Raw genomic sequence first — 207585 nt, forward strand, 5'->3', positions numbered from 1 at the left:
TGCATTATCTCGAAATGCATCCCATAGCTTCAACTTCAGTGCATCAATCCACGCAATGAAAGGGCCAAAATTAAAATTTGAATAATTCCGAGAATATATCGGATGAGATGTGATAGCTCCAAATGATCGATTAAGGAAAGATGTAATAAAATTTTCACTCTCCATAAATCTTTACTAATGGTAAGAGGATTTTTAACGTGACAGTCCGAATATGGCTATAACATTAATAAGAAGATTGCACCAGACGATAAACATGAGGTTCCAAAATGTTTGGTGACATAAAGAAGTTGGAGCCGTAATTGCTACATTTTACTTCATTTTTTTTTCAAATATATTAATTCATGAATTCTCATCAGGCTTCCATTTACTCGTTAACCACCTCTTACACGTTATCTTTGTTATTTTTACGCAGAAAAAAAGTTCCAACATAAATAAAAGCTCAGGTGATGTCATTCCATGGGACCCGAGTACCTAATGTTTCCCAGAGCTAAACAACTCCGCATTTTGAATATCAAATTTCAGCAATTATGACCAATTACGGAAGTATATAGTCTTTCAGTATAGAATATATTTTCACTCTGGAATATATCATTTGATATAAATAATCTGAGGTCGAATTTGATATCGGGTATATGGAGTTAATTCATTTTAATTACCAATTTCTGTAGCAGAAGAATTGGGGTTCAAATCCGGAGAGCAAATGAGAATTCATCAGATTATGTGCAGTGTTCATTTGAGCATCCCGCAAAGACAACTTCAAGGTCATAACTCCTGCTAACAGGTTTTGCCAAATAAAATACACGTTATGCGAGAGCCTGCATTGCAAAAAAATTATAATTTTCATGCTAACGAGCAAAAATTCACCATTATCTAATCTTTAACTTTAATTTACATCCTCTCTTATCCCAGAGAGTATACCAGTACTAAATACAACAAAATAAAAAAAAAACAAAACGGCAAAAGAGTTAATAAATCCAAGAACTACTAGTGAACTTCAATGTAGCCAATCGATATTATAGTAATGAAGTTTCAATTATCAAAGTGCCATTGCAAATAAGCTCTTCAAATCCCTTGCCTTTCACTTTAAAGATTGCTAACTATGCCAGACAAACATAAAGCTTCAGACATAAGCCTAATAAAAATATTTCTCGAGCTACTTCGGCCAATCGGGGTAATAAAAATTATTACTCTAAACCTCAAAGAGGCTCCTTCCACGACTGATAACCGATCTGACTGGCGACCGTCGATCAAACGACCGGCTTCTCAAATAATGTTTTGAAAAGAAAGAAAATAAAAAGACAAAGAATACACGTGATGACTGAACTTGTCTCGTGAATACATTTCGCATTGTAAAATATAATAATTCTATTTTCGAAGACAAATGTTTCGAGAAATTACGAACAAAATGAAGTAGAAGTCGGGCTGTGTAGCATGCGATAACGATGTCCCCGCTTCAGCTCATAATAAGTATCCACGGTTGAAATCAGGAAGGTTTCAATTTCCCCGTTTTTAAGGCAGCAGTTCATTCAAAAAAAAACAAGAATATTCATTAATGGCAACGTTAGATTTTTTTAAATGTTAAAATTAAAATATTTAAGTATAAAATAATTATAATTGGTTTCGAAAATGCTGTATCGGGAAATCAAGTATCATAAACCAACAAGAGGGTTTCAAAAAATTTAGCAGCTACTCGAAAATAAATATTTATGCATGGCTATATTATAAGGATAAAAAAATCTTCAGGCTGAATGATAGTGACATATATATATTACAAGGGAACGCCCGCCTTCGAATGATCTCCGCAAGTTAAAAAAGTAAGGATTGGGTTTGTACCGACTGATTCCCTCGCAGATTTGATTTGAGCTTGGTCAATCGATGAGGACTGTCAATAATGATGGTTTCACAACCACCGCACTAATACTTCTAGAAGTGCAATATCCTTCCAAGTTACATCGACACCAGGACACAAAAATCCAGTGAGTATTTTTGATTATAGCCGGCATTTTAAGCCTCTGCTGTTAATGAGAAATTTCTCCTCGAAACGAAACAAAAATTAAAGATCAAATCCACAGTGAATTAAATACCACTCAACACTGTATTCAAATTACACGTTCTCCAAAGCAAGTTTTCTGAGAAGAATGGAATCCTTCAATAAAGATATACGTTATCCAGTCATATGTTTGGAGGCAATACTATCACCTCATACGTCTGTTTAACTCATTAAAAAATCAAATATGACCATAAGCAGGGATATTTGCGTAAACAAATAATAATTTCACAGAAAGACACTCAGCAACAACTGATTAATAGCACGGGGATATATTTAATTCGCTGAATGGAGAGAAAACAGATGGAGAAAAAATAATTTTTTCCCCAAGACTCGTTTTACGGCATATTCATGAATTCTTGGAAATATCACGCCACAATAATTACCCCTTGTGTGCGAATTCAATTAAGAATAACTTGATGGCAAATTAATTCGTGCCGAAGTAGTTAGATAATGGGCACTCAAAAAGTTACGACCATTCCATTCCGAGATCTTTTTCCGCATTTTCCCGGAAAACAAGCATTTCTAAGGTGGGCGTGACGCAAAAGAGTAAGCCATTGAACGAAATCAGGAAGCGGTATGAAAAATTCGACAACTATACGGTACTGGTTAAGAGGGAAGGAGGACACCTGTCTAGTGCAAAGAAAAGGGGAAGCGAACCTGAGAATAGAATGAAAAGGAGGAGAACGGAGAAGGAGGGGAAGAGAAAAAGGGAATAGGAGAGGGGGGCGTGAAAGAAAGGTGAAAGGAAGGGGTGTGGGGGGATGAGAGGGGAAAAGACGAATAGGAGACGCGTTGAGATGGCAGAGGCAAGTGGGAAGCTCTCCGAAACGCGACAGCTGAGAACGCAACCGCCGCAGTAAATTAATGGGAAAATACATTCCGACGAACCAATAAAAAAATCGGATAATGCTAATCAATTTAATGCTTTGAGATGCGGAACTTGAATCAGCTTTATCTCCCAGCTGATAACTCAAAAGGATCCCAGGTCCTCCCTGAGGAGAGAAGAGGCCAAGGGGGTATTCACTCAAGTTTCCAAACCCTGAAGCACCTGGCTCAGGGTAACGACTATGGCTGATACTAACGCTTACCGAAGTAATTTCCAGCTATCCCAAGATGTTTGAGTAATAGTGACAAAAGCATCCACTACTAGTTTTTAGTGTACAGTATAGTCTTCTCGAAGAAGTATATCATTATTTTGTTTGAAAAACGACAAATTCCCAAAATATCATACTAGATCAGATGATAAGCAGTAGCTAACAAACAATTATGATATACTTCATAATTTTAAGAGCAAATATCTGATTTGGATGAATCAAGAGATAAATAATATTTATCTAACTATCACATTAAGTACGAGAAAAGGAGAAGATACATTAATATCACATGAGGAGAAATGAAATTGTCAGTACTACAAACAGATATTAGGCATGATATTATTTCACGACTTACTTACGTACCTAGGACAGAAATAAGTATACAAGATTTTTTTACCAATGCCTAACGTTCCATATTCAAGGCCAGTAAACATATCCCAAAATAAATATGGGAAGTGACGAATGAAATTATTGCATCTGTACCGTGTATGTAATTAACTCCTCATTATTTCAAAAAATAAATTAGTGGCTAAAAACCCACGAGCATCCTTATAAATACAGCTCATTCATTCTACATATATATTTTTCTACCGAACATAAATGATGATTCGAAAATCCAATGATTTGCTTATAACCTGTGTTGCGCAACAATTTTCAAAGAGAAGTAAAGATTTTGGTACGGCTTGGAACGAATTTTGGAATTATAATTATAGCACTCTACCGATTAAGGTAGGTTTCCATGGAGTACTGATGAATTAATCTGGGAGCCTACCTTTCCTTCCCGCACTTCCCTCTTCAATTCACAATAAGACCTACTCTATTTCATTCTATCTAAAAATCCTATTCTCTTCCTTCCCCTCCCTCGTTTACCTAACATTCTACCCTCCAACATCGCTTTCAACATTCCCTCCCCGCTAAGTACTTGCTCCATCCAAACCTCCTGTCTCCTCCGTATCTCATCTAAAAGTTGCCTATCCTCACCCACCATGTCCACTGTCCAGCACTTCGTCGTTCCTCCTCCTCTCTGTCCATTTCACCGACTCCATTCTTCTCCATACCCACATCTCGAATGCCTCCAATCTTCTTTCATTCTCCTTCCTTAGTGTCCACGTTTCCGCACCGCAGAGAGCTACACTCCAAATCAAACTCTTCAATAACTTTTTTTTTAACTCTTACAAGATAAATTATGAATAAATAAATTTTTCAAAACAGATGTGCGCAAAATAAGCATCATTTTTAATTGAAATTTTTGAATCCGTTTTTTAGAGACAACTTCTACATCTTCCTTTAATGAACTTTGCGCTTCACGGTGACCTTATCTGCAAAATGTTATTCAAGTTATACCGAAGATGCTCCATGATCAACTGAATTGTATACCCAATGATTGAGACGGCGCGCCGGAGGATGGGAAATTCGAGGGAAACCAAAATCTACCATCAGCATTGACCCGAGCTCTTTACCCTCGCGCCTTCCACTCGATCTACTCCCCAGTAACCTAATAACACACATATCAACTAAATTAGCTTCCCCAGGAAACGAGGCAAAAGAACCTGTTCACAAAATAAAAAAATATCTGTTTCCGAAACAAACCAAAAAAATTTTTGCTCTCTTATTTGACATCCATTATGCCAAAAATCGAAATAATGGCTCTACCAAAAACAGGAAATTCAATTTTTAAACCATTTTTTACACATGAAATGGTTTTTCCAACTCAACGAGCCAACCTTTACGCTCTCTTACTTTGTTTTCAACAATTTATTGGCTGATAACTCACAATAAGTCAATTCATGCCCCAAAGTTTTATTTCCACCGTGATTTTCATGGTAAAGAGAAATTTTAGTAAATTCTTGGTAACAGAGATATTAAAATTGCCGTTTTATTAAACCTTTTACCTATAAGCAATTACACAGGCATCGCCATAACTGCCTTTATAAAATTTGGATTATCATACGAAATATACTGAAAATATACCACAGAAAGCCCAAGTATTTTAACCGCCTCCTGTTCAATGAGTACCAACAATCAGAAGAAGATATTTTGAACTTTCCATGAAAACAAAATTTCCTTCGCTTCTCGGACCTTCGTCACTGGTTTTGCCATTAAGCCGATCCATCAAAGAGATAATACAGGTATATCGTCCGCTATCCCAACTTATAGCTTTTTAAAGAAAGGTTAGGCTTTTTTCCTTAAGTTCTTGCAGATACGAGAGCAATTCGGTCAGAGCGAAGTCTGCACTTTTAGATATATTTAAAACTCCGCAGAGGAAGATGACATCTTTTTACTGTCAGACAGTTCTACTTTTTCTGCAAGTAACATAGACTCCACCTCGGCAAATACAGAGGTCAAAAGGAGCTGCGGCAATAAAAAGTCGATTCTGAAGATAAACACCTCGTAATATTCCAGAGTTTTTCGTCTTAAAATTTATTCATTGCCTCTGAAGGTGAATTCTGTGGTGTTTCGCTGCATTAAAGCATAAAAATTGTACACATAATTATGAGCTAATGTGTGAAACGAGTTATGTCGAGCATATTCCCATGACGGCGTGTAACGGTACTCAAAAATTAAAGCTGATACCATCTTGTGTGTTGTTATGGCTGTTAACGGTTTTTTTCCGTGGAATTACCGGGTGTTTACCATTTTTCACGAAAAGTGTTATTTTCCGATTGAACGTAGTTTTCAAAGGAAGATATTGGCTATACATCACAAGTCACTTAACCAGATTGTTGGAATAAAAAGCTGCGGTACACATTTGTCACGCAAATCGAATCAAACAGAGGCATGCTTAATAATATCAGATATCTTATTACCCTGCATTCTATTTCAAATGATTGAAGCGAGTTCTGGAAGGTTATATACCGATGGAAGAACTAGCTATTTAGCGAAACCCTGCCCGCTTCCTCTCTTAAACAATTCTGATACAAAATTATTGAATGAATGCCAATTTTCTTAGGATAAGATGCGAATTTCAGCCTGGAAAATGAATATTTCGTCTTCAAATGCTATTCAAGAAGCGCAGCGAGACATGAAAATACCAAAGAGCCGCCTAATTTGAAGCAGGGCAGCAGACTGTAGCATTACTCCGTCAGTTCTAACAGGGAAAAAAATTCATATAGCTTCTAATCATCACGGGAAATGAGAATATTTAAAATACTCAAATAATAACCTGGAAACACTTTCAATATATAAACTCCAATTTTTAATGCATAGAATAGAATATGAATGGCATTGACCACGAACTTCCTCATTCAATAATGAAATTTAAATAAGGAAATATATAGCATGCGGAGAGTGTAGCCTCGGGACACCCGCAAAAAAATACTCGCATTATAAGGTGGCTCAAAGAAAAGAACTGATTACCGACGCCGACACCAAGGAATTCAATCGCCTGTGGTTCATTGTTACTCAAGCGAGAGCTACACCCACACCTATCCACAAAAAATACCGTCGAGTTAAATCTTGTGTGAGTGTGTAATATCATCAGATAACCCCGGTTGGGGTGCAAGGGTGGCGGCTCTTTACACAGTGAACTTGAAACTGGAAAATTGCGAACTTAAGGGACCCATTACGGTTCGACCACGTACCCTGAAGATGTGAAGTTGGGAATGGAACGATATCGAGAGCTCTAAAATTCCCAAATAAAAGGCAAGATCAGTGAATAATTTAAGCAGAGGACAGAGCATTTTATAGACGCTCACTCGAGTGAGATAAAGAGGACGTCGAACATATTTCATTTAACGAGAAACGAGGTAAGAAAATGAACAAACGAGGACTATTAGTCACAGGGGCGGAGAAGTGGTGAGGAATCTGAAAAAAGAAAACGATGGCTAGGCGTTTAATGATCTAGGAGGCGATGGGATCACTTAGAGTGATTTAAGGGTGTTGATTTAAGCAGCCGGAGAGGGAGGAGCGGCAGAGGTGCGGTCAGCTCGCGTTGAGATGGCACGGATGGGGGTGGGGTGGGAGGAATGTGGGAGGGGGCGGGTGGACCACCGTCATAGATTGGCCCTGGATGACCAAGCACCCCTCTCTCCCGTTTTAGCACTCTTCACCAACCCCTTCCCCAAAGCGCCTCACCCCCCATCCAACCCAGCCTCTCCATCCCCCTGCGGCCCCTACGATCCTCCAACGCATTGTGACGCAAATTGGCCGCCGACACCTGAGGGTATCGACTCCGAGAACAACAACGATTAGCGCGTGCCATATGGCTGCACACGAAATCTACCAGTTCTTTTCCTAAGTACGACGTGTGCTCAGAAAATAACGGGAATTTTAGTTTTTTGATTAAAAAATATTTATTTATTCGTCTGCATTAATGTGGTCTTCTTCTAAAAGTTCACGTAAGGCATCAAGAATTTGTGCCTGTGCTACTTCCAACCCTCGAGACAAATCTCAAACTCGATCTTTGGGATAGCCTTTACCTCTGTCAGCAATTCGCTTTTTAAGTTATCTATGCTTGTAAAAGGACGGCCCTTTAATATAATTGCTCAATAACGATATTTCGCCACTATTACCAACATGGAAGTGTTAAAGAGAGCAAAAACACTCCGTGACGTCATAATAATAATAATACGTCTTTATTGGGCGAGATTGGGAATAGAAAGTCCCATCTTCCATCTAACCCATAAAATAATAAGTGGAAATGAAGATAAATGTAAAGATAAGTGGAAAAATAAAATATATCTATAAAAATACCCGCGGCGAAAGAGCAATATTTTCATATTCTCTCATTCGTGAGAAACCATACTTAAATGCTGGCTTAAGATTAGTTTCCGAGTCGAAGTTGAGTGCCATAGCAGTCGCCTGTTAGGCCTGACTCGTACTTGTGGACAGTGATTGCAAAGCATAACGAAGGGACCACAAATCGATTGAGGTCTTAATTCGATCTATCGACGAAGTTGATGAAGTTCAACTTTCAAAGCAGTAGGAGTCGGTTGCTCTGGATATATCGTAAGCGGTAATTTTTGATTTATCAACGCACCAAATAAGATAATTTTAGCTTGATTTTTAACCTATTGCATATTAGGGATCAAGATTGATCCAAAAATAGATTTAATTTTCTTAGATCGAATAGAAATTGAATTATATCCCCTTAGCAACTGCCGCTTTTTTCCACCTGTGACATCACGACGCGCATTATCAATTTTGTGGCACTACTGATTAAAATAAAAGTAGCGAGATATCATTCTTCAGCCTTTGCTGTAAACGCGTAAACCTGGCCCGGGTCCTCATGACTCAGATAGCTCGATTCATTGAAAATAGTATCTATCTATGTAATAACAGACTTCTACTTTTGATATCAGGAGGAGCTAAAATTCTTTCCCACTTGATTTTCGACTGATGAAATTATTTGATATTTGACTACCGGTTAGTATGGATGAAGAAATCTTAAAATAGCTTAATAGTTACGACTAAAAAATAAATCAACTAAGGATCATCCACAATCAGAAAACGCCATTAAAATACAATTATCGAAGTTACTTACTGTGACGGGTGGTCACGATATTTTTTCTTTTCGTCCCATGTCAGCGCGCCTCACGCGGCTACGATCTTCCCCGTGGAAGATTACGTGGATCGGGCGAAGTGACTCTGACCTTCATGTAGTATAAGACGGTAAAATACCATGGTTTTAGTTCCCATTCAATTGTACCCATAGGATGTAAGGCGATCACGCCACTTGTGCAGTGACGTGATTGGCTAAAATTCAAAGTGAGTGACGTGTGTCAGCTTTCCGTAACGGAAAAATCGGGAATAGCGAGGTTACGTGGTAGGAGGAGAAGTGGGGATGAAGTCAGTTGGTGAACGGACACGGTACTGGTCTGTTGGTGGAGAGGGAGACAAGCCTGTCTCGAGGTACCAGCAGAGAGAGAGCACATAATTGGGAGCTGGCAGTCAATGCTCAGCTGTGAGAGGGAAGGAGACCCAAGAAAGGCAACGGCTGTGATTGCAGAGGTGTGTGACGGAGAGCGACCGGGGGAAGTGGAGCAGTTTCTGATTCCGGAGCACGGATAAAGGTGCTGGCCCAGGCGTTTGAGAAGGCGACATCTGTGCCGAAAGTGAGGCCGTCGCTGCGCTTGTGGGCCGTTTTCATCCGGAGCAGCCAAAAAGCTCCCCGAATCGCTGGCGACGGAGTCGTCGGGAACCACAGACTGCCATGCCCATAAGTATCAATCTCCAGTAATTATTCCCGTATTATCACATTCCCAAGTGCTTCAAGCAGTACCAAGAGGGTAAAGATTACCACTCTTAAGTCCGTCTACTTCATCCAAATACCGGTGATTCATGTAAAGACCAATCAAGTCACTTTCGCAAGAGTTCATGCGAGACTGCAAAAAGTCAATAACTGCACCGAGTTTTTAAATAGTTAATTGAACAGAAAAGGACTATTGATTGCACGTCTTACGCCCGTAAATAAGGGCAATTTAATGTATCATAATTTCCCGTCTTTCCAGGAGGCAGACGAGGAACATGTAATGGCTTTTCAATTCTTATTTCTTTGTGTCATCAAGGGTATTTCATCTTTTTGCTTGTGTTCATTCATCCATCATTAGTTTGTAGATTAGACTTAGTATTGTTCAAGGGTGATTTTTCATCAGTGCGTTGATGGTTTTTCGTTGTTTTCGCCAAAGTCTCAATAATAAATGGTGATTTTTGTGCATAATGTAAAAGGTCAGTGTTCATTCGTCGGATCCTCAAACCCTTGTCCGTGCGTGAGTCAAACAACCAGTGTCCGCATTGTCATATTGTCCACCCGTATTAACAATTATTTAATCCTGGGAGTTTGGAACGTCCTTGCTTCTACCGGCAAAGCTAGTTCGTGGGCCGCGGTTTTGGGTGGCGCCCTAATAAACGATCTAAGATCGTATTCTTCTGCAATATTTTTCCCAAAATCACATTCTACCGAAACCAGATTTCGGAGTGGCGAGCTGTCGGGGAAGGAAAGAAGGAGGGGGTAACACTCGGGGGCGTGAGGGCTGAGACGGGTCGACGGGCTGGCAGGGAAACGGGCCTGTTCCGTCACAGTTTGTGACATAATTTGGTGACATATGTTGCTGTAATATTTAAAAAGTTTTCACTGAATGTTTATGGTGAAGAAGTTCTGTGTGGTTATCATACTTTTACGAAAACAAGGAGTCTTTCAAGACATAATTAAAACAATGAACTCCGAAATCGGTACTGCTATCCTAAAACTAACTTTCTTTTCCAACAAAATTCATTCAACCAGTGTCCATAGTTTATGGCTACCGACCTACCGTCACTGACGTGGATTTTTTGCGCGGCATGCCCTCATCTATATGTTACGGATTTCGTACAACGATTCTACCTCAATCACGGCAAGAAATTGACTGCCATTTTTATGGGTTTTGGAAATTGTCACAATTCAAGGTTCTAAATACCGATTACAGATCATATAACTGGTAATTAAAGATCGCTAACTCTTCAGATTAATATATAAATGTATCTAATAAAATCACCATGCACTGATTATCCGGCGCCAAGAGCTAATTAATAACAGTCAACAAATACCTAAATCTAGCAGGCGAATGAGGACGATTCAGAATCATACAAATGGAAAAATTACGATGAACATGAAAAATTCACAGGACGCATTGGAAAATATTTAAATTCTGCTAATGATGATGGAATTCAAATTATTCAAAATTCAGCTACTATGTTATAATTACCGTAAACTAAATCAAAACACTCAACAACACATATTTCAGCTTATCAATAACAGACACTTTGTATGTACATGTATATTTTCTGTACTTGTTAATGCTGTAACAGCCGAAACCAGTCGAAATTTAAAAAAATATACTATGGAAGTAACAAAGTGTCTATTATTGATAATATGGAGCCCTTCCACCACGTCCAAGCTTCAAGTTTCGATGAAACATAGTTCAGCGTTTCTATTTTTTTAGGGCTATTTTATTTTCAGCTTAACTTCTTACAGAGTATATATTAATGACCTCAGCTGCCGAACTAGTGGCAAAATATTTTAATTTGCTGACGGCGATGTGATATATCGTGAAATAAGTAAAGACTTAAACCTTGAAATCCGTGCTTGGAACCAAGAGTGGGGACTAGAACTAAATCTCAGAAAATGCACGGCAGAACATTCCTAGCGAAGGACATTTTACAATTCCCATTCATTTGTTGCGGATGAAGTTATGAAATCAAATATCTGGGAGTTATGCTAGCTTCAAACCCATCAGAGTAACACACATAAAAATATTATTGGCAGAGCCCTTACGAGGCAGGATCTATAAAGCTTTTTGTTCTGTTTTGATCTGTTCTGTTCGAAGGTTCTCCGATATAAAACAGGAAGATAGGTGCGATTACGCACCCCTCAGGAGATATGAGACAAGCACATGAGATACATCACATAAATATTTAATCCGTGAACAAAGTAAACACAAAAGAAATCTGCGAGATTGGTGGAGAAAAAACTCCGAATCCATTCAAACTGAGAGAACTTCGCATACTCGTAAATATGCTCGCATTAAAAAAATTAATAATTAACGGAATTCAGTCGCAAACCGAAAGGAAGCTTTTCTTAATGGAGACCGATCTAATAAAGTATTTGGCGCCGAAATTAAATCGCAAAGAAGCTGTATTGAGGGTAGTCTTCTTTTTATATGATTTACTGTCCCACCTCATGCGCAGGGCTATAGTTTATTCTACATCTTGGTTTAGAAAGATTAAAAAAAAAACTAACAGAGAGCGTTGACTACTTGAAGGATAGGCGTAGAAATTTGTTTTCCCCCTCACGATGAAAGGCTATAATTTGGTCGGTTGAACTCAGGCGGTAAAATCACTTCAAACGCCCACCTATATTTCGTATTATCCTATTGTTACAATCTAACGGCTGGTGTGATAACACCTCTCGCCACACGCGGATTCAGGAGACTTGCGGGGTAATATGTAGGTCGAACAGAGTGATTCAATGTCAATTAAGAGCCTCTGTGCGTGAAAAAAGCTCGAAGAACAAAAATTGATGGAATAAAACGCAGGAAAGATACCGTTTTGTATGTGTTTATATCGATGACAGCTGAGACCAAAGAAAGCTAAATGGTTTGTACGGTTTTGCTGTACTTCATTCCAAAATAATGATAGCAATCACATAGATTACGTTTACCAAACCCCAAAGTCAAAAGTCATCAAAAGAAAACAAAATGAATAAAAAGAGGTTTAAGAAATAAGCTTTTTCCAAAACCTGATCAGGTCGATTACAAATGAGTGCAGAGGATCTTGATAAGTGAGTAAGAACTGGCATCAACGCTTTATTATCCGAGTGACAAAAATCTAATTTTTTAATATTTAGCCCATTCTATACTGTTTTCGAAAAAAATGTACCTCTTTATTTTTATTTTCTTCTTTTTATTAATAATATAAATACGAATTTTTATTTGAATGTTTCATCCACGTTTATATTATTTTCATCATTTTATTAAAGTAATTTTATTAGTATGAAGTATTAAAGTATTAATATAAGTATTGCATTAAAGCTACCAAAAACATCTCCATAAAAATTGGGAAATAGCAAAACCTATAACGATGCAAGACGATTAAAGTCAACTTGTAAACGTTTAAAAATTTAAGGAATGCTATCACGCAATCACCTATTCCAGCTTCCGAAGGTTTAATCTATTTTTCGCTAGGCGGACGCGTTAACTGTTGCGCCATATGACAGTTTGAATGAAATAATTAATACTTACACTGAAAATGATCGATCACGTTAAATTTTAAGTCTGAAAAATTGTGGTTCGTACTGCCTCTGAAGACCTAGCAGATGTGTGAAAATACATTGTCATCTGACTCTGATTTCTTCTGAAAATTTCAAGCTTATTCGACTGTGGGAAGTGGATCAAAAATCAATTACAAGATTCCGTCGATGAAACATGCAAACAGACGAAGCAAGTTAAGAAAAAGCGTGTATAAAAGAAGAAAAGCTCAGGATAAGGACTGAATTACATGCATAACATCACTCATCACCTAAAGAACGAGTCAACAAAACCGTATATTTCGGTACTGCTATTGAAATCGGGAAGCGATTGCAGGGAGGAAGTAGCGGCTGAGAGGAGAGACGTAACTTGGCGAGAAAGAAGACAGCAGTGACACAATCACGTTCCGCAAATCGGTTACGTGAGGAATTGCGTCGAGTTGGATACGCGCGCAATGGTGTGCCTACGTGCTCGAGAGGAGGATCAAAAAAGAATGAAGTGAAGGAGGGAAGGAAGGACATGTTTGCGGCGAGCGGAGCTATTTATCCTTGGCAATCCCGTGTTCCTTCCCGAATCACCGGCAACAGATTCACTTTCAGCCCACTCGTCCCAGGAACAACGGGAAGGGACTCACGTCACCGCGTCCGCATGATCACATGGGATCGATGCCCTGGGCCATAATAACACCCTTGCTTCCTCCACGGCCGTATTTTCATCTCCACCCACCTCCAACCTTCCCTCCCGACTCTTCCATCCCTCATGCCACTTCTCCTCCAACAAATTCCACCCCGCAGGCATTAACACGGTCGCGGACCAATTTATTTTCATCCCCACCAACGCCAAGAATCCACATTGCGCGGGCATATTCGTCAAATCCGAGCGAGAAAAACCGACCCGCTCCTTCCTTTTCCGTCCTCCGGAGGCGTTCTGTATCCGCAATCGCCAATTAGGATCCTAATTGCATCATGGCAGCGGACGGAAGGAAATCACTGAGTAAGGCGGCCGAGTCCGTAACGGGTCAATTAATGGTAAGAGTCCCACCCATTCATAAATTACTAAAATGCGAAAGGGATCGGTTTGGTGAGGTCATTAGAGTGCTGGCTTTCCGCCCAGTCGGTCCGGGTTCGGATCTCGGCGGTTGCAGAGATTTTTCAGAGGCTGCACGATCACTACTTGACTGCCTTGTGGAGGACGCTTCAAGTGCAGTACTCCGTCCGTCGGTTAAGCCTTGGTCCCCTGGGCGCATTTCAGTGGGAGTAGGCTAATGGCGAGGCCGTGTTTCACTCCACCCTTCCCTACCTGCCCTTCCCTCATGGTGCAAATGACCTAAGCTGTCGGTCGTCTCCTGTAAATACCATACCATACTTAAGTGTGTATGGGTGAAATTGGACGCACAATAAGGACTTGAGTCAAGGGACACAGCGCGGCGATTTGCTGGGACCACGCCGATAAATCAGCGGTCGCCGAACATACCGCACATGGCCAAAACCCGAAAATGCTCGCCAGAGAGAAACATTTCAAGACGAGAATCTTCCGGGAGGCCGTGGAAATTAAAAAGCTTGGGAACGACATCAATAGAGACGACGAAAGGCAGAAGATTAGCGAAACATGGCTTCCAGTCATTTCTAGAAAAAAATTCGTTCAGAAAACTCACTGCCAGCACCCACCACAAATAAATAGATGCTCAATAAAGGTGACACGGTCATTAGCCCTGATTAGGTATTTGGAATATGAGAGAGAGCGTCGGTCATTTTAGAATACTGACCTGGGTTTCTACAAAAGTCATAAATATTTACCCATTCATAGTTTCTCTCAGTTAAGAAAAGTATTACAGAAGCAAATCCAATTGATAGTTTTCAGAATAAATTTTTGCGCCACAGAAAAACTTCAAAACATTCGAAAACCATTCAAGTTTGAGTACCCATCACATAAAAAAACGAAAATCGTAGAATATTAAATTTAAAATGTGAGAAAATCCCACCAATATTTCGATCTGGCACCGTCAAATGCGAGGTGACGACTACTATCAGTAACGCTATCACCGACTCCTTTCGCTTCATGGAATATTTCCTCCATTAGTGTTTTTTTAATGCTACTCATTGGCAAAAATAAAACTTGTCCACACATAATATGCACCTGAGAAAGACTAAAACTCTGCATATGTCATAGGAAAGGAAATTTTATTGATGGAAGAATACCCTCAATAAGGCTTCTCTGCCATTAAATTTTGCCGCCAAATTTTTATTTTGGTCGGCCTCCATTGAGGAATGTTTCCTTCCAGTTTGAGAGCGAATTCCGTAAATGCTAGCTTTTTCGAGACGCGAGCGTGTTTACTAGCATGCGAAGCTCCTGCGGCATGAATGGATCCGGAGCTCTCTTCCCCACCAATCCCCGTCATCCGCTGATTCTCCACTCAACCCCGCTATGGAGTGTGACTGAAGTCCACCCTCGGGGAGGCCGCCGCTAACGTCACTCCACCTTGACGCGATCGCGCAACTGGTGGGACGGGACAGCCACATGAAAGGGAGAGCGAAGAAGGAGGAGAAGAGGCCGGAGAAGGATGTTTGGCGGTCGGACGAAGGGTATACTGCGGGGGAGGGGGTGAACTCACAAAAGAAAACGGGGGGGGGAGGAAGTTCATTCGCCTCTTGGCGGATGCTGAAGCAAAATTAGGTACGATGATCAAGAACAAGCTCAATAATAAAGCCACCAACGCGTCACACTTTCGAATTGACCCTTAAATTAGCTCGTTTCAACAGCTGTTTTAAAGGACACCGCAATTGAGCGGTGGGTTAATCAGATACCGGGGGAGGTTCAAATACCAGAGTGATTTTCGGCGAGGAGGGTTCTCTTAACGAGTGCTCCATTTCTTGGCAACAAGAGGAAAGAGCGGCACTGTCGGCGGGATCAGAGAGAGCGAGGAGTGTGGGAGGAAGAACTTTAGTGCGAGCGATCAATTCACAGAGGGCGATAAATAATGATGTCGAAAGGCCAAGGAACCAAAAGAGGAAAAAGGCGATATTAAAGGAAGTATTCCCAAAATATAAATCAAAAATAATATCGAGCTAAATAAAAATCTTAATTTATTTTTCCATATTTTTTCCTAAAATTAGTAGTAGAAATTATAATCAGTGCGTGCCATGATATTATTTTTCTGAAAATAAGATATAAAAAGAAAATTATAATTTAAAAATAATTTTCAAATAAATAAAAATATTAATTTATTTGTCGATATTTATTTATTAAAATTATCAGCATTTGAAAGTAATCAAAGTGCTACCTTGATATAATTTTTCTGGCCATGTGCTCAATCTTCATATAAAATTTAACAATATCTTTGCTTTTAGGGAGTCCATTAATTAAATATTGTCCTTCGAAAGATTTTTTCAGCCATTATTGCAATATTTAGTCAACTATTTACAGATAATTTTTTGAATTATCAATCTTAAATGCAAAAATGAGATAATGTTAAAAAAAAAAGTTCCTTGTATATAATACCACTTCTAGCCATCGGTGACGTACAATTTTTCAAGATTATTATTATTATAAATCAATTAATGGGTATTAATGGGCAAATTTTTGTAAGCATTAATTTGTATCTAAATGAAAGCTTATTTCCACTTTATCATGACGTAAAACCATGTAATGAATCATCAAAAATACTATACCGAATCGACACATCAAGGTTCCTGTAAAGGGGATTAAGTTTCCAAAATTATATTCATTTCAAGCGACTTAAGCATTATTATATATTCTCCATGTCCTCCAAACTTTTCACACCATTCACATCGTTAACATAAGAAAATAAGTCAAGGAATCATAGTAAAAATTCACACCCCAGTCGGATATACCTACTTAAGTCAAACATGATTTGATCCAGCAAACATCGGCCTGCAGAGCTAAGGAACAAACCACCGAGTATTTAATTGATATTTGCCAAGAATACTACATTAAACTAACCTCACTCGGGTTTATTACAAAAATAAATCATGATAGGAATCGAAAATTAAAGAGGACCTGACACTTTTCTACGACGAGTCGCTCTTGAAACAAATTCGAATTTTAAGGCGAGAACTTGGGCCGGAACACATTACTCGACCGTAAATGCAGTCCACCGCTTGTAATAAATAAATACCTGCTCTATTCTCTAGAATCCTCCTGACCTTCCTTCAACCTTTGGATGCTTTTTATTTTCTCCTCTGGCTCCATTCCTCCCATTTACGTAGCCCCACTCCTTCACTCCATCACCGCGGCACATAAATACTCCATTCCCGACGTTGCCCAAATTTGTGGCCCACGGCCTTTTCTAGTGGTTCAAAAGGACCAAGCCTCCCTCAGCCTTGAAGGTGTGTGTTGTGTGTCTGTGCATTACCGCCGCCGCAGTCGTCAGTTAAATCATTGAGGGAAACTACGGAGGACATAAACCAACCAACCGTTTCCCTCCCGTAAAAATGAATCCCCCGTTGAATTCCTCGTGGCGCGAGAACAGGGTTGAGGGCGAGGAGAATACCCTGATCTCGGAGAGAGAGAGAATCGTGGCTGTGAGACGCTCCCTTCCCCACACTTCCCACGGCTTCGTCCCGGTTATATTATATTTCGCTCGCCGTGAAGGGCTTCGCGACGCATATTAACCTTTCCGACGTCAAATCACCCAGAAAAATACATGATTTGGCACGACCGAAGATTTTTAACCTTTTTCCGATACGATAACGTCCCGGCGAAAAGATTTCGAAACTTGGTTGGCTGACCAAAAATTAAAAATTGAGCCGTAAGTAATATCAAGATTGTGTCCCGAAAGGTTTCACAGAATGGGAACGTTACATGACAGGAATTCGACCTTGTCAGGTGTGCAGCCACGGAAATTTGTATATATAGCTCCGCTATCACAGATTCTAGTCGACTTAAAAAAACTGTGGTGAAGCTAGCTGTGGAAACGATAGTGCTTAGAATTTTGCTCCACATAGACATCGAATCATTGAAATTCTATATAAAAACAAATTAAGAGTTAATATCATATACTAATTTACGCAAATTTATAACATTCATAATATACCCAGATTCAAGACAACAAATCATACCCATTCAACTATGAGAAAATCTGCCTCATATTTCACCATCGCAGCTCAGCATGGCATTTTCAATTAAGGAAGCCACTAAAATACTACGGCTCCATACTTTTTTCCGATCCCAGAATTATTACAATATGAGATTCATCGTAGTTTTCATTCGCCGTCAGTTTTACGAGATAATAAATACTATCATCACGTCAATGACTGTAATAAGTCATTTCATTTACAAAATTGTAAGAAGTAAGAAATAAACTACCACTACACAACTATTCTCTACGACGTTGAATTCTTTCCATTCGAGATTCTAACAAAGTGCATAAAATGGCATGCACATTTAGTTTGCTAGCACCGGATCACAGCAAAGATAAAATATGAAAAGGATGGTCCTATTAAGCTAAAACTGGCAACGCTGATTTCATCATTTTGGCATCGAATCCAGGGTGGATCAAGGGTGGATCAGCGTGGAAAATTCATCGTCCTACCCTTGTATTCCAAGAGCTCAAGTTTTGCAAAGGGCTAATGATTGGAAGCTTTGATACAAAGATTCATTCACAGATTACTTAAATTTACTTATTTTACATACTTACATTTTACTTGGTCCCGAGTAAGGAGCATTACATTGGAAAACAAACATAAACTTAGTTTAAAATATAAAATTTTTCACCCAAAATAGCTAAATCTCTTCATTAAACACCTAAGTTAATAATTCTTGTTTCCATAGTTCCTCGGAATTCTTGCTCCCCTATAACATACGCCTGGATCCTCCGCGGGGATGATCTGCATTTGGGTATCAAATATGTACAATGCAATGTCAAACAACCACGAACCACGGTTTCTTGGTATAGATTATTCGTAGCACTAACATATCGTATGCCTCGCCAGAATATGAAGCCACATTCCAGTGGAGGTAATGACCATAATATATTATTATTTCGTGTTTTCTAGGATCTCACCCAGAAGTACTTCAGTTAACAAAGGCAGAAAAACGTAACCGGAACTTGAAAGGATGATGTCTGAAAGGTTGAGTGAAATTCCTTGAGGTATGATGAGCCTCTAATTGAAAAGCTGGCGTTATTGCACCCGAGAGAGAGATGGCAGAATGAGGTAAGGGGCGGGGAGTATTGTGGGGAGTGGGCATAAGGAGTAGGGCGTGGCCGGTGGCCGCCGGTCGGAAAGGGGACCTCTGGCGGGCGTTAACGGCCGTGTAATTGGGTGACCTGCTGGCTCTTCTGAGTTAAAAGCGTTTCCCTCCGCTGCCGCCGAGCGCGTGGAGGAGTCCTCGGAGATGATGGACGAGAGACGCTGAAGGCGGGAGGGGCGCTGAACCAGGACGCCCTCGATGCCACCAAAACACACTGACGCCCACACCTTGACCGCACGGTTAAACGGTCCACGCATCCATTAAACACGCAGTGCACTTGCCGGCATGCGTTACGTACGAAGGTGGGCGTCATACCGCGGCAGAGACCTCCATGGTTCACTCCACACCGGAGGAGGTGAACGCCTGATAAGGCGGCTTCTATCGAGAGAAAGAGCCGATGGAGTGCATCGGAACGGGACCGATGAGGCAGATGGGGGATGGTTCCTTTCTCCGACTAGATAAAAAAAATAGGGGGGACTGCTTAAGTGAAAGGCTAAAGGCAAGCGGGAAGAAAATGATTTCTCCACGAATAGCCCGAAAACACCTAGAGGAGGGACTGGTGGTAATAGAGAAATAATAGTGGAGATAAGGAAGAGACGGCCCTTATCGCCATTTACACGATGCAGTCATTTGAAATTGCGTCCGAGGTCGACAATCTACGGCAGGACCCTCTCCGATGATCGTTTCTTCCACGAGTTCCTCGATCGGTTCCCATTAAGATCGTGCGGCTCAGCGCACCCCGCCTCCGAAGCATCCACGTTGATTCGTGGGTTCCCAGAAAGTAGGCGTTTAACGGCTGCGCATATGGCATGCACTAAAGAATCCATCGTAAAGAAAAGAGCTCTTCTATTTTAATCCCTAAAACCATCCTTCATACTAAAAAAAGGAGCCGATCTGAGCTCTAGGAAGAGCATCGATTGGATGTTTCCTAGAGAGAAAAACACGTCTCGTTTTCATTACTGAGTCATTGATCAATCGCTTTTAAGTCAATACTTCCGATCAACTAGAATCGACGCCAATTACAGAAAATTCCATGATATTACCTCTCCGAAGCGGTAGCTATTGAGTGTTCACGAGAGGAGCTTCATAGGGACTTTTCCCATTTTTTTCTAGGAGATAACTTCTTCCCATGATGATTTCGAGAGGCAAAATGAGGGGAAATTACACGTCGGGACTTTCACAGTATAATCAAACGCATTAAAAGTGATTAGAGGATTACGTACTTTATCAATTTCGCCATGGAATTCATGGCGCAAAATGAGTAGGAGAAAGTGATGCAATCTCTTTCCCACGAGATGAAGTCGATAAATGAAAACCTAAACTATGATGAGCACTAGAAAAAATAACATTTACTATTCATGAAACAAGCATATGAATTGGACATTTATATCTCAAAGTGCACAATATTCTAAAGATTTTGTCCCTAGTAATATTTTCTCTCACTACTAACATACTTATACTCCACGTTGCCAAATTTAACACATGGGCTAATTCACAAGATGATATCGTTGTATCATCGATATCGATTAACGAAGCTCTTGAAAAAAGACGTAATTTTTTCTATTTGGCTCAGTTATTCTCTCTAAATTTTCTTTCTTCGTCAGTGGGACAAGAAGCAAACATCTATGTCAGCTAGTAATCGTGAGTAGTCACTTATTTTGAAAGCGTAAAAATTGAGTTCCGCAAAAACCGTCTTGTAAAAAATAGCCGCATGCCTAAGTAGAAGACATGTAGAGTTTTGGTTCAGATATGTGCATCACCATACCGTGAAAGGCAATGGCTCACGGATGACGAATTACACAGGAAAATTGCAGTTTAAAGAATCGTCATTAAGCAGGCAACAATCTCTGCCAATAATAAAATCCACTTTTCAATGAAATCCATGATTTCCCTTTTCTCATTCCACTCGAATAAAGTTGAGGTGCCCATATCGGTCACATCCTGATACGAAATGAAGCCGGATTAATCAAGAATTGCTTCTTTGGAATCATTAACGATCAATTAATTTGACATCGTACTGATTCCTGTTTCATTTCTTCCGGAAATGTTTATTCTAAACTATAATAAAAATATCGAAGAGACTGTGAGGAAAAGGAACACATGGAAAGAAAAGGTTATTGCTAAAGTAGATGGAAGAGCAGACCAAAAATTTGGATTGATCATGCACAAAGTGGAGTAGGGACGTTGATATCCATGATAGAGGGAAGGACATTGGGCAACTGCGGAAAGGGAAGAAAGAAAACTGGGTTCATTAAGAGGATCATTCAATCGCCAACTTCGAAAATTCTGGTTCTGATTGCCTAATGCTTTTCTCAATTCGTTAATTTTCATTGAACAATGTCTCTTAGTTTTTCTATTTATTCTCATGTCTCGGTCGTAATTTCATGGAACTTACTTATCATTTAAAAACACAAGAATACCTTAGTTTTTCAACTTGGATTTATTAAAAGACGACCAAGTCACTGAGGAGGCTCGTCATCATAAGGAAATCAGACGAAATCTAGGTCGTCTTGTAAAATATATATGCTGAAAAACCAGTTATTCTTGATATTAAAAAAAGTCTTTGTTTTCTTATTTTGATTTAGTGTCATAAATCACATGTTAATATTTAATTCCTGTAAACGATGCGTATTTTTTGTTATAAATGCCCAATGCAAAGAGAGTTCTTGAGCAAGTAAATGAATTAAATAAACAAATACTCAGGCCTATGTGCAGGCCAAAAGAATCATAATATGGGTACCAAGACAATTGTGCTGAATTGGTGGTTCTACGAATCAAAAACATTTAGCTAGATGGACAGATCTAAACACACAGATGTTCTGATAGCCGTTCAGTGTGAATTGGCAAGTGAAATGGCATTAATCAAATGCTTACGAAAAATGGGCACACATCAGGGTAACGCCGGGAAATCGTGACTAATAATACCCTAGACCCGTGTCTGCGTTCACGACAAGTGGTCAAACTGCATTTCAAAGGGGCAAAGCGATCAAATATCTAAATTAAGCTCCTTCACTTTTCATTTTTAGATGGCAACCGGTTGCAATTCAAAAATAATTACCCCTTAATTGAGTACTTCACGTACGGGAAAACATATGGCATATATCGAGTTCCTATCGTGTTTCGGTACATGAAAACGATTCAGATTCACCCGAGAGTACCAATTAACCTGACAGACTTGAAATCATCACATGCTATTATTTCGTTAAATACACTTGAAATCTATGTCGTGCTTAGACGGCTACAGTTTATCGTCAATTATTAAAGGGTATAAATATTTGATGGAGGTAATGAAAGTTGTCAACTATTCAATTCAACTAATAAGCAACGCGCTGTTATCAGTGACGTAAACATGGGATACATGCTCTCATAGAGACCCGTTACTTCTACCTGGAGGTCGTTGCCATGACTCCTTTGAGATCAAAGGAAATATGCACCGAATATCTTCACACAAAACTACGACGAAGAAGCTATATTTTTAGATAAGTAAGCAAGAAACTTTGAATCCAAGACTGCTCTCCAGAGAAAATCAGTAAATAAAACTTCTTCTTGCACTTCATGTTACTGACTGAAATAATTCCGTTATTCTGAAAATCCTAGTTATGTATCTCCATATACTCTCAATAAAAATTTAGGATGGGGTTTAAACGTCGACACACGATCACAAAATTGTTTAAAATATTGCACTGGGTGATGAGAAACCAGGGCCACTAAAGAAATGGCATATACAACTCTACTACGACCACCATTAGAGTACGCATCTCTTGTTTGGGACCCACATTATGAAGGAGAAGTGCAGAAATTGGAGAAGGTGCAGAGAAAAGCTTCTAAGTATGTGTTGGGAAAGCACAAGAAAACGTAGAGCGTTTCAGAAATGCTCAAGAGTGCTGAGCTGGGAGAGATTACAGGGGGGGAGGAAAAGGAGTGGCATGTATAAAATAATGAGCATGGAAAGGACATTACAAAACCCAGCTTTAATGGAAAAAATGATCACCAGTTCAAGATAAAGTGCCGATCACAAAGGACAAATGCAAAGCAGTTCCCCTTCTTGAATAGGACCATAAGGGACTGGAACGATCTACCAGCAAAACTATTTGAGCCCTTCTCGAAAAAATTTGTCCATTTTTAAAAAGCTGTTGAAGAAGTAGGGAGCAATGGTTTCTTATGATTTTTCCAATTGTTTTGCATCGTATGTTTATGTTACCACCAAGCCAATGGCCTACTTGTAACAATTTGATAATAATAATAATAAACTTTTTCCAAAAAGGCGAGACGACTAACCTCTATAAGTCAGTCGTAAAAAATGATGATAAAGCAACACCACTCCAGCTTTATGTCAGAGACAAATCAATAGATGAAGAAAAAATAGAGGAGCTAGAAGACACATGGAGAAGCAAGCAAGTACATGGCATACATCACAAATTTCTTCATCAGGAATGCGTAGACACCTCACTATCAAATGCCTGGTTACAAAGAGGTGAGCTATATAAGGAAACGGAGGGGACAATGGTAGCCATTCAGGACAGAGTAATTGGTACGAAGAATTAAAGGAAATATATAATCAAAGACGGAAGCGTATTAAATGACTTATGTCGCAAATGTAATGCAAAGAGTGAGACGATAGAACACATAATTAGCGAATGTACGAATCTAGTAGGTAATGAATACACCAAAAGACACAATAATGGATGCAAAATTATTTATTTAGAAATAGCGTATGTTACCGGATTAAAAGTGGATCATGAACCATATTACCTTTTCACCCCTGCTACAGTGCTAGAAAATGAAAATTACAAATTATACTGGGACAACACAATTTACACAGACAAACCTGTCCAGCATAACAGACCGGACATAATCTGGATTAAAAAAAAGAAAAGCAGACCTTTATAATTGAAATAGCAGTTCCGGCTGACCACAACCTTAAGAAGAAATACGAGGAAAAGAAACAAAAATATCAAGACCTCGCAAGGCAAATAAAAACTATCTGGAAACAGGACGTGGTCACCATCATCCCCATAGTAATATCATCAACAGGAATAATACATTCATCACTCAATTTTGGAATTGAACAATTAAAAATTAAAAGAAACACAATATATAACATTCAAAAATCTGTAGTACTGGATACATGTAGAACAGTTAGATTGTTTTTAAATGAATTGTAACTTGAGGCAGCGTCTTGGCAAGGCCCGACGCTGGCAGACCTCCAAGTAAATCTTGTGGAATAAAGAATAATAATAATAGCATGTTGGAACTTCTTCCCCGAATTTACACGCCTCCCTAGTGTAACGTCTTCCTTGAATATTTTTTCCAGATATCTTAAGTGCCTGATTGGGTACATCAGATTTTATTTCACTTTCTTTGAAATTTATCGTTGACTATATCTGATATTTATCGTTGTATAGCTAAAATGATATATTTTTTTATCACCCAAGCAACTTTTATCATACCCAAGAAAAACAAACCATCCCAGATTAAAATTCAAGTAGTATGAAAAAGTTTATTGATAACATTGTCAATATACATATGCCACCAATTATATCGTTTGAATTCTCAAGATATTAAAATATATAAGGAGCAATGGTTCATTACTCAAAAATTAAAAAGTTTTTTTGAAAAGTAGTGACGATTCCATAGGTTGTGCATAAATAAAATGTGTGTAGCCTACTTACATAAAACATGCTAGTTATCTCATTTTCGCATGCAAAAACCGTCTCAGTAAGGGCAGCATCAATTCATGAACTATGTTTATGTGAAGATTACAGGCAAAATGAGCGAGGCCACGACAGCTCATTGTATGGGGAAATACGCTAACCAATACGATGCTGCATTATTTCTATATCTCGTCCACAGCAAGGGAATTTATCCACTGTGTGGAGGCTTCACATTCCTTTCTAACAAAATTTAATTTCCCAACAGAATACTTTCCGTTGTAACAAGGAGGTAATATATGGAACTGATGGCTAAGGAACTTGCAGCCTTTTTAATTACTTGAAATTGATTTTCATCAACATCCCACCCCACATTATCCCATCCCACTCTCTGCATTATGGGAAGATCTTTAACTCATTTAAGCTCATACGTTCAGGTTACCTCATAGTGATGCTGTGTAAAAGTTATTTTCGTTAAACAGAGTGAATGCTGAAGAAGAGTGAGCAAAGGAGAGTCGCCATCGCTCATAGTAACTGATTGTATAGTTTCATGACACGTGGATTTTTAAGGAGGTTTTTGTAAAACAGATAGATAGATAGATAAGAGACAGATAGATACACTACCAGATTATTTTTATAGTTGAATATTCTGACTTCAGGCAAGAGTTGCATTATAGCGGAAATGGCAGGGTTTGTGGTACCGATACAAGTAGAAGAAAAATTAGCCTCAAACAAGAGTCTATTGCACACTAAAACGCAACAGCGACGTAGAGATTTCAAAATCGAAACCAATTACACCCACGTAACATAGAACGACAAGTTATGTTATAGTTATGGCTGAAATGAGATTATAAATTCTTAATAAAAAGCGTACATATTAATAAATCGACACTTTCTTACTAAAGCAATAAGAGAATACAAATGAAATTTAATGCGTACACATTTATCAATTAAGTTTCCTGCTCAAAAAAGTCAATTCCATTTAATCAAAAACGCCGAACGACAATTCATGTAAAATACAATATTAATACTTTTTAAAATATGATCCAATTACCAATCACATGAATCACCAAAATGAATAGTTGAATTTAAAAAATTAAAGATTGAATTCCCGACAAAAAGTACAAAAAATGATAAATACATCTCGTAAAGGATTCAATGACTTTCCTGCACGGAATCTTTGTTGAAGAAAAACAGCAGCTAGGTCGTAAAACATTTCATTTATATTCATTTACCTCCTTTCTGCCCTCCTACTACGATTTCTTTCTAAAGTGAATTCCTATCGCCATACTGTCACAAGCGCCACACGCCACGGGCGTGACCGTAGTACGTCAAAATTCTATCCATCTGAAATATGACCCGCTATTTACTCCTTTTAAATTTCTTAAGAACCATAAGTTTTCGATATCAAAATCCTCATATCAACTCTATCCGTCGTAAATTTTAATATGCTTTCTTTATTCCCTACATATATTCATTGGACTTCATAAATCTCACGTCCAGTTTTTCAATATTTTATCTCTACATTTTCTGACGCTTTCATCCACTGTGATGGCCCAGTCTTTTTTCGAACAACATCATCTTTTGCCCATATTCAGCAATTCAAAATAAAGCCTTTTTTTCGTAAAAGCTTAATTATAAGTTATTGGGAGAGTTATTACTTCCTAATGCATGAGCATATGCCCGTTATAAGTGAGGCCAGTGTATCAAAAGCTTGATTCGTACATTGTATCGCTATATAGACAATGTATAGGTGATTATACAGAACCAATACTTGCGTTGAATATATGGTAAATAAAGCTATTGGCGTATTTCCATTCCTATCCAAAAATTTTGTCCTCTTCATCCATCGACGATATTTTCTGCGTATCGATGATGATAGGGAAGTTACGTCTAGGGTATAATTTAACATAATTGTAAACATCTACAGTTTTAGATTAATAAAACTCTTTTAAAATTCCCGCTTTTTTTAGGGGATTGGCGCGATGAGCGTGTACTTCGGTGTGCATAGAATCATCAGCTCACTAGAACTCGCAATACACTAGTAGCTTATAATCACGTTTCAAATTAACATAGGTACACAGTAACACAAAACCTAGCTACACAAAAATATGCGGCTGGGGGAAGAATAATTAGAAATGGTATGAATAAAACGCTAAAGCAAATTGAGCTACAAAATTGTATACAATAAAAAGGTATTGAAAGTGATTAGGAAAGCTGCATTTTCAGGCTTCCATTGGTCTTTTAGAAACATGAAGATTGAAATCCAAAGAAAATTGGGCCAAATAATCAAGTGGATGAACGCAGAGAAAGTGACTGGCTCTATGATACCATCTTCGTCGGAAAAAGCAAACTGCTGCAATCTCCCGCCTTAGCTATTACTTACACTATAACGTCGAAAATGGCATGTTTTGTAGCATTCACGTAAAGCACGTCTTCTCTGCGAAGTGTTTTTCCTCCCCTACCAGCTAAAGGTTATCTCTTTTACAAATCAACACTCACCATTCAATTATCTTCCAAAATATAAATTCTTTTTTTCGAATCTTCATCAACTATCGGGGAGCTAGTTCCTTTCCCTTGCACTCCTTACTTTCTCTTATGATTCCTCATAGTTCAAGTCTATAAATGCAACACATAACCTTTTCGAAAAAAGGTAGACTGAAAGATAACAACATTATGCTGGGCACCAACCACACATCTGTAAAAATCCCGGAATGAATACACTAGTTATATTTTTCTAAACATTAAGCTATTTTAAAATAAAAAGTAGATCTAAGATCGTGGCAATCGTGGCTATTTTAAAATAAAAGTAGATCTAAGATCGTGGCAATCTGCTTCGGCTTAAATTTCAGATTTTTTTTCGAAAAACCAGTATTTAGCTCGATATTTTTTTTTAACATATAATAAACTAAAAACATACCTAAAGATAAACTAATGCATCTCTCTATTGAAACATAGCCTGTTTCCTAAACGGGCATTTACGTCTTCATTCAGAAAAGCACAGTCTTTGCGGTAACGACATTAATTTTAACAGTTTTATCTATGGGTGGTTTTCTGGAACGGAACGCAAAAAAGAAAATTACACTTCTTCAACGCCAGAATTCCTTACATACAGCTCGTTAAGCCGTTTCTGTTGTAGGATAGCGCGTTCCCTTCCTGAAACCAAAACTAATCTCCATCAAGGTCATTGTTCAACCGATCCTCTAATTATCTGTCGACGTTTCTCAGTGCTTAGATTATAGTAAAAGATTACCCACTCCAACCAATATCAACATCGGCTTCATTATATTTCTTCTCCATTCACGTGGCCTAGCATACCCCTTAAATGGGAAGAAGATTGAAACTGGTTTAAAAACCACCAGGTCAAACTACTACTATATAATAATATTAAATCCGGAAGAGTCCTGACTTTCTTATTATGATTCAATCAATCACATAGGTAATTCTTAATTTTCTAACTCGCCGCTACGGCTACTAGCAATATAAAATTTCTATTAGTAACTCATCTGGAGTGATGAATATCTCGTACATTCCATTCACGCCCGAAAAACCTTCCCTTTAGGTTTTCAGTGTAAAATTTGTTCCCTAACCCGTTTTAATCTCCAAACCAAAACCCTTACCAGCGCGACCCCGCGTCGCTCATCTAGAAATTCTCAAGTAGGTACTTGCGCACGTACCAAAAAAAATATGCGACTTTAATTTACGAATTTTGTGCTTAATAATCTCATCCATAGATAAGTACATGCTTGAGAAATTTGAAATGCAGTCCTATGAAAGTAGCGTATTTGAGAATGGTGAATGCATTCCTCTGGATGGCAGTTCTCTACACTACTCCCTCATATGGTTGTGTATGCATTATGTGTTAACTATGTAGTGTATTTGGAGTATTATCGACAATACAGAGGACTCCGTTGGAGGCACCCACGCGCTATCTGCAGCTGAGTATCGAAAGTAAAACAATTGAAAAGTGACGACCGTGAATATTCCCATAGTAGCGGGCATAGAGTAGCGGGATATCGGTGTTGTAATTATCTTTTGTGGATCATTTTACCCAAATTAAGTATACAGCTTCCATTTTCTCTAGGAGACTATTACTCCCATCCACACGCCATTTGCAGTAAGTTTAGGGTTACAGGTGCAGGGATACAGTGGTACCATTGAATCACTTGCATAAGCAATGGAGGTTCAATGCACCAATTGGTCTCGTAATGCTTAGAAAACAACGTCACACAAAGGTGGTGGGTACGACCAATTTTCGAGGAACGGAAACGCCAGGGAGACTGTCATTACCTCCTTCAAGAAATGAGACTTTCTGACCACGAGTCATTTTTTTCGGTTTCCTCTTTTCCCGAACATATTTGTCACGTAGAGACTTCCATCTGGCCGACACATCTTTCGCGGAAAAACACAATGATGTTACCACTCCAGCTTCAACACTCGTAGCCTTTGAGAATCATCAGATATAAAGTTCTCCTTATCTTCCATTCCAACAGATATTCCTATCTTCCTACAAGTTTTTTCCCTGATATTTATGTTTCGGTATCAGTAGTCTCTAAAATTGTATACATAAGTATATTCCTCCCTCATTTCGGATGTAGTGAATTCATCAATAGAGACAAGACTCACGCAAGCAGCCATGTTGGCGAGTTTCACGCGTCGAAAGTTGAGAAGATTTCAACTTCGGGCGACGCGTTTCGTGCGAACTGACGCAAAGGAGTTTTCCAGGCATCTGATTGGCTGAAGATCCCGTTCTCGCGTCTCTTCGATTGAAACGCGTCCATGAACACGTATAGGCACTTTCAATAGTTCTTGTGTAGGCTTTCGCGGGGTGATGAGGATTCAGCGTGGAGGTTTTCGGGGTTACTACCGCGAAGATTCATCTCTCCAGATGACAGTTTCGCCGGCATTGCAGCAGGCTTCTTCAGGTCAATGAAGTGGAGATCCGTGGTATCATTCCGTGTTATCATGAAGTGGAGATCCGTGGTCACATGGAGTGGGCCGAATCACAATCCCGACCATAACAATGCAAAAGTCATTGCCAATGAAAAGAGATACTACCCACGGATCATTAGGGAAGCTATAGAGACAATGAAGACACCGAACAACCTCAATAGGGAGGACGGATACCAGCTTCCAAACACATGGAGAAGAGTCTCCTCAAGAGTAAACCCGGAGAGACAGGACAGAGGCAGGAGGTGCGGACCAATGAGAAGCCACCCGGGCCTCCTGAACCAGCCAATAAGAAGACACCGGCCTCCGACGGGGTGTACAAGAGACGGGATCTCAACTTCATTGACCTGAAGAAGCCTGCTGCAATGCCGGCGAAACTGTCGTCTGCAGAGATGAATCTACGCGGTAGTAACCCCGAAAACCTCCAGGCTGAAACTTTCAAAAGTTTTAGGACAAAGTTTGTAGTTCCACTTCTGCTTCTCGAGGAATTTTAGTTTCCCTTACTCATTTTGTTTTCCTTGATTAGTCACAGAAAATATTTCGTTTACGGGGGAAGATATATGCACTCAGAGGGAATGTTACTCGCATATTGATCATTCTGTAACGATTTATGTCGGATTTAATGATTATTTCGTTAGCATTTATTGTGTACATGCCTCGGTCTTCACAGATGGTTTGCAATGTACGTATAATAAAACTTTCGTTGCAAGCAGTTGCCGTGGCCTAGTGAAGTGAACGTGCCACTGTGAAGTTATTTGTTGTTAGTTCGAGTCCCCGATGCGGAAACTTTGCTCACAAGTTTTTGTTTACTCTTTAACTTGTTTTGTATTTCTTTTTAGATTTCAAAAAAGTTTAAATTCGCTGCAACAGCATCATACACTTTTTAAAACTGTACTGAGCCACGTAAAAATTAGGAAAACAGCAAGTGTGGTCTTATCCTTTTTAAGAATGGCTAAATTTAAAAAGCTAGGGTAGAAAAGACAGTCAGCCTTGTTAAGGGCGGATAAAAACCCGGCGTTAGCGTTTTTGAACAGTTCTAAGACTAGTGCAAGGAGTCACATATTTCGTTTTATTGCTACAAACTTATTATTCTTTTTCAATTAATATCGATCTTAATTAATTGGTAGAACACATTTACTTAGCATTCTCCTCTGTTTCCTCGATTGTGCGGTCAGATTTGAAAACTTATTTGCACCTTTAAGGAGCGTGCGCAGTTTATGATCATCGGCATTGGTTAATTTACCTTTTGGAGCGTTATTTTATGGTATCTTAATTGATTAATATAGCTTTAATAGCCCTCATAATCAATACATACTACTTCACTAGGGTTTCGTGTTGAATGTGTTCTGGTTCTCAATTAATGCAACGATCCAACTAATCTCTAGGAACGGATTCGCACCATTAATCGGTGAGCTGCAAAAGAAAAATTGTTGATGTTATACCTATTGTGAATGCAAAACCTAGAAGGCCGAAAGATCTCTCTACTTATTAAAGCGAAACACCTTGGTATCGTCTTTGCGTTAGGTCGAGCGCATTTTGAAGTATTTCAATCCTATAGAAGTCCTATTTTGTTTTCAGTCATAGTTGCTTGCATCAATTTTGTAAAACAATTCTTCTTTATCTTAATAATCTTCTTTTAAACAAACAAATTAATAAGCACAATTCTTATTGTTCTCTTAAGTCTCTAATAAATCTAAACTTTTTCTCGCTTGAGAAAATGTTACTTGTAAAACTTTGTGCACCCTGAGGTTAGAACCCAGGTCCAGGCAGTAAATCTACGCGCATACCATGTCACCACGCTAATTCAATTGAATTCTAATACATGATTAGAAATTCTCCCGGTCTCCCTTAAACTTGTATTCATTTATTGTGGAAAAAAAAATTGAAGCTCGTTATAAACTATACGTACTGAATAATAAATATGAAATCAATACATAGAAGTCCAATATTTTCATTTGCATAAAAAAATTAGCAAGGAAACCTGAGACTTCTTCAGAGCAATCTAGCGCTCTCACCACTTCTCCATGTCACGAATTACCAATATGGGGAAATTGAAAATTGCCATAGATTTGAAGTGGTAATCATGGGAACAGAACCTGAGAACCATAAAAAATGGAACAGCGAAATAAAGGAAAGCATGTGGTTCACAAGCAACTTCATCGATAATTTAGAACCAGCCCTGAACTTCTGAGCAATGGAAGCGAGAAGGAGCACGCGGTTGAATCCAGCCTTACGCTGACAGATAAAAGGCATGGTGGGGTGCGGCAAAATAGTCGTCTGAATAGCTGGGCCGCTGAATTTTTCCCGGAATACTGCTTATTACTGGTTAAGGCGTTTCGAGGAATGCGACGAGTTGCTGATAGACGAAGGAGCGGCAGACCTCGAGCCACCCACTATTTTCTGGACATCAGGGTTCGCCATTTGATCGAGGATAATCTTCTGCGTCGGAAGAGTGGTTGCCTTATCCAGGGAGGCGCAATTTGGATGCAGCTACGAAATAGTTAGAAGGCGGATGATGGAGTATTCACAGTATTCAACTCCACAAACCTGTCCCCAAGCCATTCTTAAAAGACCGGCGAAAGCATTCGAGACTGTTATTCAGCGGGAAAAATTTAGTTACGGAATAGGCCTTTTTGAACTTCACCATTTTCGCAGACGAGAAAATTTTTGCAGCATATAACAACTTGCGCGCCGGTTTGAGAAATTTTAATACCCAAGGCAATACATATATACTAATTTGATTAGCAGCACAGATATCATGTCCATATAAATTATCACAAATACATAAAGGAGACATACGATGAAAAGAGAGTAGCCTACATATCACTGCCATCGCAGCTATCCTTAATAGTGGCGTCCGTGAACCAATCTGGCTCACGGACAACTGACAATGAGTCAATTTACACTTACATCTGTCTCTCACTCCGTGGATCTACAATGGTAAATACTTCATTCTTTTGGAAAACTATTTTCGTGGCATTTCGTACACAATTAAACTACCTAACAACGAAAACACTTACAAATACCGGAGATTTCGTCGTCCGCATATTGTTCTGATACGAGCTTCGCGACCTATCTGATCCGACTTTCTCGCAATCCGATAAAAGGAAAAAAATAAACCGTCGACGCTGACCTTGTCATTCGCCATACGAAAAATCGTCCCTCGAAATATCAGAAGGGTATTCATAAGTGTTATCTTCCGTCAAGTTCCCTAAAAAGGAATCGGGCACCCCGTACTTCCATTAGACTCTCGCCTCAAATATCCATCTCACCTCCTTCCAAGCGAGAACCCTCCCAGCACAACGCGACCAAGGTTATTGCGGCAACTTGTCCCCGAATTCAAGCCCCAAAACACCATATTCATAAATCTTACCTTGAAATTTAGCTGGGAGCCTAATCCACTGCTATCCGCTTCCATTAGGATCCACACAGAAACTGATGCACGTCCAACTTCACCTCCCAAAGTAAACACAGCATTGAAAATCACGCGATCACACCTCACATACGTCAACAGCGTATTAATAAAAAGGGCATGCCACACGATTATGTCCCGTTCACAACAACTTAAAAAAAAAAACTTGACATAACTATGGAGTTGATCACTGGAGAAGACAACACAGCAACTTAACAGTAGCGTGACTCGACCTAGAATAACTTTTAGTTGAAAAAAATATCAAATATCTCTAGGAAGTAATCAAATTAAGGAAACTGATAATACCTCTTGAGAGCCTCATAAACTATTAAAGCTCGCATAAGTCGAATTCTCCATTGATAAGCGGTCTGAGCTGGGGAATAATTCACTTGTAGTCGTGGTTGATGTAAAGTCAAGTTAGCTAGGTACGCCAAGTTGTAGTGAACGGGGCTTTACCGGTGACGAATCAACACAGCCTACACTTCATTACACTAAAATCGAGAGTTCACAATGTAAAGATAACGACTTTCACTTCAATTGTTCACTCTCCACGAGAACCGCGAACGGGACACGTGCCCCCTTGCTTGGTCGAGACAAAACACTCGCAAAATCAGTAGCCGCTACTTGCTATTACTTACTAAATCAGACGGAACTTCATTTCCGATCGATCTCATAAATCATTTAACGTAGATATCTGACTTCAATGTTCAATCTTCTTAAGCTCCCAAAGAGGGCACTCTTAATCAAACATCTGGCTGTTTCATTGGCACTCAATAGCTCTAGACTGGATCAAGGATGTGAAATATGTCCTCTCCCATGGACAGAGATACAACAGCAAACGAACGACTGGACGAGCTTTCGCGATCTGAAATGACTGGAATAACATGGGACCTTCGGAGAGGTACGAAATTTTCACGCAAGCGCATTGATTCTGTTTTCTTTCTCAGTTCTCCTGTCTCCATTTTACCGACCACGATTTAAGCGAGTGTATTCCGCCCAAGCAAATGGGTTCGTTCTGGAGGGCATTGACAGACATTCATACATATTCGCGGGGGAAACCCCGGTAGCACCTGCGACATATTCACTTCTAAAGCCAGGGATAAGAGGTTGGGAAAGGGAGTCACTTGTAGTCGGTTATAGTGTGTAGCGGTTGGGTAGAGGTGTGTAGAGTTTGCAGCGGACCCCCACCTTTCCCATTCCAATGCTCTGCAAGGTAAGGAAGAGGTGGGGAGTATGCATTGCCCCGGTACCCCAACTGCCTTCGGGTAGCCCTCGTTCAAAGAGGTGAGATTCAAACTTCAGAGGGGAGAATAAACATGCAGTAATATCTCATTATTCCTCAGATAATAATGCTTTGTTTTAACCTCATTTGCTAGCGATGGCGAATCGCAGCATTATCATAGGAGCTCCATGGTGTGGCATTCCAATGCCAAACGTAATAATGGATTAATTGCTGGACATAGTTCTACCGTTCTCAAGGATAAGTAGAGGGCGGGTAGCTCTTCCGTAAAAACTTGTACCCGCCATTTATATCACGTGATGTGGGAAATTTAAGCAATGAGCCCAGTAGGAAAAATTAGGCAAATATCAATATGTAATATCGTACCACAAATTAAAATATTTTTAACTTTACTCAACTATGAAAGGCCAATGAGCTCTCCCTGAAAGATTTTTCTGGATAAACAAATGCAAAAGTAATAGTTTACCATTCGCTAATCGTATGCGAGTCAACACCACGATACCAAGTGAGGCGCTCGAGGCATGCTGGGACAACAGTAGTGACGTCACCTACCCTCTAATCCTAGCTCCATGCTTCTGCATCAACGACGAAATACTGAAAACCTTAATTTAATTCTTAAGCACAGTAGTTGATACGAATGAAAATTAATTAACGCCTATATAAGTGACTGAACAACCTAAAATGAATTACTGAATATTACTGAACATAAAGTCGAATCCGCTTCTTCAATTTACTCGGCCAGAGCTTCATCTCGAAACACCAACCCTAACTCGACGTACAACATGTTTGACAAATTGAAAATGTTTAGCGGATGTCTGAAGTTGGAAGAGTTCTCAAAATAAATTTTTATAAAAGTTGAATATGTAATGTAATTTAAAATCTATGTTATGAATTGAAGTCCAGGATATCATAAACGTTTAGCGCCAATTAAAATGTAATTTCAATATCGTTTCAAAGTGAAGCATCTCAGCAACGCATCATACCCTGCATTGTTGGATTTTGAACTAAATTTTTACATGTTCCCATAAAAACAGCGCAAATGCTATTTTATTCAGGGATATCGGAAATTCATGGCCAAAAGTGCCACTTTATTAAACTGTTTATTGAACCAAACTTAATCCACCCCAAAGTAAAATGCGTCAAGGGAAAATATCAGAGCACATTCCTAGCATTCCATAAATAACTATTATCGCAGGCACATGGCAAAATAAATCAAGTAATGTGAAGTAATACCAATCATTTATTATGAAGATGATAAAATAAAAATCGAAATATGCCTCTGTTAATGGTCTCAATAGTGCGTGAAGTTTGGCGATCAGAATCAAAAGCAGGTGTTTCCAAGAAAGCTCATACCTTCAAAGAGGGATACGATTATGGAATAGGAACTATGAATTTACAACTTCTTACGAAAAATACTCACAGAAATGTCATTTAATTTAATAAAAGGGTCAAGTTAAAAATGAAATACAGGCCAAATGAAAATGAGTATATTTGTACAATATAGTGTTATAGCTTCAGTTCAAGGAAATTTTCCAAAATTTCCGTTTATACAGATGTATAGTAGGTAAGCTTATGCCTCAGCGAATACGTGAGCTCTTGAGGAAAGATTATGGTATAAGTGGAGCCTAGCAAGGAAAAAGAATATTAATGTGCTTTTGAAACCTATTTGAAATTTATTTTAAATGATGTGTGCAAAAGCCGAAAAAATCTCCTCAACATTTGCCATCGCTAGTCATGATGGGAAAAATAGTCGCAGTATTTCTAAAATTTAGAAAGCAGCGAATGATAATTGAATGGATGAAATGTAGAGTAGGACAGGGAAGTAGGACTTTCACAAAGACTCTGAAATCTCCAAAAATTAAAACTAATGAATGATAATTCTTAAAAAAATCGCTGGAAATTTTAAAAATAAGGAATTTGAAATACGTTTCGGGAATAAAAAAAATCAGGAAAACATCGCGAAAAGGAAAACTTTCCAGGAAAAAATTCAATTGGAAATTTTCTAGTAAAAATAAAACCATGAGAGCTGAATTTCTACTGCATTGAAACAAAAACTACAAAAAAATAAAATTGGAAAAATTCTAGAAAGAAATATAAACACACGAGCTAAATTTCTACTGCATGATTACCTACCTACTTACCAACAGGTCATGCACCATAACCTTCTACCTACTCTTCGGAAATAATGCCACCTTGACCAGCGTGTATAGGCTTATCGTGCCTAAAAAAATCCTGGGGTATAACTGGCTATTTCACGCATAAAGTAGGAAGGATTCTCGTCCCAAGCACGTGGGGATAAACCCACGCCAATTAATGCGCAAGGCGAGCCGGTGCAAAACCATTAAGGCGCGCACCCCATTGTATTTTTCTCGATGGTTCTGTCCGCCTTTCTTTCCCCTTTCAAGAATCACCTTCCGAAATTTTGTGTAGAAAAGGTCACTCCCTTCCCATGAAAAAAAAACTACGCGACCAAGAGACCGGCACACACGCCGAAGAAAGGCAACAACAAAAAAATTATACGACACCGTAACTAATGATTTTGGCCACTATCCCCAATATTGGGGCTAATAACAGGTAATAAAGCTTCGGAATAAAACTATAACGTTCTAATGAAATATTTAAGGACGTTGACTCTCGGAGACCTAGCGGCAAAAGATTGAGTGTGTGAGAGAAAGAGAGGGGGAATCGCTTTGGGTCTGGCGGCGGCGTCCATGAAAAGATGCGCTCCCTAGATCGTGAGTCGTGATTTCGGAGGCACGCGGCCGCGAGATGAGAGGAGGGGTCAACGTGAAGCGTGACCGCGTCTCACCGGAGAGATGCCCATATACTCCCAAGCCTCCACCCCCCTCCCCGCCACGAAAAAAATGTGAAGCTCTCACTAGGTAAACTGTCTCCTAGGACAATGTTCTCCGACCACCATACCCAAGCAACAGACTATATACATCGAATATCTAAATAAGGTTGATATATCCAAAGCACGTTATTTTTACACGATAGAAAATTTGGCAATGTTATATAGATATCCTATTTATGATATCCACAAGTAGTAATATCCGTGACTTCAAAAAATTGTTATTATAAATAGTATCCATAGGTAGCATATGTTCTGTATAGAATTGAAGAGCACAATTTTTTTGTTCGAATGTCTAGGGATAACAAAAAACTTAATAAGCACACCCATTATCTACTCAGATGTTGTGAAGATATCTAAAGGCCGTTGTTTTACATGGGGCACGGACAGTGGCGTAGCCAGGAATTTCGTTTTGGGGGGGTCCAAAACCAGGGAGGGGGGGAATTTTTTAAAACAGGGTACTAAGTAGAGGGTTTTAAAGTAATTTTAACACTTTTCATAATCGAAAAAACTTCATTGGATAAATAAATATTTTGTAAATTTATTATTTTTCAACATTTTGTTTTCTTTTATGAAGGAAAATAATTTTGTTTTTATATTTCAGTGGGGGGGGGGTGGTTCCGGACCCCCCGCACCCCCACCCTGGCTACGTCACCGATCACGGAATTTCGCAGGTTAGAACTGCATTAATTTCTAAAGCTGGCGTGGAATTGCGCGAACGCATGAACGAAATTAGAACGGGCTATTTTGCCATCTCACGTCGACGCATTCTCGCGTTTGTTCTAGCAAACCACCGCTTTACACGACGCAATTTTGACTGCGCCTTCGTACACACGTCAGACTGTGCAAGTACATGCCCCGTGTAAAATGGCCTTAAGAGATGCTGTAATATGGACCACCATGTCCTCTGTTGGATATTGCTGGTTGGCGGGTCCTTTGGATATTCGAGAGCTATCCATACAACGTTAAATGGATTAACATGGATATTTCACGGATGTCATGTGTTACCGCCCACAATGCTATCTGAATGTTGTTGGGTTGATTTCTGCTAGGGGGCATATACCCCCTTCCAGGGGCGCAGCTAGGAATTAAGGCTGCGGGGGTTTAGGTGCACATAATACCTGGGTGTGTGGGGGTATGGAATACCCACTAGGATAAGCGGTAGGTGCGAGATTAATAAACTTCGGAATTTTAACATAAATTGTTCAAAATGGCGAGTTTTACACCTTTCTGAGGGATTTATTAAACCTTACACTATTCTATTAGTAATAGCAATCCAATTAAGTAAAATGGATTAAACTTAAAAAATTCTCTTAGCTCTGGGGGGGAGGGTTTTATCCTCTAAAACTCCCCCTCGTTGCGCCACTGCCCCCTTCACCCCACCTCTCCTCGAAAAGACGATGAGGCTCCCGCGTGCCAAACTGTCTCCTGGGAGGATGTTACCCGACCACCAACCCGACAGCCGCTTCTATGGCCGCGGACCTATAACGGGACGTCGCTCTGACGATGGTTATTACGAAAACATCTCAAAAATTACCAAATTGCCCCCCTCGCGCCTGACTTTTTGACCGACCGGCGCAGAGTTAGCAAAGATGACACAGTCCTTTTTTCCCAAAGGATATGAGAATAATGAAATAAAAATATTCATGTGTAGCGATAAGATGGTTTTCTACCCGAAAAATAACCACCCTTCCAATTTTTTTCAGTGTAGTTGCAGGTGATACCGGCGAAAAATTCCTGCAGAAAAATTCCGTATCCGTGCATAATTTACTGCTCAAAAACAAAGCAACATCTCAAAAATTACCAAATTGCCCCCGCACCCGACTTTTCGAACGACAGAGTTAGCAAGGATGAGACAGTCCTTTTGTTTAACAAACAGAGGATTTAAAAATAATATCTATGAGCAGCGCGGAGAAGGCAACAAGGAGCGAATACTTTTTTAATATGGCACGAGACTCGATGAGTTACCAGGAATAATTTTCTTCGAGCCAGAAGGCTTTCCCACGTGAAAAGTAAGACTACCCTTCCCAATTTTTTCAATGACACTTCAGGAGGTTCCTCCGAAGACTGCAGAAAACCCCGTATCCTGCGGCTCGATCAGACAATGTATTTGTCGTCGCCTCATACACGGAAATGGACACAGACGACTGAAATATTTCTCGCGCTTCGACAGTCTAAGGGCACTCTACCTCAGGCTTAATCATTCAAATAAATCATAGAAAAATCAGCACCTCTGAAGTATTCTCTTGAAAAAATTCTTTTAACAACTGCATGGGCCAGCTAAAATTGAATGGGGACGTACATTTTTGCGTAAAGATTTCGAAAGATAAATATATTTACAGGAAAAATCCAAACGGCAGTCAATCACAGTGTAAATTCGATTTTTTCCAAAACGAAATGAATGGCTAAAGTAAAGAATTCACGCGTCACAATGGAAAAGGATGTGCTGTATTGGATCATTTTCTCAACCCCTTTTCCCCGAGTCCTTTCCACGTCTAGGATAAGTCTCCGCGACATCCTTTGGATGCTGATAAGCCATGAATAAACGCGAATAGGTTAGCTTCCATCCCCGTCCAAAAAATTCCAAACAAGTAGAAAAACAAGTCCAAGCAAGTTTTTTTATAGCTCCCTAATGGCTCCTAATAACTGTAATAATCTCATTTCAATTAAAGTCGCCGAAGTAAGATGTACTTAAACGACGGAAGAACAGGATTCTGCGAATAAAATTTTTCATTTTAATAGCTCGAAATAAAACGCTTCTAAGAGGAGGTCAAGCACTTTCGAGCGTTGGATGTCTCACAAAAAAAATGAATCTTTTTCCGGAACTTCTCCCAAAAGAATATCCTCCGTCCTTAATATTCCCTACATCGCCACCGTCGAGACCTCGCCGCTATCGTCAAAATTAAAGTATTGCCTCGTCGCATCGTTCCAAACAACAGAATGCTATATCATAGAAAATTAAAAAACATACAATTTACTTTCATTGAACGTGAATGGGATACGATGGATTAGGCATTAGGATTTTATTTACACAACATCGAAGTGAGCATTGATCCTCTCCGCTTGTTTTCTAAGAACCGGAGGAATGTTTGAGCGCTAAAAAATGGAGCATTAATTGAGCACACTGACTAAGTTTTGATGAGAAAGTATGTCCATAACCATAAGGAAAAATTCAAAAATGCGTCCTACCATTTTCTCATTTCATTCTAAAATTCCTTAATAAGATTTAATTTCTTTTCAAAAGATAACATGGAATAGGTAGTGAGATTAACTCACTATATTTATCCACATATATTTATCCATCTTAGACAAAAAATTTTGTTCGTTGTGTTTAATTAATCATGCATTTTGTTCTCCCATTATGACCAGTCATAGCTTCCTATTAGCACCTATCATATAGCAAATTCAACAAGTAATAACATCAGCACTAGCCTGAGATCAAACAAAACTACCTTACTAACGTCACAAGATATTTTTCATTTGAAACGGTTTTCCAGCCACATGAACTTTGTCTTCCGTTGAAGAGCCTGCAAATACCTTGCAATTTATAAACTTACTATGTTATGTACTTCAGTTACAACTGTGCACTTCACCCTAAAAATAGAACGGAAAAATAAGAGTCCTTCATGCTGAACTTTACCAAATGTGCAAGTGCCAAATGAAGGAATGCACTGCAAAAATTGATTCAATTGATTACAATTGAAATGAAGTCTCACAAAATCTACTCGGGTGAGTAACCAGTTACACCTCCATTCCATCACTCCCTGCCGTTAATTTTCTAAAGAGATAGACTGGATACCAGACAGACTGGAGCAAACTGTGAAGCCTTAATAATTAATAAGTTTATCTCACTACCTATTTCATGGCATCCTTTGAAGAGAAATTAAATCTTATTAAATAATACAAGAATGATATGAAAAAAATGGTACAAAAGCATCCTGGTTGGATGTTTCAGTGCAATCAGACAGGGATAAAACACAGAAAATTCAGAAGAGATGTCATAATTCATGAGGCTGGAAATTTTCAAAATAATTATCAAAACACTAAACTGGCACATGTTTGAAGAAGAAAAAATGGACATGAAAACAGTAAAGCATAAAAGAATTGAAATTTATACATAAAATAATCTCCTTAAGTAACCAGTGCTAGCTAAGTCATTATAAATTATCATGTCGATTGAAGCACAGCATTTATGTGAAAACAATGACTTCATACAAGTAAACTGACTGGCAATTAGTAGGGGACCTGAAATAAAAAGAAGTTTCATTGAACCACTGATCGCTCTTGCATTTTTTTCTCAATAACCATGCATATAGAAATATATTACATACAAGCATACCATCATCAACTCATTAAAACTCTAGAAAATGAGGAACTTGTCAGAACTTGATATGCTGGGTAGGCACTGTCTCACCTGCATTTGACAATGTGGGTAAATTTTATCCGGTAATTATGCTGAGAAAGCATCATAGACACATAGTGTAACACATCAACTTTCTTAGGTCCTCTGCAAGGTAAAATTAGTCCCGCAAAGAATTGATCATGATTCAATAATTTCAAATTGGTCCTATCTTTAAATCCCCAGTCACCTCGTATCTGCCTTAAAAACCATTACTCATAGCTGATATTATTCTATATAGATTATTATTAAAGGTTGTAATTATTATAGATTCAGACCTCCTATCACTTCTCCTTCCCACTTTTTGAAAATATATGTGACCTCATACATATTTTGTTTGTTTTTCAAGCAGGAACGAAGTTCAAAAGCAAGGTAATATGTAATCCTAGACTAAAAAAAAGAAAAGCAAATTACATATTTAATGAAGTAAACTAGGTGGAAAAGGAAGAATCAAAAAAGTTAGACAAATTTGAGCAAAATTTCATGACAGACTTAAAAAATTTTACCCATTTTAATAGTTTCAGGAAACGGCACTACATACATGGCAGTGGATCCGGTGATAGGCTATGGCCTTCTTTTGGGTATCGAATTAACACTAGATAAAATGGCACTTAAAAAGAGCTCCCACCTAACACCTCCCTTGTCCCTATCCTGGATGCACCACCGTACATACATATTTACTGCAGATAATTTTCCAAATTTGGCTCGGCAACTAAAACATACTTCATGATCTCACGCATCAAAGATTACTTTCAACTTGATAGAAAATAACCTGCTTGCTAAATTCAACTTACATGTAATGTAATAAATATTAAGGAAAGGAATTCACCTCATAAAAAAGTGATAGGCAGCTACAACTCAATAAATATATTTATATACCATGTATAGTTTGAGCATGTCACAACATTGACACCACCATTTTAACTAGTAATGAGTTGGTACAAGCCACAACTGCTATATTTCAGTGTCTAGTACATGCTAACATTACACTTTTACAAATACACATAGCAGAAATAACATGGTACGAAAATACATGCTGTCAACAGTATATATTTCCCAAATCACTAGAAGAGAGAGATGTACAATTACTTCAGCATTTCTAAAGCAGATTTTAATCACCTCTCTTTTACCAGATCTTCTATGCATAATCTCAATTTCCCACCATATGTCAATAAGAAAGGAATTCTATTTTATGAAAATAAATAAAAAAATTGCTTGTTAAAACTTTTTTCAAGTTAAACTTGAGGACCTGATCATTGATAAAGTATGTTCTGAAAATCAACCACAAAATATCCAAATCAAATATTGAGGTCATGAGCATTAGCATTCACAAAGTCACTTACAGTTAAAATATGCATATGGTGGTTTAAGGCATTATGTCCATCCAAGTCCTTCTGTTTAGACATAGAGAATATGAGACAAATTCATCATCAATATTTGGCCTAGCTTAAGTCACCTCTTCTCTTCCTCTATGATTTGATGGGATCACATGAAAGTATTATGGCAATCACTAAATATTAATGTAGGCCGAATGAACAATATCTCACCATTGAGTATTACTTTCACAATCAAGCTCCCTTCAGATTGTTTCTATGAACAAAAATATCAACAAATTTTTACATTCATGGCAAGAAACAAGATTCCTCAGATTAGTCTGTCAATTTTCCACAGTGCTAGATTAGAAAACTTCAACAAGGGATACTTAAGTAGGTATTCCTCACTGTCCACACAAGCCATAGGGCTGCATCGATTATTTTCATTTTGTTAGCCTGAAAGAATTGACTCTCTAAACAGAGATGTAGTTTTTAAGAAACTATAGGTTTTTCAGTAGCAGATAAACATGGTACTACTCAGAAACTATATCAATACATATTTTATGGTGTCATGTGAACATCTTTTTCATTCAAATTAATGACAAAAATGCCATCAGTTCCAAGGATGATGAAACAAACAGATAGGTATACAATTAACTGGTCACATGGAACTATGTATAATGGGGTAGATGAAGTAAAATAGCATGACAGATTCCTTCAATTAATGATTCCAGGTACTATTCAAACTTGAGTGATGCAAAAGGAGACCTTACAAACTATAGATCATAGATTAAGGTTTAAATCTTTAGTTCTTGCTTATTTATTTCTGAGGAGCATTTTAAGCTACGCACAGATATATTGGCATCAACACACTGATCTTCTAAATTACAAGAGGAAAGATTGGTACCCTTCTGTTCCAGAAGTTTTGACCATCATAACAAGCATTGATCTAATGAAAGACACACAATTGATGTGCAGGTGCACCAGGAGAAAATTTGAACTTCAGTTTGAAAATGTTTTTGCAAAGCGAATATCACCACCAGCACTGATAATGAATCCCACATCCGAACTTCATATGCAAGTAAAGAGAACATTCAATTGAAAAGCTTCAATACTTGAGTAAATAGATCATTTTCTTATGACAACGTTAAGTTATTAGAAAAAATATTGTCTACAATGATAAGAATCGGAGTTTTACTTTCATTTTCAACAGTAAACATTGCATTAGGATCACAGTTGCCTTACCATCAAAATAAAATTCCAGAGAAAATACGAAAAATAAATATTCTCAAGGAGATAAAATTGTTATCAATTTTAAGCTGTGACATTTGTAGTTATCGTCAAGACATATATACAATCGTAGAGTTCAGTGCTTCTCATTCCATTAGGAGAATTGGATACATATGAAAGCAAGACCACTTTTTTCATTTTATACGAGAGTAGTTCATGAAAATAAGGAGTATAGGTACATGGTATCATTAACCCTCTTTGAACCACTGAAACTTGGTGGCAATAGTAAAAAGTGCCAGAGTGAATTCAAGTTTTGTAACATCTCTTGAAAACAACAATACGATTTAGTATCTTAAAAAATAATGTAATATTTTTTATTTTACCAAAAATCGATTAATTGTTGTTCACACTACTATGCAACATTATATTAAGGTTAATGCAACAATTACAACAACAGCCGTTTTAATCATGGTCTACACTCAAGCCAATGCATAATCAGATAGATTATTTGACTTTCATCACTAACAAGCGAGAGAAAAATTCCCAATTAAAAATCTCGGTAAATAAAATATTTTATTTCCCGAGATTTTTAATTGGGATATCCCAGATATTTATAATGTTTGCATCAAAACAAGTCACTTTGCACTAGCTCCAATGACCCATTCTCGTTCGTAATGCAACCTCAGTCATTTCGCCAGCAATATAACTGAGGTTACATTTAGTTGACATTCACATTACAACACTAGCAAAAAGCAGACATAAGTATGAGAAACTGATGCCTTTCCATGAATGCCACTTGGGTCACAGAATGATGATAGAAACTTCTTATTCACCACACACCATTCATATTCATCACCAGACACAATCCTTCCACCCACAATAGAATCCTAATGCACATTCCTATGTACTTCTTGGCTACCAAAGAGGTATGGATTGAGGAAGAATGTGCTATAGTTTACATTAGCAAAGATGCATTCATGGGGGCAAGATACGAGAGAGTTTGAGGTGTAATGAGGGATGAACAAATGCAATTAAATCAAGGTGTTCTTAACGGTCTTGGAGTTCCCACACGATATCCGAACCAAATTATCAGGTAGACCCAACAGCCATTCAGGGGTCTTACACCATATGTACTACCTTTCCAAGCAGAACAGGGATTTCTATCTGGATTTTCCACTAAAAAATATAATCTGCACATCATTTATCCCTGAGATTATATTAGTCTAGAATGAGAAGCAATGACTCCTTCGACAAATTCGATTGAAGTAGGTACTTATCAGTGTATCAGAAATAATCAACTTATCACAAACCACCGAGATGCTATAGAAATTCGAGCATCAGATGCAGCCAAGAATAAGCTTTTTATTGACAAAAATTCACAAAAAAACATGGATAAACTTTCTTTTAAAGACAACAAACCATGACTTGAAATAGATTGGTAATGCCCAAACAATACAATTTATATTCGATTAAGTTGTCAGAACATATCCAGGCAACCACAACATTACATGAGGTAAACTTTCTACAAACATCAACATATACTCCAATAAATAAAAAAACATGTCCATAAAAATCACATTGGAATTGGAATAACCCCCTTAAGTATAACTCAATAATTAAGTTACATACTTCACCAAAGGAGTATACCATTAATTTCACAAAATACTGCAGCCATAATGTAAAAATATAAGTACTCCATGACAAATAATGCAAGCAATACCTTTTCCTTTGATAAATTTACTCATTAAACTAATTAAAAGAGGTACATAATTGTCGCCAAATGACAAGGTGAAGGTTTTTTGAAAAATTTCTTAAAATTTTCAGCACATATAAACTTAAAAGAGAAAGTTCATGCTCCGCAAGCAGTCTATTCAGAGGATAATATGCAAATAGGTGGATTAAGGACAAAAAAGGTATTAAGTAAATCTCCCATACCAATATTGCAAACAGACAACTATTAAAAAAATATATTAATGCAATGATACAGAGAGCTGAGTCTATCAGACTCAACATACTCTGAAATTATAAAATTTTCATGGGCGTATGATAAAATATGAAAAGTTTAACTTATACATAGGAATTTGACCTTGAACAGTAAAATTTTTCATAAAGCTTTGTCAGGAGGACAAGGATCAATTCAGCCCTATACATAAGACTACTCATTATAAGAGTAGATACCTGCTTTGAAATATACTGGTGATTCCAATTTAAGAGAGCAAATGACAAAGCTTTCAGTCTTAAGGTAAGAACAAGAGGACTTAATGATCCCAGTCGTGTAATATGATACTAACAATGGTCACATTCAACACATAAAATCTTTAATGGACTGGTCAAAATACCAGTCTGTCTTCTAGTGATTCGTTTTTATGCCAATAAGAGCAAAGTTGTTTTTAAGCTAAAGATAATTCCACCATAAAGACTCTACCCATGACATCACTCACTCTTTATATGGCCACCAGGGCATATTCGATCAAAACATTATGTAAGTACATCAATCATGCCTTGTAGACAATCACTCATAAACAACAGAAGCAATGAGATCCTGACACGGAGTCCTCAAAGAAAGCACCTCATCAGAAAAGTACGGAAATCATGGCACACATACTGAACCTGAAATCAAAAGGGAATCCATGAGAGATTGCACTAAAAATCAAAATAAAAATGCAAAAAATGTAGTCTTCTGGCAATTCTTAGGGTCATATGCAGGCATGGATATATGAATGGGTCCATAATAAATGAACGGGCATAAAAACACAAATATAGCATAAAATGGACCACAGCTACATTTGAAGATTTCATGGCAAAACAATGAAAGCATTTCAGGCATCAAGAGCTATCTGAAGCACCTATACACTTATTACATGATTAACTTATTACAACTAATTACTTATTGCAACATTATAATGTTGCAAGAAGGGTTTCTGACAAAATCACTCCAGAAAGAATTCCCCACGAATACATAGATGTTAGAAGAATAATTTTTGGCAATGAACCTTTCCAATAGAGGTTTTTCTTAAGTCCCACATTTTTTCCACTTGAGCTCCTATGACGAAAAATATAGTACTTTCATTAAATATCTGAAACCCAGGACATCATGAAAGCCAGCGCTTACTTTGCCAGCAAACTACATTATGAATCAAAACCAAATACGTATAACTTGGTCACACTTTTAAGATGCGATTGTACTTGTGTTTCAACAAAAGTCATTATCAAACAAATTTTAGCAAATCGTGTAGAGTGAAACTACACCAAACACGGTGATAATGATTTTACAACGTTAACAAATCCATGGACCCATTAGAAATGATTTTTACCAGATTTTTCATTCAAATTTGTATTGGTCCTCCCACAAAAACCACAATAAAGTGAAGCACTATACAGCTTTTGACAAAGTAGGGTCTAGTTGGAAACATATACATAATGACTTCTCAGAAGGTTTCAATATGCAAATCTTTAATCAGGATCTCAATCATTCTTTTCAGGGTACATATTTCCATTCCGTTTGGCTTTAATCTGCCTACCCTCTGGTATTGTCCAGTAATCTGAACATCAGTCTCCGAGATGACCCATTTGTATTAGTGACTTTATTAGGTGATCAATTTGGCCGAAAAAAAAACTTGATGTAATCCATCAGCCCAGTCCAGAGGTGATCAGCGAAGTTGAAATGACACAGGTTACGATTCTTGATGGCCCTACGGTGTCCTTGAATTCAACACTGCACAAATATATTCAAAGTTGAAGGTATTGGTGCAGTATACCATTTTGGGAGGGTGAGTCCACAGCTAAAGATTGGATTAATGGACCTGGTGAGAGGAGCACCACAGAGCATAAAATAATTAGAAATATCACCTCTAAGCCTTTTAGAAGCAATTACCTGCCCAGGTATTCATTATATTAAGTTTAATCACTTCAAATCAATCACAAAACAAAGCCTTTACTTCTCATGGGTGATTAGAGATGAAATTGAACAAGTGAAGAACAGCAAAATCACAACAGGGGTTTCCAGTTCTTATGAACAGGTTTTCAAAGAGAAGACAAGCAATTTAAGAAATCCTAACAGATACATCTTGGTCATTTTTGCAACAAAAACACTGAGGAAAACTGGTATCTAAAACTTTTCAATTTATTGCGCCGGAAGAAATATAAATTATCAATTGGAAACCTGAAATGAAGATGTAATGAAGTGAAAAGTGAACTTAGGAAATAATGGATGAAAGTGATTCAATTTGTCTCAGTTCAAATATTCCAACAATAAAAACTTACCATCGCAATCGAAATAAAAGTTTTTGTACTGTCAACTCCCTTTCAATGGCAAAATATAGTATGCAATCTGACACATAGTGGCAGTGATGAGGACCCAGAGCGGGCCCTTTGAAGGTGACAACACACTGGAATCAGGAGCCAGCACTTCAACTGATATGTCCGATCACCCGAGGAGGGAACTGGAGGGGAAGGAAAAAGGAAGGAGGCGTCGCCATCATTAGGAGCCTCCGGGGTGAGGAAGGGTTGGAAGAAAAGGGATAGAAAAAAGACTGCACCATCATTGGGGCAGCGGGGCCCACTACTAGCAAAACCATGAATTTTTGTTTCCTGGAGAAAGGAAAGGTTTCCCTTTAAGGAAGAAAGCCCTATGATTTTCCATAGATCACATGTAATGGCAATAGAAATTCTTACCACAAGACTTGTGTACCACAAACACAGAGTGAGACCCATCTGTGGGTCACACTCTCACCACACTGACAGGCGCCAAACAAAATTGCCAACCATCCACCACTAGTCATCAGAGAAAACCCATCGGCATGCTATGCATGTATGAAATGTATACATTCAGAGTGTTACACGACTCCACTCCCTGAAGTCACCTTAGAATCAAGTTTGACAACTTAAGTTGAAAAAAATGGGATTGGCATCACCTCGGTGACACTCTCAAGTGGCTCAGTCTTACAGTGGCCTCAGTCCTTCACCCACAATGTGAAGGCCCAGAAATTAGCAGTGCCAAATCCACGCAGAGGGCCATGCCACATTCTCAGGCACATTGTTGGAAGGGCCTCACAGTGAAGGTCCTCTAGCGTAACTCCTGGCTGCAGCAGGCCTGAAAGGTGGCTGCCCTTGTTCTTCCACTTCCCCCACCCTCTCCCATCGGCAGTAGGCAACTCCAGATAGAGGCAAGAAGAAGAACCTAGGTGTGAACCACTGGTGGGTCACGGCGTGCAAAATGAAATGCACCCATGACCTACTGCTGGGTCCTACTGCAGTCTGAACCAAGGAAGTCAGATTCACAACGAATCTGTAGCTTGCCCTAATGATGACTCTATGCTTCGATTCACTATGTTGCTTACACATAACTCTCTGAATACAGAAGAACTAATACATATTTCAACATGGATAGAGAGAAGTTTGCTAACCTTAAATGTAGTTCACACTTGCCACAGAAGAAGGTGATTGGTGGAATCTTCCCGCCCTGCCACCTCCGACGAGGGCCCATTCCCTGAATTTCTGAAATCTTCATAGCCATCCCCACCAGATATGACTAATATTTTTGTGGGTTTTTCTTCAGAATGACTGGAACCCTTCCATGCAGATGAACCTTGGGAGGTCAGAGATCCTTGGTATGATTGAGGGGGGGAAGCTGATAACGTACTTTGAGGCAAAATTGAGGAAGGAGCAACGAGGGCCGATAGGCCCCCAGCTAGTGATGATGACTTGGAACTCTTCTGATCAGATGATGACTTGTCAGCCCCTTCTTCTGCTGGCATGTCAACACAAGTGAGAAACCGGACATGCCCAGTATGACCATGAGGAAGCCCTAGAAAATATAAATTGAACATGGGTAAGAAAATATGAGTTTTATTTATCGTGACCAAATTGGATTAAATTGAAATTTTATTTATTCTACCAGTTTTTATGGCTGCTATTATAAATACCAGTCCATTTTGGTGATCACATATCTGTTTCTTTTCAATCTAAATTGAAACAAACTTGATTCCACAAAATTATTTCCCTTTTTAGTTTTTATCCATTGCTTTCATTTACAATTTTTAGTTAATTACGTAATTGTACTCAGCAATATATCTGTACTTTGTAACAGTAATCAGTAAAATGGTTTCCAATATGTACAAATATTAGTCCAAGGAATCAAATAAATTTCATCACACTCTTTAACAAATTCATATACACATATTGCAATTATGAACAGATTCCATTGATGCAGACCACTTTTCTATCATTTTTTCTCTTTTCGCCCATGAATGGAGCATCATCAATTTGGCAGATACATACTTCATCAAGAGATTAACTAATGAAATTAGTCATATGTTTTACAGGCAAGAATGGATACAAAGGGGAGGAGGAGTGGCTGACCATCCCTGGCAAAGAGAAACACTGATGCCTCGTTCGCATTACGATTGTCCGAGCCATCGTCCTAACGATAGTTGACCGAACTAGCAGTGTGAATGCATGTCCTGACAATAGTTGACGTAGTTCCGAACGTTGCCACTTTACGATGGTTAGGCGCTGAGAGACCAGAAATGGAAGCGGCAAGAGAAATACGAAATGCTCGTGAAGCTCTATTTTTTTCATGGATTTGTCCTCGGAAGGAAGAATATGGGTGGAAGAAAAATTATTCGGTAAATGCACGTTGAACACAATAATGTCTTGTCCCTGCATACCTCAACAGCTCTGCTAACCGTCACTTTCCCGTTCACTTTAGATGTCAGCACTAGAGGCCCGTTCACTTTAGATGTCAGCACAATAGACCATTATCGCCTTGTTTCACCTCTTGAGTTAATGCCCCAAGCCACAAAATTTCAATAAAAATCTATCACTGTTTATAAAGCTACCAAATTTAATAAAAAATTTATGTTCTCTACAACCCTCATATTAAATAGGCTACATTTGCATGACTTTCGATACGATCTGGGTTTGCCTTTTATTCTGATTATTCACAGAAACATACATATTCTCATTGTCTTATCAACAAGGCAAATGCCCCGTTCACATTACCATCATTCTTAACCAGCGTAGGATGACGTCAGAACCAACGCGCGTTCACACTTACCATGGTTAGACCCTGGCGACATCTGATGAGTGGTAAAGTAAGTGCAAGTGAAAAATGAATATACAAGAGCGTATAACCTGTTGGAAGGAAATAGAGAATGTGCAGGGAAAAGTTCTTGTGTTAATTGCAATGATTTTCAACGTATGTGCATATTATGAGCTGCTTATGAATTAAAAATTGCATTCCAGCGTCGACAATCATTGTTCCTTGCTACGTAGAAGGTAATATGAATGTGTTCGTCCAACTAATCATTTCATCGATAGTGTGGCTTGCATTCTCCTACTGCTCTATTTAATACGAATGAAAGCGAATATTAGTGATAATTAGGTTGATATCAACAACATATACTACTACTTGCCCTTGATTCGGATTTGTTGACAAATCATTGATGTAGGTGAAGGAAATCGAGGACCTAATCTTGAGACTTGAGCCTCAATTGAGACACAATTGTGATTTGGGATGGAGATACACTTTTCGCTACATTACATTCTTAGTAATTATTGTTTTCTGATTTTGACAAAGGATATGATCCAATCTGATGCTATACCGTAAATCAAAACTCTTTTACCTCTTCTTCAAATGTGGACGAATAACTTGCAGAAATGTGACGACGATTGAAATTTAACTTATGAAATAACAGAGAGAACGTGGTATTTTTTGCGATATGTAGTATGACCCGACGTTTCTAACTTTATTTTCTATAGTTATATCTTACTAGCCGTTAGCCTGATATTTTATGTTGATATGGGAAGAACTTTTGTTCAAGGATGAACATATAAGTGATCTTTTTCAAACTGGGACAAAGAACTTTTACCGTAACATTAAAATCATTGCGACCTTTAGATTTTTATTATGGTAGTTTCGCACATTTTACTTAATTCTAGCAAAATATTTATATAGATTATTCAATCTGCCCGTAACAATACAATACGAGCTAATAGCTAATTCACTACGAACTACATATATAGTATATCGCATAACTTAAAGCAGGTTTAAAATCTCATAATATGCAACAAATTACGGAATGAATCAAGAACACTTTCCATAGAATTAATTCTGACGAATATAATTCAACAATAACGGCCGTTTCCTCTTCGAATGCTTTATTTTCTGTTTTCTTTCCTCCTATCCCACTTCGTTGCTGCTTCGCCTTCTTCTTTTTCTAACCAGCTTTACCAACTTGCGTTCACACACGCATGAACTACCGCCAACCATGGTCGGAAAACGGTGGTCAGAATCCCAAGCACAGTTAACGGGAACTTGCGTTCACACCTCGTTTTGTAACCATGGTCGGGGCTAACCGGCGTAAAAAGAACGTAATGTGAACGGGGCAAAAGAGAGAGCTCCAACCCCCACGGTCTATATGGGTATAATGATTATATTATCAGTAGAGGCAGGTTTGCCCTTGTTGAGTAAAACTTATTTCCCCTAGTTACATGATGAAATTAGTGTAGTGGGTATAATTGATGTTAAAAGTTGTTGAAATACTGAGCAAACCTCTACCAAATAGAGTTATGTTTTAATGGTGTTTCCTCATCCTGTCAAGGGAAGGAGGTTCCCTTTCTTACAAAAAAATTACCCACACCATGTCTTTTGTACTCTCATTATCCTCACATTCAAGGCCACAATTGCATCACAGCTTTTAAAAAAAACCTAGCTAGTACAAGTGATAGCATCTGTGTAGAGTGTACTTGGATACCACCATTATATTGTATTGGCTCCCCCTTGATAGGTATGATATCTAAAACCGATTAGGTACTCTTTGACCTTTTATCACACCTTTAAGATGGAGTGTATTCATAGAAGAGCAGATTAAGGTCATCTTTAAGGGAGGGGGAGTTCATAATTTTCCATGGCACCTTGGCGGTATGCAATACCTCTAAGCAATAAAATGTCTGAGGTTCGATATTCATAGGCCAGAGGGTTTTTGATATTCATCAGTAAGTTTTAAAAATAATTACTTTAACTGGTAAAGTAAACACTTTCATAGGAGAGCCACATTTAAGATAATCACATTTCCTGCACAAATTATTTCAATTACAAAATATTTCAATGAAATACAAGTTTCAATTTTCCTGCTCTTTTATATTAATCTAAATGGTTCATCAATTTTTATCCCCAAGATAAAAAGGAAATTTAGTTTAAATTCACAGCTAGAAGGCAACGATGAATATCAGCAACGTTTTTGGTGCCAGTTTGTTCTAAGTCTTGAGTCTATGTAAGACAATAAATTTAACAAATTATCTCAATAAAAATACAATAATGTACACAATAAACCCCTAGCTTGGGATCTCATCACTAAGAAATGGCATTTCAACTGGATATTACCAGACATCTCACCAGGCACAATATAAATGCTGTTCCCTACAACACCCATGATTCTGATCCACAGAAATTATGGGGGAATATGCCATTATCTTTGGTGAGATGTACAGGTGTGTGTTGGACAGCAATAAGACCTACCCCACCTTTCCAAACATATTAGGAAGTACAATTACTCCAGGGTTATAATGAAGGGAAAAGTTAAAGGAAAACCCACGAAAGACCAAGAGAGAAATACATACTTGGATCACATTATTAGGGTATGGGAATGATGAACATCAGGGAACAGAAAGAAATAACTTGAGAAAAGCAGAAATGGAAGGTTGAAATATACAAATTTTGCGATTTTAACACTAAGATTAAGCACGAAAGGCAAGGCTAACAGGAAAAATTCAACTTTTAGCCATGTCAGAATGCAAATTCAGGATGGAAAAAAAGTAATTGATTTCCAACCTGTAACAGTTGGGGTGAGGTTGACTGCACTTTGGCTGATTTGATTTGATCCAGGTTTCCCTCCACTTGTAGGCACCTGTTGAGCCCTCTGCAGTTGACGGCGATCCATAGCCAAGGTGAGTATAACACCAGCACTTGTTCCCACCCAAAGCAGATCCTGGCATGTCAACAGGGCCGTTACCCTCAGGCAAGCTGCTTTGTGCTGTCGAATGATATCATCGCAACCTATGGATAGAAAAATAGACTTTAATTATACGGGAAAGAATGAAATCAAATATTAACTTTTTTCTCATCAAACTATTTTCAAAAAAATACAGCTCAAAAAGCAAAAAATGCAATATCAGATGTGCACCAAGTATCAATATAATTAATAAGCAATACATTTTTAGTGTATGTTACATCTACCACGTATGTATTTCTACTAAGCTATTTCAAAATCAAAAGGACATAAAAAAAAAAGACTTTGCCAACAAGAGATATTAAAGTAAAACCTTTACGTAGTGAACCTCTTTACATCGTAAACCTCCATACTTCGTACCACCCATACGGTTCCATCAGATTTACATGTGTACCCTGTACCACATTCTTAATACCGTCATGGTAACTTTTTCAATGCTTGTGCGAGAGATCGTGGTATTTTGCCTTAAAATTTTCCAGGGCTGAAATTCTGTTGCATATCCCGTATGAGAACTTTTAAACAAATTCGTTCATGAGTAAGACAAGCATCGTAGTGTGACAACGCATGCAAAGAGATGATAGGAACTCTTTCCACTTCCTCTTATTCGCTGAAGCATTAATTAAATATTTTGGATCCAGATCCGATGTCTTCAGCGAATTTGGATCCGATATCCGGTGAAGGGCAATACCCGCGGATAGTTGGATCGGAGGTATTCTACCCAACCATCCCTATCAGCAAGGATATTTCATTGAATGATGCTTCCATCTAGGTCTTATATCACTATGTGCCACAATTCCCATGGCATGTCTTGTAATTTGTCTCCTAGATTTTTCACTTCCTAGGTTCTACTATCTTTGAGGATTTTGCTCTTTTGAATGACATGTAAAATTTGATTTTGAAAGAGTTCCATCCCCTCCCCTACCTGACTATGACCATGATTGTAAGAATATTTATCATTGCTGGCCAAAGACAACAGTTTTCATTTGTAGTAAACCCCATTGCAAGCAATTCACGAATATTCTTTTTTGAAAAATGATTTCAAATCAAATTCTATAATGAAATAATACAATAGGCCCTTGCTTTGCTATATTAATCCATTCTGGAGTACCAATCACAAGGTGAATCACATTGTATATTGAATCAGCATTATTTCTGGACAAAGAATCACGCTAAAGAGTATTGGACATGTTAATGTGGCTATGTTTAATTTTGTTTGTTAACACATAAGGCATAGTTTACATAAGTGATGACATATCAAATGAGTGGAGACAAAATCAGATAAATTTGAAAAAGAACGTGCAAAATCAGCTCACATTGTACAATGAATACATCATAAGTCGAACCCATTGTAATGTGGGGATCTACTGTAAATATTTTTATTTTGAAAAATTCTTAATACTTACTTGCAAGCATTTTTCCAACGGCTGGTGTGAGGTCAATGGAGCACAAGCACGGAAAAGGAGCAATCGGGGAGAAGAGCCTAAGGAGAGCGGAATGCTGAAGAGAGACCCAAACACCTCCAACACCAGGGGCACCCTCTGGGGCTGCTGGTGCCAGGCACCAAGCCCACCGACTGCCAGGGTTAGGGCCACTTGGAACAGTGCCCTCCTCGCATACTTCAAATGAATGCTGAAAACATAAGAAATACAGTTTCATAATCACAGAAATAATATAAGTACTTGATTTCTAAGTAAAGAGTGACACCCATGAAAATAAGTTGTCATAACAATATTTATTATTTTTTGGCAATTTTCACCATATTAATGAGACAGAAATATCAATGTGTTCATTAGTAAAACAAGAACATATATAAGGTAATAGTTGTTAATAAAATGTCATTTAAAAATTTGTTACCGGGAATAATTATTAAGAATTTGCGTATCACTAATTTCAACACACCATCAACTTTCCAAAGCAAATGAAAACAAAACAAAAATTTCTATAAAAACAAAAAGAATTGTACGTACTTCCTCCACTAATGTCATTGGATTGAGAATACGAATTTGTGAATTCCCACCACACCATAATTTCCCACGGACTGCAATCATACGAGTCACTGGTGTAGCTGATGAACCAACGCTTCTTCTGCCACTCTCAACTGATCCCCAGCCGCCACCTGCAGATATGAGGCATTAAACTTAGCAAAAATAAAAAAAATAATGCATTTGATGACTTTCTAATTTTAATATGAAAGCCAAACAATATTAAGCACCCATTGTAAAATGTGTTGGAAGTCATATCAAAAGGAGATTGGAGATTGAAAGTCATGAAAGGAGATGATTACAAAATTACCAACACAAAATTATATAACCAATTACAATAAATACAAAATGATTTGAATATTCATAAGTGATATTTTTAGTAGATGCTGCACCTTCATCTTGAATAATTAAATACAGTGGAAGCTTGTTTTAGTGAGTACAGCATATAGCAAGAGTCATATATGTGATTGGCAGTGTATCATCAAAAAAGCCTATGATTAACATGTTAAAAAAATATGGATTTAGTGAGGCAACGAAGTCCCTGCCATGGTATGCACATTGCACTCACTATTAAGTGGTATATTTAGCCAGAATGGTGCATAACTAGATATTATGAAAGTAAACAGGGTCACCCATGACAGTAGAAATACTGACTCCCAAAACAGGTTCGCAAGTGTTACTAGGCGCAACTCAACTGAATAACTACCAAGATTGCAGGCACATAGTCTCTACAAAATAACCACAACATTAAGGCAAGCGTAGCTTCGTGTGGGAAGAAGACTGCGTTGTTTGTGGAACGAGGGTAGTATCAAGAGCTCACACAAGTCATGTGCTGGACTGATCCGTGCCATATAGAGGGGGTAGAGATCTTGCTGCAGACTAACGTGTTTTCTATCAGTATTATTATCTAATAACAGTAAGAATGTAAGATATGCCACATCTAGCTTATATGTATAGTTGAGTATGGCCTTAATACCAACCACATGTCTACTTGCCTACTGCTTGCTTGCTTGCTCGTTGATGGAAGGAATTTTGCCACATGGATTAAGTAACACCAACAGAACTACCATCAAGGAATTCGACAAAATTCCCCTCAGTTTCTTCCCCTACTTGTTTCCGCTTCAGTGCAAGTAAACAAAATGTTTCGAGAATTCAATTGAAGATAATGCAAAATGCACAGAAACTGGTCATGAAGTGAAATGTGGAAAATTGCTGGTAACTTTCAATCTAATTAAACCTCTTTCTTTACAAAAGATTTAATAGAATCTAGCCATTTAGCGATTTTAATTTCCAAGTGCAACACTAATTGGGTAAAGGTAGAAAATAAAATCCCCTTGAACAAATAGAGATGATGCAGTGAAGAAGCAAAAATATGAATCTAATGAATGTCTCCAATTTCTCTCATCACCCTGCCCTTTCCTCTCTGTCACTTTCTCTCAGTGAGTCTTCATAACACACCTACAGCCTACCTTCCAATTCTGTGCTCTTTGTGCGTAGGTCCACAAACAAGAACGTCCTCCCCCAACCCTCATCATGCACCATAAGTTTGTGTCCCACCAGCACCACACACAGTAATTAGACCACCTCCCCTTCCTCCCCACCATATGCTAACCAGAACTGAAATACAGACACTAACAAGGGGTAATCTTTTCCCTTCTATCACCCACTGTGCATACCATGAACTTGGAAGAATTTGACACTTTGTGGGGAAATGCACAAACCCCATCCTTAGTGGACTTTCAAGGGCCGCTCATGACACCTAGACATAAGAGCCAGAATTTCTAGAGCGTTTGATCATTACATTATGCTAGTATTGAGGCCTTTGCCACTATTTTCACCAGCCCTACGTCTTCCCCGACGTATTGGTCCTCTCCCATTCACACTTTCCCATTCTTCCCCCAACATCCTCTTTCCCCTCAGTTTCTTCCCCTACTTGTTTCCGCTTCAGTGCAAGTAAACAAAATGTTTCGAGAATTCAATTGAAGATAATGCAAAATGCACAGAAACTGGTCATGAAGTGAAATGTGGAAAATTGCTGGTAACTTTCAATCTAATTAAGTGAACATTGGAATTGAGGGGCATCATCCTTCACCTTTGGGTATAACAAATAACCACTATAGTGAGTGACTTATAAGGGATTATGAGCACTTGTTAAACCAAGCTTCCACTGTATTTGGAAGAGGCAACTGATAGCTGCTGTGAAATACTGCTCTATGTGCAATCAAAACCTGGGTCAAAAGTAAATTTTTATTATGTGAAAATATTAAGAGAAATTTTTCTCCATTGTTTTAGCCATGGTAAAGATTTAGCTCCATTTATCCATTTTTTGCTTGAATAAATTACCAACATAAAACAAAAAATACATTGATTTATCTTTAAACATTGCACACTCACCAGGCTCCCGAGTATAAACTACAATATCTCCATTAGCAAGAGACACATACACGCGATCATCCAAGTACCTAAAATAAAAAAGCAGGTTGAAATTGTACATAATTTCAAAATTGGACAATGATCTTAAAATTTAATGGTATTTCGAGAATTCTCATTCTCATTTGTAGGTAAATCTCATTCCTAATCTCCACTATGTATTTTAGAAAATGATTGGGGCTCCATCAAGATAAATCACACTCTAAGTTATTGGTGAAACAATATTTTGCTATGCAGAGGAATGGGATTACTGATTCCAGTTGGGTCGTTAAAATTTAATCGGCATGATTTTGGAGTATCAGTTCAGAACAACTATTCATAGCACATATGTAGTTCTTGATAAGAAACAGGTTTTACATCATATCAATATGCCTTCAAAATTTTTATCAGTTTGTTTACATATACACATGATGTTTTTTTAGGAATACAAATATTATGCAAAATACGAGTAAAAATTTTGTTTACAGATATGCAGTTGTAAATCTATTGGATCATAAATAGAAGAGCAGTATATGAACAGAGAATTTTAACACTATTCAACCTACAATGCAATAAAATGCCTTTACACAATATTCCCAATGGATACACTCAACATACGTATTTTCATCAAAGATATTTATTTCATCCTCATATGCCATGGTAAAACTGGAAGAATGTAATTCGGATTACCTAAACTGTTGATGTAACCTTGTTTTCCAAGATTCATGTCATAACTGAAATTTACTGAAGTTCAATTGATACTTACAAAATGCAAAGAACAGCTGCAACATGCTGAATTCGGAGCTTATTGCGCTTTGTACGAATGTTATCTCCACAATGATACACATGAATGCAACCATCTTCAGTGCCTAGCCACATGGTGGCTTGATTTCCTGGAACTCCTCCAGAGCTTGCAGTCCCACATGAAGACACCCCTGAAAGATGCAAAATATTTATTATTAAAATACATTTATAAAGGAAAAGCTAAAAACAGCTGCATCTCTCATAATTCCACCATGCACTCTATAACTTGAGTAGCCACTATAATAAGAACACAAATGCAATTACTTAAGGGGGGAGCAAAAATGTCACCTGAAAATGCTTTCATTTTAGTGTCCCTTTGGAATCTATAGGAAATGATAAAATGGCTCAACTCCAGGATTGTCACCAATGCATTGAAGAAAGGGCACCTTTGTTGAGCGAGTACAGATGATGTTGATAAAAACTCCTCTTGTATTTATCAATCAGTGATTTAAAAATTCTAAATTTATATCCTTGAGCATACATTATCACAATGATTATTACATTAATGAAAAAAACTCATGCAAATCGGTCAGTGCCATACACAACCTATTTAAGGCATGCAACATGAGAATAACTGGTTATTAACTTCAGGCTTTAATGCAAGAGTACACACATTACTAATAGAAAATATACAGCCGGTAAACATAAAACAATGTATTTCTTTTTCATAAAAACCTACTCCTAGTAGTCAGCCACTTTATGTGATTCAGTTTACATTGAGCCTTCGTCTATATGTACCAGCCAATACCCATTACGAGCTGATATAAAATATCTTTACAGCCAATTTTCTATTGAGACATTGTTCATTAACATCAAATTCATTTTTTAACCACCTAACATGTAAACGAAAAGGCTATACAAAAATAAATCACATTAATAGCATACCACTGCTTCCACTGGTGAAACTTGGATCTGCCACTGTCAATTCGTCACTGCTGTCTGCGGTGAGGGGAGATGGTTGGCCAGATGGAGGGGGAGGTGAGGCAGGCCGCTGAGTGGGAGGGGAAGGAGGAGGGGGGGAAGAGACCTCGTCCTGCGAGGTGCAGCCACCCTCCTCACTACCCCCCTCACCTTCCTCTTCGTCCGACTCACTCGAAGAACTGCGAGGCAGAGAAACAAATGATGATTGAGAAAACATCACTAAAGGAAAGATATATTAAGGCCCAGATTCTTAATTGCTATTGCGGGGTCACCTGGGTCTCCCCAGTGCAGAGAATGGCTGAAGGTCCTTGGGTCCTCTTTGATATGCAATTCACAAACCTCGCATGTTCTAATGTGAGGTCTGAAGAAACAATTCAAAGGCTATTAGTTTGATTTTCAATGCTTAAGTACGGTCTACTGTTGTCATGGTACGTATCAAATGCTTACACACATGGCTACATGGCCACATGGCTAAAAATGAATTTTGAGACAATAAGTCATTTCATAAGAGATATATCTTTAGTATTGATAATACATGAAAAATAAAGTGACCCACACTCATAAATTCCAAAGCCAAGGGGAGAGCTGGGTGACATCCGTCCCCTTAAATGTGACTATGAATGTACGTTTTACGAGCATCATTATTACTATGGGGCCATCCTGCAAACAGAAGATAACCTAGTAACAACTTTGAATCTCGACCTTAGATCCAATTAACTTACTAGTGGACCATAATAGCACTTTTTAAAGTGGGTGCAGTTTTTCAAGCATTACATTTAAGCACTTAATACCAAATTTATACAAAAAATCAATATCTAAGGCGTGGGTAGCATTTTTAGAGATACAGCAGACTCCCGATTATTCGGCTGCGGTATATCCGTGTTACGGATTATCCAAGCATGATTTTCACTCTAGCTCAATATTTTCCGCTATCTTTATAAAAAAAATAAAATCAGATGTAAAATCACCGGAGTTATTACATTAATGCTAGGATACATCGGGCTTACCGTTTCCGTAATAATCCTCTTCGTAAAATGGAAGTGATCGCCCGCTTGCTGCATTCACAGGAGCACCGTGTTCCTGTTTTCAAAGCGTCACAGCAAGCTCTGTGATCACGGATACCCGTTCCGCAGCAGTTTCAACCTAGGCAACTTGTGCGAGAGGCGACTATGTGGCGTGGTGCCTGACAGTGTAGTTTCTGACGTCGAGCAGTGGTTTTGAAGCATTTGTGCTAACCACTTTTCTGTATCCGTGATCACACAGCCACGGACGTCTGGTTTTCGAAACCAGGCCTTACATGGAGCATAATAAGAGTACAACCATGTTATCGCTGCTAAAAAGATCGCAAACTGGCGAAGAATGAGTCCGGGAAGTACTCTAACATAACAATAACTGCATGAATTATAATATACTGTTTGTGTTACGTAAATTATGAACATTACAAGGCATTAAAGTGAAAGTTTGGGTTATCCATGTTTTCCGATTATTCGTTCGTATCATTCGTATCATTAGCCCGGATAATCGGGAGTGTGCTGTACTATTATGGGAATACATTTTCAGAAATAAATGCCAAATGCAAAGATTGATTTTTACATCATGAGATTAATAACTTAACATGGAAAATAAATGGTATTTTCACCTGTCCAATTGTATATTCCCAGTGCCATCTCTGCTATCATCCCCACTTCTGCACTGGTTTCCTTCATCAACGGCGTCAGAGTCTTCTTGAGTTCCACCCAACCTCAATCTGAAATATGGATCCAATTCATGGAATATTAAAGTATATACATAAATATTGTAGCGTACCGTACAGAAAGTAATTTTTTTTCTTATTATATGCCAAATGGGCATTTTTCGTATTTGCTCACGTTAGCGTGACGACTCGAGCAGGGGTTAGTCATGGGGTCGGACATAGCGTCCTGCGACGTGTGTATGTGTGAGTGTGAATGAGTCAGGTGTGTGGTGGCCGGTGTGTTGGCCCCAGTTATCTAGGACCAGCTAGTGACCCACTTATTTCCGGCCCCAGTGGAATCATCCTCCCTCCCCGCAAACAATTCCACCTGTGATTTTTCCCTCCCGAGGAGTATAAATGCCCGTGAAGGGAAGGCATCGGGAGCATAATTGACTGGACGACTTAGGGGAAAGTATTGATGTGCGTGATCGCCATCATAGCTGAGAGCAGAGTATTTTTGGTGGCCAACGCTGGCATCAGCCCGGACGAGTTACGGCAGTGTCCCATGCCCGGTGCGAGAGGAGTTACCTCGGTGCCGTGGATCATCTGATTCACCTTCTTGTGCTACAAACCATTTCTCCGTTCCAGCCTCAACAGAAAACTGTAAGAAAGTCGCAGTCGCGATTCTTATATCATCTGTTTAAGGTCAGACGACCGTTCATTTCCCCTAATCAGAAGAGAGAAATTGTTTTCTCCAAGACCATAGTGCATCGCGTCCTTTCAAATAACTTTAAGAAGTGCTCAGAAAAGCCAAGTTCAAAAAACCTTACCCAAGGATACAAGTTGATAGTGGCCCAAATAATTCACATTAGATTTTTTTTTTGTTGTTTTGTAACTTGTACTATTTTGGAGGGTGGGAAGAATCACGTTCTCATCATCGTCATTATTTTGTTGCGAAGTGGGATCATTTCAATCATATCATCCTCATCAGGGTATTATTCTTTTTGTTTTGTTTTGTGAAAAATGTAACAATTCATGAAGGGTAAAATATATTTTGTATGTTTAAGAGTGAGTGATGGTTTGTTTGACTCCAGTATTCCTTTGCTCGAGACGATCGTGATTATCTCCCTCCAAATCACGTATGTGACGACGCGCTCTGTCACAATATAATATATGATATCTCTCTTGAAAATTTAAGATACTAAAAATTCAACCTTCTGGTCATTATTCACAATTTAAATTGTGCCTTATTCAAAGATGAGAAAATTACATTGAAAGCATTTCAGTGTTTACAACAAAGAAGTCCTAAACATTTATTAAGACTGATTGAATTTACTTAATACTTTCTTATTATCACTTCAGTACAATCAACATAAGATTCTGTACATAATTGCTATACAATAATCCAATAAGAATGCACCCAAGAAAAGTAACAAATATGTACTCTTGTGATATAGACTGGAATTTCAACATAATTGTGCCACCGATATTATACAGCAGCAACTATAAATTATTAACAAATTGGTCCCTTTTAATTTTCTAAGATAACTCTTCTTGAATTAACAGCCATTAAAAATACCGAAAATGGCTATTCAAGCCAGCTACAGTAATGTGTTTAATTACAATTGACAAAAATATGGACTTGATCAGGCTAGAGTGGCTTCCCATTAATTTCTCTAATCAGTATGAAAAAAGTTTTAAGTTGAATTGGAAGCGTCATATATATTTTATAATTGTTTATAAATCACAATATTGTGTCAACTTGAACAATTGTTTTTATAGCAATGAAAACTCCTGTAATAACTAATATTAGATTAATGGGAAGTACATACACATTAAAATGGCCACCTACTTATTAATGCCTCCAATGCTGTTGCTTCTATATCACATATGACCTTGAAACACGAAAGAATGTTTTTGCACAATAAAAGACAATTATCAAATTCCACTCTAATTTTTACCAAAATCGTCTGAAGTATAACAGCAACAGTCCAAATTTAGGGTATGTATATATACAAAACTGGTAATATTTTTTTAAATTATATTTTGTTTTTAAAATTTGCATAGAACACACATTAGCTAATGTGGCATGTAATGATTGTTGACAATGTTGTTGGACTAATATATCTGGGGTAGGGATTGTAACTACACATCATTTCATGCAGTCAGTCATTAAACATTCAAGAATTTTCTTTAGAAATTTAGTCACCCAGATATTTTATTACATAAGACCTTGAAGTGTTATTTTTTTCAATAGAACGGGCAGAAATGTAGAGAGAAAACATGACAAACAAAAAAATTACTAAAAAAATGATAATGACTTGATTAATTATCTGACTCTCATGATCATTATCAATTTGGGCTATCACATCCAAAATGATGGATAGGCAAAGTTTTATTTATTATCTATTAAAATAGAATGGCATTCCATTACGCTCTCCATCCAAGAAACTATGTATTTGGTGTGATTTTTTGTGATTTTGATGATTATAGACCTGAGTAAATAACGCCAATATGCATAACTTATTTTCATCACCTTGTTGCTTTGGGAGAAACCAACACAAAAAAGATATATGTATGGGGTAAGGAAGTCTTACCCCATACTTCCTTACCCCATACATTTATCTTTTTTGTTCAGGGTCAATTGATATGAAAACATTTCATCCAAGGTCACTCGTATCGGCTGGTTTTTCTTATGGACATAACCACTATACTGTGGTCTATTTGGTGTGATGGATTAGGTTCTTATGGCCAGGTATAGCAATTTACACATAATGTTACTTCCACTGAATACTTCCCTTAGCCTTCAAACAATGCATGGGTCAAAAAAATTGATACCAAACCATGAAAAACTGTATTAACTTACCTGGATGCAGATGTAGATGATGATGTTGAAGTGTATGAAGCAGGTGGGATGATGTATGGATCGGAAGGTCCACATGACTTGGCAGGAACTGCTGATATGCACAATATCCTAGCATTACACACACCATTGCACGATGCCACTGTTGGCTCAGGTTGCAACGATAAAACACAAACTTGTCCCACATAGCCATCACTGTTGCAAACCCACACTTCACCACCCCCACCACCTTCAGGCCATCCTGAACCAGAGCCCTTTGTCACTGTTACGTTCCTGCCTGATCGTCCAATATCGGATGCACTACTAAATGCCCTCCCTGAAAAGCAAAATATACTCCACATTAGGGCTTCCATTCATACAATAGCAAAAACACAATATGAATAAGTACTAGAAATGTAAAAAAAACGCAACCAACAGAGTGGTTACCAAGTATATACACATTTTAATGCTTCAGATAGTGAGAATGGTACTGATAGAGTGAACACTTTAGATCAGGAGAATAAAAGATAGAGTATATTAATATATTATATTTTTATAATGTATATTAAATCTTTAAATATATATGCTGAGAGAGGGAGACAGCCTTACTAAGTGCACTAAATGCACCCCTGCCAAAAAATTCCAAAAATACTCTTATGATGCCAGTCCGGTGGAATTCTGAACATGCCTACATAAGATTGTCAGAGTTGGTAGCTACCAACGATTGTCACTTGCATCAAAGAAAATGCAATTATTGGACTACCCTCTATCAATGATTGTCGGAACAACCAACTCTGTCGGTACTAAGCTCAGAAAGTGAGCTCTGACCTATCACAATAGAAATTACTATAAATAAATGAGGGGTGAAAGCAATCATACATTATAAGCAGCATCCATCTGAACTAACTTCAACTATGTACTTTCAACAAAAACCACCCTTCGCAAAAAATTTCAATCTCAACTGTGTGACTACAGAGGCAGCCAATAGCATTCTTTTAAAACTTGAAAAAACTGACCGAGGTAATTGGCTACCATGAAAACAGAGCATCTTTTGCTCCTTCCAGAATTCCTAAAAAATCTCTACTCAATATGCTATCACTGAAAAAATGACCTCAGTATTTATTGGCCAATAACAGAGATTGACAAATGAATATGGTTACCATTAACTCTGAGTTTCACTCTATCCTTCCCAATTTAGCAATCAGTTTTTCCCTTGCCATTTAGGGAATCAATATTATTCCAATACAGAAATGTCAGCTAAGGAATTAATGGTCATACCAAATAGCCCATCAACAAAAACATAGAAGCAATGGGATGCGATAATGTTTCATGGGCTTTCACCTCATTTTTTGTGGAATAAGGACGACAGCTTTATGACAATGTCAGGCCTTAAGACTTGAAGATGGATTTTTCTTCAGGCCTGCATTTATATGTTCCAGTAAAAGTAATTGTTCAATTTTCAGTCAGGTTTGTTCTGATTGGCTAAAGTTTTATTTGTGTTGGCTGAAGTCAAAAAGTCTATTGCAAGAATAGACGCAAAGTGCATACATACCTCTCACAGAACCATCACTAGGTGCAGTCTGCGTCTTCCCAGGAAGAGAAGAGTCCCGAGTATTGCTGAGTGGAGGTGGGGTGGACTCCTTCACAACGGGCGATGATGGTGGAAGAGTCGGAGCCGCACATGTGAACTGGAGCCCAGCACGAGTTTTCCGGATTGGCAATGGAGACAAAAATTCAGGAGTGGGAAAGCTGTCTGTTGATAGGGCTGTAAATCAAAGAAGGCATTCCATTTAAAAGAGAGTATATACATATTATATTTAAGAATCTTGATATTTATTTGATTGTAGCTGGATTTCTCCCCTTCTAACAACAACACAGACGGATGGGGTATAAGCAATGGTGGATCTACGATTTTTTTCTAGGCACCAGGGTCTGACAGGCAAACAGTCTTCTCATATTTGGGATTAAAAACTACATGTTTTATCTTTATCTTAATTCATCCACGGCGAGGATTGGCCCTCGCGGATGTTGTATACAACACATTTATAAAAACATTCGATACAACGAAACATACAAAACATGTGCATTGGATCAAAACATTAGAAACACATACATTACAAAGATTACATTTAAAATAAAAGAGAAGAAAAGTCCAGCTCAAAATACTCATGAATTGAGTACAGTGGATAATTGCACAGCCACTTTTCCAGCACATTTTTCAGTCTAGTGATGCTCACTGATCTGGCTTTGCTGGGTAATTTATTAAATAATTTTACTCCCAAATTGTCAGACTGGTTGTTGGTCTTTAACAGCCTGCAGTAATTAATATTTAGGCTATTTTTAGCCCTAGTGTCATGAGAGTGGATGGTGGATCGTATGGGGTAGGTATCTAAGTTATCTTTAATGTGCATAATGCTGCGAAACACAAAGAGGCTGTAGATGGTGAGGATATGAAAGTTTTTAAAAATTGGCCTGCAGTGGTCACGGGGCCCAGCACCACTCAGAATCCTCACTGCTTTTTTTGCAGTTTTAGAATTTCTTTGGTTTCATTTGCATGTCCCCAGAGTCGAACACCATAGGCAAGAATACTATGAAAAAAAGCAAAATAGGCTAATCTCATGTACTTTTCATTGACACAGGTTTTAAGTTTCCTCAATAAGTACAAAACCCTAGCAACCTCTACGATATATACTCTTAATTTTAATATAAAAGTTATGAATGTGTAAATATTTATAAGTTTTATTTTTTAATTTATAATTTTTTTATATTTGAATTAAAAATCTCGTCTATTTTTTAAATTTCATGTGCCCCCCTAAATCTGCCTATGGGTAGAAGTGATAAGGTTAAAGAACTGGATTTGGGTTATTAATCAGCAACATTTTAAACAAAAATAATTGCAGCAAAAAATGAAAACAATAAACATTTGTATATTATACGAAGGGAAACTTGGGAGAGATGTAAGATAAAATCTGGTATTTAAAAGATATCCGCTATCTGAAATCTATAATTTTGATGATAACCAGAAGAAGGGGAGAAATATAACCTAAATCAGCACAGCCTAGACATGACTGACTAGAACATACCTGTTAGTTTCTGCTTAGCATCCAAAAAGGCTTCCTCCCAACTAGCACGTGTCTCTGCTTTAAGGAACACAGCCAACAAAGTCTCCACAGAGCCACTCCTACGATAATGAAAATAGAAAGAAAAAATATATGAATGACAATTTTCTGGACAATTCACAGCACATTTTGATTTGAAAGTAATACTCTGAGACAACTACAAATAAGTGTGCACAAAAACTTTTCATCAAACTCCAGCCATTTCCTAAAGTGATTTTTTAATAATTTGTACTAATACAGACAATAATTAAAATAAGTTTGAGAAGCTACTTTGTTGATGACATTTCAGAATAAATAAATAAATTTCATTTAGTAATATTTCTTTATCACTAAATCTTCTTCCTTTCTCCATATAAAAAGATACATCGTATTCGTTTTTATGATCCATAGCTTAATTTCTGAGAATATTTCACTGATCAATTCCTTTGCCCTTTCATGGAAAGGGTCAGTGAAAAAAGCTGATATCACTGCGTGCTCCCATTCAGTAACCTTGGGTGCCACAAACCATTCTCTGTACATATTCATGCAACAAGCATATTAGGTACTGAAAGAACTTTTTAGAGGGCAGTACCTATCGTAAATACTTGCCTTAGAGTGAGTGGCTTAATGTACTAAGGCTAATAATTCAGTAGCAACTACTTTTTCGATTGGTATTTCATATCAATGAATAAAACATCTCCTAAATGTCAGAATTTCTCATTAAAAGATAGCTCCGTCAAAATGAGATTCTTTCAGATTGAGAGCTTGATAAGCAAACGTACTGAGTGTGAAGTGCCAACGGCAGCTGTGAAAGTGGGGCCTCCATTGCACTGGCTTCAGCAGCCCTCCTTCGAAGTTCAGCAGCTAGGTCTGTGAGCACTTCGTCAAGGGCCGCATGCGAGCAGTGTAGGGAGGCTGCCATCTGAGAAAGTTTCCCAACCATACTCAAGTCCTCTTGCACCCTTTCAGCCTCTTTCAGGGCACGTCTCACTGCACCAGCCTCCTCTCGGCCTATGGTGCAAGAGATGTCGGAAGGCATTAATTATTATACATTTCCAGCTTTGAGAGAAATATGGATATAAGATACATTCAAGTTTTCATAAAAATAGGAAATGTCTACTCCTAAAGAAAATACTAGCAACAGTAATCATTAATCAAAGATATGAGATAAAATTGAATAATCATGATCATTTTAATCCAGCTCCCGGTCAACGAAATCACAAGTATCACACATTTTTCATGAGAAGAGATTTACTTTTCTGAGAAAGGAAATTGCGAAAGGAAATGAAAATGCAAAAAGTTGCAGTAAACACAAACACAGTGAAGATAAAATAAAGATGAAAGAACATTTACAAACTAAAATTGCATATGTATCAATAATCATCTTTGCTACAGAGCATTGGGTAATGTCTACAGGTCAATATTACAGACATCTTCTTCCAGAGGCAGAATCAAGGGATTTAGTAATAAATCTCCAGTTCAGGAGACAATTTTAATTTTAGAGGGAAGTAATTTAATAATTTGAAATTATATATCATATTCACAAGATAGGCTGGATTTATTCCCAAGAACAGACTCTCTAACATCAATCAAATTCTAAATTAATTACAATTTACCCCAAAAAATTGCATAGAGGACTGAAATACCTTCACTAAGCAATTAATTCTAGCCATGAACTCTATACTGCTTGTACTCTCTAAAGGTTATCCCCAGAATCAATGCCTTGATCTGCCCCTGTCTAATTCTTCAGGCATGGAACTTTAAGGTGGCAGCATTAATTGATGCAATAACTCTAATATGATACCAAATATCATACCTCTGACCACTTCCAAGTCTTCAAGAGGAATTCTCATGAGTAACTTCAGTTTATGACCTTCAAGTCCTGTTGTTAATCCCCCAGCAGTGGACATACTGTGCAGAAACAAAGATAATTTAGTCAGAGGCATTACTGCCCGTAGAATTGGATATACTCTCATTTTCCAATAACATTTCTAGTAACCATTTTACTTGAATTCTTGAATTTGCACACAAAGATAGAATTAGAATACGCTATAAAACAATCATTATCTATGGAAATGGAGGGGAAGCTGAAACAGATAATTAAAAATATACCCAAATGTTTCATTATCATTTTCCAAGAATGTTTTAAATCTTAGTTTCAATGTCAAGCTTTCGTACCATCTTTTGTGACCATTCAATAGTATTATAAATGTATTAGTTATTTTGAACAATTTAAAAATTTTCAACATTCATCAGGAGGTGAGGCTAAGCTATGAGAACAAGTTTAAACAAATGCTTGAAACTCAAAAAAGCAAAATTGGTCTAAGTGAATTAAAAAAAAAAAATTATTCACCAATGATAAATAGACAAATGAAATTTCATTAGGATGAGTATAAGTGATAAAATTAATGCAAAAATAAGGATATGAAGTATTATGTGTATAAGAAATGATATATTTATATTTTTCCTCATTCTATGAAGGCTCCCAAAAATTGTAATAGCTCTTAAAAATAACTTTTAGCCACCAACAATTTTATGAGTACAAATGAAAAACTAGACTTACTATGAGAAAATATTAAAGATAAAAATTGGCAATAACTAAAAATCATGAGCACTTAATTAGATGACTTACGTTGATGCCTTTCGTATGGCTGATGGTCCTGATCTTCGTTTGGCACTTGCAATTAGTAGGAGGTCAGAAAATAGAATGAAAGATCGCTCTTTGCCACCCAAAGTCACTTGATCTACCCGCAGTAAACTTCGAGTCCCACTGCCACCTTAAAAAGTAAGAATCTATTATAATAAAAGCTTTTCATAAAAAGTAATGGACAATATGTTTTTCTTTCTCTACCACAGAATTAAACTTCAATTCATAATTCTAGAGAAGAGCCATGAAAATATTTTACCTGAGGAAGCAGATCCTCCTGGGCCAGCCAGAATGGAGTCTGCCCATGCCTCAATGGTGGTCCCTGAACTGGTGCCAGAACTGGAGCTACCCCGACTGGCCCCTGCACCCCTCCCCCGCCTGTTGATGGACTGAGCTAACGAACGCACCACTGTCGCAGCTTCGACTAACAATGGATGGTCCGGATGAGAAGGCTCAGTATGTTTGAGGAGCCTCTGCAATAGCACCAAAGAAATCACATTAGTAGCCTTAAGAGCACACTTAAACTAAAATTAGCATTACTCATGCATAGATTGTAAATAGCTATAGTGTTGCATTATGAAGCCTATTATTGAGATATGACATGATGACTTTTCTTTTTCACATACTATACAGATGTTTTCACTCATATGAAAGAACTATGCATTGTGGTGTATAGATTTTTAAGTTCTTGAACACCTTTTTCAGCACTAAAAGTTAAACATATTCAGTACAATTTGATTCAATAAAGGAATGATGAAAAGGATGAAAAAACAAAGAGACTAACACCTTAAATAATTAAACAAAGTAAATAAATATATTTGTTTATGTATGAAATATAATGAAACTTCAAAGATAACTAGCAAAAAACGAAAGCATGAAGCTAGTACTTGCTGGAGCCAATAAATCTTAAACAAAAAGGGCCAAATTTGATGAAATCACATCTTAAGTGCACAAATACACGAGACTACAAAATTTATAATGAAGGCTGCCAACAAATTGCTATGCAAAGAATGTAGGTAATTTCTCACTCCAACCTCAAATGAAAATTTAATTTACGAGTATAATGGATGGATTGGAACATATGTTCTTGAAGAAATAAAGTACCTTTATTAGATTTCACCATTCACACAAAATTCAAATGAAAAAAATTATCCTAGCAAGAAGTTCAGAAGTCATTGAATTTCTAGCTCAGTACCCAGCTGGCTAACTGCATAGTGAGAGAAAGGGAATGCATCATACAAATTATACATCAAATAAAGATGGGTGATGGGAGATATCAGGAAGCCAAGCTCTTTTCTGTAAAAGGATAATGAACACTTCAGCTTCATAAGTGATAGCTCCAAAAGGTGCACAAGATTGATCATGAAAAGTGTAGAAGTACATGGAATTTTAGAATAAAAATTGAGAAAGATGATGGAGTCAGACACCAATGGAGAACCAGGATGAAGAACTAGATGTGAAACGCAAAAGATGTAAACAACCGACAAATATATACACCAATTGACGGTAAAAAAATTTCATATGACACATCAGTTTAAAGGCCTCCAAAACACTACTTTGATTTAATACAGCAATAGTTTTCTCCATAAAATTACCTGGATAAGGAGCTCATAACGAGGAATCCTTTGAACAGGCATGATGAGCAGAGAATCCACAGCCAATTTCCCTTTGTGCTCTCTTGCTAAACTCTGAAAAATAAACATGTTAACAGTCAATCCACTTGTATTCAAACACAAGATTAAGCAAAAAAATTCTGGTCTTTTAATTTGTTCATTGGGAAGCAAATGACCAAAGGAAAATGGAATTGCAAAGTGGTTTTTCAAAGCCTAAAGTACAATCTAAAATAAGGAATATTGAGCATTTTTTATTAGTTAGCCAAGATTTAAGTCACACACACCATCATCATTATCATTTCTAACACTAAAAAAGGGCACACACATATGAAAATCAACTTACCTCAAGCAAACGTGCAAATGCAGGTTTTGCCTGACAGGCAGATTTGATAGACTCTTTGGCATGCTTCCAGTTGTTTATGAAGGAAGCGTATGTATCGATGACACTTTGCTGAGTAAACTGCAATAATATTTGATAACACATATGACACAATTTCATACTTGATTCACTTAAGCTATGAAGTGGATTTAAAATTGTGAAACAGCAATAATCAACCATAGGCCTTTTCAAAAAAATAGCAGATGTACTTAATTACCTTCCCTCTTAAATCAAAGAGAAAACGCTTTTTCAGGTAATACTTGGAAACCGAGATTTGATACGAATTAATAGGCCAGTATCATTTAGGTGGTATGAATTGGGGAAGAAGTTGAAAACTAATTAAATAATAAAATTCTTGCCGCCCATATAGGCTAGGCTCTCAGTTAATTCCCAGGAGTCCTCTCCTTAAACTAAATGCCTGGTTTTGTCACTGATCCTAAACTTTTCCCTATTTTTATTCAGAGGACATAGCATTTCAAAAACTGTATTTTTGACACTTACTTATAAAATAAAAACTACTGGCACACTTTGAACACTTTGCTTGAATAGAGTCAACAGGTAACTCATAATCTATAGAGACTACTAATAATACTTATTGCCAACCAGGGACGCCGACCAGTGGCGCCGACTCCATGGGGCCTGAGGGGGCCCGAGCCCCCTCAAAGATTCGTTTGGGGGGGGCGGAGCCCCCTCAATGTTTCAAGAAAATAATTAAATTATATTATGCTTTGTGAAATCACAAAAATATATTGGTAATTTTTATTTCCCATGTTTGACAATAGTTACCTTTTAAAATAAATTCAACAATGTGTTAAAACAAATAATTATAAGGTTAAGCAGGTTAACTGAATCAGGTGGTGTGAATCATGATAGTGTTTCGGTGCTGCGACACACTTTGAATTTAACCTCTTCCCGGGGCAAGACCTCGGATATGGGCCCCCCCAATATTTTTTATAAGTCGCCCCTGACGCCGACTTACAAAAAATATTGGGGGGGCCCAAACCGGAGATCTTGCCCCGGGAAATTTTTAAAGTAGTGAGTTTTAAGTTTTTTAAGCATTTTAGAAGAGTCATATGATGAACATTAGAACCCTGATAACTCGAATCTCGATATCTGGACACTATGGGGAAAATTGACAAGCCTGACACATTTTTTCCTCACACCCATGACGAATTTTTGAGGGGGCTCGGGCCCCCTCAGGCCCCATGGAGTCGGCGCCACTGATGCCAACAAAGCCTATTTTACATGAGACACATGATTACACAACCTAAAGCATACACATGCAAATATGTATTTCTACTTGCATAGACTAAAGCCATAAATTGCATTAATACATGTGCAAATACATGAATACTGGGTGATAAAACAGTCCCAGCCAAAAATTATTGCTTGCCCGACTGAGAAAATAATGTGGCTTGACGACGAGTAATTTTTTGTCTTGCGTAAAATGAGCTTTAGATTCACATAGATTAGAATTACAATAGATATTTAGAAATGCGTTACTTTTAGGGCACTGAACTCTAAAAAAATATAGAAACTTAATATACTTAGGATATTTTAACATAGCAGGCACAAGAGAATACTAATTTTTGTTATTACTAATAATCACTCAGTCAGTGACACTTACAGCATGAAGGAAGACATCTCCAAGTTGTTGCCTCAGAGGGTCCCAATGATCCAGTCTATTTCTCAACTCTTCCAGGAAAATTTCATGATGAGACAGAATTTCTGGAACCTACAATCAGAAATACTTTTACAATCACTTCAACAACATGTTGGCATAGGTCTCTCAAAACAACCACATGCAAATTAAACTTTCGTACCATAACAAAAACTTTATATGTACATAGGCTAAAAAAACTATGTGTGCCACTTCTGGAGATAAATATGCACAGTAGAAACTCTACTAATGGTACAAAACTAACATTTTTATGATAGCAATAACCTTAATATTCTTCATAGCCATTAAATATGATAATTTTAATAGAAAATGGGCAGTTTGTAAGTGCAGGAAGTAAAGGGAAAAAGTAATACAAATAATCATTTTTTTATGCATGAACACTTATGTAAAAATAAATACATATTATCTTATTGTTAGAGCTAACAGCTTAGCAATTACAAACATCAAAATAATGCAACTTTTTGCAAACTCAATTGCTTCAATAAACTGGCAAACATGAGCGTCTATTGACAAAAACACCCTCGGATATGTCCCTACATCCCCAGTATTGCATCATTTCACGATGTGCAAAGGCTATCGCCAAATCAATTTTTGGGGGGAGTTCATTTAGAGGAGAGGTGTATTATGGGGTGGTTCTTTTGAACGGAGTAAAAATAAACTTAATTCTGTATCTCACAAAAATTTAGGTGAGGGGGTTGAATCCCTTGAACTTCTAATGGCTAAGGCCTTGCCATCTAGTGTTAACTAGATAATGATACACAGTCACTTTGCAAGGCTCACAATAATTTTTTTTAAATTTCACAACTACAACTTCAACAAAATCTCCATGTTTTAAATTCAAGTCACATGGGTTGAATACTCATTTTTTATGAAAAGAATAAAATATGTCCTGCTATGAAATACATTTTTTCGCAGACATTAAACCATGTACCTAAACTACCTTCAGCCAAGCAAATAGTCATTTACTTAATGGCTATCATAAATACAGCATGGAAATGGTTCAAAATTCCATATTTCACAACAAATACATGTAAAAATTTAATGAGAAAAACCACCTACCTGAAAAAAAATTTCATCCACCAAAGACGAATCTATCAAGCCTGAATGCTCTGAACTTTTCAATGCCCTCAGGTATTTCTGTTAGAAGAAAATATTAGTATAAATTAATTTGGTGACTATTTCCAGGTCCAAGTCAGTTAAAAATACACTAGGCAAATGTAACTATGTAACCCAATTACCAAGGAATTAACAAATCATTTACATAATATCTTAAAGGAAAAACTTTTCTCATCAAAATATGAAATAAGCATCAAGTAATTAATGAATCACTCACATGAACGAGTATCTGAAGTGACTCCACATAGGACCGCTCCGTTTCATACAGTTCCACCGCCACATGTGATCTAGTATCCTGAAAGTAAAGAAAAAGGTCTCATAAATTGGAATGCTTCAGCAATTTCATTCTGAAACGAGCCTTATAACTTGGAAAATAACATTAATTTAGAAATTAAGGAAAAAGTGACACATCAGAAGTAGGATTAAAGCCATTTTTAAGTGAGATCACCAATACCATTTCAGTCACCTCCACAAATTCAAGAGAAAAATTATAAAATGCATCCTCCAAAGAGATACTATATTTTTATATCCAGAATGAAAACAATAACTATGCATTACCATTAAATAAAACTCGTTAGGAAATTACTAGATGAAATTATAGAGCATTCAAAACAAATATAATTGTTTTCTTCTAGGATTTGATATTTTTAATTAAAATGAATGTAAATCACACAGTAGAAATCATGATAATAATCACATAAACGAATTTGCGACAACATACCATCGACGATTTTAAACACAAGAATATTATGACGTTGGGGCAAAATTTTTCTGGAGCATTTGCAGCATTACATTGGGTTAAATCATTGCTTGAAAATCTGCTTCTACTGATAACAGAATAACTAATTTGATGCATTTTCCACTCATCCCTGCAGCTATAAATATGACTATATTTCAGTACAGAAACATTATTTAGCATCACGTTATCAAGGAGATATGAACAGCAGGCGCAACGAAATGACTAAAGAAAAATTAAGAAGTATACGTGGATGATCTCTACAACAGAAGGCTTGAAGTATTTATCCAGATCAATAGACCGGCCCTTTCTTAACTCTTTAAAAGAGATTTGATTTTATGTTGACTATATTTTCAATTAAATTTTTGGGTTAGCCCACCCCTTGTGGCATAAAAGTCGACGTTCCTTCCCCTCTGTTCGGAACCATTTAAAGACTAATTTCACACATAATAACACATAAGTCCTGAAGAGGTCCCCGGCAGAGGGGAAGAAACATCAAATCTTTAGCCTCAAAGCGCGGGTTAACCGAGAAGTTTCATAAAAACATTATTGGCAACAAATGGACCGCGAAAGTTTTAACAACTGCTGACAATGTATTTTTTTAAATGACAACGACCAAAGATTCCCACTCAAATGGACACACCAGAAACGAGGTGGAGTGCAATTCGACGTTCCGGAAGGTTAATTAAGTCCCCCGAAACAATTTCCTTGGGAAGGAAACGACCCCTCAGCACATCCCGCGTTTAGCAGGTCGCTGCCATCATGTGCGGGGATCATCCACAGTCTCTCTCCCCCCCCTTCACTCCCCCCCCTGAACCCTTGAAAACTAAATAACGTCTCCAATGCCTCTTCCTCCGACGCGAACGGGAAAAACCCCTTGACCAGCCTCTCTCTCTCTCTCTCCACCCCCTCCTCCGTCGTCGCTCGATACGAAATAGCGGGGCAGTGAGGGGGTGTAATGGAGAAAGTATTGAAGGCGGGCGCGGGGACCGAGAGGGTGAGAGATGAGGCCGGAGACGACGCATTGGAAGATGGGGAAGGAACGATTAAGGAAGGGTATTCTATTTTTCTCTTCTCCCCAATTATTTAACCGCTTAACCTTACATAATTCGAGGGAACATGGACGAGAACTAGCAAGGCGGGAGTGACATCTGTACTCCCGTAAATACTGATGCTGACACTACACTTCTTTCCCAGTATCTCCTGAACAGGATGTTCCACTATCACCACCAATGAGTTCTTACGTTAGCCTTGTACCTGAATCACACGATCATTTTTTTCATCCCTCAGAGTGCAAGCAATGGGTATTCGGGAACCAAAAGAGTGACCGCTCGATCCATCACTTTCTGAATTACACGGTCATTCCCACCGTCCCTTTCTCAATCGCTATTTCCGTCACTTTCCTTATTTACACCTGCCATTCAATTAAAATCCAAGCGTGACGTTACAATCGCTGCTAGCGGCCGTGCGGCAGAAGCACAGCACCAGCGATGGTTTCAGCGATGGAATTTTCACCTCCCCCCCCCGTGCCATCGCGGGAAATGATGGCGTGAAAAGGTCATTTTTCCACCATCATTGGAGCTATCGCTCGGAAAGACGGAAAAATGATCGCTGTTTAAAAATGGTTTAAATGTTAAAATGTGACATAAAAGCAAGGATCCAAACTCAGGCCTCGCCCGCGAGAACGGGCGCGGGAGCAATTTGTCAGGGAAGACAAGAAGACAGCAGCCAACCAGACGACGAATTGATGGCGAAACGAGAGGGTTAGAGAGCCTGGGTCTCCCGCACTACGACTGATGACCCCTCCACCTAAGGAGGGAGGGAGTGAGGAGTCGCTAGGATGGACAGAGTGGAGGTGGAGGGGGAAGGAGGGGAGAAATGAGAGCTCGGACCCCTCCAAACAGGGATTCGAGACAAAACCACGGAGCAACTATTGAAATTCGAAACAAGAGGTGCTTGATGAATACTACATGACATGGGCTTCGTAAGGATTCGAGCCTCGTTCAAATTTAAATTCTTCCTCCCACCTTCAGTCAGGGATTGAGGGGTACGAATGATCCAGCGTCGTGTCGCAAGAGTTACGGACCTCTTCAACTCGAAATAAACTGCTTTCATGATGTCCAGCAACGTCAGCCCTAAAGCAACCAGTGTCACACTAAAGAATTTCACTTTCCATAACCATTGGTCACAACCAGTGACCTCTTGGCAAAATTAGCAGTGCCGGAACGCACTTCCCTTAACTTTTTTATGAGTGAAATATTACTCTGTGTTCTTTCATTACAAGTTATTGTTTACATTTATTACAATATTTTTCCATTGGTTACGAAAGTATATATTAGAAATTTTGAGGCGACAAAATTGATAAAAGTGTTGTTTTACTATTATGTCTTTTGTTAACCAGCGCCGGAACGGCGTTCCGGCGCGTTCTGGCACCATGAGACCTGGTCACAACGCGATAAATAATTTATGATGTCCACAGATGGTTAACGACAAAGTACTGAAGCGTTTACTTTAATATATCATTTTCATAACTGATTTTAGGCAATCCTCTCCACGTAGTCAAACAAACTCTGGCAGTTGTAACTGGACTAAGTGATATATATGTTTACATTCTAATAATTTATTCGCCGTGATATCGCATGGACAAACGTACACATAATTACACACAATTTATGTCTACGGCACAATTAGAGAAGGTGAGAGGGAGAATTAGAAGGAAATTGTAGATATATGAAATATTGGATATAGTAGCTATATATTCTAAGTCACTTCAGCTGGCATGGTTGGGCCATGCAGAAAGGATGGCAAAGCACAGAATGCCCAAGATAATACTTAATACCAAAATGGAAGGGGTAGGAATAACAGCTAGATCACGGAAGAGATGGCCACAGGATGTGGAGGATTATCCGGAGGCAGTGGGAGTTACAATATGGAGGAAGAAAGGAAGAAGAAAAAGAACTGAATGACGGCATATACCAATAGAGGAAGCCAACGCGCATATTGGGCTGTAGGGCTGCAGATGATGATGAAGAGATGACTCAGAATTTACAGAAAAATGATTTAAAATCTCGATGTTGACTGGGAATATTTCTAGAATCCAAATTTTCAATAAATAGGAATTATATTCGTTTATATCGTTCAAAATTTATTAAAAGCTTTATTGAAAAAATTCAATGTTCACATAACAAAACCGCATCTCTATTTGGCATGTAGGACAAAAATTGATCATGAAGTATCGAATTCCCAACCACAGCACAATGAGAGGCTTTACGATATTGGTCCGTATTTCTGCTATTGTAATTGTTGAGAGGACCATTATTTAGAGAGGGACATGGAACACTGAGGCCGACTTAGAGATTAATCCGTTTCTTGGAAAAACGTATGCTACGCTTATTTTATGCTCAATCAAAACACATGAATTTGATGTAAAAAGATACACAGATATTCTTCGATTTTTATGAAAATTTTATCCACTATTTTGCAACGCCATAAGTCAGATACAATACCAGAGAGCTTACTAGAGCAAGAAATAAGACTGCTCCAGCGTTTTGTTGAATAATTTTTGTTGAAAAACACGATGTTAAAGGCCAATACGTGAAGTTTTCGGTGGTGAGAGAAAGAGTAAATTAAAATAAGAGAAGAGAGAATAAATAAAAATAAAAAGTCGCCTACCATCACCCTGCAGCATTTCACGGCCATATCAACGTATAAATATATACCATAAACCACGCTTCAACAACATGATTATTACATGATTATTCCTTACATGATGCTATCAATAAATTGCATTGAGTTAATATTTTGATTTTTCACACAGTCCAGCACGCACTTTCACTAAGTATATGGATAAAGCTCACTACCGTGCACTGATTACTTAATACACAGCCAATATTGCCTCCTCAATTATGAAAAGTATGATCAACCGTGGAATATTATTGCCACTACCAATGGGTTAATCTTGGGTGACTTGAAAGCGGAAATTGGTATTGTACTTTAAGCTATTGCTGGCGATGGTGGATGGACATGTCTTTAACGCGGGGCCTTATTCGCTATAGTCGGCCATATTACCTTACGAGCACTTGAAGCACTAGATAGAATTATCAGATTACAACTGATACCATCCATTGCTTTTATATTGAGTTATCACTGATTGTTACTGTAGGGGTATGGAGCCAAGAGCACACATGCGAACGCTTAGTCGCAATTCGCACGGAAATTGTACATCAGGGAAAACTTAAGACCTTAAAAAGTTCCATCACAAGCTCTCCTTCAACTTTGCCTTATGTATATTATTCCTACACAGATCAGTGCGAACTGACTATGCTCCAGTGGTACAGTAAGGTAAAATAGTTAGAAATGAAAAACAACATGAAAAATAACCATAGATATATACAATATATACCTCCGTTAAAATTCCATAAATCATTATCAATTAAAATGCATGGATTTATCATATTTATTTTTATATTCCATCCTTCCTTCTGTAAAATATTTCACCATTCACTAACCCCCGAAGGCCCGCTCCTACCAAAATGTTTTTTACTCACAATCCTATCGACAAATAAAAACTATTCACCCACTATGTCGAGAAATTTCTCGCTCTCGTTTATTTTAATCTCATTCTTTACGGTCTTTTTCGAGAACAATATCCAAACCAAAAACGTCTGTAATATATGCAAATAATAAGTAGTGAAATGATATCTCATTCAATAATTATTTACTCTCGCCAATTATTCACTTTAGCCTTCCTTTAATGTACAAATTTCTGTTTTCCACGATTGCACTGAAAACTTACTTCAATTCATCCGGCTGCTTTACTTCCATCGCTAGGCATAGCTTACTAATTAACGCAAATACATAAAAAAAATTCATAGGATTTTATGAAGATGCCACGATGGACAAGTACTTAGGACAAGTTTTTATTTTGTCTCTTACTATGAGAGCGGACCCATAAAATAACCAACAATTGAACATAAAGCCGATAACAATATCAGCGTAAGAGAATATGAAATGGCCACTTGGTATTTTCCTCCTCAATGCAAGAGCTCCAGTTTTAGACAATCTTCTACCTATTAATCCACCCAGTCAATTACGAATATAATACGCTATTCACCTCCCTCTATCATACACGTAAGTGCTTCCCACCAGGACAAAAAATTTACTGAACACGGTAGCAAGAGCCATGCAGTTCGAATGCTCTGAAAAGAGTTGATTCCAGTGGCGCCGACTCCATGGGGCCTGAGGGGGCCCGAGCCCCTCAAAAATTCATTACGGATGTGAGGAAAAAATGTGTCAGGCCTGTAAATTTTCCCCGGAGTGTCCAGATGCCGAGATTCGAGTTATCGGGGTTCTAATGTCGATCATATGACTCTTCTAAAATGCTTAAAAAACTTAAAACTCACTACTTATAAAATTTCCCGCGGCAAGAAAATACTTACAAAAAATATTGGGGGTTGGGCACCCCCAATATTTTTTGTAAGTCGGCACCCCTGGTTGATTCCGACAGACCTATTTTAGTGTCTACATGTTTACTTACATAGGCCAAAATAGTTACAATCGTCCTTTTTTTGGCTAACCTTCCATCTCACTCCATTCAATTCGATTTCTTTCGATTCTTCGAATTCGATATAAGGTTTTCGTAATTTTAAGTATAAAACCTCTAGTTTTATAAAACTAAAAAAATAGATCAGTATTTGCTGCAGTGACTGCTTTTTTCACCGCGACTAGTACATCAAACTGCGATTAGTTTATTACGCTGCGATAGGTATGATGCTAAAATCAACCGAAAGAAATTATTTGTGAATAAAACTCTAGATCGATTTTTTATACAGCAATCAGTGCATTATACTACTGATAATAAAGAAAACTAGATATAATGTTTTTCAAGGGCAATTATTTCATAGGTATTAGTTTTTCAAAATATTGTAAAATTAATGGAATGTACACAGCACAAAAAATTATATCTAAACTTAATAAAAAATCGTGAAAATCGCAAAAAAAATCATCATATCTAATCAAACAAAGACACAGACTAAGGTCGTGGATTCGAGACCTGGGAATCATCATATGTTTTTGGAAATGGCATTCCGTACCGAACCTAGAATCACCACCGTCGAAATCATGTGACATTGCATGGTGTTTTGTAAATTGACGTGAAAGTGAGGACAGATATGTATACGTACAGACAAACTGAATGCAATAACGCCTTTATTTCCAAATAAGAAAAAATGCGCTAAAAGTCAGTTTTTTGGCCTTTTCTTGCCAATGAAATTGATGAATCTTCGATTGGCGAGGAATCCATGTAATTAAAATTTTACACACGGTTACATACATAATTATGATGTGACTTTATGGATTTTATCAAACCTTTTTCTTGTCAATCAAATGGATGAATGACTCAACGTCGAGAAACGCCACGTGCAGAATCAACCCTTTCTTGTGAAATAGATGTCATTGGTGAAGGTATTACTTTTGAAAAATGTGGATGTAATAATTAGGAGGATTATTTCTCTGAGTCATGTGCGGTCGCGTAGGAAACCCCTCCTGTCGAGAGGGGGCGTGGGTGGGTGGGGCACCCCACGGATAGAGCGGGTGGCGACTGGCGGTCGTCGGAAGGAAGGCTGCTCCAGGATCAACGTCCTCTCCCTCACCCAGCAGCGGCGGCGACAAGGCAAGGGGATACACCTCCCTCCCTCTACATATGTAGGTATATCCACACACATACATACATATACAACGCCGCCGCCACCACACGACACTACACCCGCGCGTCCCTCGCCTATCTGCTGCTTGCCCGCCCGCTGAGACAACGCCGAACCAAGCGCCGTGAAGGGGCACCATCGCATCTTACACGCACACATAAGATACCATCCTTCCCTTATTCAGCCTCGCAGTCAAGCACCCACACTTCCCCTTCCCAAGAGAGGAGGATGTCCCCCGCTTTCCCGGGGCAAAAGGCGGCTTCTCGCCCCGCATTGTTCACAGCGTGACCTTGACTCCCGTCTTATTCACAAGGCACTCCTGGGATTCGAACGCATTTTCCGTTTTTTTCATCCCTATTATTCCCGAACTTGTGAAGAGGAGGGTCGAGAGGAGGAGGATTTCCTCGCCCGCCACTTTCGGCACGACTTTTTCCCCCTTGCCCCTTCTTAAATCTCCATAAAGGTAGATGATGGCAGAGGTAGATGGGGTTCGGTCGTCAAGAGGGAGTTCGAGAACAATAAGGCCTCCACGGAAGTTCTAAAAACCGAATCGATTCCACAGATTCCAGCAACACGATAAATTTGTAACTCCACTTCAAATTGTAAAAGGAAGCGTGATTAAATCAAAGATTAGATCGCATCAATCCTGAGATGTGTGACAGAAGAACCAACAAGTTTTCCGAACGACGCCACTTCGATGGTATCATTTTTTTCAAAATTAGGTGATCTCCAACGTAGTAACATACAAAAACGACCTACTTAAGAAACGAGCTATAACAATGCCACGGAGACTCTTCATGAATTACATATTCGCGAGTCGTATCCAACGAGTTGCTTCGGGGAACGCAGAAAATAATCAATTTCTCCACTAATTTAATTCACTTGAAAATACGGAAAAAAAAATAATTTGATGAACACTCTAGAGAAAAAGGCTATATTCGGTCTCACTAGCCACAACATATTTTGAAGCTGTATACATATGCGATTGGAATTTCAAGTAATTGCGCATGAAAAATGATAAATCTTCATGAAAGTAAATGAGAATATTTTTGCGTGATTGACAAAAAGCTGAAGCACATTTATAAGTAAAGGGAGTTAATTTTCTTAAATATTTTTATCCAATCTTTATATTATCCCTAAAGTGCGAAACTATGCCGTATGCCGTAGAACACTATGCATCATGTGCCGACTTCGAAAGGACTATAGTGCGACAAAAATTATGTGCAACCATACTAAGTAGCTTGATTTAAGCTCTTATCTCACATCAGTGAGTTTAAAACGTGCAAAAGAGTGCGGTGCATTATCTACAGGTGAATTAATCTTAAGCTTACACACAAAAGAAAAATTTCCGTTACCAATAGTGCTACGGATCCCGCGTCAAGAAGTCAAACACTGGAAAGGCCCTCTCCCTCTACAGAACGATTATAAAAGCACGGGATGAGGAGTAGCAGCGGAATGAGCCGCTATAGAGTGATCCGGAAGAGGAGGATAAGACTATTCCAAAGCGCAAAAACAACAGCATGCGATGAGAGTGATTTACCCGGCCCAAGAGCGACAGGTCGTTGTCCGACTGGCGACAAAACAGATCGCTAAGCTTAAGACACATTTGCTCTCGCGACTTAGGACGATAATGGTGCCGCGAGGGTGCTAAACCCAGAGTAGCAGCACGGGAGGGCGCCTCGGTCGCGATGACTGAGACGCCCTCTGGCGGGGGAGAGAGGTGTACAAGCGCGAGGAGGGGTAGGAAGAAGGTGGGGGAGTGAGGCAGTGGGGATGGAGGAGGGGGTGGGGGTGGCGAGAGAGGAAAGGGGGGCTGGCGGAGTACGGATGCAATGGTCGAAGGGCAAACTTCACGAAACGTGAAACCATGAACTGTCACACGCGGCTGTTGTCACAAAACCTGTTCTTTAAAACCCAAGATTTCCTGTCGGCCGCGTTCCATCGCGATATATCTGCGGCAGGCACGCACAAGGGCATGCTTCGCTATGCGAACAAGACCCTTGATAGATATTGCGGTAAAGTGGAGCATTCCATCGATCATTCGCGGGGGCGGGGAATAGGCAAAGCAAGACATCAATATTCAGAATGGAACGAAGACAAAGGTTACGGCGAGTAACGTCAACCACATAAGCACCCGTATTCACAGGAGAACAGATAATAATCAGTACCGTACTTTCATAAAATATATTCTGTTTTCACGATGCGTTTCAGTTTATCGGTATCATCAAATAAAAAATGTGGTTGGTAAAAATTACCTTCAAATCAAATTAGTTAATGTAAACAACGTCAATATTCACCTGGGGTAGCTGCAAAGCTACAAAGATAGTGAGACGCGTAGTGCAGGAAAAAACATACAAAAATACTGCAGTGAAGTGTGCATTACCATACCATTTGCTTTACTATGGATAATAGTTTGGGTGTGATAGGAAACATGGATTATTATTCTACCGCGGAGATCAAACATTCGCGAAGCGAGGTGAAAAAATTTTAAAACAAGCGATGATTGGAAATGAAATGCTTTTCAAAACCGGGGAAATTTTAGGAAAACGCTCATAATGCGCTGCAAAGCAACTAGGGCATATTTTTACTCAGATATCATGCCATAACGGAATAAAGGTACAGCAAAATCCTTTTGGGATGGGGGTGTAAGTCAAAAAGGAGACTTCCTTGTGATTACAACATAAATACCATTCACCAAGTAAAAAAAAGAAAAATGAACCTTCTAGGCTGAATACCGAAGGAGTGCATTGAGGCATACCTTTTGCCCTTGGTGCTCTACAAGCGTGTGCATTTTTCACTAATTCATTTTCATGCGAATTTATCTGAAAATAGAACTTATTTCAGTTAAAATCCCAGTATAGACTAAAGCCAATAAAAATGAAAGAATGGTAGAGGACTCATAAAAAACCAGCTAAAAGTTCCCATATGGTAAATCAAAATAAATTGTTACAAGGTATTTTAAAAAGCCAAAATTGCCGTTAGTGAATATTTCTTTAAATCATAAAATGAGAAATAAATCGAAAAAATTAGAATTTTTGTCGGGTTTATCTACTTGAGAAAAAAATAAGCCATTAAAAACTTCCTTCCAACCGATTAGAAATAATTTCTAAAGAAAGAGATTTAGCCACAGTTCTAGCGTGATCCAGTGGCGGCGCGTGCGTATACGCATGTTAGCAAGTGCACACCCAAAGATGAATAAATTATACAAGAAAACTATTCCTTTGCAACGCGAAGGATAAAAGTACTGTCTGCATATGCAAGAAACATGAGCCTCCGAACGCTACAGCTATCTCCTTTTCGAATTCACCGCTCTACAAGTGTGCGATCCCGTGCATCATGCCGGGCGCATTTTCGGTCTGTGCGATCGCTTGAGGGAGCTCTGGAGGGACGAGGTAAGCGGGGGGGTATGTGCTGTTCAAAGGGGCGATGGGAGCAGACTCAAAACCATGCGAATGCGCACACGCATGTTTTTGGTGACTGACTAGCAGGTAGTGTAGTGGTGTAGCCGCCACCTACACTACCTGCGCCCAGGATCCTAGTCCGTCTACAGAGCCATCTGTATAGCCTTTTCTACACTACTTCCTCATAGGGTGCAAGGGAATTTCAACTACCGTCACTTGTAAAGGTGTGTTGAGAATAATTATTTTCATACATGCTAATATTATTTCTGTTCATGCAATTTTAAGGGTAGAGTGTACCAGTGATATGTTTTGCTTGCTATGTATTCTATTACGACGAAATATGACGCTCATGGATTAGGATTAACATAATATAATTAAATCATCCTATATCTGCTCTAATGCACACCCTAGATAAATTACCACCAGCCGCCACTGGCGTGATCTAACAATGAGACCCAGGAAAAACACATCCGAATCATAGACCAGAGTAAGTCAGCTATGGTTCCAAGACGGTAGTATTGATAACAATAATGTTCCCACTTACAGAGCACCCATCTAAAACTCTCCACAGCCTACTGGTACGAAAATATTTCAATTGGAGAGCACAAAAAAGACGAAACGGTACTAAATCCAAGGAAATACGAAATAACGACATTACACCTGTTGACCGCCTGGAAATAGATTGCACTCTCCTCTCAAGGTAAATTATACTTGTTTTGACTCGAATGGCAGTTTTTTCCTTCTAAAGTTTTGGATTTAACATGACAGGGGTCTTTTAATTGCTTCCCTAGGAATGATGAGTTCTTTATAGGTTATGAGCCTCACCAATTGGTGCATCTTATATATTCTCCATCAGAAGACCTGGCCCGGAAAACTATCGGTAAATCAAAATTAAATAAAACATGAAAAATAGGACCTTTCTACCTAAAAACGGGAATTCACCGTATGTGAACAGGTTTGGATAAAAAAAAGTATTACAATCCGAAATATATTTTGGGCATAAACTGCATCAAATTTCTGAATAAAACACGTGAGAATATTAAAACCGCTTTGATACGAAAATGTTCAACAATTGTAAAAATCCATATGGTTTCCCAATATAAGGAAGTTCTGAATATTTTTCAGGCTCCACGAAAAGTAATTAGACCCCAATCCCCAAAGAACGACTGAAAGTCGTCGCTGTAAGCATTCAAGACGTTGTAAATAATGTTCACAGATACGAATTTCTCAAATAATATCCGCCATTAGAGGGAGATTTCTGAGATGAGGGAAAATAATTTCATTGCAGAATTGAATTGAGCATACTTTGTAACGCATGGACAACGAAAAAAGGAAGTCTTTTGATAGAAAATTCCGTATAAAAAAAGCTATCAAGAGAAAAATTCTTAGATATCAGACTCCAATTTCCAAACGAGGGAGCCCGTCAATGCATTTTGGAATGGACTTCTCAAACCACGTCACACCGGACCCGCGGATCATCGAATATAGGGTGGTTTCCTATTATTTTTTTATTGCCTAGATCGAAAGATTATTACTCCTGGAGTACGTATTTAACGCTTTTAGATTTTTAAATGACGATATCTATTTTTCGCGATCAAATGAAAAGTGAAAAATTTCAAGCGCGCGAAAACGCGACGGGTAAGGAAATCTCTCCGTGTGACGTATTTCTGGTTCCCCCTCCCGCCTGGTAGGTGACCTTGATCGAGGCTCTGAGCGCTGATAGGACGCAGGATGCTAACAGGTAGCTGAGTACCTTCCTGTCTGGTAGCGCATGGCTTAAAAAAGGTTTATTAATACCTTATCAAGCGAAGAAAACTTTCCGACCTTAGCCAGTTTTAATAGGTGATTATTAAGACATGTTTCCCTGAGCTCTGTGCCTCATTCATGCATTTGTTATATCAGACGATGTAAAACTCCTATCTACTCGTGTAAAAACTAGGTCCCTGTGACGTCACGTGGAGTGGAATCGCATGGGCGCCAATCTGGCCTTTTTCAAATGAGGTTAAAATTTGACCCTTGCCATTCGTCTAAACCGGTATTTCAAAAACCAAATAATTTGTGTATTATGAATACACTAATGGTGGGTAACGAATCGCCATCAATGCCTTTTGTTTTCTTTGATGAAGGAAACTACCCTATTGCCAATATAGATTTGTGGAGTGATAAACTAGTAATTCTACTGCGTTGAAAACCATAATGGAGCGTTAGATGGGAATTTTTGAAACATTCAATAATGCCCACGAGATGTAAAAATGGATCAACAGGATAATGGACAACGAATTAGTAAGGCATATGTTACCGCAGCTTAGGACCATAATATTAGCTGATAAGCATAAGGGAGGTTATCTAGAAGAATTAGTGGTCTTCAAATAATGCCGAAGGGGGGAAGAGTCGGAAAATAAACACAAATTCAGCGGGCATCATGTTGTGAGAAATAAATGGTGAAAAACACTGGCATACAGTACGAGTAGATAAACTGACAGAACCAAGCTGTGGATTAGGTAGAAGTAGGCGAAGTCGCTGCCCACAGTAATATTGTACATTCCAAAACAAAACATTGACAAAATATTCTCTTCTTCTCATTTATTCAAAGAAAACTTTAAAATTTCGTTTCAATCGCCTGATGTGAATACAAGCCGCCATACTTGTATCACAAGGTGTCCCTCAGGTATCTCACCCCACTTCACCCAAACGACAATTAATCTCTTCAGCGGTTGGCTGCATTCTTATCGGCCAAACGACCTCAAATCTTGGTCTGAGAATCATCATCATCGATCAACAATCCTAAGAATGGTTTGACGCAGCTCTCCACTCAATTCTCCTAATATTCTCGAACACAATATACGAAATTCATGGTGAAGAAAAACATCCGTTTAAATTGAGTTTTCCACAACACACATTCCCTAATTCAAGAATTACAGTGGCATAAGAAATGAAAAATAAATTGTTCCAGCAAATTAGGGCTGTCATGTGGTGTGAAGTTGCACAAAAATTTACGAATCGGAATGAAATATAAAGACTGATTACCTCATCAATTTTTACAACAGATATTTTATGGATATTTAAAAAAAGTGAGGATGGAAATTGATCTTTCAGGGTTCCCTGACATGCCTCAGATACGGAGGATAGTGCATCAAAGTCGATAAAATATTTTAATACGTCAGCTACATACTGTGTCTCCTCAATCAGTAACCATAAAAATCCAAAGAGTAACCATAAAAATCCAAACTTATATCTTTTAGCATGTGCAGACAACTGATTACACCGATATTCGTAGTACTACCTACAGTAAAGTGTTTCGAGAAAAAGACTTTTCAAGATATAAAATATGGGATGAAAACGTAGTGCAAGGTAAAGACTAGAGTGACATAGCCTGGCCAGACCACGATTTTAAAGGAAGAAATTTCAATTTATAGAGAACTGTAAAAGACTTAGGAAAGTGCAGAGGATATAATAACTAGGGAGCATTGCGTGCCAAAATTATTAAATCAAGGTCACTAGAGAGGGTCGCTAATAAAATTGAAACATTGGAAGACAGATATAAACAATCCAAAAGAACAGACAAATGAGGCGAAGACAATTGAGAAGATGTCACAGAAAGCTACCACGAGCCCACCCCAAGAAAGTTAATGCTATCGAAAAGGTTAACAAGCAACGCAGGTAAGTGAGACAGTAACAAGAAAAACACCCTCATTCATCTAAGTAAACGATGCACTCTGAGAGTACATGCGCAAGCTTCCTATGAGACTACGCTAAATAGTTATGACTATGAAAAAATAGCTTCTTATTGAGACACCCCGTACTTCACTCAATACTACATCTCCACCTTTCTCTCTTTCTCTCTCTCTGACATTCAACAGGTCCTGAGACTATCGCGGAGCGGTCGTCGTCTTTTTATATCACGAGTAAACGACGGCGCCGTTTTCACTATCGCGGCAGGATCATCCGCGCCGCACTTATGCGACGGCTGAACACTTCAGCGCCCGGAACTCGCGGGGTATACCTTCTCCGAGGCCACCCAATAACAATAATACTGTTCCGAACTTAATCCGAATGGCAGGAATTGGACCGCCGCCAGACTGGCCGCGCGAAAACAAAGGAGGCAGAAAAAGTATCGCGGCTGGCAGAGTTCCAAGGCACGGAAATCGCGTCTGCACACTGCGAAGCTCACAAGACGACTCGACCGAGAGTGACAGGATTCGATCGAATTCGCAGCAGACACGGAACGGTAGAGTGAAGGCACGCGGCGTCCATACCATCCTACTACCCCAAAATCTATATGCATTAACAGATATCATAGATAGGTATTTCTTCGTTAGATTCTCACCAGGTCAACGATGACGTAGTGATGAAACAAGGAACGAGGAATTGCAAGATAAAATATGGTAAAATAGCAATGCCAGATCAAAATTAAAAAAAAGAAGTTTCCATGAATAAACAGCTGTAAAAGACAAAGGAAAATGCAAAGATGACAATGACTAGAGAGCACGACGTGGCGACAAGCAACGCGGGTAACTGAGACAGTAACAAGGAAAAAAATACCTTTATCTATCAAAGTAAATTATGCACTCGGTGAGTACATGCGTAAACTTCTAATAAGGCTACAATAAATATTATTGATTAAAATTTCTTGTGTTGAGTTTTTGAATCATTTGGATCATTAATAAATAACAAAAAATGGAGTCAAAATTCGCTAACTATAGCCTAAATCACACGATCATTTGTTTCGTCCCTCTTAGTGATCACTCGAGCGATCGCTTTTCGGGACCGGAAAAGTGTGATCGGGACCGGAAACTCGAGTGATCATTTTTCTGAATCACACGGTCCCTCCCACTGTCGCTTCTCATATCATATCCGATATCACAGCTCTATGTCGTCACCTATGTCGTTCCCATGATTGTCAAATGTTGCGCCGCAATCGCTCCATAAGGGAATGCGTTCTGATTGGCTGATATGGGGTTTCAGTGACGGTTTCAGCGACGGAAAAAGTGACCAAACGAGTGATGAAAAAAGTGATCAAACGAACCAACGATACTTTTGAACGATGATCTTCGACACCAGAATCTCAATCATGATTCTTTCACCCACTATCCCACTATCTCCAAAACGATGTCACATCGACCTTTAAAAGCAATCTCAAAATCCCTTTTTTTACCTCTATAGTGAGTTAATGGCTTTTATTAGTTTGAAGCCGGGAAAACGTCCTTCCTCGTAATCATCTTAAGGATTAAAATTATATGAAATGATCTTGACCTGGTTTGCATCGTTTCCTAGGGAACTTCATGGTCCTAAAATCATGCATTCTACCTTAATAAACCTTATTGTTCTACTCTTTGCTAAAATATTATATTATTCCAGAATTGAATATACGCACAGAATGTACACATGAGAGTGGTGGGTCGTCTACATTTCAGGGGTCAATCGATCTCAATCTGCATTGAAGCTACTACTCCTGACCATGTCGGCTAGCTAAAATCCATCCATGTTGAAAAACGGCAATTTAATGTTTGTGCTTCCACAGCTCACCTCCAGGTTAATTTATTACGACCATTTAATATATTAATAATTATTTAATATAATATAAATTAAGACCACTCAATAATTAAAAAGCAAGCCGAGATTCGTAGTTCCATTTTCCATTCTGAATTATTGTAACGTCGGCAGACTGCAATAGAGGGTTTAGCAACTAAATGTTACTTTCTCCAGCACTAGAGTAATATCTTTCCCAGGTAGCTTTGGAAGACACATAATATTTGTCCATGATACTTCCGCATAACCCTTATTTATAAAAGGAATTTTACATAAACGCTAAATATATTTAAATGGACGACATTTCGTTAAATTTGAAAATGAAAATGATTTGAGCTTGTCGACCGAAAATAGAAGATTGACAAACAGTCATGAACTCTTATAGGCAAAAATATGAAAAGCAACTCATCGAAACGTTCACGTGAAATATTTAGCAAAAACTGTTCACTTCATGAAGGCAGGTCAATAAATCTTTTTTTTCTCCATCCAGAGGGAGACTATATGAATTCATTACCTGACGTTAAATACCAACTTGAAACCAAGCGACAATGATTTCATGAGAACACTGACGATTTCAGATTCCTTTTATCACATTTACAAAATCATTACAGCATTCACAATATTAAACCTCTTGGTTCAAGGAAAATGAAGCTCTTTAACGAAATCTAAAACATTTAATTACCAATTAAGGTGCATAAATATGCAAATTATGAATATATTACTACGAACACGAAAAATTCTCAAAAATAAATTAAATTTATTTTTATGATTTTATAAGGCAAATACGTTCAAAATCTATTTTTAGTCCTGTTTAAGGTAATAATAACGCCTCATAATAATGACGAAAAAAACATAAACAAAAAATTATCAATTCCATAAAGAATTAGGGCTGCTGTTTCTAAGAAAAGCAACTTGAATGATTTTGAACCAGAGAAAATCTAGAATGCGTCAAGGAAATACTAAGTGCTTTTAAACGCTTATCAAAAGATATTTGAATAAACAAAAAAGTCTATGGATAATGATGACAAAAGACTTTCACTAAGATGTCCGTTCTTAATTTAAGATTACGGCGGTTTGAATTCCAACGAAACCTACGACACCTCTTTGGTTTTCCGAAAGGCCCTTCTGAATACATGCAAGGAGCGACTACCTGAATTTTAAGAGGCACTCATGCCTCCTCAAGTATCGCTTTTCAACGAGCGACAATGCCTTCCCATTTTATCATTTTTTTTAGCCGGGGAACTCAAGGAGCAAGAAGAAGGTGTTACTCTGTACCGCTGAGTCAGGAGGATAAAAATGAAACTTTCAAACGTGAATACCAGGACAAAAAATGAGCGTTTTTTTCAAAGCAGTGAACGAATTACGCTAAGGCATTACGTCTAGAACTTCTATCGCGTCATAATAGATCAGCTAATCCGTTTGACAAGGATATCTGTGCAAAATGAGTTTTCGGGGATGGATCTTCTCACGAAACTGTTATTGATACCGTACACAAGAGCTAACTACAAATATCGCCAAGATCTTAAATGCAATTTAAACAAACAATTTCATGCCATAGGTATCCCTTTACCTCAATAAAAAGGTCAAAAAGTCCTAACGCATGTTTCAAACACATCATAGAAGAAAAAAGAACTTGTCGTTGGTTATCAGATTTATTGAGCTCCGATGTTAGTTCCAGCATGTTACTCTTTTATTCAAATAAATAATCATAATTCAAATAAATAATCATCATCAATAAAAAAATTGATAAATCCTTACGAGGTATACAATAGAAAAGAGGATAATTAAGGAGTGAAATTGGAAAGGAAAGTTCAAGGACAAAGTGAAAAAATACAAGCGATAAGCGCATGCGTATGATAAGATATGACGGGAGGGAGTAACTCCAGTTATAATGATCGTAGACCATGTGAAGAAAAGTAAATTTTAAAGAAGTGAACATACAGCAGCATACCATTTAACTGAATAATATTTAAAATAAAATTTCCATACCACTCAGCTTTGTATAATTTATGTTTCACGTCAGTAAAATTCAATATTATTGCGTCGAAAATAGCAAATTCTATGGAAAAATAAAGAGCCGGATGATAAATTTTGCAATCACTTTTCGGTAGTAGTACGGGAAGTTCAAATTGGCTAGGTATATAATTCTATCAAAATGGGCAATATTTCATATTTGTCAGATCGATAATGCAACACAGCGTGATGGATCTCTCAGGAGACAACGTTGAGCGAGAGTAGAGTTACGAAAGCTGATTTATAACACGCACATTGCACAACATGCGATTGACCGTCTACGGCTTTGCCATACATTAGGCAAGTATAGGTCCTAATGCTGTCAAAGAAAGTGCAAATAAATAATTCTGAAAACGAGAATTCGAAAGCTCATAAACTCAAGGAAGTAAGTGCCTCATAATACAACATCATAATTACAACTACAAAGCTATGAAAGATTTTCAAGTAAATTTTTCATACCCTGCAGTTCTCGTTTACCAGATATACTTGTCTGTCTTCCCTCAAAAATGACGACTGTGAACGAAGCTAACATAATCCTTAAGGTACCCAACTGACAACACTTATAATCTACATATTGTAAACGAAATGTATGTGCAAAGGTCAAAGACCAGCTACGGCATGCCGTAGTGTTACATCATTTGTTTGAGGACGCATTCCATCGGCAAGCAAATCTTGATATTTATATATTTCCGAACTTAACAAGGAGGAGGTATCTAACTACAGCAAAAAAACCACTCACATTACACTGTACCATGAAATAAGAAAACTAAAGCATTAAGAGGGAGTACGATAAAATTAGGGGGAGATTAAAAGCTAAAGAAATGAAGTTGTTTTCTACACAGGCATATTAAGCGTTAAATCTGTAAAGCAAAAATTCTTTAACTTTTGGCATGCGGCGCGCGATGTACGATAAAATCAGCAGTCACGACCATAAACAGACAAATTTCAACACTGATTTTGAAACTAGACGCAAACCGTATACGCGAATAAAAATTCCAAGTGAAGGCCAAAGGAATTCCTTACCGAAGAGGAAGGCCTGGGCGATATATCGATACACAGTCAAACATCGAGATTAATTAAACCATAGTGAAGACGATATTAGTATCGAAACTTGAAGATATACCCCCATACGTTGATTTTTACGTTGTCTCTATATCCCATTATCATACATAATTCCTCGCAAGAGCTATGGCCACTATTGAGATATGGTAAAATTATACCTTGATTTCTAGTCTAAGGAAATGTCCAATTCTGCCGGTAGGCACTCGATGAAGCTAGAAAAATGTTAACATACTACATACACTGTAAAAAATGTTAGGGAAATTGCAATAGGAATCGTTTACATTATCATTGCCAATGAAATTGGCCGTATTGATCCAATAATAACCTTAATACAGTATTCCTTCAAGTTAATGCTTAACTGGAACAATACGGTTTAAATCATGGACAACTATAGAGCCAATTCTTCATATAGTATTTTCCCAGAGCTCAGTAGGCACAGCGTTGAAGAGAGAAAAATATGGGGAGGTGAGCGCATAAGGGACATCCTATGTTCATCCAATTCCGTCCACGGACGAGTAATATGGGGAAAAGGCGAGAGGCGATTTTGGGGGCCGCGGAACGAGAGCTGTTTATACGACCACCTCAAAATAGATCGGCCGCCGCCAACGGGGACGAATGCGATCAATGTCAACTTTAATTCGAACGCTTTTTCCTCGTGCACCGCAATCGATCACCGCGATACGACAACTATCCCACTCACAAAGCGTACTACGCGAAGAAGGAACGATCCCATCGCAATCCAATGCCCGCAGTTTCACACCATTGGCAATAAGTCAACACATGAGCCCCAAAGCACTTCGAAGGGAGGAAATGCGACTCTCGCCAACGTGAGCGGCATCCTGGCGGTCGGGAATAGAGGCGTAAACGGGCGATATGCACATTCAAACTAATTTATTGCCAAAAAAATTAGTGTCATATCAGGTGAGATGGGATTGGTGTATTCAATTCGAGGCAGGCACGAATTAACTCGGAAACTGAAGCGGTAATTTTCATAGGCCTCGAGATATCTTGCTCATCGATGAGCATAGGTAGAGGGCCGTAAAATATTGTCAGCTGCCTCTCTGGGCATGCCTTAATACGGTAGTTTCCTTCATCCAAGAAAACGAAATGCATTGATTGCTATTCGTTACCCACCATTAGGGTTTTCATAATATACAAATTATTTGGTTTTAGAAATCCCAGTTGAAACGAATGGCAATGGTAAATTTTGACTGTATTTGAAAAAGGCCAGATTGGCGCCCATGCGATGCCACTCCACGTGACGTCACAGGGACCTAGATGCTATACGGGTAGTAGGAGTTTTATATCGTCTGAGATTAGCAATGCATGCATGAAGCACAGAGCTCAGGGAAACATCTCTTAATAATCACCTATTAAAATGCCTATGGTCGTAAAGTTTCCTTCGTTCGATTGGGTATTAATAATCCTTAGGTATTTAAGCCAAGCGCTACCTGCTAGCAGGATACTCTGCTACCTGCTAGCGGCGCTCATACCCTCGCTCCAAGGTGGCCTCACACGGCGGCAGCCGGAACCGGAATGACGTCACGTGGGCTTTTCCCAGCATTCATACTTGGCCGTCGCGCTTTCGCGCGCTTGAAAATTTTCACTTTTCATTTAATCGCGAAAAATAGATATCGTCATTTAAAAATCTAAAAGCGTGAAATGCGTACTCCAGGAGTAATAATCTTTTGATTTAGGCAGTAAAAAAGAAATAGGAAACCACCACCCTATCCCAGGACTAGCAAACTACTCGCACATGAGGGCCACTCGGCCGCGTTTCCAAACAGCCATCATAATCTGGGGCTAATGAGTCTCATTTTTTTTTAGATATATCTGTAAGAGACGACACACCAATCCTAAGTAAAAACTGTTCAACTATAAAATAGCTTATTGGCAACTCGAAACCTAGAATAGGGCACAAGAAAACAGTGACATGCAAAAAGAAGATTTCTTCCCGGGATGAAGGCTCAGAGGCAAAAAATAATTTTAAAGATATAAAAAAACATAGTACCATTCATTTACAGATACAAGTATTTTAAATTTAATGAGCTCTATATAACGCCGAAGAACGCTGGAACTAGGAGATGAACGGAAGAAAGTAACAAAAAATAAAAATTGAGCGACTTCTCTCCACAGGAAGTGGAGTTAGGGATAAAGCCTAGAGATTAAATATTAACACCCGGAAGGTTTACAGCCCAGCGAATGAGAAGCCTCGCTTAGAGTAAGCAGGCGGGGCTGTCTTTCCGCCGAGCTCTTCAGGAAAATATGTATGCCCCTCATTGGTAAAGCAGAAGTTAACCTTCCCGGTAAAACCAAGGAGAAACACTTAGAAATAACTAAAGGATTTCGATCGAAGGCTACTGAAGCAAGCACGAATACGACTATGTAGCTACTTGAATGTCATCCTTAACATAAAACACAGCAAAAAAATATCTAAATGAACATACCTAAGGATGAAATTTTCAAGCGAATTCCACAATTGCTCTTCATTTTGGTAACAAACATTGCTAAAAGATGAGTTACATGCATTCCTTTGATCCTCGAATACCAGTGGTGGCAGCACTGCGAAGACTCGAGAAGATAAGCCACAGCAATGAAAACCGTGAAAAGTTTGCAAAAAAATGGAGTCAACGGTTTAGAAACGGTCATTTTCGTTAATTATCGTAGGAAAACCATAAATGAAAAGAGATGCACGTTATAAAATAAATTTTGGAGGCCTTACTCCGAGGAATGTTGTTGTGGGAATGACTAAAAGATTAACTTAGTGCGTTCCACACAATGAAACCTACTACAAGAGCTGTTATCGGTATAGAGGTAGGCAAGTAAATAAGCGTAAAAGCCATATGCAATAGATGACACAAATGTGAGCTAAAACCTGCATATCAAAAGGAGAAATGAACTCTCCACTTATTTATGACCATTAATAAATCAATATCAAAAGCACTCTCTAACTTTACCTCTCTCTATATATTTTAAATATCTAAATTTACAGTCGAGGAGCAAAGCAACTGCTAACAACAGGAGGGAGGACATTACTAGTGGGACCGACCTCAAGAAATAGAGGAAAGTGAAAAGATGCAAGGTCACGTAAAAGGAAGTGAAAAAAGTACTAATGATTGGGATGGTCATATCAACGGTAAATGTTGCAACCTTAGCCTGCAACCGAATAAGATAACATATTTTCTAACAATAGACACCAATCAATATCAGGGACTCCATTACGCGTGGGATCCTCGAGTCACGTAAATAATTTATAAAAATTCTGGATCGGGTACGTGTTTCTTCATAACGGTAAAGCATAGATTGTTCAGTTACCCCAAAGGAGCGGTATGTGCACGCACGTATAAAATACATAAAAGTCTAAAAATTGATCGTGATTTCATCGAATTAAATTTCATAATTTCCCAATGTCCAAATTCAGGCCCGACATTGCAATGAAAGTTCCTCCAATAGTTATCATTCGCGATTCATTGAGCGAAATCATACCACATAAATTAATTTTAAACCATAACTACCTAAATGACTGCAGCAGCCAAATCCAACCTTCGAAAACCTTCGAAAGATACTTCGAAAAGTGGCGTAAGTAGCTCTGTGCAACAGAAGAACGACAGGACACAACCAAATGGATCAACAGAGTGATTAGTGAGTAATTACTAAGAATAGAGGAAGGAAAGAAAAGGGTTCTGATAATTCTTTTAAAGGACAGAATAAAACAGTCGGTCATAAAATAAGGTATGACTTAATAACAAAAATCTTCGAAGGAGGGGGTAAATTATACAAGATAAGAAAGACGGCAGAGAAGATGGTAGCACAAATTAGAAGTAATAAAATTTAATTGAAAAAAAACCTATGAAAGAAAAGTGTGTATAACCAGTAAAATCTCTTGTTTTTTTTTGACTGAATATGGCTATCTCTAATATAACTAGGTATACATTTTACCATAATGGTAATTTTTAAAAATGAGATATAAGCGAAATATTTTTATATAATTGTAGTAGAAGTCATTACTAGGGCACAGAGCATTTGAGAACCCACGCGAACTGTCTTATGAATCGCATAAAGAGAACCACCCACGATTACTCTCATTCCGAATTTCACCGCATTGAATCGAAACATTATAAATGCCCAAATTCGGGCCCAATAATTCCCACCGAAATTATAATTCGCGATTCATCTAGAGTAACGATATGAATCCCATTGCAAAAGTGTTAACCATTAAACGTTTAAAATTCACGTGGCCAATTCAAGATTGAAACAAAAAATGGAATTTATCTATACCTACCGTAAGCAGATTCCTCAAACCAAAGCTTAAAACACAACAGTCTTCCATGAATATGATAGGTAATTGGTTGAGGAGATACCAGTCAAGTCATGGAAAAGAACATCATTCACATGCATGTGCCTTAAAAGTTTGCCACACAGTATGAATTATGTCCGCAACTCGACATTTTTTCCATTAAATAGCGAATGGAGAGATGAAATCCTGGTATCCATAATTTTACCATCAATATTCTGACGCAATTATTTCCAGGGATTTATTGTATCCAAAAAGTTCTTTACAACCTATTTGGGATTAATGCGTACGCAAACATTGACTGTCGCTAACAGCCCTCCCTTAAGCAATGGCGAAAGAGGTCACATTTATTGCTTCCCCGTGACAAAGTTTCAACGAATCGATCGGATACGCACCGCATTTCATGAGCCCGATTCTTTGTTTCAAGAATATTATTTTTTCGTTCGGCGCCATTCTGTTCGCCCGTAGATCCAACCTGAGGGGGGGGGGAGGAATTGATACGACTCTAAGGCGGCTAGGTGGACCCCCACGGTCCATTCCCTGGAGATGACGGCGCACGGATTTCAGCAGCGGCCGCACGACAGAGAAAATCGGATCGGGCCGAGTGTGCTGGAGTGGAATAATGATAGGAGTGCGGAAGCGAGCGATGGGAGAGCCTCTCGGACGTTTAATTGGCGGCGGAGCAAACACAATGGCAGGGACTTCGAAACCATCCAGGTGCCTGCAGGTATCGGATTTTGGTGGGGCTTTGTGGGAGAGAGGGGTTGCGATTCAGTATCGGTTGGTATCTTTTCGCTATCCCCACCATCCACTGACCCATCCACACCCCATTATGAATTGCGTTTGTCGTCCACCATTTATCTCCATTTCAATTTTCCCCAGCCCGGGAGAGAAGGAGTGCACTTGATGGTTTTATTCAATACAATCGTTAACATTCCCTGTAGTCCCATCGTAAAATGACTAGAATGACGTCAACTCATACACGGGTTACTAGAAGGAAACAATCTCCCACAAGAGTTAAACTACAACTAAAAATGTGAAATACGTACATACTCAAGGAATATGCATCGCGAAATGCGAATAATTATGTATACTAATTCTCAAAAATGGCCAATTAAATTAAATTAAAAAGAAGGACTTTGTGCTTTCACATTAATATTTAAATGAGAGAACTTACCAAAAGGACACGACAGGTAGCTGAAACAATTACGAATACTAACTATATTGATTATGAACCACATTAGGGCCGAAAAAGAAAGAGCCATGCAAGAAGCAAGAATAAATTAGACATCAACAAGGGACACAAAAAGTTAAACGAGGTGAAAAGAGAGATTCATCGATTGCATTGGGGTATGATTTCATCAGTCTAAAATCATTCATATTTTCGTGAAAGAATCAGCAAATTCTCCAAATGAACTGAATGACGGAAAGTAGTGAGTATATGGTCGAGATTATTTCGAGTTTTTAGCGCATCATTCAAAAGCTCGTGAAAATAATGCATTCATGCATGGTAGCAAGCGGGTTGCAGACAGGGAGTGTGGTTGGATGCAGCGGTCAAAAAGGTATGCGTCCATTAATCAAAAAAAATTATCATAGAATTACGAATAGACACTTAATATATTTTCGGTCTAGATATATTGCCTACACACACTTCAACGTGAAACGCCAGAGAAAGAAACTTCCGTGTTCATCGCAAAAAGGGACAGTTGGTAACCAATTCGACCCAGGCCCGAATGAAGAAAATCTTACGAAGCGCCAGTGCGCGAAACAGTACCTACAATAGGGATATTACCAGACAGCAGCTTTCTAATGAATAACTATAATTCCACGAGCAACCAGAAACACCACAATATTATCATGGCATTCCTTTGTATGCTAACAAAAAATACGACGAAGTTTAAGCCATCTCACTGAGATAAATTCAATAAATTAGTTTAAGTGAAATAGTTCAGCGGAACTTAAATCACAATGACTCTTTAAATGATAATCTATTCAAACATGATTAAATATAAAAACCATTGAACATAAAAAGTTTCCTCCTTAAATCTCACAGCTTAAATGTGCGTCTATCATGTTCTTAAAGTTTTATCATACCCTCAACCTTAATATAAAGTATTAAGAGTAAGTACATACATGCATCCCGCTAAACTCGGCGAAACTTTCGTATGTCCATGGAAAAAGTACAAACACAAGTACTTATCCACACGAGGAGCCACTTCGAGGAATATTCACCAGAAATTTTACTTTTTACGTTAATACCGACAGATTTCTGCTATTAACATCCTGAGACAATAAACACATCGGTGCATTCTGGCAGAGAGGAGATCCTCGATTCTGGTAAATTCATTTTCGAGGGAAAAAATCTCGTCTCATCGCATAAAAATTGATAACAACTTCTTAAGCACATTTCATTCACAAAACGTACATCACGTTCAAATTCGCAGGCATAGAGGTTTGCGGTACTGACGAGACGGCATCATGCATGAAAAAATATCACCGTAGAGAGAAAATTATGAATGGAGTCCCAGGAGTGGCAGCATTTGCGCAGAGTAGCAACAGGTACATCTAAGATTACAAACGTATGTGATGAGGGGACATGTTCCATTGAAATTTCCACAATAAATTCATCAATCAAACACTCATATCGCACGCGGCGGGATCACACTGCGTAAGCGCCATTCACTATTAATTCACATTCGACTTACAATGATATGGTCAATAATTTTCTAATTTAAAATAGTAATTTTTGTTTTTCAATCGATGTCCATCGCTTAGGATTGATAAGTGCAGCAAAAATTTTTCCAGTTCGTATTCAAAGTTGATAATACCTGATTGAAACCGTTTACCGTATGTTTATTGCAGTTGAGTAAAATATTTTTCTGTGCCCTCACTTTCCCACCATCAGATCCTTATTCCAAGTGCACTGCGCAATCTAAAATGCCCGATCAACAAAATTTCGTCAAATCACACTTAATTGATAATTTCAGATAATATATTTCGGGAAGTAAAATAAATGAAACTTAGGCAATTATTCGAAAATAGAATTAAAGAACACAACTTAGCCTCTCGTAAGACTGAAAATCGTAAGAATTTCTATGAGCATGAGGACGGTAACGAATATCAGACAAGAGTTTCCATTGGTTCAGTTACATCATAATATAAGAGGATGATCTAAAGCGAATTGAACTGTTTCGAACCTTTTTTGATGCCTATTCGATTGACATATACAACTTACAACAATATAGGACTTTATTAACGTCATCAATCCATGAAATAATCGAGTAAATGTGATTTCGTTACGACAAGAACGGTTGAAGAAGTAGAGGAAGTTTTAAACGCGTTGGAAAAATATTGGCACTGTGGTTTACGCTGTCTTTCGTATAATTTGATACCGCCTATTTAACTTCATTTCATCAATCAGGTGAATTTTAACATAAAATATGATAGGAAAAATGTTTTTCAATCAAACAAACATTTAATAACCACATCAGGACCAGCAAATTTTATTTGTAAAAATTTCGAGCCGAATATTATTAGATATCTACTGGGTTCTAATTTTCAAAATTTGGCGAAAATGCCTTTTGCTTCCAAATTTTACGGAAAATCGGCATTTAAACTTCGAATTATAGAAATAACCTCAACTAAAAATGTGAAATATTTACATACTAAAGGAATGAACATCGCAAAATACTAATCTAAGGATGAAATCATCAGTCAAAAATGGCCTTAATGAAATTATAGAATTTACCAACGCGACATAAAAGTTAGGTGAAACAATCAAGAAAAAAATTATACGTTTATAGCCCTATTTTGACTGAGGAGCGAAGAGATAGAAAAAAAGATTCAGACGAGAAAACTGTTTGCTATTATGCCATGCGCTCCTCAAGGATTTAACGGGTATTCACACCAACATTCATGCTTAACCGCTAAGCATATTGAAATAAATACTTTGAAAAAAAGAGATATAAAATAGTCAAAACGAATATATCATATGTTTCTGGTCAGAATATTTGCATGGTATGAACTGAGCACTTGGTCTCATGAGTAGTGCTCAATCAATTTACCTCCCTCGAATTCAGAAGTTTGCAAGCACATCACAAGAAAATAAAGAAATGAGAGAATGTGTGGATTTAAAAATCAGACGGTCCACAGAAATATCAATTAACAATAAACACTTTAATTACTTAGGTGAGCTATTAAACCTCGTACAATATATTCTTTAGGAGATAATCCCCGAAACAAATTAGAGGTAAAAGGTTACTCTAACCCTCTCTTTTACATAAATTCGTTAACCTACCATCAATGAGATACAAATGCGATCATCTTCAATAGATTTCGAGCTAACCTAATGGAACCTAGACTTTTTTGATTAAACAAATAGATAATCTTAGTCAAATCAACAATAGTTTAAATTTGTTAAACCTCGAACGGTTTTGACATTTTGAGGTAGGGGTGTACAAAATAAAAAGTAGTGCGGAATTTACTAACTTCCATCCCATTCATTTAGCCAAAAATAAAAACGGTAGTTTTACAAATAAGGGAGGGATATGTTTTCGTACATATTCATGACACGCGCAGACGAGTTCGTACGTCCACTCGTATGACACGGACTTCCCCCGACTCTCCCTGCAGTATTGAATTGGAGTGCACTCGCTTCGTGACCCCGGTTATCCCCGGCCAGCCTCGTCCTACGGCGTGGGGCATCGCACGCTGAGCTCCCGGAGCAGCCGGCGGGCTCTTTTCCCAGGGCCCCCGTACTGCAGACGAGCAGCTCGAAATCGCCCACGCAAAAATATCACGAGCAATGCGCACGCCGAAGGAACAATCTCGACCGAATTTACCCTTTCCACAACGTACGGTGATCATTGCGGTCCGGGTTGCTCGCAGGTCTCTTGCAGGGGCGCCGAGGGATGAGAGAGTCCACGCCGCGCCGCCCCTTTCCCTGCTTCTGGGAAACTTGAGTTGCGTGGGAAGAGGCGCTCAGCTGACGGGTACTGCGGCGCCCTATTCCGTGGGCTCCGCCGCACTATATCGCCACCCCTGAAGGAGCAGAAGTCGCATATCCAAGGGAATGGGGGGGTTGTCTTTGAACCACTCGAGATAATTCCGAGCCAAATATTTTCGATGCAGGAGAGTAAAGTAGCGTTTATCAAAGCACTAGGAAATCATTCTCCGTAAGCCACTCGATATATATAACTATATATATTCAGAACACGGAGGGAAGGCAGTTATCATGAAAAACGGCAATCGTGAGGGTGGGAAAAATTGAAGAAAATGAGAAGAAGCCCAAGAGACATGTACTCGTGGCAAGAGAAGAGGAACGAAGGTAAATAATTAACGTGGAAGTAAACTAATAGGCATCGGATAAGGAGAAACGGCGGTCTGCAGTGGAGCAACACTAGGATTATAATATTAAGCAAGGTTCAAGCACAACTTCCCTAAGAGCGAGGATCGCCCCGACGCTCGTGGACGCCAATCGGCAACTGGACAACGGCGACGCTTGCCGTCAACTCATTCTACCCCCACCTCACTCTCATGTGCGGTGGGTGTCGGGGGCGCGAGTGGCAAAATCGATTTCAAACATTGAAACGTGACCTAGGGCCACCCGGCCGCTTGACCGCCGGCGCGGCGCGGGAAGACGAATCCCGATAAAGGCGGAAATTCGGCGAGAGGGAAACGTGATGGGCTGGAATGAGAGACAAAAGCAGATCGCGCGGCGGGAAAAAAAAGAAACCCACACCGCGAGCAGCTCGCCTCCTCCTCCTCCTCTCCACGCGAACTGCAATCGATAAGGAGACGGCCCGACAAAAGGAAAATCACCCAAGGGAAAGGCCGCATTAACACGTTCGCGACGCTCATCCGCAGATCGGTTTCCATTGGCGGCGGTGCGACAGAACCCTCATCCATTATTGCATCACATCCAATGAAATTCAGAAAGTTGAGCGAATATCTATTATTCCAGAATACGCAAGTTTACCAACGAGACTTAGACATATTACCACGTAATTTATTAACATGATTTGCTTTTATACTTGCGGAACAAATGTATGATAATTTACTTACAGCCGATAATAGGAGTATAGAAGCAAGGAAATAAAACATTAGATGCTACGTGGAGCATTTTTCCTTAATTGATACGAGGCATGAACGGTGATAGCAGCGGAAAAGTCTCGAGTAGAAACATTTGAAATGTGGTGCTAATGAATGCTGATGGAAAATGAATGATGAAGATAAAATAGATGAACATAGCAAATAATGATGTAGTGACCCAAAGAATATGATGAACAACGTAATCATTAGGCATAATAGACTGATGAAGACAATCGACGGAGGACAAATGCACTTGAAGAAAGGAAAAGGACGGCCCTGAAAGATTGACACCGGACAATTTAAGGATGTAAATGTGAATAAATGCGTAGATATGAAAAGGCTAGCTGACAGCAGAGCTACATCAAACCAATCTCCGGTTTGACGACACACGATGCTGATGTTGTGGTATTAGATTCATTACCAATCGACTAGGTTATTTTGCAATCTGGCTGATGACTATGCATTACGGTTTGATTAGAAGTATAGAGATGGCAGATATCAATCAGAGGAATTCCAAGGAATATTTATTCACCATGGAGAAACCACTTATCTACTTAATACGAGTCCTGACAAGATGGACCGAGATTAAAGAACGTGAGTAAACACACAAGACACTTTTTCAAGGAATCAAGGATGTTCTTCTCGAATGAAATGTAAAGTCGAAGCAGAGTTTCCTTTCACAATTGAACTTTACACATTTACAAACTCATCTTTATACAATTGAACTTTACTAAGCATGTATCTACATACATCAGCCATTATAACCTCGTATTTGGTTCATCACGTTAAACCAAACTCTCACACTTACCACACGACTGAAGTAGAATGTAACGTTCGACGGCCGATCAACAAACTTTTGTAACACAAAAAACAAAGACAGATAATCACGCTCGATAGGTGAAAATATACCATGATTTAATAATTTGATAAGCCGACGATAAGAATTTAGATGCAAGAGAAGATAAATAATTCAGAATTGGAATTCACCCGAATACAATCCTTTCGAACTGTTATGACAAAAACCTTTAAAGTCTCATAAATATTAAAAAGACTTAGTCTTCCTTAAATAATTACGTCATTAAAAAAGAAAAAGTAGTCGATGGTTATTATTATTGATTGATTATTATTGATGGTAGTTACAATTTATAAAAGGCCTCCGGGTCGGCTAGTCGGCTATATATTTCTTCCGACGGATTTGAATTTAAAAATTCAGGCAAAATTTAGAAGAGATTCACATTTATTTTAAATTGAATAAACATAAGCTTTGTATGAATCATCACAATTTTCTCTCAACTAAAAATTCTTCGGCACCTCATAACGTACTAAAATGGCCCACATTTATGTCCATAATTATTGCCTCATTCCGGTCTTTCCAAGAAGTTTTCTTACAAACAATAGGTGCTTTCAATAGGCAGCTTTCGTTTATTTTTTTAATTAGTAGTTTCTTTTAATTCTCCTGACAATACTATCTCTTCTTACCGTTACTAAATATTTTTCATCGCCAAACTCAGGCAACTATAACCGTTCAATTATAAATTTTGGTGAGTTAAACGAATACAGAAGAGAGGTAAATGATGTAAAAGTGGCATACTATTCAACCTATTTTACACAAAGAGCCGCAAAGTTAAACACCACCAATTCCTAATGACTCACTATCTATCGTACTTAATAGTTCTCATTCATGATAATTATCCACACTCCTAACAAATTAGAAGCAGTATTTTGTCAATAACAGCCTCATTGATTCTTTTACAGGGAAGATTAATACGTATTAGAAATTAAGTGATCATCCAACTAGACTGAAATAACTCAATCCTTACCTACACACTTATTTGCTGTTGCGGCTAAATCGGGTCGACTAGAGGTAGGCTTGATCAAAAGGAAAAGTTCAAATTAATTCGGAAGTTATTTACAGAAAAGGAATTATATTCAACGATTACGATGTCTTCCTGCTCTTAAAAACTCACTTCTATGGCTTTTCGCAAAAAATTACTCCCAAATAAACTTTAAAGAGCACTCGGCGTAATATAAAAGGGAATCAGGCTTTGAGCAATGCAATTTAATTTCAATACAAGAAAAATATGCTGATTTTGGAAACTTATCCATGTAGGGACTTCGGGTTTAGGAAAAATCCTGATTAACAAGATAAATAAATTATTCGCAAATATTAGACTTGAATGCACAACTTTCAAGCATTTTGAAATTAAGAATTACAAGTTACAACTCGATCGTGATTGATACGTCATCAACTTCATCAATGAAGATCTCCCTGGATTCCAAAAATAATTACGGGCATCCTGATTATTTAACATGAAAGAAAAAGAACAAATATTATTGTATAAACTACGGTCGTTTAATTAAGAAAATAACAGTGGACAAGCCAGATGATTATTCAAATATTCAACGTAAGACTACGCTAGTTATTTTAAGGAGATAACTTCAATCATGACGGAATATCTGCATCTCATAGTAATAACGAGAAACCTGCTTGTGTAGAAGTGAAAAATGAGCACATAATAATATAAATGTGGTCGTTTATTCAACTTCATTCTCGTAAACATCAGCACACTAGCCAACAGTTCATTCTATTGACGCTAGCATAATTACGATAATGATTTCAAGTAGACTAACTTGAGTCTTGGATGAATATCTGGAGCCCACAGCTACCAAACTATTAGGGATGGCTCAGACATCGAAGAGAAAAGCGCAGGGGGCGTTTCCGGTCGCCCACACCAACAACAGGGCAACAGGAGTAAAGGGGCGAAAGGATGAAGAGACGAAGCACAACACCATGGGTATGATGGGTATGCGTGCCAGAGCAGGGGTGGACGAAGATTTAGAAAAAAAAATCGAATGGTCCCCTCACAGTCTCTCGCACGCACTCCGAAGATAACTGCCCGTGACCGAAATAGGGGCGTGCCAAAAGTAGTTACTCATTGTTATTCGAGTACCCGAACGAATTCCTAGACGCTCGGAAATACTTGAGAATACGAAAGAACGCACGAATATTTCAATTAAGAAAAGGCATCACTCTCGGACTCCCTGTCTTCATTCGCTATATATAAATCGTGCAAAGACTTGGGAAATTATATGAAATTATCAGGATAAACAGAGCAGACCCATTTCAACACAATATCAGTCTGTATCTTATATTTGAAAAATTTACCAAAGATGCATTTTCTATGACTTAAAATTTCCATATTTTAGATACAGGCAAATGTTGAAAAAGGTGTAATCTCTATAGATAATAATTTCAAGATGGTAGCGTAATTATAAACAAGAAGTTCGTCACAAAATGAGTAAAATACCACCGGTTGAAAAGGAATTCTCTCAATACCCGAAATCTCAAGTGAATCATTAGGTACTTGAGAGCTAATAACGTCCTCGAAAGAATTCAAAGAATGCCCGACCGAATACCATAACGACCACTCATTTGATCGCCGCCGTGTATTTACATCAAATATTGAGTTCTCGTTTTTAGGCACGCCGTATCCAAGGAAAGAAGCTAGTCTCTCGTTAACAAAGCTGACTAATTGTAAACACACTGTACGATGAAATTAAACATAAGATATACAAAACTCAGACCGAAACGCAACATAGGGTATATAGTTCGGGAGATAACAGACTTTGCCTTATCCAAGTTTGCGCTTGTTATCCAAGAAAAGAAGCCAGTTTCACGTGAATAATGGAAACTTATTGTAAACACTTAATGAAAGTAAGACCGAAATGCAAATAAGGTTACTTTTTTCCGGAGATAACAGACTGCGTCACGGACGACAGCCCTAAGGGGTGTTTTGAGTAGTCAATTATTATTCCGAGATCATTGGTTTTCATTCGGGTATTCGACTAACTATAACACAATACTCTGGGCCCACGTCAAGGCCGCGATACTCCATCGCTCGCTCACCATCGCACAAGACAGCACCCCAGGCTTCCACGCGCAAGAAACGAGACGGACCGAAATAGCAGAGACTCCCACCGCTCTCACCCACCGAAGGGAAACATCACGAAGAAGAAGAAGAAGGAGGAAGAACACGCGCACAGCCGTACAAATACACAAAACGCACCCGCCTCCCGACCGCCCCGAATGAGCGCACCGCCGCCGTGGGACACCCGGACGTCCCTCCACTCACCGTGTGATCTTGGCTCGCGGCTCTCGGCACGGCCACCTTCCCCTTGCCGTGCAGGGCCTTGTCGCCATCCGAAGCCACTGCTTGGGCGGTCACGGCGCCTCCGAACTCGCAGTTCATGACTGCACGAGGGAACCACCGCAAGACGAAACACGAGGGCGCCGCCCACTCAATCAATCACTCACACACTGCTGGCCTCGTATCCACACTGAACGGGCTCGACACAAAATACATATGTATGTCGGGCAAAAAACAATACACAGCACTTTAGAACGCCAGGCGCACCTTTCAGAGGTGGAGGTTTTCTATTTGTGCACGATATATATCAGCTTGACGACCTACTCTTTGGTCTTCCAATTATCCACTTCCTCCTCCTCAAGCTCCTTTTCGGGGCTCAATCGAGTGCACGCAGGGCGCGCACGGCAGGGTCGAGTGCCCGGGAAAAATCACGGACGGAGAGACAGCCCCCGGGGCGGATGAGGGATTCCGGAGATCACTACGACCTCCGAAGTCTGTTTGGTGGACCGCGCAGACTCATAACCGCGCGCGGCCACTTATCGGCACCTTGTGGACCCTTCTGCCTTGATATGATCTCTTTCCTTGGGATTTACACCCTCCACTAATCCTTTTTTGCCAAAGGAGTCGACTCTTTCGTCTTGCTCAGGGCCGAAAATGATGATGCGCCAACTGCCTTAGGGTCTAAGGCCGCCCATTTCCCGGCAGCTGGGGGGGTCTTGGAAGAGCGAAGACGGAAGATGAGGATTACGGGCGACTCTTGACGATCGAGGGGTATTCCTCCCGCTCCAGCCGGTGGTGGCCGGGTCGCGTGACCCGGGCATCGACGCAGGGCCGCTCCATCACGCTCCGACGCGGCGAGCGAGTATGTGTGCAGCAGGGCCGGCTGGGAGTAGCGCGGGGCGCGGGAGGAGGAGAGGGAGGGGAGCAGGAGGGGTGGGAGGCTACCACACTACCGCGCCGCGCACCCCCTCCATCCCCACCCCTCGCGTGCCCCCGCGCACCCCAAAAATAATCCCCGCAGGTCGGGGTTGCAGTCCACACGTTCACCAGAGGGAGGAGGGGGGAGAAATGGGGGCGGGTGGGGAGGGAGTGGGTGGGGAACAAAAGGCGGGGGAGGAGGGAGAGCGGGGTTGCGCGGGGGCGGAGAAGGGATTGAAAGGGGTGGTGGTCTATCCGGACACCCACCCCCGCGGTAGCGTAACAGTTGGCACCCGAGGCCTCTTTAACGACGCCCGTAACTCGAGTTTAATGGCCCGGGGGCCGCGCTCTCATCAGGGCCCACCGAGGGAAGGCCACCGGATGGGGCGGAAGAGGAACTGGGCAACACCCGCCGATAGGCGAGGAGACGTCCTCTCGGATCGATATTAACCACCACACGCACACACTATCGCCCGAGTAGAGTGCGTAGCCACTCGTAAAAGTCACAAACTCGACGCACCACCTTGGCGGGTGCAAGGTCGCGGGTTCACTCACTCCGCGCCGACGATCCCGACAACCAGTCCACGGCGCGCTGACGGCGCCGAGCCTGCGCAGTCGATCCCAGTTCGTAAAACTCTCATCATAAGCTTAGCACTACAATGCACTCTCAATATTTCATCTTTATCGCACACCTTATATCTTGGAGGTCAAATTTCAGTCGTATTCACTCAGGGATTCAATCCAAAGGTTGGGATTAATAGGTTAGGTCAGAGCTCACCTCACATTACACCACAAGCGCGTGATTTTATACATTTAGGGTCTAGAGGTGTGGGGTGGAGCAGTAAATTTACCAGAGCCAACTCACACGTTGAGGATTTTTTTTAAAGGGTATCCTGGAATTTCACCCGGGATTAGAACGAGGGACCCTCAGATTTACAAGATGCCCAACGCTCCACCCAATCCATCTTTGCGCTCCCAAAATTTCAGTCGTCTGTGGACACAGACGCCGGGATGGTGCGGCAACAAATAGGTCTGGTCAAGACCGCTGAGGAATGCTGCAACGGGCGCACGGGTTCACTCGAGAGTTGAAAGTGAGCGTGGTCAGGAGTTGACGCTGGCGCTGCGCGACAGACGAAGGGGCCGGAATCCGCGGGGCCGGGAGCGGGCGACTGTCGTCCCCGGGAGAGAGGGGGCGGCCGGTGGAGGCAGGGCGCAAGGGGGCGGGGCGATCAGAGAGAGACAATATCGCACGTGGAGCCTTTCTCTGCGGCCACACGGCAAATGCAAGACCCACCATTTGCACACACTACACTCACGAGTGCACCGAATAAATAAAGAGCAACGGGTAGCGGTGGATGGAGATTGATATCACCACTGGAGAGGCAGCAACCGTTGTGACCGGTCGTCGGTTGCACAATCCAAAGCTTGCCCACTATATTATGGCCGCTTTACACAGGACAATTAAGTATACATATTGACGTGAGCGCTGAGGTGCAGTGAAAATTCCATCTCGTGCAATAGCAATTTAAGCTACGAATGCACTCATGCATGAATGCGAGACGAAGACAGAATGCACCTTGGATTAGATTTCCAGGTCCGTTCCGATTGTTTATAGCTATGATTTCTACTCTTCTCATACTTTCTCATAGACGGTATACTCAGGTCAGAACACCTAACTAGTGAACTACAATCCGGAAAAAACATTCGTCCTAAAAAAAAAAGTTTATAAAAATTTTCAGGTTACAAGGGAAAAGCGAATGATAACCTCCATTCGTGCGTATACTGAAGTAACTCGTGTAAAACGGCAAACTAAAGGGTGATTACGAGGGTACGAGGCGTCTTTAGTTTAGTCCTGGATGCAACCCATCGCAGCTGCCGCCACTCGATACGACGACGCTCGCCGTCTTTCTGCTGTTTTCTTGCGCGGTACAAATAACAACGGCGACGCGTCGCCATGGCAGCGGCGCTGGGGAAGCAAAGGGAAGTGGGAAGAGGGTTGGTGGCCGGGCCAAGGCGCAAGGCGAGGGTGAGGGGTTGGAGGCAGCGGGAAATCAGAGGGGAAAATAGGGTGGGAGTGGGATGGGGGTAGATAGCAACGGTCGCCATGGTTACGGTGACGCACCTTAAAGCGTCGCGAATTTCGTGCGTGCCGGCGTCCCCGAGTAATATGCATACGTGCGTAATGTTGCTCGCAACTCAGCTTTATTGCAGAGACAACGGTTTTCTCAGATTCTAAGAGTCATAAAATGGGGAAAGATGTAAGTTTCCTTAGTTCATGAGAGAAGAAACGTCTCACTAAAACCTAGATTTAAGAGATTACAGTGTTTCAATACCAATACTTTTACATTCAACGTCTCTCAAGCGAGCAAAACGTTCGAAGTACCAGTAATGGTTTTGAATGGAAGTCTATATTCAATGATGCACGGGGCGGACGACGCGTTTTGCGAAAGAGGAGAAAGGAACCTTATTTTATACCTCCCCTACACACTCTTCCCCTGATATCTCCCAGGCAATCAAAATTATGAATGGGGCACGCGGAGTCGAATCGAAGCCCATGAGGTGGAGTGAGGCAGGAGGTGAATGGAGGCACACCCCTCCATATGAGTGAGCGCAGCGGGAAGGAGATCTTTCCAGTTCGCGGAGGCAAAGGGGCGCGATTCTGCAGGAGAGAAGGGGTCCTTCTCCTCCCTGCAGCGGCGTCCACCTCTGCGTCTGCGGACACCTCCGTGCAGGCCTCACTTAGCGACAGGGCAGGGCGTCAGCGGAAGCGGCATGGTGGACAACTACAGGCACAGAAATGGAGGTCCTTCACTCAGACCCGATATTGCAACTCATTTAAATAATTCCGTAGATGGACGGGAGATATTAAGTTACGAGGAAAATAATCTTCCCATTCAGTCATTTTCTCAAAAGTCAAAAATACGAAAACACGAAAGCTTCCGCCCAAAATTTCAAGAGTTAGTGACGTCATTAGTTCCCGCTAATTTGTTCAGGGTGGACATTTCATCGAGGGACGAAATCGCTCACATGAGTGTAAACAACAACAAACCACGCGAGACTCGTACACAAGGCCGAGGAGTAGCCAAGAAGCGGTAAACCGCTCGGGTGCGAAACGGTAAACGCCGTACATTTTTTTCGTTGAAAATTTCTCCAAAAGTAGACGAAGCATCAGAAAACGGAAAAATATGAGTCTCCTTATTTTTTAAACTCTGTCAAACTCGATAATAAAAAGAACGGTAAGCATTGAATGCAATTTCAATGCGAAATGAAAAATAACGAAAAACAAAGTAGGGAGCCTTTTTCTTTTTCCATTCCGCAGTATAAAATTTTACTTTTAAATACATAACTGGTAAGAATTTTACGCCATCGGCATAGTTTCAATTAAAAGGTATAAAAAAGCATGTAATTCTAGCATTGCCTAATTTTAGCAAGTTCTGGAGTAATTAAAAATCTGGAGTTATTAAAAATCTGGAGTTATTAAAAATAAAATTTCTGAATGGCAACCTTTGCTACACTAATTGCCATTGAATTAGAGTACGGGTTTTTGTTCCTTAAATGATTATTATAAACCATGGTGGATATCAAAGCCGCGCTAATAGCAGTGGATAAAGATCTTCGCTCGGACCCTAAAGTGAACGGACTGAAAACTCGAAAGAAAACTCTCCACTAATAATCTTAGCGGAGTGATTTTCTGTTACTGAAAAATAACTAGCGCTATTCCATCATCGCTAGCTGACGTCATTCTTAGGGGTCCGCATCTACACATTAACTCGCAAGCCGCCTCAAAAGGCGGGGGGTGGGGGTGATAAGACAACAGCCGTTAACAAATAAAAAGGAAATGCTCCAACGAAGCTTCGCCAATAATACATTCATTCAGTCCATTATTGTTCCCGGGAAAAACAAATTCCTATATCGCCAAACTATCTCTCTTAATTTATCGTTTCTGTCTGACCTAAAATTATAGTGCCGTTCTAATACGACGTACTCCGTGTCACTCTGAAAGATATCTATCCTCAATAGCTCAAACAATTTAAACCCAGGGCGCAGCCGCCGAGTCTCAAGCGAATAGCGGTAATAAGTTTCCAAGCGCTTTCCTCACTATAGAGGGCGTTGAATAGCACAAAAATAAAAAAAACAATGTGATTATTATTCAAGGTAGTTTACCGGCTAAGGTAGGTCTATATTGTACACGATACATTTTCCTGTTACCACAGTAGACCTATCCGTAGCCTACATCGACAACTAGTTCTCGCTGCGACGCCGAATCTGCTAAAATGTAATGGTGATCTCCCAGAAATTATCCCAGTACTGGGATGCACGGGTACTTAATATACGATATTTTTTGCACTTTTTCTTAGCTCTAGGAGATATAATTTCAGCTGTTAGAGGCCAATTAGCGCCGTAAAAGGCATCGGCGCAACGTCGTGCGTCGCAAACATTAACTCCAGGCACCACCGCCATCGAATTCGACAGCAGGTGCACAGAGTTATACCATAATGGAATTCTTTCTCCATAACTGCATAAGACCTTTCATTCCATCCAAGAAATCTCTTCTCTTCCTCCTCATTCCTCGCTTATTCTAATGCCTTCTCTCTGATTTACAGCATCCCCCATTGTGTTATATCAATCCTGTTTAACTGCATACTTCAAGATCCCCTCCCCGCCTACTAATATTCGGCTCAATCCAAACCCTCTCTCTTCTAATCATCCCTTCCAGATGTTTCGTCTTTAAACCCACTATGCCTAGCTTTTCCCCACTCCGCTTTTCTACCTTTTTCAATCTCCGCTTATCCGTTCTCCTTCATGCCCCGATCTCGAATGTCCAGAGCTAGGGGACTACATGGACGGTTTCCAAACTCCTCTCGTGGAAGCATGATTTTTTTTTGCCACCATAAGTGGATTTTAATATTTTTCAAAATCCGTACGCGGCGCGGCGGTGAAGGGAGAGCGATCCATTAATTCTCAACATGCATTTTTTTAAATTTACAATCGCGAGGAATACCATTGAAAAGTTTTGAATGAAGAATTTGCAAGGTTTTTCTACAGTCTTTTTAACCCTCGCATCTTATAGATAACCAATATTTTTCTGTATAATTTTCTTCCCAATGAGCGATAAATAAGTATTCCAATAATACTTCGTTATATTTTGATGAATCACCTCATCACGAATATAAATTTCAATTCCCAAAGCCCTAATTTTAGTCTATTTTTCTATGAAATTCGTATTCCTCTGACCGTTAGCGACGCCAGTGGCGACTTTTGTAAACTCCTTACGAAATTAGTTTACTTGCTCGCAGATGCGCGGTGTGTGACAACCAATTTTGTGGCCGACTGAAGAATGCTTTATTTTAGCATTCCTAACCCGGAGACTAATCTTCCACATTTTCCGTCGTTATTTCCTTTCTGATGTCCTTACTATTGCATCCGTTTTACTCTAGTGAGTTGAAGACGATAACATTTTAAGGGCCACGGATGAATTTCATTCGAACTTCCGCAGTCACTCAAAGACTTGTGATATGGTGGACCTGAAAATAAAGGGAAGACAAAATAATGGTGCACTATGGCATGCGCACGCAAAAGAAACACGTGACTCATGTGGCAGTGGGAGGGGGTGGGCCTCCGTGCCAACCGCTCGGAATCGCAAAACTCGAGAACTCAGATGAGGGGGTGGGAGAGTGTTTCGAAACTCCGCCGTAAAGGGGGAGATAGACTCCCACGGTTAACGGCCAAGAATTAAAGAGCCGGAGTTCCTTCATTTTTTTGTTTTTCTTTTTCACTACTCCACGTGTACTGAACGTACTCTCCGTCAAAAGTCTCAAATGTTATTAAGGTCATATAAAACTTTTGCCAAGAAAAAGAGATTGAAGAGATTAATAACTGCTTCCGTCTTCTATTATTACGGAGTTTTAACATTTACATGCCGTTTTTCATGCACGTCATAGATGTCACTATCTCCGGCATAAATGCTTCGTAAATCCATTCATGCTGAGGAGGAATGAATGGGTTTAAAAGCACCATACGGCCGTGGACTATGGAGAGGTAAAAGATGGCTGCTTCGGGAGCAGGCAAATACGCAGTGTCGCCAAGCTCTGAGCATGCGTAATCCAGACAATCGCTCAGATAGTAAGCTCTTTTGATAAATTCAAACATATTTCGACCACTTTCAAAAAAGTAACTCTCAATCAGCTTCGCACATTAATCGCACAGCCTCTAATTACTTCCTACACGTTATGCAACCCATTCATCACGATCCTTAAATCATCCTATCACTCCCAAAAACCGAAACAGAGACCATGCCGTTTCTGTCCCACAGCATTCTAGGTCATGACGAGGTGTATACTCATTCAACGTCATGATGGGCCAAACATTATCACCAAAACCTGGATAAATGACATAAAAAAGTCGGCATAAATATATATTTTAGCATGTACTCATCCATTTTAAATCCTTTCAATTCACCGAGATTTAAAATACTTTCACCGCGGAGTTTCACATTTACACAAATAAAAATAAGAATTTATTCTTTCAGAGAATCAAAATCGTGAAAATTTTATGACCAAATAAATCAATGAAATAATGAAATTTAAAAAAAATATAAAATTTCATTTAAAAAATCAAATAGGACAATCATGTACCAATTGTGAAGGAGCTACTACTTAACACTAGCGTACATACCATTTTGAAGTGTGTTTGAAAGACATTTATGATTGCATTCCACAATTAATAAATGGAAGTTCTTGACCGCGTGAGGTAGCAAAACAGTAACATGCACTTGCTATTGAATGACGTGAAAAAATGATGTGGATCTTTAACTGCTCCCTAAATACTAATCCAACGCTGGCTAACGCCAAAGTGATAACATAAACAATAAATAGATAATAATTAAATAATGTCATTTCACATAATTTCCATTTTGGATGATCTTGGATGTATATTTTAAGACTTTTTCTATTCACTTGGATCGGGGGAAATGGTGAACGCTCGAATCCTTAGGCTGTATTTGTGAACCTTGCTGGTCACCTTTCACAGATACACGTGTCTCTCTCGACTGCAAAACCGTGAGCGACCGCGAGTAATTGACTTAAGTCTGGGTATGTTAAAGAAATTTTTTAAATTTAATCCTTACAAACCACTTTACGGGCTTCCATGGGTGTTCTGGTTCACCTAAGATATTATATTGCTCGCAACAAATTTATAAGCTTTAAAACACTGACCATTTATTAAAATCTGGAACAATGAATCATAAACGGAAACTATACACGGTAATTCAATGAAATAAATCAATAAAACAGGTCATTTATGATATTTATAAAAACTTCTTCTCTTGGTAACTACCTCATAGCATGGGCATGACCAGTATTTTTGCATATAACAGGATTGCCAAGGATTTTGTTACCATCAAATAAAAATAATTTTCTGGCATCGAGAGTTTTTAACGTGGAGCAAATTAGTGTCAAAAAGAGTAAACTATTCACAGTATGACATTTAAAATAATGTTTAAAACATATACATTGATCTACTTTTCTCAAAGTCAAAATTTCTTCCATTAACTAACACATCGAGCATAAAATTGGCATCTATGAAATGAAACAACAGTATCCCGATCACCAGCCAATATAAGGTTTCATGATCATGGCCTAGATCCTTGAATCACCAGATATCCGACGAAAATTTGAAATTAACAACTAATCAATTGTTCAATAGAAAAAATTGTGAATGATTTCAACGACGCTAAAGAATGACTTGCAGACTATAAGTAAAATACGAAGACTTGCAAAATGAAATGCGAATTTAAGTCTCCGGAGAAAATCATAAGCTACTGGATACTTACATCCATAACGAAACAAACAATGTTTTCGAAATGTTAGCCATGAATAATTAATAATATTTTGACCAAAATTACATAAACTATGCTAAATATTATAGTTCAACCAGTTGTGAATAAAATAATTCACTTCTAGAATTATTTGCTACGGAGTCAAAATGTGATAACGCCAGGAGTCAAATATCCATTTTGACTGATTCTTAAGGATTAACGAACCCAATAACTCTTACAAGCAGAATTAAATTAATATCTACAATAATAATTTTCAACATGTAATTTAAATTTTTCCTTCGCTATGAAAAGCGTCGCCAAAAGCATTTCTCGTAAAATATGGAGTTTGATGCCTAATTTTTTTTAACCAAAATAAGTAGATGATAATAAAAGGTGTTTAACGTCAATTGGCGACCTCATACCCACGTAAAAGGCTTGGCTTCATACTGCGGTGGAATATCCTCAACCAAACCCTATTTCTATCTCCCGTGGATGCGGACAATCTTTGGGTCGAATGAACAATTTGCAAGGACGAAGGGGGCGATGAACTAGAGCGTGTGCCCTTTCCGCACGCGAAACGGGTCCGCAGAAAAATATATATCGGAGGAGACGAGAGGCACGGACGACGACGGAGGTAATGAAACGAGGCCCTGGGTAACGGAGGAGGGAGGAGGCAGGTGGATTATCCATCATTCCCATTTACCGAACGTTTATTGGACATGGGCGGACGCCGGGAGGATAATTATCGTGACGCCGCGCCGCCACCGCCGAGACCGCAGGGGTAGCAAAGAAAGGACCCCTTACGCACGGCAGCCGCGGAGTGTAGTGATTATGGGATTGGAATTATATCCGGGCGCGGGTGGGTGGCAGAGCTTCTGCCCTTTTGCCCGGGGAATTGCGTGACCGCGCGACCTTTAAATACCCGGATCGTATTCCTCGTAATGGGAGCCCCGTACCCGGAAAACGTAATCCATCATTGGTGGGGGGGGGAGGGGGAGTCGGGCACATACGTACGTATCTCTCGATTCGGTTTTCCGCGATGCCATTATTTCGAGAGATTCCGACGGAAAGGTTGAAGGGGGGGGGGATTAGGGATCAAATTAAGTGGCGATCAATAAAAACATCCGAGACAGCAATTCCATCAGAGACATAACCTCCGGCGGATAACGGGCTCGGAAGGCAACGGACGACCGCACAGCATGCCATGCACTCAAGCACAATGAAAGGATATCGTGCGGAAGATAGATGGCGATCGAATTCTCGAGACTGACCATAAATTAAATGATGCCATTATCGGGTCAATTTGCTCCCTCAAACTGCAACGACACTTTATCATTCCATCTTGAAACGTCACACAAAGTCAACGCAATATTTTCATTAAAACTCTGCAATAATTGTTACATTAAAAAAATGAACATGGCGTTCACATACCCTCGGTAAGTACTACTCTCGGGTATATTCTAACTTAATAATAGATATTTTGCTAAACATAAGAAATCGTAGAGAAACCAAAGCCATTAGGCGTATGACATTTTAATACATATTTCTAAATTGCTCATATTGCTCTGCTAATGATCCGAGTGTGACCACGAAGGTGTATTAAAATGTCAAATGCATTTTAATTCATTCATTTTTACGTTTTTATCTATCTTAAAATATTCTAATCATATTACATAAACAAATTAAAAACTAGGTAAGTAAATTTATCAGCATAACATAAATCAACGTATTTCCTTGGTTTTGGCGTAATATAGCCACTGGCTATATTACGCCAAGTTTCTGTGAAATAACAATTTTTTCTGTCCATAATAATAGCGAAAAGCCTATTTTCGAAAGAACTTTTACAAGAAAAATTCCCTTGATGGGAAAATATTTCTCGCATTAAGAAATTGCATGAAATCTATGACGAAGGTTAAGATGCGTCATCAACCAGCCCTGATGACGTAGAATGAGTGGCACCACGAAACGTCAGCAACTAAGGAGCCTATCAACTGGTTTGAAGTCGAGACGCCTTCCTGTACATTAAATAACCGAAAAAATATTGTATGTTATCTACCGATTCGATCGATAGATTTTTCTTCCTCATAGGAAAATCTACTAGAATTGGTAGAAGAATAATTGCGTATGCTTGGTTTCGCTGGGTAGGGCCCCCTTCGCTTATATAGCGCTGGGGTGTTTTATCCCTATTCCCCTCCCTTCCATTCCTATCCTTTTCCCGGAGGCGTCGGCGGGCTCTGATCGCGACGGCGCCTCTATCCTTTTTCCTTCCCATCCTGCCCCTCCCCGGGTATCCGGGCGTATAAGCCTCGGGCTTGGTTCCTGGCCCCGGTGCGTTGTACCCTTAAGAGGGTTCGCCTTGAACCCTCAGGATTCTTGTAGCAGTATGTTTTCAGCAAGCCAATGATTTAACAGAAAATGTGGAATACGCATCAGTGGTACCAGACGTTTCATTGAGAAAGATCTTTTAATATCCATAACCTAATATTAACAGCTAAATGAGGTTCATTTTTCATCAACATTTTACTAAATGTAAACTAAATTCTTAAATAAAAACAAAACTATGGGTATAACAGAATTGGATTCAGTTCCACATAATATTGCAGAATATTAACAGGAGGAAATTACAGCCGTGGAACTTGAAAAACTGTCATTAGTCCCGAGTCATTTCGTTATCTTGTAAGAAGAGAAATAGATAATTTACGCTACCTGGTGCAAAGCCTTTTAGTAATTAAATGAACTAGTAAGGTTTTGTTTTTAAATTCTACCAATTATTACATACCTTGTACCAATTATTACGTACCAAATGTTCGAGCTTCAATTATTCAAATATGATCCCTATGAAAATTTAAAATGAAACATCTCACAACCAGTTAAAAGTACATAATCTAAAACTCTCCAAAAGGGAAATTCCTTCGAGTACCATAACTGTTTATGATAAATTGAAGAATTTTACTGCTACATCAACCAGCCCTGACGACAGAATACTCAAACCACCATAGAAGGTTGACTGTAACATTGGTTTTTCAATGTGTCATTCATATCACGTGATGTATGTGTGCAAGGGCAGAAAATATTAAAAAGTCAGTCGTATGAGTTACATTAATTTTACCTCCTGCATATAAAATATCCTATAAAGATACTTCTGATGCAACTCAACTCAAATGGTTTCAAAGCAGCTAAAAAATAAAGTTAAGCCTTCCAAACAGTGTAATGTTGTGGAGAGTAAACGCCCAATAAAATATATACTCATATTTTTACATTATAAATATGTAAAAATGAAATAAATTTTCTATTTACTTCAGGCGAGGTAAATATCAATCCGCATCAGGAAAGGTGAAATTTTCGAGCTTATTCAAGAAAACATGAGCAATAACTTCAACTCCCGAGGTTCCACCCATGGGGAGAGATGAACACCATCGTTGTCTTGTTATAGCGTGGTACACCAACATCAGAAGAACGTGCAACGACCAATTTGCGTCAACGAGATACGAGATTTTAAATACTGTTCTACGACATGTTACAAGGTAATTACGTATGTATTTTGACTGTTGCATTCCGGAATACATCCGTTGACACGAACCGTTGTACCAGATGTTTGATATTTATTTAATTCTGGCGCATTGAATCCCACATATGTGTCACGATAAAATAACTGCACTTGCCACTTAAAGACACAATGTGGAATTTTGGCGACAATATTGTCAACAAAGGCGATTGACGAGGAGAAAAAAATTGAGTGAACAAGCCAATATTTACTCCGCTGATATCTTAATAGTCAACATTAAACGTTAAAAATATACACACAAAAAAAAACAAAAATATGATACACAAAAACTATGAGTAACTTTCTCCGTCAAAAGACTATTTACACCACACTGCTAATTGACAAGCGGTAAACCGCTCGGCTTGGTCATGCGACGTCATCAACTCGTCTGCAAAAGGGTTAAGGCCGTAGATATTTTTGCCGAAAATTGCTACTAAATTAGGCAAATTATCAGAAAATGGGAAAAGTATGGATCTCTTTACTTTTAAAACTCTGTCAAATTTATTTTAAAAAATTAAAAATAACAATTCAAAAACGGTAAACAATCCCATTACGTGCAATTTTAAAATGCGAAAAGAAATACAACGAAAAGCAAAGCAGGAAGTTTTTATCTTTTTTTTCAAATCTGCTCTATTTTCGGTAAAAATTTGACATAGTTTCAGCCACTAAGTATGTATAACCACTCTAGTATTGGTTTCGAAAGGGTTTTCAACAACACATTCAAAGCTTCGAGTTTTAAGGCATGTAATTCCAGCAAGACGTAATATTGGGATGGGACCTAGATCTGAAGTTTAAAAAATCAAAGGATAGAAGTCTTTGCTGCACTAATTGCTATTTTATTCCACACAAAGAGCGGGCATTCGTCCCTAAAAATGATTATTATTCACTACTCTCGGGTGCATTTTATTGCCTCGCTGAAAAGGCCATCGATTTTTTCGTGTGCAGCGTCCGCCCGATTGCAATCTTACATAAAACGCCCCTCACAGCTAATGCAATGTATTTCTTCGGAAGGAAAATTATTTGGAAGATACAACAAAAAGTGAAACATAACGACTTTCCAAGCTGAGGGTTTAAATATTCCAAAATACAAAATATCTCCATTATTACTCTTCCTAACGACCTACCTAATATTTAAACTCATTCAATGATAAAACTACGGTTAGACCTGTAAAATTGGATTTATCAATTTATTGAAGTTGATTCAAATGAAAATAAACTTCTCGAATTTTGAAGCAATAAAATTATTGTATAAATATAGGCAATGGTGACATCGAATAGTAAGGAGACTGCTGGCCAAACTTCTCCTAGCAGATGAGGTATAGAGTAAAAGAATAAAAGACTCGGAAAGATGAGTAATCGGTCGCAGAACTCGCACGCGGAAGGACGGCTCACTGATTGCGAGTAAAATGAAGAGTATTTGCCACTAATGTAGAGAATTCGATAATAATATCAACAGAAATAATAAATTCGCAATTTTATTTATAATTGATACAAGTTATACTTGCAACAATATTTTGAAGGATTTTCGAGTAAATAATTTCTTGCAACACTATTCTAAAATCAAATGAACGCCTTCTTAAAACCCATGGAAAATGAAGGTAAAAACGAAATAGCCACATCACGAGATGCGACGGCCTAATGGATAAAAAAATATAGAAGGACAAAGGTCGTGAAAAACATCAGATGTACTTATAAAGTATTTAAAGGAAAGAAATAATTAAGCAGGAAAAGATTAGCTGATAAGATAACTGAGTGAAGACTGCGTTAAATCATTCCAAGGATTACTGCCCACTGAAAGTAATTCATACGCCAATTTTTTACGCAAACGTTAAAAATTTATCTTCTCCTTGACACTGGCATTTGAGAAACAATGCCACACATTCGCGTTATTAGCGGAAACCGGTGACGGGGTTAGGGAAGACACTGGGAGCGACGGAAAGGGATCCTTTGGGTTACTCATCCGCTTGGTGCGAGCACTCACCTTGAGCCGGCACGATATTACAGAAATCTATGGAGTGTTGCACTGATATCCAGATGCTCGAAAAGAACCTGGCATTCTGGCAATCGTGCGCAACGGATGGGAAATCCCCACTCGACAACGAGCCACAGGAAAGACACTCCAAGAACTTTGGGATTTCCGATTTACCACCAGATCGGCCCCAACGTTCTCGGCAAAGCATAAAGGAAATCCTAAGTAAAATGAGGCACACAAAAGATTTCGTATTTTCAGCGCCTTACAATGGGCGTTTACCGATCACTTTCACTCATTTATAAAAAAGTACCTTATCAGGAGGTCGAGTGCCGTTAACATGTGCTGAAAATAAGTAATGAATATCTGCTGTTGCAATATATGACACCAAATACTGCGATAAGCATGATGAATTTCAGAGCTTCGCTCAATCCAAATGAAACTAAATTTACGGGCCCAGAAGTACACGCATTTCGGGTAAAAATTTTATCAAAAATTTAACGCAGATTTTTTTCACCAAGTATATACGTACCGATCTACGTAGAGCAAATAAAATTAATAAGCTTCCTACAACACATGAAAATGTAAAAAATATGGGAAAAACAGCATCGGTTACTCTTCTATAGTGAATAATATAATATATCAGGCTCACCCCCTCACTATGAGTTTCAGGGTGCAACCGAATATTTGTTAGGTTACTTAAGGTAAAATATAAGGGCACTCAGTATGGGTGACACGAAATCCATCACATTTAATTCTTGGCGAGAACCACGATGAATATTCAATTTTCTAAGAGCGTAATCGTATTTGAAATGCGCTTCGTATTCAAGATCAAAAATTCAAGCAACCGGCGTCGTACGAAAACTTATTCCCATAATCTATCAACTAAGATGGTTTTTTCGTGTAGTAAGGGCAAAGTTACAATTTTTCCACGACTATGACTCGCCCCGATGTTATTCACGTTTTTGTTATTGAGGCCTTGCATCGTCTGTGAAGAATTTCTTGAGCAATCAAACCAGCTTATGGAGTCCTCTACCTTATGAAGAAAGTCACAGACGAAATATTTCTTTCGACACTTGCGTGAAACACATATTGCAACCCACTTCAGGGCATTAATTTTCGGTAAGGGGCAAGGACTCGTACTGTTCACCTGTGATTATCTTGAGTTGCTCTGGAGTTCAGTCACTCCTCTCCCGTAAGCATTTTCCACCACTGAAAATTTGAGTTTCGAGAATTACTCAGCAGAGTTAACATACACAAGTTGATAAAAAATGATGAATAGTGGATTGACATACAATACGGGAAACAGGTCGCTGTTCTGCGACGTAATTATTTTGTTTTGAATTAACGATTCAGGTCCGCTTTATACGAGCATAACATAACATAAAATTCGTAAAGGAGAATAATCACTGCAATCGGGATTTTAACTTCAAAGCAGAAATTAAATAAGGAGATAGTAACAAAATCATACAAATACTCATTATCAAAGGTCAGATACATTATCTGACGTGGGAACCAAAAGGACTCGGAAATAAAGTCGCATAGTAATAATTAATACGGTAAATAAATTTAAAGGCATACACGCGTGAGTTAATCATAAATTAAACGAATGTTACAGTCAATAAAATCTCTGAATACACCGATACGTCCTTTAACTCGCACCATTAAGGCGTCCTATTTTAATTTATAAAGCCTGAATCACACGATCATTTTTTTTCGTCGCGAAAGTGATCACTATCGCGATCACTAGGCGAAATGATCGTCGCCGGCAACTGTTTTTCGCGTTCGCGATCGCGATGAGGATTCCCATCGCTATTTTTCATCACTAGTCCGGTCGCTTTTTCTGTCGCTAAAACCGTCACTAAAACCCCATATCAGCCAATCAGAACGCATGCCCGTATGGAGCGATTGCAGCGCAACGTTTGAAAATTGTGGGAACGACAAAAATAAACACGCTATACATTTTCGTGATGCGGGTCTCATGACAACGAGCTGTGATATCGGAAATGATGCGAAAAGCGACGGCGGGTGTGACAGTGTGATTCAGAAAAATGATCACTATAGCGATCGCTTTTCGCGACGGGAAAAGTGATCGCGATTGTGATTGCTTTCGCTACGAAAAAAAATTATCGTGTGATTCAGGCTTAAGCTAAAGGTTGACCAGAAAATGATTGTGCGCCTCGAGATGTAGCAACACCCGACACTGTGTAATGATTCCATTCTATTGAATAATTACTTCCTTTGAGAGAGACTATAATTCATTTATGATAAAAGTAGAGGCATTTTCCTAGCGACATTAACGATGGTGAAAATTAATGCGAAAGTAGAGGTATCAAAATTAACACAATTTTCGTGAGATTTTCTGTGGAAGAGACACTGGATACTCTGCTCATAATGTTGATTGTTCCCTGAGCTATTGAAATTCCCTGAGCTAGATCAAGATAAAAGGCGAGCCATAATATTATAGATACTTTCTTGCTTTCAGATAGGCCATCAAGTTTCTAAAAATATCTATTCAACATTAAAATTTGGAATCGAAACTAGAAGCTTGAACGTTGTGCAAAGGCCCATATCTCCATGGTACATAAAAGCTGTGTTGTGTACTTGAAATATTACTCGAAACCGGAACCGGTCGTGACTTAATCAATAAATTGTGGAAGTCGCGAAGTACTAACGTTGTCAATACTACAATTTGGCCTGTTTTGATGTTCCGAGAGGGTCCCAATACGTAAATCGACATGAAATACGAGCATTAATTATTTCTTCCACAATAACTAATAAATAAAAACTGTTGCTAACGCACAACATATTGTAAAGCTTCAGAAAAAAATCCGAATTAAAAAAATTGTCTTAAATAATTCTTAAGGAAATTTCATAAAAAATAAGTTAATTAAAATTTCAAAATTAATAATTAATTTGGGACAGAATAAGCTTAAAAAACTATGAGTCATCGAAAAACTGAAATGTTTCAAAATTACAGCATTAACTGAAACTCGAAAAAAATCAATGAGATCGAAACAAAATTGAAAAAAAAAATTGGCGTTGGGTGATGATGAAATAGCTTCACCGGCGACGCAAGTAAGACGGGAATCGATCCAAAACACACAGCAATCGAGTTCTTCAATCGTAGATCTTGATTACCCAGATGTTCATGGTCAACATAGTGATCACCTCATCAGATATCGAAGGTCAGCGTGGATTTCCCGGTTCATTTCCACTCCGACATTCATCAGTATAAACTCGGGAAGAATGCCAAAAGAATCAAAAGGATGTTAACTTTCCAGTATCCCATTGGGAAAATCGTTTGAATCGGATGATGAATAAATCACGAGTCAAATATACTCGCAAAAAAACCGAGTACCCACTCATTCCGAAGGTCAAAAGGATAACGGCGGTCACGTAGAATTTTTTTTACCCTCATCCGGAAATAGTAGGTGACGAAATATGAGGCGCAAGTGAGAAAAAAATGACATGTTAGGAAGCTGGAAGAATTATTATAGGAATGAAGAACTTGGCGAGCGGGATTAATCAAAGGATGAATTAAATGTACCCCACCATTGAACAAGCAAAAAACTACAAAAAAATACCTGAGTCAGAAGAATCACGACTAGACCTCCATAGAAAGACTCATAAATGTCATCAAAATTTTACCCGAGATGTGTCCCCATCATACTTACAAATAATATTGTATGTTACCTAGACTATAGTTGCTCCTTCTAATCCAGACCATTTCATACCTTACTTAGTAGTAAATGATTATATGGACTTGAGATTTAAATGCTGTGGCACTTAGGTATCAGATGACATATTTTCAAGCGCAACTTCGACAAGCATTATTAATCCTGGCGATACCTTCGGAAAAAGAGGATAAACGAAGTTAATATAAAATCTAGAAGCGGAGGTATCCTAAAAGAGCTATTCCACTCATGGAAATAACCACTGAAATAATTAGTAAACTGATCTCTACGAATATAAGATTTGCCTCATGAAAAAAAGAAGAATGTGATTTTCGGTGACAACACACATAATTGGGAAGCAAGTAAACGTGTATTCAAAATTTAGTAACATATTGCACACTGAATCGGTCATTGAATATTGGAAGCGATGTATTCCGAATAATTATTCTCCCATTCCTCGATGTAATTCTTCGCAACGCGAAGCATTTTGCACAAATGATAAAGACAGAAGATATACAACGCTGTGAGAACGGTACAGCCTTTATTCCGGGAGAGATGGTATTTAAAATTTCGTTATTCGTCAGTGAATACCAATGATATTTCGATCATTAAAGTTATCACCAGCCCCTGAACGGCAGGCAAATTTAAATCCGCGACCAACCGCAGTACACAACGTGGATAGAGAATTAATGAGACGTCACGGGCTCCAAGAATACCAATGAAGGAATATCGAAATGTCACGAACATATTCACGAACACGACCCCACGACTCCTGCTTCAGACCATAAACTCCACCTCGGTGAAGATTTCTCACCTGAATTCCAAAACAGGGGAGCTTGGAAGCATAGTGGGTAGAACGCGGAGCTCCAGACCAGATAGCCTCGGGTTCAAATCCCGGGTGTAGCCTTCAGACACCCAAATATAAATCCTTGAAACTCGAGGAGGTCCAGGGAAAGAAATTGGCCCCGATTCCCGGAACGACAGACGCGTGTCTTAGCTTGCGATGAGCTCTATACTCATCTACGTAAACCGGGTGGAAACATTTAACTGAACTTACAAACGATGATGAAGAATAAAAATGAGGACATTTTCGATTAGCTATGTTAGGTACTCAAAAGGAATGTATAATTCTGTTCGTTAACTGTGTTTTATTCAATAAAAAATTGCAAAGCGTCTTTTATTTCGAAAAGAATAAAAAAATCGAGAACAGTAAATCGTGCATAATTTTAACAAAAATTATTTGACTAATAAGAGGTTATAAAGAGAGTAGTAAGACATATAATGTAAAAATTCGAATAAGGTAGCTGAAAGAGTTCATTAAAAAATATATTTGGAGAGTTTTCTATAATATGTGATTTTGTATTAATCGACCCACGCATGTAAAAATTGACCTGCGTGAAAAGAATGAAATATATTAGGGAAAGGTCGGCTCGATTCTCACAAGCAGTCCCACCGGTTCTTGAGGTCAGAACCAAAAAAGCGCCGAAAAGAATCGGTATCGAAATAATTGGCGCAAAAACGCACGAAAAAATTTTGAATCCTGTTCATTCGTTTTAAGTTGACGTATTGCTACAAATCCAATATATTAAAATCCTTGGCAGATCAAAGTCCCGACTCATACGCAAAAATGAGGACCAGAATACAATAAATTACCTATTTCTTAAGACGATTATTTTTCCTAAATTCTCATTTTTGAAATGATGGCATCGATTTGGATCAACTGGTTATCTAATTCTCGGTTGCTGCAGCGCTTTTAGCACTAAAATTGACAAAATTAACCACTGTTTAAGTCGATTTGTTTGGCTGAATGTTAATCTTGTCTCCAATTGCATCCAACTCTGAGAGCACGAGTGCATGGAACGGGTGTTATTATGATAATATTTTCCTGATAAGATGAATAATTGAATGGAATAGATGCTGTTATGGAAAAGATTAAGAGAGGCGAATCGTCCTAAGCCGTTGACAATTTGGCGAATGAAAGAGCAACAGACGGTACGGGAACAAAGAACCGGTGCCCTGAACTCGTGTCTAAAAGATAATTCTTTGATAATTTAATGATTAACTACATGAAATTGATGCTGTCGTAGGAAAATAAGCATTCTGGCGAATAAGTTGTGATAAGTTTTGAAATGATCAATTGAATGGTGCTATAATATGCAAGGTTAACATTAAGAAACACTAATAGTCATATATGGAGCCGGTAATTTATCGTATTTAATTGCTCAACAGGAAACTGAAACCAAGAACCGGTGCCTAGTACTAATGAATGGAAAAGGCGTCTTTGGAATTATTATTTTGCTAATTAGATGATAACTTGAATGAAATTGATATTATCATAGACAATATTAACGTTGAGGCAAGCAAATCGTCTTAAAAAAAGAGTTAATTTAGCGTATTAAACACATACAAAAGGAATGGGATCCGGTAACCGGTGCCAAGAACGGTTGATTTTTTTTTAATTATTGAAATGATGAATAAAATTGACTATAACGTTGGTAAGCTTAAAATTTAGGGAGAAGTTTCTTTAGCTACAATAAATTAACCATATACAAGTGCTTAATTAAAAACCGGAACCAAGTACAGGAAAGGGGAACCGAAGCAAAAAACCTACCCCGAACCGTAAAAAGTAACAACCTACCCATCACTAAAATGTAACAAAGTAAAAATAATCATAACAATATGATATACGAATAAATGTGGGAATGGACGCATTGGCCATTAGTGGACATAATCGATCATCTTGAACTATATATATTGTTAACTGCTGATGTGAATTAGCGGGCGCAAGTGTAATAGTCTTCATTCTGGCTCTACTTCTTCTACTACTTTCCTTTCTTCTGTTCCTTCCCTCCCTATCGAGCACAACCCGACTCATTTCCGTCCTTCTCTCAAGACTGTATCCTCTTCCACAGCAATATCTCGAACTGGTCCGATTCCTAGAATTCTCCTTTCAGCTGCAATGATCCATGATTGCGTACAATACAGTACGACGCCATAGAAGTTCTTTTCCATATATGTATGTACTCCACTTCAACTTCCGAACTTGTACAAAGTTACTTTCTTTAAAATTGTTCCAGACATCATTAAAAGGGCCTTACTTAACGAAAGGAACTTTTGGAAAAACGTCATCAAATGATACCATTTACGAAAAAACTATTGCATGACAATATTTAACATAAAATGCTAAGAATTTTTAAATGATATTTAATAATAAACTTACCATACGTTAATAAAAAACCATTTTCGGGTATCATACTCCGTAGAATGAACTTTAATCTTTTTTATTAATTAATTTTTAATTATGAGTCTCCTGACGACATTCCACGCAGGAGAGACGAAACGTTATGCATTTTAAGTTCATTCCACCCAGCAGTTGGTACACGAGAGAAAGGTTCACGCTATCGCATCTAACTGCTAGGATAATAAAAAAATAAATAAACATACGTCTAAGTCAAAACAGGGGTATTAATAGATAAAACGAATGTGATCATCTTTAAGATAAAAACGAGGAAAATAGAATTCAATAAGTAAGTGGCGAATTTTTGCACGTCCTCGTTTATTCTTCATGAAGAGATCAGAGGTGTCGTGACGGTAATTTTTCCAAACTCTCGCCATGATACTTAGTTCGCTTTAACTTTTACGGGCTGCGAAAGGGTAACTTTGAGACTTCGTCCTCATTTGCACGGCAGCATTCACAAGCAATAAGCATTACTCCATGAAGATCGTTTTATTTCGATGGATCGACTTTTCGTTACAGCGTTTAAGGTGACTATATGCAAGTTAAACTACAGGTTTGTTCATCCGGATGTCATTTAAAACAGGGGAAAAATAGACCGCCAGATAATATATAATCTCAAGTGTTGATTTTCTATCTCCGGTAAAAACTTTTAAAATAATTTCGATCGTGTTTTGGCAATTCGTTTCGTAAAACATGGAACCAAGACCCAATCCCATGAAGAACTGCTTCAGCTAAGCTCAATAAAATTTTCACTGCGAAGTGAACCAGTTGGTCGGACCAATCTCCAAAATTTCAAAGACCTCTCCGCCTGAGGAATCACTATGCTACTTCTTTGGGTTTGACGGCTGGAATGAATCAAGTCTGAACTCAACAAAAAACACGCTAACTCTCATATCCAGAAAAAAGCGGCACACTCAAAGCGTGGCTTCGGAAGAGGAGGATTGGGATTTGAGGCGTCAATGGTTTTCACCCCTGTAGCGTGGCGTAATAGGGGAATGGATAGTCGCCTACGGAAATTTCCATGAACGATCGCGGGGAATCTAAATATCCCAGCTGCCCAGAGAGAGTGGGTGGGGGAGAAAGGATGAACAAGCTGCCGCGGGAGGGAAGCCACCCACCCGCGGAAGAGCGCCACCCTCCCCCCCCCCCCCCCCTTCAAAACTCGGTCACAAGTCGGAATGAGGAATGGGGAGAAAGATGGCGGGAGGAGGAGATGAGGAGAAGTGTGGGAGGGTGGGTGGGTGGGTGGTGGCGAGGGGAGTGTTGCCAGTAAGAAGTAGCAGAGACATTGGCGAAACGAGAGGAGATGGAGAATAAGCGAATTAATGAATCCAATATCAACGAATATCCGGATGAGATGTTTAATATTTCAATCCTGCCGCGTGAACGGCAGTGATATTCACATTAATTGCCATGAGAAAAAAATCCCGTCGACGGGGAATCTAACCACTGACCTTTTGGCTTTCTGAAATATTAACTCCAATAGTCTTAATCAACTCCACGAAAACACACCGTTGAACAGACTTTTCAATGAAAAATGTGGATAAGCATTTCATACTTTTCCGTAAATGTAATAATCTGGAAAAGGTAACGAGCATGCTTTAAATAGCGCAGATTAGTTGAACAAGTAATTTTTATTCCAGCTAGATGTTATCATCAGATTAGTAATTTTCATCAGATTACTGATTTTCATCAGATTTTCTTATGATCTGATAAAACTCCGGAACAGGATGAAGAGAGAAATCGCAGCGTATTTGGGAAATATGATTTGCATTAAATAGGATAAAATTAACTTAATCTCTTGGCAATGGGTGACGATATATTTGGTCAGGTTCAATAAACCTACTTTCCGTATGAAGACAATTTTTTCCCCTCAAGTGTTTTGCAACCCGTAAGGTGACAAAGACAACTTTCGGGAAATTTTTGGGGGGATAGCAATATGGGGGGGGGGGGCAATGGATGACATCCAAAGAACATTCACTTAATTCACTTAAGCCAATAATGCAATGGGTGAAGATATGTCTCATCAGGCTCAATACAGATGGGCACCTCGAAAAATACGGTATGTTTAAAGCGTTTTAAACGTTTGGAAAAACTTTTTCTTTAATTCCCGCTGAAAAAAGTGAGAAAAAACTTTTTTCGTGGAGATATGATATTGAATTATTCTTTTTTCCCGGTTACATGCCATCGTTGTAGGTTATTTTTGCCAACATCCATGGTTTGTAAATAACGTATTTTTCTATTTCTTCCCTCAACGTTACTAGAAAACGTAGTATTTCTATGTAATTCAAATTGCTTTACACTTCATAATATTTCTACGTGAGAACTTTTAAATTGTCCTCGAAGTCTCCATTTTTTTTTATTATTTGGAGATATTACCTATAGTTTAACATATTATTCAAGAAGAATTCAAATTCTTCTTCATCGGAGAAACCTAAGAAACTCCTCTGCCTGTTATTTCATGCATTCATTGCGCTATTAATTACGACGGCAAGGAAATAAAAAGGATAATAATAAATCTAATGCTAAATGTTACGTGATATAAATTCAATTTAACCTTGTCAATGCGAGCTTGAAATGATTTATAGGGTGGTGAACCAATAACAAGCAAGGAACAGCACCATAAACACAAAAATATGCTGCTGAAGGTAATATTAATACGAGTTTCCTATGATGAAATACATTATCCTAGGGATAGGCGTATGTATATAAAAAAAGCTTCCTCCCGAAGATGTAAATTTATTATTCATCAATAAAACGTTTCGTCAACGCAATCTTATTGAATATTTTTCTCTAAAATCCCGAAATACTTCAACTAATAGCAGTTAATTTTGGAATATGAGCCCATGGATACATACCTTAATAACTATGCATGAAACACCTTATTTCTTTCAAGTTCTTTAATAGTTCTTTCACGTAATGAGTCCCAGAGATTTCCGTGCGTATGTAGATCACTGAAAATGAAAGTTGACTCGTGATTCTACAGACGTCATATACTTTATTGAATTCATTAGCTTCAGTGTGTACTTTAATATTTTCTTTAAAACATTTATCCTCGGAGAAGGTGATGTGTCTGTTTTAGAGCTCGGGAAAAATGCAAACATAAATATTCAGATAGCATGCCTTTCCAGGAAAAAATGAAATTCAAATCAAATTCAGGAAAAAAATCAAAAAGTTTTATTTTCATAAAAAAACATTTTTTATTCGCCATTTTAAAAAGTCCACCTAGAACACGTTATTTCCCACCAATAGGCTCAATAACTATGCAATTCATATGAAAACGATTTTTTCCCTTCGGTTACTGCGAATCATTTATAACTCCATTCGCCGGTACGTTCGAGGAAACGTAGTTAAATTTCACCGTATGGAGGGGGTATTGCGGTAAGACCGTCTTCCCCTGTGGGCTGCTCATTTGCTCACCTCCTGGAGGATAGAGCGATGCCCCGGACCACACTGTCCCCGGCATCACAACATCCTCCCCTAATTCCCGAACCCTCAGCCCCCTCTCGCCCTCCTCATTAAAAAAATAAAACTCCCTTGCCCTCTTTGTTAGTCATACTGGGGCGACGGAAATAGGTAAGGCTGAGCCGCCGGTACGGAAAGCACGGCGGCGCGCGGGAATTAATTTGGGCCGGCCTCGCCTCGGGTCGCGTGGGCGGTACCCCAATATACACGCAGAAACGCGTGCGTCCCCAGGAAGGGTTGGGTCGCATGACGAAGGTGAGGTCGAGCGAAGGGGGGGAAAAGGACTACGGGGGAAGGGGCGGCCGGGCAAGGGCGCACAAACATACGAGGAAACGCCTTTTAGAGGAAAAACTCGAGACTGAAGTCCTTAGCAGATAATCACAGCAAAATCAGCACGGTATAAAACTGTAAAAATGAACAGCAACGTGTGTAAATTACAGCAAGGGAATAAAAGGCATAAAAAGTAGGTATATAAAAAATCCAATACTTAATGATATTAACAATGATGATAATAACGTGGTAATCATTTGTATTGGCGGCCTCGGTGGCAGCGGGGTTAAGTCCTCGACTGCAAAATCGAGAGTCGCGGGTTCGAGTCCCGGCTGGGTAGGTTGGCCCTATCTAGGGCATGGATGTTCGGGTACGTTTAGTTGATAAATAATGTGATAACCCCGATGTAAAGGCCAAATAGTGCTGTATCGTTGGTATGACAACAAACAAAAAATACAATAAAAATAAAGTGCATTTAGGACCATCTCTCTTGAAATGAACTTAAACAAGCACTCATATCCAAGTCCAGAGCGGAGGAGGTAGACACACAGGCGGGTTTTGAACCCGCGACCGTTGCTTGGCAGGTGAGGTCTTAACTACGCTGTCAGCGCGGCAGAAATTTATTCCATTTTTAAGGGTTACAAGTTTTATGCAGAATGAAGTTTATAGTCTCTCCCTTCACTACGCCAATACTTATACCCAAATACGTACACACATAAGACTATTTTTTCTCAATGTTTTGCAACTGTTTGATCTGTGTAACAATGAAGATCTTTCGAAAAAAAAGGTGATTTAGAGATTTTATTAGCTGATTACTGCGGGTCTCAAGGCAACTTGTTTTAGTCAAATGCTTTTAAGGGCAATTTTGAGCGAAAATGGACGATAAGTCCGACTAACTCAAGCTGCACCCCTTTCTAATGCGCACAGTGAAATACTTAGTAAAATTTGGACGTCATAAAGAGAGAGCAGTTGAGATTCATTACTTAATCCCTAATCACATTCACAAATTCTAAAATTACATTTTCAACGAACGAAATATGAAATTCCCTAGAACGAAAGTCATGATTTAAGGTTTAATTAGCGAAATTTATATTCTCAAAACAGAACGACCAAGGTAAAATAGCTAAACCACTATGGATAAGGCACCAAACGATTTGAATTCCAATTTCCCTTTCCGCTCATACCAACTTGAAGTAGGTAATAATAGATACAGTAACTCAAATCTAAAGAATAATGTTAACTCTTCTAGAATGTAAATGCAAGACAACACGGATCCTAAAAACATAAAGATTGCCGAAAATATGACGAAGTATCCACAAATGCCATCATTTAAAAGATAATTAAATACAAACCATTACATCCTTTGGACACGTTCTAAGTATAGTGTGCAACTTGGAATTTGTAAATCTTTAAATACTTAATGAGTATGACTATTACACGGTTTTTAAATTCCTATATCTACTCAGCAATTGGCATTATTCACTAAAAATAACTCCAAAAAATATTTCAATCAGTACTAATACGCACAAAAATATCCAAAAAATTACAATAAAACAGAAATTTTAAATTGTTGTAAGCACTAAATTAAATTTCTTCAAGCTATCAATGGTATTTATTTCCAATGAAAAATTCGGAAATTGGTTTTCTTTATCCGACTCCCTCATATACTCTCGGAGGCAAGATTTAAATCACTGATGATATCAAAAGGGTTTTCCGATAGGGATATCTTCAGTTGGTAGGTGCAATTACAAAATCATTGTGATATTCTGATCAGCAATCGATAAAAATTCATGGAAACAACTAACGGAAAGAGTGATATAATTCACACAAAAAATAAAAAATCCACCACGAAATACAAAAAAAAAAATGCTCAGATGACTATCTTCCCAATCCGTCAAATATAATTCTATTTCCTATTTTCTACTCTCGCCAAAAAATATGAAATGTTTTAATGAGAAATAGGAGGAATACGGAGAGAAAGGTAAAAGATGTATGATAGATTATTTTCATATTTACGATGGAAAAATGGTTATTTAACCTCTATGGTAACCCATAACAGCGAAGACAAGAAATTAAATGATCTAATTATGCTCAGAAACAATTTAATATCATACGAATAAAATGTTCAATACCAATAATACTAAAAATATAAGTTTTAAGGAAATTATTACCAGAATCGCAAACGAGAATAGAATGGAAGAACTAGAACAGCAAATAAATTGTAAACAAACTAAAATGCGGGTCTCCAAATAAAAGTATAATTTTTCTTTAGATAACTTAAGGGTTTGTGATGATGTGTTGTGATCCGAGTGCGAGAACTGACGCTCTTAATTGTTCGGGGGAGACCACCGCTTGATGAGGACCACTTCGCGAACTACCACCTGCCACCAGAGCGACCTTTTTGAGGGAAATGAGATAGCATCAAGGGTTTTCCGCGATTTCGGGGGAGGCTCTCGAAATAAATTCCGCATCACCCCCGCGGCAAGAGAAGACGCGAGTCCAGAGACCTGCCAAGTGACGTGGGAAAGGAAGAGGTGGGGGAGGGGATATTAAGACCGCTAACTCACGTGGGCGGCGAATCTATAAATAAAAGCTAAGGTAATAAACAATGGGTGGGCCTGCATCCGAATTTAGCCAAGTTTACCCGAGGTTCAGGCTCTCTATCGCGAGGAAAAAAATCGATCAGGAATGCGTGTTTATGCATTCGATTCAATACTCCACTAAGCAACCCGTTTGTGTGACTGTGAAAATAGCTGGGGATGTTAATATAGGTAAGGGCTGATCAAGTCAAATAATGAAGTAATAAAAGCTTATTTTTATTTACTTCACATGAAATGTTACCATGGATCGACACTTTTTATCCTCAGTCCATTCATATGACTTGTACCCGAAGGCTTACATTGACAACATATTCTGACAAGATTAGCAAGTTTTTTTTTACAAATTAAGGACGAGACGTGCAGGAGAAGATGCTACATGACGCAGCGCTATGAATTCTAATGAGTGGTATTGGATGGATTTTAAAAAAATATACATAAACCCGGCCTCGGCAATTTGGTGCCATTGGTACCAGATGAAATTAGGACCAGTGGGTTTTAAATGCAAATGAATCCTAAAAATGATACATTGATGATTTATTTGTAAAAATAGTTCACATAACTGGGAAAATTTCCATTACTGTTGACCGAGTAGTGTTAATTATTTGGCTCGCACACATGAACCTTTTTCACTGATGTTGAGGTAAACAGAATTTGAATTAAAATTTACGACAAGTGGTTCCTGATACAATTCACAATATGTGCATACCAATAAACATGCGAATATTTCTCATTTCTCGCCAATATACAAACACCAAATCCTTTGTTAGAAAAAATGTATATCCGCGAGACCACTGCATCAAACGCAAAGCAATGGCTGGCCAACACAACCAAGTGGATCATAAAAACATTTCTCCGCCTTATGCAAAGGCCTCTAAATTTTATCACATTTTTTCAGATGACTTTTCCGAAGCACTGACGACATAAAAGAATAAAAAACTGTAATGACAGCAATCATCAACGAAAAATTTGCAGGTGAGATGAAACTTGTATTTGAGAGCCACCGTACAGCTTACTGACTTTCCAATTTTTTCCAGAAATTACGGTGGTCTCGATGCTATATCCGCCAAAGAAAGGTCGGGAGGGGGAGAGGAGAATTTTAATTAATTAAAACCATAACTTATTAACGAAGCATGGACTTCACGGTGCGAACTAACATGTCGGTAAATTTTAAGTTTGAAGTCTCTCACCGCGATGTAAACTTAACTCTTACCGCACCTCATCAAGAGAGCTTTTCAAAGAAGTAAAGTAATAGGGGAACTGAAAGCTCATCAAATCGAGGCTTAAATGCACTTCAAAGTTACTCCGCTGCAGCAAATTCATTGACAGACTGCTCAAAAGCCAATCCCAAACACTTCGAAGAAAATTTTGGCAAGGCAAGCCACACCTATTCCTGGCTTCCCCCCAGCGCCCTAGCGTCAATGAGAAACGAGACGCTCTCGCCGCGCCGTTAACAATGTCAGCCAAAATGTTAAGCTTCTTCTCATCGAGGATTCTGAAGTTTTAATGTGAATAGATATCACTCTTCCGCCACTGCTGCTACTAATCGGTAGATTTGAAGTAAAAACAATGATACCTCCAAGTAAATTGGAGTAATATAAACTAAAACTCTTACAAAATATAATGTATATTACCATCCTAAGTTTTTTTTTAAACCTGATAGCCGTTAGTGCACGACCAAGTCCGCTCAAGAAGCTGACACATCAATACTTGCATCAGGCATTGCCTGATACTAAAAGCATCTATCATAACTTATTTGAATAGGTTACACCCTTAACGTAATACTGACTTCCCTTGGCTCGTACCTGCTTCCATTTCTCAGATGGAACCTGCTTCATGAAGAAGCCTCCGCATAGAATCCTGGGAATACATAATTATTGAGGTCCCAATGTTAGAAGAAAGGCGAATGAAATATTTGTATTCTCCTCCTTCGACCTACCTATAGAAAAATGCTATAACCAAATGGCCTAAGCATTTATTTCATCACAATAATTTCGTTTATAACTATCAAAAATTACAACATTTAGGGGAAAGCTAAGCATGAAGGGTGTTCAACTTCGTGTTTGTCGCGCGTAGAGGGCTTAGTTACAATAATTTCCTCGGTAATGCGCTTCCTTTATACCAGCCACGTTCATACGTTTCTCCTTAACGTTAAGTGTTCAAAAATAAGTTTAATCGGACACATAATAATAGAAGAGGAGAGAAAAAACCGAGCAATAATAAGAAAATAAGGACCAAGAGGATATAATGACGAATTAGCAAGAGGCAGAACGGAGGAGTCCTTGAAAGAGAACACAAAATGCATAACTCAACAGTAAAGGTCAACGGGAAGATGAAAAAGAAAGAGAGACAAACGTGAAGAAATTATAATTCAAGAGAGGGTCGAATAACTCCAACCAATCGCAGGAGTGCACCACTAATAAATTAGTTAAGCACCATATTTTTACTCACTACACTCTTTTTCTTGTTATTTTCCTCCTACCAAGTTCAAGGATGTTTCTTAAAGAGCCCTTAGCTTTCAAAGACTGTTCACTCCTCCACCAGTGCGTTGTCGAGTACTCGATCCTCGTACAGCAGTCATCTATTTTTAGGCGTCCATCATTGATGCATCTATTCAACATAAGGCCTCTCAACTTTCTCACCACATCCCTCCAACCGCGAGCTCTTACAAAGATAGTCCATGTAAATGCATTTACGTATTTTCATACTGATACTCGCCGCGCGTGTACTGAATAAAAATTTTATATTGGCCAAAATAAGACTTGAAACTACGTTGGATTTCATTTACTTAAAGATAATAACACGTAAATTTGATTTCAACGAATATGGAAATGAATCTTGCAATGTTCTGAATCACACATGTAATCGTGCGTTCACACATTCATCAACTTAATCAAATCGTTCAGAAACGTTTCCCTGCAAGCATGATTTGCTTCCGAAAGCTCTAGTGGAGAGTACAGCACTAACAGTATCCCTTACAACATAATTCTTCCCCAAGCACGTTTGCATGGTCAAATTGGGAAAGATGAGTACTATTTAAATGAAAATTTACGATATTAAAAGCAACTAAACGAAATTCAAAACCAGTAAAATTTCAATAGTTTCGTTCCCGGGAGCGAAATGAAGAAACGAAACGAAAAAGAATTAAACCCGAGGAGATAAACTCAGGGTCGAAACGAAATCGGAGTCAAAACTACTTCGGGTCGAAACTAAACTACTAAACTCTGGGACGAAACGAAACAGAGATTATGTTTCGCACCGGAGGGACCCAGTGCTTCAGTTTCGAACAGTTTAGTTTCGACCCACATACCGAGTACGAAGTATGGTTGAATGAAGTAGAGGTTTAGCCTACCGCCATTAGATGCATGGGGCACTCATATTTTTACCACTAGCAGGAGAACGGTTAACGCAACGTGGCCATTCGATTTTTAAGCTCAATGTTTTTACCTCCCTACACGTATGTCAAACGTACAGAGTCGAAACTATTTCCTTTTATCCCCCTCCACTCAACTTCAGGGTTCGGAAGACAACTATGAGCAGCGAAGTTTCGATTAATTTAGTCTCGTTGCCGGGAGTAAAGTTTCATCTCGGGTGGAAACTAAACTCCTTGGTGATTTTGATGTCGTGCGGGAGCTAAACTAAACCTAGGCCTCGTATTTTCGTTTCCCTCCGGATCGAAACGAAACATTTTCGTTTTGTTTCACTCGCCATCCCTGACTAAAAGTGTTTTAATAAGGGGAATTCAACGTTTCCCGGGGTAAACTGACGAGTTCAAAAATCCTAATTACTAAAATCCGGGGAATTTCAAAAGCTCGAAAGTAAACGCTCCATCTAGAATCAACTGGGTCAATACAGGTTTAAAAATTCTCTGCTAGATACCTGCATTATTTCTTTCCTTAGGCACGATGGGAAAGTTAACACTTACGGAACTCGCTAATCAAGGAAATAGACAATACAAGAAAAATATAACACAATCACGATTCGTAATATTTCACTATACAAAATCTAGAGGAGTGGCTCATCTTCTTTCTGCAATTTTATCGACACAAAGGCTATTCATGTGACCACATAAACTGTAGGGGCTAAATTTGGCTCAACTTTATACATTCACCACCATTGAATCGTATAAAATATTCATACACTTATTACTCACAACATAACTCCCATTTTTATCTCTAGCAATTTTAAGACAACCCGCATCAATTCCCGAGTCTATTTTTTATATGGACCGTTAGCAAAGGAAAATTTTATGACAAATCATAAAACAAGTAGAGGAGGATGTAAAAGGGATAAAGATACACGAAATCAGATTTCGGTCACCGCTAGAGACAGCGCAATTGACTCAAAGGACCAGAGAAATAAGGACGTCTGGTATTTTTATGGCCCCTTTATACGACCATCTCGAAGGTGATAATTTCGATTGGACCGATGATTTCTTCGAAGAATCTCGGAAGCATCGGAATAGGACCACCATCAACTGCGTTCGAAGCAACGGCTACCCACTCGGCGAAAGGTGAGCATGACGCAGTCACGGACTCGACCGGATGTGCTCTACGAATATATGGCGGGATCACAGCGCCATCTTCCAAGTACGCAAAACGAAACACGCGTTCTCCCTTTCGGGCGAAATGCCGCCACAATCCGACTCGAGTTCTCCTCTGCTCCGCAATGGAATCGATCAGTCTCGAACTCCTCCCCTTCGGCAGTCTTACTTTCTCAAGTGAGCCAAAAAGTTGACGAAGATAACGATCAAAAGCATGTTCACGCGAGAATAGTATGATTTAAGCAGTTAAGAAGACGTATCATCCCCACTCGGCCTGACTGATTTCGTGACGCAACAATAGTTTAAAATTAAAGGCCAGGTTCAAAACATTTGGAATAAATCATCCGTGCGGCTCGCTTAGTGTGAGACTGTAACACCAATTAATTATTTTAATAAACGATTTTAATTTTTCCTGGTGAATACTTCTGACAAATATTTCTCGCGTTCTCAGCCAGGTTAATGCTTTTATATAAGCCGACGTTTCGGGAGACGACTTGTCTCCCATCCTCAAGGCTGTGTTACACTCAATATGTGAAATTCGTGTGAAATTGGACTTCCATAAAGTAACACAGCTTTCAGGATGGGAGACAAGTCGTCTCCCGAAATATCGGCTTATATAAAAGCATTAACCTGGCTGAGAACCCGAGAAATATTCGTCAGAATTATTTTAATGCTTAAATGACATCCTAGACTAGCACGAATGGTATCTTTCAAAAGGCGATGCAACCCGCAAGTGCTTTTTAAAACATTACTTCAGCTCGTGATGCGATTAGGGTATTTTTTCAGCCAAGTCTACGTTAATAACGTTTTCTGTTGTATAAGGAAGCTACAGAGAAGAGAAGGCCATTATGAAAGGTTATTAGCACCACAATACCCTGGTCAACAGTCGAATACGAAAATTTCACCAACGAGAAAATATAGAGGAAAAATTTCCATAACTGAGATGCAGGTGATTGTCGATATTGACTTTCATGCCCTGAAAATTCCATGAAGAGAGGGTTATTTTTAAACAAATTATGCGTCCAAAAGTGGTGACAAGATACGACCGTTTGGGCGGGAATGAAGGATGCATCCCTTTTACGAGCTTCCACTACAAGATGGTTTGAATATAGTTCCCACGAAAATTTCATAATTTGCTCTCCTCAATAAGTTCCATCGATGGTTGCTCAAAGGAAGTGGGACTTCCACGCTAATTATTTTTACAACTCTGCCATATAAAAATCTGTTCATCTGTACAGGCAGTTATGGCGGTACTTCAGTAATAGCAGAAAAATGCATCTTACTTTACACCAATGTATTACACTGGGGAACAATTTTTAACTCTTTTCTGCTGACTTAAAATTTTGAGTTGGTATAGGGTAAATTAGGCATGCTGATTGCAAAACTAGTCATTTTTCTTCCGCCAAGTCAAGTTTTTTCACTATTCCTTGATTAATTGTGACCACACACTGCTTGATTGATCGTCGGTCATAGGAGTCATCATTGCTCTCCAATTGGCTGACATTAACCTTATACGACTGTTGCCAGGTGACTGGCGCCATAGGAGGCCAGTGACAGTTATATAGTTGTCTAGGTACGCAGGAGATATTACGGTGAGACGCAGGCAAACCGTCCGAAATTTGCCCAATAGAGAGCTTCAATGTTGCATGCACGGATATTTTGTAGTCGATTCACATGCATCGGCAAACCATACCTTTGAATAGATCGCCTATAAATTTTGTTTGAATATTGTCGAAAGTTAAATTCATCGTTGTTTATTGGTCGGCATTATGAAATGTAACTACAAGGAAAAGTGGAGGGTCATAGTATAGGTACTCCTGGGCTGTATTCTGACGTGGATTGCGAGTTCTTTTCTTTTTACAATATTAGCAGTGTTTAGTTTTTATTTACATCAGTACGGACTGCAAAATTCCCTGTCTTGAATTTGCTTATTTCAATATTGAAAACAATTCCACTCCATCACGCTGGGGTATTCGAATATACTGTCTGCCTGAGCTAGTCAGCGTCAAAAGAAAAACCGAAATGCACTCGTCAGGCAAGTCTGTTTTGCCTATTATAAGGCGAAAATTAGCGATTAAGGTAAATCAAGGGTCCCCCATAAAGTGAACAAGCAGTATGACAAGAGCTAACGGATCTGGAGGAAGGGAACACGACACATTTCTATCTGGTGTACCAATGATTCTGTGAGAGCTCTTCTGAGAGAGGAATACGAATCTGGTGACCCTAATGACGAATGTATTGAAATTGAAGATAATTCCGTTCGTGAGGAATTTGACCAGCATGAGCCAAATGATTTGGAACGAGATTTGAGTTCCTCTCCAAGAAATTGTCACTGATAAATGTCCACAGAGTAAGCACTCCAGGAAAACAACTAGAAGCGAAAATTTTACGTTATTATTTATATTTATCTTTTGGTGAAAAAGTCAATATTTTATTGACCACAAATTTAACTTGCAGTGACTGTATATAATCCTTGGATAAAATAAATCATTTTAAATAGGCAGTATATAAGGTAAGATTTCCCTTGAAATTCCCTAAATATGAAGATCTTGTATGACGCATGAGACAAAAAGAGGTTATCCCGTAGCTAAAAAATTTGATGTGATAAATAAAAACTGAGGTTATTTTCTTATCAAGATGCCAAAAGTTAGTTAAAAACAAGTCTTAAATCTAAGACAACAAATTGGTTGTTCCCCAGTGTTACCACTAACATCGACCTGAGCAAGAGAAAATGATACAAGGTGCATCATAAAACATGAAATCGCGATAAAAATTAAAAGCCGGAACATCATCATACTCCTTTCTGAGGCATCAGATTAATGTGGCAACTGCAGTCAAAATACACACGGCGAAAACATCATAGTCATTCAAACAGCTGGAATAAGTGGTTAGTTCCTTGATTATTTTGTATGCCCGAGTTGAAATTTTATCCTATCTATGAAAGGAGTATTATTTTAACCACATATACGAAAAAATGAGATCAATTGTTTGCATCGAGTCGCGTAGCTGCCGTGCAAAACATAAACGGCAGTTTTTTTATTTTCGTCGAGATCGAAAACTCAAATCGGGATTCAAAATCTGCTTCATGAAGACGAACCATCAATTTTAAGTCTCCTTCTCCGGCATGGTTTCAATTGCATTGGATAAGAACACACAAAATGGAAAATGCCTTCTTAATAAAGACAATAATTCAGTAGAACCTAAGTTGTTACCGATACATGACAACACTATGAAAATTGAAAATTTCCACAAGCAAGATTACTGTAAGTCTGTACACAAATGTATAATCATCGATACTTTCTACTGTGTGTTTACATTACACTTTTAAAACGTTCGGTGATACTGGCCATAACTTACGTACTGCTGGATCATTATCTTTATTAAAGAAGGAATTTTCCATTTTGCGTGTTCTCAGCCAATGCGAGTGAAACCATGTTGAAGAGACTTAAAAGCCATGTACCCGACGTTGCCGTTCCGGCGATATGAAATGACAAAAAGTGAAAAAAAAAAACTTCATTTGAGGTAAAAACGGTTTCAATTCCACTCCATGAGAACGCCCAATCAAAACCCGCGAGCAAACTGCCAAGCTATTTTAAGGTACATACGATTAGATCCTCATCCTTCCTCGTGGGCTACTTTCTAGAAAAGGATGCATGTAGGACGATCGCTTGTAAGGATCGCTTGGTTTAAACCTCGAGCGCACTTTGCAGAGACGAGAATGAACATTTCACTCTTTAGGTCTGGACACCAGCATTAACATAGTCACGATAAAGCTAAGCATAAAATACACTTCGTTCTAAGATTGTGCTCACAAATACAAACGGATAAATTGATTATTTAACAACCACGATCTTTTAATTTCACTACTCCAAAAGCATGTGCGTAAAAAAAGCGAACGCTACATTAGACTCAAGTAGGATCAGCCATGTTAAATAGCAGTAAACGGAACAATTTTCACCGCGGGATGAATCACAGCAAATGTTAAAATATGTAGGTACTCAAAAGGTATTGATCTAGTAAACTTAATTCATTCACATATTGCAGGGAAATCACCCGTTCGATGATATAACAGCAATAATTGTTTTAAATAAATGGCATTTTTAGCTCTTGAAACTATAAAGGTTGTGATGCCCATAGTCCTTGAATATTCCTACATAAAATGTGCTACTGTTTCTTACTACCTAGAATTTTTTAAGGTCGTTCGATGTAGCACACCTCCTATTAGCTGTATCTCTGGGCCTAAGAATACATATTTATGAATTAGAATAACAAAAAAGGTTAGAAATACAAATTCTAAATTGAATTTTTAATATCAAGCAGCTTCAAAAATGAAATCATGATACACCCTTGCGATTCTGATGCGAACAGAAATCAACGAAACAGAATACAGTGGCAAAAATAAATATTTTTGTCACGTATATAAACTTTTAAATGAAAATTAAACGCACATAATTCATTCACGATTCATACATTCATAAGTATGGCAAGATACTAGAGAAAAATACTTTACCGTGGAACATTATTAGGTATTGTTTCTAAGCCAGGGACTCTGAGTTAAGTAAACAGAAAGTGAAAAAGACCTTCACCATGAGGCAGTGGAGAGATCTTGGAATTTCTTTTTTTCCACAACTAAGCTATCAGAAAAATCAACAAAAAAACATTGTTAAAACATAAAAAACACACGATCAGTACATAAACTTAGAATTTTTGGTGCTAAAATTAATTTGCTCGCTCATTTCATGACGAAAATTAGCGTACGCCAGAGAAAGATAAATCAAATTCACAGAAAAAATACGATAAATCTCACGTTAAAAAGATTATTTCAGTATTAATAGATACCAGTTGCTTTTAACGCTAAATGAATATTTTCGCTTGCCTAGCAAATTAGATGACGATGCGATATCATCAATAAGCCAGAGTAGAGACATCACCACATATTCTCAGCTTATTTCAGGCAGGATAAGTATGCAAATAACTTTCAGCACGCCACTGTCCATCGTTTCGACCACGCACAGAGCACGAGGGTCCGCCCCTGGCTATCACAGCTGGATGGCGGCCGCGGAAATTATAATGATAGTTGGAAAAAAAAGAAACAAGAAAAGTGCTTTTTACAAAATGATTGTTGACACGCAATGTAAAAATCTGTGAGAATACACCATAGGCGAACATCCAGAGTCATGGGAAAAAATCTTGCACCCTCCACGAGGCAAAGCAACAAGTGGCAGTTGGTCGTGGCCCTGTTGATTCATCGGAATGAAAAGGAAAACATGGAATTTTATATGAGTAAGGTAGATATTCCATATAGAAATTACTCATATTAAAAGGAGGCACACGCACCAAATGGTGTTTTAACAACAACGGGGAGAATATTTTTCTCTCTTTTCCACTTCGGAACTCTACGGGAACTCATTATGTATGTTGTTGCACCTCTGCCTAGCAGACAATATTAGTTCAATAAAAATTTACCAGAACAAAAAAATACCAGTCTTGACAATTCCGCAAGACAACTTTATACGTCTTATGTTTTTAAAAACGACCTTTCTGAGGCGTCAACATATCATTTGTTGTGATTTATTTTTGCCCCTAGCTACCTTAGCTCTATTTCAACATTTAATTGGACAGAAGAAATAATATCTATCTGGTAAGTTCCTATCGGGAAATACTGCGTTGGTAACATTTTCTGCTCGACGCTTCACTCCTCCTACTGGGATCGTTTTCAAGAGAAAAGAAAATAAAAAAGATTCTCCTGAAAACGCTCCCAGTAGGAGGGGTGAAACGTCGAGCAGAAAATGTTACCAACGAAGCATTTCCCGAAAGGAACTTACCAGATACATAAAAGAGGCTCCGAAAACATTCAGACAAGAAATAAGATCTGTTACCTTCTTTTATTATTTAACATTATCCCTCCTTGAAGATGAAAACGGCGTAACGGGTAATCCAAAATTGTACCGCAATCACGAAAACACTCTACAGGCATTCAGCGTAAACCAGAAAATCCTAACAGCAAAGATAGGTGGTCCAGGGACTCCACAAGTAAAAGAAGTTAAATAAAAATATCTGCATCACAATAGGTCGAATCACATTATTTTTTACTATAGCTATAGGAATGAAAACGTCTACGAAATACTTCGAGAATAATATGCACTATTGTTGGACAGATATTAGCAAAATCCCTTACTTCAGTACAATGAAAAGTTAACACGAGTTGTTTCCACACCACAATTTCTATCTTTTCAGTTCACTCAAGATATAAAAAAATTAGTAAAATCGAAAATCTGAACCCTGTAAAATATAACTTAAAACGAGGATTAAAACGAAAATTAATTCTGACGAGAAATGCCAATAAAAGAAATTACAGAGGACTTTATACAAACACTGACTCTCCACTTAACTTCGAGTAAGAAAGTTCAGCGATCCCGAGCTGGATATTTTTCTCAAATTTCTATTTCCGAAATGACTGGCGATTTTTCTGAAAATATTTATCACCAAATACATCTGATTAATAACTATCCAACCGCGTTTATTCGAATTATTATTCTCTGTGAGTGAGCTTGTTATTATAATGATGATATGTCATAACCACGAGAACCGGCTGGAATCAAGAAAATTTAGTGGAAAATCACTTAGTTATTCTTTCAAGTGTAAAAATTTATAATATAATTTGATTTACTTTTTCCTAAATGAAAATTTTCTTTCGTGGGTTAAAATACAACATAGATTTTCTTTTCGGACGGTAAAAAATTAAAAGTAAAGACCGTGGATAAATATATAATGACAAGTAAAATTCAATAGGATGTCCTTTAAGTAAATTTTACTATTTTCCTCACCTTGTAGAAAGATTTTTAAATTCTGAAATAAACGAACACACAAAATACGTCCGCCACTGATCTGTTTCTCGAATTGATTCTTGTAAAAAGGTTGGAGGAAAAATGTCTGATATTTTCCCATAATTCAAAACGACAATAATTGTCATTTTCTCACGCACTTCCCTCTAACAGAATGACATTCACACAGTAGCGCCAAAAAGAGTTTTGTACTGACCTTTCCCGATGAGGCGTCGCCCCCGGCCTGCATTTGATCCGTTAGCAACCGCGTGAGGATGTCCGTCCTGCCTCCGGAGGCGTCGGGGGCCTGCGGTGGAACTCGGGGGCCATGCACCTTCTTCACTTGCGACGAGGCCGCCCCCGTTCGCGAGGGCGTCGGCCCCTCCGCCGGCGGAGGGGGAGACGGCGCCCCGCGCGTCGGGTCCGACTTGGCGCCTCCTGACGGCGCGGTGCTCTTCCTGGGCTTGAGGGAGGCGATAGCGGGAGAGGAGGCCATCGACGATATGCCCTCCAGCTTGGAAGGACTTGAAGTCGTCCTCTGATGGCACACCAGAGGGGACTGTGTGGACAGGGAGGAGGAGATACCGGCCGAGGAAGGAGTCAGATGCTCCCCGCTGTACGGGATGTGAGCGCTCACCTTCCTCTTGGGGGGCACTTTGGCACAGGAAGACGAGGAAGAGGTGGAGGAAGAGCTAGAGGAAGACGAAGTGGAGTTCCTCAGCGCGGAGTCATCCAAGGAGTGGCCCCCGCCGGCTCTACCCGCCCGCCTCGCGTCCAGGATGGGCGCCGAGGTCTGTCCGCTCCGCGGGGTCAGGTCCTCGAGGAACTTGAGGTCGTCGCGCAACTGCAATTTCGGGAAGGCCTCCGGTCGCTTCATCTCCGCCTCCAGCATCTGCGCGTAGGGGCCCCTGAGAGGTCGCTTGGAGTACCTCCGGGGTGTCAAGGGGCTGCGTCCGTCCAAGGAGAAGACGCCGGGGCTTTTCTCTGCATCTGACATGGAGCCACTGTCCAGGGGAGAAGTGGGGCATGGCGATGCGTTTCGAGCGGAATAGTCTCCAGAGTAGTCCGCCGAACCTTGGACCGGGGAAGCACTGCTGCGGACTGGATCACACTGCGAGCTACTAGTCACCTGCACCGTCGCCGTCTCGTTAGATATTTTGCGCTCGCCAGTCGTGGCGTCCGCTGAACGGTCTCGGAAATCGGATGAGGACGTCACCCTCGCCTCCGAGGGAGGTCTGTCCATTTCCGATTTTGTTATGTCCGGGCTTCCGCATGAAACCGGGGGGGAGCCTCCGATATCAGACGCATTGGTCTGGGATTCCGCCTCCGCCGATTCTGTAGCGACCCCGTGTCCGTTCGCAGCCCTGGCCTGAGAGATTTCCGGGTTTGCCGTCAGGCTGTCGTCGCCGAATGAGTAGACACTAGTTTTGCGATGCGGAACAGTTGCGGGTAGCACCACCTGCCCAACGTCTTTCTGTTCCTCTTCTCTTCTCCGAGTTTTCCTCTTTCCTCGCGTTCTCTTTCTCACAACCTCGCCTCCTGAAGCTTCTCCACCTTTGGATTGTGCGCTGGGACTGCTTGGACTGTCACCAGTATCGAGAGGGTCTGCGGGCGAGGACGGTCCCTCGCCATCACTAGCAGCTGGGTCGTCTGCGCTGAGGAGTTTGCCTGGCGATTCCCCACCATTATTCGAGTCCGAATTTTCGGCATTTTTCATGTCATCGATTATCTCCTCGTTCACATCAGGATCTCCTTCGCGCCACGCACCTTTGCCCGACTTTTGATTATCAAGATGGGCGTTATCATCTTCCCCAGTAGCACCAAGTTCTGTTGAAATAACACTTGCACCGCTAGGATCGGACGCACAGGGGCCCGATGCGCCTGCGTAAACGGTGGCATCGTAACTATCTCCAGTAGCACTGTTATTTTCATCATGCGGTGCACCCTCGCTTCCAGAGAATTGTTCACTAGTATTTTCAATTTTTTCGTCTCTAATTCCTTCCATCGTAGCACCCTCATGCTCAACAGACCCCCCACTGTCAACACATTCATTCACATCTTTGGTTTCATCTCCCGCACAAATACCATCTCCATGTTCAGCACCCGTTTTCTCTTCCGTGACACACCTTTCAACCTCGCCACCAAACACACACCTTTGGTCTTCTGGAGCCTCGTGCAAGACATTTTTGACTTTATCGCCTGTGCTAAGATTGTCCTCACCATCCATAGAATATTTGACTTCTCCATTCGCACGAGCTTCATCACCACTCACTTGAGAGACACGATTCTCTTCTGTTTCATCGACCCCCCGCGCATTTTCCGCGTCATCCCGACTTTCCTCTTCAGACTTTTCACATTGATTTGCCAACTTATGTGAAACAGGGGCAAAGTGGTCATCACTGACGCAAGGTACATCCAATGATTTCGAACTCACTAGCAACTGGTTGGTTCTACCTCCGCGAGAAAGTTCAAATGGATCACGACCGTCTTTGAGGATTGTTAATCCGAGACGATTCCCAGAGCTGGTAACCAATTCCTCGTCTTCTTCTGACTCCTCGTCCAAGCGAATTACACCCAGGGGTCTGGGCTTCCTCGGCCTCCTACCAGCAGCTCTAACTTCCCAGGTACTTCTCGCTCCCAAGGGAACGAGCGGCGGTACCCCTGGCTGTGAGCCTTGGTATGAGGGATTATCGGCTGAGTGCGATCTGATGAAAGGAGATTCTGAACTGCCACCAACACGCCTCACTATGCTATCACCGTTTCCGAAAGCTTTATCCGCTAGTTGCACACTAATACTACCCTCATCTTTCTTAACACAGTCATTAGGAACTACCACTGTGCTCGTCCAATATAAAGCACCGTCCTCCGACTTAGCACCATCCGCACCGATCGGAGCACCTACACCACAGTCCACCAAGCCCTCTTCATTCGAGGGAGGACCTGGACCACTTTCCTGCGAAGATTTATCCTTCGGTGTGCGAGCATCGTCCGTTATCGTGCGATCCGTCGTTCTCGGCACCGAAGATTCGACACCAGAGCACTGTTCCGGAAGGGTAGGTTTATCCACATCTCCGTTCTCGGGCACCTCCTTTAGCACCGACTTCGCCGTCTCGTACGAACGCACCTCCCCGTCCCCATTGCTCTCCTCCGCAACTTTCCCCATTTCCTGCAGCTTCTGACGAAACTCTGACGAGGAGTAAGGGGCTCCGACGCTGCTGCTCTTAACGTGCATCGCCGCTGCCGGAGAAGCAGGAGGAGGTGGAGAGGACTGCTGCGACAGGACGCCGCCCCTCACGTAGCACCTTCCGTCGGGCCTGAGGTCCACGCGGGAGAAGGAAGCGGAGCGGAAAGGGATGCACCTCCTGGCGTACGACCCCACGATGGACCTCGACTCGGCCCTCGGGAGCGTCAGGGGGACCAGGTCGTCGGGGTCCTCCACTCTGGCGGCCCCTCCTTGCTCGGGGACCGTGGTCAGGGATCGGCCGCCATGAAACGCATCTTCGGTGTCGGTGCCGACGCAGGCGGTGGCGGAGGTGGATCTGACGTGGGTGGGCTTCCCTAACGGTTTCTGGGAGTCGCCCGCGATCTTCCTGTAATGCTCGGAACCGCCTACGACGTCCGAGTGGTGGCGTTCGTGTCGGGGTTTAGGGGAGGACAGGCTGGGCGTCGGCGGGTCGGGAGGCGAAGCAGCGCTGGCTGTTGCCTCCTCGGGTGCCGACACTTCTTCCAGCGAAGACATTGAAGGTCCCTCTCCAGAAAGCTGAGCCTGGAGCTTGTGCGAGCACTTCCTTCTGGGAGGGGGGCAGGGTGCCTCGGGGACTTGTTTGACTCCCGTGGGTGGTCGTTTTGAATTTTCGAGTTGAGAACTAGATGCTCGCGGCGGGGATTTGTCCGGATCCCTGTCATGAGAAAAAAAGAAGGTAACGGTTAATTTTTTTTATTGATAACAGGAAAACACACATGCGAAGGCTATTGTCAAACTAAATAACACCTTAACATTTTATTTTAAAGGACACGATTCAACATAAATTAATAAAGCGACAATTTTTAGCTGACTTTTTAATAACGGCCATAAATATAAAGAATGTAACTTGTAATTGAGAATTATTTCTGAATGTGCATACTCGACCACAAGTTGATTTAACTGGAATGAATTTGGTAACCTTCCTCCACAGACAGACTTAAGGTTGATTCCCTGCGTTAAAATATCAAATTGGGTTTTACTACTCACAATGCCTGATGGTATGGCGGTCACACGTTATACCAAATTACTCGAGAACGTCGAATTTTACCACCTCTTTCACACAATTGAAAAGCTTCGGATGCTTTCACATCAATAGAATTAAACCGCACACGCAATTAATAAAATATATAAACGGTATAGAGGAATAATCACTACACGCTAACGCCATATGCTTTTGTCGAAACTCAATGACACTTAGAGCCTAATAAAATAAAACTTCAGCAATCGCACAATATAATTCCATCAACGCACTGAAGAGCAATCATATCGCATCGTTGTCATAGAACTTTAAATTTCATAAAACACAAGCACACTACTTTTCACTCGTACACTACTTTCCTCTCACTCGCAATCTTTATTAAAAAGTCCTACAAAAACTGTCCGTACTGAATAGGGTACACATCACTTCTTCCCTAGTCAAAGGCGTTTAACTGTCACACCTACAGCACACGCGTGAAGAACCTGTGGCTGGCTCGAGAGGCGTATATGCTGAGACTGAGGGACTTGTTTCCGAAAGCCCGATTGTGGGCGCTGATCTGCGATCCATTTTTAGCACCCCGTCCTCCACACAACTCCAGCAGCTCCAGTTCCACGGCATCCACGCACCCCGGTCGTATACTTATCCACTAAGTTCGGAAAAGCGAATTTTCCAAGAACACTGATTCGAAAACCCGATTTGGAAGGCGTAGGGACTGTGATAATAATTTCCCCTACCATATCACACGAGAACATATGAGTTTAGCAAAATTCTACAAATTTGATCACAGGAAAAATTTAGTTATGGCCGAACAAAAATTATTTTTTGCGCGCTAACGGAGAGATTTTTGGAAAATACCTATATTTCAATGAGGAATATATCCAATCCTCTATGAACTAAACAAGGTGTTTGGCGATGACTAAAACCTAATTGCTACCAAATACAAGTGCCGTTATTAATTTTAGCACACTTATTCCAAATAACACTGTTTAATCATATTACAGCAGTGAGGACCACGATGCTAATACCTACAAAGATGGAATGCTTAAAATCCATTATAGTTAAATATAAAGTTTTCGATGCACGGCATGAACAAAGAAATGAATGGTTTTCAATGAAAAATCAGACAGGAAACCAGCAAGATTCCCCAAGGTGTTAACAAATATTAATAAATGAATAAGCAAAATTAGCACGATGACACTAAGAAGCCTTTCCAAAAGCCTTAAAATAAAAGGCAGAAATACACACAGTAATCAATATGATGCCCTGTAAGTTTTCAAACGTTTTACAAATGCGACAAAAGCATATGACGTTTAACTTAACTTCATTGAATTTAAGAACAAGCTCATCAAAGCATTACCCACTGCCAAGGAAGAAAATATTCAGCACAAACAAGCCAGGGGTTCCTAAAATATAAAAACTTATAGAACTTATTGTAAAAGGAAAGAAATACGTCGCTATGAAAAGTTTAGCGGATAGGAGAGAGGAATGGATAGCTGCGTCAAACCAATCTTAGGATTGTTGACTAATGATGATGATAGAAATTATAAGCCACAAAATCAGCCTCATTTCAATTTAGAAAAAAGGATCTACCACAGTTATTTTACGAATTTAAATAAAGTTAGCAAGCCAAAGAAGCTATAAAATTAGGAAGAAAAACAGGAGTCTAGATTAATAATTCAGCGATCAGCGTCTTTCGCAATTATTTCGGAGGAGTCTACCGTGTTCATTCTCTAAATCATTCATCTATATTCGCATTTCTAATATGAATTATGATTTGAAAACCACGTCTAGTATTTTTACCTCAGTTTTGGAAGTCATAAGTATCACTTCACTGAATTCATTGAGTCCATAAACAACGCCAAACCCAACGTCGAATTTATTCCACATGTTAGAATATAGAATCCCAATTACCTAACATTTTAAACATATATTTTACGCAATACCCAAATTCTAACTACGAGAATCCCAATAGTAGTACTAGAATTTTTGAGCGTCTAGATAGAGTATCCTCGACTTCGATACCCAGGCTCACCATAGCAACACCATAAACCCCAGAAAAAAGGACAACATGACTCTCCATTATTCCATTCAGGTAACTGAAATGAACGCTGATGAATAAATGAAAATTTATTCATCAGTGTCCAAACGTATTTAAAAAATGGGTTTCGAGGAATGATATTGGCTTAAGTATTCACGCAAGTCTAATGGTAAGTTTTACGTCTCACCAAGCAATGTCAAACAAAAATATCGACGGTAAGTGCGAAGGGAAACAAAGCTTGCTCACTCAATGATTATGCAATTGATGAAACGTAAAATTACCACGGGACATAAAGAATGGAAAGGAAATATTTTTGCATTGTTCACACCTTTTTCGAAGCTAACTTTCACTACGGTTAGATCTAATGTGGACCACATGATGACGCTATGCGTCGAAACGCGTAGCAAGTAACTTTCGCAAATAAGGAGTGGATATATCGCCGAATAGAGTTGAACTTAGGGCATAGAAATACAAATCCACCACTTTGTGATAGATTCAAATCATAACTCGTAAAGGCCGTTTTACACGGGGCACGGAATCGCGCAGGTTAGAACTGCATTAATTTCTAAAATGGTGTGGAATTGCGCGAATGCATGAACGAAATTAGAACAGGGGCTAATTTGCCATCTCTCGTCCACGCATTCCCGCATGTGTTCTAGCAATTCGCGGCTTTACACGACGCAATTTTGACTGCGCCTTCGTGCACACGTCAGATTGTGCAAGTACGAGCCCCGTGTAAAACGGCGTTAAGGCACTCCTTATAGGATCGCAATGAATGTACAAAATATGCACAGACGAAAAATGGAACGAACGAACTAGAGTGGTCCCAACCCACTCGAACACCAATGCAATGTATTGAATCTGCACGGCCATCGAAAAAATTTCGGCACCTGCCGACCCTTTGGAAGTCGTTACGTGGCACGAATGCGACGTTCACATTCTATGGGGGAAAGAGGGGGGAGGAGGAAGGTGGTTTACGACGACGCCGCCGCCGGCTTGCAAGGGTAGGGGAGGGGTGGAGGAGGGAGGGGAGGGATAAAGGAGCGTTTAGAGGTGTTGGGATGCCAACCCACAAAGAGGGAGGGGGAGGCGAAGAAGCGGGGGTGGTGATGCGGTAGGGGGATTTTAAAGGGACTGTAAGAGTCGGATAGGATGCTCTCCAGAGCAACTGAAGTCTCACATCGAACTCTAAAGACGATCGAATTCACATCTTTGTAAAAACGATGATTTCAGGCTTAACGTTGTGAAACCTTTTCTTAATGAAAAAGGAAATAATTAACTTTGTTAGGTTCACTAATATATTTGAAAAATCACGACCCGGGGGGTTTCATAACGTGGTTACTTCGTCAGGTGCATCGATCATCCATCCATTATTCCCTTATTCGATCATCTATGCTTTATCCCCCCTCCATCCCTTAACTGCCAACTCAACCCACTCCTACTGTCGCACTGGACTAGATATAAAAGGAGAAGCATGCATGTCCGATGCACCTGACGATGTAACCATTTTATGAAATTCGGGTCGTGCTTTTTCAAACATATTACTGAGCCTAACTAAGTTTCTTCTTTCATTTTCCATCACATCTTTGTTACTGTCCGTTAACCATGATGGCATGTGTTCGCCGACAAATCCGTACTTCCTTCTCTTCCTTTGGGGTATTGTATCAGGGTTCCCACTCAAACGAAATTATAAAATTCACGGTTTTTTCCAAGTTTTCACGGTCTAAATGTCGTAAAATTCACTGTTTGTATATAAGCCATTTTAGGGAGAAATATTGATCTCGTAGCAGTCATCAGCCGCATATTATCTACAAATTTAACAAACGCGACCGACGCCGTGAATGCAACCGCAGCAATGAAAGTGCTATCTCTCATGACGTCACCTATCGTTTGTAAAATTCAGGGCCGGCAAAGGAGTTGTGTGCGAGAAAACGGAGTAGAGAGAAGTGAAGAAATGTCTGATTTTTCGCCAGGGTTAATAAACACTTAGGTTACCGGTCTTCCAATCGCAGGCATTAAGGTCAATGTGTCGTCATGGCACACGGGCCAATAATTGCACTAGTGATGGGTCGGCCATGAACGATCGAATCATGTGACCAGGGTCATCTCCGAGATTGATCGGTGAACGGGATCATTCAGATGACCGAGAGGGTCATTTCCTCCCGTCGGTCGTTCGTGACCGTGGACGTTCTCCATCAGTCGCGATCGTCGGTCATTCATGATTGTTCTAGACGCAGGTCATTCGTGATCGTGGTCGTTCTCCGTCAATCGCCAGCCATTGGGTCATTCGTGATTGTTCAGTGCATAGGTCATTCTCAAACACAGTCCAATCCCTATCATTCTTCGAAGATGTCGCGGTTGATAATCGTCACTCGCGACCTGAATTGACCGTTTTTGACTGCTCTTTCACTCGTGGTGATGAATGGCATGGTATTGCAATCACTTTTAGGGGCAATGTTCGTAATAATTGTAAAGTTTTCTATAATCGACATTTTAGGGTACCTATGGCCTTCGTATCTCAGGTGATAGGTATGCCGAAAATCTTGAGAGAGCCCAGTTTTCTCTCATGCCTTTCAATCAGTTCCATTATTTATATTGACTTTCCATAATAAAACATTGATCACTAACCCTATGCCCCACGAATGATTGGAAATTATCATTGATTCTGTATCTTGAAAAACAATAAAAGGAGTGTAATAAACAACATTTAAGGCACATTCTGTATTTGTAAATGTTTTGGAAGTAATTAAGATAAAAATTAACTAGTTTCTGGTTTTAATAAATGAAAAAACTGTATAGATTAATAATAATAACAACTCACCTCTCGTTTAACAAGCTACATAGATATTGTCCTTAAGCAGAAAGCGATAAGCGGGTCATGAATGACAACAGGGTAGTGATTGCCCCCTCGGTCGTGATTGTCTACGCGGTCGTGATTGCCTACTCGGTCGTGATTGCCGTCCACTTTCCACAATCATGACCCATTCAATCATGACCTCCCGTTCATGACAGAGTCACTCAAATGAATGGTCACCGTGATTGGGATCACGAGAATGACCGACTAAGTCCATCACTAAATTGCACTTCGAATATACGCGTGCAGATAAATGCATGGACTGTGTCTGCACGTGACTCAGCCTTGAAACATGATCGACAAATCGATTTTTCTTTAGATCTATCAATCGAGTTCTACAATCAAGTTTGAGAAATTTTTAAGGTTTCTTGATGAAATTCACGGTTTTTTTCCAGGTTCTTTTCACGGTAGACGAAATTCGCGGTTTATTCGCGGTATTACTGTTTTCAAGGTTGAGAGGGCGCCCTGTGTATTACTTGCAAGAGGTCAAATCAGAGGTTAGGTAGACTCAATTTCAAGAAGCAATCACTTTCATCAACCAACATTATTATCAAAAGTCGAAAATCCAAAGATTTGTTCGACGCAGCTCTCCACTCGATTATCCTATTAGCTAACATAGTAATAACATTTTCATAATTCTTCTGTTTTATCTGAATCATAATCGTTTAATACGTACTTAAATAATACTTCCATTTTACGTCTGTCATTATATGCTCCATAAATCTCACAAGAGGCCTGCATTTGCCATTCTTACCCTCCACTACTCCTCCGAAGTTGGCATTCATTACAGCACCCAGTTTCGTAATGGGATACACTTCAAACAATTTTCACTTTCCAACGAGTTTTCCCAGCAAAATGATAAAAAAATACCTATTTTATTTAGACATTCCACGGCGCAAAATTACGTGAAAGTAACGTAACGAGATAAATACGAAATAGTAACACAGAAAAAGAAATAAGGACGAGGAAGTAATAGGTAGATAATTGGTGAAGGAAGGTGAATCGCAAAGGCAATAGCGTGGGAGAAAGAGTAAAATCTTGACCATTCGCCCCCTATGCTCGTAAACCTATATATTCCTGCCTATTTCGATCCTTGCGTTAAGAACAAAGAGACTGGCAGTGCATTGCGGTTCAAAAATGCATGGATGAGTGATTCCTTGTAATGTTTCATAAGCAGTTAAGATTTCAATTCCATTCGATCCTAAAAATTCCATCATTTTAAGACTGAAACCCCATTTTTACAACCGGAACTGAGATAACATACATAAACGCGCAGGAGAGCCTCTTCCGGGGCAGCAAAATAAACGATGCTCACGGAGAGAGGCGGGATGATTCTGCGGGCAGGCGGTTTCGTTGAAGGGGACGGTCGGTCGCGGGGCGATCCAGCCCCCTCGATATCAAAGGGAAAAGGCTGCTTGCTGATTATAAAATGAAAGAGATAGGGGGAGGCAGCGGCAGTGAGGAGAAGGAGTCACGTGTGGAGACTGTGAAGGGAAGGGTGGGGGGAATAGGGCGTGTGATCGGAGAAGGGGATGAATGAAAGACGGAAAGGATGTGGATTGAAGGAGTTGGGGGGAATGAAGGCGAAATTCTCCACCTCTCATTCGTACTCGTTTTCCTACATTCATTTCCCTATTTGGTATACACCTCTCCTTGCGAATACATAAAATACTACTACCACTAAGTCCCTAAAGAAATATGATACATGGGGATGCATCAGCGATATGATAATCAAGAATAAATCTCAAAAAGTGTCTCACCTTATTTTTCCGATGAGGGATTCAGGTAAACAAATGCGGCCTTTGATACAATGTAACATTAAATTAATCGTTCACAACATCAACCCGAAACGTGACGTCACACTTTTTGTATTTTCACCTGAGGAACCCATTCGCGACGCAGAACGCAGAAAAAACGCAGAACTCGGTACTCAATACTGACTTTGATGAACAACGATAATTCATGCACGTCCGTATCAAATCAAGCACATGCCATTCGCTCTCCAACGTTGTCCATCGCAAATAAACTCACGAATCATTTCTTACAAATTATCCAGATTTATTTTGATGCATCACACCTAGAATTTAGCAACAGGGTTTAAGGTTAAGCATAAGCAAGGCAACTCGTGACGCGTGTGAAGCCAGTGGTCCTCGGCAAACTCATCGTGAAACATATTTTGATGAGTGGAGTCTTACTTTATCCCTTACGTATCCCATACGTACTACATGATCCAAGTCCAAAATCAAATTGAAAAGAATCAAACAATCGAAACGCATTTTTCGGATATCATCTTTCCATCCAGCAGTCTTTTTGATGGAGAAAAACTAGAGGATAACCCAACGACAACCAAGGTAACTTCGAATTATTTATTCCTCTACCACTTTAGAGCCTTCCTCTATTCCTCTTAGAGAGAGGTTCCTCTACCATTATTGCCCTTCAACATCGGGGTTTTTCACTTAAAATTCAAACGCACACAAACATCCATGCCCTGGATAGGGGCAACCTACTCACGAGGGACTCGAACCCGCGACCTTTTGTGTGGCAGGCAAGGGCTTTACCTAGCCGCCATCGACGCCGGCAAAAAAATAAAACCACATGCTTTCGAGCAATCCGTTCTTCGGAGAGAAATAAATGGAAGATTATAAAATAAAAGGGAGAGGGGAAGGATGGAGGAGTCAAGCGGGGCAACCGAAAGGGGAGAGGTTGAGAGGGGTAGCGATCGCCGAAGGAAGAGTGAAAAACGGGAGGAAGGGGGCGGACAGCAGGGGGAGGAGGAGAAAAATCAGTGCGTCGACACATAAAGCTCTAAAGGCCGTTTTACACGGGGCACGGATTTGCGAGGGTTAGAGCTGCATTAATTTCTAAAATGGCGTGGAATTGCGCGAATGCATGAACGAAATTAGAACAGGGGCTATTTTGCCGTCTCGCATCCACGCATTCTCGCATGTGTTCTAGCAATTCACCGCTTTACACGACGCAATTTTGATTGCGCCTTCGCAAGTACGTCAGATTGCGCAATTCCGTGTACCGTGTAAAACGGCCTTAAAAGGGAAGAGTGCATGCGTCCGAAACCCACGCACACCAACAAAATATCATCTGACTCACTCCGAAGGCAACTAAATACACAAATACCGTATCCGACCACACCAACTATTACGTACTTTATTTTCACGCCGGAGGTCAACTAAAGGGCAGGTGTTGAAGGCAATATAAGCGTAACTACCAGTTTAATAACGGAACGATTCTCAATCCAGACTAAATTTTTATTGGTTCTGAAATCAAAAGAAAAAAATGAAAAGAAATCAAATGTAATTAAATGTCTTCGATTCAGTATATTGTCTCCAGGAACATTTACGCACCACTCCCAAACCCAACCTAAGATAACCCGGAATCTTACGCATGCACTGGATAATGGGAGAATCAGATGACGGTTATGAGAATAACGAAGATAATTGGAAATAGGAGGATATCCCTGGAACACAACAACATCATTTGCCATCACTATTTACTAATAACCCCCTCCTGTTCCCAAACCCACATTGACTTTACCACTCCAGCCTTATTGGCCCTCATTTTAATCATACACTCTGTTTTTTCACTTCTCCGCTTTCCACACATTCCGCCATTTATCAACACTCTTCGTAATCCCTCTCTCATAATCTTCCCAGAAAAGGAACCATTCCTCCACATAATTAATTAGAGTAGCATACGCTAGTTCTCTAGTTTTGATTTTTTTATACTTTGAGTTTGAAAAACAAATTCACCCGTAATTTGTTCGTATTTCGGTTCAATTGCTACTTCTCGAGCTATTCAACGAGAAAAATCCACGGTGTCAACCCATTCACAGATAAGTTGATGACGCCTTGCTAAATCGCGCTTTTGGAGTTGTTAACACTACTGCTAACGATTCCTCCCCTCAATAAAATTTTCTTCCTGATAAGTAAATAATTCAAAATTCTATGGATGCCACTGGCTTATGAAAAATGGGCGACAGCTCGTGTGTTTTTTATTTTGAATTGATTATTCGTCGTATTTATTATAGCCTTATTTAATTTTCAGATGGAATGACTGAGTGAAGAATACTTTTTCCCATTTACTCCAACCGGAAGGAGGCTATGGGAATGAGACGAAGACGATTGGAACGGGGTAGCGTGCGAGTAGAATGGGTGAGTTGACGGCGATCGGGGGGAAGGACGAGCGAAAAACGGAGAGGGGAGGAAAGCTGCGCGTCGACGTACGAGGTCCCGTGCGTGAAGAAGACGAAGAACACGAGCGCACGCGTGCTAAATCCACACACACACACAGACACATTACACACACGCGAAAATCTGCGTGCGTTCGTTTGCGCGCCGAGCGGTGGGAGATGAATGGGAGGAGCAGAGGGCGCATGCGTCGAATCCGTCGGCAAGAGGACCGGAAATCATCCCGCGGGTGGCTGAGGGGCAAGGTGGAGGGGGGGAGTGGGGGAGGCCTGAAGGAAAAGGAGGCCTGCGTCCTCCGTTGGCGGAAAAAAATCACGAATGGCAGCAGAGATGAGGGAGGAAGAGAGAGAGAGAAAAAAAACGCAAAACACACTCGCGAGTGTGTGTTTAGAGTCAGAAGAGCACTATGTAGGAGAGTTTTGGAGGGAGTGTGTGGGGGGTATTCCGCACATCAAACCCCCTCCTCTCCCTCTAGATCTCCTTCCAGAAAGGCAAGGCGGCGGACCGCTCCAGAAAGATGCGAGGGAGAGAAGGGATCCCCTCAATGGAGCAACAAGTCCATTCCCGCGACGCGCGAAATTCAGCCAAGCACTCGGGAGATTTCCACTCGCTTTACTGCGCTGCTGAACAACGCAATTGATTTCCGTTCGTCTCGCACTCTGAGGCGCATAAATAAATCGGCTTTGGGTCACAGAAGATTAAGCACAGGTGAGTCAAAGGGCGTGGAAGAAAAAGGAGAACAAATATTAAAAATAAACAGGAGAGTGGAAATAAAAAGAAGTCCATTTTCATTTTTCCTCCTGATTAGGAACGATTTTTAGATAGCTTCGAGCATTCAAAATGCCATGGATAGAAAAGTTTGCGCCATGAGGAACCACTCCATAAGCTATCGACGAAGTTTGACGCGGTCTAATCAGTCGGTAGTTCTACTGATGTAAGATTTACTAAATGGCACAAGCTAGAGATATAGAAACTGGACCGGGCGAGATGAGTACTTACCTAGCACAAGGAGGAGGATCAGGGAAAGTATGGCCTGATTGAGAGGGACACGCCCCCGCCCCCGAAGCACATTTCTGGATTAGTTCCTGCACTACGTTGTACTAGTCTCTGAGTACGGGAGAGAGTGTGCTAGAGAAAAGAATGCCAATCATCGCATCACATGTACATAGCTATTGTTACATATTTTCTCTCAAGGCGAATAATGTATTACGAAAAGGGTAAATATCTCTCCGCGAATGTCTGTTTAAAAAAGTACTTCCGTAGCTAACATGTAATTAGAAGGAATAAATTCGCAATTTATAGAAATTCCAGCCGTGACTACTATTTATTGCTTACAAAATAGTTTCAGCCGTCGCACATCAATGGCAGACCTCTTGCCTAAAACCTCAAGCTGGAAGGTTGAAGAGGAGACTTCTTAGCCGCAACCTCGCCCGAATAAAGGCATCTTATTATTAAGCTTCCCAAATACACATAATCTGTTCAAATGGGGTCTGAATTCGAACCAATGAGAGACCAGCGACTCATCCTACAATACCGGCAGAATTTACAGCAAATCCAACGCAGTCAATTAACGATAATCACCAATCGCAACACCTAAAATTTCCGCACTGTTTTTATAATTCACGACAGTATGTTAATACACATGCAGATACTTAGCAGAGTAGTCATTGAGTCGCTGGCCAGAGATATCTTTTGACACGTCTAGTTGAATCACAATTATCCTAATTTTCAATTTATTGGTGCCTTCTGGCGTGCCTAGACAAGTAGGGAAAAGTCGTGACACAAAAAATAATTTCCTTATCCTTTCGTATGAACGGGGTAAGAACTTAGAATGTTCGATGCTAATAAGGATAGTAGCCGGGTAAGGATCCTAAAAAGGAAAAACTACCAGTTATTTTACCCTTTTTGGCATTGGACAACATGAATGTACATTGTACAATGAACGATCTCGTTAGCCATTTAGATTTACAATTGCCAGGTCTCACAACATAGCGTAGAAGGAAACCACAATTACGTAAGCAATAAACTTCGAGGGTCATGAGATGACAGACAACTGTTGGCATAGGAGAATTTTCGGCCAACTCCCCGTCGTTCTCATACACCTTCACTGCATTTGAGGCCGACACAACTACCGGAAGTTAACGATCAACTGGTGGATTACAAGTGAATGATTAGAAAAATGGCCTCAGTCATTAACTAGCACCGAACTCTACAAGATATAACTGATTAATTACAGTGAATGAATTCGCGAACTATTACAGCAAGTATTCCAGTCATGTAGGAAAATTAAACGGTTGTTGAGTTCTTTCTCAATTGGCTTGAAATTTTCAGAGTTCAATTCAAGGAGTAAACTAAGAAATAAGGTCAGAGGAATAACGTATTCACTGAATATAATAGTTGGTATAAAGGAATAAAACTGTGTAAGGTTCACTATTATATTAATATGTTCACGACCCGGGTTTCGTAACGTAGATGATTTCGTAACGTCACCTGAAGATGTAACTACGTTACGAAATCCGGGTCGTGCTCATATTAATATAATAGTGAGCCTTGCAAAGTTTTATTCCTTCATTTCCAATATGGAGAGGTTTCACAAAGTCAAGCCTTAAGTTATCAGTTATGTAATTGTGCGTGTTAAATAACCCTCCAAGAAAAAGGTAGTTCCCCATTATTCTGTCAGGTGTAACGTTCTCCCACGCCGATGTTTACAGATTGTAACAATATAACCTCAAAAGGCAAATCCTAAGGTAAACTTCAATTTTCAAAATGTACCGATCCCACGGGAAACATTGCCAGCAGTATTTTATCAGACTTTGATATCAAGACCATAAGTAAGCTGAGATCATACCTAGGATCAATTCGTTCTTCTACTCCAGGGAGAATATGCTATCCAGTGTCTATAGTTATTAAATTGTAGAGGAAAATGGCTGTGTTGTACTCGCCGACTTCCTCCACAATTATGGAAATCCTCCTAAAACGTTGATCGCCTCCGAATCTCCGAAAACAGTCTCTTCTAATTAATTAAGCAGGCTGGTATCCTTTCTCTATTGGAAAATACATGTGTAACACATTCACAAATGAATTTCTGCGCACAGCCATTTCTTTTACAATATTAATTTTCATCATTAAATCAGTGCCATCCGAAATTGGACCAAGCATTAATTAACATTTTTTTCAATCCTAATAATTATATGGAAGCAAAAACCTAGCTTTCTTATCATACTCATCATTAAATCGTTCATATTTATTTTTCTCTTGTTGACAAAGTTCTCTTTGGCCCAAGAAATTATCCTTTCAAAATATTTCCTTTCTTGCACTTTTAACTTCAACCTACTTTAATATTTCGTTTTTCTCACTAGCTAGTTCCGGTTTTCATCCTTGTACTTAAGGCTCATATCGTCTTATTTTTGAAATTATCATATACCTAGTAATGCTTTTCTGATGCCCCTATATGTGCCTGCAAAAATATCGGATTATTTACTCACCTAAACTTGATATACAACAAGACGAATCAACTTATTACAGCTCCAAGGAATTTCACTGTTGACTATATGCGTCCCCTGCCTTAACAGTTCATAACCAAATCGTGGTACGTATTCTAAGATTAAAACTTTAATCTGGACGACACGTAGCGACGTAGGGCGATAATGAATTTCTAGTAATTCTTCTATCTCAACTATTTCTATTCGGTTCACTTCGTGGAACACTTCTTTAAATCGACTACACGAGTTAAAGGGACCAGCGATGATCGTTTTGAACGGGCCAGCGAGCAACAGAACCAAAACAAAGCATTTTTACCCACGATATCAATACGTTTGCTTGAAGAGGGATAAGTTTCACCCCCTCCCGACCTTATTCACCGACGGTGCTAGGAATTTTCCAATGGCATCGCCTGGACGATATTTCGCAATCACCTTGATATCTGCGCCGCCGAAGGGATGGATCTTTTGGAAATGGAATCCCGCAGAGCCCTTGGGATTCGAGCAGCAGTCTCTTCTTCCTCCTCCTCTTCTTCTTCTTCCATCTCCTTTGTCTTCCCCTTCCCCTCCGACCCCTCACCAACTCCTTTCCACTCTCTGCCCCCACCCCCTGTCTCCTCCTCCTAAAATCCTCCCCTTCCCCACACGCTAGTCTTGATCCAGCTGGCGGACGGGCAGAGTTTTTCGCGAGCTCGCGATTAAACTATCCGACACGTTGACAGTTTTACAAAGATTAAACAGTTTCACGCGTTCTACGCGGCGCCGAAACGTGTTTACAAGAGGCATAACACACGTACACTGTTTCCACGACGCCTTGGGTGTGCTCCCAAGGGCTCTTAGCCTCTCCTCCTCCTCTCCACTCTCGGGAGGTTCCCTGAAGGGCCACGACTATAGCAGAAGATAAAAAGTCCCCCAACTATAACAGTCACGCGTTGCTTCCAAAAGTTTCTTCTACATCATTAAAAATACATACAATTACAGCTGATTTCCATTCGTCTTAGACACAAACACTATGATCTCCTGTCCACTCGACAGATTCCCAGACTATAGCAGAAGGTACAATCCCTCCCAACCGGAAAACATACTTCCAGTGTGGTAGAGAAAATTTTTCAAGGTTTTGCGAATCAAACCAAAACATTCAAACGGTATTTTCTATTCTCTTGAGAGATTTGCCCGCTTCACAACACATTGGCAATTATATAGTTGAATCCCATTCGTCTTCGATATAAGCACAATGCAATGAGCAATTCAATAACGCCAAGATGTAGAAACAATGCGCAACATTAAATGCAAGGGAAGAGATGGACAAGTAATTTCACGTTCCCAATATTTATTTCTAAATTGAATAGCAGCTTAAGGCTAAAATCATGAATAGCAAAAACTTGCCATAACAACAGGGTGAAAAATATGCTTGCATCACCATGTGGCATGATAGAAGAAAATAATACTTTTGATGATTCCTTTAAGACATTGCCGGGCAAAATCAAATAAAAATACATGGCGGAAAATAACACAATAAAATTAATTTAAAATGAAGGAGAAACACACTACAGCATGACCCATAAATTCGAGAGACATTTCAAAAGAATAATAATGAACCATGAAATATGAAAAATGTAAATTAAATAAGACCATAACGGACTGTAACGACCTACTAGCAAAACTAGTTGAGACTTCCCAAAAAATTAAGGTACAAATTTTTAAAAAGCAGTTGAAGAGGTAGAGACCAAGGGTTTTGTTATAATGTTTTCAATTTTTTGCATCATGTGTTCATGTTACCACTAGGCAAATGGCCTACTTGTAACAATTTAATGATGATGATGAAAATTCAATGAGGATGTAGTAATCAAAATCTTTGATGGCTTACGTATCTAACGATTCCACAATACATGCCGAGTAGAGATGGCATCTGGGCCCGGTTCAATAACCTCAGAACAAACTTAATTAATAGCAATTCACGTCGTCATGTGCCCCATAATTTATTATGAATATAGTAAACAATTTTGGGGAACATATCAAACACACTACATTAGAAGACGAATATTATCTAAAATTAGGAATACCGATTTTCACTGCTCTTCCGATAGCAACTTGTTATTTATTAGTGACGAAAATTTTTCTGCGCTTTTACTTTCAAGACATTATCAAAAATCGAAAAAATTTTATAAGCTCTAATTCGCGTAAGTGCACACCTTTCAGATTCTAATACGCAAACAGACAATATTTATGCCCTATTCCCAGTATTTTGCACCATCCTATCCTATGATATTTCAATTGCAGCAGAAGATGAGGAATGATGCAAGACTTTTCAGTGTTTCTGAGGGACTTGTTACTAATAAATGACACACAATTTCAACGCATTATGCTGACAGTTGTTTTACAATTTATAAGATTTTTTCCCGAACTTGCAAGGACATCTATTTACATTTAACATTAGTCAAAAATGCAACTGTCCCTAACGGAGATGGTAAAAATTATCGGCCGCTTCGTGGGTCTGATTTGATCACAAGCCATTTCTTTTTATTGCAAACTACAGATAACTAATCGTAGCATTTGATTAGAAAAGGACCTCACGGTGAGCCTTGGAACGAACTCTTTACTAGATACTAGAAGGTGGCGCCATTATATGCTATAACACGATAATTTTCAATAGCGTTAGTACCGCTAAAAAAATTAAAAACCATTTCGAATCTAATAAATGACAAATAATAAAAGCGAAGAGTTCTGCAATTAAAATAGAAAATGCACGCGGGTGAGTTTAAAGGCGCATAACGGTCTAAAGTCAAGAATATTACCCATGCGAAAAAGGAAAAAAACTGAGAAAAGTATTAATGCGAAACAGAAGCAAACGTTCTCCATTGGTGAAGGTCTCGGCGGAATCGTGACAAGAAATTGAGTGATTCGCCCACACGACCTCGACACGGTGACCGTCAAAACCGGTTGTCTTCGAGTCTGGACGAAAGAACTATCAATGGAAGGTACTTTAAATGAACTCAAATCAAAATTTATCGGTCCAAAATCAGAATCAAAAGGCTACATATGACGAAATTGAATGGCTTCACCCCACTCCTGAATCAATCAGCTAACTCGACACATGGACTGATTACGATAACCACTAAACTAACACGTTTCATCGTTCCTTTTCAAAGAAAATACAAAGAGAAATATAGTAAATTTACCAAAATACATAGGCTTATAGAATTAAAAGAGACAAGAATAGGAGCGCAAGACAAAAATAGGGGTGTTTACCTAATGCAACACTCAAAAACTAAATGAAGACCTGCAATCATACAAAAAATTTGGACATCCCGCAGTTAGCATCTCTAATTTAGACAGATCAAATTTAAAATAACCACGCCGTCATTCTATTCTGGTTCTCTAAAGGTGGGCAGGTAGTAAACGCGCTATCCCGCTGACTCAAAGGTCACCGATTCGAGTCCAATACCGAGCTTGAGTGTTGTGTAAACACTCAGTCGATTTACCCTTTGAAAGCCTAAAGACGAGGGAACGGACTTATCGGAAACCTACGGGGTACCGGAGTTACCAGTACGGAAAAATGAGATGAAAGGATTGAATGCTGAAGCAAAGCAACTCCTGCTCACCAAGAATCGATTGCTAAGCATACCCTACCCACGCAGTACTGGGCTTAGAGGTAGCATAGCAACTAAAAGGCCTACAGTGAACAAGAACATATAAATTAAACGTTGAAACCCTTTTCAAAATGAGTATACACATTAAAGTCGATAACAGGTAATAAATTCATATTTTTTCGACGGTTATCAAATTGGTATAGCGCAAGCCAGGGTCAAGGTATAAGCCCGCAAATCAAAAGATGACTGAAGGCTAGCCATTAAGACGCTTCTATGGTGAACATTTTCAGGAGAAAATAAAGATCCAGAAACAAACTTAAATAGGAAATCAAATATCTCAAATCATTTTCCCCCTAACTTAGGCGACCATCTCCAGGGAAAATTATTAAGAGTTAACCCTAGGACTGATTTCAAGTTTAGCTCTCGGGAGGATTAACAGCGATATCTCTCCTCAGACAGCGGACCATTTCAGTCAAAATTTATAATTCGGATATTATATTCAAATTGATACCGTCAAATTAATTATTCTTTACTTTGGAAGTACATATAATCACAACGCACATCAGTACTCAAAAATCGTCATTTTACGAGTTACAGGAATAGAGATACATATCCTCATAAGGAAGATGATAATAAAATATTAAATATAATACGTCAAAAACGTTGCCATCATAACACACATGATTTATTGTCCCAATTTAAAAATAACTCGCCTCTCTTGGGCCTTTCGGGGATCAACTACGCAATATTTCAACGCTCCACAACCATTTGAGTCAAAATTAAAGATGAAGATAATCTCATGCCAAATTTTCCGAACTGCTGGAAGCCGTCCAACGCGGTTGAAATACAACACATTCACTTCCACTTCTACGAACCTGGAGAAGCCATGATGGCCTCCAAATTCAAAGATTTCGATTCTAGTGTGATTCAAGTTCAAAATTAACTAAATATTTCCATCTTAACGAGCAACTTAGACCACGGCGCATCGGCACAACGCTGGAATCGCGACGTGGTACAGCATCGAGATACAAAGAATGGTTTGCACCTTCGGGTAGACATCAAGCCGGCAGGTAAGAGACGGGAGAATTACACAAGCACATAGAAATGCATATGACGCTGAAACCCTTTTCAAAAATGGCCAACACATTCAAATCGAAAATATATAATGAATTCAATTTTTTCCTAAATTTATCACATTATTATAGGGCAAACCAGGGTTAAGAGAGAATTCTAACCCCGCATAACACAAGATAAATGAAGGCTAGTAGTAACTTCACTTATGGCGAACTACATTTTTTTAATAAAAAATCTCCCTTTCCGCATCTTGCCGGCTCTACTTCTGATGAAAACAACTAAGCATGCGCCGATGCAAATGGGGAAATGATTAAGGAAACGAGTTTTAAGAGGACGCATACCGCCGGCTCCACCGGTAGTTTTTTGCGACGATTACTCGCTAAAAACTTACGCAATCGCCTTGAAATTTTCAGGATGAGTATATGATGTAGACCATTGTCAAAATTTGTCTGTATCTCAAGGTTGACCATTTTACCTTTACCTTAAAATTATCATCTCGGGTGCATTTTTTCAAAAATTGAGATACAGGTAAATGATTAACGTGACACAGTTAATTATTTAAAAACATCTTTTCTTTACTCCATGAAACTATCAATATGATAGCACAAGTTTTAAGCATGAAAAAACTGAGGAGTGTGAAGACAAAATACGACCGGTTGAGCAGGAATAATGCATCCTCATCATCTATGAACATTTTTGGCCGAAAAGGTATGAAAAAACGTCCTCTGACAAAAAAATTTTTGGTTGAGATGAATTCATAAAGACACTCTGCCGATCACTTTTGAACCGAATTTAATCCCACAGGTCGAGCACGTAGCGAAAGAAAGGAAAACTTTTGTCCACTCCTCTTTTTTTCCACCCCTTTCGGACAGCTCCCCTCCCCAAAAATATTTCGACAACAGCCCTACAACAGTTGGCTGGGTGCAAATAGAATCTTTCTTCACACCCGGCTCCCCACCCTCCCCTCTCTGCCACCCTACTGTCCACCTTCCCCTTCGCCCCGCCCCCCTCCACCACACCTCCCTCGCCTCCTATACAGCACCCTTTAGAGCCAAGACGCGCCGGCAAGCCAAACGGAGAGATCCCACCACGATGAGGAGGAGAGAAGGAGGGAGTTGTATGTATAAAGAGGAGGGAAACGGGCGAGATAGAGCACGGCGGCGCCTCGGTGACATCCCTTATCCTTCCCGTCGCGACCGCTGAGAGAAACTGGCGTCGCCCTAGCGCCGGTCCACTGGAGTGGTCCACAAAGGCCTTCGAGGAGAAGGTGGGATAAAAGTGCAAAGGGTGCTGCCGATGCACACGTCGGGACAAGGGTCTCCATCTCCCACAGGCCATCGGAAGAAGCTCTGATGGCAGGATAGGGATCTTATAAGGGCCACTCCTCCCTCCCACCCACCCACCTACTCCCCAATACATACAAGTTACAGGGGGCACATAGCATTGCACTGACAGCCACACCGCCTGCATCCCCGAGATTCGAGAAAGCGCTGTTTATAAATCTCTTAATTAAATGGTATTGGGGTTTGAATATTATTCTTTCACAATTTACGAATCCCTTACTACTACCAAGTGAGAGCTGAAATAGTAATCATAGATACATAAAGGTAATTTTACTTTTAAGCTAAAGGTTCGACACTTATGATATTGAGCCTTAGTCTCGCGAACTTTAAATCGCACTCGACGTAGAGTATAAATTCATAATATTCACGTTAGAATACATGGAGTTATAGTTTGAACTATATATTTTACATTTACAAGACGCGAAAGAACGTCTTAAGAGTTACAATCTGTTCCTAGCGACGCATCAAGACATTGAAATGCGCTCAGGTAATAAAAATCTATTGCAAAAAATTACATCATCATTTATTTTAACATGGGTTATAGAGCTGCTATCGTAAACCATGATTGTTTCCTTTGTGTTCGCTCATCAGGCGAGAGTCACGTCTCACCTTAAACCACTCGCTTGAAGAGCCATCGGTAATGGTAAAATAGTGAAATGGAAGCTAAAACGCAGTTATGCACCTACTCTATCTTATTTATGAAATTTTCGTTTAAACACAATAAGAAGGTAAAACTAAATTTCAGAAAGCACAACAAAGTCTAACTTTTTTAAGCGTCTCTGGACCCCGCTCCCAGGACGAGCTCTAGCTGTAATGTTTTAAAATTACTGCCGGAATGCCATTTTTATGAATTCAGCCTAAGTACAGCAAAGTTTCAATTCCATGAATTTTACATCCATTTTGGTTCTCTACTTCTCTACTTTGATATTGGTGGCTCACACACTTCCCCGATGACAGAAGGGGATGGGATGGATGGAACGAGGATGGGAGAGAAAAATATTCAAAAAGAAGAGAGGAGAGAAAAACGCGCCAGAATTAAACTCCCGTTGGCCCGACCCCACTGTTCCCATCCTCCCACACCAGCCACAAACACACTCACTCACTCACGCACCCAGAACGTCACCCCAAAGGGAGGGAAAAGAAGTGGGCGACACCCCTTCCAACCCCCACCCCAAAGTGACTCACAAGACCCTCTCTCCCATACCTGGGTATACCAACACCGAAGGCGAAAAACGAAGACCGATCGCCATTATCGAAACCCAATCATCGTCCCAACACAGTCACGTCCCAGAGCGTCAATACGGCACACAAGGAAATCAAACGAGGCGTGAAATCCGCACATCACGCGGTCTACTGTTGAATAAGAACGACGGGCTTGATTCGTACGCTTTCCCACACGGATGATTACGCTGATCGCACGAATGCACGGGACCATAATGTTCGGTCTAGACGGCAGCATGAAGAGCACCACCACCGTGCGACAAGTCGACAACATAAAAGTCACCCTCCTTCACACGAACTCCAACCAGTACTACCAAATTCCGCACCAAGCCTTTCAATTGATTTGGCTACGATGGCATGCCCCTCTACGATGAATAGTGGGACTTATAAGAGTATACCGCAGCTGAGTGTAATAGAGTACTTTACAGCGGATAAAGATCACCATGGGCCTCCTGAGAACCAACCTCGCAGTGAGTATACAATAATCGAGCACATACACGTGATGCTAAGTCTACCTTGAGTATTCACAGGTAGAAAAATGATTGATCTTACAATGATAGGATGCGTAGTAAGCGGATTTCACGCTATGCTAACTTTGGCCATTGAGGATGACTACATAAACACATCGATTTTCTTCAACGATCAGACTATCAAGGTAACCTTCTCCACGATGGATATGAAAGAATTAGTCGGACGAGATTCAAGTGCACCTACTGGACAAAGAATACGGAAAGGCAAAAAAAATCATGAAAATTTCTTAACTTAGACCACCACTCGACAACTACAAAACTACACTGCGAGGATTGAGGTATTGGTGGACTGTTTAAGGGAAACGGGGGGAAATAAATTGACACTGCGTGAGCTGTGAATCTTTAGGACCAACGATCGGAGATACCAAAGAATTGGAAAAAGGATATTTTCCTCGGCGGAATCAAGGACAGCAACTAACACACATGGATATAAAGAGTTGTTTGGTTTTGATATTAGCGTGTGAGTCATAAAAGATACACCTTTATCATTGATGTGAACCTCAAAAGTCTGGCTAGCATTCCAACAATGCAATCATCACATAACGTGTTAAGAGATGTAGAGGACGGCTTAGATGGAACTGTTGGAAGCCAATGGAGTCTATAGAGTCAATGATAAAAGGTAAATAATGATGTAAACAACACTAAATTTTTATTTCGCAGAATCACAGGCAGCAGCATCTGTCAAAAACGGATTTTACGATTTTTTTTGTTTTGAACTAGCTAGTGACTCTCCAAACACAAACCATTAGCTATTCTGCGACCCTCCAGCAATCCCTTATTTTCTATAACTCGACTAAAAATGTACATGTTCCATCTGAGTGGTAAAATATTAGCAGCTATGATTGAACGCATTTGAGGATTGGACATAAAATATTTTCCTTCGAAGAATAACAGAAAATATTCACCTCCCTATTTACTACGAGTTGTTTAGCTTTGGTGTTAGATGGTGAGTTCGTAAAAGATACGCCAGTAGTGTTGGTATTCAACTGCAGCATCATCACATCGCACGCATAGGGGAGGACGCTGAAGGAGGAACGGCCTGAGGTCAATGATGGAGAAATAACAGGGGGTCAGTGCACGCGTACTCACCCGCGATCGGCCTTGGAGTGCGAGGACGGCGTCGACCCCTTCAGCCTCTCCGTCAGCTCCTTCAGCCGCTCCGACTTGCCCATTCTGCGTCGCCTCGAAGACGTCGAAGACCTGTCGGTCGTCCTCCCGCCGGTCGCCGCAGCAGCGCCCCCGGGGCGGGCGGTCGCCGGCGCGGTCTCCTGCTCCATGGCGCCCCGCGCCCCCACCGAGGGCACCCGGGACGAGGTCCACCACGGCGGCGTGGCGTCGGCCGCGCGCCCACTTCCAGCGACTCCCCTCTTGGCGGCCGGAGGCGTAGCTTCTCCCGCCGCCGCGACGGCCACTGCAGCCGGGCCGCCGTCCGAGACGCGAGGAGCGGCCACTGGGAGCCCGATGGCGCGGGGGAGGAGGCGCGGGGAGGCCGGGGGCGTCCGGGGGAGGGGTTCCGGGCTAAAGAAAGACCGCGCAGTGGAAGGGGGCGCGCCAGGAATAGCCGCCGCCGCCTCGCGGCCCCAACAGCAGCAGTTTTCCTCGTCCGCCTCTCGGGCGGCGGCCGCGGCGCAGTCCTCTCGATCGCCTCCTCCTCCTGCTCCGCTGCCCCCACCTCTACCTACCGCCCCCTTATTATTATTATTACTGCTACTACTGCCGCCGCCCCCACGACCTCTCCGCTGCTCCGCCGAGGAGAAGTTGCCGCGCCCTCTGCCACCGCTGACGACGATGCGGGATCTCTCCGAAGACGACGGCAGTGGAGGCTGTTTCAGCGGAGAGGCGGCAGGGGGCAGCAGGGTGAAGGGAAGGCCGCCGCCGCGGACGGTGACGTAACTGGAGGGAGCACAGGGGGCGGTGGTGCCGGGGGCTGGCGAGGTGGGTTTGGGTGTGGGAGGAGGAGGGGAGGGGCTGAGATGAGATAGAGGGTGGCGGAGAAAAAAAGAGAAAAGAGAAAAAAAAATATTAGGATGATTGTTTCAATTTGGAATGAGCCAGTGATTTGCGGAGGAGATTGGGGCGGAGTGCCGTTGGGAGAGAGGCCGGAGATTACAAACTTCCGCTCGAATTACACATCAGAGGTCCTCGCATCAAACATCCGTACACCTCTGATAGAGCATAGCATGTCACCACGAGTAGCAATCTCGCTTAACCCTCAACACAAAAAAATAAACCTTGTCGTCCTTTCGGTCGTTCACCGGCACACGAACGCCATATCAGGAAACAATTACTCCCGTCGCAATTCATCACCTAATCACACCCGGCCCTGACCCCCTCAACGAGGATCACGAAATGGGGCAAACCCATCTCTGTCAATTTCAACTCTCGAGAACATCGATATGGTGAATGCGTCGGATCGATTTTTATCGAACCAGACGCGCCCGCGTCATCCCCTCGACGTGACGAGGTGGCCGAGAATCGGGTCCGGACGTGAGCGTGCGGAACGAGCATCTTACTCCTTCCTTCCCCACTCTGTTTTGGGTCCAAACGGCGCGTGTTCGCATCGCGAGACGGTCTGGTTCCAAACTCCGGGTCGGACGGACTGAGCTCCGTCACCCCAAGCCGGGCGCTGACTCTCCAGATAGGAGTACCGAAGAACTCCGAGAGATGAAAAAGTGGCCCTTCTTCCTTTCCCTCTTCCTTTCTCACTCTCTGAGTTCGGGACCCCACCCACTCTATTACACCGCAGACCCTCTCGTGAGGAGGAGGAGGAGGCGGGGAAGGAGGATGGGAGGAAGCTAGGGAAGGACGAGGAGTCTCTTCTGGGCCTCATCCCTCTTCCCTCCGACTCACTCACACTGAGTCGACGCTCTGACCTCGGGGCCACTCCCCCTGATCATCGCATCCCCTCATTCCCCCACCCCACATCCCCCATTCAACACCCTCTCACCCCCTTCCAACCCCCTCCCCCCCTGAATCTCATTCCTTCCAAAACCTCCCTTTCCCCCTCCTTCCCGCCAACCGATTCTCCGACCACCGAGACCGCTATACGCTTTGGAGCGGGAAATGGTGTACGAGAGAGAGAGAGACAGAGAAGAGACCAAAGGCACAACAAGTGCTATGGGGTCTCCATACGCATTCACAAATCCCTTTTCAAAGTCAAAAGCCACGCTATTTTTCATTCTATTTATTTGTATTTTAAACCATGGTATATAGAAAGGTTAAATGAATCTATCTCTCTAGATAAAGAAGATTTTTCTTATAATATTTGTGTATCACGAAACCGGGAGGAGAATTCGAGATATTGTCGGTTTCCAAAGCTCCTAGTGATATGATAGAAACACCTAATCCATTAAAAGGAATACATAACCTAAAAGGTCCTTTTTTTCTAACGATTTGAGAAGGTTGATAAACTCAATGAAGTATGTTTACAAAAAATCATTTCGACGATTTCCAAAGAAACTGCTGAGTGCTTTTTAATGGGAATAGAACTATCCTAAAAGTAATTTTTACAACAATTTAATGATTGAATTTTAGTCAACAATAAAGTGTACTTCCATACGTGTGGCATTTTGACCAAGAAGATACCAAATGAGATGCAAAACATTGGCAAAGGCGAACAATTATTATTAAAGGCCGATCAAAAATCCATTGAAAAAATTAGCAATTAATTGAGACGGATCAAAAATGTACGAGACTCACGGGTTAATTTGAAAGTTCTGGACCTGGGAGTGCAAGAGTAACAGGAAAGAAAGGAAAGAAAAATTAATCAATAATAACCTAATTACCAAGGAAGTTCCTCGAACTTGAATTCAGCTCAGGTAAATTTAGGCGACCACTATCAGAATACAAGCATTAAATACTTAATAGAGGGAATATCCGGATAAAATAACGGATCCTTGAAAATTCCACGAATTCAAAAGAAATATATATCACCGAAATTTCCGTACCCTTACGAATTCAAATGCTAATTTTGATGACTATCGTACGTACATTCATTTCCACCGACACAACCCTGAGATTTTATATGAAATTGATGTTCTAGGTAAGGTTTTTTCCATGTATTCAATGCTGTCGTTTCGCCACTCTTGATCACGTTGAGTACATTAAGCACATACTTTATCATTACATGCTATAAAAAAATTGAAGCCATAAAAATATTTTTTTTAATCATATCAGCGACAGCTTTATGACTCGATCTAGTTATAAACGGATCCCGAAACGAATGCCGCTGGGACGGAAGTTCCACGGATCACGAAAATATGCGACGCATAACAAGGCTTTAAATGAAGATTCTCCGGGTGACAAATTTCATATTTGTATTCCTAACAGAGAGTCTCTCTATCTCAGAGTTGAATCGGCGCGTCATCAATGCTTGGTTTCAAAGGGTTTAACCTCATGTTTTACCTCGAAAAATTCCTTTTTCCTCTTGTATCTCAAGGGAGCCACAATTACCATTTTCCCGTAATAATCGCCACTGGTAAACATGAACAGTTAACCGAAATTTTTTCATGGCCATATCTTAGGTTAATGGCCCCAAAACAAAAGTCATACCTGCCGTAATGTGGAAATGCATAGTGGATTGACCACTATCAAAAAACTCAGGAAAAATATCAAAGAAAAATATGAAGAAGAACACTGACAGAAAAAGACGGCCAAGAGAATTATGGGACGATCAAGAAGGAAACAAGAAATAAGAAACTTAGGAAATTGGAAGAACCTGGCTTGGAAAAGGAAGAAATGGAGGGCTGTAGTACACCAATATTGGGATTTAAGTACCAATAATGAAAAATTAATAATAATGAATACATAAAGCAACTGCATTAACAGTCGATTAAAGAATACATATATTCTGCTATGGTGGGAACACGGCTTCATTAAACTTAATACGGTAACGGCGCGATGAACAAGAGGCTGGCGGAAACGGATCAAAATGACAATTCGTCGAATTGGAGGAGTAGTAGTACTTTAACTATAGATCATTAGAAAATTATACATCAAACAAATAAATAATCGGTATATACCACATTTTTCGAACGGCTGAATAAATGCTGATCAAACTTGTCTTCTGCTTTTAATATTGAAGCATGAAATTAGGAACATTATTCTTATACATCCCGATGAATATAATTCTAATGTACATAAAACAATTAAGCATCATGTTGAGACTACGGCTTTTCTATCTTCGAATCAACTATATTGAGGCCTAAATTACCCCAGTACCTACTACCAATCTATAACATACATTACATGATTTATTGCAGTTTTGGAGGGACACCCCACTTCTTAAGGACAGGTTTTCAAGAAAATCCCTTTCTTTCATTTTTCCTTCACAGAAACATATTTTCACCTTCGTTTAAAAAACTCTCATATTTCATGTCATGAGTTTTCAAGTCCAATTCCGACATAAAATTACATTGGTATAAGGTATTTTATAAGATATCAAACAAATTCGCTCCATAATAACGACAATAATTAAATACGCCCTGCATGATTATACGCTATTAATAACTCATTTCATAATCATACTCGATGCCTCAAGTAATGAAGAAAAATCAGCTTCTTCACGCAAATCATGGACGTTAATTAATACTGAAACTCGACATCTTGGGATATGAAAGACGTGATAAATGTGAAAAGAGGGACTGATTTCTTTATTCGAAAAGCCGTGGTAACTAAATATAATAATACACTGAATTTCTCTAACGTAATAAACGGTTGTAATGTAAAAAGAGGGACTGATTTCTTTCGCCAGTAGAAGATGCGGTACATAGCTAACACCGGAAGAAAGCTAAACGCAATCAAAGGGCATTTTTACGCCCCCGATAACTTCGCGCCTTCGATCCCCCTTCGTCCCTCGATATATCGCCACACCGACAAGGCGGTTATGAGGAAACCTTGAGATCCTCCGCGCTCCCCTACGGAATGAAAAAGCCTTGGGGATATTAATATTTGATTATGGTTCCGGTCTAAAGTTATCCGAAAGCATTAGATGGAATGCATAAGGCCGCTTTCGACGGAAAACACGAGGAGCGAACAGGACACAAGGGGTTAATTTATCGGATAGAGGTGCTTGGGTGTGTTACCGCCACACCCGTAAATCAATCCATCCTAAATGGATGGGGTTCGATTCCTACATTTGGCACAAGGCCCCGAGAAAGGGGGCGACCCTGATACAGAGCAGAGTTTTTCAGAGGCATGAAAATCACGCTGAATCAGATACAAGACTATAACAGCACGATTCACGGGGCCTACAATTTGTGTTGCAAGCAAGTATTGGTAGTTGGTAGATCAAACAAACGTTTCGAAAAAAATTGGATAGTTAAATATTTTCCAAAGGAAAATAATACAAGTGCAGAGTAAACATGAATAATACATCCTGATATATGACAAGCTATGGCAATGCAAAAAAACGGCCGTTACACCTTGATGTTGAAATGTTAGCTAGATTTGAAATTTCAACACTAGTGCTAGCGACTAACATACAGTAGTGACCGATTTAACACTGATTCTCCAACGGGATGGCTTTCCCTAAAGAGGATAGACACTTCACGAGACCGCTTCTCACCACGATGTGGAAAACGGCAATGAAAACCTCGAAACAGAAATATTCTCATTATTTTAATTTTGATGCTATAATAAATCGGACCGAAAACATTTTTACAATACAACATTTTTCCACGCCTTTAAGTGCATACATTTTAGATTCAAATCGACGTAATTTTCAACAGTTAAAAATAACGCGGGGCACGGCAAACCCTGCGGTGAAATCGCGAAAATATTTTTTGTTCCGAGGAGATGAATGGGCGCCGTGTCGTACTATCTGGCAGCTTCACAACAACGAGCCAAATCCAACACGGCTGGATGTCCGCCAAAAGGCTATGCAATAAAATTTTAGATCCTAATCGGCGTAAAAATAAATCGCTAATAAAGGCAAGCCCTAAAAAAACGGAGAAAAAATCCTTCGGGAGAAAGCTTACCCAAAGTAAAACAATGTAGAGTCCACCGTCTTAAAATGAGATGGCAGTTCCAAAAAAGTGTAAACTTCAAATAACCATGCAAAAGGTCCTCATGCCTGCGACTAATTGGAACCTAAAACACCTGCTTTATAGTAGGAAAAATACGTTGACAAATTCTTATATTCCAATTTAATAACCTCCCAGGGACATCATTTACCTTTGTATTAAAATTAAACTCATCGGAAGGCCGATAGTAAGATCAACGGTTACCACTGACCGTCCACGAAATGTACTAATTCGAAGGATTTGTACCTCTGTTATCCTAAAAACGCGGAATAATGCGTGTTCGCTTGGCTGAAATCCAAGATAAACGTAGTAAATTTTCCACTGAAGTGCATAAAACTAAGCAAAAATAAAAACTCTGAAAATATTTAAGACGAGCCTTATCCCAAAGGAAGGCTAAAATGTGATCCATTGAATCTTCCCAAGCCTAAACAAGTGAACGTACATAATCTCTGTACGACCTCATAGCTTTCAATATACGGTATTTCGGTAGCTAGTTTAAAAAATTATAGCTGCAATTTTAAACACACCATTTTTATGCGATTCTCAAATAATTCGGGTAGAAATTTGATATCAATAAAGGCTCTTTATAGAAGGATGAAATTTTTATATCTTCTAAAAGGAATTACATGAATGCAATCAATATTAGCTTACGAAGAACTAGGTCAAGTATTCAAATATTATCTCGCCTCTACTAGGAGCCCAGAACACCCAATTAGTACCCGGCACTTCGAATACTCATAAAAGGATCCTTGGAAATTGATCAGAAGTAAAATAAATATAGACGGATAGACCCGGCTAAAAAATCCGACAGGAATATGCTGAGATCACAAACCATTGGTACCTAACACTATCCAATCGATTTCACATTTCATCACAGAAATTATGAAAATCTAAAAAACATCTGTTGAAATATATTTATTACTCAGATTCCTATATCCATTTCTATCATTCAGAAGACTATAAAATCATCAAAACTTGGGTCGTGGAATAAATGTGAAGAGAATTAAGAGGTTATACCTTAATTTTTGTGACTACCCGTCAATCACTAAATTACGCCCCGTTATTTCGATATCATTGCAGTGATATATCAGGATGACAGGGTGTAATTGATGATAATGGTTACTGATAATGAAAATTTAAGTCAAATATTAACAGTTAACTTTACGAAATTAACATGGAACTGGAAAAAGAAGCTCAGAAATTCAATAAAGTCTCCCCTCATAAAAATACGTTATGCCAAAATCCATCATAGAAAAAATAATGTTATACCGTAAGTTAAAAATATTCCCAAATTAATTCTAATACCGGCCTCAAAATTATTTTGGCGAGAATATGGGCTAAAATTAAAACTGATATTAAGCAGCAACACAGCACTTACATTGCATTAATCTCCGGTAAAGAGGTTTTACCCCAAACAAATGGCTACCATTAACTGGTAGACAAAAAACGCTGGCTGCTGCTATCACTAATATTACAATATTCTTGTGGCACCTCAAAATTACAAGGTCCAACGACATTTCCCAATGGATAGAATTGCAGTCCAAGGAATCTTCCGACAATTAGGAAATTAGCGATACATTTAAGCGTATGCTATGAGAGCCATCTTACAGGACATATAACTCTTTCCCGAAGTCCACCAAATCAACTCCCATTTTCCCTCGAAGAGCCCTCAAATGAGTCCAACGCGCTCACTTTACTCACACCCACAATCGATTAATAGCGCCGGCACTTTATTTTTTTATTCCTTTATCTCTCTCGCTCTCCTCTGTGTATAGGGAGCGGCACGGGCCCGAAAGACATACGGCAGCTTGATAAAGGCCGCGGGGCACTATTGGGATCCCCTTAACGGGGACGGGCGAAAAAAGATGGGTGACCGCAATTTGCAGAGATGAGACTCCGGCGACACAATTAGGGAATGGAGAAGAATTGCGAAAGGCAGGAGGGAAGGGAGGGAGTGAAAAAATCATCGATTCAAGAACCGATCGAGAAACGAAGTCAATGCCTTCGGTTAATTACGCCCTCATTGCCATCGAACGTCGAAATACACACACATTCACTAAGACATCCGCGGAGAGGGTATGGTAAAAAATAACACTTAAGGTAATTGAACGACTCCGAAAATACCACCAATAACACTAAATATTGATTGACAATTACTACTACTAATAATAGAATATCCTCGTGACGCCTCAACATTACGAGGTGAAAGCGACAATTCCCAAGAGATAGAATTGCAGTCCAAGTATTAACAAAAATTAAGAAAAGCTAAAAAAATCTATTGAAATGTATTCGTTACTCAGATTCCAATATTCTTTTCTGCCATTCAGAAAACGATAAATCATCAAAACTGGGGTCGCGGAATGAATGTGAAGAAAACTAAGAGATTATACCTTCACGCATTCCTACTCGATCCAGTCACGTAATTTGAGTGCTAGAGGCAAAAGAGTAAAGGAGATAAATTACACGACAGATGATAAATGAATGGTTAATTATAAATTTCTCTCTATAATCCTCTATAAGGACCGCAATAGATCCACTTTAACCACCTACCATTCCGAGCATATTATCGTTCATCAAACAGTAAAAGTAATTATGACAACCGAAGCCAGAAAATTAAAGTTTGTTGAGCAATTAAATATGCCAAATCCTCAGCACTTCTTTCAACTCGGACTCCAAGAAAAAGCTAATTTAAAGCTAGAAATGGAGTGATAAGGAAAAATCTGCCTCAAACGCTAATTTTCCAAATCTTTTCACAAATCCTCAACCGCTGAATTCGTGGAGCGACAAATCAATATGTTAAACTTGACATGTTGTAAATTGAAGCAATTATATAGGAAATATGCCAAAAATATTTATTAAATTGACTTTATTACCCTTCAGTCTTTCACCAATCACGACAGCCTTACGCATGAAACTGTAATTTTTGCATTTACTTCGGCTCGACTCAAAGTACAAAGGATTAACGATTGTCCACTGCAAAAAACACACAAACCGCGATAATTAGGATGCCCGTGCTGACCATTGGCCTGCACCAAAGGCGGCGAGGTCAAGGCCAGCGTCGGGAACGCCATCTAAATAAAATTGGACGTTTCCTATGTTGCTTACGTGAATAGCATTCACAATTTTAAGAGAGTAAAACCAACGTCCCCAACAAGGGCTGGTAAAATAAAAAGTGCCTGCAAAAATAATGCAGCCTCAAGATAAGACGAAGAGTGAGGGGTATTCACAGCATGAAAACTGGCCAACTGACTGTAAAAACAGTCCAGCATTCATTATCGACATCTGACACCTGAGAATGACAACTTAAACTTAGATTTACAAGCTGTTCCACCACATTGAGAGACCAAAAATCATGGCTGGTATCGTTGATTCACGGTTCCTCTCCACTTCTTCAGAGAGAAATTAACTATTTAACAACATTGCCTATATGATCCTTTCCAAAACTTTGTAATATCAACATAACTCGGTCAATAGCGAACAGAAGCGATGGAGGTATGCGTAGAGGAAAGAGAGCATAAGGGTGTGTGTTCAAGATAATAGAAGGCTTAAATAAAAAACTTTGTAAATTTCAAAAATGATACATCATTTTTTATTTAACATGAAGTAATTTCACCAAGTCACGCCTCAAACTATTGATTTTTTAGAAGGCTTAGAATAAATAACCAATGAAAAATGATAATTTTACTAAAAATTTATGAAATCGTGTCCTATAAAACATCTTCAAAGTACCGGTACTAATAGTGAACATCCCGAAACCTTAAGGAGGTACAATTCACCTTTTTAAAAAGAGCTCACGCTAGAAACTAACGCTAGCTAAGTTGCCGCTAGCAAAGATGCCTCTATTATTATTCTGTACGTATAATAATTATCTCAGAATTAACCTTAGGATTTCATACTGTCGCTATATGTTGGTTCCACCTGTAACCAAACTTCCCTCCTCTTACCTCAGTGGGGCTACCGGAAAAAAACATCGTCCCGGCACAGCATGAAAAGCAGTTAAAACGCAAAAACATTGAGATATACACCAAAGAATGTCCTACAGAAGGATGAGAAATTTTTGTCACTTTTAATATCGAATGCAATGGCGACTAGTTTCGATAAAATATCATTATACCATTCTATAGTAGGTACATGATGGAACAGTTTCACCACATCGACGTTGGTGCCTTAAGTTATATGAACAGATATTCCACCTACCGCACACAAATTTCACCAGAATCTGCTACCAACGCGAGAAACTTACGCCCATATGCTGCAGCAGAGGGACCAATATGGATAGCGGGGGGCGCGGCCCGTCCACGCCGCCGCCTTCCCTCCGCCAGTGTCCGCGGGCAAGTCAGTCAGCCGCTCGAGCAGAAGGGAACGATGTCCCTCACGTACGCACGCTCACTGCCTCGGACGGCGCGCGCGAGAGGAAAAAACGACAGGTGAAATCCGAGCAGCAGAAGAAGACGACGACCCCCCGAGGGGGAGGCGGTAGCGCCACTTATCGACCCGATTCGCCGTATTCCCTCCCCCGGGGGGAGGAGGCTGACACGACGGACGGCAACGCGAACCCAACCCGCAATACTCTGGCTTCGCATTCACTCCCGCCGACGCACATGGAAACTCCCTTATCAACGGTGCACGTAGAAAGACAATCCCCACGACGAAAACCCAATCGGCCGTCCCGCGCCGCGCCGCCGGTGAGGAGAGAGTGCGCGAGGGAGCAATTCCGGGCTGGGTGGTGCGAGGCGGCGCTGCCTCCACCACGGGCGCCGTACACGAGAGAAACAAGGTCGGAGCAGCAAAATAATTTCGGGAGGGGAAAGAAGGGGGTTCACTTGAGGGGGGAAATATTTCAGGGGGATGCGGTATGTGTTTATCCGACCGCGTGGACGGCGGTGAAATTCACATTAATTGCACACTGAAAAAAATTCTCCGGGACCGTGAATCGAACCACGGACCTTTGCCTTCCTTGCCCACTGCGCAGGCCTTCACGCAATAGCCTTCGAGATAAGAGAAGTAAACTCCGATTCGATATCGCAATTTAATACTAGAAATGTATAAAGGAAAGCTGCTTTTAGCGGTGTGAACATCCCGCTGCCCAAGTTTTGTATGAAACTAATAACTCGGCACTGTACTAAGTTGATGTTGATTACATTATTCCATAAGTAACATATGAAGGATGAAATTAGCCATGACAATACCCATCACTTTGCTCCACCGGGATTTGAACACGGATTTCCTGAGTATTATACAGAAATAATTAGTTTCCTGTCCAGCAATCGATCCAGGATCCCTCACTTAGCCACTTACTCCTAGCTAAGAACAAACCTTACACTCCGTTGAAATCTTCAGTCGCCTAAAATACCTAAAATAAATTGAAGAGTGTGTACCACAATGCTCAATGAAGGTATGACACCTTACTACTAGCATTTATCTCCTTATGTGCTCCATTTCGCGCAGCATTTAGGGCTTCATTACAGAAAACGTATAAATAAAGTTTTCCTAATTCAAGTTTCAGCTTAGGGCTTTCTCACACATTTCTGAGTAGACATAGAATAGCGTACCTTCAAATATCTCGAAAGCAAACTGAATAAGCGATAATTACTTCTAGTTCTAGCCGATTCTCTCAAAATGAAGAATCTTTTCTACGGTTACTTAATTACTTACATGTTTTATTTTCAAGCGATATCGGATTTTTAAGCATCGCACACGGATCTTCCGAGCGAGAAAATGCTAATTTTGACGATTTCTAGAACGAATTCAATGATAATACTAGCTATTTGCATGTCCTTTACTTAGAGAGTTCTTTTTACGGATAATGAAAGGTATGGAACCCAACGATGGTTTCTTTCCACGAAGTTTTTAATGAATTACTCGTCCCACCTTAAAGCCACCAAAAAACTACACAGGGGAAGATGACGCATGATGTAGGTGGCGAGAGAGAAGAGGCACAGGTGGGGCTTCGAGAGTTGGTTCAACACCCCAGAGAGAGAGAGAGAAAGAGTCGGGATGTGGTGGGAAGGGATTTTTTCCCAGCATTGTGGAGAGCGTGGCCGAGGGATGAAGGGGTGAGTACGGGGGTGGTGGGAGGAAAGGCATGCGATTCCTTCCGTAACCCAAGGTACCGCATATGTACGGGATATAATTTTCCACGACTCCCACCCCGTCCGTCCCCGGAACACGGCTTAGGTTCGTTTTTTTCCCCTCCTCTCTCCCCCTTGCACTGCACCCAGTGTCATTCAACCGACTCCGCTACGCCGGGTCTCCTAGATAGCTTTATGCACCACACCCATCACTCTCAGGGACCTGTGCAAAGAATTTCAGGCCTAATAATAATTTTATTCAGGACTGTATCCGCTGAATCGCGAACTAAGTTATTTTAACACAATAATATTAAAATGGAACCTCAGAAATTCAAATTGACAGGGTAGGCTCATTCTTCTACTAGATTAATATATCATATCTTTTAAATTATTAACATCTGCTGGATTTTCCGTCACAAACTGTTGGATTATAGAACATTCTATGATACTTTCAGGGAAACTTAATGGAAACAGTGAAGATCCTGAGGTATATTAGCTTTTGCAAATGGCAGCCCTTAATTACGAAAACCAGCACACCCCATGCCCTAACTTCATGGGTTAAACTAACCATCATTTCGTCCTAATGTCTCAATAGTTGTCTATTCACTACTACTCCTCTTATCCAATGGCAATCACGGTGAACTTGATCGAAATATCTTCCAACTTTCAATTCTTGCGAAGCCATAGAAGCAAACAATAATCTAATGATTTGGCGGCCCTGCTGATTCTGATGAATATAAAACTATTTTTTTCATTACGTAAAATTTAGAAATATTTCAATTATAATTTCTTACTACTCGAGAGATCAACATATTTAACATCCAATAGGGATGCAAGCAATTACTATTAGTCAATCACTCAAGCTTTTCACCTCCGATATTTTTGAAACTAAATCAATTGACTAAAAATTTTGTACATATTTAGATAATGAGTCAGCAAATATTGGTGACGTAGCAACGATAGAAGCTTCAACCCACGGGGTGGTTGCCATCCCTTCTCGCGGGTGAGAATGACTTACCACCAAAAAAAGATAGCTGCAAGGACTAAAACTATTTCAGGCATTTCACATTAAGAGAAAGTTCATACTTGTGTGAAATAAGTAACTCTAAGGGGTACGTACTTCAAGAAAAAAACAAATCTTCCAGATCTAAGAGACCAAATATTTACCAAATTTAACGAACCAAAAGAAAAACCAACTCAACTCCTCATAACCATCACAAAAACCTTGAAGAAGTCGGTCATGCACCAGATCTGCGTATTTTCCGGCTCGCATAAATGAGAGCTAATGGCCCTAACAATTATGAGGGGAAGGAAAGAGAATGATAGGAAGGGGGGGTGAGACGCCTTGGAGCTCGTTTCGCGGGCAAGGAAACAAGGGCCGTCAATCTGCATTAAAAATTCTCCGCAGGCGGGTGGAAAATCGGCAACTAGTTGATGGGAATGGGAGCACGGACCTCCGCAAGAGCAAAGCGGAATGCGGGATGGGTGGTCAGGAGAGACCGCCATCTCCATGAAGACAATGGCATTAAGGAGTCACAAGTAGCGGCAACCGCCATATCAGAAGCAAAGGCAAGGTCCCGCGCACCACCACAAGCGTCTCTTCCCAATCCCTCACCCCAAATGGCGAATGATTCACACAGACAAACAAGCGATTTCCCACAGCACACCATCTTTACTCTGGCTGTAGGGAACGAGGCCTTCCTCAGGGCTAAGAACGGAAGCGAGAGGGGGAAAATGGCGAATCTGGGAAGAAGACTGGCAAATGCAGAGCGAGTGAATCACCGTCAGTCTGAAAACTGAGTTAATTGCTGAATGGACGGGAAAAGAGATATCGCTTGCACCAATCCCCAACATCAGACACAACCAATGGCATATCACGATGGACGGGAGGGCCACAGTTACAATGATAGTTTTCACACCTTCCACCCAAATCCATGGATAAATCACCAAGTACTTTCAACATAAAATATCAACTCCTTTTCTGCTTCAAATGGCTTTAGTTTACTTTACTCATTTATTACACATATTAATAATTACTCAGACTATCACCTGCTATCAAGTGATAAATATTTGCAGTAAATCTTCCCATAAATTTTGAGCACAGCATTGACCGAGGCTTTCGCACTGATAGAGCGTTCCATTTAGAAATTTTTCTGTGGAATATAAGCATAACCAACTTTTTCAATTAATACATCAATCAAGTCACATTTATTTTTCAGAGAGGGTTAGTTAGGATTTCAGAACAAATTTAATTCAACGTTTTCAATTTTTGGATTGTTAGGCACCAACTTCGTTCAATTTCTCATTTCATGTTTATACAAGTACGTACCAGGTTCGTTTTCCGCTCAGCATAATTTATGTTTTCATAGACATGGTAGCCTAAGCAAATTAGCAATAATTTCTCAAAATCAGGCGAATCGAAAAAAAACAAGTTGACACCTTTTTTCTTGAGTTAATGGAAAAAGTATAAGATGTCACAAAAAAACTTGCAAAAATCACAAGATTTTCATGAAGAAATAGTACATTGAATTATGATTTCCTGAGAAAATGTTAGGACTAAGGAGTTACATTATCCCCGATAGTCTTTCAGTGACATGCGATTTCCCACAAGGAAGCCTCATTGGCTCCCATTTTATTCATTATATGCATATCATAATGACCTCAGTTCCACAAACAGCAGAAAAATTCGATTATTTGCTGACATCTTCCGCGAAATAGGTGATGACTGACCAAGTTCCTCTCATTGGATTTAAACAACGTTCACGCATGGAGGTACGCATCACTGAAGGTCTTAAGATAAACCTACGCAAATGCACAATACGATGTCTAACTATCACTTTTTACACGTTGAGCATTGAATAAACATAAAGGCGTGAACTCAAAGATCTGTGTGGTACGCCAACTCTGCATGGGATCTGGCGCATTAAGATGCAATCCGAGAACAAAATAAAATTCAATGAGAAGGGGCACGAGGGGTTAGAATCTGCTAAAAGCGAACAGAAAACGGAAAGATTTGCACGTATTACTATTAGGATGGGAACCACTAGAGATTCGGAGGCTAGATTCTTTGATTGCTTGAACGATTGAGAACCTCACTATGCATTCAAATCCGACAGAAACGATAAAATATGATAGATATATCCCCGAACGCATAAGTATGATAATTCGTTTTTTGGCACGCCTTTGGGTTATTTCTACTGTGAGCTACAATATTGATGAATTGCTCAAAAGCGCATCTCCTTTACTTTAGAATCGGAGACTGACCTGCAATTATCCTCACTCCTAAACAGACAGAGATCATAAGTAGGTTCGAAATCACTTGCATTAGAGACACTTTAGCATTTGGATTGCAACCTAAATTTCAAAGTACTTGACTCGAGTTCAGACGGTCTTCAATGGCACCGTCACTGAACGAGGATGGTCCATGCACTCATGGAAAATCAGGGACGACGTAGCGTCTCTCGGCCAAAGGTCAACGGGATGAGCACCGTCAAGAAACAAGAGCTCCTCGGAATCCGCAGTGTCGACCGAAACACGAGAGAAAGGGAGACGAGAGAGGATTAATTCTCCTACCCTTCCACTGATAGCCACGCGAAAAACTACCGCAGCTTAAGGTGGTTGACGCAGTAATCGTTGGTCTCTCAAACTGCGGTTACACAGGAAACTAACTACTGCAAATTATTTCAGCACGAACGTGTGAGCGGGATTAGATTGAGGAACAAATTTGCGCAGTAAAATTTTATAAATTATTCCGCAAGCCATTGTTGTTAACTTGCGATATAGAATTCACACTGAAGGTTCAGAACTTGTGGAATATTATGACCGTCATTTTTTACTTTCTGATCACAGTGATTACCTGCCGATTTCAAATCAATTCAGAGATTAGTATTCAATGGAGATATTCTATTTGCGTGTTTCAAGACGTCCAAAAGACGTGGCAAAAACGATAGGTGATGATTCAGTCGGGCTTTAGCGCCATAGAAATGGAAAATGAAAAACTATCGTTATACTTACAGATCACAGGACACTAATTATTTATTACAATAGTAATCGTGAATCCGAGGAGGACGTCTAAATTAGGGAAAAAGTTTGACGTATGCTGCAAGTTATGAAATAACTGTCCTTCACCATTTTGTGGCCCGAGCCAGTTTCACTTCGCGTGCTGCGATTTGTTGAAACTCATTACAGCGGGAAAGAGACAAAGCGTTGGTGTAAATTGGAAGTCATTGGAATACTTTATTTTGTTCCAGGAATTGGTGGATATTCATTGACGCAAAAGCAAACTTATAGCAAAATCATGAGTGTAAACATGCAGCTATTTTAAACGTATATTGCTAAATATGGATTCATGCAGAAGACAGTTTGCTGCAGCATTAATTTGCGGGAAATTGGAATAAAAAGCCAATAAAAAGAAGTGTCTCGTTAAGGGACTGGATTTTACGAAGGCCAGAGATAGGTGCCTACAAAATTTTAGCAAAAGAGATACAAATGACTGACGTGCACACACAAAATGCATTCACTCGACTGAATTCAGAGACTTTAATCAGAAAGAAAAGAGTGTAAGAAAATACAAAGAAAGTTCTATAACTATATTCATCCCATCTCCCCAGCTCGGATTCCCAAATTATTTTTACAGAGTAGGTATTAAATGAATACATTAGAGCTTTCTCTCACCTTCAGATAATTCATTGACCTACACACTGACGCACTGTACGGCTTGTCCGATCCCATTGTATAAAAACCAGGGTTCCCACTCTAACTACATTAAAAAATTCACGTTTTTTTCCAGGTTTTCACGGTATAAATGTCATCAAATTCACGGTTTGTAGATAATGCATTTTAGGCAGAAATATTGATCACGGAACAATCATCGGCCGCACGTTAAGTAAAAATGTAACAAACGCAACAGATGCCCTGTATATAAACGCAGCAATGAGAGTGCTATCTCTTATGATGTCACCTATAATTAGCAAAATTCAGGTCCGGCTAAAGGGTGTGAGTGGGAAAATGGATAGAGCAGGGTGGCAGGGAAGTGAATAAGTGCCTGATTTTTTTTGCCAGGGTTAACGTCTTCCAATCGCAGGCTTAAGGTCAATGTGCTGTCATGGCACACGGTCCAATTAATAATTGCACTTCGAATACGCGTGCGCTGAAAATGCGTGGACAGTATCTGCACGTGACCCGGCCTTGAAACATGATCGAAACATCGATTTTTCTTTTAATCTGTCAATCGTAGATCTACATTCAAGTTTGAGAGATTTCTAAGGTTTTATGACGAAATTCACGGCTATTTCCAGGTTTTTTCACGGTAGACGAAATTCACGGCATATTCACGGTTTTAAGGTTTTCACGGTTGAGTGGGGACACTGAAAAACTCACCCTTATAGAGCTAGACTGTCGCGAAGATTATGATATAACTAAAGAAGACACCATACGAAAGGAAAATACAAAATGATTCTATAATCTCGAAAAATAATTTAATTCATTTCATTTGCTTTTGCACAACCTATCTGAGCGGTCTGAGCGGAAGAAAATATTTCCTTCGCCTTGACATGAAGCGCGAGAGGTGGAAATTTCAAAAGCGGCTTCCCATACTAATTATAGCATTATACGACAGATATCAATACCATTCGGGAGGGTATAACGATCGAGATTGTTCGAAGGATTTCCACATGCCTCGTGATTCCCACAAAGAGAATTTAACGCCACAATAAGTGACAGAGAGAGAGAAGTGGCTTCGGATTCGCGGATTGAGACGCAGGCGAAGAAGAATTCCACGAGACGTTTACCCATCCACCCCTTCCATTCACTTCGGATTTCAACCAATTCTCAAGTAACCTACTATTACCCGCACACCTCCCGTAGACCGGAATCGGTTTTTTCTTCCTTTTTACCAAGGTCCAACATCACTGGCGCACGATACTTTGATCGGCATTTGTTTGTAAAAGCGAGGTAGGAATCCCACTAAACGAGATTTTGAACGTTTTAGTGCTTCCTTTCAGCTCCAACAACAGACAGCTGTTGAGGGCGGACACCGCAAAACAAAATTCCGCAGACGCCCAGGATACCTTACAGTGAACACTTACGAAAATGACATCTTATGGCAAATTTCCTCAGGAAGTTCATGCCAATGATAAATATTTCAAACGGAGTCATCAAAAACGTGTTTCATGTATTTCTTCAAAGGTACCACATCTACCGATGAACTCGAGCAGAGAATTGATCATACCTACAGTCTGATTCTATTGACCGCAATTGTGTCTTCGTTATTGATAGTTCGCTTATGTTATGGGGTTGATTTAGGACCAAATGAAAAATACCAGCTTACGTAATAAATATAGACCCAAAAATCCATTGAATTCGATTTCGATGCCATCAAGAAAATTTCTCAAATGACAGAGAGGCAAATACATCTAAGGACAGACCACAAAGTAATGTCATTAAGAACACTAACCCAGATTAAGGCCATTACGTTAATTATTGATTCGACACCTGGGTCGGCATTACTAAAATATGTGGTGGATTAACAATTTTGGATACGTTTTCGCAAATGAAATAACAAGTTAGACCGCACGCCGTTACGTATAAAAATTTTAAAATGGCATAGCTATAAAAGGGGCTTAAAGCGAATTTTGGAAAATTTAGATAAATCGAGTGCTTAAAACTATTTCAACGGTTAATAAAGGTCAAAATTATGTTATTACAATTAGTACGATATCAACTAATCAATGTAAAATGATAAAATAGTAAAGTACATTGGGTTTTTCACATTTCCTTTTGATTTTTCTTATACCTAGAACTTCTTCAGCTGTTTCCAGTAGTCCACTTCTAATATTTTTCCAGCTCTTTTCCACTGATTTGCTGGTCACATCAACTCCTATTTTATTTTCCACAGCTAAACGCCGGTATATGGTGAAGCACCTTCAATTTTTCAACCTGCCAAATGTTTTTCACTGTTTTCTTAATTTTTTTTTTAATTTCAGGTGGCATTTCGTCATAATTGATTTATGGTCACTGTTGACATCTTCCCCGAGGTAGTCTTTCGCTAATTTTCTGAATCTTTGTTTCACAAGAACATAGTCGATTTGGAATTTGCTTAGATCAACTGGCATTTCCCATGAAAATTTTCTTCGTACGGTATTTTTGAACCGTGTGTTGGCAATTACTAGTTAGCGTTCATAGCAGAATTCAAGCAGCCTTTCCCCTATAGCATTTCGGTTCCCTAATCCATATTTTCCTGTTATTATTTCGCCTTGGCCTCCGCCGACGACGGCATTCAAGTCGCCTAAAATAAAAATATTTTCTTCCGCTATCACCAGTTTGATTAATTCCGTTTATATCCTGGTAGACGTTTCCAACTTCTGCATCCTCAGAATCTGATGTAGGCATGTAAACCTGCCCCACTACAATAACTGTGGGTTATGTCATTATACTGTTCTCTACGTCCGGCGAACTTGAAATCGATATGTCCATCCCTTCTAAAAAATACTGCACTCGTGCCAGGGGTGAGATCCGAACCCAAGGTGCACGGACTCGACGCCGAGTCACGCACCACACGAGAAATCCGATCGCCCGACGCCGGCGACCCAGCCAGATTCTCTCCCTCCCCGGGATTACGTGTACCACAGGGCCGAAGGCAGGGAGCTCGAATACCAATCGTCCGCACAGGGCACAGATGTTCCGTTTTTCAAAGTGATTTCCCTTCAATTCGCCCAGTTGCACGGGGGTATGAAAGCCGACGAAGAAAAAGACAAAGAAAGAAATTAATAAAAAAAGAGGAGAACCTCCTCCAGTCCCTGAGGAATTCCCCCATTAATATCCTCGTGGAATCATTGCGATTCGAGATGGTCTTAATTTGAAAATACCGTCCTGGAATGAATTCCCTTTCGAGGACATGCAGCTTCGGGAGAGAATCCGCCAACGACGGGCTAGGGAGTATAACCCCTATAATTCCATACAACCTATCGATAGAACCACATTATTGCGTAAATGTTTAAAGATTAATTACCGTGATAAAACAGCTTTATATGCATTGTCATAACTTGATGTCCAAAGGAATAATTAGCTATTACTATTCCATACAAGTAGCATAGAATATATTTTGTATAGATTAAAAAAAATTAAAAGTTAACTGTAAATATGAATTGAGGCGTAGCACATCCACGATGTGAGCTCAATATCAAAAAACCACCACCTTGTCAGCTGGAAATATGCACTTCCCCAACCTTTCATCCACGGAGTACAGATATCATTCTTCCTCTTCTACAGATGTGCTGCTCCTGATGTACTTAAATCATACGCTATCATCTTTAGATTTTCATCGCATGCATTTTAACAGCCAAAATATAACTGCATTTAATATATCCATAACATATAAGAATAAATAACTGATTATAAATATTTGCAGGCATATTGCAGGGGTTGGCAGATAAACAAGGGCGGTGGCTGACTAGGCTGATAGAATATTTATAATTATTAGGAAAACCCCTTATGACATACTAAATTTTTATTTTATATTTTACTGAAATAATATAAGAGATTAATTCAGGACAAGAGAACAAATACGACCTGAGAATCGAAAGTGATGCGTCCAAAAGGATGGCCCGTCCATAAAGAGGAGGATCCTAAACCATCCTAAACTAAAACTAAACTAAAAAGAAAATGTTTTAAGAAAACCCAGATGCATCCTCTTAAGGAGAGACACACCTCCCACTTTATCGGTTTTTGTGGTAAGGTAATTACTCGCTTAAAACTTAAGCTATCTTCTAGACATTATCAGGTCATTTCAAGTACATCCTGGGCAACATTTTCCAGTTTCTCGAAATTTACCTCAGAATTTTCACAGTTTTAAATATTTGAGGCTTAAAATACAAGCACTGTTTACAAAAAATACTATACTTAGCCTGAAATTGTATAAAAAGAGAGCTTAAGTTTTAAATGAGTAATACGTCACCAAAAAGGACGAAATACGACCGATCGAGAAGGAGTGATGCGTTCCCTTAAGGTTCATTTAATTATCAAGAATTCGCCCTTTTTTACTTAGTGCAGAAAAAGATCTTAGTGCGCCTAAAGAAATGTTCTCATCTAGAACCTAATTGGCAAGTATAAGAGGGGAAAGAATGCGCGGACCTCAGCAATGACATTGGACTTGGCCGCACGTCGTCGACGGCAGCATGGCTTTGGGTCGACGCATTCGGTGCAATCGGCTTTAAGGGGAGAAAGCAGGTTTTCCCTCCTCCCACTCACTACTGCACCAGAAAAAGGCATCAGAAGGGGCGGCCGCAGCGGGTTGAAAGCGAATCGTTCCATAAATCTCGCTCAGAGAAACTTAAGGCTTCAATCTAAGGGAAGCATCTATTTCGAGAAAAGGGTACGGCTGTCGCTAGCGAAATAACAATTGGACTAAAAATAAAAGCGAAGAGAGTCGTCGTCGCCGCGGAGTTGATTGGCTGGAGTCTCCATGTCCAACAAGCGATGTCAGCCTATCTCCTTGAGTCGGCGTGAAAGGTGCTCATGGACGCAGAGGAACGCTACAATTTTAACCATAAAAAACGAGGTATCGTCCACTTTCTAAGTTAAATTACTTACACCTTCAAACACAATCTTTGATTAAAATACCTCATAAAAGAGAGAAACATTAAAATAAAATAGTCTAAACTGTAGTAAAAAAAACTCATACCATTAGCCTATACACATAGGCGTGTTTAGGATTTTATTTCACATAGGGTCCAAGAGTGCTCAAGTGTTTTAAATTAAGTGTTTTATATGAAAGATTAAGAAGTAATTGCCCTTATAAATATGAAATATATGAAAGTATTAGAAGGCATAGATTTTACCTAATTCTATTACTGGGTTTTTAGGACAGAAGTCTGCATGTTACACTAGAGTGCTTGGGTTTCAAAGGCTACTTTTGTGTCCCTTGTAGATCGCTCGTAGTTACATTGGTACCCAGTGTGATCATGCCTATCTTCCTACTCCTACACGTCCTTCCCTTTAACTTTCGCGCCCTTGCTTTTCTCAATCCCTTCCTCTCCCCGCGTGACCACCTGTGGATATGTGATGCAGAACGCAGCATCATACACGGACGCCATATCTTCGGGAATACCGTTCATGATAATCAATTACCGTGATCAAGATATGAGGAGTCGTGAGTTATCTGTTAAATATCCTACTTCCCTCACATTTCGTGCCTCCCTATTTTGACTTTTTCCAACAATCTTGGCCAATATCTCACATCTAAACGATATTTATCACTCTCAAAATACAGAGCACTCTTAATCATACCTACTCACCAATTTTTCACATCTTTTTACGTGACAAAAATATCCCCATGGTAGTTTTACACGAATCACTTCAATGAAAAAACTTATTTAATCGCTGAGGCACTACAACGTGTAAAAAGGCCATCATGGAATAAAATAAAATAACTTTGTTTTATTCCATACTTTATTTTAAATAGCACGACCCGGGTTTCAGCATCTAATGCTATCATCAGGTCTAATGCTATCAACCTGATGATAGCATTAGATGCTGAAACCCGGGTCGTGCTATTTAAAATAAAGTGTGGAATAAAACAAAGTTATTTTATTTTATTCTATAATGAAGCAATTCCACAGAGTAACACCTGAGACCGTGTCTTATATTAAAGTGACCAACTTCGAAAAAGACAATACCAATGCATGATCTCGAGCCGTAAAAATTGCTCTTGTTTTTTCTTATTCTCAGGCACGCTAGACAGCACGAATTTCTGCGAGAAATCGGATGAACATTTATGTGTTACGTTTCATAGGACTTCATTACGCTTTATTTGCCTTCTAAATTGTGTGTTAAATTCAGTGCTGCAGTTTTTCCATAACACTGTTTCAACCGCCAACCGTATGCATTAGGGGTAACCTTTAACCCCAATTTATTTAAATAGTCTGCATTTTCTCAAATATTTTTTTAGCAGAAGTACACTATTATAAAGAATTATTGCCATAAACTAACTATTCATGCCTCCCTAAATTGTAACCACAAGGGGATTTGATCTGTCAACCGGAGAGAAGGAAGAGATAAAAAAGTGTCATTAAAGACATCTTTCCATGCCTAATGCAACATCATTAACGCGTTCAGAGAGTTTACAATACATTTTTCATGTACCAATTTGTTCAGCTCCCGAAGTTAAATGTGGTGAACAAATCATTTCTTTGTTTAGAGTTTTAAATACAATTGGCAAATAAAATAACAAGGAAATCTAAAGATTGTTTGAACGACGGCCTATCAACATTGCACGGTTACAATATAGAGCACATCTTGAAATTTTCATGACAGAAACATTTTGTTCCGTTTCCGGGTGGAATCTACAATACTCTGGGCATGGTTACGAAGGATCGAGGACTTGATGAAGAGAGAGAAAAATTGATGGTTTTAAAGCGAGGGGGTCGACTCGAGAAGCGAGCCGCCGTGAATTGCGGCAACGTCAAGTTAACGATTAAACGAGGAGACTCGAATGGACGACTGAGTCCAATTAAATTTTAGTGATGGATCCGCAAATTACCCCCACGCGAATAAAACAGGAGCATTCTCAAAGTTGCCCGCCAATGTCCAACGTAGATGGAAGCCGCTGCCAGCGCCGCCCTCCTGAATTGAGGACGGGTAAAACTGTTCTCTATTTTTAGCTCTGCGAGTTATAGGATGAAATTACTGCGGTGCTGGTATTCAAGTAAACGGGTTGACGACTGAGCGTGATTCTTCAACTTCTCTGCTCGGTGAACATTCCAGTACCACAAAGACTACATACGTTAGCAATTAACACAGTTAAACTAAAGCCACCGATGTCCATCACCGAATGTATACATAAACTCAATTGTTAAAAACAATAAAATTAGGTAAACTCGTCACATATATGATATCCCAAGGAAAAAATCGCATGATTCCGAATAAGCAGCGATATTATTTGTCCCATCCGTGTCAATTCCTCACTTCATACACCTACTTGAAATTACGCGGACTAAGTCTTGAGTATGGTTTAAGGACACCGTAAAACCCATCTAAATAATAAAAAAATGTATTTCATTTGCTTTTTGGCTAAATGTACTTGTTTCATCTCTGCTGAAAATTTCCCAAATATAAAGTTAAGTACACACTCTGTCAGCAATAAAAAATTGCATTTTTACATGGGTTTACTCCTTCATAAAATCTATTTTTTAACATTCAATCAAAAGACTTCACTAAACATGCATTAAATTTTGCAAATATCAGTATCATTGACAGCAAGTGAAAATATTGACAAAAATCAGATACAATACCAAAGTTTGTTTACGGCAAAAATTATGAAACGATGCAACCCTAAAAGATATCGACGCCAATGGTTAGGAGAATAGGTTGATGGGGAATGCTGATACAGATGGAGACAGTAAGCCGATGGTACTAAATGTTAGCGCAAATAATGGTAGTTCGGGAAGTGGTTGGAATTAAGCTGGTAATTATGCATGTGTACCTAACTATATCAATTGATAATATCAATTAGCTTCAATATTTTACCTCACCCCCCACCTGATGTGAAATAACTTGACACTTCATTTAAACCCATCGGGCAGGTAACAAACCAAAAAATATTTCTCACTCCGCAAAAATAGAATGCTTCAACGATAAAAACGTGAAGTCTCATTTGAAGTTTTAAAAAAGAAAATTAAAATAAAATGAAAATATCCATCAAGGAGCAAATGTCTCCAATGAGATCATAGCATCGATCTTATTATTACTACAACGTAAAGAGTGACAAACATTTCATGAAATCCGGGAACATTTTTAGCAAGGTAAGAAGATGAAGAGGCAAGAGCCACCGACATTAGAAAATTGTCAACTGTCAAGGGTAGGCTTTAAGGCACGCATGGAAGAAATCGTGCCTCGAGTAATTCTTAGTTTAATAAACATTCGAAGATTTTTTTACTGAAAATCAAAACCATCAAGAGCGAACGTATGGAAAAGGTGGATGATGGGGAAAATTCTGGATAAGGTGGATGATGGGGAAAATTCTAGATACGGTGGGAAATGGCAGAGTAGGATGGTGGTTTGCTATATCCAACAGCTTTAGCTACACTTGCCAATAAAAAATTTCACATTTTCAGATTAAAACCAATTACATACAACCAGGGGCCGATCCAGGATTTTTTCTGGAGACGGGGGCAAAGGATCTGACAGATCTTCTCATACTTGAGATTAAAAACAACATACAACAATTAATGTGCGAAATATTCTCTTTATTTTGAATTGAAAGTTATTAAAATTAAATTAAATGATTGAGGCTTCGTAATACTAAAAAACGGGCGTAATGATAACAGTACAAAACATTTTGTCTACTTTTATGATGAATTATTCAATTTTTTTTAAACTGGAAATTTTTATGGAACAAATTGCCAATATTTATTGTTGCAGTATTTGAAAAATAAAGAGACACGTATTTTCCGCTTTTCGATCTTTTGCTTACCTGCCGAACTACTCGGGACGAAAAATCGTTGGCGTTCGCCAAGTTGCAATTGATGAAGTCAAGAGCTCCTGCAGAGTTAGCAACCGCGTCTCAGCTACTCCTCGGCCTCACGTGGTTCGTTGATCGTTTACATTCTTGTGAGCGCTTCCTTGCGCCAATTACAGGTTCTCCCTCAACAGGCAAATTAACCAGAATTATAATGACGTCGCCAATTAAAAAACAATTTGGCGTCTATTGTCGAATATTATTAACTTATAAAATTACGTCGAAATAACTGAGGGGGGGGGGGGAAGGATTTCCTCGTCGCAAATTATCTTTCTCTTCCATCTATTGAATTATTTTGATGAATTGCATTTACGGGACGGATTTAATGATCCCACCACTCTGACAGAATGGTAGAATAAGAGATGGAAGGGAGGGAAAGATTAGGAGAATCATGTGCGCAATGCGGGGAAAAAAGAAGGAAGTTGCATTATGAATGCTTAAAAAAATAATAATTGGCACAAATAATGCACGATGCCACACACAACCGCATAAAATACCTTTACTACTGAAATATTATGAAAATTTATGACTGAAAATTCCGAAAATTGATCAGAAATCCAACAATCAATATATCAACAATGAATATTGAAAAGAAAAAGACATTTTGAAAATAAGGAAACTTATCCATTACTTACGCTTAGGATCATTTGGAGATAAAAACAAGAGCATTTCCATGGCGACTTCGAATAAAATTTTCCAACGATATAAACCACCGCTGTTTCACAATGGAAAATTTCAATAAGAGTATTGAGCACTAATAACCATGCTTAAATTCCTAACACTGAACTTCAAAACTTAGTTGGTCCCACACTTTAATTATTCTTAGCCCTTCTTTGATTATAAGAAGTTTAAAAGTGTTTTATTCATCCATATGCTGCAATTATATTCGCGGAAATACACTAAAAAATATTTTGAAGCGACACATAAGCAAATAAGAAACAAAATAAGCGACACAACAGCTAAAAGGTTTCACACAAATATGCCAAAGAAATTTTAGAATGATTCAACATACTTTCCAAGGTTCACCACTCGACTGGGAAAAATAGCTTCCAGTTGTCGTTGTAAATGATGATTCAAATTACAGAACGTAGGTGTTTTGGACATTTTCTAACGAATGTGAGGCGAAGCTCTCACCGCTCCAGAATGAAGTTAACTGGAACCTTCTTCAAACCTCTCCTGAGAGCCGAAACGCATCTTCCTCCCACCACCAGTTACTATCCAGCCCCATAATAACTCGCTGGACCTAAGCAGCCCTTAGCAGCCTCTCCCGTAATAACTGCTGCTGCCGTAATTTTGGCGAGGAAAGATTAACGTTTACTTGACTATGCACAAACCTCTTCCAAGCAGTTAACCTATAGTACACAACTCATTCGCGATTGAACAGAGAAGTAAAGGAATGAAATGCGCGATACAAGGCTAAAGGATTCTCCCACCACTAACCCAGTTTTTGAAACCTCAGTACCTTGAATTATCACACTTCGCACTAGTTAAAAAATAATTTGATCACCTCGGTTGCAATAGCAACCATCAAATAATTAGAATCTATCATTACCCTCATGAGCGAATGAATATGATATTATGATGACCGGTACAATATCTGATTTTTAATTTCTAATTTATACCATTGATTTTCATTCAGGACATTATCAATGAAGACCCTAGTCATGGCAAAGAATCATGTGGACAGTAGCTACAAAATACATATTTTAATTAAAATATTGATGGATGGGTCCTACCTTTCTCTGAATAATGCCAAACTATGTATCAACAACTACAATTTGGCGCGGTATTTTCAATCACAGCCTCTTCTATTTATTTCTTCTTTTCTAGCGGGGATGATGACCCTACGTAAACAAGGGGGTGGTCCGCCCCCTTACCAAATTAAGGTGGGTACTAGAGGACTCAAGCACGCCTAGTATACGCCCTTGGCCGCAAAAGCATTCGGGAGAAGTGGTAATTCAGGAAACAAATTGTGGATACGCAACCTGCTGACATTTTTTACACGCTTTTCTTAACTTTCGCCTGTTTGATTCATCGATGGAATCTTGTAATTGATATTTAACCCACTTACCGCAATTGATTCGCGATGAAATTTTGCACACTTGCTTGCTTCTTATGACAATACAGTAATCAAAAATGAGGCATTTGAATTTATTTCCATTCTGCTCTAATTAAATAACTACCTTTCCATATGGCAAATAGTTTTGTTTTCCCAATAGATGGCGTTAGTTATATAACTTTTAACAGCTCTGGTTTGATCGATTACATGATTACACGTGGATCGTTGAAGCTTAAGCACCTGCGAGCGATCCTTTCCCATATGAACACTTTTCGCTGAATGAGTTGATCATCCGAAACTTACCAAACTTATTAATCGTCGTCAACTCAAGAAAAACGGGCGGCAACTATCGCGTTGTTTTTTTTGTTATAAGAAAACCTCTGAATAAGGATGATTCTTTTTTCGCCGTAAGTTATCTTTCATTTCCTTCGGCTGAATTATTTTAATTAATACCAATTTCGGCACCAAGGGAATGACCCCATTTCTTGAAAAAAAATAGGTACTGTCCTCAGGTACGATCCCAACCCTGTCGAAAAGGAAGCGTTCGGGGAAGTGTCCGGGTAGTGTTGCGGGAGTGTTCAGGAAGCGTTTAACGGTACGTGAACGCTTCCCGGCAGCTTCCCGAACACTTCCTCAACACTACCTGACTGTCGACCCTTCGCTTGCCGAACACTTCCTCGCCACTTCGTGGTTGAAACACTTCCCGGACGTTTCCCCGACACTCCCGGAACGCTTCCGAAGCGTGGAAAACACTTCCTCGACGCTCGCTGGACGTTTCCCCGACACTCGACCGCGACCGTTGTCGACACTCCCCGAACGCTTCCGAAACACTTCCGCGGAAGCGTTCCAAGTGGGCCATAATCTGCTTCCCGAACACTTCCGCGACATCTCCTCAACGCTACCCCAACACTTGCCCGCCACTTCCCGAACACTCCGTCCGACGCTTCCCCAACACTTCCTCAACACTTCCGTTTCGCCTGGGAATCTTCAAAGTTGAATATTCCTCTATCGGCTCCATCGCAATGAATCTAGACCATATCCTGCCTTACTCTTTCCTCCAGAATCCTTAACTGTGCCATAACCGTCAGTATCCAGACTTCTCTCAATGCAATTGCCAACTGTCAACTCTACTTGCTCGTCTCCCTCAAGTCTCCCTTTATATTTTCAGCCAATAGCTTCAACACCCGCTTCCGTCCCCTAGCACCAAATTCGTCTCAAATTAGTCACTAGAACTGTGGGAAAGTCAAAGCAAATAAACCAAGGAATGGAGATATCTGTAACATGAACTAACGCAGAGAGGGAGTACACTGATCTTCATCTCTAAAGAATGAATCACCTGCACAAACGTCGACGAGCAATCTATAAAATTAATCGATCTCATAGTACTGCAAACACAATAAATAGAGGATACGTGTAACTCTGATGACTGTCTGGTCCAGCATCAGGGGCGTATGAAGTAAGTCGTTCATGGGAACGGATAATGTTAACTACCGTATGGAGCGCAAGGGGGGATTTCTGGGACTTTTTACACAATCAGAGTTCGGGAGGTTCTCCACGAGAAACATGAAGTACATAAGACGCATAATAGAATTAAAAACGTGGTGCTACAGAATAATGATCAATATCTAACGGGTGGACTGCGCAAGTCCTGATAAGAATGAGAATCTTCTGGAAACCTACAGATGACGGGGCAACTTAATAGGAGACATGATGAAGACGAACGATGAAGAACAAGGGAAGAGAATAACAGCAACGCAAGAAAATAAAAAGGATGAGATAAAAGTAACAGTAGATTAAGGATTTTATTTAAAACAAAATAATTATTCCTGCGTAGGTTTCCGCGGCGATGATCATGGTGCGTATGGGATTCCGGGCGCTCCAGCCGCGTTCGTCGGTTTTGGGTGACAATGTAATAACACAAAATAATTATGTACGCTTAAAAATATGTCGACAGGATAATTGAGCTGGGACAAACCAACTTTCCGATTGTCGACTGTTGCTGATATTGACGACGAAGACGCATAACAGCGAAACGCATCACCGTCTCAGTGATTCGACCCAATACGAAAAGGTAAGGGCAGAGCTCACTCCGGATTAAGCCATCATATTATAGCAGAAAATTTAAGCATTGAAGTAATGAACCGATACATCAAAAGATACACTTCGAGAATACTTCTCAAAGGCAGTGAAGCATTCACGATGACAGCAGCAGGAAAATCAAGAGTAGATGCATTCTGAATGTGGCAGGGACGCCGACTTACGAAAAATATGGGGGGGGCCCCATCCGGGATCTTGCCCCGGGAAGTTTTATAAGTAGTGAGTTTTAAGTTTTTTAAGCATTTTATAAGAGTCATATGATCCACATTAGAACCCTGATAACTCGAATATCGATATCTGGACACTCCGGGGAAAATCAACAAGCCTGACACATTTTTTCCTCACACCTATAACGAAATTTTGAGGGGGCTCAGGCCCCATGGGGTCGGCGCCACTGAAATGTGGTGCTATAGAAGAATGATGAAGATCAAATTTATAGACCGAGGGAGTAATGCGGAAGTCCTGAGAAGAGTAGGAGAGAAAAGGAGCCTTATGAAAACTTACAATACCACTGACGAAACAATTCCATCGGCCATAACTTTGAGATATTGTGGCCTCATGAAGGATGGAAAGTTCGGATAAAGTATATATAACAGGAAATAAAGGATGTGAAAGATTAGCTGCTTGTAGAATAGAGGGGAGAGCGGCGTCAAACCAAAGTAAGGATTGCAGACCAGTAATAATGATGATGAGTGCAATTTCGGAGCCTTCTCTAGACGTGGATATCATTATTACCGATCTATTTCCACCCTAGAAACACTTCCACCCCCTCCTTTTGCTACCAGGGGATGATTTTAATTGACTAAAGACTGGAAAACTGTTGGAGTTCACCCTGTGATGTGAGAGCTTCCTATCCATGCATGCGGTACGGCACGGGCGATAAGGCATCATCCTTCTTTGAAGTGAGCTAAGGTCGGGTAACTCTCGGCCTGCCATTGCAGACGAGAGGAAAGGGAAGCGAATAGTTTTCTCCCGAAGGTGGAGGGAGGAGTGATGACAATCCTATCCTCCACGCCCATGGGCGTAACCAGGGAATTTGACTGAGGAGGGGTGCCATGGGACCACCCTCCGGCAGATCTGAGGGGTTTCCCCGATTCAAGACGGAGTGTTTCTCCCCCGAATTCTTTTAATCAAATCTAAAGGCCGCAATACAATGCGAATGGTTATGCTGAATGATCATGCCATCATTCACGGAATCATGCGAGCAAAATAGAACATGTTCTAATTTTCATTGAATGATCATGCGCATGACTGCTCATTCGCGAATGTTTTCGTTACGCACGGCGAATGATTTCATTCGCGTGATCATTCCGCATGATCTTTCACAGTGTATAGCGGCCTTAACTTCTGAGAATATTTTTGTATAATAATAAAATTTATAATTTACCGATTTTTCTTGGTGGGCTCGAGCCTTTTGAGGGGGGCCGGCACCCCCCGGACCCCTATATGCCCAAGCCCCAGTGATAAAATTGCAGCGCATTCATTGCACGTCTCCGAAATGTAAGTATCCACTATCCACTATTCATTTGCTGCAATCTCAACATGTGACACTGGCAGAACCTCTCATGTGACACACGGAATGAATACATACCGAAACAAGGTCGTACCCAGAAAAAAAACATCTTCGAGGGAGGGGGGGAGTTTAGTTTAACGAGAGTGTAGTCACCTGTGGATGTTCTTTCGAGGGGCATATTTGAGATCAAGGCCGTACCCAGGATCAAACCTGGGGGGGGGGGGGGGGCAACCCCTGATCGCTCAAGTTGTAACATTTTAGCTGGGGAAAGGTGAATAAAACCACATTTAAAATATATATAACAGCGCTACTTTAGTTTTTTGGAATTATTTCCTAGAAAAAAATATTTTTATATTAGTTTCATGTCTTATTCTAATATTATTTTTCGTGCATTTATAGAAATTTCATAGAAAACTTTGGTTTCATTCCAATCCTGATTTTCCTTAAAGACTTTTACGATATTTGCTTCTAGGGGGGGGGGGCAGCTGCCCCCTCCTGCCTATCGTTGGGTACGCCCATGCTTGAGATCTTACTTTCGTAACATTTCGGGGGGATTTGAGCTCTCACATCCCCGCGGATCTCAACATCATTGTGCCGAAAGGAGCCATACAGTAAATATTTTAATTTTTTTCTTCGAGGGAAACAATGAACGTTATTTTAAAAATCCAACCGAACGTAAGAACTGATTCACAATCTCAAACGTGTAGGGCAATTAGTTTTTGGACGTACCTATTCATGAAACAACGAAAATAAACCACAATATCAGCACAAAAAATGTAATCAAAGGCATGTAATAAAAGCAATCGAGGGAGTAAATGTAACAGCTAGTGCGTTGTCATAGGAAATGGACACGGGAAACTACGAACAATCGTTGCAACACGAAATATGCTGAAGCCTTTAATCGGAGGCCTAACCGGTGGATGAATTCTCTTCCCATGCCTTTCAAGTTCATTGCCCCCACTACTCAAATTACAAAGACGATCAACTGGACACAAGAAACCAAGGCTCACCGTGAATTCAGTTCTCAATCAACCCCTCAATGAGTTTACATTCCAAGTGATCGCCCGGATACCATTCAATCACAATCCTAAAATAATAATTCTAATTATTCACGATGAGATCACTGGTGCGATGGACAAAGGGAGGCAATGATTTTCTCCGAACACTAGGGGCTGACAAAACAGAAAACTTTGGATTCATTTCTCACGATACGAAGAAGGTAACATTGAGAAAATTGCCCCAAATTCCCAAACACCTCTTGAAGACTTTCGCGAAAAGGCACTCGCACCACGAACCAAAATAACTCGTCTGACAACACATAATGCGGTAAAAATAGTTCTGAAATTTTAGCTTGGAGCGGAGTGCAAATTTTCAACCCGAATCCGCGAAATACAGACGAGAGAGCAAATAACACCCACGAACATATTCTTTTCGTCGCACAAATCTTACAAGAATTACAAAAAAAAAACAAACTGACCTTTCCCATTTCCCTCCTCCAGCTCTATGACCAGTCGCCATATTCCTTCCATTCCTGAAGATGATATTCTACCATCAGGTCACTGCACTTCTGCTATCCATTTTCCCTCTCCACGGTAATGCTCAAACGCGAGCGAGTTCGTCATTCCTGCCAACCAGTTGATCGTCCGACACCCCCAGCAGATCAACGAAAGTGAGGAGGATATCTGACGGTGCACCTGTGGAATGCAGACAGTCCCGGGAGACCGTTCAAACACATCAAAAGTATCCACCGCTAAGTAACTCCGGAGGCGTGTATTCTTCGCTAGTTACCTCGAACAAACTTACTTCGAAGATCACTGAGAAAGGTAGCAGGGAAAATTGGTAACTAGCATTATAACTTCAATAACACAAACAGGCGCACCAGCCACGGGATGACGAGCTTAGGAAATGTTTTGAGTAACCAAGGTACTCGAGATTACTTTCTCCAGTATATTATAGAGCTTACAATTCAATTTCAAGACATATCAATGCCGCAAATTGTCCCTTTCAATTCCGTCACTACAACTACGGCAGACTTTTCCCACTCTTTTCTTAGTTCTTCCATTGACTTAAAGATGTCGCTAGCTCCTTGTACCTCTCGGGAGCCGACCGTGGAAAGCGAATCTCTGCCGTGCATTCCACATGATTCCACACCGAAATTCCTGAGACAATCAAGTTGGAAATAAAAACATGAATCTAAAAATGCGCAAATAGTATAACCTAAAATAGCGAACCCGTATATTCAACTAAAATCCGGATTTATTTTAATATTCGTGGTTAAACAATTTCGTTTATAACCACGAACACTATTCGATCAATTTGCGTGGGAAATTGAAATTCCCCACCAGACCACTCGGTATTTGGAAATGAAATATGAATAAACTCATCGGCTAGCGTTATGAATTTTTTATGAAGAGATTTTAGAGATAAATAATAGATACTGATACATAGTACAGGCACCTGCGCTTCGGGGCAGCTCTTCCTTTACTCAAAACAAGACCAGTCAACCTCAATGATGACCCAGGAAAATTAATAAATGATAATCTCATTACTTCCACCCCCTTACAGAAGAACCTAAGAAATAAGCTACTGTTATTAACCACAGGGAAAGCAACATCCTTGGCAATG

At 39.6% G+C, this 207585-nt stretch overlaps 1 protein-coding gene across 1 annotated transcript; it reads right to left on the reverse strand.

Moving 5' to 3' along the window:
* Positions 1-42431: 42431 nt before the first annotated feature.
* On the reverse strand, positions 42432-207037 carry LOC124169131. Its single transcript, XM_046547635.1, has 24 exons — positions 206438-207037; positions 173775-174653; positions 148349-152030; positions 75514-75591; positions 75240-75317; positions 74127-74234; positions 72464-72580; positions 72103-72195; positions 70767-70980; positions 70493-70637; positions 69677-69771; positions 68643-68871; positions 67846-67943; positions 66315-66527; positions 64787-65099; positions 61888-61995; positions 60213-60427; positions 59290-59458; positions 58509-58576; positions 56100-56248; positions 55536-55761; positions 53955-54179; positions 49528-49928; positions 42432-46732 (listed from the first exon to the last, which is right to left on the reverse strand). Exons 1-23 carry the CDS (start codon positions 206476-206478, stop codon positions 49540-49542), a joined length of 7932 nt encoding a protein of 2643 aa, XP_046403591.1. The 5' UTR covers positions 206479-207037; the 3' UTR covers positions 42432-46732; positions 49528-49539.
* Positions 207038-207585: the final 548 nt, after the last annotated feature.

Source organism: Ischnura elegans, chromosome 1, assembly GCF_921293095.1.
Source record: "Ischnura elegans chromosome 1, ioIscEleg1.1, whole genome shotgun sequence".
NCBI lineage: Eukaryota > Metazoa > Arthropoda > Insecta > Odonata > Coenagrionidae > Ischnura > Ischnura elegans.

What these genes read in the sequence shown, in the direction of transcription:
- LOC124169131 (XM_046547635.1), bottom strand. Translation starts at nt 206,478, where the DNA reads ATGGCGACTGGTCATAGAGCTGGAGGAGGGAAATGGGAAAG. An exon ending in CACTTCAGATACTCGTTCAT is followed by an intron (nt 75,318 to 75,513) that starts GTGAGTGATTCA and finishes TTCTTCTAACAG; the next exon opens with AAATACCTGAGGGCATTGAA. An exon ending in CCTCACCCCAACTGTTACAG is followed by an intron (nt 49,929 to 53,954) that starts GTTGGAAATCAA and finishes TATATTTTCTAG; the next exon opens with GGCTTCCTCATGGTCATACT.